Source organism: Anabrus simplex, chromosome 14 (genome assembly GCF_040414725.1).
Source record: "Anabrus simplex isolate iqAnaSimp1 chromosome 14, ASM4041472v1, whole genome shotgun sequence".
NCBI lineage: Eukaryota > Metazoa > Arthropoda > Insecta > Orthoptera > Tettigoniidae > Anabrus > Anabrus simplex.
In genome coordinates, this window is record NC_090278.1 from 88,295,254 (window position 1) to 88,573,589 (window position 278,336).

The 278,336-nt window shown below is 39.7% G+C and overlaps 2 protein-coding genes across 2 annotated transcripts; one reads left to right on the top strand and one right to left on the bottom strand.

The window, feature by feature from the left end:
* The first annotated feature begins 20,114 nt into the window (after window positions 1–20,114).
* On the top strand, window positions 20,115–168,623 carry PolA1 (DNA polymerase alpha catalytic subunit). The gene is made up of 29 exons (XM_068230304.1): window positions 20,115–20,202; window positions 25,660–25,860; window positions 28,837–29,048; window positions 32,251–32,399; window positions 32,522–32,627; window positions 35,721–35,867; window positions 40,986–41,158; window positions 51,872–52,019; window positions 52,623–52,787; window positions 54,193–54,366; window positions 59,760–59,936; window positions 64,870–65,080; window positions 73,189–73,463; window positions 78,429–78,545; window positions 84,525–84,708; window positions 86,361–86,485; window positions 94,300–94,542; window positions 97,149–97,286; window positions 104,601–104,709; window positions 107,850–107,989; window positions 110,850–111,055; window positions 122,802–123,066; window positions 125,318–125,492; window positions 134,416–134,530; window positions 140,725–140,794; window positions 142,462–142,593; window positions 145,877–145,993; window positions 156,804–156,879; window positions 167,775–168,623. The coding sequence occupies exons 1-29, from the start codon at window positions 20,187–20,189 to the stop codon at window positions 167,945–167,947; spliced, it is 4,539 nt and encodes a 1,512-aa protein (XP_068086405.1). The 5' UTR covers window positions 20,115–20,186; the 3' UTR covers window positions 167,948–168,623.
* A 25,804-nt stretch (window positions 168,624–194,427) lies between these two features.
* Window positions 194,428–228,657, bottom strand: LOC136885663 (uncharacterized). The gene is made up of 4 exons (XM_067158356.2): window positions 228,552–228,657; window positions 228,250–228,451; window positions 211,049–211,160; window positions 194,428–194,577 (listed from the first exon to the last, which is right to left on the bottom strand). Exons 1-4 carry the CDS (start codon window positions 228,655–228,657, stop codon window positions 194,428–194,430), a joined length of 570 nt encoding a protein of 189 aa, XP_067014457.2.
* Between the last annotated feature and the right edge of the window lie 49,679 nt (window positions 228,658–278,336).

Consider the following 278,336-nt stretch of genomic DNA (forward strand, 5'->3'; position numbering starts at 1 on the left):
TACTCGACTCAATAGTGCGCGTAATACTGATGAATTCTTCTTCATAAACTTGTCAGTTTGGTTCAATTGGACCGCTTATTTTCCTGTTAAGAGATTGTAGGTTTGCATGGGGTAGCTACCAAAAGAATAGGTCTTCGATGTAGTAGTGCTTCACTCATACGTCCTGCAATTACCTTTGTCCTTTTCTACCGCAGCGATGTTACTTACGGTGTAATGGAAAGTCATAAATCAAAGTGATTGCGTGACGTTACGGAGATTTTTTTTCTATAAAGTTATAACAAATAAAAGGCATATTTTTACTTTCACCAGATATGGATTGTATATGCCGTATAAGTGTCAACTGTAAGCACGCAACAATGCTGCAAAAAGTGGTGAGATGTGCGTTTAAATACGCACTTATTTTCATGCTACTAAACGCTTGTATGAAATGCGAACGTAAAATTCCTTTGCACGCGATTCACGAATACATTAATTCGTGATTGTGAATAAAGTGAATGGGGAAACAAAAAATCCACCAGTGCAAGCAATCCATGCATAGTTCCAGACGCATCATTGTATCAGCGTTCACTTCTCCTAGTTAAGATAGTGTGTTAAATGATCAATCATAATGAGTGAGATTTTAACGAACACAAACGCGAAGGAACACATTTAAATAGACCTTCCTCTTTCATTTTACACTATACACCCTACTTTTCCTGTCCACAAATTGCTTTGCATTATAACAGTTTTCTCAAAGTTTTTAATATAAATCTTTGGCGTTTGTCTATTAAAACTAGCTTGAAAGCGGAGAGTGATCTCTACATCTACGCGTATAACAGGACAGTACTTACATTCGGGAACGAATGTAGGTGTGGAACATTCTGGTAGATCGACATCAGTTTGTCGTAGACCGAATTTCGTTTAAGGACATCGCGATATATTGTCTGCATTTTCTTTCACGCTACACGTTCTCCATAATGTCCAACAAATCAAGACGCAATCCATGTCTTTCTGGCTTCTTGATTGATTCTGGTATGATTTGGAAGTATCTTGAAAGTGTTCACGGACTGATTACATGTTGTTGGACTACTTGTAAGAATGTTAAAATATGCATAATAAAAAAGTCGAAAACATGAAAAATAAATCCGAAATTTGAAATGTATGCACTAACCTGATACATGCAAATGTGCATAAATGTGCGCTATTAAACTTAATTATTCTTCCAATAAAACTTCAGACGCACTTCATTGTCTGTTTTGGAGGTTTAAACAAAATAAACATTTGTGTACATTCCGATGTCTAATAAGTACACTATCTTGGCGCAAATCTTATCGCGCGATGTATAACAGACCAATCATCAAAACCACTGAATTGTTTTTGGATTGCCTGATCTGGATAGAAAATAACTTTCCCTGGAGAATAAATTTTATGTAAGATGGCTATATACAGCGTTATTCAGCTGAGTTGTCCATCTCGAATATCTTCTGATCCGATAAATAATCGACATTCACTTTTGAAATGATTTTAATTGTATTAAGGGGCTCATAAAACTAATTCATTTACATCGTATATGTACTTGCCGAGAAACTGATAGCAACTTTCTTAAATGGGACTATATGTACAGCGTTTCGGAGTTAGAAAACTTTTGTTGAATCGGAAAGAGAAGAGATAACGCAGCGAGTGTGATTTTCAAGTGCTTTATTGTCCTCATGTTTAAACAGTGATGTAAATAAACTTAAAAATGCAATGAATGACATGATAATTCGAAGAAATAGATGTAAAAATTAACGGAGAAAGTTGTTGGTCTCCTTGGTGAAAGCCAGCATACCGAACTGTAGAGACAATATGGTTAAGGTATTTTTACGAACATAGTTTCATTCTCTCACCTTTTCAAGCACTTCCATCGCACAGGGAAATGCACAGTCGCTCAAACAGTGGTTGAGGTGTATGGTGAGGCGTGAGTCACGCAGCAAGCCCTCTACATGAGTGTGTCGCCCATCACTTTCTGTCTAATGCCTACACATATAAACCTTTAAGTGTCTCCATAAAACGATAATTACGTACGTGGTCAAGACTAATTAGACACTGTTTAAATTGGAAACAGAACATCTATAGTTTTAACGGATCTAAAGATATTTGCGGTGGACAACCTAACTGAATAATCCTGTATTTTAAAATGAAATACAAAAATGTAACACTGAAAATTTAGGTAGTGACTGACGTATTTTGTAATGGACTGTACGTGGGTGACTCTGTATCGGACAGCGTTAATGAATTATTGCACTTCGTCCAGGGCTGCATGTCCAGTCAAAACTCGGTTGGAAGGTTTCCTCAGGCGTTCCTCGTCTTGTCATCACGAATGGTTTTGATGAAGGGAACGGGAAGATTCCGTATTTCTCAGAGCTCATTGTTATGAAATATTAGTTGTGGTATGTGGAGATAAACGGTTCTTCGTTCTTTATGAGTTGTTTGTTATTGGTTGTTATATTAATTATGAATGTAGAAACTAAAACGCGTAGTATTGGCGAAGTGCACAGTAAAGAATGTATTATGGTACTAAAATTATTTCCTTGAAGAAAATGGAACGTTGAACAGCTCCTGCTGTCTCTCAAACTGCCTGAGCAGAGTTATGTAATGTATTTTAACTTTTACTTTTCCAATATAATTATATTCATGACAAATTACATTAATGCATTTAAAATTAATGTAAAAATTCAAATGTATTTAGTGTGAGCGTTAAATTGCGCTGTGACCTTTTTCGTATCATATCTAACTTTACCGTCGTTCGATCTGAAAGTCATTAGGTACAATTACACAAAAGAAATACATCGGAAATTTAGATGTTTTGCAATTAAAACACTCTATAAGGGTCCTGGTCTTGCAGAACTTGGTACGTGCAGTGCGCCTTATTTAACTCATACTGCCTTTTAATGTAGAGTCTACCAAACTAACCTAACCCCATGGCACTATAGCCCTGAAGGGTCTTGGCCTACCAAGCGACCGCTGCTCAGCCTGAAGGGGTGCAGATTACGAGGTGTCATGTGGTCAGCACGACGAATCTTCTCGGCCGTTATTCTTGGCTTTCTTGACCGGGCCACAATCTCGATTAGATAGCTCCTCAATTCTAATTACGTAGGCTGAATGGACCTCGAACCAGCCCTCAGATCCAGGTAAACATTCCTCACCTGGCTGGAATCAAACCCGGAGCCTCGGGGTAAGGGGCAGGGTACCCCTACATCACGGGGCCGGCAGAGTCTACCAGAGATCTCAAAGTTACTGTAACCTGAGGGCCACATATGAAGCTCATAGCGATTTCAAGTAATATTTCAAATATTTGTCACTCAAGTTATCTCTCTAAATTTTGTGAACTTAACAAAGAAAAAGTTTGCTCGCATTCATAGTGAAGGTGGTTCCGGTTTTTGTTTGGTCCATCGCAGAGTTAGGTGAGCCACTATTAAAATACTGCCTATAACATTGCTTGACTTGAAATATACCTTTCGACAAGAGACAACAGCTTTCGTATAAACATGATGGTGTCTCTTATCTTTTCCTGCTAACTGTGTGGCCGAGAGTTGTTCCATACCCCATCAGACAACTGGTACCGTACATAATAGAGCGGAGCAATTAATTCTGTTAAAACCTCATGCGCCTCTGATAATTCCCCTGTTGAGTTCAGTGGAGTGTACGTCAAATATCTGTGAACGGAATCTAACATTAGTTTTTAACGCAACTTTTCTACTACACTAATTCTCGTATAGCTATAGTTTTCAACAAGTTTTGCAATAAAATGAATGGTTGAAGAGATTTTTAAAAACATTATTTAGCTAAATATAAGTTAGCGATGTGATGACTCAAAGCAATTTGTGTTAATGATAAAAATTTTAAAAAAGGCGAGAGAGAGAGAGAGATAAACGAAAAACAGTATCTTCTATGTGGAGAAGGAATGGAAGAAGCGCATTTATTAAGAGTTTGTAGAGCAACCCAAGCGCAAAGTAAAACGTGTTAAAAGAGAATATTAAGTGCGGCCAGTATTTGGGAGATAGGTTCGAACCCCACTGTCGGTATCCCTGAAAATAGTTTTCCGTGGTTCCCATTTTCACACCAGGCAAATGCTGGGGCTGTACCTTGAGGCCACGGCCGCTTCCTTCCCACTCCTGGCCCTTCCCCGTCCCATCGTCGCCATAAGACCCATCTGTGTCGGTGCGACGTAAAGCAACTAGAAAAAAAAAAAAAGAATATAAAACAAAAATAGAGAATTCCATAAAATTAGTAAAATATTAGAGTAGAATACACTGGGAAGAATAGCAAATTTATTGTGTTTTAAAAAGTATGTGGAACAAACGTCAAAACACACACTGACGGGAGTAATGAAGGATAAGAGGCCTCCGTATCCTACAATAATGAATGTAATTACTAGTAGGTTAAAAATATATTATCTTCCATTCATAATTTAGCCGCTAAGTAAGCCATGTTATTAATGGTAGGATACGCCAAAGGAGGCAAATGTAATGCATGCATCGAACTTAATAAATTGCAATAAGTGCTCTCTCCCTACTTTTTCAGGCGATCCAGAGCTAGGGGATTGGAGTTTTATTGTATTCTAATTGTTGATGAACGCATATTAGTAATTTAAATAAAAAAATTGGCGTGGAAGTTCGTAATGTGCATTTAAATAGTTTACGTACTTTAGAAAGCCGCTGTCCTATAGAGCTAATCGGTTGCACAGGCTTTCAGAGGCAATGAACATGGACAGTGTGTCGTGTAATCACTCTTTCGCCCACACACACTGCTTTCCCTATCTGCTATGTCCTTAAGTTGGCCCCTTTGATTTGGTCCATTAACTTTGATGTACCTCTACTTGTATGTTCTATCGCAAAGATCGGTGGAGGCGCTGGCCTTCTGACCCCAACTTGGCGGTTTCTATCCTGATTCAGTCCGCTGGTATTTGAAGGTATTGAAATGCAGCAGTCATTGAGAATTAGAAGTGGCGGGGCAAAAATTTAAACAGAAAGTCCCCTGGGCGGCGGGGAGGGGGGGGGGGGGGGGGGGGAGTGTAAGACATAAGTGAAGGAAATTGCTATAAAAGGTAAAATTATGTTGCTCTCTGAGCGAATTTCGATAGAGGGTTGACGGTCCACCAAATTAAGTGCGGTAAAAATACTACACAACAAAACTTTCACTTAAAGAACAATAATTAGAAAAGTATTACAATGACTACGCACTAACACACTAGGTAGAAGTGAACAGACACAATGACTGAGACTGCCAGATTGACGAAGGAAACCGGATCAATCACTACTGACCTGAATTTAGGGCAGTCGCCCAGGTGGCAGATTCCCTATCTGTTGTTTTTCTAGCCTTTTCTTAAATGATTGCAAATAAATTCGAAATTTATTGAACATCTCCCTTGGTAAGTTATTCAAATCCCTAACTCCCCTTTCTATAAACGAATATTTGCCCCAGTTTGTCCTTGAATTCCAACTTTATCTTCATATTGTGATCTTTCCTACTTTTAAAGACACCATTCAAACTTATTCGTCTACTGATGTCCTCCCACACCATCTCTCCACTGACAGCTCGGAACATACCACTTAGTCGAGCAGCTCATCTCCTTCCTCCCAAGTCTTCCCAGCCCCAACTTTGCAACATTTTTGTAACGCTACTCTTGTCGGGAATCGCCCAGAACAAATAGAGCTGCTTTTCTTTGGATTTTTTTCAGTTCCTGAACCAAGTAATCCTGGTGAGGGTCCCATATACTGGAACTATACTCTAGTTGGGGTCTCACCAGAGACAAATATGCTCTCTACTTTACATCCTAACAACCCCTAAATACCCTCATAACTATGTGCAGAAATCTGTACCCTTTATTTACAATCTTATTTATGTGATTACCCCAATGAAGATCTTTTCTTATATTAACACCTAGGTACTTACAATGATCTCCAAAGGGAACTTTCAACCCATCAACGCAGTAATGAAAACCGAGAGGACTTTTCCCATTTGTGAAACTCACAACCAGACTTTTAACCCCGTTTATCGTCATACCATTGCCTACTGTCCATCTCAACATTATCGAGGTCACGTTGCAGTTGCTCAGTCTTGTAACTTATTTATTACTCTGTACAGAATAACATCTGCAAAAAGCCTCATCTCTGATTCCATTTCTTTACACATATCGTTGATATATATAAGAAAACATAAGTCTAATAATACCGTCTTGAGGAATTCCTCTCTTAATTATTACAGGGTCAGCATAAAGCTTCGCCAAATCTAATTCTGAGTTCTATTTTCTAGAAACAGAGCCACCCATTTACTCTTTTGTCACGTCCAATTGCATTCAATTTTGCCAGTAGTCTCCCATTATCTACCCTATCAAATGCCGTAGACAGTTCAATCGCAATTTGACCTGTATCAAAGATATGTTATATCTTGCTGGAATCCAAGTTGAGCTTCAGTGGAATAAACTGTCTTCTATCAAACCAGTAAATTTCGCAAACATGTCTAATATACTGTAATCCACAAAGTGGGGGGCGACTGCCCCCCTATGTCCCTTAATCGCCGCTACTGGTGCTAAAATATATCAGCCCCGTGTCGATAGATTTACTGACACATAAAAACTCCTGCGGGACTGAATTCCGGCACCTCGGCGTAAAGCAAAGGACAGTGCTAGCCATGGAGCCGAACGTCCAGAAAGTTGATCGTGTTACCAAAATAATTCCCAGGTCCCTTACATAGGATGAAATTGCTGTCTACTAATTTTCCTCCCTTTGTGAAAACTACCAGTTCTGTCTTGTTGGTGTTCAGATAAATTGCATTTTCCTATGCTCGTGCCGTAATTGTCGCAAAGGTAATGTGCAGTGAGTGTGAGACAGAGTAAGCGTTTAGAGTATAACTTTGTCGGTTTGGTTGAATTGGACAGCTCGTTGCGGTTCCTAGTAACTTATGCTTCGGCGACACTTCGGTGATATCATGCTGTGTTAGTGCGTGAAATCTCGTGCCAAAAATGCAAAACCTGGGACCGGCTACACACATCGTGATTTCCCGAGACAAGGCACGTCTTAAAGGTCGCCCACTAGAGAATGGGCCGAGATCCGTTTTGTTCGTGTTTTCCCGGTCAGACGCTGCTGTTGCACGGATGCGGATATCCCCGGATTGTATCCGCGTAGTTAGTGTCTTGACGGACACACACAATTTTGCTGATACATTCTAAGTACGCAATGACGGTTATTGATTCTCACTCAGGTAAACTCTTATTTTTGCTTGTGATTAGGAGACCTTTGACAATGATATGGGAGAATGGTGATGTATAAAGATCATAGACAATAAAGCCGTAAATCTGACGTAAGCTTCACTGGCTCCTGCCCACAATGAATAGAAGGAACAAACGCCAATACGTTGGTAGTTGTCGCAAGACAAAATCCCTCATAAAGCTGCGAGTGTAGGGGTCCTGGTGTCTCGCCTATTGAAATTTAAGATCTGTTTAAATACCTTGCGTGTAATGTAGTTAAATATTTAAAATATCCGCGGATAATCATTTTCAATATTGCGCGTGGTCAATCTGCGTTCGTTTTGCACTTTCACTTTGGAAAATCAGGCAGTTTCATATTCAGGATATACCGTATCTAAATTATTATACCAAATACAGTTTAGAGAATACAAGACATTTCCGGATTTAACCTTGTTAAAATGGCAGACAATTGGCAACTGGCGCTCGTACTGGCATGACGTGGAAATTTGCGCTAAATTCAAATATCAATGGAAATTCATATACGGAAATGGATAAACAAATTACGTCTAGAAAGTGATATTTAGATGTTACCGGTAACTTCAAAGTTGCTAAAGCGAATCTGGTAAATGAAGGAACTTGTTTAGACTGAAATTAGACATAATATTCAAGGTATGAAATGCTGTGCTGTGAATGGGCTTGATATCTCATTTATGTATTTTTTAAATTTTATTTTATCATTCCTGCCTGGATGTTTAGTTAGATTGGTCTATTCCCTCATTTTAAAAAACACTTTATCACCACATTAAGACACTTGTCAATAAACAGATGGGCATATTCCTGTCTTTTTCTCTCGGAAAAGACCCCTTTCGGACGGGGTGGTAGCATTTGATGTTTTTATTCTTTTGGAGGGGATTCTCTGTTGGTAAAGATTCCGGCTTTAATCGGAGAAGAGGGATAAAATAAAGAAAAGCATAAGAATATTGTCGGTAGTTGTTTTGAGGATTACGGTCAATTGGAGTAAAAATATAATACACCCTTGGCTGTATAGTCCGGGATTTCTCAAGTTGCTGGCCTGGAAATGATCTGAACAGATCTTATAGTTCTTATTCAGACTTAACATCACTTCTTTCTTGTGCACCTTATCCAAATCACTTGACATTTCAAAACCCACAGATCACACCTACAGCACATTGGACAGAAGCTCAACTGTTGCACTACCGGTACACACTAAAACAAGCTCGTTATATTTTAAGCCAGTTAAAATATGGGTCGCACATATCAGAAGTTTAGGAATTACTATAAAAATTTTCACTGGAGGAATATATATGTTGAACACAATATTCACTTAAATTTCTTTGTCACGAGGGAAACTAGAATATCTTGCTCCATTTTTGCAATATAAATTTGTACTTATTCTTAATGGTTAGTATCATGAAAGTTTTTATATTACTAGGAAACAGTTGTTCAATATTTTTTAAATATAGTAAAATATAATTGTTAGTATTCATCCCAAATTTCAGATATACTTTACTAAGTAACTATTAAATATAGAGTTGAAGTTACTCTATGTACTCTCATCTGTAAGAAAGACTTAGAAAACAGCAAAATTTATTCCTTAGTGACCCACAGGGCTTATTTTTTGAGAAAAGTTTCATTTCCATTATCAGAAATTTAAAGTGTCTGAAAATAACAAGTGTAATTTTTGTTCTAACCAAAGTCTATTATTACACACCAAGCTTATTAGGAATTATTCTAAAATTGTACTTCCTGAAGTACAGCCATTACCTAGAAAAGTGTACCTGAAATTTGGGATGCATACTAAAAATGAAATTTTAATATGTTTAAAAAAATACAGAATAACGCTATTTTGTAGTAACATTGAAAACTTTAGGATGCTAACAATTAAGTAAGTTTACCTGTTCTGAGAGTTTTGAAGTTACATGTCAAAAATAGAGCAAGATATTCTAGTTCAAATCTTACCTATTTTTGTCACTTTCCACCATAATGTCATGCACCTCCCCTTAAGCAGCTGTAAATGTGCATGCCCACACACACACACACACACACACACACACACACACACACACACACACACAATACACTGTAATTAAGACAGACTTGTCACTCAAGGAATTTCTCTCATTTAACATCTGCAAAGATGAATCACTGCCACCACACAATCGTGCATTCCTCTACGGACAACATTGTAAAATAAATTATAAACTGAATGGTTTGATTACTTCCTCTTTCTTTTCAGAGTAACTGCCAGTTGGAAGAAATCGACAAATCATGTGCTCACGCGGTTCGAACTGGTCTCCAGACAGGTACTCCCTACAACTGATCCAAGATGGCAGACGGATAATCCTGGAACAGTCTGAAAGGTCTTCACTAGAGTATTACTACGACTCTGATGGAAATGTTGTATCTGTGAAGAAGACCAGGTCTTCAACTAAAGCTCTAAACATTAATGCCGGAAATGACTTTAATGATTATTACTCCCCAACTTCCATAAGGAAGTCCCTCACTCCAAAACCAACCTCGTCTGGACTTCTACGGCCCGACAGCCACAAAAGCTCGAGGTACAGTGGGTCGAGTGCTGCCTTAACGCCAGTGCGGGGAAGCGGCTCTGGTGGCTGCGGATGCAGCGGCAGTAGGACACCAAAGTATTACTGGAAATGAACTAGGAATCAAACCTTTTAAGAAAAATCATAGTTTATAGTATGAACTTTGCCTTTGAACTAATGTGATTTTTACATCGTTTTATACCCAGTGATATATATGCATCAAATCAATATACAGTATGTATTCATATTACTAGAAATTTCCTGCTTATAGTCTCCTTTTGATTTTATTTGTGAAAGATTTAAATGAAGTTTATGTACATCCTAGGTAGAATTGTAATGATCATGATACTGGGCTTTTAAAATTGTTCCTTAATAAATATAATGCATTTGTATTTTCATTGCTTCTTTTACAAAGACTTGCTCATGTTAATTCCTTTTCCACACCGACCTTCCATTGTCTTTCTTATGCGCTCTTCTGTGTAGGACTTTATTTTGACACTAGTTTATTCCTTCCCATTACCACTATTTAGACCAGAGTTCCTTTCCTCTTTATCCTGTGTTCCGGTATTTTTCTTTCTCAATCATTTTACCATCCAGGGTTGGTTCTTGCCTTTGACTCGGCAAAGCATCCCACCTCTGCTGCCTTAAGGGTAGTAACCTACAGTGTAAGACTGGGTCAGGGGCATACAACTGGAGAGAAACAGTATATCACCCAGGAAGCCTTGCCTGCTTTGAACAGGGGCCTTGTAGCGGGACGGGAAGATTGGAAGGGATGGGCAAGGAAGACGGAAAGAAGCAGCCATGGCCTTAAGTTGGATACCATTCCACAAACCACAGAAAACCACTTTGTGGGTGGCTGATGTCGGAATCAAACTCAACTACTCAGTTGACCTCCCGAGGCTGAGCGGACCCGGTTTCCTGGTCTTTTACCAACTGTATTCATTTTATCTTTTAAATCTTCCCTTTTTCTGTATTTACTTGCTTTTACTCTTGACCCCTCAGTGTAGAGGACAGTTATATTTTTAAGATCAATGAATTTGCACAAGGAAATTCAGTTTAAATATAATCCACCCATTCAGTACTGTAAAACTATTTCTTCACAACAGTCAATTTAATCTTAACTTAGGAAAAGTTTTGTTCCCTGTATGGACAATCTTTGGCTACCATCAAATAAGTTAAAATTAAGAGCACCAAGACATTTAAATAAAACAAAACACAAGCATCTTACAAAATATTTGCCCTTTGCACCTAAAGGTACTATACCTTGACGAAGGCAATATGGTAATGCCTGGTGTTTCTGGAGGCTTGTGTGCTCAAATGACCTTTTAGACCTACAGCTCCTGGTAGGGCCACCCAAGATGGACTGGTCTAAGGCAATGGGCTAGATTAAGAGCAGTAGCCTGGCTCTCCAGGCTGGGAGTTGGGCATGGGGTCAACACCACCACCCCAGAAAAATCCGCTTGTTATGGATCCAAAGGACAAAGGAAACTGGGTGGAGATTGTCCAGGAGGCAAACGCCCTGCAGGGGCTGTAGTGCCAAGGAGTAGTTAAAAGATGGAAAAACTTATTCTTTTTTTATCTTGGAAAAGCAAAATTAAAGTTCATTGACAGTTAAATTAAAAATTAAACACCTCATAATTCTCGATAGGATTCTGAAAAGATTAAACAAGCAAATACTTCGGTGTTCCATAAAAAGCAGAATTAAAGCTGAAATGTTCCTTTGTATTGTGAAATGTAAAAATAATTGTGGAATACTGGTTCTAGTTAAATATGGAACAATTATGAACATGGATTAAAATATCCAAGCAAATTTATAATAGCAGATATGAAAGGTACTTAAAGCTCAGTGTGGGATTCACTAGTACGAGTATTATTCAATGATGCAGAAACTTGTTTTGCAATACGTTTGCTTTTGAATTTTTTTTTTGCTATTGGCTTTACGTTGCACCGACACAGGTCTTACGATGATGATGGGACAGGAAAGGGCTAGGACTGGGAAGGAAGCACCCATGGCCTGAATTACGGTACAGCCCCAGCATTGGCCTGGTGTGAAAATGGGAAATCACGGAAAACCATTTTCAGGGCTGCTGACAGTGGGGTTCGAACCCACTATCTACTGGATACTGGCTGCACTTAAGAGACTGCAGCTATCAAGCTCAGTCAATCCAGGCTGCTTTTGTTTTTGATTTAAATATCTTTGTACTCTTAAATTTAACTTTCATCATTTATAGCTAAAGATGGCCCATGCAAGAACCAAAAGTTGTCCTAATTTAAGACTGAATTGACTATTTAATAACTGGCAGGTATATATGCTATTGTGCAAAACTTAAGGACAAAACTGACTTTCGGGTGTTGTCAATGCCAAGTAACATAACTCAAAACTTGAACTATACATAGGAAGAACTGGTACGGTATGGTACGGTAGGCAACTGAAAGGAATGTGTAACGAGAAACAAAAATGACAGTTTTATCCAGAGACAATAAATTACACGTACGCCATTGCAAATTGCATGTGCTTAATGGGATTTAAGTCTGAATGGCAGGCAAGTTCATTCACTCAATGTCCTCTCGTTCAGAGAGCTCCTCCACCTGCGCTGTTCAATGCAGTTGTGCATTGTCAGCCATAAAAATGAAGTTGGAATGCACACTTGAAAGGACTTGCATGGGGAAGGAGTAGTCACAATAACGATCACCGGCGAGTGTACCCCATTCAGATGTGGAGGTCTGTACGCCCATGCAAGATTATGCCTCCAGACTCCATAACACTTGGACCACAAAATGATCATGTTCGACAAATTACATTACATGTTCCCACCTCTCGCCAGATGAAAGTACTCGAAGTGAATTGGCGCTCATCTGAGAAGAGCACGCGACTCCACTCCTCGCTGATCCAGACCTGATGCTCTTAGCACAATTGCAAACGGTGCCGCTGATGTGTGGGCGTCAGTGGTACACAACATAATGGTCGTCGGGCAAACAGACCACCCCCATGCTGTTGCCATGCCATTGTAGAGTGTGAGATTGGGTGCTTTGCAGTCCTGTTAAATGTCGTTGCAGTTGCTCCCCCTGTTTGATGTGAGTTTCTTCTTGCATGTTGCACAATGTAGTGGTCATCTGCTGCTGTAGTTGACCGTGGTCGACCCCATCCTCTTCTTTGGGTAGCAGTGCCTGTGGTTCGGGATGCTTTCCAAGCACGTGAAACAGTGCTGTGAGCAATACGAAACTCCTGGGCTACATTCTTCACACTTCATCCTTTTTCCAGTTTCCGGATGATTCTTCCCCGTGTGAAGTGTCTCCAATGTTGTAATGAATAACACCACCACAGTGTACCGTAACAGCTTGCTGATTGACTCTCCCTGTCTTGTCCTGTTCCTTCAACTGCCTCGTTATGTAGGGCCAGGCCCATTTGGTGCTATAGTTGCGCTGACCTCACTCCAGGAGCAGTGTATGTAAAAGTGGAACTTTTTTGTTGGTCTTGAATAGTCTCAAACTACTGGACAGATTTTGCTGAAAATTTCATAATTTGTTCTTATTACTCATGAGTGTTTACAAAGTTGTTTGAATGAAATCAGAGTTTTGTTTACGATGGGTAATTTTATGTAATAAAATTTATCACAAAGTCGCACGAAGATTGGATTAACTTTAATGGACAGACAGTTACAGGATTATGACGCTACTTTGGCAAGGATTTTTTTTTTTTTTTTTTTACTAGTTGTTTTACGTCGCACCGACACAGATAGGTCTTACGGCGACGATGGGACAGGAAAGGGCTAGGAGTGGGAAGGAAGCGGCCGTGGCCTTAATTAAGGTACAGCCCCAGCATTTGCCTGGTGTGAAAATGGGAAACCACGGAAAACCATTTTCAGGGCTGCCGACAGTGGGATTCGAACCTACTATCTCCCGAATACTGGATACTGGCCGCACTTAAGCGACTGCAGCTATCGAGCTCGGTTGGCAAGGATTTACACTAGATTAGTGCAACATGCTATTATACAAACTATTTCATGATTATGATGGAACATTTCTCCTTTGATTGATTTGTAATTAGCACATTTCAATAAATAATAACTTGATTATCAAAATAAAATAAAGAGCATGTCAAAATGCCTGATATCAGGCATTTGCCACTTGGATGGTTAAAGACTTGCTTCGAATGAGGTTTTAGAGAGCTGCACATTAGGTAAAACACAGAATCCCAATGAATCATTGCATGGTGTAATTTGGGCTAAAAGCCCGACGGAAGTGTTTGTGTCAAAGAGAAACTGGAGACTGCTGTAACATGAACAACTGCTGAATTCAACATGGGTTGTGAAGCAAGTGTTAGGGGTGTTAACTTAGCAGCTCAGGACAGAAAATTAGTGTAAATGAGGGACAAGCGTATACTTGAACACAGTGGAGTGTCTGGACGACGAGGGCTCAAAACAGCCCGAAGGAAATTAAAACTCTCAAAAACTGCTAGTGACTCCGGGAAGAAGGCAGCAGAGGGCAGAAAATGGTGCTGGGGGGCTTTAAGTCAACTATATTGAGGTACTGGACTGTTGTTCATCTCTAAAATTTCAATCTCATTTTTCTCAGAATATTTTCCCCAGCACTTTTCAAGATTCAGAATGCTCCTTATGCCACTATTTTCAACCGATCTGTTTGAAACTCTTAGGATAGTGTAAGATAAAACAGAATAACAAACTAATGTGCAAATTTTACAACATAAGGAATAGTTCAGGAGCAATTGCTTTTTTCGTCATCATGATCATTGTACCCCTGCGTAGTTTCACTAACATCCCCACACAGGAGAAGGGAATGGGAAAAGCGTACGGCCCCGGGCGTGGTTCAAGATAGCGTACCTTTCATAAATTAGACATATTTATTATAAATGCAATCCCCTTAGTGGGTTTTCCCTTAGCGTGTTAACATGTACAATTAATATAGAGATACATGATTTAAAGCTCAAAACAGCCTCAGGCTGTGAAACAAGTACATAAATACTGGGCCTTGAGCCCCTAAAATTTAACATAAAACTACAACAAAGACATTAAGACAAGTTTCAACTCTCCAATGCCGCCCTCAATTTTTATAACACCCTGTGCACACAGTGACAGAGAATGAACAAGTTTCAATTCATCCTCTTAAACCAAGTAATCACGGAGGTGGCAGCAAATTTTCAAGGTGCCTGGACGTGTATGATTACTTAATAGGCACTGGATTACAATCATCTTGTATAACTGAACATTTCACAAACCAAATAGAGACATCCTCCCTTCGTACCACCCCGCGCTAATACTCCAAACTTTATTTAGTTAATGGTTACCTCCACACCGTGGACAGAGAAGGGTTCGAGACCCGAGCAGAACCAGCCGCTGTCACTCAAGGCACCGAGAATATCCCCGGCCGCTGGCTACAAGTCAAGTCTCCGACCCCTGTCCGTAGCTCCTCACTGGCGAGCGAGCGGCAGACGGGAGGGAGGGAGGGGAGGAAAGCCAGCCCAATTGGCTGGATGAAAGGGCAAGGCATGTTACCATAGTAACATGCAATAGCGCGGCGGAAAGAGGAAGGGAGAATATCAACCTTTAGAAATACGTCGAAAGAAGGTTCTAATTAGAAACACATAGCAAATTTAAAAAAAAAAAAAAAAAAAAACAACCCATCAATCTTAAGGTCGCTACCAAGTAGCCAAAACATAGCCCACCGGGCGAGTTGGCCGTGCGCGTAGAGGCGCGCGGCTGTGAGCTTGCATCCGGGAGATAGTAGGTTCGAATCCCACTATCGGCAACCCTGAAGATGGTTTTCCGTGGTTTCCCATTTTCACACCAGGCAAATGCTGGGGCTGTACCTTAATTAAGGCCACAGCCGCTTCCTTCCAACTCCTAGGCCTTTCCCATCCCATCGTCGCCATAAGACCTATCTGTGTCGGTGCGACGTAAAGCCCCTAGCAAAAAAAAACAAAAAAAAAAACGAAGGGGGCGGGGGGAATTGCCTAAAACATACGGCACAATCATCATAAAGTATACAAATTGAGTTATGTCTATGTGAAATAATTTTTTCTTTTAGTGTAATAAAAATTTGTCAAAACCCATATAGCACTTCTTTTATATAATATTTTAAAACTGAGATAAAATTTTCAGCCAGATCTGTTGAGCCATTTGGTTTGCAGAGAATTTTATAAATACATCAAAAAGATTTAAAAATTTGGTTAAATGTTTTAATATCTCAAAAACTGTTGTTGATAGAAACTTGAAACTTTGTATATTTTATGAGGAGTGTTTTTTAAGTAAGGGCCATTTGAAAATACAGTAACTACACAATGAAAGATGATTTTCAAACACCACATTTATTTGCAGATTCTACATAGTTTACTCTATTTTTCAACATAGCCGCCAAGTTTGTTTAGAAACTTATCATACCTTACAACTAAGTTTTGAATACCCTCTTCATAGACAGTTGCCGCCTGCTCCGATAACCAAGAGTTCTTGATCTTGCACTAGGACAGAGTCTGTTTGGCTATCACCTTTACTGGCAACTGTGTGTGTCTCCATCCCATGCTCCGTTGCTTCAATTCAGACGTGATATGCAAAACCCACGTTTCGTCTCCCGTTACGATCTGACTCAACATGCCAAAGAAGGTGATGACTCAGTCACTATTTATCTGCATTTAGGACAGTCGCTCAGGTGGCAGATTCCCTATCTGTTGTTTTCCTAGCCATTTCTTAAGTGATTGCAAAGAAATTGGAAATTTATTGAACATCTCCCTTGGTAAGTTATTCCAATCCCTAACTCCCCTTCTGATAAACAAATATTTGCCCCAATTTGTCCTCTTAAATTCCAACTTTATCTTCGTATTGTGATCTTTCCTACTTTTAAAGACACCACTCAAACTTGTTTGTCTACTGATGTCATTCCATGCCATCTCTCTACTGACAGCTCTGAATAGTTGAGCAGCTATTCTCCTTTCTCCCAAGTCTTCCCAGCCCCAACTTTGCAACATTTTTGTAACGCTATTCTTTTGTCGGAAATCACCCAAAACAAATCGAGCTGCTTATCTTTGGATTTTTTCCAGTTCTTGAATCAAGTAATCCTGGTGAGGGTCCCATACACTGGAACCATACTCTAGTTGGGGTCTTACCAGAGACTTATATGCCCTCTCTTTTACATCCTTACTACAACCCCTAAATACCCTCGTAACCATGTGCAGAGATCTGTACCCTTTATTTACAATCATATTTATGTGATTAACCCAATGAAGATATTTCCTTATATTAATACCTAGGTCCTAGGTACTTACAATGATCCCCAAAGGGAACTTTCACCCCATCAACGCAGCCCTTGCCTATCCCATCGACGCAATAAGACCTGTTTGTTATTCATTCATTGCATGGCCATCATCCCCATGGTACTTAGGTGTTAGTTGAATTTGTCTGACCGGGTGAGTTGGCCGTGCGGTTAGGGGTGCAAAGCTGTGAGCTTGCACCCGGGAGATAGTGGATTAATCTGAACTGAAGGCCTCAATGTTGACTACTCAGGCAAGGATTCGGACAAAATTTAATCAGTATTGAGTTCATTTCATACTTCTATCAGTACCGGTATTAACATTTGACTTTTGTATTAAAAGGAAGCAAATGTCATTATTTAGTTTCATTATTTCTATTAATTTTTACATGCACATTCTGGAGTTTTAATCTTGCCGCCTGACATGTAAGTTCAGGCCGCCATGTGCGCCATTGTTAGTATGTCCCTCAGTTTCGAACGGGAGAATAGGGAAGTTTTTTTTGCTAGTGGTTTTACGTCGCACGGACACAGATAGGTCTTACAGCGACGATAGGAAAGGCCTAGGAGTTGGAATGAAATTACTGTGGCCTTAATTAAGGTACAGTCCCAGCATTTGCCTGGTGTGAAAATGGGAAACCACGCAAAAACCATCTTCAGGGCTGCTGCCGACAGTGGGATTTGAACCCACTATTTCCTGGATTCAAACTCACAGCCGTGCGACACTAATTGCACGGCCAACTCACCCGGTAAGAACAGGGAAGTGTCCAGTATTGTTTATAGTGTATTTGGTATAGTTTCCTACTCGGCAGAATTGTTTGGTTTTGTTTATTTTCTGTAAGTCACCACTTTGCCACTCAACTGCCAGACCGCCAGACTCTTGTCAGGCTCCAACATAAAAAAAAGAACGATTTTTATTCTGATTCAATAGACAGAATTTGAGCGTCAGTTGGTTTAAGCACTTTAAGAAGATAAAACTATTGTCACTGCTAACTCATTCAAATAAAGAATTTTTGGTGCCAAATGGCCATATATGTCATACTCCGTTTCGAATTTGACCTGTATGGTAATACAGCTTATTTCCTAGTATCAAATACAGTAGAGACAATACGCGACACTCAGCGAGATATCGAGGGACAGCTATTAGAGCTTTCTCTAGCGGGTAGACCTGAGAATTACTGATTCTGTCATAAGAGCACGTGTATTTGTGTCTGAAGTTTTTGGTATTATTTATGTGTTTTCACTGAGTTGACATAATTAAATAGTAGCGTGTGTCATTCATTGATATCTCTTCTCAACATGAGGGGAAAGGCATGTGCTGTGTTTGGCTGCAGTAACTATGAAGTAGAGAAGAATGTGCAGTCTTTCTTTCGCTTCTCTCCTGACAAGAAAATGTAAGTAATATTGTGTTTGCATATATATTCTTCCAGTGACAATGAGATTTTTATAGTACTTCATAATCTTCTGACGTGCTCGACCCATATTTTAACTGGCTTAAAATATAATATGCATATTTTACTGTACTGTATAGTGCAGCAGGTAACTTTCAATACCGATGTGTTGTTGTAGGTGTGATCTGTGGGTTTTGAAATGTCACAGAAGTGATTTGGATAAGATGTACAAGAAAAAAGGGACGTTACGCTTATATAAGAATTATAGGATCTGTTCAGATCGTTTCCAGGCCAGTGACTTTAGAAATCCTCGACTATACAGCCAAGGGTACGTTACATTTTTACTCTAATTGTACGTAAATATTCCTCAAAGCATCACTATCGACAGCATTTTTGTACTTTTCTTTCTTTTATCCCTCTTCTCAGATTAAAGCCGGGATTTTATAGATTTTCTTTCTGTTAGTAGGCTTCATGTCAAGAGGAAAATTGTCCAGCTTTAAAATGTTAATTCATTCCATCGTGTGTGTAAGGAATGTGCCGATATTTTTATTGACAGGTGTCTTAATGTGATGATACAATATTTTTTAAATGAGAAGAAAGACAAATCTAACCATAAAAATTCATGCAGGAATGCTAAATCAAAAAAAAAAAAAAAAAAAAAAGTAATGCATAAATGAAAGATCAAGCTATTTCACAGCAGTCCATTTCACATCTTTTTTCAGTCTAATTTCAGTCTTTAAATAATAACCGTTTGAATAATTCTTCATTCATTTATCCTGAATTGCTTTAGCAACTTCGAAGTTAATATCTCAATAATACTTTCTTTCAAGACGTAATTTATTTTCCATTTTCGTATATGCATTTCCATTGATATTTGAATTTAGCGCGACTTTTCAGGTCAAGTCACTAGGAGCGCCACCGTCGAATTGTCTCCCACTGTAACAAGGCCAAATCCGTAGTGTCGCGTATTGTCTACTGTATTTGCTAAATAGTATTGAGCAGTCATGTCACACCTTGCTATATTCCACCAAATACAGTAGAGTCTCTATTGTCTGTTTGATTCCACACACTCCACCATTGACCTGGTTCGGTTTGGGCACGTGGTTATGTGTTAAGTTCCATATATATATATAACTACTCTAAAATCGTTCGCAAACGCAATTTTCATCTGGGTCATGAAACACTCATACAAATTAACACTCATACAAAATATTCCTAGGCCCTATAGACTTCCGACTGGTTTACACAAAATTATACATTCTTCCATATTTTAGTATCTTCGTGAGTCTAATGAGCACAATTACAAGAATGATAACTTGAAATTATTATTCATGTATTTCATTTTTAAATTAGGGTAATATCGGGTTAAATTTTTGATGTTGTTGGGGTAATTTCATTTTTGTTTTGTGGCTATGCTGCTGAAGAGTGTAAATCAAGGAGTAAAGAATTAATGTCATTAATACTCCCTGCCCCTGATTTTAACAGGGAGTAAACTTACAGCCAAGAACATTAAAAACGTTAAAACGCACATTGGCGATGTTATTTATGATAATATGAAGAAACACAGAATATTATATCACGTGCTTTAATTACTTTTGCGATATATTTCTTACTGTAATATTTCCTAAGTGGTCATTGGGAAGGATCGATGTTTAAAATGTTGCCTGTCCTGTAATAATAATTCCCGCCAAACATTAGAAGTTCTCTTTGGTTTATACTACATGGCTGTTGTTTGTTGATTAATGCTTGAGGATTATACGAGAAATAATGGATGATAGCACCTGTAAGTGAAGAGTTTGTAATATTTAAAAAGTTTTTTTAATACTGTATCCGAAACTTTTCTGCGAATTTGTCTTAGTGTGTAGTTATAGTAGGTGAATTAATGCCCCCCACAGGTTATTTCTTTTCTACCGAAGTATATGTTTTAATTTTCAGAATGTGTAGTGGCCCTTACGTTATATTATTGATGTAATCTTTGAACAAGTCCCGTTGGCTAGGGTTATGTTGCTGGTTTTCGTCAGGCGTTCGTTACCCTCCTTTAATGGATGCATGCGATATCGTTGACATGGACAGTTTTATTCCTTTGGATCGGTTTCCACAGTTTAGAAGAGGACATTTATATTTCACTGAAGGAATCCATGTCACATATAGGCTATACTCATCTGTAAATATATCTGTAAATATTTTGGAACTTGTCAAAGCACTCACCAGGATGTAATCCAGACTTTTTTCTACAAGTATTGCAGAAAAACACAGTCTCACGTCCTAATTCAGGTTTACTGTTCATTTCCATATTTAGGATTATGCCTAAAATTGCTTTGAATTCAGGAAGAGTAACATCTATCGGTGACCTCCGAATAGTCTCTTTCCAAGGAGCTTAACCTTTTGAATGTTTACACTGGCATACCGGTTAGTCTCGCGCTCATTTTCCGACAATAACTCGTCAGTCATGAATAACTGGAAAAAATCAGGTTCACACTCTTAGGTTTAGTCCTTTGCGGTGGCTTATAACCTGACATACCTGTGAATGGGGTTCTTTTGAAATCCAAGTCCGTGTCACGGTATTCCCTCCAGCCATCAGTAGAGGTACCAGCACTGCCATTTAGCATATTTTTATCGGGATTTTTATCACTCAACTCACCAACACAATATAGTTCTTTCTTCCACGTAATTGAAAATCACTCTCTCTATCACTGAAATAAACATCACTTTCATCTAAAAGTCTTGCTGTTTCCTTTTCATGCTGCTCGAATGATGTCTTGTTGCTAAACATCTGTTTACAAACTTGCGTGATCTTCAAAGAATACCCACAAAGCCTGATTTCAAAGAGATGATGGCTATACATTCAAATTGTCATCAAAAGATGGCAGTAGCTTACTGTACCTGTAATTTATGTGCGCATAAGCCGACAAAGGAGTTATATTGGGAAGAAAATCATGTCGGGCATACCTGACATAAGATCTATGCAGGATATTATCGTAGTCGGGCATGGTCCGCCGCATGAGTGCTAAGGGTTAAAATAAGAGCCTCTGTGGCTCAGGTGGCAGTGCGTCGGCCTCTCACCACTGGGTTCCGTGGTTCAAATCCTAGTCCTGCCATGCAAGACTTGTGCAGGACAAAGCGGAGGCGGGACAGGTTTTCATCTGGTTTCTGCAGGTTTTCTCTGTCGCCTTTTGTTCCAGCAGCATCATTTCATCTGTCAGTCATTCATCATTGCTCCAGGGGGGGTGCGACAGGCTTCGGAAGCTGGCACGATTCCTATCCTCACCACGAGATGGGGCTTCATTCATTCCATCCCTGACCTGGTCGAATGACTGGCAACGGGCTATAGATTTTCATTTTCAGTTATATTAAAATAACAACTAAACTTCAACTTGATTCTTCAGTTTATTCTTAAAGTATAATACAAACCATGATTTAAACAAAGAAGGAGAAACAAAACAGTAATGAGATGAAATAACAAACAACACAACTGTCTTGTGTGCACCATAATGTTCAATTACTGTACATCAGTTCCACCATGACCCAACTGTCAGATTCATGAACTCTCTGCCATTACCCTTTTAAGTGCTGAGTTACCATTGACTGTCTGGTACCTCAGCGCTGAGAGTTTTATAATTCATATGTAAAAAAAAAATTGTAGAAGCCTCAATTTTTAACTTATCAGTGGGGAGATTAGCTTAAAATGTTTATAAATGTTGGTTCTTTATAAATATAAATGCAAAAAACAAAATTACACTTTTTATGCCCACGCGTACATCATCTTTATACAAATTAAAGAGCCCAAAATAAAATTATTTCATCATCGCCGTAAGACGTGTCTGTGTTGGTGCGACGTAAAGCAAAAAAAAAAATTATTTCCTAAAATCTGTAGGCAACTAATACATGTACATAAGTTGATATTTTAAAATACTTTCTAAAACTTGAATGTGGTGACAGCTCAGAGTTTTCCAAAAGTTGTTTGTGATACCAATTTGTTTCATCGACAACCAGTCGCACCAAATCCTCTGGCACAAAAGTTTTTAAAAATGAATGATTTTGGGGTTGTCATCAAACACTACTTGGCTCCCAGAGTCTGTCACAGTTACTTGAAAGTCTGGTGGAGAAAAGTCATCTGTCTGCCATGAAAATAGCTTTTGAACTAACCGTGTTTTTCTTCCTTCGTTTAGAGGAAGGCTCTGTTTCTTTCTCACTTACAAGATTTTCAGCACCTTCTGTAGCACTCTCATTTTCAAAATCGCTTAATCTGTTGTGATTGATAACTGAAAGATTCTTTGATCCAAAAAATCATTGTTGCGAGAGCAATTAGCTTGTTGTTTACATCACAGATGAGCTCCACAGACGTCTGCAAAAAGCTCTGTAAGTCAGTGGCGGCTGGTGGTATCTGAAGCTGGGTGTTGCACCAAAATTTTCAGTGTCACATTTTTATAGCTTACAGAATAACAAGAAACTGTATTATTGTTGAGTAATGAACTACATTCTGGGGCCGATGACCTTCGATGTTAGGCCCCTTAAAACAACAAGCATCATCATCATTGAACTACATTCGTACTAAAACTGTAATATATCTGGCAGTTACAACCCAGGAAATAAGAGGCTTATTATACACTGTAACTACAATTACTCATAATAATGTTATTGGGTTTACGTCCCACTAATGAATTTTTACGGTTTTCGGAGACGCCGATGTGGAGTTCTTTTACATGCCAATAAATGTACTGACACAAAGGTGACTTATTTGAGCACCTTCAAATACCACCGGACTGAGCTAGGATCGAACCTGCCGCGTTGGAGTTAGAAGGCCAGCATCTCAACTGTCTGAGCCACTCACCCTGGCACAGTTACTTTTACCTCATTTGAATTGAAAATTTGCCGTCCTGTTTTTCATGTTGGTAATATTGTGGGTGGTCTGATATGGCGTGGAGAAGATATTACGCAGCAAGTTGGCCCCACGGTTAAGGTCGCGTAGCTGTGAGCTTGCATTCGGGGTATTGTGGGTTCAAACAACTGTCGGAAGCCCTGAAGATGCTTTTCTGTGGTTTCCCATTTTCACACCAGGCAAATGCTGTGGCTGTGCCTTAATTAAAGCCATGGTCGCTTCCAACTCAGCCCTTTCCTATCCCATTGTCGCTGTAAGACCTATCTGCATCTGTGCAACGTAAATTAAATTCGTAAATTTAAAAAATGGGAATGAATGACCTTTGCAAGAGGAGAGGAAGTAGGAATGAAGTAATCTTCGCAGAGTGGCGCAATCTAGTGGGGACATTTGGAACTGTCTCTTGGTAGAGGACTTGTTAGTCTCCTGCAGCTCCCTGAGACCGATACTTGCGAGCGTGCTACCTATGCTGTACAGGCTTAGGCTCGTCCCTGCTGAGGTACATTACGCCGCGCTCTCCGATAGGGAGTTGCCATAGGAAAGCGAACCCCTGAGTTTGATTCAAAGCCAGCAGCATTTGTTGGTCCGTTACGAAGCATTATTATAACGATTGACCGAAGATGGTTGATTTTAACATGTTTTCGAATACATGTTGGGTTTATTAAACTAAAACATTAGAAGAAAAGACGACAAATGAAGTGCAAAATTATTGGGAGTTGTGCAAGCCTGCAACAATACCATGCACCACCCCTGCTGTAAGTTACTTCCCAAAGCTATAAGCCATGATCAATTAGTTCTACATAATGCCCAGTAGTTGGCAGAACATGCCAGAGATCGAATCAGCACTCGAGAGTGAACTGGGAAACTCGAAAATATTAAAGTTCTCACCACCCTGTATAGACGCGTGTAGCAGTGCTGGACTGGTCGTGTCAGTCTGTCTGTGGGAGGGGTGGCGTTGCACTCATTGGAAGCAAGGAAGAAGCTCATTTTGCTCCAGTTTCTTTCATCTAGGTGGTGTAGCTTGTATGTAGGTAGGAAATGGCAGTTGTTACTAAAAAATGATTGACAGTGGACATGACAATTTTTGCAAATGGGCTACTCATAATTATGCCCAGAATTTTCTTGAAGATATATATTTTTTAATCTCTGTTTGTGGTAAAAATTAATACATCATCACAAGATGCTTTAACATTATAAATAAGTAGAAATTAATGGAATCTTACTTAGAATGAGTGTAAAAGGAGAGATGTGTTTATTGTGATGTCCAGGAACCCACCATCCTGCCCCCAGAAGTACATTTACTTTTATAACCTAATGAAGAGCATTACACACCATTTTCAATTGCTGCAGTAGCAATTTTATTCGTAATGGTCAACGTAAAGTGGCATGTGATGTTATTCCTGTCAATTATGATAATGAGATTCCGTTACCAACCCCGGCACAATGAGAGCACACGTAAATGGAACTGGTGAAGGATGAACAATGCTCTTCTCCTGGTCCTGTCCTAAACAGTCCAGACCAATGTTGTTTAACCCCTTTTCTTGTCCCAATATCACTGGTCTTGTCCAGGCTTTACCTTAACTGTCCGCTCGGCAAGAAAAAACAGGCACTACCTTAAACAGTACAGACCAGTGGTGTTTTCTCAGGAAACTAAAGGCCTAAGGCTGCTTTGCGACTTTAACCCCCCTTTGCTTGTCCCAATATCACTGGTCTTGTCCAGGCTCTACCTTAACTGTCCGCTCGGCAAGAAAAAATAGGCACTACCCTGACCAGTACAGACCAATGCTGTTTCCACAGGAAATTAGAGGCCTAAGGCTGCTTTGCGACTTTAACCCCCCTTTGCTTGTCCAAATATTACTGGTCTTGTCCAGGCCCTACCCTAACTGTCCGCACGGCAAGAAAAAGCTTTTAATGCACCTTTCTACTACTAGCCCCTTAGTTCTTATTGAAACAGTAACCGCCGCCACCACCACCACCACCACCACCACCACCACCACCACCACCACCACCACCACCACCACAGTAAGTGGAGAGGTTGGCGCCCTTATGCACCGCCTGACAACATCCTCCATGAGAAGTAAACAAAGGACAGTCGTTCAGCGTGTGTTTGTGGCGAAAGTCTTGTGATGAGGGAGCAAGTATTGTTCTCTTGGTAATTATTATTATTACAACTCCCCCATGCGGAGGCTGCCACAAGGACAAAGTATGTCGCCTACACAGTATTTTGTCTTCTAAGTTACTGTTGACTTCCTACCTTTCCCAATCATATCCAGTGTTTCTACTGTATAAAAGCAGTGGAGTTTCACGATGGTATCAAGGTGTCTTCAACTTACAGTTATTTGTGTATGTTCTTATTTGTTTTAGCCCCTGTGAGTCATCGAGCGAAACGTCAGAAATTGGACAAGAAGGGTCGATTTGCGGCGTTGGAGAAGTTGAAGCAACTGAAAGGGAGCAAGCATAAGTACGAGATCTCAAGCGTTGAGAATGTATATGAGGAAGTGGATGAGAAAGAATACACAAAAAGAGTTTTAAATAGACAGGATGACGACTGGATTGTTGATGATGGTAAGTGTGCTCTAACATCTTTAGTTAGGCAAGTTAGAATCTGACCCCCAGGGAGCATGGTTTGGCGACCTTGGGCCTACCATGTAAGCCTGGCATTGCTCGTCATGATCCTCACTTTCAACTTTCCTGTTAGACTTTCTTGATCAAGTTGTGTTGTCCAGCTTTATGTTTAAATGGTTAGCATGCTCGCCTTTGGTCCAGGGGTTCCTGGGTTCGATTCCCGGCTGGGTAGGGTGGTAAATTCCGATGGCTCGGGGGCTGGGAGTGTTATGCCATCTTCATCATTAGAATTCTTCATAGAGAGGGCTCCATTCTCATAGATATGGCATCAACTCAAAAGACATACACCAGGCTTCTTCGGAGGCCACACACCTATGTTATTATTATTATTAACTTTTGTTTAAATTTAAGAATTTCATCTTATATCCATATTGAACTGTGAACGTAAGAGAGGTAACTTAAGGGGTCCACCTTTTCAATACAAATAAATGTTATAATGGTTAAGTTACAACATGTTTACTTGGAACTAGTTTCAATGCTATTTAGTATCATCTTCAGCCAAAATGTGAGAAATAAGCATAGGTACATACATACAAACATACACATTATGCAAAATATTATAATATTATGATTTAATAAGAGTAAAAAGGGGACTAAAATAGTGAATAGATATTCAGTCACAAGTTCAGGACTTGGCAGTCATTATCAAAACAGGCCATGGAGGGTGAATTCACTTTTGTTTTACAAGTACCTGGCTTACTGGAGTGAAGAAATGATGATGATGTTGAGATTCACACTCTTCACAATCCTCCTGTCTTCTGTTGATACCTTCACTCTTCAAGAGCTTTCTTTTTTTTTCTGTGGATGGAGTTAAATGGGGATATTATCGTATTTCCATTGGGTTCGGGGCTTATGGTGAGTCTACACTGTCTCGTGCTGCACATTTCCATTGGCATAAAGCTTTTAACGATCTAAGAGAGAGTTGTTAGCTGCTGGGAAGGGAGAGGCCCACACTATCATCCTTCCCGAGATCGCTATCAACACTTCAACTGTACTTGTGACCGAAGACTCTCGTGTGACCGTTACAGAATTCGCAAAAATGCTGGGGACAAATCCATGGGAAGTGCCCACGCCATTTTGAACATGGAAATTTCATCATGACAGTGCGGGGCCTCACGTGGCAACAGCTGTTGGTCAAGATCTCTGTGGTCGCGAACTCCGTATAACCCTCATCTTGTCCCATGCGACTTCTTTTTATTTCCAACTGCCAAAAAGGACCTCAAAGGATGACGATGCGGCTCCAAAAATGACGCACTTAAAACCCAATTTTGAAGCATCTTTCAAAAAAGTAAATTTGAGGACGTCTTCTGAAATTGGATGACAAAAAGGGACAAGTACATCTCATTTAATCCTGACTACATTGAAGGGAAAAGGAATTGATTTGATTGATTTTCTGGTGATAAGGTTTTCACAGCATTAGTCTTGATCTTTATTGAGCACTTCTCGTATAAAATATTGTGCAAAGTGTTGAACATATAAAATAAATATCAGTCTATTTTTTTTTTTACTGTATTTGTCTGATTTTAAATTGGATCGCAGTGAATGATGCCAGTGGAAATATAGTGAGAACCACAATATTCATTCCGTTCTGAAAACATCTGCCCTGCCAGTGTGCTCAGACAACACAACCGGATATCTTGGTATTTACCGCCTCACCATAATAGGACGCCGTAATGTTATACTCGTATTAAACAATGGAAGACATGCGTGTGTCTTCTAGATCATACGAACCTGTCATGCCTGCGAAACGCTAAATTGATATTGTGACTGCAGTAAACCTAATACTTGCTATAACCTGCCCAGTGTGCTGTATGGAACCTTTGTGTAGTTGGTAAAGGCACGATAGAGTGGGCTTGCATGTCAGGTGGGAGGTTCGAGTCCGAGGTAAAGATTACAAATTTTTGAAATACTTGTTTAATACATACCGCAGGCAATGTAACTTCAATACCTGCTTTCGTGCAAATTGTGAGTGAATGAATGTGTTTGTGGCCCTAAGAAGAGCCGATTAGTTAGCAGGCCGGACACATACAGACCGGAAATAATAGGAACACAACTGCCCTGACAACGTTTTATCACAGCACATGCTTGATGTGATGACCGTTTTGGTTTATGTACATTTGGGCCTGGTGTCCAATAGGTTGTCTTGCGCGCTGAAGCATTCCAGATGTAATTGCTCGGCAGGCATCTGTGATGAGTTGCCGCAGGTGGTCGGGGTTTTCCATTGCTTGAGTGTAAATAACGTTCTTCAAATGTCCCCCACGAAAAGAAGTCTAACGGCGTTAAATCCGGTGATCTGGCGGGCCAAGGCACAGGGCCTCCTTGTCCTATCCATTTCCCTAGCAGTTCCTCGTTCAGATGGTTACGAACGGGCAAAGTCAAATGTGATGGAGCTCCATCCTGTTGCAACCACATCGTCAAATGCTCGTGCAAGGGCACATCCTCCAGCAGCAGTGGGAGTTCCTGACGCAGAAAGTGCAGGCAGCGTGGGCCCGTTCAATGGTCATCAAAGAAATAAGATCCAGTCAGGTGAAACATGCTGGTAGTACGACGAGAGCAAAGTACATACGCCATTCGGTTCGGTGTTTAAGACATTAATTACTGCACTGTTACCTAGTTTTATTCATTGATTCCCCTCTTCATTACACCCGGTCACGAGGCACGACACATTGACATAGTTACGTGGTAAAAGGACATTGCTTCATGATTTCAAGGCGTCATGTTTTGTGAACGGATGATATAACGTTTCGCTAGGGTTCAGAATTGTGTGCTCACTGAACGTTAGTACCGTACAGTACGCCTGCAGGGCAATAGCACCTCTATAACCATGTACACGTTAGTTGGGCTGCAGCAAATTATATCGTAAGGCTCTGCTGAATCACACTGTATAGTGTTTAATTTAGCTTCTCAATTCTGTAGATGGCAGCGGCTACGTCGAGGATGGGCGGGAGATATTTGACGATGACTTGGACGACGAGGCCATCGAGAGCGCGTCCCGCAGGAAGAAGGAAGGAGGTGGTGGCAAGCGTGGTCGACCCAGCAGCAAGGTAGTAAAGCAACCCCAGACGTCCTCAGGCTCGGCTAGTATCCGCAGTCTCTTCTCCAACATGCCAGCCAAGAAGAAGAAAGAGGTGAGTAAACATTCAGATTGATTTGTGTGTTCTTAACCACTCACGACTTCCAAGTAGTGCTTGACAAACTGGTGGTGTTTGATCAGTATATTTTTCTGTAAGTCTGAAAAGAGACCGATGGCATTGTTCCCAGTTCACGGTTCTGTTGTGAGCTATAAAACTGGGGAGTTTTTTAAATAGAAATATATGCTGCTGCTCTATTACAGTGATAAATATTCTGTGTATCTGTGTTTCTAACAAAAATTATTAATATAATCCCCATGTTGTACTGTCCAGAAATCCTCAGGTATTAAAAAATAGTCTATTTCTTTCCGATTATTAAAAACAAAAAAACATAACTTTATAACTAAGAGTGATAGTTTAATGAAAATTTCAGCAAGTGTTCCTGTAAATATGTCTTATTTCCCTGTGAAAAAAGCCATTTACTAGAGACCAAACGTTTATGAAATATGCAGGTGTCCTTAAAATTTTGGCAGGGCCTGTATCTGTCTGTATATGTCTTGACTGATGGATATGCATACTATTTAAAATTAACACATTGAAGACCATGGCCAGCAGTTGTGGAGGTGGCCCCAGAAATCTCCATTTTTTTACAGTTTACATACTTCATCGTATAGATCAGTATTGATACAGTTTAAATTAAGAACTAGTGTTAGGTTTAATGGTCCACCCGATCAATACACGTCACTTTACAAGTGAAAACTATTCTACCGAGCTCGATAGCTGCAGTCGCTTAAGGGCGGCCAGTATCCAGTATTCAGGAGATAGGGGGTTCGAACCCCGCTGTCAGCAGCTCTAAAGATGGTTTTCAGTGGTTTCCCATTTTCACACAAGGCAAATGCTGGGGCTGTACCTCAATTAAGGCCACGGCCGCTTCCTTCCCATTCATTGCCCTTTCCTGTCCCATCGTCGCCATAAGACCTATCTGTGTCAGTGCTACGTAAAGCAATTTGGAAAAGAAAAAAAAAGAAAATGATTCAATATACAAATATATTAAACATACTTTGGAACATGTTTCATCTCATTTGAGACTTCAGCCATAACGTCTCGTAACAGATTACAATGCTCCTTGTTGCTGTCTAATAATTAAAAAATGGAAGAATCCATGTCTTTTATGAACTGTTTGAGAATACACTAAAGACAAAATATACACACTATTTACATAAAATTGTTCATCACTTCTTGCAAAAAGAAAATATGACGTGGAGTGCTGGTAGCTTCAGTGTACGGACTGAAGGAGATTTGAATTCTGGCCTCGAAACAGGAAAATGGGACCAAATCCACATCAGAATATTTGAAAGCTTTGATTCTTAAAGAAATTCCTACCGGGCGAGTTGGCCGTGCGCGTAGAGGCGCGCGGCTGTGAGCTTGCATCCGGGAGATAGTAGGTTCGAATCCCACTATCGGCAGCCCTGAAAGTGGTTTTCCGTGGTTTCCCATTTTCACACCAGGCAAATGCTGGGGCTGTACCTTAATTAAGGCCACGGCCGCTTCCCTCCAACTCCTAGGCCTTTCCTATCCCATCGTCGCCATAAGACCTATCTGTGTCGGTGCGACGTAAAGCCCCTAGCAAAAAAAAAAAAAAAAAAAGAAATTCCTTTTAAAAAATTAAGGTATTTCTGGTAGAAGGAATCTGAAGCTTCTGATATAGCCTATCATGTGGCAAAGATCTGCATTGCAGATATTGGTAGCTGTAGAAATATATAGGAATATTCATAAGAATTAAGCTATCAACATAGTGGTCATGCAGCGCAGATCCTTCAGGCGCTTCCTTCATATTTAGCAAGCACATTCAGTGTAGTGAATCATATTCGTGGCAGTGCTACAAATTCCAGATTATTCAAAGTTTGGTGTGATGAAGTTGGTGCCAAATTTAATGGTCTTTTGAGGGAATGTTTTAAACAGGGTTTATTAGATCCATGAAGAAATAGGATTGTTTCTCAAAAACCAGACAACTGAAATAGAGTTGTACTCAAAAATAAAAGACAAAACATTTGACGAAATGCTGGCATACCTTGCTGATTTTTTCAAGGGAATTAACAGTCTGAATATCTCATTAAAAGGAAATATGACAAATATCTTGACAGAACGGGGTAAAGTTGCAAGTTTTCTGCATAAATTGGAACTTTACCAACGCGGAGTTCAAGTTGGCGATATGTCAATGTTTACAGAACTGCGTGAGCAATTGGTAAATGACGAATCTGAAAAAAAAAATCATGTTTGAAAATTCTGTGATTCACTATTTATCTGCAGTAATAGACTCTCTGAAGCAATATTTCTCAGGCATGGACAATCGTCAGTCCAATTATTGGATATTTAGATCATTTTCTGCTGATGAAATGTTTGTAGACGAAGATGTGTCAGCCAGAATTTCTCGGAATTTCCACTTTCAAAGTGGAATTTCAAAATTATGACCTCAGTCATTTTTTTTTAAAAGTAGGTGGTGAATATCTCATTATAGCTGATAGCTCTAAGAATTATAGTACCTTTTGCTAAAAATTGTAGTTGTGAGAGTGGTTTCACAACTTTGCGAAACAATTCCACCCTTCACATTAACTGTCATTAATTAATTAAGGAAGTGCATTGAAATTTTAATTACATATATTTTTGTGCAATTTTATGATTAATAAAGGATAATTTTATGCTTGTGTTGTTTTTTTATAACATTTTAAGGGGGTGGGGGTAAAATCAGTTTCCCTGATAGGTCACAGGGGTAACAAGACGGAAAAGGTTAGGAACCACTGCCCTAGAGAGAAAAGAAGCATACCAGGACCATAATAAATGGAGGCACATCGTTCTTAAACATCCTACCTGGCTCGCTGGAAGGAATTCATGATGACGATGACTTGAATACAGTAAGTACACGAAAGGGACAAAGAGGGCATTCCTAGTACACTATGCTTTGAATGACTACTAAATGGAGCCATAAACGGTACTGCTATGAAAGGTGTCACACCGTACAGACTCCTAAGCAACCTAGTGAGTACATGTTCCAAGTTTGAGGTCGATAACTTGAATACTTTTAGAGTTACAGTAGTTTGAGTGCAGCAGTGATTTCTTTCTTGGAGCCTTGAACTAACCAGTCTATGTGGGATAGCAGCCTCCGTTTGCGGCCCGTCCTCAATGTGTTAACTCAGAAGGGTCATAAAAACTGACTTACGTGGGATGTTGTGTCGCTAATGCGTCGTGTCTGACTTCACAGGCTCCGGTGAAACTCGACGAGGACGATATCCTGGGCGACATCATGCAGGAGATCAACGACGATGCAGATTCTGCACCGACCAGAAACAATGCCACCAGGACTGCGGGACCTCCTACACCGTTCCCAGTCAGCACGGAAGTCTCGGCAAAGTGAGTCTCGTGTTTTTCTTGTGCTCGTCTTTCTTGATTCTATATTTAATGTTGACTGTATATTGGAAAGAAACGCAATTTTGTAATCATACTATAATCAAACTGATGTCATTCTGTTCCAGGAGTTACCTGCAGTCTTTCGCTGCAAAAGTACAAGTACGGCCTAGGAATTTGAACAAGACGATCCTTGCTCCAAAAAATATTGATGTTGTTAAAGATGAATCCGAGGTGAGGAAATAATTTCTTGTACAACCTATTATTATTGTTGTTGTTGTTATTATTTGGTTCACCATCAAGCAGTGGTTTTCTCGCACAAAGCAAGACCTACTCCCGACAGCTGTAAAATACCTCAAGATTTTAACTTAAAGCCAACCTGTATTTTATGTATTATTAACGTAACACCAGTGTATTTTCATGCCTGAAGTGTGTGATATGGGGGTTGCATGGTTATAATGGTGTGATTTTTTTTGACCAATCTTGATACATTTTCTTTCAAGATGCATGCACATTAAGGTGACATTTAATGTTTTAACCAGCACACAGACAGAACAAGTTAACAAGACTTATCCATTGTCTTCATATGTTGTTGTTCTATTTTCGTTTTTGAACCATGGCTGAAGATGTCCCTCTGTGGACAAAACATGTACTAATAAGCTAATGTTATTCTGATGGGGATAAATTTGATTTGTATTGTAAAGATGGAATTCTCCTAAAAGCATCATAACATTTGTTAAGGTCAACAGTACAGGCTAATAATGAAATTCATTGCTTGTACTGCAGGCATCAACAGCGAGAATCTACAAATACGTGTTACACATTACGACAAATATTTCAGTAAGCATGAAATTATGTGAAAAGTAGCTATAGTTGTGCAGATAGACATTAAAAAAAGGAATTAGCCAATACTTGGAAACTCGATTTATTGTTTTCGGCAGGGGGGGGGGGGGGGGGGGGGGGGGGGAAGAGAGAGAGAGAAGGTTAGGTGCAGGGAAAGCGATAGATGTGGGAAATACCAGTTATAGAGCAATTCCAGACATAATACTTAAAAATAAAGCACATATTATAATAGAAGCATTTTGAACACATAATGATAAATAATGTAATGGTAATAGTTATGTTGGCCGGGCTGAGTGGCTCAGACGGTTAAGGTGCTGGCCTTCTGACCCCAACTTGGCTGGTTCGATCCTGGCTCAGTCCGGTGGTATTTGAAGGTGCTCAAATACGTCCGCCTCGTGTCGGTAGATTTCCTGGCACGTAAAAGAACTCCTGTGGGACTAAATCCCGGCACCTCGGCGTCTCCGAAAACCGTAAAAGAGTAGTTAGTGGGACGTAAAGCAAATAACATTATTATTAATTGTTATATTGGGGCTATACCTTAATTAAGGCCATGGAGGCTTCCTTCCCAATCCTAGCCCTTTCCTATCTCACCATCACTGTAAGATGTATCTGTGTTGGTGGTGCATAAAGCAAATAGTGAATAAAAAGAATAAAGAGTCCATCCGGACTGTAATTAATGAACGGTAGATCCGGGGAATACGTACATTGAAGAATGAGAAATTTAGGTTTTTAAAACCCGTATTGTATTGTGTATGTTCAGGGGATTGCAGATCATGAACGAAAGTTCCAGGAGTGATCAATGGAGGTGCTGCTGTCGTGTGGTTATTTTATTGAGAAGTGGTCCCTATTGAAAAAACAACCCTTATACAGTGAAACGTCGTTATTGCGTTCCTCATTAACACGTTTTCCCGCTTAGCATGTCTTAAACTGGAAGTCCCGAATGTCATCTTATTAAATCTATATAAAAATACCTTACTTATCACGTTCACAAATTTTTGCTACTTCTGCTTAGTATGATCACATTTTTCCAAGCCCTGAAAATGTTATTTGTCATCCTTTGTGAAAGGAACGTGATTTCAAACTTCAGACACCAGTAAGTTTTAACAAATTTTAACATGGAAGTCAAATTACAATTGTTTTTAATAAACTAGAACTTTGGGAAAACAATTTTAGCCAAATTTTCAACATTTTGAAGATACTGTGTTTTGGACGTCAATGTCTTTAGAATTAACGGATATTCCAATTTTAGTATAGTCATTCATATTGTTAAACTATTAATGTGTTCACAAATTCCTATGTTTATGTATTTTATTTCTTAATTTTAGAATTAATTAAGCATAAACTTGTCGAAGTAAATAAAAAAGGACAGGTCTTAACCTTGAGATGAGTATATAGGCTGAGGATGCTTGAAATCAAGCAAAACATGTCCCTATAAAATAGTGTTGTAGCATTATGTTTTTCAAACAACATAAAACAAATTGTATTGAAAAGGTGGAATAAGAAAATCACAATATTGTAAGCATATTATAACCCGAAAGTGAACCGGGAAACTGAAATAAATTAACGTTCTCGCGCACTGTCTATAGACGGGCGTAGCACACATCGGGTTAATGATTGAATTTTTTTTATTCTATCATACATGTTTCAGGAACAGTGTGCATTCCCTTCATCAGTGAAGTCAAATCAAGAAATAAAAAAAAGATATAAAACTTTTTTTTGTTTAGACCACAATTTAAAGAAGTATTGTACTGTATTCTAATTCACTATATCAATGAATAAACAAACTAGTGAAATATTATGAAAATTATAATTACATAAAATTTAATATTTTGATGAATTGAATGAGAATACCTAAATAAATTTAAGAGCTTCAAGTTTTCTTTTTTTCTTCCTTAAATGATCAAACGCTAGTTTATACAATGGGTTCTCTTCTGTACTTCTTTCATTTGAACTTGATTCAAAGTCATTTTTTTGAGCAAGATGAATTTTCCCTTTTTGGCCGAATGTATTACTTCCATGTCATTAGAAATGTCTGTTAATTTATGATTCTTTTCAACCATATCTCTCCCATTGCCGAATATCTTTTATGTTTGACTGCATTAACGTGTTCTAAAGAACAACATATCTAGTGTTTCCATATCCCTGTTGGATAGTTTATATTCGAATATTCAGTAGTGCGTTTTCTCGCTTAACACGTTTTTTATTGTCCCCTGTGGAAACGTCCTAACAAGGTTTTACTGTGTAATATACTGCACTTAGTAAGGGTAGCATCTAAAAGAAGGCTGATGTGGGCCACAGAGTAGCCAGTAGTGCATGTTAATTGGCACACGCTCAGCCCCCTCCCCTGTCGCTCATCTGCTCTTCAACTGTACAAATGAGCAATGGGTACAACAGCTACTTGAAAGTAGACCTTAGTTTTTTACAAAATCATATTTTAGGAAGTATACTTTTTGTCTAATATAATGCATTTCTTTTCTTTCCTAGGACGAATCTTCTGTTACCGAAGTACTCACTCCAACAATTGAGCCAGTGCCTTCTCAGCGCATGAATGGTGCCTTTGACACCAGTGTTAAAGTTAAAAAGTATTTTGATTCTGATGATGAATTTCCAGACCCTTCTGACATGGAAGAGGTAAGATTATTCACATTTTTGTTCCCATGGTTGTTACAATAGTAATTGATTTATTTTACATTTAATGGCCTACATTGGACCACTTTAGTCAGTTATACAGAGAATTTTTGCTTTTCTATCAGCCCAATATTTCTTCATTCTGAAAGATGTTGCCTTTGTTTCTTCCACTTAAAACACTCTCCCATTAAACCTTTCATTAACCTTGGTCTTTAGCCTGACGTGTATGTCTTAAAAGAAGTATCTTAATTTTCTCTGTTTTGTTCTTAAGATCATCTAGTGTTATTTGTAGTTCTTTAATATCATCCTTAATTTCCGTAATCCACTTAATGTTGGTCTTGCTATCACATAATTTTTCAATTCAGCTAATTCTGGTATCAGGTGTTCTGATAAGATGTCCAAAGCATGATGTGTGTTTTTATCCTAATCGTGCTCCGTACGGTTCAATTTCCTTGTAAACTGTTTTATTTGATGCTGTTATCCATTGTCCATTAACTTGATGTTGTTTATTTGTGCATCTTCTGATTATTTGTCTGTAAAAGTATTTTTGTCTATTTCAGCTGTATTAGTAGTTTCAAAAATAGTTTCAGTAGCGTAAGTTATTTCAGGCTGAGTGACTGTTTTATATCGTCTTAATTTTGCTGCTATCAATAAGCTTTTTTTGTTTGTTTGTTACTACTACTACTAAAACGTTTCCATTCCGCCCCTGAAGAGGGAGGCGATGCCGTCTCTCAGGCCGGGAGATGTGTTACGATGAAGGAGATGCTCGGAGAAGGTGAGGGGGATGGTGGTCGTGGTGTATACTAGGAACTGTCCTGGCATTCGTCTTAGTGCAGGAGAATGGAAAACCACGGAAAATCATTCTCAGGGCAGCCAACGGTTGGGGCCAGCCGTGAGGTTCAGCCCTGTCCCGTCTCCGGAATGCAGAAGCGTAGAGGCGTGGCCACCCCTCCTCTGCTCGGTTGGCCGGTCAGAGTGCAGAGCTGTTGGACCACGGACCATCCGTGGCCATTTGTGGGCCGAGACCCACTCTTCATCTACCGACTAGTTTGTTGTATGTTATCTCAGTACAATCAGCAATTGCTGCATTGGAGATAGAGGTAAATTTCTCCCTGTAGGATAATTTAACATCTCTCTTATCTCTTCAAGTACTTTTCTTATGTCAGACTTCGATAACCTGTTATTACTTCGGAAACTAATTTTATGCAAGATCAAGGATATCATTACTTCTGCATAAAACTTCTTACCTCAGCATTATTAAAATAGTCTAAATAGAGCAAGTGATTTCTAAGCACGACAACGGGATGAGAATACTACTTTAAATTAGTAGAAAGTTACACAGTGCGTTAGCGTTAAAGAAGGTTGACAGTCTTGTTAAATCGGTTAAATGTTAAATTCTTAGCACAGTTTGCTGAAACTGGTCCTGCAATAGTTAACCCGTTTAGGTCACAATAAGTGGCCACATTGTTGTTTGTGGAATCAGATTTAATTTACCCACCAGTGGTTTGAGCGTACCTGTCACACAAAAACATACATAAAATACTAAGATAATTCACTCAAATTTTGCAACCATGCTGGCCCCGTGGTGTAGGGGTAGCGTGCCTGCCTCTTACCTGGAGGCCCCGTGTTCGATTCCCGGCCAGGTCAGGGATTTTTACCTGGACCTGAGGGCTGGTACGAGGTCCACTCAGCCTACATGATTAGAATTGAGGAGCTATCTGACGGTGAGATAGCGGCCCCGGTCTAGAAAGCCAAGAATAACGGCCGAGAGGATTCGTCGTGCTGACCACACGACACCTCGTAATCTGCAGGCTTTCGGGCTGAGCAGCGGTCGCTTGGTAGGCCAAAGCCCTTCAAGGGCTGTAGTGCCATGGGGTTTGGTTTGGTTTGGTTTTGCAACCATGCCATTGAAAGTTATGATTTACCCGTACTTCATTCCTTGAATGACTGTTAGCTGTGATGCAAATGTTTCGTCTGAAGTAATTTCAAAAAGAGCTGATCCGTGCACTCTAAACACATCGCAAGTTCTGATGGTGGACGGAACCTAAATTACTGAAACACTGCTGTATCCTTTATTCTCCAATTTCCAGTCACTACTGTTCTCTTATATCACCGGCCGCGCCCATTTGGAAAACCTGGTGCGGCACTTTCACTTTCTTCAGTGCTCTTCGCAGTTGAGTAACTTTCTCTGTCATTGTCACTCCCCCGAAACTCGGATCCATTTTCCAAAACATAATTATTGCCTTAATCACAAACTGAAAGACTGTCTACAAGTGCTTTCAAACTCTTGTCATTGCTGCGATGTTGGTTTTACTGCGTAATGAATGCCGCTAAAAATAACCTGTTGTTCAATCCTTGCATTGTCACACAGAAATACAGACAGAAGTGTATACCAACAGTACGTACCTCTGATATCAGTGGTTGTCTTGAACAAACCTTTAGCGAGGTACCTCCTTGGTTAGTTCTGCGACCGGATTTACGTCTAGATCTATTCCTTGGACCCAAGGTGAACACGGATTCCTCCGTTTATTGGAGGTATTTCCAGGCCTTCGTTTACCAATATCCGACCTCAAAACATATCTTCACGGATGGTTCTAAAATCAGAGATAATTTGGTTGTTCTTTCGTCACCGATGATATGAGCGCGAAGAGCCTAGTGTATGTAACATGTATACTGCAGAGCTTTACGCCATCTTGGAGGCTCTGCAGTTTGCACTGGGTGACGAAAGAAGCCACTTTCTTATGTGTACCGACTCGTTAATTTCTCTGGAGTCCATTGAAGCCTGTTTCTCTTAACACCCACTGGTGCAGCAGATTCATGACCTTCTAGCCAGATTAAGTGATGCTGCCACCAGAATCACTTTTGTGTGGCTTCCAAGCCAGCTGGGATTGCGGGAAACGAACTTGCAGATGAAGCTGCAAAGGAAGCAGTACTTTTACCTCCAAGACCTGTCGTACCTGCTAAAGATATTTGTTCTCAGCTACGTTGAACCATCTTGGCGTCCTGGGAATCGGAGTTGATAGCTATCCGAACTCCCAACAAACTGAGATCAATTAAGAAGACAGCTACCGTGTGGTGGTCCTCTTTCCGGCCTTCACGGAGGGAGGCCATAGTATTGTGTAGGCTGAGGATAGGTCATTTACGATCTATGTACTCTTATCTCCTAAAGAGGGAAGACCCCCCAGTATGTTCTTGTAGTGCCGACTTCACCATGGCCCACATCCTCACAAAGTGCGCTGATCTCTGGTCTAAGACGGAGCTTCGGAGCAGGAAACACTTGAACGCATGCTAGCCGATGACGCGACTACTGCTGATCTTGTCATCCGCTTTGTGTGCGACAGTGGATTAATCAAGCGTATATAAATTACAAGTGCACTGTTACTCAGGGAACACACGTTCCCTTTTGATTTGTTAGTAATTTTTCGGCCTAATTCAATAAATTTTTGTTTTATTTTGTACTGCGTTTCCAAATTCCTTTGTTGAATAAATAATTTTGTTTTTATTTTAAATTTCTTTTCCACTAATTTGTTCAGAGAGGATGATTACCTCGTTGTACTTCCTCTTAAAACAAAAATCACCATCACCTCCACGGTACGTACCTCTAGTTCCTTACAGTGTGTATTGTGAGAAATTATATTGCAAAGGAAATCTAATATACAAAAATTGCGAGGTGAGCTCGTCAGATGATGAGAATGGGTTGTGTCACATAGGAAGGTAACAACATCGAAAGTAATTCATAATAGGAAAAACACGATGACAGGGATTTAGAAGAAGATCAGGGGTTGGTAAGGAGAGAGAGTGCCCATCTATTTAAATATGGCAGTTTGTGGAGATTAGACTGTCCTTCTCTCCCCTTTTATTGCTCCATCTTTCTATGAGTTTCTTTTCCTAATATGATTCTGCCCACCAGTTTGGATGCTTCTGTCTGTCTGTCTGTCTGTCTGTCTGTTTGCAATCTGCACTCCTGATGTTTTCATGTAGTGTTCCTGAAACCTTACAGTAAAATCTTTCATTGACTTGCCTGTCTCGGAGTCCTTTGTGAGCTGAGATTTTCATTGCGATCCGTTCCTCCACGGTGTAATTGACTTAAGACGTTTAACAACATTTACAACAGTAATTCATTAATGTGCCTGTAATCTGTACAGGGCGATGGGACGTTACGGTCACCCTGTACACAACACGACCTGATAAGCTGAAAGGAAAATGAAATGGTGTATGGCTTTTTAGTGCCGGGAGTGTTCGAGGACATGTTCGGCTCGCCAGGTGCAGGTGTTTTGATTTGACACCCGTAGGCGACCTGCGCGTCGTGATGAGGATGAAATGATGACGTAGACGACGCATACACCCAGTCCCCGTGCCAGCGAAATTAACCAATGATAGTTAAAATTCCCGGCCCTGCCAGGAATCGAATCCGGGACCCTTGTGATCAAAGGCCAGCCATGGAGCCAGACAGCTGAAAGGAGTATACCAAAAACATGTAGTCAAGACACCTACCCTTATGCTGTGTTATTCTCCCGCCGAGTACGCTTGCCGAGGATGACTTCAAACCTGCCATGTGAAAACTGTGGATGTGCCAAAGTATGACTGGTTGTCCCCATTTTACACCTCTATAAAAGATCCACTGTCTTTGCGGTGTAGCACCTCCTGAGAAGAAAATGGGAGTGACACCTCAGGTACTTCCTCTGTTTGGCTATCAGCCAGCTTGCCAACATCTTAGATCAAGAAGAACGGAGCGAGTTGGCCGTATGGTTAGAGACCTGCAGCTGACGGCTTACATTCGGGAGACAATAGGTTCGAACCCCGCTGTCGGCAGCCCTGAATATGTTTTCCTTGTTTTCCCATTTTCACACCAGGCAAATGCTGACGCTGTACCTAAATTAAGACCACGGCCGCTTCCTTCCCACTCCTAGGCCTTTCCTATCCCATCGTCGCCATAAGACCTATCTGTGTCGGTGAGACGTAATGCAAATTATAAAAAATGTCTACAGTCTAATCCTGTGACCACACAGTAGTTTGTGTGTTATTTTCAAAGTTTTTAAATATATTTATGTATTATCATCTCTGTGTTGTAATGTTTCTCGCTTCTGACACAATAGATAATTACATTTTGATGTATTTCAGATGAAGATTGAAGATGTGGACTCTCAGCCCACCCAGGATATTAAGATAGAAGATACAGATACTCAGGATCTTCAGATGGAGGATAAGGAGAATCTGTTAGCGATGGTCGCTGAGGAAGCCATCAAGCAGGAAGAGAAGCTGCAGTTGAAACAAGAACCGTCATCAGGACTGGGGTGAGCTGCTCACTTTGTAGTCGTCTTATAACCTGGAATGTTACACTCCCCTGCAGATTAATTCCGACATGACATTGACATGCATATTTTTATATAGAGCACTTAATTAGGGGTGCAGGGGAATTTCCTCCGGGCCAGTTTTATTTTGCTCGGAGCAGTACTTCTCTCTTCACCCGTGTACCTTCCCCTTCATTCATTTGGATGCGTATTGTCTGGAGTTCGTCTAGGCCAGTGCTTTCCAAACTGGGTGTCACAAAATCTAGAATAAAAGCCTTGAGGATTTCGACCTTTTAAATTATAACACTTGAAGATTTTGGAAAGTGAAAAGATGCAGCTAGAAATGTTGGCAAACAAGTCATTCAGTGGAGCCACGCTGTGAAATTAATTTTTTAACACTGTTTAATATACCGTAGAACCTCGATGCATCGTTCCTGGAAGTGTCGTTTTCCGATCACTTGTGACAATTCATGGGTATGTGAGTGCTGAAATTCTCATAGATGCACTTTCCACAGGCTCAACAGATTAAATGGGATGAATTACTATTTTATCGTATCTGATTGTCATTAGAAGTAAATTTAATTTTTAGAATCTCCCTGAGCTCACATCACAGTTCGAACCCCACTGTCGGCAGCCCTGAAGATGGTTTTTCGTGGTTTCCCATTTTCATGCCTGGGGCTGTACCTTAATTAAGGCCACGGCCGCTTCCTTCCCATTCCTAGGCCTTCCTCTCTCATCGTCGCCTACCATTACTATCTATACAAAATTTACACAAGGAGTAATTTTAATACCACCTATTCAATACAATTTATTCCACTATTGTGTGGTCAAATACACATAGAAATTACTAGAATTTTAAAGGTACATGTTTCGCCCACTATTTATTGGGCATCAGCAGCCTCGTTCAATCTTAAAATACACACTGGTCTGAGGAATCTTAACGAATTACGTAAAACGTATTGATGAACACACAAACCAAAAAGAACTAAATACGCCACTTTCACATATAGTAGGCCAGTAGTCCACCAAATTGCGAGTACTTTCAATAAATATAATATGAACATAGCCTTCCGAACGATTACCACAACTCAAAATATATTTTTTTATTATCATCGTCATCATCCTAAACCATCTCCAGTTTCCTGGGTGTGGTATATGAGCCTCCTTCATCTCATCCTGTCCTTGTACCATTCTTCCTCCACCAACTTGTCCCAATCATGACCTCTCAGCAGTCTACACACTATCAATACTGTACCGGGCGGTACACCTCTACTCTGTTTATTTAAAAGTTGCGCCAGTTGAAACTCCTCTTCTGGAGGAAGGTTGAACTTTATCTATTCTATTAATTCTCTACTTTCTCAGAAGATGTCACCACGTGGAAAATTTTGAGTTTTTGAACTGTGTCACTTTTGATGTGTTTTTGTTTCGCTTGAAGTAAGAAGTGTGAACTTTCTCTTCTAGAGGACACTACTGAAGATCAACAATAGTGCGACCTAGTGCGGAGTTAAAGAACTATTTTGTTGGAGAAATTTTTATTTCAAGAGTTTGTTCTTTGTTAAATTTCCTTCTGTCATTGTTTAAGTTGGCTGTATACCCCTCTTTTTCCCCTTAGTTTGGATCTAGCCAATCCCGAATTTCTTTAATTAATTTTCCACCAATAATGTGTTTCTTTTTCCTCTATGTAGGGGTTTCTTTTCCCGAACCAATAAAAACATTGTGGGCGGGTGTTTTCTTTCCCCTAACGCCTAGAAACTTCCGCGAGAGTATTTAAACTGCTGATTTTAGGGTCTCGGGGCCACTTCTGTTCCATCTTTCAGTGTATTAAGTACATAGCAGGAGGCGGGAAGCGCCTCTTTCTTCTTCAGCCGTTCAACACCAGGTAATGGCCTATTAATAACTTCTTTTCTTGCTAGGTCGGCAGTTTAACACTCGCGGCAGGTTCGAAGCATTTCCATCATGTAACCTTTTCCTAAAATGTAATTACTCTTTTCATCTTTTTCTTGTAAAGCTACATATTGGGATAGAGAGTGCTAACCCTCTCGAGCTCCCACTCACATTTGTTTTGAGGTGAACTTATTTTCTCAAACTATTCTTCGTTTATGTAATGTAAAGTGTTCTTCTCTAAGTCACCTCTGTAGTATGGGATTAGCCCTTGCGTTAGCGGCCCAGAGCCAGATTAGGTTTTAAAAAACAAAGTGTATTAGGAGTGCAAGTTCGCCTCCTCTCAAATTGTTATTTTAGAGGTCATGTAATCAACCTTCTTTTCATGTAATAGACCTCTGTAGGTTGGGTATTTTACCCCTGTGAATACGTCCTTAGAGGACAGCTTGAAGGTAGAGTTGGGTGTGGCCTTTGAGAGGTTTAAATTTTGAGAGCGGATCGCTCTTTTGAAATTGAGTGTCATATGCCTCGTGGAGGCTTTTCTGTGTAATTCGGAGCCAGGGGCTCCTAGGGATGAATGGGGCTTTCTGCCCCTCTGTTAAAACTCGTGTTTGTGGTAAAACTGAGCTGATCGCTGAAGTCAGGGCGTGAAGCCCAAAACCTGTAAATTTTGTAACTCACCTTATTTTGCTACATTGTACCTGCCATGTCTGTTATTGCTTTGTTTTTGAAAAGGAAATATAACCTTGTTAAATTTTAAATTGATTTTACATGCACTATAATTTCGTAGCTTGAAACCCATTCACGCCCGCACCTTCTTATGCCTCTACCTACCACGGATATCTCCGTAACAAGTGGTAGCAGAGCGTGGTTGAATGGGTCTCAATTTAGCCCCTTTTGACGGCTAAACATTGCTTTAATTCGAACTCTAACAATTTTCTCAGTTGCTGGAATTTTTTGAGTTTTTCAAAATTGTTCTGTCATCATGCCCGGCCCTCGCGATGTTCTCCTCCTTAACTACTTGCGCAAAGAGGAGTTGATATATGAGTTAACTATCAGAAACGTTCAATCTGGAGGCACGGTTGCAATAGACACCAACAAGCTTAGAGAGTCCCTTGATTTGCCCATTTCCATCCCCAATTTGGGAGAGAAAGAAATTGATGACTCTCTTTCCACGATCGTCGAGAATATTACTGGGCTAGCATCTGTAGTCAGCTTTTTTGATGAAAACGATCCATCTCCTAATCAAATTAAGCGTGTGCAAGGCAGGCTGTATCATTTTGCAAATAGAGTGAATGATCTATTGTCTCTAAAGGTGAATGACGTTCAGAGGAAGCAAGCTAATACGCTCCTTGAAACTATTTCTGAATTGTCTAATAAGGTCACTCAATTGCTAACCGGCGAAGCTCCTCCCAAAACTGATCAACCCGCCACGGTGAATGTAGGTAACGAGGAAGAGCCTCCTCAGGGAGAAGTCAATAGGAAAACCATAACTGCTCAAACTATCTCTGCCCCATTAGACAGCGGGTCTGAACGCCGTGCATCATTGAGTCACATCCGCTCTGAATTAACTTCTTTGCCATTGAAACCTTTAACGACTATGTCACCTGGGTTCAGCAGTTTGCCTCATCCATTGGCAATGTTGCTTAGAGGTATCTCTAAGTTTTCCGTCAACACCACCAGTGACGTAATTTCATTTTTAAGATTTCTAGTGGAATTTCAGGATCATGCCCTTGTGTTTTCTCTTTCCCCATGTCAAATTTTGCAAATTATCTATCCTTATGCTATTGGTGTCCTATCTGACAAAATAGTTAGAGCCATCGCCGAGCAATCTTCTATTGAGGATTTCCATGCCCATTTGCTAGCTAACTTCATCCCGGCTAGGGCCAGGTCCTCCCTTATTCAGAAATACTATTATCGGGTACAGCGCTTGGATGAAAACCTGGCAGACTTCATCCAAGATATTAAGTTTTATACTAGGGTGTTTGCTCTCCACTTCCCTGAGGATCAGATCGTGCAAGCTATTGTCGAAGGGATTTCACCACCCTACAGGTCATATTTGTGTTTCGCGGCGTGCCCGCAAACCTTCTCTGAACTGGAAGCATTAGCCGTCTCTGCGGAAGGAGTTAGGTATGCCGATTCCTTGCGTGTGGCGAAAGAACCCCCGCCTTCCTTTAGTAACACTCGGCCTCCACCTCGCCGACCAGTCAATCCCCGTAAATGTTATGCTTGCGGGTCGCCTGACCATCTGCGGAATAAGTGTCCTCTGATCAAGTCAAGTGGGACAAGGAATGGAGCAGAGTCATCACAAGGCTGTTTTAAGTGTGGGGCCTTCTCACATATCGCCAAGAATTGCCCAAACTCAAATAGCACCCCCTCCTGCTCAACTTCTGGTGCAAATTCCAGCTATGCCAATAATAAAAAGTGACTAGTGGCGTCGGCTGAGCCGACTAATCCATATTCCCGAGACTCAGCCCCTAGTAAACAGGTTGTAAATGCAGAGAACGACCAGCCTTCAAATTCATCTTTTGAATGCCCTAAAGAGTGTCTTAGGATTGCGGCGGATACCCCCGCACCTGTTCCTTTTCTTAAGATTGAGTTAAATAACGAGCCTATAACAGCTCTCTTAGATTCAGGCAGTGTTTGTTCCATTATTTCGGCTGATTGGTATTCTAAATTGAAATCTGTTTGTAAACTCCCTGACTATGACTCATCTCCTGTTAAATATGTTTCGGCTAATTCATCTCCATTAGAAATTCTAGGTTCCTTACATGCCAAAATTCGTGTTTTTAAATTTACATGGAAAATCAAATTGTTTGTGGCCAAGCATTTGTCTTGCCCCATCATACTGGGAGCGGACTTCATGTCTCACACTGGGCTGGTGCTCGATCTTCAGAGTAAGTCGTGCACATTCAAATTTGCCTCTAATTGTAAAATCCCTCTATTAAAGTGTAATTCTGCATCATGTTCATCTATTTCGCCTACCCAGGATGAGATGTTGTTAGACCTTAGACATCTACCTGAAGAGCAGGCTGATAGTATTCGCAAATTGTGTCAGTCGTTTCCCGAGGTGTTCTCTGATACTCTTGGTGTTACTGACCTTATTGAATACAAAATTGAGGTCACGGATTCGATTCCTGTCCGTTTTCCACCTTATAGGCTATCTCCACCTAAAATGAAGGCTCTAAAAGAAATCATCGATCAGATGTTGAAGGATGGTATTATTAGGCCCTCTAAGTCAGCGTATTCTTCGCCTATTTTTCTAGTCCCGAAACCCCAAGGAGGCTTCAGGCCTGTCATTGATTACAGGGCTCTCAATCGGAAGGTGGTGTTGCAATCTGTGCCCCTTCCCGACCTTCATTCTTGCTTTTCATGGTTTCGTAAGGCCAAGTTCTTCACCATCTTGGACTTGAATCAGGCCTATAATCAAATTCCCCTTGCCGAGGAGTCTAAACATCTTACAGCGTTTGCCACGGACTGGAACTTATACGAATACAACCGCGTGCCTTTCGGGCTCCCCACGGGGGCAGCTGTGCTTACTAGGCTACTAGATAGGGTCTTCTCCGACATCAAATTCGAGTACTTATATCACTATTTAGATGATGTTGTCGTATTTTCAGAGACTTTTGAAGAACATCTAGATCATTTGCGAGAAGTTCTCGATCGCCTTCGTAAGGCTGGGTTAACTGTTAAGTTGTCCAAGGTTGCCTTTGCTAAGCCCTCTATGTCTTTCCTAGGGCATATTGTGTCACCTGATGGTGTAGCAGTCGATCATTCTAGAACACAGGCCATCCGTGATTTTAAACCTCCCAAGGACATTAAAGGTATCGCCAGGTTCATTGGTATGGTGAATTTCTTCAGAAAGTTCATTCCTAACTTTGCTAATAGAGCGGCGCCCTTAAACCTTCTTCGTAGGAAAGGCATCAAATTCGAGTGGGGACCTTCTCAACAAGCCGCTTTTGAAGATCTGAAATTAGCTCTCTGTAATGCCCCTGTACTTGCTATGCCTGATTTCTCGAAGAAATTCATCGTCCAAACCGACGCATCGTCGTCAGCAGTGGCTGCAGTTCTTCTTCAAGAGACTGAACTAGGGAGGCGACCCATCGCCTATGCGTCTAGGACATTGTCAGCTCAAGAAGCAAAGTACTCCATATATGAGCTTGAAGGTTTGGCAGTCTTATTCGCCTTAGAAAAGTTCCGTCTCTATCTGGAACACGTCAAATTCGATCTGGAGACAGATAATCAAGCCTTAAGCTGGGTCTTAGGTAGGCCGCGTCGTACAGGTCGTATAGCCCGTTGGGCCATCCGTATTTCTGCCTTCCAATTCGATGTACGGCATATCAGAGGTACTGAAAATGTTGTCGCCGATGGACTCAGCCGTATGTTTCATAACGACGTAGAGACCCACGAACCGGTCGACAGTTCATCACCTTCCGAGTCCATACTATCTGGTGTTAATGCCATCTTAACAGATGCTCCCATGCTTTTTAGGGATATTGAGAAATACCAACGTGAAGATCCGACGCTGGGTCCGATAATGGAAACCCTTTCTTCTGGGGAACAGGTCGTCCCTTATGTTCTGAGGAATGGTGTTTTATGTTGCCCATCGAGGCATGATAAGATGATGAAGGTTGTCGTTCCAGCGGTTCTTGTGCCTATGATCTTCAAATACTATCATGAGACCCCATTGGGGGGGCACCTGGGTATCTTTAAAACTCGTGAAAAGATTCGTGAAATGTTCATCTGGAAAGGTTTGGACGGTGAAATCCGTGAACTTGTAAAAGCTTGTAAATCTTGTTTGCTCAGTAAACCCACCATGTCCACTAAAGTAGGCCTTTTGTCTTCTCATCAAGCGTCGCGCCCCATGGAACGCCTGTATATCGATTATGTGGGACCCTTCCCCCAGTCAAAGGGTAATGCCAACAAGTTCATCTTTGTGTGTGTAGATGGTTTTACAAGATTTTCCTGGTTATTTCCGACTAAGCTAGCTACCGCTCAGTCCACCATTACTTGCCTAAATTCTATTTTTGCTTCTTTTGGTCCGTGCCAATATATTGTATCCGATAATGCTAAGGCTTTTACATCTAATTTATTTCGTAAATTCTGTTTTGACTTATCAATCTCTCATGTAACTACTTCTGCTTATTACCCTCAACCATCTCTGGCTGAACGGGTTAACCGTAATCTCAGGTCCGCACTTATTGCCTATCATCATGAAGATCATTCTAGGTGGGACACGTCCCTGCATTGGTTAGCTTTTGCTTTGAATTCGGCGGTTCATGAATCTCACAAGTTTACTCCAGCTTCTTTGATGTTTAAGTTTGTTCCCAACTCGCCGCTTTCTAACCTCTGGTCTCTGAATGACATTCTACCCGAGACAATAGATCCAGACAATATTAAAGATCTTTGGAAGAAGGCTAAAGCTAATCTTAAGGTATCTCATGAAAAGGTTAGGGAAAGGTATGATCGTGGACGGAGACCCACCACCTTGAAGGTAGGTGACCAGGTTATGGTCAAAAATTTTGTTCCCGCGGGCAAGCTTGCCCCCAGATTTCATGGGCCTTGTATCATTCTCGATTTTCTTACGCCGGTTACCTTATTGCTAAGTAATCCAGCCACCGAGAGGATATTTAGGGTTCACCTGTCCCAGGTGAAACCGGTGTAATTTCTGTGTTAACTTGCTTCATATTATTTTGAAAGGATATGAAGGTTATATTTTTTTTGAGTTTCACCTTTAAGGCATTCTGCCCCTTCTGTAATATTTTGGTTTTAGATGTAAGCCTTTTGTACTACCTGCCCCGATCCGTTAAACTGCCATCCTGTCCTTGCCACGGCCATTACCACGCTCCCGTCTCCTGCTCCACCTTACACTGTGGCTTCATAATAGTAAATGCCATGGATATCTACACGCCGCTGGCCCCTCAACCTCTCCACAAGCCTGTACCCTCAAAGAAAATGATTGTCCAACACAATTCTGCCGCCTAGCTTTAATGTTTCAGCGCCCCCGCAGCCGCGCAGCGCCGTGCAGCGACTGGGGAGGGGGATGGGCCCCCTCCTCTCCAGCGAGGACGACATGTGCACGGCGAGCCGGAGCTCACCTCCCGGCCAAGGCTGATGTGCGGCGCACGACCTGCTACATGCCCGCAGCCTGTATCTGTTCACCGCGGGCGCGGCGTACTTCAACACCTCTGCTCCCCTCATAGTGCGGGCGAGCGGTATCTCAGGGTACTTGAGGGGTCCGAGCGGCCTCCGTTGGACGCAAGCTGCAACGGCCGGTCTGGCCATCCGACTCAATCTACATCAACTACATGGACAGTCACCATAAGCAATAATTACATTTGGGAAATTAACAACAATATTTGGTGGACATTGCAAAACTTTTCTTCACTTTTAAGCATTAAAGGTTTATCTTCAGAAATTCAACTACTACAAACAGAAAGACTTTACTGCTCCTGCAACAACAAAATTTTGAAATTGAAACCAACCAAATTACTAAAATCTTATAAATGCTTCCGCAATTAATCTTAATATCAACATCATTACTTGGACTTTGTTTCAAACTGATTTCATGTGTCACCCCTGGAGGAACTTTTGGGGGGGGAGGTCTGTACCGGGCGGTACACCTCTACTCTGTTTATTTAAAAGTTGCGCCAGTTGAAACTCCTCTTCTGGAGGAAGGTTGAACTTTATCTATTCTATTAATTCTCTACTTTCTCAGAAGATGTCACCACGTGGAAAATTTTGAGTTTTTGAACTGTGTCACTTTTGATGTGTTTTTGTTTCGCTTGAAGTAAGAAGTGTGAACTTTCTCTTCTAGAGGACACTACTGAAGATCAACAATAGTGCGACCTAGTGCGGAGTTAAAGAACTATTTTGTTGGAGAAATTTTTATTTCAAGAGTTTGTTCTTTGTTAAATTTCCTTCTGTCATTGTTTAAGTTGGCTGTATACCCCTCTTTTTCCCCTTAGTTTGGATCTAGCCAATCCCGAATTTCTTTAATTAATTTTCCACCAATAATGTGTTTCTTTTTCCTCTATGTAGGGGTTTCTTTTCCCGAACCAATAAAAACATTGTGGGCGGGTGTTTTCTTTCCCCTAACGCCTAGAAACTTCCGCGAGAGTATTTAAACTGCTGATTTTAGGGTCTCGGGGCCACTTCTGTTCCATCTTTCAGTGTATTAAGTACATAGCAGGAGGCGGGAAGCGCCTCTTTCTTCTTCAGCCGTTCAACACCAGGTAATGGCCTATTAATAACTTCTTTTCTTGCTAGGTCGGCAGTTTAACACTCGCGGCGGGTTCGAAGCATTTCCATCATGTAACCTTTTCCTAAAATGTAATTACTCTTTTCATCTTTTTCTTGTAAAGCTACATATTGGGATAGAGAGTGCTAACCCTCTCGAGCTCCCACTCACATTTGTTTTGAGGTGAACTTATTTTCTCAAACTATTCTTCGTTTATGTAATGTAAAGTGTTCTTCTCTAAGTCACCTCTGTAGTATGGGATTAGCCCTTGCGTTAGCGGCCCAGAGCCAGATTAGGTTTTAAAAACAAAGTGTATTAGGAGTGCAAGTTCGCCTCCTCTCAAATTGTTATTTTAGAGGTCATGTAATCAACCTTCTTTTCATGTAATAGACCTCTGTAGGTTGGGTATTTTACCCCTGTGAATACGTCCTTAGAGGACAGCTTGAAGGTAGAGTTGGGTGTGGCCTTTGAGAGGTTTAAATTTTGAGAGCGGATCGCTCTTTTGAAATTGAGTGTCATATGCCTCGTGGAGGCTTTTCTGTGTAATTCGGAGCCAGGGGCTCCTAGGGATGAATGGGGCTTTCTGCCCCTCTGTTAAAACTCGTGTTTGTGGTAAAACTGAGCTGATCGCTGAAGTCAGGGCGTGAAGCCCAAAACCTGTAAATTTTGTAACTCACCTTATTTTGCTACATTGTACCTGCCATGTCTGTTATTGCTTTGTTTTTGAAAAGGAAATATAACCTTGTTAAATTTTAAATTGATTTTACATGCACTATAATTTCGTAGCTTGAAACCCATTCACGCCCGCACCTTCTTATGCCTCTACCTACCACGGATATCTCCGTAACAAATACCATTAAGTGTTCATCAATACGTTGTATGTAATTTGTTAAGATCCCTTAGACCAGTGTGTGTTTTAAGATTGAACGAGGCTGATGATGCCCAATAAATAGTGGGCGAAACATGTACCTTTAAAATTCTGGTAATGTGTATTTGACCACACAATAGTGGAATAAATTGTATTGAATAGGTGGTATTAAAATTACTCCTTGTGTAAACTTTGTGATTAGCTATTTTCAATACGGAATAATGACGAGAATAATGGTTTGTAACCTACCACTTAGTCGAGCAGGTCATCTCCTTTCTCCCATGTCTTCCCAGCCCAAATTTTACAACATTTTCGTAACAATACTTTTTTGTCGGAAATCATCCAGAACGAATCGAGCTGCTTTTCTTCGGATTGTTTTCCACTTCTCATATAAAGTGATCCTGGTGCAAGTTCCATACACGGGAACTATACTCTGACTGTGGTCTTACCAGAGACGTGTACGCCCACTCCTTTACATCCTTACTATAACCCCTAAATACTCTCATAACCATGTGCAAAGATCTGTACCCTTTATTTACAATCCCATTTATGTGATTACCCCAATGAAGATCTTTCCTTATATTAACACAGAGGTACTTACAGTCATCCTCATAAGGAACTTTCACCCCATCAATGCAGTCATTAAAACTGAGAGGACTTTTCCTATTAGTGAAACTCACAATCTGACTTTTAAGTTTTAATGTACTTGGCTGTTGTCTTATTTCAGGGCAGTACTGGATAAGAAGATGACGGAGGAGCAGATGCTTGCCGGCTGGGAGACCATGCAAGGTGCTGGCCTACAGAGCAATGCCTGCGCTGAAGTGCGTGTGGATCCTTCACACTTACCCCTCACTACTACAGACACTGGCGATAAGGTAATATCCTTTATGTAGTGGGTATTGTAACAGTGATAGTAATAGTTATAGGGCTTCAAATATCGTGAGCAGATAGTATTGGTTTGACACCATTAAGGCTGCTTGCGTGTCAATTTTGACGTTCTCTTTTGCTCTAGCAGATGGCTGAGAAACGGATCTCTGTTAAGCAGTATGTGGCTGATTTTTAATTCATTTTGTTGGGCAAACACCAGATGTGTCCCCAAATCCCTGTCCATTGAGAGGGTTCCCAGTTTGATTCCCCTTTGGGTTGGTGAGTTAAGCAGTGTCTGGATAATTCTCTGGCGTGAAGACCGTGTTCATGTTAACGTACTCCTTTTCACATTCATGCAGCATAGCCAGCATCGAATTGTGACATCCTTTCAGTGATGTTTCCATCATGCACAATAACGATGTTGGTGACTTTCTCTCTGGTGATTACCATGAATTACTTTTTCCTCGTTGTGTATTCAGAGGCTCCCTGCTTACTTTGTTGATGTTGTTCAAAAACTAATCTAGGGTCTTAATAAATTTTTGTTAATAATATTATTGGGAATGTATGAAAAATATATTTTTTTTTACCTGCTTCATCTATTGATGTTGCAGGTTCTAAGATTCTTCTGGTTGGATGCATACGAGGATCCTTGGAAGCAGCCTGGCACCGTGTTCCTGTTCGGTAAAGTGTGGATTGAAACAGCCAAAGCCCATGTTAGCTGCTGTGTCACCGTCAAGAATATTGACAGGAGAATATTTCTGCTGCCACGGGAAGAGGTTTGTTTTTGACAGACTTCCTCTGCTATTGTCACTTTTATGTGTTTGTATTAACACAAGTTTAACTTGTATAGGAGAAATCCATTATATCAGCAATATATAACAGCAAAAAATGTGCTCGCTATAGCAGATTGTCGTTATGACCAATTTTTCGTTAGTTGGAAAAGAACCCGCATACTTTAAAATCTGTGTGACATGGCAGTCAGTTTGTTAAAACTTTCACTTTTGCGGATGATTTCCATACTACAGCTATCGTTAGTTAATTTCTAAGTCTGATACTACGTGAATGTGCATGCTTCCATTTTGTTCTTGAAAATTGTAATAGTATCTCTTCCTGAGGCTTTTGTGGCAAAGGTTTCAATTTTATTATTCAAACTTAACCGCATAAAAGTTATTTCAAGTGCTGGTAGAGTAGTGATAAGCATCTCACTAAAAATTTGCGTGGGAATAACCTTTCCGAAATTTTACAAGATGCAAGAAAATACAGACTTACCTCTGCACTATGCTGCATCTTGAGGTGTATTCCATTCTTGCTAATTTCAGTGACACATAGCATGAAACCTTGGTGCTCGTGTAATTCAGGCTTAATTTTTAACGAATTAACAAGTTATGTCGGCCATGTTATGTACACATTTTTTATGAAAACATGTTCTCTTCCATTCCAAGTTTTTTTTTTTACAGTACAACAATTGATGGGCATTACTGACACTCGCACAAGGACGAATGTGTTACAGACTTAATGTCAGCTTAGCCAGCGCATAGACATGTGGCTCGAATACAGAGGTGTTGAAAGTGAGGTTTTTTTCGTTTTTCTATATTTTAGTCTATATGGTTCTTTCCTTACATCTTGCTTCCATCGTCTTAATATATTTTAGTTTTTTTGTTTCCTTCTAGATTTCATATCTCACAAGATGACCTAGTTCATTTTCTACACTACTGTCCGCCTGGCGTTATATTTAACTTAATCTACAAACATTCTAGATATTTTCGTATTAAATGAAACAACAATTGTAATGAATTAGATTTTCGAGCTGTCAATATTTTACCTGGAACAAATTTTAAGGAGCAAGAAGAAACTTTTTATAACATAATTGTCATAAAACACCTTAAATTGTTGTCAGACCATTCTGACTTCATTAACTATCTCATCTAATGATCCTTTAGCAGGCATCTTTTTTATGTTAAAGTGTACAACAGAAGATATCACAAATAAGATAAAATTGAATACAAAAGTTGAGAATACAAACCTCCACTTTACCCTTACGCGAAACAAACCAACAACACGCTCATTTTCAACCGAGGAAAGGATTCAGAGAAATATGGTACTGTAACTCAAGTGGTCTGCTTTGAGGATCCAACTGGCCGTGGGGCTGAAGACTTGACAGTCTGATGTGTTTTGTTCTAGACGGAAGATGGCAAGGAGGTGAGCATAATGGACGTGTATCAGGAGTTCAACGAGAAGATCGCAGCCCAGTTCAACATCCTGCAGTTCAAGTCCCGGAAGGTAGAACGCAGTTACTGCTTTGATGACGTGACTGATGTGCCGCTTACTTCTGAATACCTGGAGGTGAAATACTCGGTAAGTTACTGTTGTTCAGCCCTCTGACTGGTGTGTTTAGTGTATTCCAATGTTGCACCAGGTGACTGATAACAGCAGGAAACATGCTTACAAGGGACAGTTGTAGAGTTGTTGACAAGAATCTCAAAGCAACGTACAGCATTGAACTGTATCGGATTCTTTCTGTCCTTCCACTTTTCCTGCTCTATTACTTCCGCCATATCCAATCCAGCTTCTCTAATGTCCTTCCAAATCTGATCCATTCACCTTCTTCTCGGTCTTCCAACTGGTCTCTCTCCCTTAACTTCTCTTTCGAATTCTCTTCTTGCTACCCGTTCCTTTCCCATTCTTTTTTCATGTCCGAACCATATCAGTCTTGCTTTCTGTATTTCCTGTACTAACGGTTCTTTATTTAGCTCTTCTCTAATTTTAATATTTTGAATTCTATTTCTTCTTGTTTTTTAACCGATGTTCTTAAAAATTTAATTTCTACTGCTTGGATCTTACTATCTTGTTTCTTATGAGTTACCAGCGTTTCTAGTCCGTATGTTACAATTGGGCAATAATTGCAAAATATTACATGTCTGGAGAGTGGTCACTTGGAAATTGAATTTATTAATTTGACCATGTGACCATGTCACTACACTGAAAAAACTGGAGTTAATATGAGTCTGCCTTGTCGGTACTTTACAAAAACTGTTTAATGCACATTATCTAATTGTACATGTTTCGAGGACACAGTACATTCTCTTTTTCAGCGAAAATTATCTTCTAAAAATCTTGAGGACTTGATGAAAATAGCATGTTACAACATAAAATAAACATCTTTACAAATAAAAATGAAAAGCTGTTACTATATAACTAATTCATCTAATAGGATCATCTCATTCCTTTTAACGGAATTATAATTAAAAGCTTTTAGCTGTTAGATGTAAATAAAAAATATTAGTGAACCCATGGTGCTCCGCAGCATTCCTTATGAATGGGTCAGAAAACTCGTCTTAATGTGCCTGTCGCAGTCATATTCTTTTGCCTGTCCTTTTCAATAGTTCTATGAATATTTAATAACGGTAATGGAGTTTATAACACTTCTTTCCATACAATATTCTCTATGCTCCGACCATTCGGCCGTATGTGGATCTTCAACATTTTCAAACGATCTTGCCCGAGTTAGTGCAGCATACAGTTGGCCGTGACTGAATACTGGTTCGAGTAAGTAGACTATGTCCCTGCGCTTTATTAATGGTTACACAGAAGGCTGGTCGACTTGATACCTTCCCGTCTGTAAGTACATAGACCCATCCTCATATTATACAAAAAACAATAAATTCTCTTCAATCTACCCCATTGCCACAACGGCCTTTCTTCAAATTTCGTAAAGTAAATGAAACTGATGTAAGGAGAAAACTAACATCAATCAAATCACGAGCAATCGGAGTGGACGACATCCTGTTATCCTTCGTCGTTACCTTAATAGATGTAGTATTGCCAATTTTAACCCACATATGTAACTCATGTCTTTCGGAAGGCTACTTCCGAACTGTTTGGAAGGATGCTTTAATTTTTCCCGTACCAAGAAAATCTCTAGCAATTTCACCATCTGACTATCGGCCTGTCTGTATACTTTCTTCACTTTTGAAAGTCTTAGAAAAACTCATGCATGAACAACTGCTCCAGTATTTGATGCACCATTTGTTATTTGATCACTTCCAATCTGGATTTAAAAAAGGTCATAGTACATCTACCGCTCTTCTAAAAATTACGGATGACGTAAGAAAAGCAGTGGATGAATGTAAAGTGACCGTGCTCATTCTCCTAGCCTTCAGCAGTGCTTTTGACACTGTAAGTACGGACATACTAATAGCGAAATTGCATTCCTTACATCTTAGTCATGCTGCTCTCAATTTGTTCGCTTCCTACCTCCATAATCGACGACAGTGTGTTGTCGTGAATGAAACGAGAACGGAGTGGAAGTACACAGTTAATGGTGTGCCACAAGGTTCTATACTCGGCCCCCTGTTATTTATTTTATATTTGAATGACATCTCTTCTAAGTTGGAAAACTGCAACTACCATCTCTATGACGACGACCTTCAAATTTACTGCTACACAAAAGTGAATGACATAAATGCAGCTATTGAAAATATGAACTGAAACTTAGAGCAGATCAGCTGCTATGCACCTGTGAATTCTCTCTCCATCAAAGCAACGAAAACACAAGCTATCATACTAGGGCAGAGAAAACTGCTTACCCATTTACACAGTCTACAACTTCCAGTTATTCAACTAAATGGCGTTGCTATCCCATTCTGTAAATCAGTAAAAAGCCTTGGAGGTACTATAAATGAAACTTTGAACTGGGATGAGCATGTCACTAATGTATGTAGGAAAGTTCATTCATCATTTTATCCCCTTAAGATTCACCAGACCGTATTACCTCTCAACTTAAAAATAAGACTGGTTCAAACACTGATACTTCCAATTTTTAACTATTGTGATGTTGTGTTGTGGATGCTACAAGTGAACAAAATAAGAAACTGCAAAGAGCTTTAAACTCCTGCATTAGATTTATTTTTTCATTGAATTTTGCCTTGCATGTATCTCCTTTTTATGCACAACTTTCTTGGTTAAAATTAGAGCAGCAGAGAAATCAGCATGTATCAACCCTTATCTATCGACTCTTGACTGAAAATATACCTGAATATCTCTCCAGTAACTTCCATTTTCTATCTTCCTTTCATGATCGTGACACGCGTTCTGGGTCAACAGTTGCAATACCTGCATATCATACATCTGTCTTCAGTAATTCTTTCCTTGTGTCGGGCACTAGAATATGGAATACTTTACCCCCTGAAATTAGAAATTGTTCCTCATTAATTACCTTCAAAAGACAGTCTAAAGATTTCCTCTTGAATATATTATGTAGTTAAGTGTGAATGCGTGAGTGAATGTCTTCAGTAAATAGTTACGAAACGTTTACATAAATTACATAAATGAATTCCACGTACAGTGGTTAATATTGAATTAATTTTGTTCATTTTAGAGACATGTACCCTACTACACAAAGACTTCTGTAGAATCCAAGCAACTGAAATGAGATACATTAGAACCATAAACCAAACAACCAGAAAGGACAAGATCAGAAATGAAGTGAATAGGAAAGTAGTTGGTATTGAGGTTCCTATTATCAGTGTCAAAGAAACGCAGACTTCAGTGGTATGGGCACGTAATGAGAATGAACAGGGAAAGACCTGCCAGAAAATATTTCTACCTTAATCTCATAGGAAGAAGACCACAGGGAAGACCAAGAAAACGTTGGATAGAGACCGTAAGATCAGATGTGGAGGAGAGAGGATACAAATTGGAGGATGTACTGGTTCAGAAGATGTATGAAGACAGAAGGAGATGGCGAGCGCTTGTACACCACACCCGGGAAACTGGAGTTGGGAAATGATGATGATGATGATGATTAAGTTATATTACTATATTATATACAGTGTGTTAGTTTGAATATTAAGTTTGTATTCATTATCAAGCCGCATAATGTAGTTAAGTGTAAGAGGCGGCCAAGAGCCCTAACTTCGCCACAAATAAAGACATCAATAATAATAGTAGTAGTAGTAGTAGTAATAATAATAATAATAATAATAATAACAATAATAATAATGATGATGATGATGATGATGATACCGAGCTCAATGGCTGCAGTCGCTTAAGTGCGGCCAGTATCCAGTAATCGGGAGATAGTGGGTTCGAGCCCCACTGTCGGCAGCCCTGAAGACGGTTTCTGTGGTTTCCCATTTTCACACCAGGCAAATGCCGGGGCTGTACCTTAATTAAGGCCACGGCCGTTTCCTTCCACTTCCTAGACCTTTCCTATCCCATCATCACCATAAGACATATCTGTGTCAGTGCGACAAAATAGCAAAAAAAAAAATAATAGAGGAAAGAAAGAAAATGTTGAGAAAGATCTTAGGACTCGAAGAAAAAAAGGATGGTACATGGAGGAAGAGGAGAAATGAAGATCTATACTGAGAGACAGAGGAGACGTAAGAGGAGACTGAAGTGTTATGTGCACCTCACAAGAATGAACGGGAGTTGATTAACAAAGAAGATCTTTAATTACATCATGAAATTCAAAGCAACTACTAAATGGGTAGAAGGAACAAAGGACGTGAAGGAAGTTGGCATCAATCCAAAAGGAACATTTAATAGAGATATGTTTCGAGCTAATATTGGTAAATTCAAGGGGTTGCAGGAAAAGTCTGAGAACATGTGTTCAGAGGAGAGGAACTACAGCGAAGTGATGAAGTTTTGGGAGGAGAAAAAAAGGGCTAACAAGCAAGTGTGGTCCAAAGTAGGCCAACATCGAAGGAGGAAAGAAAGAAAGAAGAAGAAAAAGAAAGTACCTTCTTCTTCTCCTTTTTGATACGTTTCTCTTTACGCAGGTCGTTCGCAGAGCAATCCTCTCTGTTCTCCTACAGTCTTATCGTTCATCACTGTATCTGGTATAATCTCCTTAACAATAAGAACCATGCTGACTGTGTCAATCAACATTAATGGACATGTGATTTTTTTACACATTTTTGACCTGGGGATTATTCCAAAAAGAATAGTGCTAAGAATTACTCAGTGGTCGAAGAACAGGAATTCTGTAGAGTAAACTTTTTGTCACGGCATAATAAAAACTACAAAAATCTTATTTTTGTGGCAAGTTTTGGCCTGTGATTAGTTTCACGGATTCCATCGTTCCTTCTCTGGCGGCTACAAAGTCATAAAATTAACGTAAAGCCGGAACTTGCCGTAAAGATGAGATTTTTGTTATTTTTCATCATCACGTGGTATACTGAAAGGTTTAGTAACGTTAATTCTATTGCTATGAAAGTATTTGTATTATTTTAAAAGGAATGCTTTTACTTGGCCCATGGTTAAGTGTAAGAGAGGGCCAAGAGCCCTAACTTCGCCACCTACAAAGGCATAATAAATAAATAAATAAATATATAAATTAACCTAAAAATAAATAAAATTGGGCTTGTGTTGTTTTGTAACTGAGACTTGTCATCATTTGTTTTAATTGTTTTAGATTGTTCTGAATTTATATTGCTAGCTAGAAGTAGTTGAAATTCAAATTGCATTCATCAAAGCGCTTCAGCTTGTGTTGTTTTTGAGAAAACAAAACATGTGTAGCTTAATTGTTAGAGACAGGTACAGAAACTTTGAAAGACCATTTACTTTCATTTGAAACCAATTACTAAACACTTTTAAATGAATGCCATGGATGTAATGTCAGGTTACATTTTGTCTCTTTTTAAAGCTATATATAGCTACTTATATGACATATTTATTTGCATATTTTTCACTTGTTTAAATTTTAAACCCTAATGATGAGCCTCTCCTTTGGTTTTCTGTTCTAGGCCAGCCAGCCTGCCATACCTTCAAACACTTCAGGCCGTACTTTCTCCCATGTGTTTGGCTCGAACAAGAGTCCTCTGGAGATGCTTCTATTGGACCGTAAGATCAAGGGGCCCTGCTGGTTGGATATCACTGAACCGCAGGCTGTAAACAACCCCATGAGCTGGTGCAAAGTTGAGGTAAATTGATTAAACACTTAAGTAGTGAAAAGGAACAAACAGCTTATAAATCAAGTCCTATGTACAAAGGTAAGAACTTGAGAAGGAACACATTATAGGATAAACAGAATTTAGTGTTCATAAGTTATAATTTTCATAATAGTCCGTATTGAAGATAATTGATGTTTCTTGTTGTTTAAAGAGGCCTAACATCTAGTCCATCGTTGGCTGAACGGTCAGCGTACTGGCCTTCAGTTCAGAGGGTCCCGGGTTTGATTCCCAGCCGGGTCGGGAATTTTAATCTTAATTGGTTAATTCCAATGGCACGGGGGCTGGGTGTATGTGTTGTCTTCATCATCATTTCATCCTCATCACGACGCGCAGGTCGCCTACAGGAGTCAAATAGAAAGACCTGCACCTGGCGAGCCGAACCCGTCCTGGGATATCCCGGCACTAAAAGCCATACAACATTTCATTTCATCTAGTCCATTGGCCGGAAGATAACTGATGCAATTGAATTGACATTTAATGGGATAAAAGTGGGTCCACCTATTCAATACACAATTATTAATGACAATATAACTAAAATATGTGATGAAACAAAACACATTCAAGTTCATAAATCTTTGATATCGGCCGTAAAAAATTAAAGAGTAACACCAATGTCTTGCCAATTACTATACAATGTTGATATTTTTTGTAGAAATAATATTTTATCAAGTTAGATGGCACAAATATGGTTCCTCTCCACTTCGCCCTGTCTCCGCACTATTCCTCATTCAATGCCGTGTTCAGTCCAGGTTCCATTGTCCTATGCTTTTCTTCACAGAGTCCATCCATTGTAATCTTGGTTTTCCTCATCCTCTCTTCCGAGTCATCTGTCTTACCAGTGCTTGTGTAGGCAGTCTTTATTCCTTCATCAGCTTGACGTCCCTAAACCACCTCAATCTGTTCTCTTCCAGTTTGTCATTTAGTTCTTGCACGTTTAGCTCCTTCCGTACGTCTTCATTTCTCATTCTCTCTCCTTGTCTTTTGTACATACTCCTGCCTGTACTGTATTCTCATCTCTCTGAGTCATATGTCATTATAGATAGGTAATATCCTTTGTAGATTAATTCTTTAACCTTCATTAGTACATCTTTATTCTGTATTTAATCTCCGTGAAAACCAGTGTGGTTTCAGAGAGGCTGTCAGGATCAGATTTTCAGTATGCGCCAGGTAATTGAGAAATGCTACGAGAGGAATAGGCAGTTGTGTTTATGTTTCGTAGATCTAGAGAAAGCATATGACAGGGTACCGAGGGAAAAGATGTTCGCTATACTGGGGGACTATGGAATTAAAGGTAGGTTTCAGTGAGAATTGATGATAGAATGAGTTCTTGGTTCAGGGTACTTACAGGGGTTAGACAAGGCTGCAATCTTTCACCTTTGCTGTTAGTAGTTTACATGGATCATCTGCTGAAAGGTATAAAATGGCAGGGAGGGATTCAGTTAGGTGGAAATGTAGTAAGCAGTCTGGCCTATGCTGACGACTTGGTCTTAATGGCAGATTGTGCCGAAAGCCTACAGTGCCTACAGTCTAATATCGTGGAACTTGAAAATAGGTGCAATGAGTATGGTATGAAAATTAGCCTCTCGAAGACTAAATTGGTGTCAGTAGGTAAGAAATTCAACAGAATTGAATGTCAGATTGGTGACACAAAGCTAGAACAGGTGGATAATTTCAGGTATTTAGTTTGTGTGTTCTCCCAGGATGGTAATATAGTAAGTGAGATTGAATATAGGTGTAGTAAAGCTAATGCAGTGAACTCGCAGTTGCGATCAACGGTATTCTGTAAGAAGGAAGTCAGTTCCCAGACGAAACTATCTTTACTTTCAGACCAACTTTGCTTTATGGGAGCGAAAGCTGGGTGGACTCAGGATATCTTATTCACAAGTTAGAAGTAACAGACATGAAAGTAGCAAGAATGATTGCTGGTACAAACAGGTGGGAACAATGGCAGGAGGGTACCCGGAATGAGGAGATAAAGGCTAATTAAGGAATGAACTCGATGGATGAAGCTGTACGCATAAACCGGCTTCGGTGGTGGGGTCATGTGAGGTGAATGGAGGAGGATAGGTTACCTAGGAGAATAATGGACTCTGTTATGGAGGGTAAGAGAAGTCGAGGTAGACCAAAATGACGATGGTTAGACTCGGTTTCTAACGATTTAAAGATAAGAGGTATAGAACTAAATGAGGCCACAACACTAGTTGCAAATCGAGGATTGTGGCGACGTTTTGTAAATTCACAGAGCCTTGCAGACTGAACGCTGAAAGGCATAACAGTCTATAATGATAATGTATGTATGTATTAATCTCTGTACCTGGTGGTAAAAGGAACTCCCCCAGTTGTATCCTTCTACTAATTTCCATATCCAATCAGTTCACTCCCCAAGTATTTGAAGTGATCTATTATTTCCAGTTCCTTGTCTCCATTACGAGTAAACATTCTCATATTTGAGCCCATATTGAAATTCAATATAAATGTTAAAATTCAAGTGTTTATTTGTAAGTTCACCTATTCAATACATAAAATGTATTTATAATCAGGACTTCATCTTTGTTATAAATTCTATATTTGGTACATGTTTCGCCTGTCTACCAGTCATCATCAGCCATGTCTCAAAGTTAGCTCAGGATCCTGACTTTAATCTTTGTAAGTTATTTGTACTTAACTACTGTCTTAAAACTAATTTACAAATAATTATATTGTAATTGAAGATCAGTTATTAGTAGACCTGCGATTTTAAGGCAAATGCCTATTTCGTTCCTTACAAAATAACATGATTTTAAAAAAAATGTTGACGTTTCATGATAAATCCCTTACATTAATAGAGTTTTATAGTGCCCTAAAATCCCTATTTGGACCTTAAAGCCTATTTTACTATTTCAGTGCCTAAAAATGCCTATATTCTACATTTAAAATAAAATTCAACTTCTGTAATTTTTACTATCACACAATGGATATCCCTGGAACGAGCAGAACAGCAGAGGGTGGGTTTTTTCACAGAAATATGCTCTTCCCAGACAACTGTCACCAAAGGAATGCTGAGTCAAGTGTGGAGATGGAGGATTAGCTCAGAAGAACAACGAACAGGTAGTAAAGGACGTATTGTGTCTAGTGACGGCGTGAGGGGGAGGATTATCTAGGAAGAACAAGGAGCAGGTAGTAAGAAGGAACATACTGTGTCAAGTCGCCAGTGAAAGAACATCCGTTTAAGTGAATATAGTTAATCATGCCTAAAACAAAATCATCTAAGAGTGCGCTTATACAACAATGGCTTGTACAATTTCCAGGGATAACTTTTGATGGCAAGATTATTTTCTGCCAGTATTGCAATAAAGACATATGTGCATATATCTTAAATTTCTTATTAATCTAAAACTAAGGTTTTGATATTGGCTCCTCTAATTAGTTGTAGAGACTTAGTCCAATGCGATCTGGGTTCGATTTCCAGTACCGGCAGTAATTTAGAAATTTATGAGGTCTGGAACGGTGTTGACCCAGCATTGTGAGGACAATTGAGAAGCTACAGTGGGCAGGGCTCACGGAGGCAAGGCAATACGGCTGAGGGATGTATCGTGCTGACCACATGCCACCCAATATCTGCAGGCTATGTGCTTGGGCAGCAACCGTTATTGAAAGCCAAGGCCCTTCGGGGACTGAAGTGTTTTTGCTCTTAATTAACTTTAGAGTAATAATGGCTTAATTTAAATAGTTCAAAATTACAAATTTTATTGAAAAGCTTACCTTTTCTATTTCTCATCTTAGTCTCTAATTGACATCACTTTATTGTGTTTTAGATTTCACATGAGAAAAAAAGCCACCTTCAGCAGAATGCAGATAATGCCAGTCACAAAGCGAAAGCAGCCATGAAAAGTAACATTAGTCAGACCCTGCTCGCACAAACTATATCTCCTACAACCCATAATGGTTTCTATGCTGATATGTGTAGAGCCCTAGTTGCAACAAATATCCCCTGGAATGCTGAGCATAATCCAGTTTTCAGAGATTTTTTACAGAAATACACCAAGCAGCACATCCCATCAGCATCTACATTAAAGAAAAACTACTTACGATATTTGTTACAATGAGGTCATTTTGTCAATCAGGGAGGATATTGGGGAGTCTTGCATATGGTTGTGTGTGGACGAAACCATCATCTCTGTGGGTAGGTACATTGCTAACCTTATAGTAGGAAAACTGGAACCCAATCAGGAATCTACCGCTCACCTTCTTTGCTCTAAACAGCTTGAGAAAGTCAATAGTCAAAGCATTGTATACTTTATCAATAAGGGGTTGCAATTGTTGTATCCTGAGAGTGTTGATGATTCTAAAGTCCTTCTCCTTGTCTCCGATGCTGCTTCCTACATGATTGTCACTGCACCTCTCCTCAAAACTTTCTATCCTTCTTTAATTCATGTTACATGCATGGCCCATGCCTTGCATAGACTTGCAGAAACAGTTAGGGCCGAGTTTCCTGCAGTAAACACTCTCATTTCAATAATGAAAGTGTTCTGTAAGGCTCCATGAAGAATAGCCACCTTTCAAGAGAAACTCCCCTCTATTCCCCTTCCACCACAGCCAATCATCACCCGTTGTGATTCCTGGATGGAAGCTGCTCTGTATTATGCAGAAGATTTTGAGAAAATGACCGTGATAGACAATTTGCCTTACGGACAACTCTGCATGTGTGTCGTCTGTCGAAGAGCTGTTAAATAATTGTTCCAGGGTTGCAGTTAATTTCTTGTAAATAAGAAACAATTTAAACCCGTAAAAAATTCTCCTAAAGTTAGGCTCTGCAGATTATTTGCATGTATACGGTAGTTTAAGAGATTAAATTGTTTAATAATATGTGTATTATTGTCATCACACAAAGTGTATCCAAAATTGAATTTCCTTCTGCTTGCAGGTCGTTGCTTTAAAACCTGAGCATCTGGTGGTGTGCAAATCCTCCTTGAAGCTGGCGCCGCCTCCGCTGGTGGTTCTGACGTGGAACATGCGCACTACCGTCAACCCCAAGACGAGTCAGAGCGAAGTGACGATGCTAGCCTGTCTGGTCCATCACGCCTTCCCTCTGGACCGCGCTGCTCCTCAGCCGCCATTCCAGCAGCACTTCTGTAGTAAGTACGAGCCTTCATAACAAATTATAAGCTACTGAGCGAGTTGTGCGTGTGGTTAGGGTCGCACAGCTGTGAGCTTGCATTCGGGAGATAGATGGGTTTGAATCCCAGTGTCGGCAGCCCTGACAATGGTTTTCCGTGGTTTCCCATTTTCACACCATGCAAATGCTGGGCCTGTACCTTAATTAAGGCCAATTTGCTTCCTTCCCAATGCTACCCTTTCTCATCCTTCCCTCGCTGATACTGTAAACGTTGATGTATTAGTGCAACGTTAAATAAGTACCGAAAAAGAAAAAGAAAGAGCTTTGGATAGAGCGTATTGAGACAATGTGAGGTGCTGCATGTACCAGCCCTCCTGCCAATCTTAAATTTCTAGCAGTACTGGGAATTGAACCCAGGCCTCCGAGCACGGCAGCTAATAGCCCTAACGGTTATGCGACGGAGGCGGACAATGTGAGGTAAAAGAGCGATGTGGTGGTTTTCAGAATGACTCCTATTTCCATCTCTTTGTGCATAGGAAGATGTGAAGAAACTCTGGGAGATTCTCTTACAAACACATTGCACGTTATTCTCTGTTAGACATCAGTTGTATTCGTATTGTTTTATCCTACGTTCCTTCGAGATGCAGTGCACGTCGCATCAGTCCATGTTTTAATTGAAAAATGATTCCATACTTAACGCAAAACTCATGAGACAGGGCTGCATTAGGTCCATCTTGTGAATACAATTACATACAGATATATATATTTTAATACATATTGGTTTCGTACATGTTTTGAGAACAAGGTCTATTCTCTTTTTCAGCGATCATTAAAGGTTTCCAAAATCCCTAAGACAAGACTTAATTCTACAAAACATAATTTACATAAAAACAAACATTCATATACATTTTTTAAAATACTACATTCTCATCAGTTGGACTTTGTTACAGTCTAAAACACTTTTCATATTCTTGTCTTTCATCAAAATCTTGCGCATCATTGCTCTAAACAATTAACGTACTATCCATGGTATTGTAAATTTCTATAAAAAACTATAATTAGACTTGTTTGTGAACTGTTGAATTAAAATCATTATTAAAAATTGTCTTTCCTCTAGTCAATCTTAATAGTGATAAAATTTTTGTTGGGTTGTGTGACTACTGTTCGTCTTGCAAGCTCTACAGACATGGCTACTCATACATATTTTACTATAGTCTAGTGAGAAAAAGATGGGCTCTGCATTGTCATACTCAAAACTACAGGCACTTTTTATATTTACTGACTAGAGAAAACAGTTTTAATCACCATCATTATCATCATCATCATCAGTGTCCCACTCCAGTTGCCCAGGTGTGGTTAACAAGCCTCCTCCACTCCTTTCTGTCCTTCCACTTTTCCTGCTCCATGACTTCTGCCACATCCAATCCAGCTTCTCTAATGTCCTTCCAAATCTGATCCATCCACCTTCTTGGTCTTCCAACTGGTCTCTTTCCATTAACTTCTCTTTCCAATCCCCTTCTTGCTACCCATTCCTTTACCGTTCTTTTTACATGTCTGAACCAACTCAGTCTTGCTTTCTGTATGTTCTACTCAGTCTTGCTTTCTGTATGTTCTGTACTAACGGTTCTATATTCAGCTCTTCTCTGATTTTAATACCGTATTTACGCGAATAATACCCGCCACTGAATAATCCCTGCACCCTAACTTTAGGAAGGCTGATTTTGAAAAAAAAAAAAAAAGCCACCATTGACGCAAATAAAACCCGCACCCCAATTTCGTGCCTCAATTTAAAAAAAAAATGTGCGGGCATTATTCGTGTAAGAAAGGTATTTTGAATTCTATCTCTTCCTGTCTTTTTAACCGATGTTCTTATAAATTTCATTTCTACTGCTTGGATCTTACTATCTTGTCTCTTATTAGTTACCAGAGTTTCTAGTCCGTATGTTACAGTTGGTGTGAAATACTGTTTATATAATGTTAATTTCGTTCTCTTGGGTATTTTGTCATCCTATCAAAGCTCTCTGACTTGATGATAAAATGTTGTACCTGTACTTAGTCTGTTATTAATTTCAGGGTTGATTTCATTAATTCCATTAATAATGCTGCCCAGATATGTAAACTGTTCTACATTCTCTAACCGTTCTCTATGTTCATTTGGCTTCTCTTTTTCTCTTTTCCACAGTGCATGACTACAGTTTTCTTTTTACTAATTACCATTCCAAACTCCTTCAGACTTTCATTCCAAATCTTCAGTCTCCTTTACTTCCTTTTCTCCAATTCACCAAATCACCACATCTTCTGCAAATACCAGAGCATTCATTTCATCACTACTGATACTCTATTTTACACGTTTTAGGATTTCATCCATTAATATAATAAACAATAATGGCAACAGTGCACTTCCTTGCTTGAGACCTTCTTTGTATAAAATGTTTCAGAGTCACCATGCCCCACTTGTACACTACTTTTACTCTCATGATACAGTCTGGCTCCATGGCTAAATGTTTAGCGTGTTGGCCTTTGGTCACAGGGGTCCCAGGTTCGATTCCCGGCAGGGTCGGGAATTTTAACCATCATTGGTAAATTTCGCTGGTACGGGGGCTGGGTGTATGCGTCGTCTTCATCATCATTTCATCCTCATCACGACGCGCAGGTCGCCTACGGGAGTCAAATCAAACTGCGAACAGTTTAACTCTGTTACCGTCTCAAACACTTTTATGTAAAGACCTGCACCTGGCGAGCCGAACATGTCCTCGGACACTCCCGGCACTAAAAGCCATACGCCATTTCTTTTTTCTCATGATACATTTTTATCTTGTTAATTAATGATTTTGGTATATTCCTTTTCAGTAGGCATTCCCATACATGTTTTCTCTTAACTGTAAGTTTTTTCCAAATAAAAAAATACGAAGATGATTTCCTTGTTCCTTTCTGGATGTTTTTCCATTATCGTTCGCACTGTAAATATCAAGTCTATTGTTGATCTGTTTGGTCTAAAGCCATATTGTTCTTCCTCTAACTGTGTTTCTACTGTATCCCTCAGTCTTTTGTCTAGGACATTTTCCATTATTTTTAGCCCATGTGATAATAGCATTATACCTCTATAATTTTCATTCTTCCTATTATTAATGGTTGTAATTCAGCAGTTTCAAAACTAGCTCTAATTATAGTTTGGAACAAATGGATGGTACATTAATTGTTTAGATCTCCGGGTACTCTGGTTTTCCCTGTCATCTTTCATTCCAGCATCACTCTGCATTCTCATTTCATAGCTTCTATCAGTCATTAATAAATCATTTTGGGAGTGGCGACCCCATCGTACTAATAGCCTATATATGATTCATTCATTACATCCTTGACTGGAAAACAGGTTGTAGGTTTTTTTCATTAATTGTTTAGAGCAATAAGCAAGATTTTAATGAAGGATAACAAGAATAGTTTTTATTGTAAGAAGAGTAAAGCCCCATTCACAATGCAAACGTAACGTAACGTAAACTTAAAATTAACGTTAACTTAGAAGTTAGCGGCCATCTTATCTAATGGATCCATTCACAATGCGCCAACGTAAACTTAACTGCGAGTCCGTAAAATTAAGGGATTGCAAACTCCAAGCTCTTGCGGTTAATTTTACGTTAACTTTAAGAACCAGCCAATCAGAGCAGAGGTAAACATTGTGTGTTGTGCACGATATAATGACTTCTTTCGACGAAACACTTGTAATTCTCTTTCAAAATAATCTTTGTGTATAGGCTATGTATGATAGAAGGAAAAAGAATTACAAATACGCTGTACCGAAAAATAATAGGTGGAAATTAATATCCTGTAGTAATGAAATCTGACAATAAATGGCGGGAGACAAGCTCGCAGCGCTGGCAAACGGACGAGAGACAATCCCCGTCATAAATAAAACAGTGTCCCTGTATATTTCTTAACATTATGACGGACTACTAATTTACGAAAACGATATCATCCAAACAAATAGATCCAAATATCTCATCGGGGTGTGATAGATAGGGTCATAGATGTCGGTAAAGGAGACCTTTTACATTTCTTTTTATTACAAAAGGGGAAGCAAATCGTAAGAAAGGCAAACAGTTCAGGTTTCATCCGCATGTCCAAAACGAACTGATGTGGGTCATTTCTTACAGTAGATTACCGAAATCGCCCTGAGATAACCTTCTTTGATTCAAGGGATGAACCCATTTTCTGCACCGTTGTTTAGATCGCCTTTTCAGGTACCGTAGGCCTACACAGCTCCCAGGAGCAAAGCAATAGATGTTTGAAGTAATATGGATTCCGCTACCACGTTGTTTGATTCCATCGAGTTATTGAAATATAAAACTGCGAGATAGCCCAAAACCTGACTTCCGTACTAAATAACATGGCAGTGTTTTGATTGGCTGCTGTGTACTCTTTACGTTAATGTTACGTTCCTCCATTGTGAATACCACAAATTTTACGTTAATTTTACGGTTACGTTATGTCGTTAAGTTTACGGTTACGTTTGCATTGTGAATGGGGCCTAATACCGGTAATAGGAAATGTGTTTTAGACGGTAACAGAGTTCGCAGTTTTAGTATAAAATTTGATTAATGTAAGTTATATGTTGTAGAATTAAGTCTTGTCTTAGAGATTTTGGAAATCTTTAATAATAATAATAATAATAATAATAATAATAATAATAATAATAATAATAATAATAATAATAATCGTATGGCCTCAGCTACCGTGTGCAGACATTTCAATTTGACGCCATCTGGCTGTCTGCTCGTCAATTTCGACGTTCCGTTTTACTCTAGGCCCCCACTAGATGGCAGACCGAGTAAACCGAAACTCTCTTGGGCGTCTATGGCTGAGATTTTAATGAATTTTGTCGGGTAAACACCAAATGTGTCACCAGAGATCTTTAACATGCCGACATCGTACGACATGGAGTGTCGAATGGACTTTTTTCCGCCCTTCAAGAATCCGACTACCTCTGCCGGGTTTGAACCCGCTATCTTGGGATTCGGAGAATCTTTAATAATTGCTGAGGAAGAGAACAGTCCTTGTATATATTTGTATGTAATTATACTGACAAGGCCTGTTTCACAGGTTTTATAAGTTCTACTGCTCAGTATGGATCAAATAAAAACAAATATGGTCATTAACCCAAATTATTGGAATACAAAGTCCATCACAGCCACGCAAAGAGCATTCAGGAGCAAGTATGGTGTGTGCCATCCTTCTAAGAGATACATGATGATGGCTATAATGAGAAAGTTGTAAGCAGCTGGGTCTTTGTAGAGTGAGTCTGGCAAACATTGCACATCTGGTTTGGCAGACTTGACAGATGATGTTCAGACTCGTATTGCTCGGACTTCTAGATAATCATTACCTCGTTTGTCTCAGGACTCGATGTATTCGTATTTCATATGTCAAGGAGCGACCAAGGTAAAGAAACTGCAGCCTTACAAGATGACGGCAATTCACGAGTTGCAGGAGCACCTGCATAAGGTCGGAGTTTGGAGTGCAGTCTCGGCAGACCGAATAATGGTTCCGATCTTCTTCCTGGATACAATGAAAACAGATCGGTACAAGAACATTTTGTTGCAATTTGTGAAGCAAATAGACTACGTTGAGCTGTTTTCAGCAAGACTTCCCATATCTCAACTGAGTCTCTCACTCTGATCAGCAGCTTCTCTGAGGACAGAGATATCTTAAGAATTTGTGGCGGCGATGATCACTGGACTTAATGGCACTAGATTATTTCCTTTTGGGGTTATTTCAAGGATAAAAACAATCATGTACCACACTTACTTCGTACCAATCCTCACGTACGGTTTAGAGATATGTACTCTGCTAAATAAAGACTTCAGTAGAATCCAAGAAACTGAAATGAGATTCATTAGAACCATGAACCAAACAACCAGAAAGGACAAGATCAGAAATGAAGTGAATAAGAAAGTAGCTGGTATTGAGGTTCCTATTACCAGTGTCATAAAGAAACGCAGACATCAGTGGTATGGGCACATAATGAGAATGAACAGGGAAAGACCTGCCAGAAAATATTTTGACCTTAATCTCGTAGGAAGAAGACCACAGGGAAGACCAAGAAAAAGGTTTGATAGAGACCGTAAGATCAGATGTGGAGGAGAGAGGATACAAATGGGAGGAAGTACTGGATCAGAAGATGTATGAAGACAGAAGATGGCAAGCGCTTATACACCACACCCGGGAAACTGGCGTTGGGAAATGATGATGATGATGCTGATGATGATATTATTTCAAGGATAAAGTGTTTCGAAATGGACCATGGACAATTGAAGATTAGAACATCCAAAAATCAATGGAATAAGCAAGGAAATGTTGCAGCGAACTGCCAGAAGCACGGAGTAACAGGTAAGGCTATCAGACAGAAATCGTGTCACTTTGGAAAGGACCAGGTCTATTGAATCTACCTTGCAGAAAGAAGGGGTACCTAAAAGATCTCCTGGTAGAAAGAAAAGTATACAGTCTTGGAACTGAAGTGTGTAATTGAAAGATGTAGATACGACTGTGGTTCATAACATAAAGAATTCAAAAATATTTATGCTGCTTAATTAATTTTAGTCCGTCTCTGTAGTTTAATGGCTAGAGCTATTAGCAGCCATCTTCAGAGCTGCGCTAAGGCTACATTATCAATTGATAGGGAATCTGCCACTTTGGTGACAGCCGTAAATGCATAGCATTGATTGACTGATTCATTCATTCATTGATTTTTTTCCTTGTGCTGGTACTAGAGATGAATAAGTCGGGGCTCATTTTTGACATCTCCATCTGGCAATGAAACCCTTTGGAAGTAGGCAAAACTGTACCATACGTTTGGAACCCTGATGTACGAGCCCACTCTGATGTCGTTCAAGAGTGGCAGCTGCACAGACTCCACGACAGAATGTGTACAAATAAAAAGTATAGGTAGGTGAAGTCAGAACAAGAATCGCACAGCTTGGCTGACAGAAGCTGAGAAGGACATTAAAGAACTGGGAGTATCAAATCTTCAAGGTACGACATCCTGAAAGAAGTCCATGGGTTTCAGGAAGAACTCTAGAAGAAAGGCACCCTGCGGACAGCTGAAAGAAAGAAGTTTCACTGGCAGAAACTGCAACAATGCTGAGCAACGATCGAAGCCCAACAGTTGAACAAGCGTGGTCCGAAGTTGGCCCATTCGAACCAAGAAGAAGAAGATGAAAGGTGAAGTATGGGTTGGCAAAGGAAAAGCTACGTCTTATGCAAAAGTTGGGGAAAGTATTTTGAAATATATATATATATATATATATATCCATATCATGTGTGGTAAAAGCACAGGCAAATGATACAAAGTTATCCAAATAGTTGAAATTATGGCATGTTTAAAATGTTTGCACGTGACAGATGGCTCTACGTAAACATCAGCGAAAGGGACGCGCCAGCCTGTATGGTCTGACACAACAGTTAGCTGGTTTGAGTCCTGTTGGTGAAAAGGAAAAAATGAAATTCACTGTCAGAATTTTGACCGCCAGGAGAGGTGGTGATATACAATTTCTAATCACTACATTGTGTGCCAAAAACCTGAGTTCAGTTCCAAACCTCTTCGCAGTGGTGATATGGAGTGAGGGCATATGATGATGTTGATACTGATTCATCCATCGGATGGCGACGTAATAGCTTGAGCAGACACTTTGGTGTTATTCGACAAGAGTAGGCTATGTGCCGACACCGGGCTATGTCCTCTCCCCATCTGAGTATTATCATCTCACACCCAAACGTGGGCGTCAAATAGAACAACCTGCATTAGACGAGCTGAAAATGTCCTCAGACTCCCGGCACTAAAAGCCGTATGCTAGCTAAACTAAGTGTTCGATAGGGGTTTCTGACGAGGGCACAGAAACTGGTTAACTGTGATGCACAGAGATTCTTTTGGTGTGTAGCATTCCTCTACAAATACTCTAATATTTTGTACTGTTTCTCTCCAGTTGTTCCTATGTTACTTGGCTGTAATATGCTATGCAAGCAGGAATAAACCATACTCCACTTTCCTAGCTGAGTTTGCTGGTCGAGTGGGTTGAGCGGGAGCTTCTTTTGTTCATCTTGAGCTTTTATTTGATTAACTGTTTTCTCTCTCCTCAGTGTTCACTAAGCCATCGGATGTCCTATTCCCCTATGATTTGAAGGATGTTCTTCCCCGCTACACTGCCACCAAAGTGGATCGCATAGAATCGGAACGTGCACTACTGTCGATGTTTCTGGCTCGTCTCTTCAAGATAGATCCTGATCTCATCGTTGGTCACGATATCCTCAGCTTCGATCTTGAGGTCCTCGTTCATCGACTTGCTGTCAACAAGATTCCAAACTGGTCCAAGCTGGGGCGACTGAGGCGTGCAGCGATTCCCATGGGGAACAGGGTGAGTTATTTGAGCAATGTTTTCTTATTATGACAGTATTAATAATAATAATAATAATATAACTAACATTAAAGAGGCCCCTCAGCTGTTGAAGTTAGGAGACAAAAAATATCAGGAAAGTTGAGCTTTAAATTATTTGGGAGAAACATTACAAGAGAATGAGTCAGAAAAGAGGAGTGGGCGAGAAAAATAGGAATGGCATTTCCATGGCTAAATTAGATTTTCCATGGCTGAGGTGACCTCTTACCACTGGGTCCCGTGGTTCAAATCCCGGTCACTCCATGTGAGATTTGTTCTGGACAAAGCGGAGGCAGGACAGGTTATTCTCCAGGTACTCTGGTTTACCCTGTCATCTTTCATTCCGGCAACACTACTCCAGTATAATTTCATTTCATCTGTCAGTCATTAATCATCGCAACAGAGGAGTGCGACAGGCTTCAGCGGCTGGTACAGTTCCTATCCTCACCGCTAGAATAATTTTGTGTGGCTATTTCTAGCCGAGTGCAGCCCTTGTGAGGCAGACCCTTCGTTGAGGGTGGGCAGCATCTGCCATGCGTAGGTAATTGCATGTTATTGTGGTGGAGGATAGTGTTAGGTGCGGTGTGTGAGTTGCAGGGATGTTGGGGACAGCACAAACACCCAGTCCCCGAGCCATTGGAATTAACCGATGAAGGTTAAAATCCCCGACCCGGCCGGCTATCGAACCCGGGACCCTCTGAACCGAAGGTCAGTACGCTACCATTCAGCCAGCGAGTCGGACATCCTCACCGCTTCATTCTTTCCATTCCTGACCCAGTCACATGATTGGAAACAGGCTGTGATTTTACATTTACTAATGGAACTAAATTTAGGCAACTAGACACTGTATGCAGCAGAAAGGGAAAGAGTGGGCTTGAAGAGTCCAGAAGAGAGAAAGAAAAATTCTAGGCCCGAATGTAAAAAATGGGGACTTGAGACTCAAATCTAACAAAGAACAGAAAGTGTGGTTGGAATTGTTGAGGAACAGAAGGGTACAGTTCTATGGATACTTGTTGTGAGTGGACAATAACAGACTGATGAAGAGAATCTTTGAATGCTGTAGGAACTGGAGAACAAAGATGAAATGGTTTCAGGAAGTGAGGTTGGACTCAACAAAGTTTGGGGATCCAGAAAATTATGTCATGGACAGAAACCAGTTTAGACAACTCATCAAAAAGTTCTGCGGTTTCCAGGAGACAGAGAAACACTAGTGAGAAAAAGGGTGATCCTGTACAGAAGAAGGAAGTGGGAGAAAAGATGAAAAGATACTGGCAGAGAAGATTAAAAATATTCCAAAGATCATCAAACATGGTCCATAGACAGCCAAAACGAAAGAGGAGGAAAAAATGTTTAATTTACTACAGGATAAGCTCATTAAGATGTTTCTCCTGGGAACAAGGAAAAACCAAGAAAACATACTACTGAATACACAAATAAAAACTATCCAACTAGGATATAGAAACACTAGGTACGATTCGTTTTCCGACAAGAGGGCATTTGGAAATTCTAAGTTCCCATGAAGGGAATTAGATTCTTTTCCACCAATAGAGCATATCAAAAATCAGATCAAAAATTAGATGGATGGCTTTTCCGGCGTTTGCTCTATTAACCAGCGTTTCGTCTTAGCTCTGACACTAGACTCTTCAGAGTGGGATGTGTCGTGTATCCACAAGTACAATGAAAGCTATATCTACCGTTCCTGAAGATGAGAGGACAGTATTAAAAGATGTGAAAAGTATGAAAACCTTTCTGGCTGTACTGTTATAAAATAACAACTGTTCATAGAAAGGCATGAAAAACATCAGACAACAAATATGAAAACATTTGCACTGGGGCTCATAAAAATATGAAAATATTATTGCAGATCATACTCTTTGTAAAACAAATGTTAGTAGAAGCCTTTTATTTCGAACCAGTCGGTTATTAAACATCATTTTCTGGTCACACTCTTAGAGAGTAAATTGGAGGTTACACTTCGCCATGTACGACTGTGAGAGAATGGCTTTGGCCGCAATTTCGAATCTGACAAAACTTCAACAACTAGAGTGATAGAGTTGAAACTCTAAGGTGCACCACCTCTGTGCGGTTAGAGATGCAAATGCCGGTTTACTTTCCGAAGGATTTTAATTATGTCTTCTTTAGTAAGGAATTTCACGACTTCCACGTCCATAACTAGGCTATCACAAGACAAATATGCACCACACCTGTCAACTTCGGACGGTTATGTTCCTGATTCAGAGGCAGGTTATTACACGACAAATATTACCTACCTTTCTCTGTACCACTCAACACAAAATAAATTTCTAACTTCTGAATGGGAAGCGAAATACAAGCACAAAGAGGCTCAGTATTATTCAGCAATCCCACTGCTAATTGCAAACAAAATTGAACATTCCTGAGGCTAACAGCTTGCTCCACGAAGGTGCAATTTACCCTGTGAAGTTCAGGAATTCAAGGCCCTTCCCTGTTATCATGAAACTTTCCCAGACCTGCCATCTGTGGTGAGGACTCTTACCTGAGTTGGAAATCAGGTCTCTTTCACCAGGGATGACAAAGAACATTTTCAGGGCTAGGAAAAATGTGCTCGTACTATGTGGTAATAGCGAAATTTTGTGCTGCGGTAAGCGAGAAGCTTTTATATGATTTAATACGATGAGAATCGGGACTTTGAATTTACGACATGCTAAGTGGTAAAACATGTTGATGAGGAATGCACTAGCTACATTTCACTGTGCACACATACGTACTGTACATTTTCTAATGACAGAGTGTGTGGTTTGTGTAATATAGATGTGAGCTGGCATTCAGGAGATGGTGGTTTTGACCCCCACTTTTGGCAGTTCTGAAGATGGTTTGGGTCCGGTACACAAGGCGACTATCTCCAATTTGGGTCTCAGAAATTGTTTAACCTAAAGGGCGAATTATACCACGTCCAAAAAGGAACTTACGTAGTGCCAAGCGCTACGACTCTCTTACTATGGTAGCCATGTTTATGATGTCACGAGCCAAAATCTGACATTTAAATGTACATAAAAGCACATACTAAGCACCCCATGGGTTACAACAGAAAATGAGCACTTCACATCACATAATGCATACTGGTAATATAAATTCACCGTAGCAATCACAATGAACTGTTAAGATACTGGAAATTAAAAACAAAGGAAGAAAACATCAGAAATCGCTTGAGCGCCTGATCATTAGGGAGCAATAACGGTTCCCAATATACGAATGCGGGTGCACGTTTAGAAATTAGAAACGCACGAAATGCTTGCCAGGGACCCACTGACACCCCCCAAAAAAGTTATTGCCCACACAGGAAACGGAGGCTGCATTACATTGCAAGTTCACACAGTAGCAAGAATAGGAAGTAGTGTGTTCAAATGGTACTCACAGAAGGTTATTTAGGTATCCATTGCATGTACTGCCAGAATTGTCTACGAAGCCAGCCAGAATTAATTTCAAACTACTAGAGTTTAGTTTCATGTCGCTTTAATATGCAGTTAAACACCTAAAATGCACATAAATCCACCTTGGATATACAAATCATTTCGTAATTAGTTAACTACATAATGCTGCACAATGTGCATTTACGAGCCATTAATTAAATAAATATGATAACTTGAATTGACATTAATGGCACAACTATCACAACAACATGGTAATTGCAACCGCTCCTCCCTCTTCAATCCACACGTGCACATGAGAAGTACCAACCTAATGAACGTAATCACTCGGCGATTGCCATAACCCTAACGCCAATACTTACCTGCTTATTGACGAAGAAAGTGAATCATATGATTACATTTGTACTTAAAAATTTCACAATATTTATTCGCCATGGTTATGTTTTTTTTTTCTTCAATAATCCTTTACGAGCCATGAATATGTGTATATTTAAATAAACCCAAGCTTATAAGGACCGCAGATGTTACGCCCCCTTCCTTCCACGAGTAAGGGTTGGCGGCCGTTGCTTATGTCACATTCTCGCAGGTGTAGCATGTGCTGTCTATATAGCTACAGGGGGTGGTGTGACATCATATTTATGACGATCATTTTTCTTGTCCATGGTGAAATGTTAAATAATTAAATTAGTCGCGCATACACAGTAGCGAAAAATCGGACTTGGTTTTCAGATATTAATTCCCTATCTCCCTCCAACACTGTACAACGTTAGGTATGACATAGTCGCCATGTGCTCTCGTAGTCGTCGTATAGTGTACTCTTCATTGTTCTATATGTCAGGTAATAGTATGAAAACCTAGTATTTTCGCACCTCTAGTCCTTCCTTGTACCATAATGAACATATCTAATTAGCATTTGACAGTGCCTACAAGTGAACTGGAGATAGTCTGCTTGTGTACCGTAAATGCTTACAATATAGTAATTATTTCAATCCACCTATTTGTATTTGTATTGAATAGGTGGATTGAAATAATTACTATATTGTAAGCATTTATAGCAAATTTCAATACGGGCCTAATCATGAGATTAGTTACGTGTAATTGTGTACCGTAACCGACGGTTTTCTGTGGATTCCCATTTTCACACATTAATTAAGGCTACTACTGCTACCTTCCCAATCCTAGCCCTTTCCACTCTCCAGTGTTAAGCTGCTAGTAAAAGGAAGGTTTTTTGTGGTTGTTGTTGGTGTTGAACCGTTTCACTCCTGCAAAGCAAGATCAGAACCTTGGCCTGGATGAAGAAAGGCTGGGGAGACTGGACCTGAGCGCTGTATAAGATACTACCTTCTCTCTCGTTCATGTTTCCTCACGTTGTTAAAACACAACAGGATTACTGTTTTTAATTTCAACGGAGTGAAAAGGTTAAACCCAGAAATTCTAACTTCTTAGACTGAAATTATCTGTAAAGTTCGTAGAGGTATAACGTTATTTTGTAACAGGTTATAATAGATTTGTATGTGATAAGTGGATTTTTATTTTCCAGAACAAAGTGTTCGCTGACAGGAACTTTGCCTGTGGACGTCTGGTGTGCGACATCAAGATCTCGGCAAAGGAGCTGATACGAGCCAGGAGCTACGACTTGGGCAACTTGTGTCAAGTTGTGAGTTAGCTTACATTTCTCTGGCATTGATGTGAAGATTTTCCTTGTCCCTCTGTGATTCATATCTCTCCTTGTATCTTCTTCCTGTTGCTCTGTCATTGTGTTCCTCTCAAGTTCCTTTATACCTATTTATTATTATTATTATTATTATTATTATTATTATTATTATTATTATTATTATTATTATTATTATTATTATTATTATTATTATTATTATCATCATCATCATCACCATGTGCGTATGGACCCATTGGATCACGCAAAGCTCTAACGATTCTGTTTTCTGAGTTGCCAAGCAGCTCTTTTCCTTTCTCCGTGGATCCTTTTTCGTTCTTCTGTCCACTTTGCTCCAGTCTTCTTTTTCACTTCGTTTTCTGGTTGCACTTTCCATCCATTAATTTTTTTCCTATAGAGGTTTCTGTCCGCGTTATCAGTTGAGTTCACCTGGGCTTTTTCCAGATCCTTCTTCACTTCCAGTACACATGGAATATTTTTTAGATGTTCTATGTAGGTGAGAATCTTGTGTGTCAGTCTACTTGCCGGCAGTCTGTGGACGTGCCCATAAAATTTCAGACGTCTTTTGTGGATGTCTGCTGCAATGTTGGAAAGCTCTTCTGTCACTTTGCGTGACCTCAGTCTGTAACCATCTTCTGTTTTTCGAGGGCTGAAAATTTTCCTCAGGATTCTTCTTTCTTCTTTTAAAATGTTTTTCTAGGTCACCTTTCCCATTCAGTGTAAGGGTCTCGCTGGCATATAAGACTTCGGGCTTGATTACTATATTACAGTGTCTGACCTTTGCATGGTGGGACATGCACTTTTTATTGTATATGTTGTGAACTCTACCATAGGCTTTCTGAAATTTTTGTAGGCGAATTTTCTGGGCAGCCTTCTCGCCTCCCATTGCTTCAAGTACTTGAAGTGTGGTACTCGGTTGATTTGCCCATATGTCGTGTTTGAATTTTGGATGTCAAGTTTTGAGCAGAAGAAGAACTTCGTCTTTTCGAAGGAAGTTTGTATGCCGACCTTTCGAGCACATTCGCTGAGGGTTTATGCCTATTTATTTATTTATTTATTTATTTATTTATTTATTTATTTATTTATTTATTTATTTATTTATTTATTTATTTATTTTAATTTTTTAGCCAATATAGGGCTACTTAGGTTTATGTAGGTTTTTCTTCTTTTTGTCAGCCCAATACTGTTTCATCCTTTCTGAACGTAATTTTCTTTCTGCTTCTGGAATCAACTCTTCCCATTCTCGGCTTGTTAATTTTTGTCTGTAGTCCAGTGTGTTTATCTTTCAATATGTTGAGTGTGTTTGTTTTGTATTTTAAATATTCTATTGTAATATGCAACTCTCTCATGTCTTCTTTAAGTTCTGTAATCCATCTAATATTATTCTTACTCTTACTCTTTCGTATTTTTGTTATTTTTCTACTGATTCTATTTATGGTGACCGTATTAGATGCCCTAAGAATGATATTTGTTTCCTTTTCATTGTGCTAGTCACAGGTTCTATTTCTTTATAAACTGTCTCATTGGAAACCAGCCTCTAGACTACGTCTACTTGATAATTTTTATTTAAACAGGTTCTCACTATTCTCCTTTCTAACTTGAGTACTGGTACTCTATCTATTGCAACTGTGTTTGTTGTTTTGAATAATGTTTCACATACATGTGTAATTTGTGGCTGGATGACTGTTTTTGTAGTGTTTCAGTTTGGTTGCTATTGAGAGACATATTGACGATGATGATAATGATGATGATGAGAGGCAATTTTTATTATATGTATTCTTGGTAACATGCTGTGCTGTAACCAGTTTAGTAAAAAGAAAACTGTACTCATGCACTGTGTAAAAGAGAAAAAGAGAAGGCAAGTGAACATAGACAGAGAACGGTTAGAGAATGTAGAACAGTTTACATATCTGAGTAGCATTGTTAATGGAAGTAATGAAGTCAACCCTGAAATTAATAACAGACTACGTAAGGGTACAACATTTTATCATCAAGTCAGGGAGCTTTTATGGAATGATAAGGTTCCCAAGAGAAGGAAATTAACATTATATAAACAGTATTTCATATCAATTGTAACATACAGACTAAAAACGCTGGTAACTAATAAGAGACAAGATAGTAAGATCCAAGCAGTAGAAATGAAATTTTTAAGAACATCGGTTAAAAAAAAAGACGACTGAGCTCAATAGCTGCAGTCGCTTAAGTGCGGCCAGTATCCAGTATTCGGGAGATAATGGGTTCGAACCCCATTGTCGGCAGCCCTGAAGATGGTTTTCCGCGGTTTCCCTTTTCACACCAGGCAAACGCTGCGGTTGTACCTTAATTAAGGCCACGGCCACTTCCTTCCAACTCCATCGTCGCCATAAGACCTGTCTGTGTCGGTGCGACGTAAAGCAACTTGCAAAGAAAAAAGAGAGAAAAGACAAGAAATAGAATTCAAAATATTTAAATCGGAGAGGAGCTGAATATAGAACCATTAGTACAGAAGATACATAAAGAAAGGCTGAGGTGGTTCGGACATGTAAAAAGAATTGGAAAGGAACGAGTAGCAAGAAGGGAATTGGAAAGAGAAGTTACGGGAAAGAGACATTAAAGGACATTTGAGAAGCTAAATTAGATGTGGCGGAAGTAATGGAGCAGGAAAAGTGGAAGGACAGAAAGGAGTGGAGGAGGCTTGTTAACCACACCCGGGTGACTGGAGTGGGACATAGATGATGATGATGATGATGATGATGATGATGATGATGATGAGACAATTTTTATTATATGTATTCTTGGTAACACGCTGTGCTGTAACCCATTTATCTATTCTGTTTTGACATGCTGGTTTCTTGTTCGGATTGTATGTGATTATTTCACGTAAATATTTAAATTTTTCTACAATTTATATTTCTTGGTCTCCCAGCTTAATTTTGTTTGCAAGCAGAAGTTAGGTTAGCGTAATTTCTGTTTTTTCGAGTGAAATTTTCAAACCAATATTTTTAGCTGTTTTCTGCAAAGATTTGATTTGTTGTGCCTATATATTCTGCCTATGCATGCCTATACATGACGATTCCTTTATTTATGGATTTCCTTTATACTCTACACTTACTTCTAAATTGATGCTTTGGCCGATTTTGGCTCTCTCTGGTAGATATGCTCTGAAACATAATTAGCTGTGAGTGATGTGTTATTTCCTCATTCTCTTTTATTCTTAACCCTTTACTGCATACTGTTGCCCTCAGGCATCATACAACTTTTCACCTGTATAAATGGATACAGATTGTGGACAGAGGTAGTTTTCCGGCACACCTTTAACTGTACAGTCATTTGAAGACATATACCAGTGATGCCTTGTTTTGTTTTTTACATAACATAAGACAAAACAGCCCTACAACCAAACGTACTCCTTCCACCCCGTCAGCATCCACGCGTACCAACCACCGTTTATTTTACGTGGGCCCTCCCCATCACATTACCACAAGCTTCAGGAGTACCTCTGGCTCAACCTCAAAGACATTACCGACCTACGGTTCTGCAAGTTGTACTTGCGCCTTGCAGTACGTACCCATGGCCAGTAGGTAGTAATGTTCGGTCTTTGAATGTTAAAAGCTTAGCGTAAAATCGTGAAAAATCGTATATATACCCCGTTATGGCAATCCACATCACATACGAGTGTTAAGCTATTAGCCCCAGTTAAGAATTGCTGGTAAATCTAAAACACTGAGCGTAAGTTGAACATTTCTTCACCAAACGAAAACGAAAAATAATTCATCCAGTAAAGGGTTAATAATATATTCTCGTCTTAGTGTTGGGTGTTTGTAAGTGTCGTTTTGTGAATTTGTTTTCAATCCAGATTCATCAGCTTTTCTGAGTACAGTATTCCATTTTACAAGGGCTGTTTGTTGCGGTCGTATTGCATCAGCTGTTCTTGCGGTAGTAGCGTGCTGGCAACAAAGGAAAGGCAATTTTCATATGTTTTGCAAAACGTCAGTTTAGAAGTAAAGCCGCACGCAGAATAGTTGTAATATTTATTCGTATGAGGGAGGTAACACAAGTTGTGATCATGACTGCAGTTGTGTTTCTGCTTACATGGATTGGATTGATAAATACAGGGCGCAACAAAGAGGTACAGCCTAACTTCCAGAACACGCAGAAGAACAAAATATGTTTTATGGCCATGGGTCCAGAAATGCTTTACTTTCAAGTTAGAACACACAGGAACAGAATATATCAGTGTACTACAAGAAACTCTTTCTTGCATGGAACGTTCAACGCCGGGCTGAGTGGCTCAGACGATTGAGTCGCTGGCCTTCTGACCCCAACTTGGCAGCTTCGATCCTGGCTTAGTCCGGTGGTATTTGAAGGTGCTCAGATACGTCAGCCTCATGTCGGTAGATTTGCTGGCCCGTGAAAAAACTCCTGCGGGACTAAACTCTGGCACCTCGGCATCTCTGAAAAACGTAAAAGTAGTTAGTGGGAGGTAAAGCCAATAACATTACATTATGATTATTATGAAATGCCCTCCATTAGCATTCATACGTGCATCAACCCACTGTCTCAGGAGTATGTAATGACATCGGTAAAGAGAATAGAACTTATTCTTCCCTCTTCCATCCACTTAGCATATCCAAGCCATCTACGTTTACCCCCCTTCGTTCTGTTGAAAAGCTTTTCCACTCCGATTTCCTTCCCAGTGGCCTCATTTCTTATTCAGTCCTTTCATGTGTTTCCTGTCATAGGCCTACTTCTTAAAAATTTCATTTCACCGGCCTGTTTGTATTCTCCTGTCTTTTTAGTGTCCAGGTCTCTGCTGTATGAGAACATCTTATACATCACGCCTATTCACTTCAGTGCTACTTCCTCACACTCTGGTAGATTGCATTTACCTGTTGCATCGTACAGCAGTTCGCATCTCAAGTAGTTGAAAATTCCACAAATTCAAGGTTTTATCACCTTATTTTTATAATTCCTTTCCCTTTCTCCTCTAGTATACACTCTGTGGGTGGTGGATGGAGACGAAGAATACAACCACAGTATCTCCTGCCTTTTGTATTAGGCAACTAAAAGGGATGATGGATTTGGAACGAAGTGATTAGTATGATTTTGAGGGGCCAGTGAGCTGGATTTTGGACTCCTTTGGACAATAAGCATCATCTCAGAAAGTAGGCCATTGCAAATTGGACCACAATTTCTTTTGGCTTCATGGTCATTTTTCATCATCGTCCAGTTTAGATTCTAGATCAGTGGGTACATTTTGAAGTTTTAATTATCGTTCCATTTCGTTGCACCTTGTACCTTTAGGGGCCGATGACATAGCTGTTAGGCCCCTTTAAACAACGATCATCATCATCGTCATCATCATCATCATCTCCTTTAGACAACACCATTGTCTAGCTCTTTTCATGCTTATTTGCATTCCATAACTTTTAATAACCTCAGTCAGTTGCTCTTTCAGTTCCTCTCTGCTCCCCACACCATAATATCATCTACCTCCAGCTCCCTATCCCCATATTTTACCTTCCTCTCCTTCACAATTTTGTCCATATAGTGGTGACAGCACACTTCCTTATTGTAGTCCAGTTTCATTCCAAAACCACTCTGTTCTCCCCACATGTGTCTGGACACTGCTGCAACAATTTTTGTACACTGCTTGCATATTGGGATTATCATGTCTATCTTCAAAGATCATGGTAAGAAGAAAGTAAGTTGCAGTATCTCAGGTAAGACGTGCCTTTACTTATGTCCTGTTACCGAGGACTTTGTATTGAAACTATGGTAATCATTTACAGAAGGACAGGAACATGAAGTTGAACAAATGATAAGACGAACACTGCAATAAATAAGTTGGTGCAGGAAGAACAGAGATTGATGGGGAGAGAGAGCTCTATGAATATTGGGAGATTGTCCTAGTCCTTGTGTTCCTTTCTATTTTTGACAATTGTTAAGTCGCTCTCTCCTACGAGTGAATGTTTCTTGTCCAAGGTGTTGAAAGTGAAAGAAGATGAGCGCATGGACCTGACCATGGATGAAGTGCGTGGAATGTACCAGTCCTCCACCAAGCTGCTACAGTTGGTGTCGCTCAGCATGCAGGACGCAGCCTACATCATTCGTCTCATGTGCGAGCTAAACGTACTGCCTCTTGCTCTACAGATCACCAACATTGCAGGTAGGAAACTTCAGTTTTCTTAATGTCAGTTAATACTGTATTTACTCGTATATTAGACCCCCCTCCACACTGGCTTTTCGAGGCAAAGAAAATGAAGGAAAGAAGTCTCGCATACAAGCCCCCATCCCCAACATAATTTGTCAGAGAAGAGCGACGATTCTGCTTTGAAGAGGGTACAAGCCTTACTGCAGCTCCGATGACGTAGCACAAATAGGTGAATAGATTTGGACATTGCAAGCACGCATCAGTCATGCATGTCTGTGTTTTATAGTTAAGAATGTCCGCCAGCGTAATGGTTAACACAATTGGCTGCCGTTCTCGGGGTCCTGAATTCGATTCCCGGTACCGTACTGCCGGAGATTTAAGCTTGGCAGGAAGGTTAATACTATCAAAAAGGATGAGAAGGTCCACCCACCTATTCAATACTACATATAATATGTTAATATTATTCATTACACATTGGGACTAGTTTCGACCCTTGTATTGAGTCATCTTCAGTCTTAAATTATAAATGGAAAGAAAAGTTAAATGTAACTTGCAAACACCAACACCTATTGGCATGTCTTGAAGCATTGATGAAATATACACGAGTCCATTAAAATTGATGTCTCTTGCGCATTTGTCCAACACTCGCTTGTCACTTTTTCTTTTAAGTAAATTGTTGTCTTAATGTAATATAACACATTAAGTGGCGTTTTCATCAACGTGGGTTAAACCTTAAACCCGAGTTACACAGTTTTAACTCTGAATTTGACTATTAATTCTGTTTCATCAAGGAGGGTTAATTTTAGCTTTAGGTTAGCGCCAGTGTTATGTTAACCCCTCCTTTCACTTGGGTTAAACTGTTAACTCGAGGTTAAAACCAATATGGCCACCATAAATCATGCATTGGATACAGAGTTGCTAAATGTTGTTCCTAACAGAAAAAGGCCTATGACAAAAAGGAACAACTTTCAGAAACCGTCGTCAGTAAAGTCATCGATGAAATTCGCGAGAGGTTAGAATACACACTTGATCGAAACAAGCCTCTCTCTCTTATACTAAAGGTATTGATTGCATTAAGGTTTTATACCACAGGGTCGGTTCATATAATCGTTGGAGACAACAAGGGTTATTGTCAAGTAATCAGTGATTCTAACCTAAAGCAGATAAATTCTTCCCCTATTTCTCTTCTGAATTTCTTCCATTTTTCGATCACTGCAGTCAGTTCTATCATGATCCTGAAAGAATAATATCTGCCACAGAACTGAGGAAGAAAACAAAATACCACGGAGGAAATAAACAAAAGAACAATTCAAGAAGTGTGTTCATAATCTCTGATTTTTAGTCTCTGCCTCCTTCTTTGGTACGGCAGCTGTTTCCGGCGAGTGATAATACCGGCGTTAATTAACCCTCTGCCGAAATAGCTTGGTGAAACATGTGATTCGTAGGAATGAGTTAATATATTAACCCTAAGTTTAAAAAAACCCAGGGTTAGAGTGTATTTAACCCACGTTGATGAAACCGGGCCATATGTATCGGTATGTGTTCATCATCATATCTTTATCATTATAAATGACCTATTTGTCTATAAATTGTATCTCACTAGTTTTGATTATACTATGAGATGTACTGTAAAATACCAGAGTATAATTGGGACTTGCTACTTTCAGGTAATGTTCTGTCCAGAACTCTGATGGGAGGCCGGTCAGAACGAAACGAGTTCCTGTTGCTGCATGCCTTCACTGAGAAGAACTTCATAGTTCCAGACAAGAAGTACAAGAAGGCTGGTGCAAAAGTAAGGGGTACCGTTGTTTACAGATCTAACTCCTTTGATTATCAGTGTAATCTTAAGCTAAAATCCAGTGCCAAGATGTTAATTGTGCTTAAGTGTGTTCAAGTCTCACATTCAAGGGAAAACTGAAGTTTAGAGTATACTTGCTGGTGTCTCACCGTAGCCCGACTGGTTATTAACAAATTGCAGACGGCCATATTTGAATGCGCTACCCTCCAGAAATCGCAGGATTTTTAATGGTTTTTGACATTTTTTTCAATGCTAGGGTAAGCCAGGATTATAACAACTTTTGGAATATTTAGAAAGATCACACTTTCTTCTACACAGAAATGAGTTTTAATTATCATAATAATGCAGCAATTTTTAAATATAAATTTATGAATATCATAAGTTTTACAAACAAAAAAAATCTGATGCAGCTATGGATGCCAGTTCGGTTAATATTTTGAAATATGTCTAATATCATTCATGGTGTGGGTTACTGTAGTCACGTCCTAGTTCGTGAACCATGGGCAACGGCTGAGTAGCCCAGTAAGTGGTCCTGAGAGTCGGGATACCAGTTGGCTATGGAATGGGAGTGGGCATCTCGGACATATTCTGAGTCATGGCCCTCCTTTTGCTCAGGCGGCTAGGACTATACATTTCACCGGTGGTCAATAACCGGTTAGAGGAGAGATCCTCATTTCGACTATATGTAAGTAGGGTATCATCCTGCTTCATGAATTTACCGAGCTCGGAAGGTTTTAAGCAAGCCTCGGACCTATGGGAGTAACCGAGTCCCACTCCCATTTGACAGGCGAGGGACTCTTTGGAAACAACTTGGCGAACAAAATGGAATTAGATGGGGAGCTATCAATATTAATGGGGCTTATGGAAGAAAGAATGTAGAACTGGATGAGTCAGCAAAGAGGATGCATCTGGATGTGCTAGGAGTAAGTGATATTCGTGTAAGGGGAGATAACAAGGAAGAGATAGGAGATTATAAAGTGTACTTGACAGGTGTTACAAAGGGAAGGGCAGGGTATGGGGTAGGGCTATTTATCAGGAATACCATTGCACGCAACATAGTTTCTGTTAGGCACATAAACGAGCGAATGATGTGGGTAGATTTGTCAGTGGGAGGAATTAGGACAAGAATTGTGTCCGTGTATTCACCATGTGAGGGTGCAGATGAGGATGAAGTTGACAAGATTTATGAAGCATTGAGTGACATCGTGGTCAGGGTCAACAGCAAGGATAGAATAGTGCTAATGGGCGATTTCACTGCGAGAGTTGGGAATAGAACTGAAGGATACGAAAAGGTGATTGGTAAATGTGGGGAAGATATGGAAGTTAATGGGAATAGGAAGCATTTGCTGGACTTCTGTGCTAGTATGGGTTTAGCAGTTACGAATACATTCTTCAAGCATAAGGCTATTCACCGCTACACATGGGAGGCTAGGGGTACCAGATCCATAATAGACTATATCTTAACCGACTTCAAATTCAGGAAATCTGTTAGGAATGTACGAGTTTTCCGGGGATTTTTCGATGATACAGACCACTATTTGTTCTGTAGTGAACTAAGTATCTCTAGGCCTAGGGTAGAGAAAGTGAAATCAGTCTGCAAACGAATAAGGGTAGAAAATCTCCAGGACGAGGAAATTAGACAGAAATATATGGATATGATTAGTGAGAAGTTTCAAACAGTAGACAGTAAGCAGGTTCAGGATATAGAAAGTGAATGGGTGGCATACAGGGATGCTGTAGTAGAAACAGCAAGGGAATGCCTAGGAACAACTGTGTGTAAAGATGGAAAAGGCGAACATCTTGGTGGAATGATGAAGTGAGAGCAGCTTGTAAACGTAAAAAGAAGGCTTATCAGAAATGGCTCCAAAAAAGGGCCGAGGCAGACAGGGCTTTATACATAGATGAAAGAAACAGAGCGAAACAAATAGTTGTTGAATCCAAGAAGAAGTCGTGGGAAGATTTTGGTAATAACCTGGAAAGGCTTTGTCAAGCAGCAGGGAAACCTTTCTGGGCAGTAATAAAGAATCTTAGGAAGGGAGGGAAAAAGGAAATGAACAGTGTTTTGAGTAATTCAGATGAACTCATAATAGATCCCAGGGAATCGCTGGAGAGTTGGAGGGAATATTTTGAACATCTTCTCAATGTAAAAGTAAAACATCCCGGTGGTGTTGCGAACAGCCAAGCTCGTGGGGAGGAGGAAAATGATGTTGGTGAAATTACGCTTGAGGAAGTGGAAAGGATGGTAAATAAACTCCATTGTCATAAAGCAGCAGGAATAGATGAAATTAGACCTGAAATGGTGAAGGATAGTGGGAAGGCAGGGATGAAATGGCTTCATAGAGTAGTAAGATTAGCATGGAGTGTTGGTAAGGTACCTTCAGATTGGACAAAAGCAGTAATTGCACTTATCTATAAGCAAGGGAACGGGAAGGATTGCAACAGCTATCGAGGTATCTCATTGATAAGTGTACCAGGCAAAGTATTCACTGGCATCTTGGAAGGGAAGGTGCGATCAGTCGTTGAGAGGAAGTTGGATGAAAACCAGTGTGGTTTCAGACCACAGAGAGGCTGTCAGGATCCGATTTTCAGTGTGCGCCAGGTAATTGAAAAATGCTACGAAAGGAATAGGCAGTTGTGTTTATATTTCGTAGATCTAGAGAAAGCATATGACAGGGTACCAAGGGAAAAGATATTCGCTATACTGGGGGACTATGGAATTAAAGGAAGATTATTAAAATCAATCAACGGCATGTATGTTGATAATTGCGCTTCAGTGAGAATTGATGGTAGAATGAGTTCTTGGTTCAGGGTACTTACAGGGGTTAGACAAGGCTGTAATCTTTCACCTTTGCTGTTTGTAGTTTACATGGATCATCTGCTGAAAGGTATAAAATGGCAGGGAGGGATTTAGTTTGGTGTAAATGTAGTAAGCAGTCTGGCCTATGCTGATGACTTGGTCTTAATGGCAGACTGTGCCGAAAGCCTGCAATCTAATATCTTGGAACTTGAAAATAGGTGCAATGAGTATGGTATGAAAATTAGCCCCTCGAAGACTAAATTGATGTCAGTAGGTAAGAAATTCAACAGGTTTGAATGTCAGATTGGTGATGCAAAGCTAGAACAGGTGGATAATTTCAAGTATTTAGGTTGTGTGTTCTCCCAGGATGGAAATATAGTTAGTGAGATTGAATCAAGGTGTCGTAAAGCTAATGCAGTGAGCTCGCAGTTGCGATCAGCAGTATTCTGTAAGAAGGAATGTCAGCTCCCAGACGAAACTATCTTTACATCGGTCTGTTTTCAGACCAACTTTGCTTCACAGGAGCGAAAGCTGGGTGGACTCAGGATATCTTATTTATAAGTTAGAAGTAACAGACATGAAAGTAGCAAGAATGATTGCTGGTACAAACAGGTGTGAACAATGGCAGGAGGGTACTCGGAATGAGGAGTTAAAGGCTAATTTAGGAATGAACTCGATGGATGAAGCTGTACGCATAAACCGGCTTCGGTGGTGGGGTCATGTGAGGCGAATGGAGGAGGATAGGTTACCTAGGAGAATAATGGACTCTGCTATGGAGGGTAAGAGAAGTAGAGGTAGACCAAAACAACGATGGTTAGCCTCGGTTTCTTATGGTTTAAAGATAAGAGGTATAGAACTAAATGAGGCCACAACACTAGTTGCAAATCGAGGATTGTGGTGACGTTTAGTAAATTCACAGTGGCTTGCAGACTGAACGCTGAAAGGCATAACAGTCTATAATGATAATGTATGTATGTATGTATGTACGTATGTATGTATGTTGTAGACACATCTACTGAAACACACTAATACAGATTACCGAGCTCGATAGCTGTAGTCGCTTAAGTGCGGCCAGTATCCAGAAATCGGGAGATCGTGGGTTCGAGCCCCACTGTCGGCAGCCCTGAAGATGGTTTTTCCGTGGTTTTCCATTTTCACACCAGGCAAATGCTGGGGCTGTTCCTTAATTAAGGCCACGGCCGCTTCCTTCCCATTCCTAGGCCTTTCCTATCCCATCGTCGCCATAAGACATATCTGTGTCGGTGCGACGTAAAGCAAATAGCAAGAAGACTAATACAGATTCTAACGTAATTGGTCAATTGGCACTGGTATCCTCGTTCAATCAGGAATTTGCTTTCCCACTGTTCACTGTTTGACGACGGGGTTGCATCGAGTTGCCGCAGGATGTCATCTGTACATAGGAAACGCCCGCATTTTTAGGAAGCGGTATAAAACAGTATAACAGAACCCACTTCAGGAAGCGGTAAAAACTACGTTACACCTCACACCAATTTGAAATTAGCTCATTATCTACATTTACTTGCCTGAAGCGCCAGAATCATCATGTTTACTTAGTGTGTAATTGTTATCCTCATCCTCATTTTCAGAATTCATGTCTTCCATCCATTATGGTTTCGTTGTCGAAATTTTGTCTACTTGAATTAGACATGCTAAATATTCACAAGAATTACACAAACAAGACTGCCTCTCAAACACACAGCCTTCCTGTCCACATGTACCGTACGTACTTTCCCGCTCATTTCACAGCTAGGCAATGATGATGCAGCCCCGGGTTATGTAGGAACGTGGCTGTGTTATCAATGCCTTGAAAGAAGGGCTCCCGACTTACGCTCATAATTAGTACATTTAATGCTTAAAGTAGCATTCAACAGAATCACAGCTCGCTGAAACGCAGCTACTATTATTCAGCTCCAGTGAAAACGTGTCCGTAGATTCTCCGAGGTCCGTCAGCAGCGATGAAATAGCGCACCTGTAGTTTGTACGAGCGGCGTCTCCAATGTGTTAAGTCACTGAGCTCTTACACTGTGGTTAGCTGGTTCGACTTCTGTTGGTAAGAAAAGTATTTCAACGTCGAATGTTGTTTGGCAGGGTAGGAGAGTTGGTGCAGTAAAGCTTTGTTAATACGTTTTCTGTCACTCAAAGAAAAGAAGTACAAATGTGAAAAACACATTTTATGAAGCACTCATTGTCATCGTAGTCGGGGTCAACAGCAAGGATAGGATTGTGCTAACGGTGAAAGTTGAAAATAGAACTGAAGGATGTGCGAAAGTGATGGGTAGAAATGGGGAAGATATGTAAGCGAATAGGAATAGGAAGTGTTTACTGGATTTCTGTGCTACTATGGCATTAGGGGATTAGCAGTTACGGATACATTCTTCAAGCATAAGGCTGCTGATCACTACACATGAGAGGGTCATAGCACCAGATCCATAATAGACTATATCTTAACCGCCTTTGAATTCAGAAAATCTGTTGAAAATGTGCGGGTTTTCCAGGGATTTCTCGATAATACAGACCACTATCTGATCTGTATTGAATATCGTTCTCATTCCGATTTTATTTTGGTGTACATAAATATCACGCAACATAGTTCACTTCCTTACATAAAACAACTCTATTTTTTGTTTTTGTTTTTGCTATTTGCTTTACGTACCGACACAGAAAGGTCTTATTGCGACGATGGGACAGGAAAGGCCTAGGAATGGGAAGGAGGTGGCCGTGGCCTTATTTAAGGTACAGCCCCAGCATTTGCCTGGTGTGAAAATGAGAATGCCAACAGTGGGTTCAAACACCCTATCTCCCTGATGTGAGCTCACAGCTGTGCTCCTAACCGCAAGGCCAACTCGCCCGGTAAACCACTTTATTGCCGCTACGTCTATTCCTTAACAACACAGTTATACAAAACACTAGACTATTAAGGAAAACACACTGGAGCAATTTACTATCGATTGTGAAAAGTACAGATATCAACATGTCTGTACACTGATTACTCACTTTGCCATCACAAGGCAAAGCTGACTACTCTCTCACTAAAGTCGATTCTGACAAATGCAGATATCAACTCATTCTAACTCACACTCTGTATTCTCTTACTGCACTGTCTCTCTCTGACTGACTTCAGCTCGATATATAGGCTACTGTTCGACAAACAGTCCAGAACTATTGATTTTTGGAAATGTTCTTGCAACACTCTGAATGGAACACAATCGATTATACATGGACGATTAATCGACCGGCCTCTCAATTGGAGTAGATCAAACTCGAATGTTTGATTACCATTTATAAATACACATGAACATATCTGCAACATTCCTAAAGTTTCTACGTATAGCCTATCTGGATAATAAATCATTACTGTAAGTTTCCAGACACCTTCATCTGTATCAGAATGGTAGTGACTTATACCCCAATATACGATTATTACAGAGTTCCCTGCAGTTTTTGACTCCACAGATTTTGAGGTTAGACGTATTCACAATACGTATTTGAGGTTATACAAATGTACAATACATATGTTCAGGGTTTAGTCGTACTTAGCAGTAATAAAAGATAATTAAAATATATTAACAATATTATTTGAAGGTTTTACAAATGTTAGGTTATGTGTAGGATGCTGTGCATATGACATGAAGTAAGTACTGTATCTGTAGGCCTAAGATAAAGAAGTGAAATCTGCCTACAGACGAATAAAAGTAGAGAATTTCCAGGATTAGAAAATTACACAGAAGTACATGAATGTGATTAGATATAGAAAGAGAATGGGTGGCATACAGGGATGCTGTTGTAGAAACAGCAAGGGAGTGCCTATTTGTGTAAAGGTAGGAAAAAGTGAACATCTTGCTGGAATGATGAAGTGAGAGCAGCTTGCAATTGTAAAAGGAAGGCGTATCAGAAATGGCTCCAAACAAGGACTGTTGCAGACAGGGAGTTGTGCATAGATGAAACAGCGTGAAACAAGTAATTGTTGAACCCAAGGAATAGTCTTGGGAAGATTTTGGTTATAACCTGGAAAGGCTTAGTCAAGCCTGGATTTCAATAAAGAACCTTAGAAAGGGAGGGAAAAAGGGAATGAATATTGTTCTGGGTAAATCACATGAACTCATAATAGATCCCAGGGAATCACTGGGCATTTTGAAAATCTTCTGATTTTAAAGGAAATGTTTCTGGTGATGTTGCAAAGAACTGAACTCATGGGGAGGAAGACGATGGGGGGAATTGGGAGTCAGTGGCGAGAGAGGAGGGTTTTTTTTTTACATTGCACCAACACAGATAGGTCTTATGGTGACGATGGGACGGGAAAGGCCTAGGAATGGGAAGGAAGCGGCCGCAGCTTTAATTAAGGTACAGTCCCAGCATTTGCCTGGTGTAAAACTGAGAAACCACGGAAAACCATCTTCAGGGCTGCCGACAGTGGAACTCGAACCCACTATCTCCCGGATGCGAGCTCACAGAGAGAAATGAAAGAAACCTGCCTATGCCGGCGGTCTGGTCCTCGAGCCGAAGAAGGGCTTCTACGATAAACTGATTTTACTCATGGACAGACAGTTATGACGAAGACTCGTTCAGCACCAGCCTACCTGGCCCGCTGGATGATGATATGTGGAATATACGTAGGAAGAAAATTAAGAAAAGAACATGTTCTACAACCTGCAAAGGTGGAAAAAAACTTTGAATTTTAAAAGGTCAAATCACTGATCACGTATGTTGTCCGATTCCCAGCAACATTGACGATTTTAATATTCATTGGTTGATTTTTCTGGTTCAGGCGCTGGATGTATGTGCTGTCATCAACATTAGAATTTTTCTTAGAAAGGGCCCTATCCTCACAGATGAGCAGGTCGCCAACGGGCGTCAGCTTGAAGAACCTGCACCAGGCCCCTCTGGAGGCCTTATGCCATCATTATTATAGCATGTATGTTGTCTCTTATGCTTGTAGCAATGTTGTTTCGACCCTTAAAACATCAGTCAATGTCAGATGTATTGCCTACAGGAGCCTGACCCCGACGAAGACGTTGATGCTGCAGAAGGAACTACGAGTAAGGCACGACAAGCCAAGGGACGAAAGAAACCTGCCTATGCCGGCGGTCTGGTCCTCGAGCCAAAGAAGGGCTTCTACGATAAACTGATTTTACTCATGGACTTCAACTCTTTATATCCCAGTATAATCCAGGAGTACAACATCTGCTTCACCACTGTAACGAGACCAGCTGTTACTACCACTGCCGATGGTGAGGTGAGTATCTACTGTGTGACAAGTCTCAAAACTGAACTATGAAAAGAAATAAAGATTTAAAAAAATAAATATTGACTCACAAGAGGGGTTTGTAATATAAGGGATCCAGGAATATTGAATTTTCATGACCTCATTGTAATCGAAACCAACTTTCAACCTATTAGTCATCTTATGTACATTTAATACATGTTGAAGAGATGTTAAGTACAGAACAAAAATGGCCAACCAGACACCAATGGGATCCGAACCCACAACCTTCCGATTTTGTGTCTGTTGCTCTACCAATTGAGCTATGGTGGCCTAGGCCATCTTTGTTCTGTTGGAAAGGATCTAAGCACTACTGCCATCACACTGTAGAGTGCGTTTAAGTCACCCGTTGAGGGCCAAGTCAATGAATATTGAATTTTCACGACCGCATTGTAATCAAAACCAACTTTCAACCTATTAGGATGTGTTACGTACATTTAATACGTGTTGAATATATGTTAAGTACAGAACAAAAATGGCCAACCGGACACCAATGGGATCGGGAGGTTGTCATCCTATTTGAGCACGTTACATTGAAATGGATTCACAATTAAGTATTTATTATTTTCCACCTAGTCGATACAATGATTGCTTCAGGCAATTTAATGGTTAAAAGTGGTACATGTTTCGTATTTTATCAACATCTTCAGCCACATAACACTGTTTAGATGAAAAATATATAAAATTGACAAAGTAATGCTTAAGAGGAAGTGTCCTTAAAATTAACATAAGATTGACAACATTAAAACAAACAAAAAACTCAACTCGTACTGACATGTGCAGCGAGCGCGCTTTCCAGCTGAGCTCAAGGTCACGAATAACTGTAATTTCTGAAGTTTTGATGAATTTTTTCTCTTTCCGATTTGATTGGATTAGTTACCGGCGGAATTGAATATAATGCATTCGAGAACTTGATTGATACATTCAAAACCATGTTATCGAGTTCATCATAACCTATAAAAGTCGATGTAGGCCTAATTTACGCGGTACAAGATGTCCAGAAACTGACTATGAACAGTATACCGTAGATTATATTACAATTGAAGTTTGAGAAAAGAAGGGATTTCACTATCATATAGGGCGGTTTTTTATCTAAAGGACGTCATTTTATTAGATGAGGGAATTAAAAACTACTTGTGGTTGATTGTCGTTTGGCTTGGTGTTATTATATTTTTCAAAGTGTTTGGTTAATCAAAGTTGCTGAACTGAAAGACGTTTTCACGGGAAAATGACGAAGTTTCCGTTGTAAAATTGAACATAAAGTATCGAGATTTTGAAGTCGCGTACCGGTAATTCATGGTTGATGCCGGTTTTGCGGTCTAACTTGCCTGCCTCTCATCCGGAGGGCCCGGGTCCGATTCCCGGCCAGGTAGAGGCCGCGTAGAGGCGCGCGGCTGTGAGCTTGCATCCGGGAGATAGTAGGTTCGAATCCCACTATCGGCAGCCCTGAGGATGGTTTTCCGTGGTTTCCCATTTTCACACCAGGCAAATGCTGGGGCTGTACCTTAATTAAGGCCACGGCCGCTTCCTTCCAACTCCTAGGCCTTTCCTATCCCATCGTCGCCATAAGACCTATCTGTGTCGGTGCGACGTAAAGCCCCTAGGAAAAAAAAAAAAAAAAAAAAAATGGTGAGATGGCGACCCCGGTCTAGGGAGCCAGGAATAAGAGCCGAGAGGATTCGTCGCCCTGAGCATGTGTCATCTCGTAATCTACAGGCCTTCCGGCTGAGCAGCAGTCGCTTGGCAGGCGAAGGCCCATTGGAGCTGTAGTTTGGTTTGGGAGTGTTTGTAAGATCATGATTATACATATATCATTTCTGTGATGTTTAGTCAAATTGTTGATTGTTTTCTTTCATTCCCGGATTTTCCGTTTTCCCATGTTGTAAGTTTTATTTTCGTGGTCCCTCCAAAAACGGTGAATTGAGGTTCCACTGTAGTGAATATTTAGGAGTAACTCAAATATTATATTTAAGCGGTCTGCCTATTCAGTACATATAATTCATTAAATCTAGTACGTGTTTCTTCCCGCAAGGGACATCGTCAGCTAGAATAAGTCACACAATATATCCGATACAAAATTACGTTAATAGATTCGTAAAACAAACTAAAATACACTTTTATACACAAGGACATTTAAAAGTAAAATATTCACAAACTTTGTTCAAGATTCAAGTCATATAGTCAATAAAATTTATGTAAATTGTTATTTCTTGATGACAATGTTCATGGAAATTAACATTTGCATTTGTAAAATCGTAAGATGAACATTGATGTGAGTGAAAACCTTTGATTTAAAATATTTCTTAATAATGAATCCGTAAGATCTTTGATAGAAATTCCTTTAAGTTGCTTTTAAGAATGAACGCTTCAGGATTCCAAGTTAACACTGGGCCGAAGCAGTAAAGTTAGGTTGTAGACTTGAAACTTAACAAAGTTTGTAAATATTTTATTTTTAAATGTCCTTGTGTATAAAAGTGTATTTTAATTTGTCTTAAGTACCATATTTATGCTATTCTTAAACATTCGCTGCTTAATCGATCAAAGTAAGCAATGTCTTTCATATTTTTGTTTGGTGTTAGGAGGTGCTGCCTGATCTTCCCGAGAGCGGACTGGAGCCGGGCATTCTACCAACTGAGATATCGAAGCTTGTTCAGAGTAGACGAGAAGTGAAGAAACTCATGAAAACTCCAGACTTGTCACCTGATCTCAAAATGCAGGTATGTTGACTTACAGTAATGAGAAAGTGTTTGAGAAGCAAGGAAAAATTGTGTAGGCTGATTATTTTTATATGGAAGGCATGGTATTCTGTACTAATGAGCGGAAGTTTAAATGTAGCAGTGTATAAAACAAGGGCATCATGATTGTAATCGTACCGTATTTTCTCATGTATCGTGCACCCCGGAACCAAAAGAACTGGATGGTTTAAGTTAAGAAGTGGAGTAAAGCACGGAAGTGCCCCCTCACCTCTACTGTTTATAGTGGTGATGGATGATATAATTCAGACTATTGGGGAGAGAATGAAAGCAGTGTTGTTTGCAGATGACGTACTAATGGGGCGAAATAGTGAGAGTGAAGTGCAGGAACAGGTCATTGTATGGGAGGAAGTTGTGTCATCTTATGGAATGAAGTTCTCGGCCCAGAGGAGTGAATACAGTGGAACCTCGATTATCCGTTCCTGGAATATGCGTTCAAATTGCGTGGTCCCGCAAGCATCCTAAATAAATCACGTTGTAAAAGTCCCGCATTATCCGTTCCTCGAAGAAACTATTTCCCGGATCAACCGTCCAGAAATTCCAGTCCCATCAACGCTAAATCCACGATCAATCGTTTTTTAATAAACTGTATCTCACAAAAGGACGGCTATGGCATATTTATGGATCTTGGCGTTAACGCCCCATCACTGCGATAATTAAAGCAAGTACTGTACCGGTACTGGAAAAGCGATCGGCGGTGAACTTGCATAAGGGACCATCTTAGCATCGCATTCGGGTGGTATTGTTTAGAGAATCTCGGAAAATCATAAAGCAGAGAGTGGCGACAACAATTGCAAGGAGACATGGCGCATTTTGACAGCTCTGCTTGAAGACGGAACGAGTTTCGTCAAATGTTCGCACTTATAAAACGTCCACATTATGTCCAGGGTTAGATGTTTATATTTTTACATTTTTCGATCGTACTGCCGAAGAGGTTTTTGGCACTTTGCTCAGGGCACTGCAGAGTAACTGGGCTTTCAGGCAGGAATCGAAACTGCTTCTTAACACAAATTCAGTATTTTTGATATTATCGTACATGATTATGTTAGCGAGACAAAAACACATGTTGCACCTAAATGTAATTTTTAAAAAAAGAAAGCCATGGGAGGTCTTGGAATTGCCTATTACCGGTACTGTTTTGTTCCTAATGTAAGACTGGGAATTTTACGTTTTCGTGTTAAAATACCAAAAACCGCAGTCGTTTTATTTGCGCACGTTACATTTTAAATGGTTGGTATAATTTCAAACTCGTACTGACATGTGCAGCGAGCGCGCTTTCCAGATGACCTCAAGGTCACAAATAACCGTAATTTCTGAAGTTTTGATATTTCTTTTATCTTTCCAATTTGATTGGATTTGTGACGCGCAGAATTGAATATAATGCATTCGAGAATTTTTAAGAATCGATACTTACATTCGAAACCATATTTTCGAGTTCAACATAACCTTTAAAAGTCGACGTAGGCCTAATTTGCGCGGTACGAGATTTCCAGAAACTGACTACAAACAGTATTCCGGAGACCAAATTACAATGAAAGATTAAGAAATGAACGGATTTCGCATTCATTTTGGGTGCTTTCGTATCTAATGTGCTTTATTTTATTAGATGAGAGAATTAAAAACTACTTGTGGTCGATTGTCGTTTGGCTTGGCGTTATTAGATTTTTCGAAGAGTTTGGCTAGCCTAACTAAAGTCGCTGAACTGAAAGAAGTTTTCACGGGAAACTGACGAAGATTCCCCTGTAAAACTGAATATAAAGTATCGAGATTTTGAACTCGCGTACCGGTAATTAATGCGGTTTCGTGGTCTAACATGCCCGCCTCTCATCCAGAGGCCCGGATTCGATTGCGACCAGGTCAGACAATTTTACCTGGATATAAGTCTGGTTCCAGGTCCACTCAGCCTATGTGATTACCTTTAATTGTGGAGCTATCTAATGGTGAGATGGCGACCCCGATCTACAGAGCCAGGAATATTGGCCGAGAGGATTCGTCGCACTGACCATGCGCACCTCGTAATCTGTAGTCCTTCGGGCTGAGCAGCGGTCGCTTGGCAGGCAAAGTCCCACTGGGGCTGTAGTTTGGTTTGGTTTCCCGATCTACAGAGCCAGGAATATTGGCCGAGAGGATTCGTCGCACTGACCATGCGCACCTCGTAATCTGTAGTCCTTCGGGCTGAGCAGCGGTCGCTTGGCAGGCAAAGTCCCACTGGGGCTGTAGTTTGGTTTGGTTTAGGAGTTTTGTAAGATTATAATTATACATATTTCATTTTTGTGATGTTTAGCCAAATTGTTGATGGTTTTCATTCATTCCCGGATTTTCCGTTTTCCCGTATTGTACGTTTTATTTTCATGGTCCCTCGAAAAACGGAGAATCGAGGTTTCACTGTAGCTGGTAACAACACAAAACAAGACCCGCGAGTATAATGGCATGACTTTAGGAGGGGAGCAGTTGAAAGGAGCTGAAAGCTTTAAATACCTGGGAAGTGTAATTGAAGAAAATTGAGGAAACAGGATGGGAAACAATGAAAGAGGAAGGTGTGCTAATGGATTCTTTAACCCCTTAAGCGGGGAGCTCGGTTCACACTAGCTCACTCCCAGGTGGGGAGCGATTTCCCTGATTGAAGAAAATATTGAATTACTTGATTTTAATCTTAATTTTAATCTTAGACTAAAATGAACTAAAGAAGGGCCAAAAGAGAAATATTTACTTGAATATATTGTATTTATTTGTTGAAAAATTCGATTCTTTTAATTTTTCAATACTTTGTGCAAAAACGTACTAAGTGCTTTCACACTATGAAATCGAGATTGCTTCTTCCTAACAGCAAAGCTGTGGTGTTTGTTTATACAGTAACTTTCACCAGAATATTTTAGGCAGTTTACTATCAATCTCTGCCTGTAAATAAATGTTTCTGCATATGTAAATTTTAGATTTACAAAGTTTACATGTACTTAAAAGATGTACAATGGAATAAATTATAATACTCACGAATTTTTCTGTTATGTTGATTAGCGCTTTCGAGGGATCAAGTTTATATCGCCTCCCTACAATTCATAAGTGACATAAACGGACTATATTACACTACAATACAGGTAATATTTAAAGTATTTACAGTCTTCACAGTGTTATGTCTTTTACAGCTGTTCATTATGATACACACGGAAGCAGGTCATGTTATACAACCTGTCTCGCCTTCGCATAATTTATATAATTCCATTCCGAACCGTGATCGTTTTCTTATTATGTAAACTTTCCACCCTAGCCACCCTTTCCATAGCAAGAGGTTGTCATCAATTGACATTTTGCCATCAGGGGTATAAGCTTCCAAAAATGTTGCTAACAGGTGGTCAAATACTGGATTTATCTCGTATATTTTGGGAGGAAGTTGTGCATTATTTTCCTCATTGTCGGAGATATGTAAAAAGCTGTGGAGGAAAATCTAATAATAATAATAATAATAATAAAAATATAAATGTTATTGGCTTCACGCCCCACTAACTACTTTTACCGTTTTCGGAGACTGAGGTGCCGGAATTTAGTCCCGCAGGAGTTCTTTTGCATGCTAGGAAATTACTGACAAGAGGCTGACGTATTTGAGCACCTTCAAATACCACCGGTCTTTGCCAGAATAGAATCTGTCAGGTTGGGGTCAGGAGGCTGGCCAGGCCACTCAATCTGGCGAGAAAAAATCTCTTCTGTGTCATCAGCTCATAGAAAGTAGGCGTAGTGAACAAGCGATTGAGAGAAATAGCGTCCTAATTTAGGTTTCTCTACAATTCCCTTCGGCAACAGTATGGCCATAAGAAGCTTTATTTCGTCCTTATTTGTCCGGACACGGTCTTGATCTCGATTCCTTCCTTTTGTCTTACTAAACTGGGATTTATGTGCGATTTCCTGCTTGGCATCTTTTGTCCGTTCAGAAATGTTCTGGCATATTGAAATATTTCGCTCAGTTTTGTTTTCCCTAAAAACACTATTTTTACATCACGATGGAAATTTGGATAAAAGCGGCAATTTCTTTGTTCATTTTCAGTATAAGTTGACGAACTTGCAATGGTTGGATTGTAATCAGTATTATCGTCACAATTGTCACTGTCATGATCGCTACTTGAACTGGAATCGAACACGTGTTATCTCTTCTGCGACTGCTGAACGTTCGCATCAGCTACACCCGAACCCTGTATATTCGAGCTTACAGTACATTTTCTATGTAAATTCCTGTCACTTACGAATTCCCCTTCGGCAGAACTTAGTTCACTAATATCACAATTCTCCCCACTAAATTCCTTCATTTTGTTTATCATGACTCGTAAATCGTCTTCCTCTAACAGTGGGAGCCGGTAATTAGTTTTAGATATTTTAGCGGAAAAAATGTAGGAAAAAGGATTGAATAGAACCCTGGTCTCAGCAGTTGGCCGGAAATCACGAAATAGGACTGTATTACAGATGCGTACGATAATAAAATGTTGTGTAACCGCGATAAACACACACTCCAGTCGTGAAGGATGAACTCAAGACTGGGGATAATAAATTAGGTCACAGTTCTAAAATGTCATCAGAGAAGTTTGTTCAGTGTCATAATCTCTATAAATCCCTTCTACAGCAATATTATTACATCCGAGGGACGATAGGCGATGAGCTATTAGGCTTTAGGTCGTTCTTGCACGGACTCAGCTGCGTTCTTTATGTTGCAACTCGTGGATGACACTTTGGTATTGGGAGAACATAGTTGAAAAAAATCACATCAGAGGGACGACTCATCCCGAATACGCTGCTGAAAAGGAAATAAACCTCTGCAGGCAGGCAACTGAGAAAAAAATATAATTCGAATCGGCGGATATATCCGCGTTCCCCACCGAGCAAGCGACTTGTAGCCGCGGATCTCGCCGCATCGCCCACCGAAGGGGTTAAAAGTGTGGGAGGTTTGATATGGAAAAGGGATGTCCCACAGAGATGTAAAGGAATTATCCACAAGACTTACTTTATGCCGATTTTGATGTATGGATCAGAAACATGGGTGATGAAGGAGAGGATTAAAAATAGAATACACGCAGTGGACATGAAGTTTCAGAGGTGTCCAGTAGGTTTAACAAGAATGGACAGAGTAAGAAATGGGAGTTTGGAAAATGGTAAATGAGGTACCCCTACAGGAAAAGAGAGAAAAATCAAGACTGCCGTGGTATAGACATGTTAAGAGGATGGGAGAAGAGAGGATACCAAGAAAGATGTTAGAAATAGAGTTGAAGGGAAGGGGACCTAGAGGAAGACTGAGGGACAGATGGCTCAAAGGTGTAAAGAAGAGCATCAAGGCAAAAGGAGGGAACTGGACGACAGTTAGAGAAGAAAAGTAGTGGATGGACAGAAAACGATGGAGAGGCTTAAGTTCCAAGTAGATCCAGCCTGTGGTTGGAAACTGCTCCAGATGATGATGCACCGGCTTTTGCAAGACATAATCAGCCAAAACATGTATTATGACCACATTTTCTTGAAACATGTGTACTTATTAAACAATACGTAGCCCGCAGGTGGCCATTCTTGTTAAGTCTTCAAACTCTGTACTGTGACCTATGAATAGGAACTGTCCTAGAAGTGAAAATGGGAAACCACAGAAAACAGCCAGCATTGATGTTTGAACCCCCTCCTCTCCCAAATACAGAGCTTGGCTCCATCACCAAAGTACGATCACTCCACTCGGTTCTTCTCTTTAGGTTTCCTTTCAGATATAGGAGATATGAAAATAGAAATAGACACGAAGTACTCAGACCTTTCTATGCCCCATGGAAACTGAAAATCTTGGAACCAGAGAATCCGATACTCCCCCAGAGTCCATAGAAAAAGAAACTTGCCAAAATTCCCCCTGAGTTTGCCGAGTTGCGGGAGGGGACGTGCTTAAAGTTGTTAGTTACAGTAAGTGATAGCGGTATTTTTTAACATGACATAGCAGTTCTTCTGTGGTTGTGCCAACAAACATCACTTCTTCAGGCTGGATCAGAACTTGTACAGACTGTCCTCTTTGATTCACGTCATAATTCTGTTTTCAGAAACATTGCGTTTACCATATTTACTCGCGTAATTTCCCCTTTTTTAAAATGCTGTTTTCGACCTCAAAAATGAGGAGTGAAAATTATGTGAATCTAAATTAAAAGTGGAAATGAAGAAATTGAACGTAATTACCTTACAAGTTACGAAATTTATTTAGGCCTAAGAAACAACTTCCTTTTCTATTTCTGGATGCTTACTGGTTTTTGGTCTCTGAAATGGTTGTTTTCTTGGTATACCATAATTCTTCTTTCTGCTTCCGCCAGTAACGCACGTGTGATGGTGCTATGGAAAATTTACGAGATACAGCACAATTGCCGTTATTTTCGGCAAATTCTATTACAGACAATTTAAAATGTACGGCGTAGCTACTGTTTATCTTTCCCATCGCATCCCTAACAAAGACTTCGCACAACAATTCACACGTATGAAGACTGCTGAAAGCAATTACTGTATACGTGCGAGTCATAGGTGATAACAAGGGCGAGTTACGGCTAGCAGTCACGTGTGTGTTCTGGCTCCGGGCGCTGGAATGTTGAGTAATCAGTCGCTTCCTCCTCTCCTAGGATGAGAAATATGAACTGGAATTTCCAAACTCATTCCCAATAAAAAGGAGGAGGGATATGCAATTATTTATTTTTTCAAATTTTCGTTCTAAAAATAAGGGAGGGAAAATTACATGAGTGAATATGGCAAGTATAAAGGTACTCATAATGAGGAGATAAAGGCTAAGTTAGGAACAAACTCGATTGATGAAACTGCACGCATTAACCAGCTTTGATGTTGGGGTCATGTGAGGTGAGTGGAGGAGGAGAGGTTAACTAGGAGAATAATGGACTCGATCATGCAGGGTAAAGAGAAGTAGAGGGAGACCAAGGCAACAATGGTTAGACTCTATTTTCAGTGATTTAATAATGGCCCTTGGCCTCTGGAGAGTCCTGGAGCAGGTCTTTCAAGTTGACGTCGTATAGGCGATCTGTTTGTCTGTGAGGGTGACAAAGATGGTAAAAACACCCAGCCTCTGACCCGTCGGAAGAATTAACTAATGAAGGTTAAAGTCTCTAACCCTACCAGGAATTGAACTCGGTACCCCCTAGGACCAAAGGCGAGCATACTGAACAGAAAGGCATAATAGTCTATACAGATAATGATTTTTTCTGTTTATAAATATTAAATCTCTATTATAGTGTATGGATTGAACCTAAGAAACTTAGAAAACTAACTATTATGTTGCAGTACAACATTCGTCAGATGGCGTTGAAGTTGACCGCCAACAGCATGTACGGATGTCTGGGTTTCTCAAACTCTCGGTTTTACGCCAAGCCTCTGGCCGCTCTCATCACAGGTGAGTTTGAAGTTCAGTGCATTCACAGTATTCAACTAACTTTGCAGCATTCACTTCCTTGGATTGCGTACCCTAACCTTCCTATTGTCGTTGTACCTGCAAAAACCACTTAGTGAAATATTTCAGCTTAGAACTTAGGCTGGTAAGATTCTGTCTTCTGAGGTTTGATATTGTGTTAGTTATATCGAATAATTCTTATTCTTCAGTAAATATTTGCTGTAGGTCAGGGTTTCCTTGGCAACATTATCACATTGCCAATTTTATAGGCGCAGCCACGATATATAAGGTGTGATCAAAACGTTTCCGTTTCAGGGCATTGCTGCAGCGGACATGTAACGTAGCGCGACTCTAATGCGGTATATAAGCACAGACATGCAGGCAAAGGGATTAATGTGGCAGTCGTGTCACCCCAAGGTGCGTGTGTTAAATGCGGCCGTCTGAACTGTGGCAACGTTCTTACCAAATGCATCCATACAGGACCAATGTCCTGTTATTCTGTTTTTGCTGCCGAAGGACAAACACCGGTGGACTTCCATCAGAGACTGAAGACTGTGTATGGGGCAGCATGTCTGTCGAAAAGTACCGTTGTGGAATGGTGCACCGAGTTCCTTGCGGGTCGTGTTTCAACACAAGATGCCAGTCGCAAGGTCGCCACGCAGAAGGTACGCCAACTCAAGTGGGAGACACTCAAGCACCCGCTTTATAATGCTGATCTCTCCCCATGCGATTATCATGCCTTCGGGCCCCTCAGAAAGGCCTCGAAGGGTCAGCGCTTCCTATTGGACAAGGATGTGCAGCAGGACACAGTGTTTTACGACACAGGGATCTTCAACCTTTTACAGCGGTGGGATGAGTGCCTCAACACTCACGGTGATTTTGCCTGATTGGTATTCCGATTCAGGACCGTACGGCTGTCAAACAGAAACTTTTTGATTGCTCCTTATAGTCTTGATGTTATTCATGAGAATAATCTCTGATGGATGTGTGACGATCCATTAAGGTCACTGCTAGACTTAAAATGCATGTGGCAAAACAAACGACACTCAAATGTGACAGTTATAAAATTGAAGGAAGGTTCACCTTAATATATAATATAGTTATCTTTATAATTACATATTGGAACCCTTTATAAGGGTCAAAACTGACAATTTATAATGTAGGAATATAACCTATATGTAAAGTTTGTGGTTTGTAGCATTTAAAAATCTGAGATTTAGCGTTTTGATTTTCAAATTTAGCATTTTGTAGCATCTAAATTTCTCACGTTTAGCGTTTTGTAGCAAATTGGATGTTAAGTACAGAACAGAAGTCGCCACCCGGACACCTGTGGAATCCGAGCCCACAACCTTTGAATTCACTATAGAAAATAAGACAAACATCAACATAAGACTGCAAGAAGTATTAATGCACACACACGAATATGCCTATTTACAAATTTACAAACACAATTTCAAAGTGAAAAATACTATTCTGAACATATTTATTTATCACAGTACAACGCACCTACAAAGAACATGAATTTCAATGCTGATGAAGTACAACATGCTAATTGTTGAAACGGTGTCCTTCATTCGAGACCGCCTATCAGTTACAATTATCTTGTACTTCCTAAAATAATTCTACATCTACACTGTTCGTGGAGGCCCAAATGCACAGCAATGCTGCCGAGGCAAAGGAAGGACTGCAAAACATTTTTTTTCTTGAAGTCTGATTGCAAAGTCGGCTTATCAATATAGGCCTATCTGTATCGCTTACATTAAAATGTCCCGATTTGTGACTCGGCATGCTATTTGATCGTCACTTCGCTTCTACCCATGGCTACCAGACAATAAAATAAATCGCTACCGTACTTTAAAACAGGAACTACTGCTCAACACCAATGTCAAGAATAACCGACTATGATCAAGGGTCAACACAAAGAGAATGAACGTGTGTGCTTGAAAGTGTATTTGCTGTTTGATTGATTGTTCTTTGCAGTGCTCTTTGGCCAGTGAAAGATATTCCACACATTGATTTAACCCTTTGGCCTTCCTATAAACAAATATTTGCCCCAATTTGTCCTCTTGAATTCCAATTTTATCTTCATATTGTGATCTTTCCTACTTTTAAAGACATCAACTCAAACTTATTCATCTACTAATGTCATTCCACTGACAACCCACAACATACCACTAAAATTAAGAACTAGTGTTAGGTTTAATGGTCCACCTAATCAATACACTTCACAACTGCATCAATACAGATCTATATGATGAAGTTTGTAAATTGTAAGATACCAGTTAGTCAAGCATCTCGTCTCCTTTCTCCCAAGTTTTCCCAGCCCAAAACTTTGCAGTTGGCCATGCGGTTAGGGTCGCGCAGCTGTGAGCTTGCATCCGGAAGATAGTGTGTTCGAATCCCACTGTTGGCAGCCGCGAAGATTGTTTTCCATGGTTTCCCATTTTCACACCAGGTAAATGCTGGGGCTGTGTCGTAATTAAGGCCACGGCCGCTTCCTTCCCACTCCTAGACCTTTCCTATCCCAGCGTCGCCATAAGACCTATCTGTGTCAGTGCGACGTAAAGCAAAAAAAAGGCAAACTTTGCAACATTTTTCTAACGTTACTCCTTCGTCAGAAATCACCCAGAACAAATCAAGCTGCTTTTCTTTGGATATTTTCCAGTTCTTCAATCAAGTAATCCTGGTGAGGGTCCCTTACACTGGAACCATACTCTAGTTGGGGTCTTACCACAGACTTATATGCCCTTTACTTTACATCCTTACTACAACCCCTAAATACAGTCATAACCATGTGCAGAGATCTGTACCCTTTATTTACAGTCATATTTATGTGATTACCCCAATGAAGATCTATCTTTATATTAACACCTAGGTACTTACAATGGCCCAGTAGGGCATATTTAATGTGTTTTTAATCAACATTTGTGTATTGACCAAAGTGGACTACTAAAATAACATCATTCCTTTATATTTATGAGTTTACACTTGGCCGGATGGTCGATAAAATCTGCCCATTTGAAAGGTCCTGGGGAGAAGACATTGTTCCTTTTGTGTCTGTCAGTAACATTATGTCTTCCTGCTTATTTCTTGAATGCTATCTGTGAATTCGTGCTACTAAGTTACGTCTCTTTTTTTTGCAGCCAAGGGCCGAGAGATTCTCATGAACACAAAGGATCTGGTCGAAAAGCTCAATTACAATGTCATATACGGAGACACAGACTCCATCATGATAAACACCAACAGTCTGGATGTGGACCAGGTGTTCAAGATAGGATACAAGGTAACGATTCTATGCTGCATTGTGTAACAATATTGTGAATTTATTATTTCAACCATTATGGTTTATTTTGGTCCGTATTATGTCTAGGTCATCTGTGACGGCTAATGGTGGACCTGTTGAGAATCCAACCAACCTTCGGGTTGAAGTCTGAACATACGTATATAACTTATACAGTCAAAACTGCTTAAGATGTCCCTCTCTAGTATGTTTCCCTGGTTATTATGCCATTATTCTAAAGTCCCAGTCCATGTCTTATTAAATACATGCTAAAGAAACCTGGATAGCACATTTACGTCACTCTTTAGTACGTTCGTAACTCCCACCATAAGAAATTTAAATTAGCGCTCCCGGCCACATTGTGTGCACGATGTGTCAGTGACATCTGGGTAAGGATTTGGTAGAGAACTTAATTTACGGCCCTAGCGTGTCTGCGTCCAACTGCAGGGAGTGTCGTTCTCAAGCCAGTCTTTGTTGTAGGCGTGTATTTGTTAGGATCGCGCAACAGTAGCACGTGTGATGTGTTGGTGCTTAATTTTACATTCATAAGTTAATTGTGTAACAAAGTGCATAAATAAGCCTACTGTACTTACATATAGTGGGTTTCAGGACATTCAGTTATGGAGACGGAAAAAACTAGACAGTTCACAAATGATCAAAAATTAAAGTTTATTGTGAAAGTGGAAACGTGTGCAAATCGCTCAGATGTTGGACATTCTTACGATAACTTTATAAACATAATTGTAAACAACGTATATAGTTCGTGTCTCTGAGAACGTGTTTCCTTGATGTTTTACTAGATTGGTGCTGTTAAAATGTATTATTTCATTGTTTTCATCGTAATTATTTTTATGTTCAAACCTAACTGTAAATTTAACAGCGTAATTGTTTTTCATTTCTTAGCACGTTCCCTCTTTGACATTTTTTTCCTTCCCCACAAAAACGTCCTAACCAGTTTTGGCTGTCTGATAACGGTACTGAAAAATCACTGATAATGTTATATGTCCGCTGTTTCTATTTTTGGGCATTGTTTCGATTCTGTTCTGATTTATTAGAAATGCTTTGTTCACCTGATGACAATGTCATTGACCCCAGCAGCCAGAACTTATTTTCAGTGAGAAGTATATCTAGAAAAAGACCTAGAGGCAGACCAAGGGATGTGTGACATATTGGTGGTGATTATTGTTTTAAGAGGAAGTACGACTGGGCAACCACCCTCTATTAACACTAATGAGAGGGAAACATGGAAGAAATCCAACACTTCGAAGAATGAGGTTGTCGGCAAAAGAAAGGGAAACGTCACGAAGGATGTGAAAATGAAACACTCCCGAGGTCTCACAAACCTGATACTGTTGGCGTCAGAAAAGAACAGGAGTTGACCAAGTGAGGAGCCTGGCAGAAGTAAGTGCAAGCAATGCCAGCCCCAGCTAAGGGCCCTATGGTCGCCAACCCACGCTACCGAGTTGAAAACCCCTGGTTCCCCTTTTAGTTGTCTCTTACGACAGGCAGGGGATACCATGGGTGTTATTCTACTGCCTCCACCCATGGGGGCTAAGCAGATGCGAAATGAATGGCTAGGCTAGGAGGAAAGGGAGAGTATACTGGAAGACAAGTGGTGGCAGGACAGGACGTTATCGAAGAGGGTTGTTCATTGTGATGATGATTATTACTGTCAACTTAATTGTCTTATCAGTCTTTTTAAAAGTACAGTAGAACCTCATTAATCCGGACAACTGTTTAATAATAATACATAAATGCAATACACTGATTTGAATATTTAAACGAGACATTTATTGCTAAAGGTTCTTTTTGGTGTGCTGCGAAGTGATTACAATGAGTTGTATTTCCTTGGTATTGAGATATTTCATCTGTTGCATGTATTTTAGACATAGTGTTACTTTATATATGGTATGTATTTTATATATTTATACATGATGTTTTGCTGGCTGCATGGTTACTTGCCGAATGCAAAATACATTTAAAAAAGAAATGCAGTGCATGAATTCAATTACACACAATTCAGGTTATCACTTTTAATGGAGGAGGAGATTGTTGAATGTGTGATCGCTGTAGAAAGCTCTGGAAGAATATGACCAGGATGGAGCAGGTGATATTAACCCTAAACCAAAACTTAGTGAAGTTAACGACCATCTAAACATTGTCATTAAATATGTTGAAGATAACGACAATGAAAACATGTCTGCCTATTACAAACATTTGAGGCATCTTCATGTGTTGATTATTATAGAAATTAATGTCAGAGGAAGACAACAAAAGATCACCAGTTTCTTCAAACCAGAAGCGTGTCAAGTGTGGTCACTGAAGGTGTGCTTTGATTGCCATGTTCTAATTCTGTACTGCACTAGTTGTTCTGTATTTTGTAGAGCCCAATAGTGTATTGCATTATACCTTGTGTACTAAATAACCTTCTTATTGCTTAAATTTAAAATACTGTGCACATTCTATTTACTGAACAGTGTTTAAATATGTATCTCGGCTCATTTCGTAAGTTATTTTGTTCAATACACACTTTCGTGAATTCGGACAACCTAGAGCCCCAGTTAGTCCGGATTAATGAGGTTCTACTCTGTGACCTTGTACAGATGCCAGAGCGAGTGGTCAAGTTTGTTAGCACGCAACGGCTATGGAGCCGCACTCTGCATTCTGGAGACGTGTGGGTTCAAAGAATGGTTTTCTATGGTTTCCCGCTTACACTTCCAAGCAAAAACCCGGGGCAGTTCCTATTCATAGGCCTCTGCTGATTCCTTCCACCACCGTACCCTGTTTCATTCACCACCATTCATATCATCTTCACTAGCTCCTCTTTATCAACACTTTTCTTAATATCTGTGTTTCCCACCAGATCAAGCAGGAAGTGAACAAGATGTACCGGCAAGTGGAGTTGGACATCGATGGCATCTTCAAGTACATGCTGCTCCTGAAGAAGAAGAAGTACGCCGCCGTGACTCTGACTCGACTGCCCTCTGGCGAGCTGGTAACGCAGCAGGAGATGAAAGGTCTGGACATTGTTCGGAGAGACTGGTCGCAGCTCAGCGCAGAAGCTGGAAAGTGAGTACCTATCGACTTCTAACCGTGTGATCACGGTTCAAACCGTGGCTAGTGTACTTTAAGTCACATCCTTGTAGTTAAGGTTCCTGCTGCCTTCTCCAGATCTGCACTTTCAACTCTCTTGTGACATATGTATAGAGATGAGAACATTCAGTAAGATAAACACAAATGCCAGGTCAGTGTGATAGGAGACGGCAGGCACGAAAACAAGAGTACAGTAGAAGTATGCTGTAGCAAGAACCCCGTTGTAATGACAGTTTCTGTCTGTTGAAAATTCCTATATTAAATTCTGTATTATCCTTCACTTAGAGCGAGAACCCTATCACTGACACATCCGTTATTATAAGTGATGAAGCGTGCGCTGTTTTTCCATTATCGATAATTTTGCTCGCCAGGATTATTGTATATTAATTGATTGCTCATCATATGTTTTCTCAATGCGTGCACAGACGAGCTCTCTCTTCAGCATTCGAAGGTGATGTCGGAGTCAGTTACTAATGCCAGTCGACTGGTGTTCTGTAAACATAATTCAACGTGAAAGAGAATATGTTTGCGTAATAAATACGTAAAATACTATGGCCGACAGCAGTTGTTAATTTGTTAGAAATAAAAGCTGATTAAACGATTATTTTAATGCTATGGAATGTGATAAATCTCAAGATACGGAAGAGCAGAGCACAGAGGTTAGAGTATATACTCTCACATCTGGTTAAATTTCAGAAAGGCTATTTCCATGTAAATTTATATCACTACTCTACTGGTGTTTGAAATATGTTTTCATGATACATATACGGTTAAATTAAGTTGGTGATGCTCTTTGAATAAGAAAATTGAAACATTTGGCAACGGAAGCCTCTGCATGATACTATAATTTTTCAGAATAAATCTGAACATTCACATAGTATCGGAATTAGAAAAATAACTAACGAGTAAGCCGTAGTATGGAAATCATCCGCAAAAATGCATGTTTTTAACAAACTGATTGCCATTTCATACCAATTTTAATGTGTGTGGTGTTCCCCCCTCAAAGTTTTATGAAAAGATATATACAGTATATAAACAACCCGCTACAGTGAGGAAATTTTTCGTCATTGTAAGTTTTTGCTATAACAGACTTCTACTGTAACATCTTCCTACTAAAATGCTGCATACACAGGAGTACTCTACTACACGCATATATATATATATATATATTTTTTAATTTAGCGAAGAAAAGCCTTGGTGCATGCATTATTTGCAGTAAAGTTGGTACTGCTTCGCCTCAAACAGTTGACTACGTTATAGTTTTATCGGGCCTTGATCTGTGTTGCTTCAGTAGCACATTAGAAGTGTTGAACCACCATTAAGTATGGCTGTAAGATGTTTAATTGCTTATTAGTTATTGAAGATGTAGAGCATTGGAGACCGTGCAGGAGGAAGAAAGTACAATGGCAGAGAAAGTTGTACTCACAACTGGAATAAGACAAAATGCAGCTTCAAAAAACAAATAGTAATTGCTGGGCATTTTGTGCAACCCTTTCCTATACAGCTGTGTTCATCCCGAGGTGGTGCAGCTCATTTTCTAGCACGCCCGCAATGCAGGAGGTGACTGCATGTAATTTTTTAACCACATACTAGCCCTCCTGCCATTCTTAAATTTCTATCAGCACTAGGAATTGAACCTGGACTTCCAGGCAGCCAATGGCGCCAACCGTTACGTTATGGATGTCAGACTTCTATACAGCTACAGTAATATCAGGCAGCATCCTCATTACAACACACGCAAAACCTTCCGATTACAAATATCAGGGGAAGGAAAGCAAACCGCATGACAGTAGTGATCGGCAGGTTGCCCACCCAACAGCATCAATCAATCAAATCAAATGTGAAGGTGTGATGCATTTCTTAAAACAATTTATATTTAATGGTGTTCAGTTTTGGAGTACACTGTTATGTAGGATTAACTTCTTGTAAATAAAGCGCACATCAAAGCCTGAACATGGATTCGGATCACTACCTGTCTGAGATAAAAGTAAGATTCCAGCCAAATAGATCTAAACCGAGACAACAAAGGAAGCCCAGGATCAATACAGAGACTCTGGAGTAGAACCTCGCCAAACTAAGGATGACCAACTGGAATGAAATCAGAGATTCCATCCGCAAAGCTGCTGAAGGTTTGGGGAATCCTCTGAGGAAACAAACATAGATGGTGGAACGAAAAATATGACGATGCATTAGAAAGCAGACTAAAGGACTGGAAGAGATGGCATTCGAACAGCAACAGCAAGAACTTGGAAGACTTCAAGGAAGCTAGGAAGAGAACGGCTAGGATCATAAGAACAGAGAAGAGAAAATATGACAGGAATACGATAGAGAAGCCAGAAAAGGAATTTAAAAAGAACAACACCAGGGAATTCTATAAAACCTTCAAAGAAGACCTAAAGGGATACCAACCACTGAATCTGTGTTTCAGGCAAACAGATGGTAGCATAGCATCAAATGATAAAGAAAACTGCCAGCTCTTGGCTGACTACTTCCAAACGCTGCTCAACTGTGAAGAACCGCATGAAAGATTGCCTACCCTGAAACTATCCAATGAGAATGCAAATTCCAAACCACCAAGTCTAGATGAGATAAAATGTATAATCAGAGAGCTTAAAAACAACAAAGCACCAGGTGAACATGGCATTGTGGCAGAAATGTGGAAGATCGGAGAAGAAGTGGCTGCAGAAAGAATACATCACCTCATGAAAGAGATTTGGACAACTGAAAGGATTCCGAACGATTGGAAATGTGCGCTTATCCACCCACTCCACAAGAAAGGTAGTAGAATAGATATTAATTACTACAGAGCTATCTCTTTACTTTCAGTCGCGTACAAAATATTTTCCAAAGTGCTACTGAACAGAGTCGAAGAACAAATAGACACCCTCATTGGAGAATACCAAGCTGGTTTCAGGAAAGGGAGGCCATGTACAGAACAGATATTCAACCTCAAGGGTATTCTAAGGGCTAGAGCATTGAGGGGTGAGAACACAGTGGTAATCTTTGTTGATTTCCAAAAAGCATATGACTCAATTGATAGACAGACATTATTTAATGTCCTAGAAGAGTTTGGAATCGACAGGAAAATGAGAGAAATAATAAAACAAACCCTGACAAGACACCATCTCAAAAATTAAATTCGCTGGAGAAATCTCTGATCCATTCCAAATAAAGACAGGAGTCAGACAATGAGATGGATTATCACCCATCCGGTTTAACACTGTATTGGAGAAAGTCATAAGTACCTGGGAAAACTCTCTGAAAGTAGAAGGCATACAGGGAATTCATCTTGGCGCAAGGGACAAAACTTGGAAATTAAATGTCTGGCTTTTGCTGATGATCTTGCTCTCTTAGCTCAAAACAGAGAGAATGCCCAAAGGATGCTGGAGCTTCTTCATGACATTGCGAAGGAAGCAGGGCTCAGAGTCTCTTACGAAAAGACGAAGTACATGGAGTACCGACATCAGAGAGGGAAAAACATGGAAGTGAAGTGTGGGAAGGTTAGAAGAGTAGAAACGTTTTAAGTATTTGGGTGAACTGATCCAACCCAATGGACTAGACAAGGAGGCAAACAAGGAAAGAGCTAGAAAATTGGAATTGGCCTACAGACTGACACATAACTGAAATAAATGGGCAATATCCTACAAAGCCAAAATTAAACACTACAACGTTATTGTAAAACCAGCGGGGCTGTACGATTCAGGATACCTTATCTTGAATAAAAAAGGGGAACTGAAAGAAATCAAGAAGAAGGAAAGGAAAATTCTGAGGAAACTTCTTGGACCTCAGAAAACGACGGATGGGACATGGAGGAAAAGGAGAAATGAGGATCTCTACAAGTATTCAGAAAAGATCACAGACACAATGCAGAAACGAAGACTGAAATTTTACGGACATCTCGTCAGAATGAATGACAACCGCCTGACTAAAGGAATATTTAAATATATAATTGGGTTGAGGAAAACAACGAAATTGATGGAGGAGGTTAAGAAGGACGCAGAAGAAATTAAAATAACGCCAGAGTTGATCCTCAACAGAAAAAAAGTTCAGAACTCGAGTAGATGACCAGAAATTTCATGAAAAGCAGCGGAAGAACAGGCCCAATTTTGTAGTATTTGAGAAGCAGAGAAAAATAAGGAGTGATCGAATGAAGATGTTCTGGGAAGAGCATTGAGTTTCACGCGGTCCACAGTTTGCCAAATTCAGAAGCAAGAAGAAAGCCAGTCTTTTTAAAAAAATTCTCTCCCAAAATTAGGGGTTGCGGATTATTCGTGTATGTAACGGTAGATGGGCTCTCCCATCTCAGCACCTGATGGACCTGTAACTTCATTTATCCTGTTCTGGTTTTTATCAGTGTATGTACACTGCTGGCCAAAACATATGTACCCGCACGAATATGTTTAATGACAGATGTTTACTGTAACCAAGTTTCGAAGGTTTTCAGGCAACAGTGACAGGTTTATGTTCACAGATATGAAGTTTTGAAGCGTCCACCTAATCAATACTTTATTTATGTATTGTTATTTTACAGTACCGGTTTAGACCTTGTGCAGGTCATCTTCAGCTGACTAACATAACATGTAATTAAAACATCTCTGATACAATAAGAATGTCACATAGTATAGGTAAAAACATTATCAATTTGTAAATATTCTTCGTCCTAGCTTTAGCAATCGTCTACGTTAAATGATATGAGAATTAAAACTTAACATTACTATTGTGTACATGGATGATATATGATTAAAATACAATGTTCTTAAGTTATAAACGTTCACTGTTCCACATTAAAACTTATAGCTAGATTGAATAAAACATTTTGATGCACAAATGAGTTCATACAGCATATTATACTTATGTAACTATGTTATATCATGTGATCAGCCGTATATGGTATAATGGTGCAAGTTTCTTCGAGTGATGTTAACACTTATGTTGAAGTCAAGGTCGTTGTCCGGTATTTGATGATGTAGAACTTGTCGATCTATATTTGAATGCTTGCAGTCCATGTTAAAAATTATGCCGAGAATAGTTTAGTGTACTTGCAGCAGCAAAGTGGGGTTTCTTTGATGTGAAGAGAGTTTGATGTGATCTGTGAGAGTAAATGTGTACACATTGTCTATTTCTTGCTCAGATGTAATGTAAAAACGTAGTTTTATTCTAAAAATATTAGTTTTAGAATATATATTTGTCAATTCCTTGCATAGGTATGTTGTTTCCTTTAAATCTCAGTCCATTCTTTAACAGTTTCAATGCTTGTCCGAAAACTTTTGGCTAGGAATGTATATATGACCCGATCTGTCACTTCTTTTCCATGACCAATAATGAACTGTTCATTTCATTTCCTCCTTTTGTGTTCATCCTGTGTTCCTATCCTCCTGTATTCATCTTTATCTTGTCTCTCATCCTTTTTCCTCTGTTTATCCAGTGTTCCTTTTATCCCACATTTCCCACACCAAGACTGAAGATCTCCTGATGAAGCTGGGAAGGAGGAAGGAGTTTGTTGGGGGCCAGATATAGAAGAACTGGGATTGGTAAGGAGAGAGTTGTCGACATTGTCCTTATCTTTTCTTCCCACACTGACCTGTCATGTGTTTCTATCTTTGTGTACAGGATGTTCAAAGACTCTATGCCCAAACTAATAATAATAATAAATAATAATAATAATAATAATAATAATAAGCATAATCGTATGGCCTTACTACCATGTGCAGACATTTTATTTTGACGCCATCTGGGTGGCTGCTTGTCAATTTCGACATTGCGTTTTACTCTAGCCCCACTAGATGGCAGACCGAGTAAACCAAAACTCTCTTGGGCGTCTGTGGCTGAGATTTTAATTAATTTTGTCAGGTAAACATCAAATGTGTCACCAGAGATCTTTTATTTGCCGACATCGTATGGCATGGAATGTTGAATGGACTTTTTTCCACCCTTTAAAAATCTGACTACCTCTGCTGGTTTGAACCCACTATCTTGGGATCCGGAAGCCGATACTCTACTACTGATATACAGAGGCAGCTAATACCCAAACTGATAGCTATGATGAAGTAGACAACAACAAATATACTGTAATTCATTAAACAACCATGCGTCCAAAACCCATTTTGTTCAAGTATGGTGTTTACAGGAGGTCATTGAGTGTGATTGAGAATAAAACACTGTTAATTGTTTTTCAGTACTTGTTCTGACCAGTCATACAATGCAGGCATACAATACTGTTAATAGAGAAAAGGTGAGGGAAGCACTGGAAAGGAAAGTACAGTAGAAGTCTGCCGTAGCGAGTACGGCATACAACGAGAACCCCGTTATAACAAGTTTTGTCTGTCTCTTCAAAAGTCCTATATTAAAGTGTGCATTAACCTTCGGTTACAGCGAGAGCCCTATCACTGACGCATCTGTTATTATGAGCGATTCTGCGCGCGCTATTTTTCTGTTACCTATATTTATGCACTCCAGCAATTATATTGCGTATCGATCACTTTCGGTATCGTTTCCTCGCTATGTCCACTAGCGAGCTCTCTTGTCGATATTCAAAGGCGATTTTGGAGTCGATTAGTAAAACCCATCGACTGCTGTTCCGTAAAGAAAATTTTAAATGAAAGAGAACATGTTCTCTTAATAAGTGCGTAAATAAGTGTCGGTTAACAGTTGTTAACTTGATAAAAAATAAAGTTTGAATAAACAATCTCTTAATTTTAATGCTAAATACTGCAATTAAGTAAGAATGGGATACACCTCATGGTATGGCAGAGTGCATCATTGATTTTCAGAGGTTAGTTTATGCTTTCTTGCGTCTGGTTAAATTACGGAAAGGCTAATATCATGTAAATTTATAGCGAGAATGTTATCATTTCTCTACTAGTGCTAGAAGACACTGTCTGAATAAGAAAATTAAAACGTTTGCCACAAAATGCGATCGATCATCTTCGGTACGGTATAGTTTTCTCACTATGTGCATTTGCGAGCTCTCTCGTTGACTTTCGAAGGCGATGATGGAGTCGATTAGTAATACCCATTGACTGCTGTTCTCTATAGAAAATTCGAAATGAAAGAGGATAACACCTCAAGATATGGCAGAGTAAATCACTGATTTCAGTGGGTAGTTTATATTTTCTCCTGTCTAGTTAAATTTCGAAAAGGCTATTTATTCCCATGTAAAGTTTTTGCGAGGAGGTTATAATTTCTCTACACGCGCTTGAAATATGTTTTCATGATACATATACGGGTAGATTAGGTAACGCCGTTTGAAGGAAAACTGAAATGTTTGCCACAGAAGCCTGGGGAGTGATAGCGTATTTCTCAGAATATCATGTGAAAAATCAAGGGTCGTCTTGCATTCACGCCCCAACAGGAATGAATACCACTGGCAACTACTGTCGTAATCACGCTGCTTCTTTTCACCCCCAGCACGTGCGCACACAAGACTCGCTGACAAACGACCCCCTGTATTATACATTGCTAGCTGCGGCAACCAGTTCTACAGTGCCTCTGTGTAACGTTACTGAATCTCAGGAAATAGTAAAGAGAGAATGACATTCTATTAATAATAATTATTGTTATGTTATTTGCTTTACATCCCACTAACTACTCTTTTATGGTTTTCCAAGACGCCGGAATTTTGTCCTGTAGGAGTTCTTTTACGTGCCAGTAAATCTGTCGACACGAGGCTGAAGTATTTGAGCACCTTCAAATACCATCGGACTGAGCCAGGATCAAACCTGCCAAGTTGGGGCAGAAGGCCAGCGCCTCAACCGTCTGAGCCACTCAGCCCGGCGAATGACATTCTGTTAACATCTACAAAAATGTTTCTCAAATCTGCATAATGGTATCAAAACATGCGAGTCTTCGAATTCTTAGAAAGGCCATGGCGTCTACTGTACCTGACGGCTAGCAAAATTAAGCTTTATAGACAGCAGGGATATTTTTGTGATGGATCTTCGTATTGTAAATATACGTGGAATAGATATTACCGGCAAATTTTCAACGGGTTCTTGTCAATATTATAATGCCAAGTTCCAGTTACTCTAATGTTTATCAACACTTGGAAATGTAGAATAATTGTGCAGCTGCAAGAAATATGGCATAACTGAAGCCAGTGTTCGGCATTGGCGTGAAGACAAAGTCTAAAAATGCGTACTGTACAAAAAAGGCATTCATATGTTTTAACGAAGTACTTTTTAAGCTTGAGTAAAAATTTTTGAATGAAAAAGTGGGGGTCGTATTGCATTCAGTGTCATCTTGGATGAAATTAAACATACACTTTCACATAGTATCGGATTTCGAAAAAAATAACAAACAAATAAACCGTAGTGTGGATATCATCTGCAAAAACGCAAGGTTTGAACAAACTGACTGCCGTTTCATACCGATGTGTATGGCAGTTTTTCTGACTTGTACAAAAAATTCGGATACAATGACAGCCTATAGCGAGTAAATTTTTCGCTGTTATTAATTCTCGTTATAGTGGACTTCTACTGTATGTGGAAGGCAATCAAGAGAACTAGTGAAAGCAATGTATATGAACTGTTCCAGTTGTGTCCAGACTCCAGCGGGGAGAACAGATCAGTTTAGGAACCAAACTGGACTAAGACAGGGAAGTGTATTCTCTCCACTTATGTTTATGATGGTTATGGATGAAATTCTAAAGGAAACAAAAGTAACTTATATAGGTTATGAAAATATTCTTGTTTGTGGATGACATAGTGATCTGAGGAGCCAACAATACAGAAGTGAACATCCAACTAGAAGAGAAATATGGTTTGAAAATCAGTGTGGAGAAGAGCAAAACAGTGATGACAAGAGGAGAAAGAGAAGGAAAAAGAATCATTTGAGGTTGTGGAAGACTTCACAAATATTTGGGAAGTGAAATAATATAAGATGCAAGGTTGGATGGGGAGATCAGCAGAAGAGTGCAAGTGGGAAATACGTTCTACCAGAATGTAAGGAACCTGGTGTGGAACAGAGAAGTTCCTATGAAATGTAAAGAGATAATGTACTATACCCCTACATTAACGTATGCATCAGAGACTTTGACAGCAAGAAATCAGAGTAAAATCCAGGCCAGTGAGATGAAGTTCCCGAGGAGTATGGTAGGGAAGACAAGGAGAGACAGAGTAAGAAACATAGCGGTCAGAAAAGAGATAAGGGTAGAGAAACAGAGTGATAGGATGGAGAAGAATACATTGATTTGGTTTGGACATGTTATGAGGATGGAGGATGGAAGGATACAAAAACAAGTGTTGGAGGCTAAGAGAGAAAGAGGGCAAGAGGGATGGACTCTGTCAAGAACAGTATGATCATGATGATGATGGTGGTGGTGGTGGTGGTGGTGGTGGTGGTGGTGGTGATACAGAAGAAAAAGAAGAAAATGGTGAATGAGCTCTATTAACCTCAGCACAAAGCTGATATCAGCAGAGCAGGGCGTCCCATGTTCTATGGAAAATGTATGGTGTGTTCTGTATGTGTGTAGCCGCTGCAAGAATTCTTATCTGAGTCCACAGGGGTAGAATACACTTCGGTTTTCATGTAGCCCCAGAGAAGTCTAATGGAGTGAGGAAGAAGAAAAAGAAGACAAATAACAAAAATTATTGTTAAAGCACTTCATGCTGTTTAATGACTGTCAAAGAACATGACGTTACAACACTATGTACCTCAAATCAACTTTGGTATAAAGAAGTTTAAAGAAAGTATTGTTTGTGTACCTGCTTTTTGACTTGCCATGGAGTGAGGGCATATGGCGCTGTTGATGGTGGTTCATCTGTTGGATGGCGGCATTAAGCCTTGCTCAGACCCCTTGGTGCTATTCTACAGGAGTAGCCTATGTGCTGACACCAGCCTTCATCCTCTCCTTACCTCATCATCATCAACATCATAGCTCCCTCTGGCGATCAGTGGTAGGGTCGGCCTCGCATCCCAAAATAGCTGCTTCGAACCTGGCAGAGGTGGTCATATATTTGAAGAATGGAGAAAACTTCATTCATCTCTGGTTAATCAACAGAATTCATTAAAACTGGATAGTAGACGCCCGAGAGAGATTTGGTTTATTCTGCCATTTAGTAGGCGTAGAGTAAAACAGAGCATCAAAATTGATGGGCAGACAGCTTGATGGCATCAGTTTAAACTGGTTGCTCTCGGTATCTGAGGCCATACGAAGATTATTACATCATCGTCATGTGCAGATCAGGCCTTTCCAGAGGTGACACAATATCAACTATTGGGGGGGGGGGCATGCGGTTAGAGGCGCGCGGCTGTGAGCTTGCATCTGGGAGGTAGTGGGTTCGAATCCCACTGTCGGCAGCCCTGAAGATGGTTTTCCGTGGTTTACCATTTTCACACCAGGCAAGTGCTGGGGCTGTACCTTAATTAAGGCCTCAGCCGCTTCCTTCCAACTCCTAGGTCTTTCCTATCCTATCATCACCATAAGACCTATATGTGTTGGTGCGATGTAAAGCCACTAGCAAAACAAAAAAAATCAACTGAACCACCTTCCTTGCCTTCCATTCTCGTAACTTAACCCTCACCAATGCAGAACCATTTAAATGTTGCTGTACGCAATGCATGTGTGCTATGAAAATGTGACGGTGTCTTTGAAAACTTACTGTTACTTTAAAAAAAATTGCTCATACTAATTTGAAATTTTACAGTAGAAACCCAAATGAATGTAGTTTACAGTAATTGATTTTGTATTATTTTATTGCAGAAAAAATTGTAGAAAAGACCCATCATATTTTAATCAGAATGATAGGGACATACTATTTTTGCTACGGTTATTTCAGGATGTTATGAAAACTAATGTTATCATTTCTTAGTTACATTATGCACAAAAGATGGAGATGGTGGTTCAAAGATGAATACAAATCGCTTGCTGATTAGATAGTTGTTTCATGAGAAATAGGACAAATATTTTGAGATGCTCCACTGCCTGTCAGTTGGTTCTCAAGCATGGTCACTCATTCCCTCTGAATTGATCTTTATAGTGGAAGTAACGTTGCTTTCCTTTTTTGGAGGAATTATCAAAATTTTTCTTGCTTCTTATACATCCTAATTTCATTCTATACATACAAATTGAACGAAATAAGACTCTATTAATAAAATGCAGCGTTCATCATTTAACACAGTCTACATTGTTAAAGGCATTATTCAAACATGCTACAATTCTGCTTACCTGGTATCACCCAAACACGTATAATCCTACAAAAAACAAAAAACTTTACTTATTCTCACAATACAGCAATGGCAGTACGTGTAATCTTGCAAGTCACGAAAAAATGTCTACATAGTGCTAACATGCATGATTAACAGTAACTGTAATATGTTGTATTGGCAAGTAGGGTTCCTAAACTGTACGGTTAGCGACACTGAATCAAACCCAACAGCTAGAAAATAACTATAAATCACTACCTTAAGTATTAACAGGGGAGAAAGAGGAAGGTTGTACCCTTAGTGTATAGGCTTATGTGCCAGGGAGTATAGAGGTCAGCACTAAGGGGTTAATAGCTGTAACTTTGTTATTGAGTAGCTCAGGCGGTAGAGCCTTCTGAGCCCAAGTTGGCAGCTTTAACCCTGGTGCTCAAATATGTCAAGACACTGTTGCTTCATTTACTGCTATGTAAAGTAACTCCTACAAGATAAAATATTGGCACTTTGGCTTTTCCAGAAAACAAAACTTAGTTAGTGGGATGTAAAACCAATAACATTAAAACTTGTGTGTTTTGTGTTCCAGATTCATCCTCCAGCAGATCCTGTCGGACCAATCGGCAGACGATCGTATCGAGAACATCCACGCCCATCTAATGCAGCTGCGTGAAGATCTGGAGGAAGGTCGTGTTCCTCTCCAGCTGCTGACCATCACCAAGCAGCTCACGAAGAGTGTGGAGCTATACGCCGACAGCAAGAGCCTGCCTCACGTTCAGGTCGCCATGAGGCTCAACTCGAAGGGTGGACATCGCTTCAAGGCTGGTGACACCGTCTCCTACGTCGTCTGTGAGGTGAGACCTTGTCTTTTCTTCCAGGCTGCACTACCTCAGGGAAAAACAGTACAAATTTACTTTATTTAACACTACAGGTTGACCCACAAGTAAGTTGGCAAAATATCAAACAGTGCTTTATAGACATGATACAGCCAAAACTGGTTAGGATGTTTTTGTGGGGACGGGAAAAAAATAACGTCATAAAGAGGAAACATGCTGAAAAATGTAAAATGAGTACGCTATTAAATTTAAGGTCAGCTTCGAATGTAAAAATACGGTGAGAACAAAGAAACAGGTGTTTCATGTGTGGATTAGCATCCGCTTCCCCAGTAAATTTGAATTTTTCATCGTTTGTAAGCTGCCTAGCTTTCTTCTTCTCATAACTAAATGTCCTGCAAACCACTATACGTAAGTACAAAAGGCCTATTTATATACGTTGTATCACAAGGCACTTACGATCGTAAAATTAAGCACTAACACGTCACACAAGTTACTGTTGCGCAATCTAAACAAAAACACATCCACAACAAAGACTTGTTTGAGACTTATGTGCCCTGCAGCTGTAGGCCAAAACACTAGGGCCGTGAAATTAAATTCTCTACCAAATCCTCACCCAGGCCAGTCGTCGCTGGCGCATTGTGCGTTCAGTGTGGCCGGGAATGCTAATTTAAATTCCTTATGGTGGGAGTTACGAACGTACTAAAGAGTGACGAAAATGTTCTATCCAGTTTTCTTAAGCATGTATTTAATAGGACATGGCCTGGGACTTTGACGTAATAACCAGGGAAACACTAGAGAGGGAGGTCTTAGCCAGTTTCGACTGTAATTGGCTTTTGGTGCGTCACGAAAACAAGGTGAAATTGTTTACGTTTCGCAGAGAACTTCACTCCGGATCTTCAGAAGAAACTCTCGTCTGTTCATGGGGAAGACTTCTTTAATAACGACGGTTTGAATTTAAGAATGCTTTAATGTTTGTCTATTGTAAGTGGTACTCTCATTCGTCACTAGATGGCTCACTGTGCGCTGCTTTACGAGTAGGAAGTGACGTCGCCATCTTACCTACAATTTAGATGTTTCTGTTCAATCGTTGGCATGTGATTCTTCTTCTTTGTACCCATAAAACGGGCACTCCCGAGCTCATGACTCGGGGAGAGTATGTACAACATTCATGCACCAGATCTAATGCCATTTCACTTTTTCTCGTTTCCATGTTGCCTTAGGACGCACTCTTCCTTTCTTTGGCTTTTCAATGGCAAACGCTTTTTGTACTAAATGGTGTTCATTTCTTCTTCTAACATGACCGTACCAGCGCAGCTGTGTTTCCTCCATCTTGTTGCTGACGGGCACAACTTGAAACGATCCTCGCACCGGCTCATTGCGCACTTTGTCATGCAGAGTGTCGAATCACAACATCCGCATCTCTGTGACGTGCATTCGCTGGTCATGTTTTTTCTTCGTTGCCCAACATTCGGAGCCGTACATGAGGGCAGGCCGGACAGTGGTTTTGTACACTTAGCCCTGTAATTTGACTGGCATCCGCGTATAACACACAACACCAGCAAAGGACTGCCATTTTATCTAGCCAACACTGATGTGGTTGATATTACCATCAGTTGTGATGGCTGATCCAAGATATTTGAACTTGTCGGTCATCATCAGTGGTTCTCCAGCAAGGAGGAGTGTGTTTTGTGGGCCCGCTTGCCCTGGCTCCGCAAAGTTGATGTGCAACAAAAGACGGACAACCCTTGATTAACTGGTGCGGTCAATTTTTCATTATAATAATTTCATACCAAGATGCTTATGAATTTTTAAAGCATTCTCAGTGTTCATTTTGAATATATTTTTTTCCTCTAAAATGTAGATATATTTTTACTCAAGTTATGCAGCAGTGTTATGCAGTTTAGTTATATATTTTTGTTTGAAAGAGGACAGTTTAGATGTTCTGTAATCACCACAAACTTGTAAGTTGAGATCTCTATTGCCCTTTCATTATTATTTTGATGTCTGTCTAATTGTTGGCTTTCATGTTGGACAACCTTGAATTTACTAGACATACTGTAGTTATAATTTGTGTTAGAAAGTGATCATTTTAGAACCTTCCATAGTCAGTGTGACTATTTGAGACAAGGAGGCAAAATACTCTCTGGTTTTCCCATGTTACTCTCGACTTTTATGTATCCATGTCGGTACTTAAAAATAAATTCTTACAAAAGAGACTTTATCTCAGCAATGAAAAGGTTAAAGAACCCATCTGTTTGTCTTCTTTCAGGACGGCAGCAACCTCCCACCAGCACAGAGGGCTTACCATGTTGACGAGCTGAAGGGGAAGGAATCTCTCAAGATCGATGTTAAATATTACTTGGCACATCAGATCCACCCTGTGGTCTCCAGACTTTGTGATCCAATTGAGGGAACAGATGCTGCTCGGATAGCAGAATGCCTGGGTGAGTTGTTGTTTGTGGAGTTAGGTATCATCACTCGGCTCTACTGGAATCAAATAGATGGTGGAGTTAGGTATCATCACTCGGCTCTACTGGAATCAAATAGATGGAGACACAACTGAGGACATAGCTGTATGGAGAGGCATGCGACACGGCTGTGTCCTGTCCCCTCTCCTTTTTAGCACATTAGCTGCCATGGGGTCCAATTGGGCCGGCAATAACTCGTTGCTAGGTAATGTGAAATTTAATTGTTATACTAACTGTACGCATTCTAGCACGGGAAAACTTAACCATGGTAGTCGAAACCGACTTTCAACCTATTAGGTCATCTTACGTACATTTAGCACGTGTTGAAGAGATGTTAAGTCCTCCTCCTCCTTCTTCTTCTTCTTCTTCTTTTTTCCTTCTTCTTCTTCTTCTTCTTCTTCTTCTTCTTCTTCTTCTTCTTCTTCCATTCCCTTTTCCAGATTCTCTCTGGGTAGGGTAGTGTACCAAAGCCCTCCACCTTACTCGATCTTTCCACGATTCCTCTTCTAGTACTTTATTGCTATCAACTCCTCTATTTGCAATACAGTCCACAACATATGATGTAACCATCACCCTATTTGGTTGGCTATGCAGCATATGTCTGTTAGGTCATCAGCCCAGAGGCTGGTTGGATCCTCAAATAGCACCACCAAAGGTTATGCGGTTATAAGGAAACCGCAAAAACCCATGGCAGCACCAAAATGAGGCTGCATATGCAGCATAGAACACTTGCAAAATGACACAATATTTGACGTTATTTATTGGCCCAATCAGGTTGAGGTATGATTTTACCAGGGTGGATTTGAGAATTTGAAAAAAATATTTGACATTACAATGTACTTCAGTAGCTAGATGTGACGATGAATGGTGAAGGGACTCGTTCCTTGTGGAGCCGGGTGGGAGACCGTGTTTGGTGGCCTAAGAATTCTAGTTGGCCAGCCAATAGAGCAAATCAAGTCTGGGCCCGGAGGCCACACTTGGCAGCAGCGGACTACAACGTTTGGTTTTTGGTCTCCAGACTGCCAGCTGCCTGGTTGCATCTAAGTAATCACTCATTTTCATAGACACTAATACGGAGTAGACTGTGACGTAGTGAAAGTAAGTAAACAGTCTGGCTTGAAGTTTTCGCGCCAAATCTCCCGCGAAAGGCTGAACTATGGCCAGTGCCCTATCAGGTCGGCAATTTAATTTATAGTGCTTGTGATGACCAAAAGTAAATGTGCTGACCCGATTAGTACGGCAGTTATGAGCCCCTGAATTTTAACATTTTTTTGCCTTGTTTATGGTTAACTACCAGTACACATCCATTAAGTAGGGGGTTCGCCAAATTTAGCGTGGCATCTAACGTTCTAATATCTACTCTTAAGGCCGCTCTCCACTGATCAACATTTAACACCAACATGTTAAAGTTAACATGTTACAATTGACATGTATATTGTGATTGTGTCTTCCAATTGACTTTGCACGTTAACTCAGAATGTTCAGATTAACACTTTTAAATGTTGGCGTGTTTTCCGCTCCAAGTGAAAAACGTCAAGTCAATTCGTTGTTCATGAGATGTTGGCACAGCTTCGGCAACTTCCGTGCCGTTTCCATGCCAACAGATAGCCTAAACTACGCAAACGACTTGCTTCTCGTGAAGTAGGATTATAGTTACAATACTCCGCAACACTCATTCTCTTCGTTGTGTATGTGTCTTCAGCCCTAAGGCTGGTTGGATCCGCCATCAGCTGTCAGAGATGGCCTAGGCATCACTGAAGAGGCGTGCTAGGAAAATGAGGAGTGATGTAGTTCCCCATTGCTTTCCTCACCGAACCAGAAGTTGCTATTACGTATCAGTTTGCCAAGCCCACTGAAATGCATGCACCAACGGACCCTATGAGCAACATCCCCACCGTTCATAGCAGAGACTGGCTGCAGAAGGAATGACATTACTAGCATTGCTCATACCTCAGTCACTTCATATTGTCAAAGCCAAGGATAAGACAGAGACAGATCAATGAAAGTAACAAAATTGCTCTAGCCCATACCAGAAGACATAGTGCACTGTAAACACTAGGTATAAGCTACAAATACAGTACGCGCATGTGTATCGTTCTCTCTGCACTATACTAAAATTTACAGTCAGAAATGGAATGGAGCAAGGAGATTACTCTGGACTTAATTAATGATATAATAGAAAGGCCTTGTTTGTGGGATATCTCATCAAAGGAATGCAGAGATAAAGCAAAGAAAGCTGACAGCTTCCAGGAACTCAAAATTATCAATAATTGTTCCCGTGAGGGCATCGAAAGAAAAAATAGTGTCCCTCCGCTCCCAGTACATACGTACATATCCCACGTCGTTCCATTTTAAGCGATGGGTTGGCGAACGAGGCTTCTCCACCAGTTGCGGTCTCTGAACTTCTCTCCTTCTTCGATGCTTTCCAAAGTATGTCCTCGCTGTTGAATGTCAATCTTCACCATTTCCTGTTACCTGAGTCTTGGTTGCCCTCTTGGTCTTTTGTCTTCAAGTTTTAGATCATTTTCGGTAATCTGTTATCTCCCATGCGTCACATATGTCCATACCATCTCAGTCGCTGTGCTGTTATTCTGTCCTGCAGTCTTACAACTTGAGCCTATTTGCGGATTTCCTCATTACGGACAAATCTCATTTCTGCTGCCTGGATTCTACTAACATCTTTATTTCTCGTGGTCCATGTTTTGCAACCGTAGGATTGGTACGTAATAGGTTTCATATATGACTCTCTTACATTTTGTTAGTATTTTCTTGTTCCATTTTATATCTTTAACTATTTTGTAAAAGTTGTTACCTGCCTGAATTCTGTGGGAAATTTCCTTGTCTATAGAACCAGTATCAGAGATAACACTTCCAGGATATTTGAATTGACGGTTCATCTGTAGCTGTTTCCCCTCCATTTCAGTGTGTTCCATTGGTTGTCCGCATCTCTTCATGACCATAACCTCACTTTTCTCTTGGCTGAAGATGAGTCCTTATTCTTTAGCAGCTTCTGTCCAGGAGTTTATTTGTCCTTGAAGGTCTTCTTTAGTGTCTCCCCACAAGCATATAACATCCGCAAACAAGATAACTTTCATTTTCTTACCTCCAATGGTTTGGTGAACTTTTCTCTGAATCTCGTTCATCACAGGGATGAAAAGAAGAGGAGACAAAACACCACCCTGTCTTAACCCAGATTTTATATCAAAGGTTTCAGCCATTCCTGCAGGTGTTTTGACTTTACTTCGGGTATCTTCATACAAATTCTTGATCCGGTGCATCATGTCATCCTGTGTTCCAATTTTCTTCAGTGTTTCCCACACCTTCTCACTGTTCACGGCATCAAGTGCTTTCTTGATATCCAGAAAGGCTAACCTCAAATCTCGGTTGTGTTTGTAGTATTTTTCCATTAACTGACGGACTGTAAAGATGAAATCAGTTGTTAATCTCCCCTTCCTGAATCCATACTGTTCTTTGAAAAGGTTCTCTTCAATAAGGGGTCTAATTTTACGCTCTATAATTCTTTCATAAAGTTTACCAACTTGAGATGTTAAAAGTGATGCCTCTATAGTTGAAACATTTCTTTCTATCTCTTGTGGCGAATTTGTTGCAACATAAGTTATTTTGGCATAGTATATTTCCATTGGCGCTGTTACAATAATAGGACGATTCAAAAGCAATGGTGATAATATATCACCAAATCTTCTAACAAGGTTGATCGGACCAAGATTCTACGTGAACAAAATAGCAACGAGCAGAATGATGGGAAGCAACACTGGGGGGAGGGGGGGATAGGAGAGGTTTTCTGTGGTAGGTACCAGAATAAAGAAAAGGACCAATATTCAATAGCTCGGATAAAGAGATATATTAGATAATTAACTTAGCATTACACACTCAGATTTTTATGGGATTTGAAAAAGTCCAAGAGATAGGTGAAGACCACTAATGCATTTCCCACTTTCATTAATGACCACAAAGTTAGAGAATTGAAAAAAGAAAGAACAGCTACCCAAAATTTTCTTACAATTACTAGAATAATTTACATATTATCGTAGACATACAACTTTCAGGCCCGGTTTCATCAACACATGTTAAATATATACTAACAAGTAGTTAGTTAATACGGAGTTAGTAATTTAACATCTTGTTAGGTTTCTTGCGTTTCATCAAACTTTTTTTGTGAAATGTTAACTAATCGACTGTTAACTCTCCCAATATTGCGAACTGGTGCGAATCAAGGAGGCAGTGGTACGAAAATGCTGTTTTACAACGCGCTCCGATGCGCTTTTGTTTGAGCACAGCTGTAAAATATGGCGCGTGAAGTGAAACGGAATCGTAGTTCTAATCTTTCTTCCTTCGAAAAAGTTTTGTTAATTGAATTAGTAAGTGTATATAAGTTATTTAGTGCAAGCGCACAGATGGCTTGACGATAAAATAAAAGGACGAGGCGCGGGAAAAGTCCGCGAGGGTTTCAATGGGGGTAAACAGATACTTTTTTTAGTGGGTATCTGCTGTCACCTAACAAAATCACTTCGTTAATTGTCCTACTTCAAACTGTGCTCCGATATGGGAGTTATTAAATATTGTATTGTCGTGTGCAGAACCAGACCACCTAGCAAGTATATCCCTGATTTGAAGGTTAGGCTCACTAATCACCTGAACATTAACATTAACTGAGAAATATCCCTTTCGATTTCGATATATTTCGGCCCAATTGCCTCCAGGTGATTGGATTCTTACATGTGTGCAATATATTGCACGTAGAACAAACACCAGGAAAACGGCTTATTTCATAGAAGTCGCGGATAATTTGCTGACGCTCTTCTACTGAAGTGAATGTTATATACCTCCTTCTCATGGATGCTATGGCTGCAGACACTCGACAAACAACTCTATTAACAGTGGCTTTAGAAATTCCAGCATTGTCCCGGCCATTATGCGAAAATAACCAGTAGCAAAAACTCGTAATATTATCAGTACCTGCAACATTGGAGAAAGAGGTAAGTTTCTCTTCGTAGGATATTCTAACCTCACCTGAATTTCGTCAACAACCTTAGCAAGGACTGTTTTCGATAACCTGTATCTATGAAGAAATTTCTGATTCGTCAAATTTTCAAAGTCATTACGTCGCTGAACTCTTCTTCGATCAGGAGTGTTTTGTAAAAGATCTAAATAGAGCAATTCCGCCTCGAAAGCGAAATTCACAGCAGCCATTTTGGAGCAGGTTGCTAAATGCTAATGTTAGCCATTTAACATTGGAAATGGCTGATGTTAACTTTAATATGCAGTTTAACAATTGTTAATGTTAACATTTGTTGATGAAACACAAATTTTCTTAAATCGTATGTTAAAATGATTTAACACCTTGTTAAGTACTAACATGTGTTGATGAAACCGGGCCTCAGGATAACAATGATAAACTTTTCATTAAACAACATTTTAGCATGACAACCATAATTATTGGCCACAGTTTTAAACCTACACCTCCAGGGTGTTTTACAAAACTCAAATAGTCCAAGTGAAAGAGGGATGGGAGGGAAAAGAGGAAAATGAAAAGTAACAAGGATAAAAGAGGAAAGAAAAGTAGAAATCCGACTGTGCAAGCTTTGAGAGAGTTCATCCACCCGTTACTGTCTTTATTAAAAGGTTGAACAAACCATGTCGACGATGGTCACCCTTGGTCCACATTAAAGCTTTTCATTTTCATTTCTTGACGTGAAAATTTAAGTCAGGTGAGAATCGAAACAGTTAAGGCACAAATCAAGGCCTCCAATAAGTAGAATGAATAAACAGCCAGCTCGCCTGAAGGGTGAACTTAGTTTTACAAAATAACAAGTGAAATATTAGCTCACCCAGTGTCCGACGATATTATGTTTCCAGTTGGACGGAATAGACGTGCGCTTCGTACGGCAAGCCGCTCAAGGGCATTGGCCCCTCCACTCACACACACTATACACAAGTCGATGCCAGGCTGGTGAGACGAGCAAGGCTGTCCATTATATATACGCAAGGAAGCGAAGACTAGTAACTTTGAGAAGTTTTAGGTGACGTAGGAGATGACGTAGGCAGTAGAATATAGACACAGAGTGAGAGTCAGTATGCAGCGGGTGAGCACAAAATATGATTAAACTATTAATACATAGAGGCATAAATGACAAAAGGTAGAATACTTGAAGTAGAAAACAGATAATGCAGTAGAAGCGTAGATACGAAGATATTGCCTGAGTATGTGGAGACGTAGATGCGAAGATTATTCCAGAAACTCGTGGAAACGTAGATATAGAGGTTATGGCAGGAGCACATTACACTCCTTCTTTGAAAATTGGAATTATGATGCCTGTTTTCCAATCAACTGGTATGTCCCCTTCTTTCCAGATCTTACGAAAGAGTCTGTAGATCCAATGTTTTCCAGAAATGCCCATAACCTTGATCATTTCTCCATTAATTTCATCAGCACGAGCTGATTTTCCAGTTTTGATGTATTTCCAGGCATATTCTACATCACTCCATGTTAAGTCTAACCCGTTGTCAGAGGCCGACTTGCATGAGATAGTACCGGTACTGTTTTTTTGTGTAGGCTGCATGCAATTCACATTTAGCAATTCATCAAAGTAAGTCCTCCAAGCCTTTTTGATCTTTTCTTCAGTGATTAGATTTTCATTATCATCTCTTAGGTATTCGGAGTGTTCTTTATCTCTTTTTCTATTTTTCATCATCCCATATAACATTTTCTTATTACCATTAACATCCTCTTTCAATTCATCACTCCACTTGTTCAACCACTTCTCTCATTCTTCTGTAACAACTTTGTTTGCTTGTTGTTTTAGCAACCCTGTATAGTTCCTTATTATGGTCAGTCCGGTCCTTGAAATATTTTCTGAACATGTTGTTCTTGTTCAGGACAGCAGTTCTGGTTCTGTCATTCCACCCTGGAGTTTCCTTCCATCTTCTTGTGCCACTGGTTCATCCACATACCTTCTCAGTTATCATTACTAGATTTTCTTCAGATCCTTCCATTCCTCCTCAGCTGTTCTTTCATCTGTCTTTGGTATTACTGTTTTGATGTTTTCTTGGAACTCTATTAATTCTGTCATTGTCCTTCAGCTTCCAGGTCTTGAGTTTCTTTACCTGTGTGGTTCTTACTTCTTTTAAGTTGTTAAAATTGAAGTATCCAATGATTAGTCTATGATCACTTTCCAGGGAGACACTAGGAATCACTTTTACGTTTAACAGTCTGTTTTGTAGTTGTTTCTCGATCAAAAACTAATCTATAAAAGATTCACTTTTTCCATCCCATCCATATCTTGTGACCTTACAGCTTTTTTGTTCTTGATACCATGAGTTCCCTATTACAAGGTTGTTCCTCAGACAGAGATCAAGTAGTCTAGTTCCTTCTGGGTTTCGTGGACCCCATCCATGTGCTCCTAGAATACTTTCATATCCATCTCTCACAGTTCCTACTTGAGCATTCATATCCCCTATGATAATCGTTCCATTTCCTCCTATTATTTCCTCTATGTCTTCTTCAAAATGTTCTTTTTCGTCATCCTCACATGAAGTCTGTGGTGCATAGCACTGAATGATGTTGATGTTCTGGGAAGAATCTGCTCCCAGTACAGTTCAGAACTGCAAAAAGTTCAGAAAAGTCAGAGTGGTTTGCTTTTGAAGCAATGAGCTGGATGAGGGGAGGAAATGTGCCTAATGAAACTGCATTTCCAAATCATAACAAGAAGCAACAGTGACAATAACAAAGGCCCAATCCTCTTCATCGGAGTCCATTGTCCTTGTTTGAAAATACTAGACACCACCTAAACGTATTACCACAAACTGAACTACCAAGAAGTCAAGTTTAACATGTTTCTTAAGTGTGGACACGATGTTAAATGAAACAGTATTTAACACATAACATATTGATGGTGTCACCAAGTTAACATTTAACACTTTTAACATTTAGCATGTTGTGAAATGTTAATCAGTGGAGACCGGCCTTTAGGCTGTTGAGGTTGTTAACCCTTCTGAGCGGGAGAATTAAAAAATCTAGCCTTCAATGGATGCAGGAGGAGCTTTCAATGGGTATTTAAAGCCTAGCATACCTGTGCACCAAACTGTTTTATGATACTGTATCTCTGTTAATTTCCAGCCAGATCCACGTTTTTTGCTCAAACCAGTCTGTTCTCTCCCCTCCTACTTACAGACAGCTGAAACTCTCATTCTTTCTACTCTTTCTATTGTCTGCTTCTTGACACCTTTTTCTGTAAGGCTTTCCCATGCCTCGTTTCTGCACACACGATCATGTTTTCTCAAAGTCGAAGAAGGCTATCAGTAGATCTCACATCTGGTTAAATTTCAGAAAGGCTTTTTCCATGTAAATTTATAGCAAAAAAAGGTTCATTGTTCTGCTATGGCTTGAAATATTTCACAGTACATACACAATTAGGTCAGGTTAGATGACGCTGTTTGAGTAAGAAAGTTGGAACCTGTGCCACAGCATACTCTGGAGTGATACCTGTTTAGGAATGAAATTGAACGTGTACACTGACAGTAGTATCAGAATTAGAAAATAACCAACAAGTAAGCAGCAGTATGAAAATCGGCAAAAACGTACATTTTGAAGAGACTGATTGCCATTTCATATCACTTGTAATGGGCATTTTTTGTTATCTTTTCGGGCTTTTACAAAAAATCACATATAATGACAGTCTGCAATAGGGAGTAAATTTTTCACCGTTATGAATTCTCTTTTGAACGACCTGCATAAGCAGAATGGTATCAGGAAGAAGAGGATGAATTCTCACTATGGCAGACTTCTACTGTACTGTATTAATTTTGATCTGAACTGCTTTCCTTACAAACTCTTGAAGCTGAACTTATTTCTATGTTCATTACATTTATCTGTTGACAGGTCTGGATCCAAATGCCTACCATCAGGTTCAGAAACATCAACCGTCCACTCAAGACGAGTCAGTAGGGGACAGTGCAATTCTTAACGAGGAGGAGCGCTTCAAACATTGCGACAGGTATTTTTTCTTACCTTTACCTTTTAAAATCCATACTCAATCTACAAGTTTAAGTGCCATTTGTTCAGACTTGTACGTTATAAACCTAGTCATGCTGCTCCGTTCACTTCATGCCGCGATCATAAATTTCCATATCACTCTTGGTTAATAGCCTTACTATTAAGTTTGTCTTAGTACTTAATGTAGGCTTCTGAGATCAACTCAGCATTGTCTTCACAGCAAACACAATGTTCATAATAATCAGACCCTGTGGGTAGGGGCAGTAGAATAACACCCACATTATCCTCTGCCTGTCGTAAGAGGCGACTAAATGGGGCACAAGGATCTCTTAACTTGGGAGTGCGGGTTGGCAACCACAGGGCCCTCAGCCGAGTCCTGGTATTGCTTCCACTGACGTGTGCCAGGCTCCTCACTTTCATCTATCCTATCCGACCTCGACGGTATTAAGTCTGCAAATCCTAGGGAGTCTTTCATTTTCACTCCCTTCCTGGCCCTTGTCTTTCTTTGGCCGATATCTTCATTTTTCAAAGTTTCGGATCTTTCCATTTTTCTCTCTGATTAGTGTTATATAGAGAATGGTTGCCTAGTTGTACTTCCTCTTAAAACAATAATCACCACCCCGAAGTTCCTCGGAATAACTCTGGACAGAACTCGGTCTTATAAACAGCATTTGAAACATTTAGTTCGCAAACTAAAAACCAGGAACATCATCATTCACAACGTGGCACTACATGGGGAGTCTGTTGACACCCTGGGATGATCTAAGCCTGGTGTACTCGGCAGCTGAATATGGTGCACCTGTTTGGCTAAAGAGTCCATATGTGGGAAATGTACAGAGGCAGTTGACCGTGCGGTTAGAGGCGCGCAGCTGCGAGCTTGCATCCAAGAGATAGTGGGTTCGAACCTCACTGTTGGCAGCCCTAAAGATGGTTTTCCGTGGTTTCCCATTTTCACACCAGGCAAACGCTGGGGCTCTACCTCAATTCAAGCCACGGCCTCTTCCTTCCCACTCCTAGCCCTTTCCTGTCCCATCATCACCGTAAGACCTATCTGTATTAATTATTTTAACCGTAATGGTTAACTAACTATTGACATAAAATTTATCATACATTCATTTATTTAAACATCTTGTTCCGCCTTGTCAATATCATTAACAGTTTATCGTTATTAAAAGCCGTAAATATTTCGAGAAACTTAAGCTTTTCTTTCTCCAGCAGTATAAAATGACCAAACATATTGTAGAGTTGGCAATTGATTAAAAATTTTGATCGCGTTACCGAATGACTTAATCGATTAATCGGGCGATTAATCAAATTTTAATCAGTTTTACACATTATAAGTTTGAGAAAAACACATAGCATATAAAATTTTTATAATTCGATATGCTATAAAGAAGACATACTTTTTATTTTAAATTTTATTTGTATTGGTGGCGTGCAGGTAATTAAAAAAATAAAAAACAGTCAAGTTAATATTTTGATTATATTTCAATATTGGTAATTTAATGGTACAAAAGTTTGAATGATGTTGACAATTACTTACAGTCACACCTCTTTGCTCCAGGACTGCAGACATATTTATCAGTATGTTGACATGTTCCGAACTAAGAGCCGCCCTTCTCTTAGCAACAATATTTCCAGCATCACTGAACACACTTTCACAAGGAACTGCAGTAGCTGGAATGCCAAGCAATTTTTTCGCTATGCGTGCGAGATGTGGAAGTTGAACTGAATGTATTTTCCACCTTTGCATAGGGTCTGCGAAGTTATCTTCTATTTTCACCGACGACTTGTAGACTGCAATGTCCAACTCAAGAGGTGTTGAACTCAAAACCGAAATGGCATGGCCAGAATCCTGTTCGTCTTTGTCAGTTTCAAAATTCAGTTTCCTCTTCTTGCTGCATATACTTATACTCCATCCACATCCCTCTCTGAAGTCACATAAATTCCCGGTCTTTGTTTTTTTTTTCAGTACATCTAAGATATTTAAATCTAGGATCAAGAGCAGTAGCTTCCTGGTATGTCTTCAAATTACACCAATCATTTATCCTATTCATTAAATCTTCTACAAGAGTCCTTTTAAATCTAGCTATGTACCCAGGATGAACATCGGAGCAACGTAAAGATAATTTCAAGTGTGTTACCGTAGGCAATACAACACTACCTGTCATATACTTGCTACCACCAAGGAGGCCTGATATTTCTAAGCATGTATTAAGACACTATCAGTTTTTCTATCATATTCCATTCAATTGTTGTTAGTGGGTTGATGGGATATCTATAATAGCCCTTTTAGCTTTCATAAGGCTCTCGAACATGAAATATGTGCTATTCCATCGAGTAACTATGGCTTGATTTAATTTACAAGCATCAGGGCCTTGTTTTTAAGTTGTTTATCAAGGTGCTTTTCTAGATAAGGGCTGTGTTTAAAGTGTCCCACTATTTTCCTGCATTTTGAAAGTAATGTTTTGATAGCAGCATCATTGATAGCTTTTAAACTTCACTGCAGTGTGGGCTGCAAACTGAAAATTGTCGAACTTGGCTCTTTCAACTCCTAGAACGATATTTCTTGCATTGTCAGTGCAGACAGCGACTACTTTATCTTCCAAACCCCATTCACAAACTACATCTTCAAACTCTTCAGTGCAGTTAGCAGCATTGTGGTTTTCAGTAACATGTATAACTTGTAATGTTGAATTACGATATTCCCAGTTTGAGTCAATCCATTGAGCTGTAACCCCCAAGTAGCTACGGTTATATATATGGAAGAACAAAAATCCCCTGTGAGATTAAAAAATTCTGCACCTTCTTGACCTTTCTATGTCACATACCTTGTCAATTTTTTTTTTGTTACCGTGTCTAGAGAGAAGATGATAAGTGTGAGAACTGAGAGCTTCCTGTAAAACCTGACTGGCCTACTATCCTGCACCATCACTTCACTAGTTTATTTCCTTATTAGAGGACATAGGCTTCGCTATAAGATGCTCCAACGTGGACTGAGAAGATGTGAACTAGGAGTGACATTGATAGACACAGATATACTTTGGAAAGGATGAATATGTTTGAGATGATATTGAAGATTACTTGTACTTCCAGTATTTTGAACGATTTTCCGCATTTCTTACAAAACACTGTCTTTCTGTCTGTCCCCTCACCACAGTCGTTTAGTTTAAAACCAAAACTTTCACCAGTTTTTTCTCGCATCGGTTCATAAGCCATATTTGTAATGTCTTCTGAATAACAACCACACACGAACTGAGCTTTAAGATGTCACTTTTTCTACTGTTTGTTTCTTTCTGGCAATTGGTATCTGTCCATTCGCACATTTCCTGGAAATTCCTTAATGACACTCCCTTCAAGTACTCATTATGCCGCCTGACTGTGTTTTGTAAAGGTCCTTAACTACAGTAGTCTATCTGGTATTTCCTTTCCCCTAGTTTGTAAAAGCATTAGTAACAAACCTTGCTTTAGAAGAAAGCAATTAATGAGATATTATTGCTTTTACCTTTCTGAAAAAAAGACATGAGCATCAGCTTACTTCAATGGTCTGTCAATCATTCAATAGGTGACGCTTGCATCCCAAATGACAAATAATAATACTATACACAGGTTTTGTGGCACGCAAAACAGTTATTTTTCCTTCACCGCACTGTAAGCATATTATCTGTTAATCAGGTTTGTAATCGGTTTGATTAATCTATTAAATCGACAGCTCTAGTTAATAGTATTGACGAGGTGGAGCAAGTGTTAAAAGAAATTAACGTACGATTAATAAGACCTGTCTATGTCGGTGCGACGTAAAGCAACTCGTAAAAATATGTATATATATATATTGTACCAATAAAATAACCCGACTTTATGAATTAATATTAAAGTTAGCACGAAGTAGGTCTCAGGGAAATTCTGGGTGGTTTCTAGCTAGGGCTTGGTACAGGAGGCAGGGTCCTATCTACAAGAAAAGTTTTAAATAGGTTGAATAATAGTTTTTTATTCAGAAAATGCATTTCAAAGTGCACATCACCTTACTGTTGATAGCCGCTGTCTTCAACATCGCCTTTGATGACCCGTGCTCCCAGTCCACCAGGCAGAATGGGCTGGAACACGTTCTGGAAGTTGCCAATATTACGTTGAGATAAGGCCGGAACACCCAGGTTGGCTTGATATGGGTTTGAGTCTCGAACTTCCGACGTTCTCCGATGATGTTGCAGGGTAACCACTCGTCACATAATTTATACGAGTGTCCAGAATTACACAGTCCCCCAACACTTTGGTTTAACAGCACTGTTTCATTTAATATGGTTGGGATATGCAGTTGAATTCACTCTTAATCTTGTAGATAGAATTTATAAGTTCATTAAAGATGAAGATGTGGGTAGCATTGAGATTGGAAGAAAATAAAGCACAGTTCATGAATAGAAATAATGAAACTGAAAATTGTTCACGCACTTGGCACAGTTCGTGGGGATTTTCCACTAAATAAAGTAGCACTTGACATTGAAAGAAATGTATGACTGCTCTAGAGTTTATCAAAGACACTGCTGTCAGTCACACACAAATAATTTACACACTGTTCAGAAGAAATAATACACAATTTTGTTTGAATTGGATAAAGAACACAGTTTGAGTTCGGAGTGAATCACTTGTGTCTTAGCACACTATTATACTTTTATCATGGTAATCATTTGCATTAACATTCATGGGAAAGTTCGAACACTTTCATAAATACTCGTGTCTATTAAGGAAATTATGCTGACGGAGATTTAAAGAGAAATATCACAGTTCCTAGAATATTGCAGTAGTGCCACATTTAAATTAATATTGGTTCAGAGATTAAGTTTCACACAGGCAACGTGGTAATGAACTCAGTTCCACAAGAACGAAAGTAAGTTATATCGAGAAGTTTCTACATGCGCACAGAATGTAAGTTATACTTTACTGTTGTCACTAAGTCCAATACACGACTTGTCACAAACACGAGTTCCAACACACGCAAAAATTATAAGTTCAACTTAACTGATGGACTCAATGTCCATTATAAAGGCTTGGTTATACATTAGAGTTCACACGCGCTCAATTTATAATTTCAACACGACTGTCAGAGTTAAAGTCCCACATGAAGACTTCGAATATTTGAAGGTAGACCCTGTCAGCACTTCGACGAACACTGCAGTGTGGAGAGTCAGGCTGAACACCCAGCTATGACTGTCTGATCTGGCTAAAGTGAGCTCTCCTTATATTCGGTTTGGGGCTCCTACGTCATCAAATAACGTGATCTCTTGAGGCTGGTTATCTCGCGAATCCCTCGACGGATTTTCTTGAGATTCACAAGAGACGTTTATGTTACCCTCTTCAAAATTACGTACTGCTCAAGTCGCTGCGATAATTATTTGAGAAGTTTAAAAAAAAAAATTTTCAATCGAATGTTCGCGAAGGCTTGACGTTCATATCCAGAACATACCAGGCCATGCAGGCTACACGTGGTGTTAGGCGGGTAGTCTATCTTGTCCCTGCAGCTACGTCACACACACAGCTGTCGGCGGCTAGCCTGCTCGCTCTTCCAACATAAACAAACCAAGTTCGCTCTGAATGTCTTGCGTGATGATGAAGTACAATTAGTAGTAAAAAAATACGGCATGTACAGGTCGTAACCGGTACAATATATATGTAGGAAACATAGATGTCAGAACGGTACTATGAGGTTAATCTCAGCCCCATAGCCCCTGCAAATCTTCATCAATAAGATGCTTTTGTTCGTGAGCACAGGAAGATAAACAATAACCCCAGTCTTCCAATACACAGGAATATCCCTACTGCCACTGGAAACAGGACGACTCCCTGTAGCAACTGGTCAACGACTGCAACAAGAGAACTTCCATATTACAACAAAATTGATTGAAAAATGGAAAGAGGGGAAACAACTCCTGTACCTCCTACACAAGTGGAGCAAAATGCAATTGTGGTGCGACTCGACAGACTATCCAGCACATAGTAACTAACTGCCCTCTACGTTTGTACCAGGGAGATATAAGCGACATTTTGGTGGCTGTTCCATCCGAACTTCAGTGGATTGAGCAATCCACATTTAAATTTGAATAGTCTGTTCTTACTTTTGTGTTCTGTGCTTTCAACATTGTATTTCCTGTGTAATGCCGTATGCTAAGTAAATAAATACCTAATTCTGTCGTTCCTTCACAGGTTCAAGTTCCGATGCGTGAACGATATGTGCAATTCCGAGATCACGGTGGACGGACCTTTCTGCAAAACGGTAAGTAAAGTGATAGCTACAGGATAGTGGTGACATAATACTTCGCTTCATCTCGTCCACACACTTGGAATAGACTCTGCACTGCACCTAGACTGGCCTTCGAACTTGTTTGATCAACCAGAATCCTTGATCCTTTCACTTGTAAAACTAGTATTTATGGTGATGTGCTCTGAACAGTATAAGTTCTCAGTTGACATTTGGACACAGTGCAGTGGTTGTAGACACGGACATCCAGCCAATCCAAAGCTGCCATTCATGATATTTATACTTGACTGTGAGGACGGACATAAAAACATAAAAAGAACAAGTACAATCTCCACATTGTATACAAATGAATGGCCTCTCTCTTCATGAATCCTCATCATCGTAATACAATTTTTAATGTTATTGTGTTCACCAGTTAACATGAGAACGCATCATTCTAAATCCCTCTTTATAATGATAATGACCTGTAGTTGTGTTGAAGATTTCACTGTACATGACTTGCTTTGTCACTTGTTTGTTCCTTGCCAATACTTATTTTGAGCCGTTGCTGTTCGTTTCTCCTTCTGTGTTTGTCCCGTGTTTCTAGTCTTTTACCACTTATCGTTGTCATCATTCTTGTCCATTCCTCTTGCCAGCTCTTGCTGGGTTGGGACGTTTATGGTATCCTTTCATCTTCCTCCATCCAACGACAATTGTTCCTTCTTAACTGTGTTCTAGTCCAGGTTTCTTTTAATTATACTATTCTTGATAGTTTTCTACCTCCTTAGTCTGCGTTTTCGTCCTTCTATCTCGGTTTCCATAATTCGCTTCAGCATCCTTCCCTCTTTCATCCTCTTAACATGTCCAAACGATTTAAGTTTATCCCTCTTCATTCTGTCTTAGAGATTTTCCACTCCAGTTTCCTTCCTGATGTCCTCATTTCTTACTCTCGTTTCTTGTCTCTCCTATCATATTTATTAATTTCATTTAACTGGCCAGGATTTTATTCTCCTGTCTTTTTGTTTGTGTCCAGGTCTCTGCTGCAGTAGTGCATCTTGTGCATCACCTCTTTACACTTCAGGGCTACTTCCTTCCTCCACACCAGGTTTCTCACACTCTAGTAGAATGCATTTCCCTGTTGAATCCTGTATCCTGCATCACTTTGCTTCCCAAGTACTTGAAGCTCTCCACAGTTTGAAAGTTTTGTTCCTTCAATTTTATAATTCACTTTCTCCTTTACTCCATCACCACTTTCTTTCTCTCTTCATGCTGATTTTCATTCCATCCTTCAATAATCTTGCTCAACATGTCGAGTTGCCCTTGTGCTTCTTCTCTGTTTGCTACCTACACCACAATATTGTGTGCAAACACCACTCACTACCTTCGGCTCCCTGTCCTCGTATTTTGTTGCTTTCACAATTTTATTCATTACCACTTGTATTCAGCTTTTATGATTTTGTATCTTCTCTTTTCTTATCCTTATCCAGCTTTCTTCTTATCCTACACTCAAAACCGAAAATCTGTTGCAATGGTCTGTCAGTTAGTGTTGAAGGCGGGTAAAGGAAATGAGCTGCTCAGGGGCTCATAGAAGATAAGATTGATGAGGAGAGAGATGTTTTTATGTTTGTCCTTTTCTCTTGTTTCTTCTCTAACCTGTTGATTTGTTTATTCTTTCGTCGATTTACTCTGACTTACTATGACAGGAATCTGGCTCGTACCCTGTGCTGGAGAGATGTGTGAACCCGGAGTGTAGCGTCGCCCCCACAGCTTACCTGCCCAGCATACAGAACCAGCTGTCTCTAGTCACGCGATCGTACATTCACAAGTATTACCTGGTAAGTCACTTGTTGAATTACAGTATGCATCAGATCACTGGAAATTGCTACGACAGGAATAGACAGTAATATTTACGTTTTGTAGATGTAGAAAAGGCATGTGGCAGAGTACTGTCAGCCGTACAGGGGGAGATAAATCTAACCTAAGCTAATTCCTGTTTCTCCTTGTGGAGCAAAGGTTAGGTTGAAGGAAGAATCCTAACCTTGGTTGAGTTGATGCCAGTACAGGACAGAAATAAGATTTATAAGTTGTAACTTAGCCAACCAGGCAAAAGAATGATCGAATAAGTTTTTGAACTTAAAATGATGTAGAAAAAAGGCCACATGTAAGCATATGAACAAGTCAGATATGTCTTAGCAACGGAGGTGGTTAAACCCATTTCATATGGTGATATTCTTTCGTATATACAAAGATAATATCTCCACAGTATCAATTTCAAAATATCAACTTACCAAGCTCGATAGCTACATTTGCATAATTGCAGCCAGTATTTGGGAGGTAGTAGGTTCGAACCCCACTGTCAGCACCTCTGAAGATGTTTTCAGTGGTTTCCCATTTTCACACCAGGTAAATGCTGGGGCTGTCTGTACCTTAATTAAGGCCACGGCTGCTTCCTTCCCACTCCTAGCTCCTTCCTGTCCCATCGTCACCATAAGACCTGTCTCTGTCGATGCGACGTAAAGCAACTTGCAAAAAAAAAATTATATTTCAATTATCATTTTTCTAACGCTTCGCCCCAGCTCGAAAGTCTAAGGTGTAAGATAAAAGACCTTGTCCAGTGGAGTGTTATTCGGAAACTTGCCCATAACGCTGGCAGCATTTGCTCGCTGGATAGCATTTCCTATCCACTGCCTCAGAAATTCGGTTGAAGAAGAGTGTCCAGGGATTGCAGATAATTGCCAACATCTGAAATCAGAATTTTAGCCTCTTGACACCACGTCCCCATTGTTTTGACTGCGAATACCACGAAGATGTAGTTGTCTGTTAGTGCTCTGTATTTTGCTGTTTTTGAACTTAAAAATTAAAGTGCAAAAAATCGGCAAGGACATTAATTTTCTAAAACAGTGTATAAATCAAAAGCTCACTCCAAAAAAAAATTTTAAGTTCAGTACAGAAGAAACCTTATTTCATATATGCCAGTTTCTGTATCTTTACACATGTTTTTTAGCTGAAGTTGTTCCAAAACTTACTTTTTAATCGTGCAACAAAATGGCATACTAACATTTTGTGGATCGAAAATGAAATTTAGTTCTCATATAGAAAAAAGTCTTTACTAAACTCTAAATTATACAATGCCCATCTAGAAGCATCCTCCCTTATGGCCCTTCTTCTCTGTTCGCTTCCTACACCACAGTATCGTGTGCAAACAACACTCACCACCTTCGGCTCCCTACTAATATTGAGCCTAACCATACTTTCCACCCTCCAGTTGAAAGTGTAACTGATGATGTTTGTGAGGACAAGGAAACACAGCTTATTAGTAAAGGACCTAAACATAATTGGTCTAGTTCATATCATCAGATTTCACTAGATTTTAAGCTGGAATATGTTGTATGATTACATAGACTAGCAATAAAAAGCAACTAAGTATTGGAAGGTGGGATTCTGCCTTTAACCTAACTTTAGTTGAGTTGATGCCAATACAGGACAAATCTGAGATTTATAAGTTAGAGCAGATGACATCCAGGAACGCTCTCCATATTCGGTACGTTCTGCAGCCAGGTCTTTTATTTCGCCGTCCCATGTTTTCCCAGTTCCAATCAGTTCCTATCAAACTGTTTGCCTTCAAGTGTTTCTATTCAATGCTTCCTCTTTCCTTTGGGGTCCATTCAAAGACCAACTTTTCAACTGCTCCATTCTGTTTTTCTTAATGTGTGTCCTATCCATCCCCGCTTTCTTTTCCTTGCATTTTTGGTTGGTTTCGTTCCACAGGTTTCCCTTTGTGATCACTTTAGGCCACATTATATTTTGTTGGCATGTCATTTGTCTAGTGATCTTCCGTGATTTCATTTCCTAATATGTGGTCGGGTATGAGGCGAGATGAAATTATGTGGCACTGTCACCAGCCTTAGTCAAGGAGCTAATTAAATTGGGTAAGGTGGAAGGAATCGGCCATGGCTTATGAATAGAAACTGTCTCAGCTTTTACCTGGAAGTTAAAATAAGAAACCACAGAAAACCCTTCTCAAGACAGCCAACGATAGGGTTCAAACCTACTTGTCTCCCGAAGCAGAGCTTGGCTCCCTGGCCGTAGTACGTTAACTGTGGCCTCTCCGCTCGGTAATTAATTTTATCCCGTAAACAGTAAAAGTGTTAGCGCAGATCTTTTACATGTTGACATCATACGATGTGGACTTTTTTTTCCACCCTTCAAAAATTCTTTGCCGGGTTTAAACCTATAGTCTTTGTTCCTGGAGGGCAACACTATTCCACTGATCCACAGGGGGCGCAGTGTGTTAAGTGATTGTTCTTCTGTTCGCTGCTTCAACTGTTTCCCTAACCCACTTCCCCTGTTTAAAGGAAATGTTACATTTAAAAGTGCTAAGTACCTCCGTTGGTGGGGGACGCAGACAAAGTATTCACCCACGGTATCTCCTGCCTGTCGTAAGAGGCGACTAAAAGGAGCAACGAAGGGATGATGATTTTAGAATCATGAGACTACTTGTGAATAGTACCTTTATATGAGGAACACAACGGGTTGTGTGTATTCCACGCATGGGAGGGAGGGGGCATTTGGCTGCATTGACGAATGTCCACGTACCGTATGCTGCACTGGAATATGTCAGTTCCTCATTGTTCGGAATGGGTATGCGTTACCTGCGAGAAGTGCCACAGGTTTGGCTGGCGCCCGTGATTAGTCCCACAATGTGAGGAAAACCATGAGTATACGTGCCTGTGATTAGTTCCACTAAGTGAGGAACACCGTGGTTCTGCTTTACCAGTAATTAATAATATTATGAGGGGTCGGTGACGTGGATTTTGAACCCCTTTTTATAACAAGCATCATCTTAGAAAAGAAGGCATTGTGAATTGGATCCACTGATTGTTTTGGATTCATGATCATTTTTCTGTCATTCGTTTTATATTTTAGTCAGTGGATACATTTTGAAGTTTTAATTATTGTTTCATTACATTGCAGTGTGTACCATTAGAGGCTGATGACCTAGCTGTTAGGTCCTTTTAAACAACAAACATCATGATCATTATCATCATCAAAAGTGCTAAGCACTTTGTTAATTTTGTCCATTACTGGTTTGATTATGTTTTCCTTGTCCTGTTTCAGAACTGGTTGGTGTGTGAAGACCCGGCGTGCCCCAACAGAACCCGGAGAGTACCTCTGCGGTTTATGCGCTCCTATCCCATATGCACGCTCTGCGAGAAGGGAGTCATGTACAAAGAAGTGAGTATTGTGCTTGGTATGGGTTAAGGAAACAGTAGAGAAAAAAAGAAACAAGACGATGTTCCAGTGAATTATGTATTCAGCCAGTTGCTCCTGTATATCAGTTCTAGAAAGACATTACTTGACTAATAAGATTGAGTGGAGTTTTTGAAAGTAGAAAAGGTATGAAGGTACAGTTGGAACAAAAGAGGACAAATTGGGGGAAATACTCATTTATAGGAAGAGGAATTAGGGAATGGAATAATATACCAAGGGAGATGGTTGATAAATTTCCTGCTTCTTTGTCATAATTTAATCAAAGACTAGGTAAGCCAGCAATAGGGAATCTGCCATGGAGGCAACAGTTACACTATCGTATCAAAACTATCCAGACATTTACTCGAAACTGTCCTCCAAGTGTTCCTTGGATATAATGCCCAGTAGTGGACATTCATCTGTCTAGAAAGCCAAAAATAACGGTAGTGAGGATTTGTGGTGCCGACCACACGACACCTCGTAATCTGCAGGCCTTCGGGCTGAGCAGAGGTCACTTGATAGGCCATGGCCCTTCAGGACTGTTGAGCCATGGGGTTTGGTTTGGTTTGGTTTGGTTTGGTTTGTTCACCTTCAAGTGTCCTTGGCTTCCATTCATCTTGGTCCTCAGCTTTCCTTTTCAGCATTTAACTCCCATCTTTCTAAGGTTGTCTTCAGGATCGTCAATCCATCTCTTTCTGGGTCTTCCTCTCCTCCTCCTTCCTTCACGTTTTCCCAGAAAGACCCTTTTGACAGTACATGTTTCTTCCATTCTCTGGACCTGACCAGCCCAACGATTTCTTCCTTACTTGATTTTAACGACAGTATCTGGCTGCTCAAACAATCCTTGCAACTCTACATTTGTCCTCGTTCTCAGTCCATGCTGATGTCTAACTGCTCCAAATATCTTTCTCTCCCACCGTAACAGCCACTGTTCTCGGGTGGTCATCACCCAGCATTCTGAGCCTTTCTTCACTATAGGTCTTAATACTGTTGTGTATACAGTAAAACCTTGTTAAGACGTTTCTTCAGGGGACAAGGAAAAAGAATGTGTTAAGCGAGAAAACGTACTACCGAATACACGAATAAAAAACTATCCAAACCGGGCGAGTTGGCCGTGCGCGTAGAGGCGCGCGGCTGTGAGCTTGCATCCGGGAGATAGTAGGTTCGAATCCCACTATCGGCAGCCCTGAAAATGGTTTTCCGTGGTTTCCCATTTTCACACCAGGCAAATGCTGGGGCTGTACCTTAATTAAGGCCACGGCCGCTTCCTTCCACTTCCTAGGCCTTTCCTATCCCATCGTCGCCATAAGACCTATCTGTGTCGGTGCGACGTAAAGCCCCCTAGCAAAAAAAAAAACTATCCAACAGGAATATTGAAACATTAGATACGATTTTTTCCAACTTAGTGCTGGTTCTACCATCTGCTGGTAAAGTGGCTGGCAGCTGCCCGGGAGGTAAACTACCTGGAGGTGTAAATCGGCTGGTACTTTGGCTTGCGTCCAACCACCTCCGCGCAAGCGCTAGGTAGCTACCCGGAGCTAGACACCGATATACGAAGTTGGTTAGACTGATTTTCAGCGACTTCTCGCTTTCAAGTGTGGTGCTATCTATCGTCAGATGCATGAAACTCATTTCGATTGTCTTATTTCCCTGTGCTTGCGTTTGCTGATTATCACCAAAAAGCCTAATAAGGGGAATCTTAAGAGGTATGGACAACGATTTATGTCAAGTTACATGGGAACTTAGAATTTCCTTTCGGAATTGCTAGGCGGGCAATAATTCCATTGTGGAGATTTATCTCCCATATGCAGTTATCAGACTGTTCCTCTTATAATGGGCTTCTGATAAGTCGCCTGCATACACCCCAGCGTCAGTGGGTAGGGTCTGACACATCCCACTCTGATGAGTCTAGTGTCAGAACTAAGACGAAATGCTGGTTGATAGAGCAACACACCTGACAAAAACCTTACATCTGATTTTTGACATGCTCTATTGGTGGGAAACTATCTAATTCCATCCATGGGAACTTAGAATTTCCTTTCAGAATTGCTAGGCGGGCAATAATTCCATTGTGGAGATGTTATTGAAGTGAAGTCATGGTAGTTGGGGTGCTGTGAAGATCATGTGTTGTGTTTGCTACCAAAACTCGTATTTCACTACTTGAAATGTCGATTCTTCTTCCGCACGAAAGAGATAAGAAGGGAGCTGGTTACTTCGAAGGCAGTGAAATCATCCAAGAAATATTTCAAAGTGTCCAGCAGATGAAATCATTTTCAAACATTTGAATGGGTGCCATAAAAATATCAAATTAATCTAAAACAATTGTTAGTAGAAGCCTTTTATTTCGGACCAGTTGGTTCTTAAACATTATTTTTCTGGTCACACACTTAGACAGTGAATTGGAGGTTATACACAGCCATGTGAGACTGCAACAGAATGATTTTGGTGGCCATTTTAAATCCTATAATACTTCAACCGAGACGGATTCAAGTGAACGAGTTTCAACATTCACGCCAAATCCGCGCTCTTGAAGATGTAGATGCCAGTCGACTTGCTGACAGACTTTAATTTTGTCTTCATTAGTAAGGAATTTTACGACCTTTTCCGTATCCATAATTAAGTCATCACGAGACAAGTATGCACCACACCGGTTAACTTCACACGATTATGTTCCAGATGTAGGCTATCACGTGGCAAATATTCGCTGCCGTCCACTGTACAACTAAACATGAAATACATTTCTAACATCTGAATGGAATGCGAAATACAAGCACAAACAGGCCCATTGTGTTATTCTGCAGTTTCACTGCTAACCGACAACCAAAACTGAGCATCTCTGAGGCTATTGGCTTGCTCCCTGAAGGTGCAATTTGTCGTGTGAAGTTCAAGAATTCAGGCCTTTTTCCCGTTATCAAGCAACTGCGGCAAGGGTTCTTGGGCTGAGGAAAATGTGATCGTGTAAGCCAAGTGAGTCCAACTGAGGTGCCCCCACGGCCCTGGCCGGCCCCTGCAGGCAGTTGAGGTGGTGGGGGAAGGAGGAGAAGTGGCAGAGGCAGAACCACAGGCCGTCAAGTCAGCGCGCAGCTTATGAAAACAATATTATTTATGACAGTTCTGTGAACACACAAACACACAATTTATTCTGTACATACTTTACGTTTGCCTTAATGTACATTTAGCGTTTCATTCTATTGCTGACATCGTTTTGCGGCAACGAATTTACCAATAATGGGTACAGAGGGTACAATGGGAAATTCTAAGTACGGCCTCTAAGTCCGCATCAGACAGGGAAGTCCTAGTTCTCCATTTCTTCTTCTTCTTCTTCTTCTTCTTCTTCTTCTTCTTCTTCTTCTTCTTCTTCTTCTTTTATGACCACATAGGATCACTTTAGTCAGTCCGTCGTTCAGGTCTCTCTGAAGGGATTGTTCGGGCTTTGCGGTCCTCCCAGTACTTCTTCAGACGTTCCGATCTTCGTGCCCTTTCCTCAGTTGAAAATGTGCGTGTTGTTGGTTTGTTTTGTGTAAGGGTAAAGCGGAGGTTTGTATTCTTGAGTTTTGTATTCAATTTTATCTTATTTTTGGTGTCTTCTGTTGTAAGGCCTATTTCCTTCAGATCCTCTCTTACTTCTCTGATCCATTTACATCCTGTTGTGGTATTTTTTGAGACGAGATTGTGTTGTACTAGTTGTTTCAGAAGTCTCGAGTCCTGCATCCTCATGATATGTCCAAAGAATCCTAGTCTCCTCTTACGCATAGTATCTGTAATGGGTTCTAGCTCTTTGTATACGACTTTGTTAGGTATTAACCGCCACTGTCCATCTTTCTGATATTTTTTGTTGATACAGGTTCTTCCAATCCTCCTTTCAATTTTCTGAAGTCTGTCAGTCTTTGATTGTTTATTCAGGTAAAAGAGTGTTTCTGCTGCATATGTAGCTTCCGGTTTTATAACTGTGTTGTAGTGTTTTATTTTTGTATTTATTGATAGACATTTCTTTTTGTAGATATCCCATGTTAATTTTTGTGCTTTAGCTAATCTATTTGTTCTTACTTGGATTGAGATTTTTTCATTTAAGTTATGTGTTATTACTTCTCCAAGATATTTAAACTGAGTTACTATTTTGATTTTATTACCATTTATGGTGACTTCTTTTAGCTGTGTTGGTTTTTGGGGCATAATTTCTGTTTTTTCAAATGATATTTTGAGGCCAATTTTATTTGCAATGTTTTGAAGTTCTGATATCTGGGTTTTTGCTTCTTTTATGTCCACTGCTAGTAATGCTAAATCGTCAGCAAAACCCAGGCAATTTGTTTTGATTTTTCGGCCAATCTTTATTTTGGGGGGACATTTTCTAAACCATTCCCTCATTACCATTTATTTAAATTGAGAATTGAAAACATCTGTTCGAATGCATATGTTGTACCGAACATTGACGTAAATTTTAAGGCAACTGCTTGAAGTCCTTTGTAAAAGGATATTAAACCACCACTGTAGTGGTAGTACCTGACCTTTCGGATTGTGTCGCACTCTAGTCTTACCAGCTCTGTTTGGAAATATGATGGTGATTTTTCAAGACGTGCTGAAAATAGGGTCATAAATATTTCAAGCTGAGGAGCCATATTATTCATTTCTTTGAATCGGGCATTAAGTTCAGAGTGCAAAGTCTGTAACGACGTCTGATAGTCTCCAAGATTTTCATAAGTAGACAATCGTAAGTTCCTGTACATGACGAGAGATGGTTTGTTTTGACAAGCTTATCACCTCAAAGTGAGCCACAGCGCGTGGACGCAGTACTTCCGAACACTCTATTAAACATTCTTTTACAAATTCATCATCAGTAAAGGGTTGCCCACTTTTTGCAATTTTCGGAGCAACAATAGCCCATAACGTGCTTGAAATGCACCTTCTAAAGTGTTGGGTTCAAGTATCTGTGGAACAGGGAGATAAAATAATTCAAATAGTTATCTTTGTGGTTTCTTTTTTTCAATAGGTCTTATGGCAATGATGGGATAGGAGAGGCTAGTAATGGGAAGGAAGCGGCCGTGGCCTTAATTAAAGAACAGCCCCAGCATTTTCTTGGTTTGAAAATGGGAAACCACGGAAAACCATCTTCAGCGTTGCCGACAGTGGGGTTCGAACCCACTATCTGCCAGATGCAAGCTCACAGCTGAGCGCCCCTAACCGCGCTGCCAACTCGCCCGGTGTGTTTTCTTAGCAGCACATCTAAGTCTAATTCTAAACAGTTCTTAATGATACAAAACCAAAAACAAAAACAGATCTCCGAAATTGCATGTAAAACAATTCCTAATGAGTAAGTTATTTAGTATCTTTGAAGAACTTGGCAATTCCGATTTTAAATTGCTCAGTTTATTGTGGTAGTGTCGTCGAACGGTTGAAGACTTTACGCTTAAAATGACATGACAAATTAAACATTGAGCTTTCCCTTCGGTATTGAGAACAAAATATGAATGAAGAATTAAACGACATTTTTAAGGAAGGAGAAACCATATGCACACGTGCGTGCGCACACACACACACACACACAGATAATGAATGTACTGTGTCTTACGAACACATGGACCAACCATTGCATGAGGTAGGTGGGGAAGGAAGGGGAACGGTGCTGCTGAGTGCAGCGCTGGTGCGCCCCAGCACTAAGTGCTTGAGTTGGAAAGGCCTGGTCTAAGCGGTTATAGCGAAAATTCGTGACATGATAAGCGAGGTATTTTTATTTAGATTTAATACGATGATAATCAGGACTTCGACTTTACAACGTGCTAAGTAGGAAAATGCTGGCGAGATGTAGTGTTTACAGTGCGCTGTGTCTTCTGGTATGGGCTATATCAAATTTGTTACTTTCATTGACCTGTCTGTCTCATCCTTGGCTTTGACAATATGAAAGTGACAGAGGTATGAGTGATACTAGTAATACCATTCCTTATGCAGTCAGTCCCTGCTATGAATGGTGTGAAAATATCGCTCATAGGGTCGGTTGGTGCATGCATTTTAGTGGGCTTGGCAGACTGATATGTAATAGCAATGGCTGGCTTGATGAGGAAAGCAACAGGAAACTACCTCACTCCTCATTTCCCTAGTACGCCTCTTCAGTGACACCTAGGCTATTTATGACAGCTGTTGGCGGAACTGCAGAGGATCAAACCAGCCTTCGGGCTGACTACCCAACATACATACATACATACATACAAGTAGGAAAACTTGTTAATGAGGAACACACTAACGAGGTTTCGCTGTATTTTTATTTTCATATACCTGCAAACATTTCTCGATTTAAACATATTTTGCAAAGCATCAGTTCCCGCTTCTTATCCTTTTCTGTATTTCCACAGATGTTTTATTGTCCACTGTTACAATTACCACATCGTCAGTATATGCTACCACTTGTACTAATCTGTTCAGAATGGTTCCCCCTGGATTGATGGGTAGTTGGTGAATGACTCTTTTCGGTGCTAAATTGAAGAGCAGTGTGGAGAGCACATCCTCCGTCTCGGCCCTTTCTCCACTAAAAACTCGTCTGACAGATCCTGTTCCACTCTCACCTTGCATACTGTTTTCATGGTCATTTCTGTCAACCGAATAATTTCCTCAGGATTCTAAACTCTCTCATATTTTACTTTTTTCTAGAATGTCACATGCCTGTTTAAAATAGACATACAGCTGATGAATCTGCTTGTCATATTCATAAAACTTCTCCAATAATTGTTGTAATATAAATATCTAGTCCATTGTAGAGCAGTTTTTCCTAAAGCCTGCTCGGTAATCCCCTAGTATTCTTTCCATCCAGAATTCCATTTGTGAGGCTAATATCTTTTTTTTTTTTTTTTTTTTTTTGCTAAGGGCTTTACGTCGCACCGACACAGATAGGTCTTATGGCGACGATGGGATAGGAAAGGCCTAGGAGTTGGAAGGAAGCGGCCGTGGCCTTAATTAAGGTACAGCCCCAGCATTTGCCTGGTGTGAAAATGGGAAACCACGGAAAACCATCTTCAGGGCTGCCGATAGTAGGATTCGAACCTACTATCTCCCGGATGCAAGCTCACAGCCGCGCGCCTCTACGCGAGGCTAATATCTTACCAAAAACCTTGTAAGTTCCATCCGGCAAAGTGACCCCCGGTATTTCCCCCGTACTGTCTTATCTTCCTTCTTATGTACTGGATAAATTATGCCCATTGTCCAATCCTTGGGCATTTCCTCCTTCATCCAAACATTCTTTATCAATTAATGAACAGCCCCCCCCCCCCCCCCCCCAATTCCCTCTCCCCCATATCTTTACAGCTCTGACTCTATTGCATCCTCACCTGGGGCTTTATTTTTCTTTAATGCTTTATTTGCGATCATGACCTCTTCTAAATCTGGCTTCTCTACTGACTCCTCATTCAATTCTCTTTCTTCCCCATCGTCATTGATGTTTTCCTCTTCTCTATCACCTTCATTATTTCCATTGAGTAACATGTAAAAATGCTCCTGCCATATTTCGAGCACTTTGTTTTTGTCGCCGATAAGGTTTCCATCCTTGTCCTTAAAGAAAATTGCTTTTCAATGAAATCCTCTCTTAAGGTCTTTTTTTCTCTCGTAGAACTTTTGTACCTCATTTCTATCCTTCATTTCGTCCAGTTCTTCGATTCTCTTTCTCTCAAAAGCTCTTTTTTTCTGCTCTTCTCCGCTTCTCCCTGAACTCTTTCCATCGTTTGCCTTGTCCTCTTCTGAAGCATTCTTTTCCTAGTTTCATTCCTCTCTTTAATTAATGTTTAAGCATTCCTCATCAAAACATTCTGCTCTCTTTACATGTTCCTTCTTTCACAAAGTATCATCTGCAACTTCACTGATAGGTGTTCTCAATATCTCCCACTTACTTTCCACTTCTCCTCTCTCCCATAACTCTTTTTTTATTTCCATAGATTCTGCTATTTTTTTTCTTGTATTTCTCTTGTAATTCCTCGTTTTTCAGGCCCTCACCACTGTGCTTTGCCTTTCTTACTTTTTCAGTTCTCGGCAAGTCTAATTTTTGTCTGTACTTGATTCTAACAAGATAGTGGTCTGAGTCAGCATTAGCACCTCTACGGCTTCTGACATCCATGATGTCTGATGCATGACGCCTATCTATAATAACATGGTCTGTTTGGTTTCTTGTCACTCCATCTGGTGATATCCATGTCTCCTTCCTTATGTTTTCCCAAGGATGCCTAGTACTTTTGGTTATCATCTGTTTTCCATTTGCAAAGTCAATCAGTTTCAATACATTATCATTACTGACGTTATGCAGACTTTCTTTTTGTACTCATTTTCATGTCATATCTTTGAACTTTGTTTTTTCTTCCTCCGGTTTGGTGTAAAATGCATCTTTCTCCTCATCTTCTGTCTCCTATGTAGGGGCATGCACACAGAACACTGTAACATTGAAAAACTTTGTCCAAAATCTCAAAGAACACATCCTATCATTGATTGCAGTAAATTTAATCACGCTTTGCTTTACAGACTTTTGTATGAGAAATCCTGTGCTGTTTGCCTTCTTCTCCTCCACTGTACATCAGGATATGTTGTCCAGACACTAAAATCATCCCCTGCCCCTTCCATCTTAGTTCCTGCAATGCTGTTATATCATCACTAAATACTTATCCAATTCATTCCTTAATTCCTTCAACTTGCCAGATCTCATTTAAAGATAAAAATTTCATTATTCCGTATTGAAAAGTATCACAGTTAAATTGAAATAATAAATACGGTAGTTCAACCTATTCAATACAAGTAAATAAGAGATGTCGAGATTACATTCTTATTTAATTAAAAGAGGAAATGGTACCGGTTTCGACCCCAGTCTGGGTAATCATCAGCCGATTATAACTCGAAAAACAATGCATAAGTAAGAAAGAAGTTAACGGTCAAGTCCACACAATATCATTTGAAGAGGCGATATAAAAATGACGGGAGTAGGCACTGTAAAATTCAGACTAAGTGGAATGTAAGTCAATTAAAAGAAGTAATGCGTAACCTGCCTCTTCAACTGATATTGTGTGGACTTGACCGGTAACTTCTTTCTTACTTATGCATTGTTTTTCGAGTTATAATCGGCTGATGATGACCCAGACTGGGGTCGAAACCAGTACCATTTCCACTTTTAATTAAATAAGAATGTAATCTCTACATCTCTTATTTACTTGTATTGAATAGATTGAACTACCGTATTTATTATTTCAATTTAACTGTAATTGCCAGATCTCTTCAATGTTCTTATATTCCAAGTTGCTAAGACAATATCAGTTTTCCTTCTCTTTAGCCATTTTTCTCGCTGAGTCCTCACCAAGTTATCCGATTGTACTTTAGTCAATTTTAAGGTAACAATTTTCTTTTTACGAGGACGAGGTTATCACTCTTAGTCTGGATCATCACCTTAGACCTGTCCGACTTGGATGGCCCAACCAGGAGCGTATGCTTCATATGCCCCCGCCGGCATAGCTTTAAGGATCATTTGATCAAGCAAGCCTCCAAAACACATTTTGCCTTCATCAAGATGGTGATACCTTCGGAAGGAATCTAATATCTTGGAACTTTTTTTTAAAACAAAATTATATTTGTTCGTGGCGTCGACCCCTGTGGATCTTTTGCCACTACTTGCACCATATGATATGAACCTGCGTGTAATTGGAGTTGCGGATGTGTAGAGTGTTGAATGTGAGGAAGGGAACATTAAGGACGACACAAACCCCAGTCCCCAGGCCTGGGATATTAATCATTTACAATTAAATACCCTTGACCCGGCCGGGAATCGAACCCGGGGCCAACAGGCGTACGCGTTGCCCCCTACACCGCGGGGCCGGACTCTTGGAACTTTAAAATAGGTGCAATGAGTATATGAAAAATCAGCCTTTTCAAGACTAAATTGATGTCAGTAAGGAAGAAATCCAAGAGAATTGAATGTCATATTAGGGTTACAAACCTGGAACAGGTCGATAATTACAAGTATTTAGGTTTTGTGTTCTCCCAGGATGGTAATATAGTGAGATTGAATCAAGGTGCAGTAAAGCTAATGCAGTGAGCTCGAAGTTACGATCAACAGTATTCTGTAAGAAGCAAGTCAGATTTCGGACGAAACTGTCTTTACATCAGTCTGTTCTCAGACCAACATAACTGTACGGGTGAGAAAGCTGGGTGGACTCAGGATATGTTATTCATGAGTTGCAAGTAACAGACTTGAAAGTAGCAAGAATGATTGCTGGTACAAACAGGTGGGAACAATGTCAGGAGGGTACTCGGAATGAGGAGATAAAGACTTAAGTTAGGAATGAAGAAGCTGTACATTGAAATTAGCTTCGGTGGTGAGGTCATGTGAGTCGAATGGAGGAGGATAGGTTAGTTAGGAGAATTATGGACTCAGTTACGGAGGGTAAGAGAAGTAGAGGAAGACAAATATGATGATAGACTCAGTTTCTAACGATTTAAAGATAAGAGGTATGAAAGTAAACAAGGCCATAGAGCTAGTTACAAATAGAGGATTGTGCAGTGTTTAATAAATTCACAGAGTCTTGCAGACTGAACGCTGAAAGGCATAACAGTCTATAATGAAGATGTATGTTATTTTCTGCTATTAAATTTTATGAATTAAAAATGTGGGGTCATCATTTGGTTGTCATTTTACACTGTGAGCTATTTACACTTTTTTTCCCATTAGTTCCCTGGAAGGAGAAAGCATAGCCTTTGTTTTGTTCTACTTGATCCTGAAATTTTTCTGTAACAAATAGACATTGTATTTACATGTGTCTCATAATCGTTTCTTTCCTTTCAGTACAACGACCATGAACTCTACACCCAACTGAACTTCTTTCAGCATATCTTTGACCTTTCAAAGGCTGCAGAACGAAGTAAGTACCCATATTTAATTACCATAATTACTTGTGTATGTTTCTAATATTTTTAACTACAAAAAATTAGGGGAGCAAAAATTATGCAAATATAATTTTGATTTTAAATAATTATGCCAAGTAGAAGTTACTAATGTAATTATATTTTAAAATACTACAGAAATAACTTCCAATAAATAAGGTACACAAAGTATGATATTAATAACAAAGACTAAGGTTGTCGGCGCGTCACTGTTGGCTGAACTCGTACAGATATCTGTTGAAACGTAGGAACCTGAAGAGGGAAATAATAAAAACACAGTAAACTATAAAATGCATATTAGGGTCTACGTACCATCAACACGTTATTAGTTTTGCAGAAAAGGATATGCCTTATCATTCGTTCCCACTTTCATCAGAGGTTGACTGCGATCGTTCATCACCGTCGTCATTCCTCTCCCAGATACAATCACCTTTCGTGCCGTTCACCTCGTTTACAAATCCTGTTTTCTTGGAACACTTCATTTACACATCGATCTTTGGTGCAGCACATCTGGCCGAGGACCGCAAGAGATGGAGACAATTGACCAATAGCCTCCTCGAAGATCATGATCCTCAGAATTGAGGGAAATATAAGAGGGATGTAGTACATTAATCATGGGAAACACACAGGAAGAGAATGTACCAGCATAGCACATGAAACTTTCTCACAGGAAATGTTCAGAATGCCCTCCGTTAGTATTGATACATGTCAGGGGCTGTGCGTGGTATTGTTGCAGTGTTGCACAACTCCCAATAATGTTTCACTTCATTTGTTGTCTTTTCTTCTATTGTTTTAGTTTAATAGAGCTAACATTTATTCGAAAACATGTTAAAATCAACCATCTTTGGTCGTTCGCTATACCAGTGCTTCGCAATGGACCAATAAACGCTGATGGCTTTGAATCAAACTCAGGGGTTTGCTTTCCTACAGCAACTCCCAAGCAGACAGTGCGGCGCAATGTAGGCCTACATCAGCAGGGACGAGCCAGAATCGGTCTCGGGGAGCTGCACGAGACGAGTTGTTTTACATTGCACCAACGCAAATAGGTTTTACGGCGATGATGGGATAGGAGAGGGCTAGGAGTTGGAACGAAGCGACCGTGCCTTTAATTAAGGTACAGCCACAGCATTTACCCGGGGTGAAAATGGGCAACCGCGGAAAACCATATTCAGGGCTTCCGACAGTTGTGTTCAAACCCACTATGCCCCAAATGCAAGCTCACAGCTACGCAACCCTAACTGTGTGGCCAACTTGCTGGGTAATTTCTTTCCCACGCCATATCAGACCTCCCGCAATATTACCAACATCTTCCTTCAATGAAAAACAGGATGGCAAATTTTCAGTTCAAGTGAGGCAGAGGCGGTTGAGGCTTTCTGACCGCAACATGGTAGGTTTGATCCTCGCTCAGTCCAGTGGTATTAAAAGGTGGTCATATACGTCAGCCTCGTGTCAGTAGATTTACTGGCACGTAAAAGAACTCCTTAGGGACTAAATTCTGGTACCTTGGCGTCTCTGAAAACCGTAAAAAGTCGTTAGTGAGACGTAAAGCCAATTACATTATTATTAAGAGTAAGTGTAGTTACAGTGTGAAATTAGCCTCTTATTTCCTGGGTTGTATTGCCAGATATATTTCAGTTTTAGTAGGAATGTAGTTCATTACTTAATGATAATACAGTTACTTAATACTTCTGTAAGCTATAAAAATATGATACAAATTTTGGTGCAACACTCAGCTTCAGATACCACAAGCTGCCACTGATACACCTATCAACCTGCCTTCTCATTGAGTCTTAATTTTGTAGATCCCATTTTTTGTAGTTTGGGCAAGTATGTTTTGGAGAATATTTTTTTCTGCATTCTGATGTATAGAGAGATACCAGCTTAACAATAGTGTTGTAATGATGAATTTTGGTATTTATAGGAAAGTTCACTTTTACCGAGCGAGTTAACTGTGCGGTTAATGTTGCATAGCTATAAGGTAGTATTCTGGAGATGGTTGCTTCAAATCTCACCGTTGCCAACCCTGAAGATGGTTTTCTGTTGTTTCCCATTTTCACACCTTAATTAACGCCATGGCCGCTACCTTCCTCTTCCTAGCCCTTTCCCTCGATTGCATCGCCGAAAACTTGAAGTCAAGAACGGATGACATAAAAATGTTAGAGCTCAACTGTAGAAGTATTGTAAACAAAGAGATCGAATTAAGCAATTTAATAGATATTGTAGTAGGGGTTGAATCATTGGTGAGAAATGACATAATGGATGCAGAAATATTCTCACAGAACTGGAGTGTGTATCGTAGAGATAGGATAGGAATGGTAGGAGGGGGAGTATTCATTCTGGTGAAAGAAGAATTTGTAATCTACAAAAAAGTTAAGTATGAAAAACATGAAATTCTAGTATAAGGCTCATCTCTAAAGATAATAGGAAACTTGATGTCTTTGGAGTGTACAGACCAGGAAAGAGTAGTGCTGACGCTGATTCAGAATTATTTGATAAGCTAATCAGCTATATTGGAAACGATATGGAAAGGAATGTGATAGTAGCAGGTGATCTCAATTTACCAAATGTCAATTGGGAAGGTAATGCGAATGACAGGAAACATGAACAACAAATGGCAAATAAGTTAATATGGGAAGGGCAGCTGATTCAGAAAGTGATGGAACCAACCAGAGGGAAGAATGTTTTGGATGTCGTGCTGATAAAACCAGATGAGCTCTATAGAGAAACCGAAGTAATAGATGGTATTAGTGATCACGGAGTGGTTTTTTTGAGAATAAATGTGAAAGAAAGGAAGGTATTAAAATTAGGACTGTTAGGCAGTACCATATGGCTGATAAAACAGGCATGAGGGAGTTTTTAAAAAGTAACTATGATCGGTAGAAAACGGTAAATAAAAATGTAAACAGACTCCGGGATGGGTTTAAAGAATTGTTGAGGAATGTGAAGATAGGTTTGTACCTTTAAAGGTGGTGAGGAATGGTAAAAATCCACTATATTATAACAGAGAAGTAAAGAGACTAAGATGGAGGTGCAAGATGGCTATGGAAGTAAGGAGGAATTGAAGGAACTTACTAGGAAATTGAATCTAGCAAAGAAGGCAGCTAAGGATAACATGATGGCAAGCATAATTGGTGGTCATACACATTTTAGTGAAAAATGGAAGGGTATGTATAGGTACTTTAAGGCAGAAACAGGTTCCAGGAAGGACATTCCAGGAATAATTAACAAGGGGAGTGTGTATGTGAGGATCTTCAAAAGGCAGAAGTATTCAGTCGGCAGTATGTAAAGATTGTTGGTTACAATGATAATGTCCAGATAGAAGAGGAGACTAATGCTAAAGAAGTATTAAAATTTACATATGATAAAAACAACATTTACAGTAAGATACAAAAGTTGAAAACTAGAAAAGCAGCTGGAATTGATAAGATTTCTGGGGATATACTAAAGGCAATGGGTTGGGATATAGTACCATATCTGAAATACTTATTTGATTATTGTTTGGTTGAATGGAGAATTGCTATAGTAGCCCCTATGTACAAAGGAAAGGGTGATAGACATAAAGCTGAAAATTACAGGCCAGTCAGTTTGACATGCATTGCATGTAAATTTTGGGAAAGCATTCTTTCTGATTATATTAGACATGTTTGCAAAATTAATAACTCGTTTGACAGAAGGCAGTTTGGGTTTGTTATGTTATGTGTTATATTTAGTCATCAGCCCGAAGGCTGGTTGGATCCTCAACAGCTCTGCCATCAGCTGTCATAGATGGCCTAGGCATCACTGAAGAGGCGTACTAGGGAAATGAGGAGTGGGGTAGTTTCCCGTTGCTTTCCTCACTGAGCCAGAAGTTGCTGTTACATATCAGTCTGCCAAGCCCACTGAAATGCATACACCAACCGACCTATGAGCAATAGTTTCACACCATTCATAACAGGGACTGGCTGCATAAGGAATGGCATTGCTAGCATCGCTCATACCTCAGTCACTTTCATATTGTCAAAGCCAAGGATGAGACAGAGACAGATCAATGAAAGTAACAGAATTGCTCTAGCCTGTACCAGAAGACATAGTGCACTGTAAACACTAGATCCCGCCAGCAAAGGCACTAGTTTGGGTTTAGGAAAGATTATTCCACTGAAGCTCAACTTGTAGGATTCCAGCAAGATATAGCAGATATCCTGGATTCAGGAGGTCAAATGGAGTGTATTGCGATTGACCTATCTAAGGCATTTGATAGGGTAGATCATGGGAGACTACTGGCAAAAATGAGTGCCATTGGACTAGAAAAAAGAGTGACTGAATGGGTAGCTATATTTCTAGAAAATAGAACTCAGAGAATTAGAGTAGGCGAAGCTTTATCTGACTCTGTAATAATAAAGAGGGGAATTCCTCAAGGCAGTATTATTGGACCTTTATATTTTCTTATATATATAAGTGATATGAGTAAAGAAGAGGAATCAGAGATAAGGCTGTTTGCAGATGATGTTATTCTGCACAGAGTAATAAATAAGTTACAAGATTGTGAGCAACTGCAAAATGACCTCGATAATGTTGTGAAATGGACAGTAGGCAATGGTATGTTGATAAACGGAGTTAAAAGTCAGGTTGTGAGTTTCACAAATAGGAAAAGTCCTCTCAGTTGAGTTGATGAGGTGAGAGTTCCTTTTGGGGATCACTGTAAGTACCTAAGTGTTAATATAAGGAAAGATCTTCATTGGGGTAATCACATAAATGGGATTGTTAAGAAAGGGTACAGATCTCTGCACATGGTTATGAGGGTATTTAGGGGTTGTAGTAAGGATGTAAAGGAGAGGGCATATAACTCTCTGGTAAGACCCCAACTAGAATGTGATTCCAGTGTATGGGACCCTCAACCAGGATTACTTGATTCAAGAACTGGAAAAAATCCAGAGAAAAGCAGCGCGATTTTTTCTGGGTGATTTCTGACAAAAGAGTAGCGTTACAAAAATGTTGCAAAGTTTGGGCTGGGAAGACTTGGGAGAAAGGAGATGAGCTGCTCGGTTAAGTGGTATGTTAAAATTATAAAATCCTTTTATTAACAACCACCTACTCAATACAATACATTACTCATTGAATTATAAAATAATCATGAGGTGTCTTAAATAATGGAACATGTTTCGTTCGACATAGCAAACATCATCAGCCGTTAATTTATAAAGATTAGGTCAGGGTCCTGAGCTGAAATGATAAACAATGTTAAAAGAGTGACAATGCCGTAATAAAAAGTAAAATGATAACATTAGACTTGAAATTGTAAAAAATATGTACAGATTAACAGCAAGTATTTGTAGTGGAATACATTGAACGATGGTAGTCTGTAAGGTTAAAACAATCATGAGGTTGTTAAAGTAAAAAAATAGATACAGTGGACCTTAAAATATATGTCAATGCGTGAAGCATGGATTAATTATTGACGATGGAGTTCTTTAAATTGAGCAAAAACAAAAGTTGAAATAGAGTTATTGAATAGTACGAGTCAAACTGAACCAGTTAAAAGGCGCATGGCGACGAAACTAAGGTTGATATGACATGAACTCCAGTAGTTAGGAATTCTGTAGGAGAGCCAAACACAATGCCAGAGGAAATACAAGTTGAACTAGTCCGTATTTACACGCTAGCAGTAAAATTAATCGTATACAACGTAGGACACCAATGGTGGACTCGTTAAAGAGTAACTATAATCATGAAAGTAGGGAGAGTTCCAGCAAACCAGAGATGAATGGAGCAGATTATGGCACAATTGGAGATAGAAATAAAAATATACATCGATTCTGAGACGAAAATATCCCAATGTGCAATGGTTGCAAAGATAATTAGGGCCAAGAAAACATTCTTCAAAGTTTCTGTCACACTACCTCTTCAATGAAGGCAGCCATCACACAATACCTACAGCTCGGTAAGTGGTATTACATGTAAGTGGTATGTTACATGTAATAATTGAAATAACAACATTAAGTTATTTATTAGACCACCTAATCAATACAAAATCGTCTTGGATGATTTACATAAATTTGTTAACTAATAGTGGTACATGTTTCGCCTTCTGAAGGCATCATCAGCCAGTCTTAACCTTAAATTAAAAATAAGCTTCTAAATAACATGTAATAATGAAATGAATTTTAAAATCTTGAAGAGATTTGAAGTAAAATAACATTAAAATAACAATGATGGTTTAAAAATACAATGTGATGAGATATAATAGTGGAAGTATTAACAAAATTAACATTAGAAGGCTGCTAAAATAAGTGCAATGGATAAAACAACAGATTGTTATACAACAAGTAGTAAGATTGCATAAAAATAAAGTTGATAGTCTGGCGGTTATAATTAGATGATGGCGAAAAATCGTATATAATCAAAGTAAAGAAGAGAGAATAAAAGTCAAAGTTAGTCGAGAGATCCGAAGTTAATCGTGATCTTGAAGATAAAAGACGAAAGTCAGAGGCATATGGTGAAGTTGTAGAACACGTTGAGGATATGAAGTTGTAGAATAGAAGTTGAAGAACAGTTTCAAATAGGATCTCTATGGACCATCTCAGAATTTGAAGTAATGCTCAAATGTTGTAAATTGTGAGTTTGTAGATATTCTAGTTGAAAAAGTATATAATAGTGGAATCATTTGACGGTGACAAAGATAGCTTGTAACGTTATGAGTTAGAAGTATTTGCAACAGTAGACTTCTTGCTACGTGTGTTATAGCTGTATGTTCCAAGCTGTCAGTGGAGAGATGGCGTGGGAGGACATCACTAGGCAAATAAGTTTGAGTGGTGTCTTTAAAAGTAGGAAATATCACAATATGAAGATAAAGTTGGAATTCAAGAGGATAAATAGGGGCAAATATTTGTTTTTAGGAAGGGGGGTTAGGGATTGGAGTAACTTACCAAGGGAGATGTTCAATACATTTCCAGTTTCTTTGCGATCGTTTAAGAAAAGGCTAGGAAAACAACAGATAGGGAATCTGCCACCTGGGCGACTGCACTAAATGCAGATCGGTAGTGATTGAACTTTTCATATGTTAGTGCAATGTTAAAACACCAGCAAAAAAGAAACCCTTTTATCTTATACCTGTGTTAGTCTCTGCTGCTGATGCCTCTGTATCTAGTCCATTTGATTGGATCCACTCACCAACTTACTCACACCGTTTGTTTTTCCGTATTTGTTGCTTAGTTGGGTCATGTTTTCTTTGATGTTTGACTTCACTGCCTTTTCCAAAGATATATGCCAGTCTGTTTGTCTTCTGCTACTTCTCATTATTATTATTATTATTATTATTATTATTATTATTGACTGTATCCGTCATCAATGGTACTATTATTTTGTATTTGATGTTGTATATGTTAATTTGTTCAGTTTGTTTGTTTTAAACATAATATACCTCTATCTTGAAAGAACAGTGGTAAAGAAAGACTTAAATACTGAAATTTTGCACTTTGTTTCGCTTTTGAATGTGTATTGTTAGCAGTAGAACTAAAATTTTTTTAATCATAGCAAAGCTAATGCAGTGTGCTCACCTTTGCAATCAGCGGTATTCTGTAAGAAAGAAGTTAGCTCCCAAACGAAACTATCTTTATATCAGGCTGTGCACAGACTGGCTGTGTCGTACTGAAGTAAAAGGTGGGGTGGGTTTGGGATGTCTTACTGATAAATTGTAAGGGAGTGAGAATGATTGATAGTACAAACAGGTGGAAGCAAGGTCAGGAGGGTAGTTGTGGTGATCACTGTTTTAAGAGGAAGTACAAGTGGCCAACTATCATCTCATCATCGTCGTCAGTGTCGCACTCCAGTTGCCTGGGTGCAGTTAACAAGTGTCCTCCGCTCCTTTCTGTCCTTCCCCTTTTTCTGCTCCTTTACTTCTGCCACATCCAATCCAGATTCTCTAATGTCCTTCCGAATCTGATCCATCCACCTTCTTCTCGGTCTTCCAACTGGTCTCTTTCCCTTAACTTCTCTTTCCAATTCCCTTCTTGCTACCCATTCCTTTCCCATTCTTATTACATGTCTGAACCATCTCAGTCTTGCTTTCTGTATCTTCTGTACTAACGGTTTTATATTTAGCTCTTCCCTGATTTTAATATTTTGAATTCTATCTCTTCTTGTCTTTTTAACCGATGTTCTTAAAAAATTCATTTCTACTGCTTGGATCTTACTATCTTGTCTCTTATTAGTTACCAGAGTCTCTAGTCTGTATGTTACAATTGGTATGAAATACTGTTTATATAATGTTAATTTTGTTTTCTCTTGGGTACTTTGACATTCCATAAAAGCTCTCTGACTTGATGATAAAATGTTGTACCTTTACTTAGTCTGTTATTAATTTCAGGGTTGATTTCATTACTTCCATTAATAATGCTACCCAGATATGTAAACTGTTCTACATTCTCTAACCGTTCTCCGTCTATGTTCACTTGGCTTCTCTTTTTCTCTTTTCCACAGTGCATGACTACAGTTTTCTTTATACTAATTGCCATTCCAGACTCCTTCAGATTTTCATTCCAAATGTCCAGTCTCCTTTGTACTTCCTTTTGTCCCTTTCCCCAAATCACCACATCATCTGCAAATACCAAAGCATTCACTTCATCACTACTGATACTCTGTTTTACACATTTTATGATTTCATCCATCAGTATAATAAACAGTAATGGTGACAGTGCACTTCCTTGCGTGAGGATTTTCTTAGTATAAAATGTTTCAGAGTCACAACTCTCCACTTGTACACTGCTTTTACTCTCATGATATAACATTTTTATCTTGTTAATTGATTTTGGTACATTCCTTTTCAGTAGGCATTCCCCTACATGTTTTCTCTTAACTGTATCATAAGCTTTTTCCAAATCCAAAAATAAGATGATGATTTCCTTGTTCCTTTCCAGATGTTTTTTCATTATCGTTCACACTGTAAAGTTGATCTATTCGGTCTAAAGCCATTTTGTTCTTCCTCTAACTGTGTTTCTATTACATCACTCAGTCTTTTGTCTATGACTTTCTCCATTATTTTTAGCCCATGTGATAATAGCATTATACCTCTATAATTTTCACTTTTCTTCCTATTTCCTTTTTTGAACAGTGATACAATGCTTCCTTGTTGCTGGTCTTCAGGTATTGTTTCATCCTTCCATATGGCATTGAGGGCTCGGCATAGCCACTGTAGTCCAGTGCTTCCTGCTGCCTTAATCATATCAGCATTGAATTCGTCTTTTCCACTTGCTTTACCTTTGGTCATTGCTTTCACTGCCCTTTCAAGTTCCAACCATATTATTGCGTTCTCTTCTTTTTCTCCATCTATTATTTCCATTTTCTTATCTCCTTCTTCCTCTGAGCAGTCATCCTCTTTATAAAGTTTTTTTCAAAATACTTTGCCATCACCTTCTGAAGATCCTTTTTGTCATGTACTATGGATCCATCTTCTCTGTCTCATGCCTTGATTTTTCTTGATTTATTCTTTTCAATTTTATTACTCTGTATAATAATTTCTGGTTTCCTCGACTATCTTGCTCAATTTTGTTCGTAAACTCTCCCCAACATTTCTCCTTTTCTTCCTTGCTACTCCTCTTTACTTGTAGTTTCAATCTTTTGTATTCCATATGTAACCGTTCTGTCTTATTCTGATCCCTCTGATACGTTTTTTTTTGCTTTTCCTTATCCATTTCTATCTTTACCTTGTTCCTTTCTTTTATTTTGTCTGTCCACCACCATGTCTCCTTTCCCTTAACCTTTGCTTTTCTTTTCCCCCATACCTCAATTGCTGCTTCCACAAATGTCTGTCTTAAATTGTCCCACTCTTCTTCTCCACTTCTTATTTCCATGTTAGGCAACTTCCTATTTATACAATCTTGGAATGCCATTCTCTTATCCTCCTCCAATTCCCAAATCTTGATCTGTGGTTTCTTCTTCAATACAACTTTAGGGATTTTTACTTGTTGTAATTCCACAATTAATAATTTATGATCACCTTCCATACTTTCACTGGGTATTATCTTCGTATTCAAGATGTATCTTCCCCATTCTCGGTCTGTTATTATAAAATCTATGAGTGTTCCATACTGTTCATCCCAACTATATCGGCTGATTTTATGGCTATTCCTCATCATCAACCATGTGTTCTTTATTATCAGGTTATTTCTGATACAAAAGTCCAACAGTTTCTCTTCATCTTCATTTCTATCGCTATACCCATGTGGGCCCAGAACATTCTCATATCCCATTCTATCAGCTCCTATCATCTATTAACAGTAATCAGAGGGAAAACTGGAAGAAATCCGGTACTTCAAAAAATGAAGGTATCGACAAGAGCTGTGAAGGACGTGAGAACTACAGACTCGCTAGGCCTCTCAGTCCTAATGCCGTCGGGGTCGGAAAAAAAACGAGAGTTTACCAAGGGATAGAGGAAATTGAGGAGCCTGGCATAAGTAAGTGGAACCAACCCCACGACTCAGCCAAGGGCCCCATGGTTGCCCCAACCTACGCTCCCAAATTGAAAGCCCCTGAGGTCTCTTTTGCTCGGCTCCTACAACAGGCCGGGGATACCATGGGTGTCATTCTACTGTCCCCATCCACAGGGGGAGACAGGGGGGTACTCGGAATGAGGAGATATAGATTTCAGTTAGGAATTAACTCAATATAAATTGGTTTTGGTGATGGGGTCGTGTGCACTGAATGAAGGAGAATAATGGGTACTGAGCGCGATGACAGTGGGACTTAACAAGGCCACAGAGCTAGGAAGTGTTTAGTAAATTCACCGAAGACTTGCAGACTGAATACCGAAAGGCTATAACGAAGATGTATTTTTAAAATCCTGTTTTTAAGTCGGTTCTTTTTCCAAAAGGTATGAGACATGTCATGTCTTTGCTTTTAGAAGCTGGTTTGAAGATCGGTACAGACCTGGAGATGGCATACGGGAAGTTGAGGGACCACATCGAGAGGCTGTTGAGACATAGCGCTTACTCAGTGGTGAACCTAAGCAGACTGTTCGAAGGACTGATGCTCCCCAAGATTCACAGCGGTCCCGTTAAGTCGGAGAAAAGCTGAAATGTGTGGTTGTGTACAAATGAAGTATTTTTATAATCGTGTGTAAATATGTGTTCTGTAATATCTTATGTCATAAGGACAATGCAGCTATGACTGTTTTAAAAGCTTGTACATAGAAAGTAAGTTTTAGGGGGGTTCATACGTTGACAAACTACATTTCAGAACACCTATTCGAGAGATTGCTCTTTTGTACATTATTACTGAGCTTTTTGCATGAAGTGTAACACATTGATTGCCAGCCCGTTCTTCACCGCCCGGCTCCAAAAACGAAGACTTTCTTTTCAAATTATCTTTCACACATTTTCGTGAGCATATTCAAAAATCATTACAATAACATTCTGAAAGAGTGAGTGTCAAGGATGTTTTAGAAGATAAAAATTAACCATCAGCACTTTTGTTATTATTTCTTTCTTTTTTTAAATATTGAATTGCAATAAGAAAATTCCACGTAATCAGAATTATTGATCACTTTCTACAGCATCCTCGATTGTTTATTCAGTTCAAACAGATCGTGGTATTCATGGCATATTATAAATAAATACAGGTGAATGACGTAAGAACATGTGGAAAACATTTGTTTCATCTTCTGTGAAGATAGGACAAGGAGATCATCTTGTAGCATATCCTCTATCACTGGTTTAAAAAATGTAAATATCAGTGATTTTTAAAATTTAAACCTGAGTTTTTAATTTATGTTAGTTTTTAATTTTAATAAAAAATACTGAAATGTATTTCTTTGAATTGGATTTATTCAAGTAAAGAAGGGTTTTTCTTCTTTATTTCCTGTTTCCAGTCTTCTGAGTCGGGTTATGAATCAAGGACCTCCACAGTTTTCTGTCTCCACCATTCCCTTGCTTCCTCCAATATTTCTTCTACTTTTACTCCTCTCTTCTCTATACCCTCCTTCACCGTATCCATCCACCTGTTTCTGGGCCTTCCCCATTGTCTTCCTCCTATTATTTTCTCCGTAAATACTTGCTTTGGAACTCTATCCTCTTCCTTTTTCATCATGTGTCCATACCATTTCAGTTTACTGGTCTCTGTCTTGTCCTATTCTCCTGTTCTACTATTCTCTTGTCTAATTCTCTCTCTGATTTCTATGTTTCTGAATTTATCCCTTTGGAGGGGCCGATGACCTTCGATGTTAGGCCCCTTAAAGCAACAAGTATCATCATCATCAATTTATCCCTTCGCATCTTCCCAATTATTCCTCTAATAAGGAATTTCATCTCGGCTGCTTGGATTCTGCTTTCGTGCCCGCAGCGTATGTCAAAACTGGCGTGTAATACATTGTGTACAGAATTGTATTCAAGGTATTGTTAGTAGAAAATCACGCCCATGACCAATCAGGAGTTAGACCTTTTCCAGTTTTAGGTTAAAAAAAAAAAAAAAAAAAAACCTTGAAACAAATGAAACCAGAAGCTCCACAACTGAATGCCCGACCTAGAATACACAAGTCTAATACACCTATCCGACCCCTAGTTAATTACATGTTTGCACCAGTATACTAACTAGCTAAATACGTAGAAAACATAATCGGAAACAATATGCAATTGACTAATCACACTGCAGTCAAGAAGAATGCAGATCTATACAGCCACATCAAGGACAAACAGGTACCCTCATAGTCCAAGGTGGTGATCTTGATAATCATTTTAAAAGGAGGTACAACTAGGTAACCCTGATCAAAGGGGTCTGACATTTTGAAAAACGAAAGGATCGACCAAAGAAAGACAAGTGCCAAGAAGGGCGTGAAAATGAAAGACTCCCTAAGTCCTGAATGCTCTAAATAAATGGAAACAAGGCCAGGACTCGGCTAAGGGCCTGTGGTCGCCAACCCACGCTTCCATGTTGAGAGTCTCTGGGGCCCCTTTTAGTCACCTCTTAGAACAGGCTGGGGATACCGTGGGTGTTATTCTACCACCTCCACCATTAGGAGCACTCCACAGTTCAACATTAGCATTGTTTGACATCACCAGTCACTAACCCATACATGAAACAATAAAAATACTAGGACATATGTCAAAGATGAAAAATCTCTAGAAAATTATTTTCAGATATTTTCTTCATCATAGATTGTGTTTAATTTCAAGGATTATTTTCTAGAAAATCTAAAATCAGAGTTCTGAATCAGAGATCCCTTTAGCACAACTTAATTGTGTGAGAGTGTGTTTTCTTCACTTGTGTACAGGAATAAAGTAAGTATTAATTCAGGCTTATGACTAAAAGTAAGAAACATCGAACTGGACATTGTGGGAAGCTGTGCTTGCTTAGGCAGGGCCACCCCTCACATTAACCCTCTTCAGCCGAATGCACAATAATGCGTATCTCGGAAGCTGAGCACCTCCCACCTGCTGTCTTCAAAGAGACAGGTTCTCTCCTTATCAGTTCTTGTACATCCATCTCCTGTCAGCCCCTGACAAGCTCGTTCCTGTTTCTCAGCTTCATCAGGAGGACGGGCAGTCGTCATGTGGGATAAGAAAAGGGAAGAAACAAGACAGAGGTAAATGCAGGTGGTAAAGGAATAGGAACACAGGATAAACACAAAAGGCAGAAAGGATCCCAATGGGATAATATAGGAGTATAGAAAAGGAACAAGTCCGCCTCTGTAATGTGGTTAGCTGCCAACCCTGGAGGTCCAGGTACAATTCCCGGTTCTGCCATGAACTTTGAAAAGTGGTTCGAGGAATGGAACGGGACCCACTCAGTCTCGTGAGGTCAACTGGGTAGAGAGGGGTTCGATTCCCACCTCAGCCATCCTCAAAGTGGTTTTCCGTAATTTCCCACTTCTCCAGCCAAATGCCAGGATGGTACTTAGGCCACGGCCACTTCCTTCCCCCTTCCTTGTCTATCCCTTCCAATCTTGCCATCCCCCACAAGGCCCCTGTTCAGTATAGCAGGTGAGGCACTGGTCCTCCTCCATAGATGTACCCCGATCCAGAGTCTGAAGCTCCAGGGCACTGCCCTCGAGGCGATAGAGGTGGGATCCCTTTCCGAGTCCGTGGGGGAGAACCAAACCTGGACAGTAAACGGATTAAGAAATAAAGAACAGCAGCAGAACAAACAAGTGTCAAATCTGAGGGGGGGGGGATAAGGGAAGAACATTAATAATACGAAGAACACAATGGCAGGACACTTATTTGTTCATTCCCTATACTCATTTCAATATCCCATTGGGATCCTTTTGTGTTCCTATTCTTGTTTCTTCCCTTTTCCTGTATTTATCCAGCTTTCTTCTTATCCCACATGAAGACTGAAGATCTCCTGATGAAGTCGGGAAACAAAAACGAGCTCATCAGGGGCTGACAAGAGATGCATTGTTCTCCCTAGGACCATTTTAGTGGGCGCACCACTCTGCCATTTTTATAAAGCGCCCAGCTAACATAACCTAAATACGTCAAGTTACGTAATATTAATACATATTTGAGTCGTTGCATGCTCCATATTAAATACTATTAAACTGTTTATTTAAATGACAAATCTTCATTATTTTCAGCATAATTGCATCAATTACATCTGAGTTTAAATGTTTAGCTTGACTATAACGTAGTGTCGTGCGCGAGCGTTGTCGTAATTAGCGTGGAATCATACGAGAACACTGGATTCCTCACGACGTCACAAACCTGTGTGGCGGTCCACAGTCCCGGTGTTTGATTATGAACGAGCAGGAGAACACTAGAACATCTTGTTCGTGATAATAACACTAAAGTACAGTAGTTCAATTTTGCAGTAAACGTTCACCTGTCTGATAGTATTCTTAATGCTCTCTGTGGATCAGTGGTAGGGTGTCAGCTTCTGGAACCCAAGATAGCGTGTTCAAACTCGGCAGACGTAGTCGGATTTTTGAAGGGCGACATTCCATGTCGTACAATGTCACCATGTAAATATCTTTGGTGACACATTTACTCTGCCAGATGATGTCAAATTGAAATGTTCACACACGATAGCTGAGGCCATATTATTATTAGTATTTTATCATATTCATTTTTCACATAGTATTGCCCACCCGGCTACTCATTCCTGCCACCTTGCTGACAAAAATTTCTGCAGAGAATGCTGAGATGGATGTGGAAGAACTGATTGATGAGGAGAAAGCCTGTCTATTTGAAGATGTGGCGATTGTCCTCCTTTTGTGTTTCCATGTTCGTTGTCATCTACTCTTTCCACACTGACCTGCCATTGACTTCGTCCTATTAGATGTGCACCTTTCTTATTCCCCTCTATCTCTGTCTCTCTGACTTGATGCGACACTTGTTCATTCCTTTCTTATACTCGTGTACGCTTACAGCATTCAGTCTGCAAGCCTCTGTGAATTAACTTTTAACACCTCCACAATCTTCTTTTTGTAACTCACTCTGTGGCTTTGTTTAGTTATATACTTCTTATCTTTAACCCTTTCGGTGGTGGCTTCTCACTGAGCTCTTTTGTCAGAAAATTGAGGTTTTTCAGGGTGAAATTATACATTTGTAGAAAGCAAGGAATTAATGGCAGTCATTGAAGAAAAATGAAGCTAACACAATGATGATGATAATAATAATAATAATAATAATAATAATAATAATAATAATAATAATAATAATAATTATTTTGTGTGGCTATTTCTAGCCAGGTGCAACCCTTGTAAGGCAGACCCTCCGATGAGGGTGGGCGGTATCTGCATGGTAACTGCGTGTTATGTGTGGTCTGTGAGTTGGAGAGATGTTGGGGACAGCACAAACGCCTAGCCCCCGAGCCATTGGAATTAACCGGTGGGGCCGATGACCTTCAATGTTAGGCCCCTTTAAACAACAAGCATCATCATCATCAATTAACCAATGAAGGTTAAAATCCCCAGCCCGGCTGGGAATCGAACCCGGGACCCTCTGAACCGAAAGCCAGTATGCTGACCATTCAGCCAATGAGTCGGACCCAACACAATGGTTATTAGAAGTTTACTTTACAATTTATTTACACATTTTTACCTTTCTTTTGGTGTTTTATAGATACTGGTATTTTGTGAGCTCTATCTTGTAACCAATACGTATGTATCATTTGTTAGTCCGGCTCCATGGCTAAATGGTTAGCATGCTGGCCTTTGGTCACTGGGGTCCCGGGTTCGATTCCTGGCAGAGTTGGGAAATTTAACCATTATTGGTTAATTTAGCTGGCACGGGGGGTGGGTGTATGTGTCGTCTTCATCATCATTTCATACTCGTCACAACGCGCAGGTCACCTGCACCTCGGACACTCCCGGCACTAAAGGCCATACGCCATTTCATTTCATCATTTGTTAGAAATAATTCAAAAGAGTCAATCACATTGACCTCTGGTAATAATTCAACCCTTACACTAGGACTTCCAGTGAATGGAACTATATTAATAGACCGTGCCGTATTTCCACGCCAACATTTTTTCCACGCAAAGTTATGTTCTACATCTTTCCATCACCACTGCTTCCAGCATAAGATCATCTTCAATTTCACTAGAAATACCGACAAAATCATCATCCGAAAAATTATTTAAATTATTATCACAACTAGCAGAAATACTAATATCACTTACAGATTCTTTTTTGATGTCCCTTATTTTATTTTCAAACAATCATCTCCTTTGGTCGATCACCATTTCTGTTTACCTTGTCGACTGGTCAGAATGTGTGTAAAGGAAAGGAGATAGAGATAGTTTAGGACAAATATTTCATTAATGCAGCAGGAAATTATTCTGCCATCTGTTGAGGCTGCTGGAAAACATTTTCCACAGAGATTACAACACCTGGGAAATTATTGGGCAATCACAAAATAAATACTGCAGCTAAAGAAGAATTTCTCGGGCGTGCCACTGAAGAGGTTAAATCTCTAGAAACTCGGTCTAACTATTGTCGCCTCGGTCTCTCTCTCCATTTTCAGCAACAAGAAGACAGATACTGATTCCTATAGGGAACCTGAAATATTTGTCCTGAATGAGTAAATTCAATAATTCCAGTATAAATGATCCGTTATTGGAAATGATAAATTTTTCCAGCTAACTCATTCTTGGTTGCTAGTGTTTTGCCCCAGTGTGCCAATGTGGGTTCATCAGTTGGTAACTAGCACAGTGCCTGTGGCTCCAAGTAACCTATCCACTAGCCATGCGTTTTGGTAGGTGTGCTAATTACGAACTGATGAGCCCAAGTTGGCACACTGGTCGAAACGGCAGCCAAGAATGAGTTAGCTGGAAATTTTATCATTTGCCAATAACAGACCATTTATATTGGAATTAAGAAGACAGATGGCAAAAAATTATCAAGAAAACTGGGTACCTTCAAGGTGTTTGAATCAAAGTTTAAAATGTATGAACCTCCTTAATGGCAGATAGTTTGTAAGAGCGACATTTTTAAAAGTGAAGTGTTATTTTTGTACATGGAAAATAGATAGTAAATTTTAATTGTAGATTTTTTACTGATGTTTGAAACAAGTTTGTATAATTGCTTAAAGAAAATGAGCACGTGGTGTTTCATGTTACTCATATTTAACATTTTATCAGTGTTAATTTTAATTATTATCAAAGTATAATTCACGTCCCGGTGTAAATACAAACCCTGTGGATACTTCTCTGAGAAAAAAAATACCTGTAAGGAACTTACACAATACCATGCGCTCATTTCTTTTTTAGTGCCTGTACATTATGGGACTCTTTAATAACATTAAAAGTTACTGTGCTGAGATTTTATACAGAAAACTTGGCTTATTCTTTACTCTTACTTGTATGAAACCGGAGGAATTTTTGTAGACATTTTTAAAACACAGTTTTCATGAAGATCTGCGTAGAATATGTTTATTTAGGACTTGGGGGGGGGGAGAACAGTGGCAACATATGCTTATGTACAAAACCATTTTGGAGCCACCATATCTGCATAGTCCTCAACACCTGGCCCTCCTTTTTTCTGACCACACTTGTCTCTCCAGCTCTGTTTAAAAATATACATACAGGGTGATAAGTGACTGCACAAACAAGGGCAGCATATTTATAAAAATCAAATAAATACAAAATAAAGATAATACAAGACTTAGGTACAATATTCAGCAGTTTTAACCCTGAAATTATCCCAGTCAGTCATATTTTCACTGGTAATTGTGCTTTGTGTGGAACTTCTCAAAACATCCACCAGGATGTAATTCAGACTTTCTTGTACATGCATACAGAAAAACAGTCTCCAAGGAGTAAGAGTACAAGTCGTGTTATATCGCGTCCTCGTAGCACAAGTCACTCATTTAATGTTCAACAGTTTACAGAAGAAAAGCATTATTAAAAAATGAAAATACAGTTTTCTGAAATATGTCAGTTACTTTTGATTTATATTTTTTATCCCTGGCATGAAAGAAATGAAGTGTGTGTGATATTTAGGAGCATAACATTCTGGATATTTACATTGGTATACCGGTTTGTTTCTTGCAGAATTTCCATCACTAACTTGTGAGTCATGAAAAACTGAAAATCAAATTCACTCTTACGTGGTGTGGTTTATAACCAGACCTACCTGTGAATGGGATTCATTTTAAGTCGAAGTCCGAGTCGTGGTATTCCTTTCAGCTGTCAGTACAGGTACCAGCACTGTCATTTCTTAAATTGTTTCGTTATCAGGATGGTCTTCACTGAATTCACCAACACAATCTAATTCCACAATATCTTTATCAATTCAGAATCTTTCCTATTATCGCTCAAATCATATTACTTTCCATACTCCTCGAATGACGCCATGTTACTAAACGTCTATTCACAGACTTTTTTTAATTTTTTAAAAATTAAGATAATTTAGAGTCACTTTAACCCTAAGGTCTTATCGTGACTTCTAACTGTAGAATTTACATTAAATTACAGTAGGGTGAAGAATGAAAAAAATATAAAAGTGGTATTTTAAGCTGAACAGTTAAATTTTTGAATACAGACCAGTGTCTTTGAAAAACTTGATAATTTGTTTGCACAGTGAAGGAGATGAGTGTGTCCCCTTAATATCCTTAGGTATACCGTGGTACTGGCGCCATTTGTCATACAGTGAACAGTCTGTTATGATGTGCTTCACAGTCAACACACTATTGCATGTTGTACAGATGGGAGGCAGTTTCTTCTCAAGGAGGTAGCTGTGACTTATCTTGGAGTGGCCAATCCGTATTCTAGTTATTAGGACTTGATCTTGCCTGTGAAGGTTGTGAAGATAGTGTTGTACTGTAGATTCCATTGTTACTTCGTGGAGTTTGCTGTTCGAAGTTTGAAGCCATTTTATCTTCCACTGTTGGTATAATTTTGTTTTAGCATAGGCAATAATGTCAGTGTGAGGGGTAGCTATTGTTAGATCGCCTAACGGGAGGTAAGTAGCGTCTTTAGCTGCTTGATCAGCAGATTCATTGCCTTGAATACCTCTATGAGAGGGTATCCACACAAGGATGACTTGTTTGCCTTCTTTCATGATGTTGTTAAACAACAGTTGTATTTCTTGTACAAGGATGTGTTTCGATGATGGACTTTCTATTGCGTTTAATGCACTTTTTGAATCAGAAAAAATGATGGAGTTATTACAGGTGCTGATTTTCAAAATATATAACATAGCCTACTTTATTGCGTACAGCTCATTAGAGAAGACTGTATAGTAGTCAGGCAATCGGTATAGCATGGTACGTTCAGGATATATAATCCCACATCCATTTCTTTCCTCACATTTTGATCCATCAGTATAGATTGCAGTGTGCCTTGGGTATTTATTAGAAATTTCAAGAAATAATTGATGGTAGTGAGATCTGTCAGTTTCATCTTTGACACTGTAATTTATTTCAAAGTTAATTTTTGGAAGGGTAATAGTCCAGGGTGGGACATTAAGAGAGTTGGCTGTGAGGAGTATTGGAGGGATATTTAAATTTAGTTCTTCAAGAAACTTGGCTATTCTGACATTGAAAGGCTGTGGTTGTGATCCTGATTTAATGAGTGTACCTTGATGCTTGTTGGGAAAAGCATACAACTTAATTCTTGATTCACTCATAGTTGCTACCTTGAGCGCGTAAGTCAAACTTAGTTGTTTACGTCTAATTGTGAGTGGTGGTTCATTTGCTTCTATTTGAATGCTGGCTACAGGACTGGTACGGAAGGCTCCTAGAGCAATTCGAAGAGCTGAGGACTGGATGGAATCAAGGATTTTGAGTGAAGACATTCTTGCGGAATTGTATACAATGCTGCCATAGTCTAATTTAGCCCTAATAATGGCTTTGTACGTGTTCATTAACACTTGGTAGTCTGCCCGCCAGTTCTTTGCTGCCAGGATCCTCATTATGTTCAGCCTTCGCAAGCAGTCATCCTTAAGGTTTTTCAGGTGAGGTATCCAACTTAACGTAGTGTCGAATAAAACTCCTAAGATTTTCATAGTTGTTACTGTTTCAATTTTGTGATTGTCCATGTACAGCTCAGGGTCTTGTACAGTATGTTTACATTTGGAGAAAAGTATGCATTTGGTTTTAGTTTTGGAAAACTTGAACCCTGTAACTTTAGCCCATTTTTGGATATTATCAATTGATTCTTGAAGTAACTGTTGAGTAGTTAATTTATTTCTTCCTGCACTTAGTATAGTCAAATCATCGGCAAAAAGGCAAGCCTTTACTGGTAGGTGAATGTTGGAGACAATGCCATTTATTGCAATGAGGAATAATGTGACACTGATGACTGATCCTTGGGGAACTCCATTGTCAATGGTTACTTCATGTGAAGGAGTTCCATTTGTCCTGACTTGAATTCGGCGATCTTTAAGGAAATTATAAATGAAGTGAAGCATGTTTCCTGAAATATTATGTTTCATCAGTGTTTCAATTAGATAGTCTTTCCACACCATGTCATATGCTTTTTCAATATTTAAACCAACAGCTATGAGGTGCTGAATATTTAGGAAAGCTTCTCGGATTTCCGATTCTAAACATATCAGAGTATCTGTTGTTGAACGTGCTTGACGAAAACCATTTTGTGCATATGTTCCAAATACCAGCGTAATCTCTTGTTAACAATTTTCTCCAGTAGCTTACACATTGTATTTGTCAAGGCGATGGGACGATAATTATCTGGGATCAAAATATCCTTTCCTGGTTTGAGTATAGGCACTACAATAGCACAACGCCATTGATCTGGAAATAGTTTGGAACTCCATATATAGTTGAAAATAGCAAGTAGATAATTGAGTGCACTATGTGGAAGCTGTTTTAAAAATTCATATGGAATGGTGTCTGGGCCAGGAGTAGATCTGCCACATTTGTTGAGTTCTGTAACCATTTCTTGTAACTGTAAAGTATCATTATAAGCATAGTTCGGTGTAGGTACAGTTTCACTTAAGTCTATTGGCTCTCGAGTTGTTTTCATGCGAAGAAATTCAGGTTCATAATTGTTATCGCTAGAGATTTTTGAAAATGATTTAGCCAGTTGATCAGCTATTTGTTGAGGTTCATTTACAATTGATCCAGCGACTGGATCTCTTAGAGAAGTAATACAGAATTTATTGTATTTGCCACTTATTCTTTGGATTTTATTCCACATAACTTTTTGTGAAGTTTGGCAGGTTAAGGAGGAGATGAATGTTAACCAGGAGGTTTTCTTACTTAATTTTATTTTATTTCGTGCTATTGCTCGGTGTTTTTGAAAATTGATTTTATTTTCAGGCGTAGGATTTCTTTTGTATAGGTAGTAAGCACGGTTTTTATTTTTGATAGCCTCTTTACAGGAGTCATTCCACCAGGGAACCGTTTTCTTGAAGGGCATAGGAGCTGTTTTTGGGATGCTCTGGTCAGCAGATTTAATTATTACTTCAGTGAAGTCTTGAACAATATCATTGATGTGCTTAGAAGGAAATTTATTTGTTGGAGTTAGATCATTTAAATAGTTATTTACAATCTTTCTAAATGATTGCCAATTTGCCTTATTTAAATTCCATTTACAGTATTGGAGTTTTGATGTGTTGTCTGGAGAACTTTGATCATCATTAATTATGATGGGGAAGTGGTCACTTCCTTGTAGAGTTGAATAAATGGACCAGTTAAATAGTGCAGCTATGTCTGGCGTACATATAGTTAAATCTATGCTACTGTATGTTCCGTGTGCTATATCAAAACGGGTTGGAGCAGTTGAGTTCAATAATACTAGAGTAAATTCATCTAGTATCTTCTCTATTTCTTTCCCCCTTGCATCAGTATTGCGACTACCCCATAAACTGTTGTGGCTATTAAAATCACCCATCAAAATGAAGGGTTTGGGGAGTTGGTGTATTAGGTTTCTTAAATCATCAGCGTGAAATGTACTATTCGTAGGAAAATAAACATTACATACACATATAGCTTGTGGAAGGTATAATAGAACTGCGACTGCTTCTAAATCAGTAGTTAAAGGAACCTCTTGATGGTGTAAATTATTTTTAACATAGGTGGCTACGCCTCCACTTGCATGATTTGGATTAATTCGGTTTTTATAATGTACGTTGAACTGTCTTAAATGGGAAACAAAGTTGTCTCTAAAGTTAGTTTCTTGTAGACAGACAACTGAAGGCTGATGTTTATTTAGTAGAAGTTATAAATACTCTCGCTGTGATCGAAAACTGTTGAGGTTCCATTGAAGTAATAATATAGTCATAAGAATGACAAACAAGTGTAGAGGGAATTTTATCATCATTATGTGAGGGAAGTAGAGTCATTGCTGGAGTAATCTGGAACTAAACTGTTAATTGCTTCACCTCGGTTTTCACTGCTAGCCTTAAGCAGTTTTTTGGCTATTCGAGTACTCCTGTTCTTAATGGATTTTTCAGTGTAGTATGGATATAGTTTTTGAAGGGCTTGGGCTAAACCCTCTAGATCTTGGGTGTAATTGGAAGCTATTGCTGCAATGTCATTAACTCCAATTCTGTTTTCAAAAAAGGATTGGAGTTGTACGTAATTGAGAGGAAAGGACTGAGGGTTGGCTTCTAGAACTTGCTTAATTGGCTTAAGCATATCACTAATAGTTGTGCTTTCTTTTTCTGTCTTTGGTTTCTTGTAAGTTTGTTTTGTCTTGTGTTTCCCTGTCTGTTCACTTGTCTTAGGTTCAGTTGTTAGGGGAGGTTCCTTAAAATCAAGGTCTTTTCTGCCTGTAGTTTCACTGCTAGATAGTGATATTGGTCTCTTCGATCCAGCAAGATGAACACAGGAGGGGTTTTGAGGGCATTCCAAATGAGAGGTTAGAGTCGTTTCGCCTGAGGGTAAAGGCCCACAGTTTTGATTTTGAGAACACTGAAGAGATGTAATGTAGCAGTTGTCTGAACAGTAGTTTGTGAGGGAGTACAGGTAATATTTTCTTGACAGTTTGTTTTAATTTTTTTTTTTTGTATCCTCTACTAGTTGGGGAAATTCTGTTAGATTGATCTTGCCACAAGAATGACTGTTTTGATTTAATAAGGAGCCTTCATTTATTATTTCATCATTATCAGAACAGTTTCTAGCTAAGTGCCCCTCAGTTTTACAAAGAAAGCAGGTGGGTGTGTCAGAGGATAAATAAATCCAGTAATTGGTACCCTCATATTCGATTTGGAGTGAGTCTGGAAGTTTGTTAAAGTCTTCATTTTGAATATAAATCTGTCTCCGAAAACTGAGAATGTGAGAAAATCCGGGGATTGTTAAACCTGCTCTAATAGGTGATATCTTTGACATTGGTTTAATGCTGAGTTTGAGAAATTTGTCTTCAATAACAATATTAGGAATCACAGGGCAAACATTGGATAGAATAACTCGTTTGTTTTTAGTTAGGAGAGGTCTTATTTCCAAGGAGACATTATTTATGAGACTCTTAGGATGTTTTGAAATTAATTTTCAACACACTTTTGACTTGCAAGGAAGATACATATTCTTCCATTAGATATCCGTGAGACAAATCGGATGTTACTAGGGCTAGTGACTTTTCCAATTGCTAGTATATAATCTCGGATACTAATACCATCGCAAGATTCAATAACAATAGCTTGATCTTTGGTAGGGTAGGATTGCATTGCTGCAGAGTAACTTAACCTTGGATTGTAAGGAGATTGATTAAGTGTGTTAGGAACAGTAATAGAGGTTGTCGTGAGGTTACCTGGTTCACCTCCATCAACAGAGGCGGCCATTATCGGTTAGCTAACAAGATGAGGTTATAGGTATGAGATTGATCCTTTAATGAACACTAATCTCCACAACGCAGATTTAAAACCACACTCACTACAAAAGTACTTAGCAGCTTCACTCTGGTGCTTCAGGCGGTAAATTTTAGCTTCGAATGACCGATTATTCAATAGTTCCAAGCGACAATATTACACACGAACATCATGTAAGTCACTGCGTATTCACAGACTTGTTTAATATCAAAGAGCCCTTCACAAAGCCTGAGTTCAAAGAGATTATAGCAATGCAGGGCTTCAAATTGTCATCAACAGATGGCAGTAGCTTACTATGTATCTGATTCATGCGTGTGTATCCCAACAAAGGAGTTATACAGAGAAGAAAATTGTGTCCTGCACTGCCCAACATAGGATCTGTGCAGGATAATTTTGTTGTTGGGGATGGCCGACCGCATGAGTTCTAAGGGTTAAATGTACTGTAATCCCCTGCAATACGTTTAACCTGTTGCCAGACGTGTGGAAGGTGCGGGATTCCAGTAGCAGAGCTGCTTTTGTTGATGTCCTCCACAGAGCACCATACCACTCGTGTGTGGAAACTCAAGGAGCCATGTCTGGTGAATAGGGAGGATGCTCCAGGACCTCCCACCTCCACAGCGATAAAATCTCGCTCACAGGATCAGCATTGTTGTACAGGACAGTGGGCGGAGCCAGATGTGTGGAAGGTGCGGGATTCCAGTAGCAGAGCTACTGTTGTTGATGTCCTCAACAAAGTACCATACCACTCGTGTGTGGGAACACAAGGAGTCATGTCTAGTGAATAGGGAGGATGCTCCAGGACCTCCCACCTCCACAGTGCCAACATCCTCTTCACAGGAGCAGCATTGTTGTACAGGACAGTGGGTGGATGCATTTGCCACTGCGGAGTCTTCATGTGGGAAGTGTGGCTGATGAACACTGCTTCACGTAGCACAGTGGTTCTCAAACTTGTACCCCTTAACTCTGACTGCAAAAGTTACCTAACACCCTGGACAAAGTTCTTACTGTCCTACCTACCTGATAAATTATGGCAACACTTTTTAATCTACATTTTACCAGTAGAGGCTGGTTCTAAAGGGCAGAGGAGGACGTGCCCCTCCAGCTAATTAACTATTGTATGGTTCATCTAACATCTGACTCGTAGTTTGCTTCCTGCTGGTCAGTCAAGCTGAGCCTCTGCCCTTTTGTGCAGACTGTTTCTTTAGAAAGTTTGGTTCACCCCTGCATAGAACCTACTATTTCTTAACAAGCACAGAACAGGAGATTTGGGATTGGTGAAGTCAATGCAAACTCCAACGCGTTTCTTCCAGTCCACACCAAACTGAGGTGAGTTATCAAGAGTATGAAATTTTTCATGTGCTGTTTGTCGCGGGAGCTCCTTGCAGAGTAGAGAAATCTTTTGTCGCATTAGAGGCAGAATCATAAATCTAACAAACACCAGCAAGTGCGCCATATTGTAGAACTATTTTTCTTATGAACTGCTTCTCTAAATCACCAGCCGCTCTTGCGATCCTGAGAGACAATATTGTTGGATAAAACGATAGCTACTAATTGGTTTGCTTGCTGTTTGCATTGAACACTGTCCTCCTCCTCAAGTTTCAATCTGTAGATTGGTTTGTGGCAGCTCTCCAGCTCAGCATAACTTCCACATTTAACGTCTTCCATTATCTTCCTTAGTACCTCTTCCCTGAAGAGCCTTGGCCTGCAGATCACGAGCTGTCGTGTGGTCAGAACATTGAATCCTCTCGGCTGTTATTCTTGGCTTTTTAGGTCGGGGCCGCCATCTTACTGTCGGATAGCTTCTCAATTGTAATCACGTAGGCTGAATGGACCTCGAACCAGTCCTCAGATCCAGGTACAAATCCCTGACCTGGTAGCGAATCGAACCCGGGGCCTCTGCGTAAGAGGCAGGCGTGCTACCCACACACTGGACCGGCAGGATAATTTTGGTAGACTCACCATCAATGTGCGACTATCCTGCTCTTGCTGTTCTTAATTATATTTTGAAAACTTTCTTCAAGCCACTTCATATTTACAGAGGCCATACGATTATTCCCCCTGTGGGTGGGGGCGGTAAAATAACAATCATGATATCCCCTGTCTGTCGTAAGAAGCGACTAAAAGGGGCCCCAGAGGCTCTGAAATTTGGAGTGTGGGCTGGCAACCATGGGCCCCTTAGCTGAGTCCTGGCATTGTTTCTACTTACTTGTGCCAGGCTCCTCACTTTCATCTATCGTATCCGACCTCCCTTGGTCAACTTTTGTTCTTTTCCGACCCTGACGCTCTCAGGTGTCCAAGGGCTAGAGAGTCGTTCAGTTTTTATGCCCTTCGTGGGCCTTGTCTTACTTTGGCTGATACCTTCATTTTTCAAAGTATCGAATCCCTTACTTTTTTTTTGTCTCTGGCTAGTGTTATATAAAGTATGCTTACCTAGTTGCACTTCCTCTTAAAATGACTATTATTATTTATTCTAGAGATTTTTAAAATTATTATTATTAAGAATTTGCTTTATGTTGCACCGACACAGATAGCTCTTATGGCAGCGATGGGATAGGAAAAGCCTAGGAGTGGGAAGGACGTGGCCATGGCCTTAATTAAGGTACAGACCCAGCATTTGCTTGCTTGGTGTGAAAATGGGAAACCACAGAAAACCATCTTCAGGGCTGCCGACAGTGGGGTTCGAACTCACTATCTCCCGAATGCAAGTTGATAGCCACTTGTTCAGTCTTGAGATATCTTCAGACTTGATATAAGTAGTGCAGGGTAAAGAGAAAGCTGAACAAACCCAGGACAGGCTTCAGTCATCAGTACAATAACTCCCTCATCGCAAGAATGACACATGAAAATGTATTTAAAAAATACAGTATATTATTACACAAAAAAAACTTTGGTAATGAAGCATTTGTCCATATACATAACATTGATATGGCATAATATGTACATGCACTACCACGTGTAAAACAGTAAAATATTTTAAACGATACAGAATAAACTTTGAATAATTTAAATTGAAACTATATTATAATCTAAGAATTTGAAAGACAAAAGGGACTTTAAAGGATAATGTTGTATAAACACAGGGAACAGGAGACGGCAAGTACAAAGGATCTGGAAGAAGACAAGAAACATAGAGAAAAGAACCAATAGATATAGCATGTGTGTTATGTAGGGAAGGGGAATCACACTTGAGAGTCTGAAGTATCTTGATCATTTGTGTGCTAGGATGTTTCTAGGCGGAAAGGTTTACGATGTTACTGTGAGATACATTTGTCATGTTCGTAGCAATATAATGAAGGATGGCTCAAGTTTGTTTGTTTTATCTGTACGTCAAAGGTCCAGATGTGTCAACACAATTCTCGTATACATTTCAGGACAAAAACCCAACTGTGAATTATCCTTTGGTTACAGTGAGAGCCCTATCACTGACGCATCCGTTATTACAAGCAATTAAGCGTGCACGATTTTTTCCGTTACCAACATTTATGCACCCAGCGATTTTAATGCATGCGATCGATCATCTTCGGTATTGTTTCCTCGCTTTGTCCACTAGCGAGTTCTCTCATCGACATTCGAAGGCGATGTCGAAGTCAATTAATAAGCCTAATACCCGTCGACTTCTGTTCCGTAAAGAAAAATGCAAAATGAAAGGGGAGAACATGTGTTCATAATAAAGGCATAAATAGCGTGGCTGATGGCAGTTGTTAACTCGTTAGAAATGAAGGCTGAATTAACGATCGCTTAATTTTTAATGTTATATATTCGGTACTGAAATTAAGTAAGAATGGAATACACCTCGAGATATGGCAGAATACATCACTGATTCAGAGGATAGTTGATATTTTCTCGCGTCAAGTTAAATTTCAGAAAGGCTGTTCCCATGTAAATTTGTAGGATGGAGGATATCATTTCTCTACGTGTGCTTGAAATATGTTTTCATGATACATTTGCCACAGAGGGCTCCGGAGTGATGCTATAAGTTTTTCAGAATGAAATTAAACATACACTTTTATGTAGCATAGATTTCGAAAAATAACAAACGAGCAAGCCATAGTGTGGCTATCACCCCTGAAAACACAGGTTTTGAACAAACTGGTTGCCATTTCATACCGATTTTAATTTGTATGGGTTTTCCCGGCTTTTATGAAAAATCAGATATAACGACAGTCCGTTATAGCTGGTGAATTTTTCGCCATTATGAATTCTCACTATAACGGACTTCTACCGTAATTATAATGGATCTTAATAAAGCTGGAGGTACTAATGAATACCTTCAAATCAGTTCATATGATGCCAGAACCTTAAAGTTACTAAAAATGTAGTTACGTTTCTCGATCTCTGAGATACAGATTTTCTACAAGTTTACAAGCATGTTACGGATATAGTGGTAGGATTCTGCTAATGTGTGTTGTTTCAATTATTACAAGATTACAAGCATGTAAAAATACCATTATTGTATGCAAAGTGTGATTCCTTACAAGTTAAGTGTCGCACCCTTCGTAGTGAAACCTATTTAGAAACTGGTGATGAAGTCATTGTGCTATGATGAGACCACTACCTGTTTCCACTGAAAGGCCCCAGTATCCGTGCTGGAATCCTATGTGGTCCTTAACCCTTTGCGGTTGTATGGATCCGAGAAATTTCTGCAGCCAGGACTTACGTTTTGGGGTGAACAAGCAGGTTACTAAAAATATTACAGTTTTACTTATTCTTTCTATCTAATACAAAATGGATATGCACCAAAAATGCTAATTTCTATACCTAAGAACCTACATACTTTCCAAAATGGGTATCTTTCCAATTAATATACAATGCATAAGGTTTACATCTAGCAATTGTGCCGAACTATTCATTGTAAATTTTAAAAAATAGCGAAAAGTAATTGATAGGCTCTCCGTCAAATGGTAGGTTTACTTTTATACGTTCAGAATTATTAAAGAACGCGAGTTCTTTCCACCTGTCAACATCTGGTAATCTTCTCATGCTTTCCTCACTTTATTGTTATTTCATATTCAAATTTGCTATCATCACTGATGGATTCTTCTCTTAGCACTTCTGTTCCTCATCTAAAATATTATACCACTTTCTGTTCAACCCGGAAGGCCCAGTTGAAACCTGGTCTGATGCCATGTGGCCAAGCACTGAACATGCTTGTTCTCATAATTTATTCTCTTTAGTAGTTGCAAATATTACATGGAGATGGCAGCAGAAGCTACTCAGTGACTCCCTGAATGCATCCATAGAAGCCGCTGTAATATATATAATCGATAAGTGACAGCACAGAACAGAAAAGTGAGGTGTCGACTATATATCGACAACCGACTGTGGAAGCATATTACACTTGTCGATTATATATAGTATAGAAGGTTATTTCATGGTTTTCTCCGCTCCAATGCTGGCTTGCCGATAGTGACAGCTATACAATCCAACCTGTAAGACCAACATCACTTTCTTATAGCTTGTTATATGTATAATTCAGGGGTATACTTTCATGGAAACAGGCAGATGCAACACTTTCTTCACAAGCCTATTGTCGCATATGAGATGAGCTAATAGTTCTCTGAAAGCTACCTAGAGAGTAGCACAACAGTCTAGTCATTTCGGGAAGTTTACAGCAGTCTGGAGCTCCACGACAACAATCTCCTGAATCTCGAGCAAGACAATTACAATTGGCTTTACGTTGCACCGACACAGATAGATCTTAATGGCGATGAGGGGATAGGATACAGCTAGGAATGGGAAGAAAGCGGCCGTGGCCTTTTTAAGGTACATTTGCCTAAAGTGAAAATGAGAAACTACGGAAAACCATCTTCAGGGCTCCCAACAGTGGGGTTTGAACCCACTGTCTCCCTAATGCAAGCTCACAGCTGTGTGCCCCTAACCGCTCGACATCGAGCAAGACTATTTCCCACCGAGGTCAATAGCTGCAGTCGCTTAAATGCGGCCGGTTGTCGGGGAGCCCTCAAAATAGTTTTCCGTGGTTTCTCATTTTCACACCAGGCAAATGCTGGGGCTGTATCTTAATTAAGGCCACAGCCGCTTCCTTCCCGTTCCTAGGCCTTTCCTATCCTATCGTCCCCATAAGACCTATGTGTCCGTGCAACGTAAAGCAAATAGCAAAAAAAAAGATTTCCCATCTCAAATATTATGTAAAGGAAACAAGCAGGGTTGAGCTAAGTTATACAAAAAATACAATATATTTATAAGTTGAAGACCTGAAAAATACAGTCACAGCTTAAAGTAGCCCTACTTATTTGGAGGGAGAGCTCATTTGGAAGACAGAACAACTAATTGCAATACAATACGGAGGAAAATAGAAACAAGGTACAATTTAAATGAAAATTATAGTGATAATACAATTAATAAATACGACAAAAGTTAATCATGTTTTCAAAATAACATTTCACACATATCACAATAATATTGCACACAATTCTCATAGAGAGCTAAAATACGAAATAATAATAATAATAATAATAATAATATTAACAACAACAGTGGAATGGAAGATGATGTTATTGACTTCACAGTTCAATTTTATACTTCTAGAGAACCTGCTTTGTAGAAAAATAAAATTCTCACATTCATAACGATACAGTTCGAGGCCTATTCAAATAGTGGTACTGTCTAGAGCAGGGCCTCTCAAACGCCCAAAAATCTCATGCGTGTAAACTGAGGCAGTGCATCGGCCCCACTCGGCTCGGACCAACGCTTCGTCTCTGGGCTACTCGGCTTGGATTTGGAGCGCTACGGAGCAAACGTGGGAAAGAGAGAGACAGCGCAACTGCTCCAAATTGAGGAGAGGGGGGGTCTGCTATAACTTATATTAATGAAGTGCATCCTCTCTCCAGTTAGGAGTGCAATATGGCAAAATGCATGGTCATTGTTATTATGTCAGATGGCTTGTTTTTTTTGCTTTCTTTCTGTTACATCATGTTCTGGTGGCATCACCACCTTTCACAGAACTGTACTTAATTCTGTTTGCAGTTTGAATTATTGTCCTTTAGTGACACATGATTTAATTTAGTAAAGAGTGGGGAACCTTTTGTGTGTGTGTGTGTGTGTGTGTGTGTGTGTGTGCGCGCGCGCGTGTGTGTGTGGGGGGAAGGTGATCATCGAGGTTATTCTGGTTAGCTTTCTTTGTGATGTGTATTTCTATCACCTCTTTTATATTTAATGACTTACTGTTATTTTCATGTCCAGTATTTTAAGATCTGTGCTGAAGTCCGTGAAGTGGTGGGCGTTTGTCTTACATGTGTTCTCAGAAGCCTGAGTGTTGTGTCTAAATGTGTTTTTGTGTTCTTGATTAAATAGTGCGGAAATTATGTTTTGTTTGGCTACAGTGTGGTTCTTGGCATTTCAGTTCATATATTCCTGATTTGGGAAAACTGTCATTTTTAATTTGGATTGCATGTGCTAATTTAATTTGTTTTTGTAATGTGTTTTTTGTTCTGAATGCTATTTTAAAATCTTACATTTTGAATAGTTTAGCTATTTTGTATGTTTTTGTCCACAAAATTGAGAACTAGGTATTTATTTACATTTTTGGTTATTTTCTTAATAGATAATCTTTTGTGTTGGGTGTATGGTTGTTTCTACCATAATTTCTTTTATTATTTGTATTTTGTTGTTAAAATCTGTTTCGTTCATTGATATGGTTATAGCCGTATTATCCTGTTTGTCTGTTGTGTGTGATGTTTGACTGGGTTTCCTGGATATTTTTTTGACAGTTTATCTTTATTTCTATTGTCTAAAAGTTGAACTTCCCATTTGTTTCTGTTTTCATTGTGTAAAGCAGTAAGTGTTGGGCATTTGTAACGTCATTATTGTAAATGCATATTACGTCATCGACATATCTGCACCAGTGCGATATTCCTTCGGCACATTGGTTGGTTGAGAGTTTGTTCTCATTATTATTTAGGAACATGTTTGCTATTATTCCTGATAATGGTGAACCCATGGCTAATCCTCCTCCTTGAGAAAATATTTTGATGTGGAACTTAAATGTGCTCGGATTGAGGTATTTTTAACAGGATGATTACGGTATTTCTTTTATTTCTTGTGATGAATTGTTTTCTTTCAGATGCTTTTCTATAATTTTAACCGATGGTTCTGTTGGTATGTTAGTGTACATGTTGGTGATGGCAAAATACATCATTCTTGTGATATTTTTCTGATTATTTCAGTTTTATTTAGTTTTTGCGTTAGTTCCAATGTGTATTTGATCACCTGTCATTTTTAGTAGTTTGTTTACATTGTAACTTGCTGGGTTTTAAAAAATTCACTATTGGTCTTATAGGGCATGGGTTTGTGTATATTGGAGTGCTCTTAGTGTTCGGATGTTGAGATTTGTGATAAGTTATTTTTTCCTCTCTGGTGAAGATGAAATCTGTTTTTTTCTTCAATCGCTAGTTATATTGCTTTAAAATATATTTGTTGCATTGCATTATATCTCTTGTGTTCTGTTGTTGTTAGCGAATTTGTTTTGTTGTTTTTTGTATGTATTTGTCTTTCTTTCATTATTACCATTTTGTTCCTTTTTATCTGCTTTTGAAATTTGATTAGTTTACTGAATTTTCTAGTTTGATTATATTTAGTGCTTCACTGGTATCTAACATTTCTTATCGTGTCTTTGTCATGTGATTGTGTTGTCACATGTAATTTCAACATCAGTGAGTAGTTGTCTTATGTTGTTATCCATGTGACGACCTTGACTAGTTAAACTTGTTACTTTATTTCAAAAGGTTGTTGGACTTGTAAATAACTCTTGGGTAGAACTCAAATTGCTTGCTGCAGTTGTTGTTGCTGTTGTTTTTTGTTATGTTGATCGATCAGATTACCGATTTTTAAAATTAATTACCACTTGCTTTTAGATTGCTTCATTTTTAATATAGATTTGCAAATTCTTACTGCAGAATGATCATTGAGTGGGTTGCCAAAAATAACTGATTTTTAAATGAAGGTGTGACATTTCTATATTCATTTCTTGTTTTTTTTTTTTATATATGCAGAAATTATTTCATTTTTTTATCCATAAGTTTTGTATTTTGCCTTCACTTACACCTAAGTAAACTTCTGCAACCCACTCAATAGACATCCTATATTGATCATTTGCATAACTATATAAAGAATTAACCAATCAAGAAACAAACAGTAAATGATAACTAAATCAGTAATCTGATCAATAAACAAGACAAACAACAACAAACATGCTAAGCATTTTGAGTTGTACTAAAGAGTTATTAACAGGTCTACAACTTTTTGAAATAAAGAAACAAATCTATTAACAGGTCTACAACGTTTTGAAATAAAGAAACAAATCTATCAGGAAAACATCTGAAGTTTACTAGTCAAGAATGTCACGTGGATAACAAAAACAGCTAATCACTGATGTTGAGATTACATGTCACAATGTATTAATATGATATAAAGACATGATAAGAAACAGAGCAACCAGTGAAGCACTAAAAATAATCAAACTAGAAAATTCAGAAACCAATCAAATTTCAAAAGTAGATAAAGGGAAGTGAAGGAAAAAAACCAAATACATATAAAAAACCAAAACAAATTAAAAACAGAACACAAGAGATCAAACGCAACGCAACAAATAAATTGAAAAGCAATAAAAGTAGCGATTTAAAAAAAAATAAGATTTCATCCTCACCAGAGGGGAAAAATAAGAACATATCAACACAAATCCCAAGATCCCTCCACCAAAAGAACTTTCCAAAATACACAAGAACACATGTACCACCAGACCAGTAGTAAATTTCAAAAACACCAAATTACAATGTAAACAACTCTCTCAAAAATGACAGGCGATCAAATACACATTGGGACTAATGCAGAAACTAGATAAACATAAAATATCAGAAAGTATACAATGATATATTTTGACATCACCAATATATACACTAACATACCAACAGAACCATTGGTTAAAATTATAGACAAACATCTAAAGGAAACAACTCTCCACAAGAAATAAATGAACCTGTTATAAAGAACCTTAAACATGTTTATGTTCCACATCAAAATATATTCTCAAGAGGGAGGATTAGCCATGGATTCACCAGTATCAGGAATAATAGCAAACATATTCCCAAATACATTTAGAACAAACTCTTAACCAACCAACGTGCTGAAGGAATATCGCACTGGTGCAGATATGTCGATGACATAATATGCATTTACGATAATGACGTTACAAATGCCCAACACTTACTTTACACACTTCAAACAAGTCCACAATGGAAACAGAAACAAATGGGGAAGTTCAACTTTTAGACAATAGAAATAAAGATAAACCGTCATAAAAAATGTCCAGTTAAACATCACACAACAGAACACAAGGATAATACAGCTATAATGATATCAATGAACGAAACAGATTTTAACAATAAAATACAAATAATAAAACAAATTATGATAGAAACAACCATACACCTAACATAGATTGTCTAATAACCAAAAAACATAAATAAATATCCACCTGAAAATGAAAAATGTGTAGTTCTCAATTTTGTGAACAAAACATACGAAATTACCTAACATACTGTATATTCAAAAAGCAATGTTTTAAAATAGCACTCAGAACAAAAAACACATTACAAAAACAAATTAGTACATGCAATCTAAACTTTTTTTCAAATCAGGAATATATGAACTGAAATGACCAGAAACACATTGTACCCAAACAAAACAATATTTTCGCACTATTTAATCAAAAACACGAAAACTCAATTAGACACAACACTCAGCCTTCTGAGAACACTTGTAAGAAAACACCCACCTCTTCACGGACATCAGCACAGATCTTCAAATGTTGCACATGAAAATAATAGTAAGTCATTAATTATAAAAGAGGCAATAGAGATACAAATCACAATAAAAGCTACCCAGAATAACCTCGATGAACACACACACACACACACACACACACCTAAAAGGTTTCCCACTCTTTACTCAATTAAATCACGTATCAGTAAAGGACAAAAATTCAAACAGCATTAAATTATAATATGCTAATGCTCATCAAACAAATTTTAAATATGATAATGAGAATAATAATAATAGAATACAAGTACAGTTCCGTGAAAGTGCATGACGTCACTGCAGCATGACGTAACAGAAAATAAGTGATAAACAAGCCACCTGACATAACACCACTGACCATGTAGTCACATTGCACTGTTATCTGGAGTGACGATACACAAGAGGAACAGTTCATTAATACAATTTTCAACAGGTAGTAGAAAATACACACAGAATTTTAACACAAATGCTACCTTTTAGTAATTTTTACCAATTAATAATTTAATAATAATTAAAAGTGATTTGACAGATAAGGTTTTTTTTAAGAACAAAACATGTAATTCTGATTTTAATTGATGGTATCTTTTTAAGGTATTACCTAAATTTATTTTATCCCGAATTAGTTTTCAATAGACTGAGGAACCTCACAGTTATATATTAACTAATTCGAAAGTGAAGAGAAATGGCTTCCAATATAATAAATTCCCTTAGATTCACAAACCTAATGGACGAAAGGAGGTTGGAAAGGAAACAGGAAGGAAAATACGAGAGTGAATCAAAAAGTAAGTTACACTAGCTCGCCGCGACAGCACGCTGTATATCGTGATCGTGGCCAATGTGAAGCAAGCTACAGTAACTGCTGACACGTCCGATAGGAAGGTTTGTGTCGTATCCCGTTGTGCTGCATGTGCAGAGCAGGCTAGGCTCAATAGCGCGTCAACTGGACGTTCACTCCAAATGAGTGGTGCAACGATCATATTTCTATGGGCCACGGACATTCATAGTTAAATCACTGTTGTATATGGTAAGCATTCAATTTCTCACCCAGGTATTGTAAAGTGGTGTAAGCAATTTGACGCCAGATGCACAGATCGCACAGACGAATATCACGAAGGCAGGTCCGCAACGTCCAGTACCGTTGCAAATGTTGACCGTATTGATGGGATCATTAGAGAGAATTGGCACACAACACTGCAGGAAATCGCCAGCCTGCTGCATATTTCGTATGGCAGTGTGTTCTCCATTGTTCACCAGCACCGTGGATTTCATAAACTGTGTCAAAAAGGGGTCCCACATCTGCTCACCGATGTTCACAAGGAACAACGTCTCCAATCGTCGCTGGCATCTTTGCAATGGTATTCTGTGGAGGGCAATGCGTTTCTGCGGCGAATCATCACAGGGGATGAACCACTTCACCCCCAAAACAAAGAGAACATTGACGGAATAGGTGAACACCACATCACCACCATGAAAGAAGGTCACGGTCCTACCTTCAGCAGGAAAGGTAATTGTGACAATGTTCTTTGACATCGAGGGTGCACGTGTAATTTATGCCGAAAGGCACGACAGTCAACTCGGCTTCGCATTGTCAAACGTTGAACCAGTTGCGTAAGGCAATTAAACAAAAGCGGCGGGAAAAATTGAGCGCTGGTGTGATTCTGTTCCACGATAACGCAACACCTCATATTGTCGCCAAATGTCCGAACTGCTGCAGCGATTCAAGTGGGAGGTATGGCAACATCCTCCATACAGTGCAGACTTAGCGCCATGCGATTATCATATGTTCGGTAAGCTGAAAAAGGATCTGTGGACAACGATTCCAAAATGATGAGGAGGTGAAAGCAACTGTCTCCAGGTAGTTACATAGTGCTGGAGGAGATTTCTACACATCTGGAATTGAAAAGTTGGTTGACCGCTCGGAGAAATGTTAACAGTCTCTTTGGGACTATGTTGTATGTTGTCACAACCATGTTGCCTATGTGTAGGTGGTTTTATAAATGGCCATAACTTGGAAGTCAAACCTACTTTTTGATTTGCCCTCGTAAGTTGAGGCAATTCATCTTCGCACAGATATGCTCTCTCCTCGCCAATTTTGTATCCACTTCTTCTGAGTCTCTGCTTCAAAGCGCAACACTGAATGAGGGGCCGTCTTGATACGGGAAGTGTAGGATGAGGAGAAATGTTGGAAAAGGGAAGTTGTATGTATTGAATCACCAGACGTGTTACGATTCATAGAATCCCCTCTCGAAGGGTTATATATAAGTCTTTGTTCGTAAAACTCAGTAGAATTGGAGTGAGAGATTTGTGCGCATTATATCTAACCCAGTAAATAGCCATGCATTTTTTAATATACAGATATGAAGTTTGCTTCCTCATTCCTACTTGCTATTCTCTCCAACAAGTGACATCAAATGAGATAAATTATCTCCTATGAACGTGATCTTCAACACATTCTGGAACTTGGCTCCTCATCTTTGACGCTCCTACAAAACCTAGGAGTTGTTATTGCACCCTATGTGACAGTGTGTTTTTAGCACTAATCATCAAAATCCTCCAGATCCCATTCCGAGAGGGGAGGAGTTGATGTTAACTGCGACCGTGGTTTTGGGACAGGTACAGGTGCTGCTGCTGATGCACCAAACATGGCTTCCACTCCCCCAGCCGGCTTTCTTCTTGTCAAGTTCAGCTGAAAAATTCAGGAAGATATTAATTCTTCATTCTTACATGCACATAGTTGGGCTGTCACATCAACTAACTGGATTCTGACGAAGAAATTAAAGAATAGAGATACCAAGAACAAATTTTCTTAAAAGGATATCAGTGTTTTGTCTTAAAAATCTAAATTTGAAGCAGAGACAAACATCTGCAAAGTGTTGTTATATGGGTGTGAAGTCTGGACACTAAAAACAGTAAACATCAGTGAAATCAAAGAATCTGAAATTTAGCTTCACTGGAGAATGTTTCATATTTCATGGACAGCTGAAAACCCCGATGAAGTAGTGCTACATTAATAACGGCCATTATCGGAGGAGAACTTCTAACAACTGTTAACTCTTATAATGCCAGGTGGCTGATCTATCAGCCATGTTTTTCTTTCACCTGTATTTTCATTCCCTGCTGCATGATGGCAGCATAAGTAATACCAATGGAAAGATTGAAGATTTTACTCTCTGAAAATATTGATAAGGTGTGATATCAATATCAGTGAAGTTTAATAAAAGCTTTCTTTCAACGCATTGCAAGATTTGCGCGTGGTAGCTCTGAACTCCGCCGCTTCGTGTCGCTTGTTTATACATTTGTTTATTTACCTCCGACAGTGTCAACATGGCTAAGTATATGAAAGAGGATGAAATACGCAATATTTTAACATTTAGAGATTCATTAGAGAGTAATTTATTACCTGATGACTTAGCATCTTCTGACAACAGTGATATTTCTGTAAGCAATTTTTTACTTGCTTACTTTATCTGCTTACCCTCCAGGGTTGGTTTTTCCCTCGGACTCGAGGGACCCCATCTCTACCACCTCAAGGGCAGTGTCCTGGAGCGTGAGACATTGGGTTGGGGGATACAACTGGGGAGAATAACCAGTACTTCGCCCAGGAGGCCTCACCTGCTACGCTGAACAGGGGCCTTGGTGGGGGATAGGAAGATTGGAAAGGATAGGCGAGGAAGAGGGAAGGAAGCGGCTGTGGCCTTAAGTTAGGTACCATCCCGGCATTTGCCCGGAGGAGTAAGTGGGAAACCACGGAAAACTACTTCCAGGATGGCTGACCTCCCGAGGCTGAGTGGACCCCGTTCCAGCTCTCGTACCACTTTTCAAATTTCATGGCAGAGCTGGGAATCGAACCCAGGCCTCTAGGGGTGGCAGCTAATCACACTAACCACTACACCACAGAGGCGGACAACAATTTTTTGAAAATGTCAATTTCTGACGAATTTTTTGTCAGTGAAACATTCTGAATTCCTAACTTACTGCCATCGAAGCTAAAGCGGTTGGCGTGAACTAGGCGCTTTATTTACGTTCATTCGCTTCGGACTATAAGACCTCAACCTCACTTTCATTTAAGTCTTCGCCACTTGAATTATTTCCAGATATACCTCCTAGATCGTCTTCATCACTGTCTTCAAATACTGAACAATCACTTTCAGTATTCGTAAGCATTTCACGAACAGTATCGCCGCTTGTAAGCAAGTCAGCTCGACTTCGCGCAGCCATGTTCAACTGTTTGCAATAGACTCGCTAAAGCTGAAGACATCCGTTTAAAAACATTTCATTTCCAGCGCTCTCCGTGGTGATAACAATAACCTAACACCTTCAAAATATAGCCAACAGATGTAGGGAGCTATCCGTTTTTTAGTCGTTGTCCAAAGACATACAGTTACGAAGATATATCACTTCAAATTCTGACACGCAATATACTGCGCCGTAACCACAGCAGCACTTACCGCTACACGCAATATATTGCGCCTTGACCTTTTATGGGATGACAAAGTACCCAAGAGAACGAAATTAACATTATATAAACAGTATGTCATACCAATTGTAACATATGGACAAGAAACGCTGGTAACTAATAAGAGACAAGGTAGTAAGATCCAAGCAGTAGAAATGAAATTTTTAAGAACGTCGGTTAAAAAGAAAAGAAGAGATAGAATTCAAAATATTAAAATCAGAGAAGAGCTAAATATAGAACCGTTAGCACGGAATATACAGAAAGCAAGAACTGAGATGGTTCGGACATGTAATAAAAATGGGAAAGGAAGGGCAGCAAGAAGTGAATTGGAAAGAGAAGATAAGGGAGAGAGGCCAGTTGGAAGACCAAGAAGAAGGTGGATGGATCAGATTTGGAAGGACATTAGAGAAGCTGGATTGGATGAAAGTTTACAAATAATCAAATGGAAACATCCAAATTTGACAACCATTCCAGAGCACATGGTGTCACTGGGTGTAGAGTAATGGAGCGACTGGAGTGGGACACTGAAGACAATTAAAATTTAAACTTTTCAATAAAGTAATAAAAATTCAAATATGTTTAAATTAAGAAAATGAAACTCTATTGCAATTATAGTGACACTTGTGTGTGCTGTGAAAGGAAAAAAAAAAACCCAGGGATATACCTCCAAAAATGTAAGAGAATGTTTTTCCTTACATAATCATTAAATTTGTCTTGGCATTCTTAGCGTAACCACTACATCACAGCCTGGCATCAAAAGGGTTAAGGAAGCCTAGGGCACATACTAAGGGGTGATCAGTACCTACTTCTGTCGGGAGGCCTAAGATTCACCGCCATCTAGCACCACGCGTGACGTCACGCAAAGCCGAACATAGCCGACTCCACTCCGACCCCAAACAGTATAGATAGAGGCCAGCGGTTGCGCGTTTAATGGGACTCGCATTAATGTCATAATTTAAGAAAATACTGAAATATACACTTTCACTGTAGTACGCATTTTATATATGAGATCATCCCCAGTAGTAATAATTATTGAAAATAACTGGAGGTATATTTATATTAAATATCACTTTGTCACAAACATAATGCTGAACTTCAGCGGGATAGGAATATACCATAAAATAATTTTATTCAGAACTGTTCTGTTAGATTTTTGTCTTCAGATAGAATCCGTGGAAAACTCTCTGTAAATAAAGAATATTTACTGTTACAAAGGGAATATTTTCATGACGGCAAACGATATGTTTAAAATTCAGTGTAACTGTAATACTAAAGTAAAATGAAGATTCGATTAGTTACCAGTTCTCTATAAATAATAAAATTATACAAAGAAAATATACACCGTTTTTATTCGTGAATACTACTTATCTCCCTAGAAATTATGTCTTTAGTTAATCTCCGTTTCAACCCAAACCTCGTAATTATCTCTATTTCTGTTTATATCTCCATGACAGTGAGGTGGTGGTGATTATTGTTTTAAGAGAAAATACAACTGGGCAACCATCAACGCTTAACACTGATCACAGGAAGAAGTCTGACACTTCGACAAATGAAGGTATTGGCCAAAGAAAGACAAGGATCACAAAGGGTGTGAAAATGAAAGACTCCGTAGCATTCGCAGATCTAATACCACCGGGGTCGGAACTGAACAATAATTGACCAAGAGAGGTTGGACAGGACTGATGAAAGTGTGGAGCCTGGCACTACTAAGTGGAAGCAATGCCAGGGCTCAGCTAAGGACCTCGTGGTCACCAACCCACGCTCCCAAGCTGAAAGCCCCTGGGACCCCTTTTAGCCGCCTCTTTCGGCAAGCAGGGGATACCGTGGATATTATATTCTACAGACCCCGCAACCTCAGAGGGCTCCATGAAAGCCGTTATATATTACCAACAATAAGCCTATGCAGTACTTCAATTACACTTGAATATTAAAGATTTCTAAATTGGATACTAATTCTGAATTTGGCCGATGACCTAGCTGTTAGGCCCCTTTAAACAACAAACAAAAAACAAACAATTCTGATTTTAAAAATAATGTGCATAGCTATAACAGATGCAATAGGAAAGCAATAGTGCCATGGGATTTTCCAATTCTTCTTCCGTTTTTCCCACATCCTTGTGAAGTCGGGTGCCAACTGTGCAGCACATGTGGATCGGATGCCCTTCTTAACGCCAAATATATGTGGAGGGATGTATTCAGTATTACGAGTACCGAGTTAATAGGCCATGCGGTTAGGACCACGCAGCTGTTAGCTTGCATGCGGCAGATGGTGGGTTTGAATCCCAAAAATGCGTTAATGCGACGTTAAACCATTAGCAAAAAAAAGAAAACATCCCGTCCCCGAGTTAAATTAACTAGACGCAGTTATAAAGCTACCCGGCTGGGAATCGAACCTATGACGCTCTGAAATGGAGGTCTTGATGCTGGCCAGAAGCTACGGAGCTAATAGCAGCGTAGGATAATATCTGTTAAATAAACATTTTTATTTGTTATAACTTAGCTATGCATATTATTTTTAAAAATTTAGAATGAGTAGCCAATCTAGAAATCTTTAATATTAAAGTTTAACTGAGGTACTGTGTAGGCTTTTTGTTCGTAATATAAGTTATAGCGGCTTTCATGGAGCCCCCTGATGTTTTTTTTTACAACTTGCTTTACGTCACACCGACATAGATAGGTCTGATGGCGACGATGGGAAGGAAGCGGCCATGGCCTTAATTAAGGTACAGTCCCAGCATTAGTCTGGTTGGAAAATGGGAAACCACGGAAAACCATCTTCAGGGCTGCCAACAGTGGAGTTCGAACCCACTATCTCCCGGATGCAGGCTCACAGCTGCGCGTCCCTAACCGCACGGCCAACTCGCTCGGTACCCTCTGAGGTTGCAGGGTCTGTAGAATATATCCACGGTATCCCCCGCTTGTCGTACGAGGCTGCTAAACGGGGTCCCCGGGGCTTTCAATTTGGGAGCGTGGGTTGGTCCTTAGCTGAGTCCTGGCATCGCTTTCACTAGTTGTGCCAGGCTCCACACTTTCATCAGTCCTATCCATCCTCTCTTGGTCAACTCTTGTTCATTTCCGACCCCGGCGGTATTAGATCTGCGAATGGATCTTTCATTTTCACGCCTTGTGTGCCCCTTGTCTTTCTTTGGCAGATTCATTCATTTGTCGAAGTGTCGGACCTCTTCCTGTTATCAATTTATTAAGCGTTGATGGTTGCCCAGTTGTACTTTCTCTTAAAACAATAATCACCACCACCACCTTTTCACTGTCATGGAGATATAAACAGAAACAGAGATAATTACGAGGTTTGCGTTGAAACGGAGATTAACTAAAGACATAATTTTTAGGGAGATAACTAGCTACTCATGAATAAAATTGTGTATATTATCTTTGTACAGTTGTATTATTTATTGAGAACTGGTATATAAACAAATAAGCAGCATTATGTTTCTGACAAAAGTAATATTTAATATCAAATTTATTGTGTACTTTGTATTTATATTTCTGAAAAGGAAAATAACTTCGAATTTTAAAATATACTTATAGTTACTTTTAATAATGACTACTGGAGAAGATCTCATGTCATCATGAGTACTACAGTGGAAGTGTATATTTCAGTATTTTCTGAAATTATTACATTAATGCGAGTCCCAGTGCGCGCGAACCCGCTGGCCCCTGTCGGGTGAAGAGACTGTTCCGGGTCGGAGCGGAGTCGGCTAGCTTTGCGTGACGTCACACGTGGTGCTAGATGGCGGTGAATCTTAGGCCACCCTACTCCTGTCCTGATCCGAGGATATTTGGTTACCATGCTGGCCTTTGGTCCACAGGGTCCCAGGTTTGACTGGCTCAGCGCTGGGGTGTTTGTACCATCTTCAACATTAGATATTCTCCCAGGTAAGGTCCTATCCTCAGATTACAGGACACCCATGGGCATCAACTTGATTGCACTAGATCTCTCCAGAGGCCACAAATCATCATGCTGGCCAGCCCCATGGCTAAATGGTCAGCGTGTTGGTGTTCGGTCCAGAGTGTCCTGAGTTCAATTTCTGCCTGGGGTGTGTATTTTAACCTTCATAGGTTAATTCTGATGGCTCGGGGGCTGCGAGTGTGCACCGTCTTCATTGTTAGAATTTATCTTGGGAAGGGCCCCAACCTCATAGAGTGCAAGTCGCCCGTACGGCATCAACTCAAAAGACCTGCACCAGGTCTCTTCGGAGGCCACACGCCATTATTATTTCTGAAGTTAATTCTACATGTTCTACATGCGAAAAGAGAAGATTGTAGGGGTGCTGGAGGAAGACGAGCATGCTGGCTGGGAAACACTCGAGATTGGGCGACCTATTCTGTTTTGTAGAAAACAGACACATTACACCAAATTGATAGCCAATGACAGAGGGATCTGATACAGCACATGCAAGAAGAAACAGATATTGTTGGCTGAAGAGAAACAATACATTTTTATGCTACTTATTTAATAATAATAATATTATTATAATGATGTCAGCTATTTGTTATGTCTTTTGAAATAATTCCGAGACCCTAAGATTAATTCCGACATACTTTCTTTTCCGCAACCTAGTTATGAATTAATTTCTGGCGAGACATAATGTTTATAGGGTACTGTATCTTCTGGTATGAGCCAGAACAACGGGCAGCCTAGCCGAGATGGTAAAGGCATTCTCGGTTCACCAAGAAGGACGTGCGTTCAATACTTTGTCAGGAAGTCGAAAAATTTAAGAAATGAGATTTCCCATTCTGAAGTGGCACACAGCCCTCCGGTTCATTCAGCCTACACAAAAATTGGGCACCAGGATAATTCCTGGGGAGCAAAGGTGGCCGGACAGAAAGCTAACCACTCTACCCCACCAAGTGCGAAGGTTACAGATAGTGGAAGCCTTTACCTTCCACCCCTCCAAGGGTCTTGTGTCTTGGTCCCATCCTCCGCTTTGACAATATGAGAGTGACTGAGGTATGAGCGATGCCATAGCTCATTTCATATTAAGAAAACAATATTGCTCTTATGACAACAGGGTTGCCATATCATACGGCTCTGCTCAGCACCGTCATAGGAAAATGGCGGCACATAAATTTGGCAAGTTCAGTATTTAAGTTCAAGACAAAAAGCAGAAGAAACTAAGCTACAAATTATTTTTATGAACTAAAGGGGACAGGGGTTTGCAGGGGCCATTTTTGGTTTGCACAGAATCAGAGGTAAACTACGGCACATAAAAAACCTCGACACTGAAGTGTAAATTGGGGGAGAAAATAGAAAAATAATCATTTTTATGAGTTCTAGGAGTGAGGGATGCATTTAATTGAATTTATAGCTTGAAGAAATTCATTAAAGGCTAGAAAACAAACGCAACAAATAAATACTATAGATTACTGTACAAAATCTCACATCACATATGTGGGCTTATGGCATAACACTCACTCAACACAAGACAATTATGTACTCATGTAAAGTCTAAAAACACCCACACAACAAATACTGTAAATGACTTCACTACAGAAGTGAGCTGGCGGCAGTTCACAGAGTGAAGGACTACACAAGAGAAACACAGAAGAAGGAAAATGAAGGAAGGCAACGAAGCGATGGCCTTTGCAGCCATTGTGCTTCCTCCCTAAAATGTATTTATGAAAAAGAAAATGTTATGTGGTTATTTTAATAACTCGTGGGCAAAAACGCTTCATCCTTTTTTATCTATCTTTCAAAATACATTACCATACCTGCCAACTTTCCCAATTTAGGCAGGAGACTCCCGATTTTCAACGGTTTTTCCCACCTTCCGATTATTCTATTATTTCTCCTGATTTTAGCTTATTTGTTGGTGAACTTCAAACATTTGTTTTCAAATCCCGCCATTTCAGCTTTTTTATGCCAGTGGCCAGAAGTCCTTTGCTCACTGGCCGCTACGAAATATCGACGTTTATTATGCAAGAAATGTGCGCGAATGTGCGGCGTTTATTGAAACCTGTATATCGCAATGCGTATATCGATTGTCAATCACTTGTTCTCGCGTGCTATGTTCGTGTTCGTTCACATCAGTCTAGTCGATTCTAGACACTAATCCTTAGATATGGGAGTCGTTTTTAGTAATTTTGTGACAGAATTTCAATGATAACGACTAGTACCTTTCTAGAGATTTTAGTAGCCATTAGGAGACAATTCTGATTAATTTTAATTTATCTCAATATAAATAAAATAAAAGAGTTTTGTCTGTACATTGCTCAGAATTTTAAAAAAATGATATTTCCGTACCGGTCGTGATCACAGTAACAAGGGGAAATGCACGTTTTAATTTTCCGTAATTTCTGTCTGTCAGCAGTATGTATGTACACTCATCGCGATAAAACGGCTGAAGAGAATTTAACGAAAATCGGTCGGGGAATAAGTCGCTACAATCTAGGCCATAAATAATTTTATTGATGCTGAGAGAAATGGTAGTTTAGGAGCCTAAAATTTAATTCTCAAATATTTATGTTATTATTGGCCCTATCAATAAATACTACATAACTTAAGTTATATATTATTAAATTTCCTATTGTTTATGTCTTACATGTTTTTACTGTACCGGCTATGATAGCAGAGATATTCATGAATTTGAATTTTTGTTACTAAGTCCATATCACCACCGAGGTAAAAGAAAATGGATAAACAGAATTTAATGAAAATCGGTATGTAAAGTAAAGGAATAAGGAACTACAGTCTATGTTATATATAATTTTATTCACCCTGTTCGAAATGGTAGTTTAGGGGAAGATGTCTAATTTTTAATTACCTATCTTATTGGTCATATCGAAAAGAGAGAAATAGAGAATACAAGTTCCGATTATTTATGTCTTATTCAGTTTTATCGTACCGACTATAATATTACTGGTGATAGTGATTAAATTGTGAAGATTATTTTAAGAACGAGGAAAAAGTCATGAAGGAACGATCACTTAAATCACACAAGAGGGAGTCATGAAAGAAAGGACGACTCACTTTACATTAGATGCTCTAATATCACAGAGTCAGAAGAAAACTAAATGTGAAGGCCTGCAATAAAGAAAGCTCATAAAATTGATCAACAATAACATTACATGGACCATTATTTGTTGTGATGTGCTTTGTGTATTCTGCTGCCATTTATCTCCAATAGATGGGATTACTGCTGCGTATTGAGTAGAACAGCCTGCCTGAATATTGCCGGGAAGTAGTTGGGGAGTTAGATTCTCTCTCTTCTTTAGCATGCCAATTCTCTGGTTCATAAATTTTCTGATACTACAGGTGCATAACACACTGGATAATCATAACATTCCAGCTATTCGATCCCTACTCTGAGGCAGTGATTGGAATGAGCAGTGTGCACACTTAAATGTAATACTTACACAGGAGTGTTCATGGCTGTCTGCGGCCTGGCCATTCTAGCTCTGGAACTTCGAACTGTTAGATCGACACTGCAGTACTTTTTGTTAAAAGTGAGAAAATCTACTGTTTTTCATTTTATAGAATATTTTATATGGCAGCATTGCTTTTAATCGTGACATTCGTACTGACATCATTGTAATGACCTATGTTGACTTCAGTGGGAAAACTATAAGGGCAGTCTTTCTGAGAATTCCGTATCGAAGCACGGGTACATCAGTTAGTTATTTGATACAAATAGCATTGCGCTTCGCATAATCGCACGGGCACTTAATGCAATATATTAATCTATGCATTTGCTAAGTAGTGGCATCTAAGTGCATGACTGATTCACACATGTGGAGCATGAGTTCATACTATTTTCGGAAGCCTTATCAGAGATCAATCATCTCACTCACATACTTCCTGTGAGGGAATAGAGACGTGTAATTTTTAGCCTTGTAGCACCCTATTGCAACAGTCGGCCTTTGAGACAATAAGTATTATAAATATATCATTGTACTGTATTGCGCTAGACATGTAGAAGAAGCAGTTTTGACCAATTGTATTTCACCGGGCGAGTTGGCCGTGCGCGTAGAGGCGCGCGGCTGTGAGCTTGCATCCGGGAGACAGTAGGTTCGAATCCCACTATCGGCAGCCCTGAAGATGGTTTTTCGTGGTTTCCCATTTTCACACCAGGCAAATGCTGGGGCTGTACCTTAATTAAGGCCACGGCCGCTTCCTTCCAACTCCTAGGCCTTTCCTATCCCATCGTCGCCATAAGACCTATCTGTGTCGGTGCGACGTAAAGCCCCTAGCAATTGTATCTCCTGATTTTTCCTGATTTTCGAGGAATTATGGGTTTTGGAGTATGTTCACTCCTTGTAGGTCCATAAGAGCAGTAGGCCTACTGTTTTCTTAACGTGGAATGAGCCATAGTAATGCCATAACTTTGGCAGCCAGTCCGTGCCATGAATAGTGGGAAAGTGTTGTTCACAGGGTCAGTTAGTACATGCTTTTCAAATAACGAAGCCAGAGTTTTGATATGCTGACAAGACATGTTTTGCGAGACTGCAGAGATTAGGAGGCATGCTGTTGACATCACGCAGCAGGCTGAGATGTCCTGGTCAACTGTACAAATTAGGACATGGTTTGTTCTTTCATTAACTATGAAGAGGTAGGTCTGATTTACATCAGTCAATCCACGATAACAGGAGAATCTGTCATTTAATTCGAGCCTGAGCTTTCCATTTATGGGGAACGGGAAAGATCTGCACCCTTCTGTTATATGATACCTGAAATATTCGTCTTGATTGAGTAAATTCATCGTTATAATACAGTTGGTCCATTATTGGACATGATAAATTTTCCAGCTAACTCATTCTTGGTTAGGGGCTGCCTGGCCGAGGCGGTAAAGGCATGCTCGGTTCGCCCGGAAGGACGTGGGTTTGAATCCCCATCAGGAAGACGTTAAATTTAAGAAACGAGATATCCACTTCCGGAGGTGCATATGGCCCTGAGGTTCACTCAGCCTACACCAAAAATGAGTACCAGGTTAATTCCTGAGGGCAAAGGCGGCCGGGCGTAGAGCTAACCACTCTACCCCATCACGTGCTGCGGTTACCAATGGTGGAAGCCTTTACCTTCCACTCCTCCTGTACGGAGGTGACTTTGTCTTTTGTCATTCTTGGTTGCCAGTGTTTCATCCCAGTGTGCAAATTTGTGTTCATCAGTTGGTAACTAGCACACCTACCAGGACACATGGCTAGTGCATACCATACATACAGGCCACTGTGTAGGCTACTTGGAGCTGCTGGCAGTGCCAATGCACTATGTGAGTATCATTTGCAAAAATAGATGCCTGTTAGGCCACCAAATGATATAGATCTTAATTCTGTTATATGTATGGCTACCAGGACGAGGTATTTCACAGAAGTCTTACAAAAAATATGTGCAATTTTAATAATTGTTCTTAATCTATTAGTCTGGGAGGCAAAAATTGGGCATCTTAGATAATAATGTTATAGCTGATGAAGAGAAAGGTGCATTTCTCAAAAATGTACAGTTGGTTATTGATTAAATTAACAAGATTATAATAAATATTGACAGGGCGGAGCCATCAACAACCCAGTATACTTAATTACATGATGTTTGTGACGCTTCAAGCAAGCAAAATTTAATAATGAGCTAATTTCAAATTGGTCTGAAGTGGGTTCTGTAATATAGTTTCATACCGCTACCTGAAAATTCAGGTTGTTTCCCGTGTACAGATGACAACCTGAAGCAACTCTATGTAAGCCCAACATGTAGCGATGGATGGCGGGAAAGCAAATCACTGGTGATAAACAAGGGTACCCGTGCCGACTGACGAATTCAGTTAGAACCTGTGTTAGTATGTTTTAGTAGATGTGTCCTCAATATTCATCGAATTTCAAAATAACTGGCATCCGTAGCTCCATAATTTTCTTTTTTTCATTTGGAGAACTTATTATCTTTATAAATATATATTTAAAAATTGCTGCACTATTACGATAATTAACACTCATTTTTGTGTAGACGAAAGAGTGATATTTCTAAATATTCCAAAAGTTATTACAATGATTGCTTTCCCTAACATTTAAAACATTTCAAAAACCATTAAAAATCCTGTGTTTTCTGGAGGGTAGCACATTCAAATATGGCCGTCTCCAATGCGTTAACTAAGGAGCTCCAATATACAGTACTCTGATGTGGGCTGATCCGTTAAAAGAGCTTGAGTGCATCACTATTCACTTTTACTCGAGAGGGTTGCGAAATTCTACAGATTTTGGCAGCCAACCTCAAAGCTCTTGAGCTACAAGAATTCTCCTTTTTTTCTTTTCAATTTCCTTTATGTCGCACCAACACAGATACAGTGGAACCTCGATTATCCGTTCCCGGAAAATACGTTTTCCCGGAATATGCGTTCAAATTACGTGGTCCCGCGAGCATCGTAATTAAATCACATTGTAAAAGTCCCGCATTATCCGTTCCTCGAAGAAACGATTTCCCGGATCAACCGTCCAGAAATTCCAGTCCCATCAACGCTAAATCCTCAATCAATCGTTTTTTAATAAACTGTATCTCACAAAAGGACGGCTATGGCATATTTATGGATCTTGGCGTTAACGCCCCGTCACTGCGATAATTGAAACAAATACTGTACCGGTACTGGAAAAGTGACCGGCGGTGAACTTGCATAAGGGACCATCTTAGCATCGCATTCGGGTGGTATTGTTTAGAGAATCTCGGAAAATCATAAAGCAGAGAGTGGCGACAACAATTGCAAGGAGACACGGCGCATTTCGACAGCTCTGCTTGAAGACGGAATGAGTTTCGTCAAATGTTCACACTTATAAAACGTCCATATTATGTCCAGGGTTAGATGTTTATATTTTTACTTTTTTCGATCGTACTGCCGAAGAGGTTTTTGGCACTTTGCTCAGGGCACTGCAGAGTAACTGGGCTTTCAGGCAGGAATCGAAACTGCTTCTTAACACAAATTCAGTATTTTTGATATCGTACATGATTATGTTAGCGAGACCAAAACACATGTTGCACCTAAATGTAATTAAAAAAAAAAAAAAAAAGCCATGGGAGGTCTTGGAATTTCCTATTACTGTTTAGGTCCTAATGTAAGACTGGGAATTTTACGTTTTCGTGTTAAAATACCAAAAACCGCAGTCGTTTTATTTGCGCACGTTACATTTTAAATGGTTGGTATAATTTCAAACTCGTACTGACATGTGCAGCGAGCGCGCTTTCCAGATGACCTCAAGGTCACGAATAACCGTAATTTCTGAAGTTTTGATATTTCTTTTATCTTTTCAATTTGATTGGATTTGTGACGCGCAGAATTGAATGTAATGCATTCGAGAACTTTTAAGAATCGATACTTACATTCGAAACCATGTTTTCGAGTTCAACATAACCTTTAAAAGTCGACGTAGGCCTAATTTGCGCGGTACCGCGGTACGAGATTTCCAGAAACTGACTACGAACAGTGTGCCGGAGACCAAATTACAATGAAAGATTAAGAAATGAACGGATTTCGCATTCATTTTGGGTGCTTTCGTATCTAATGTGCTTTATTTTATTTGATGAGAGAATTAAAAACTACTTGTGGTCGATTGTCGTTTGGCTTGGCGTTATTAGATTTTTCGAAGAGTTTGGCTAGCCTAATCAAAGTCGCTGAACTGAAAGAAGTTTTCACGGGAAAATGACGAAGATTCCCCTGTAAAACTGAATATAAAGTATCGAGATTTTGATCTCGCGTACCGGTAATTAATGCGGTTTCGTGGTCTAACATGCCCGCCTCTCATCCAGAGGCCCGGGTTCGATTGCGACCAGGTCAGACAATTTTACCTGGATATAAGTCTGGTTCCAGATCCACTCAGCCTACGTGATTACCTTTAATTGTGGAGCTATCTAATGGTGAGATGGCGACCCCGATCTACAGAGCCAGGAATATCGGTCGAGAGGATTCGTCGCACTGACCATGCGCACCTCGTAATCTGGAGTCCTTCGGGCTGAGCAGCGGTCGCTTGGCAGGCAAAGTCCCACTGGGGCTGTAGTTTGGTTTGGTTTAGGAGTTTTGTAAGATTATAATTATACATATTTCATTTTTGTGATGTTTAGCCAAATTGTTGATGGTTTTCATTCATTCCCGGATTTTCCGTTTTCCCGTATTGTACGTTTTATTTTCATGGTCCCTCGAAAAACGGAGAATCGAGGTTTCACTGTAGGTCTTATGGCAACTGAGGGGACAGGAAAGGAAGGAAGCGGCCGTGGCCTTACTTACGGTACAGCCCCAGCATTTGCCTGGTGTGAAAATGGGAAATCACGGAAAACCATCTTCAGGGCTGTTGATAGTGGGATTTGAACACCCCTCCGTAATCACAAGAGTTTTAATGGCTTTTGACATTTTTTCAAGGCTGGGGAAAGCAACGACTGAAAAACGTTTGAAATATTTACAAGTACGAAGCTGAATCTGATACAAAATTTTACAATTTTACTGAATCCACCAACAAATACATAACAAGCACATAATTTTTCTACATAGTCTCCTGAATTTGACTTTTTTTTTTTTTTAACAAGTTGCTTTACGCCGCACTGACGCAGATAGGTCTAAAGATATTAACATTAAAAGTTCCACCTTCACAGTGTTTACAAAAGTTTTTATTCTTAAAGCGAAGTTACCGGCACATGTTTTGTCCCTCTTGGGGACATCCTCAACCTAGTGAAGAACAAAAGTTAAATAGTAAAATTAGCATAACAAAAAGGTGTTCTATACGTGTCTACATGGTCTTAGTGTGCCATTTGAGAACTAAGTGGTGACGTGAAATCCATTTGAAACATCTCATTATTGATCAAGTATAGAATCTTAAGTTTGTTGACACACAGGTTAAGAGAGAAAAATCACGACTAGCATTTCAGTCTTGGTTCTATGCTGCTATGATGTAGATGTTGATTCCCATAGGGAACCTAAAATATTTGTCCTGAATGAGTAAATTTATAATACCAATATAATGGTCCGTTATAGGACATTATAAATTATCCAGCTAACTCATTCTTGGTTGCCTGCGTTTCGCCCTCGTGTGCTAAGTTAGGCTAGTCAGTTGGGACTTAGCACACCACCCAAGACGCAAGGCTAGTGCATACCGTGGAGGCCACTGCATAGGCTATTTGCAGCCACCAGCAGTGCCAATGCACTATGAGAGCTATGTCTCAATTTCCAAAAATAGATGCCTGCCTGCCCATCAAATGATGTAGATGTTGATTCCCATAGGGAACCTAAAATATTTGTCCTGAATGAGTAAATTTATAATACCAATATAATGGTCCGTTATTGGACATTATAAATTATCCAGCTGACTCATTCTTGGTTGCCTGCGTTTCGCCCTCGTGTGCTAAGTTAGACTCGTCAGTTGGGACTTAGCACACCACCCAAGACGCAAGGCTAGTGCATACCGTGGAGGCCACTGCATAGGCTATTTGCAGCCACCAGCAGTGCCAATGCACTATGAGAGCTATGTCTCAATTTCCAAAAATAGATGTCTGCCTGGCCATCAAATGATGTAGATGTTGATTCCCATAGGGAACCTAAAATATTTGTCCTGAATGAGTAAATTTATAATACCAATATAATGGTCCGTTATTGGACATTATAAATTTTCCAGCTAACTCATTCTTGGTTGCCTGCGTTTATATTGGTATTCTATGCTGCTAATCGTAAAATGTGTTCCATTAATGGGTTAATAGACAATAATCCGTACAAAGCACACGGATTGTCTGCCAAGATACGTAACAACCGGCAAGAAATGTTACACCACGATTGAAACCATACGATCCAAGCCGGGCTTTTCAACTTATAACGGCACCATATGAAAAAATCCCCCTGTGTGAACAGCCTAATTTTACCACACAATATTTATAATCCATTAACCCATTATTGGAACACATTTTACGATTAGCAGCATAAAACTGAGACTGAACTACTAGTCATGATTTTTCTCTCTTAACCTGTGTGCCTGCAAACTTACTTTTTTTTTTATATTTGAACAACAAGATGTTTCGAATCAGTTCTAATCACTACTTTGTTGTCAAATGGCACACTAAGACCATGTGAATTTGAGTTACTGTAGACATGCATAGAACACTTTTTTGTTATGCTAATTTTACTATTTAACTTTTGCTAGGCTGAAAATGTCCCCAAGAGGGACGAAACATGCAACTATAAGTTCGCTTTAAGAATAAAGTAAATATTGTAAAGGTGGAACTTTTACTGTTAATACCTTTAGACTGTCCAAAGTTAACAATACGGGTTGACATGTCATATATTACTTGCAACACATATGTCTTATGGCGATGATGGGACAGGAAAGGTCTAGGAGTGGGAAGGAAGCGACCGTGGCCTTAATGAAGATACAGCTCCAGCATTTGGTGTGAAAATGAGAAACCACAGAAAACCATCTTCAGGGCTGGGGTTCGAACGCACTATCTCTCAAACGCAACTTGACAGCTGCACACTCTTAATCGCACCGGCAACTAACTTGGTACAAGAATTCTCATCCTTCCTGATAAGTAATAGCACTTTCTGGCTCTGAGGAATACCTTGTTCCCTAAAACACCTCTTCAGTGAATTTTTGGCTGTCTATGACAGCTGACAGTGGATACTTAGAAACTACAAAATGACTTAAGAAGGCCTCGCCATTTCAGGGTGGAGGTAGATAAATATTTGAAATTAGTGATTAAAGTTTTGAGAATCTGAGCAATATTTGATCTTCGACTGACCTGGTGTTCTATACTTTTAGAGATGAGGGCTATCTTCTCACTCTGTCTGGTGCTCAGGTTGATCTGGCTGTCGCTTCCAAGCGCACTGGTTGTATCAGTCTTCGTCTCTGTGCTGCGAAACAAAGCAAAGTCCATTGTTATAAGGAAGGGTGAAGAGTTATTTAACAAGTGTATGCATAAGTTTCTGTCGGTTTTTTGGTAAAGAAAACACATACTTTTCAAGGGAAATTCATTTGTTGTTTATTCAAAATATTGGCCATCGGCTTCTACACACTTCGCCCATCTTTCAAGTAAGTTATGAATACCATGCCAGAAAAACTGCTTGGCTTTTGTAGCAAACCATTCGTCGAGCCATTTTCCAACTTCCTCGAAATTGCTGAAGTGCTGCTCTGCGAGCGTGTGTCCCATTGATGCGAGGACCAAGCAATTTCAAGGTCTCTTTCACTGGTATTGCTATGTGAGACAGCGCATTGTCATGTAACAAAATAACTTTGCCATGTCTTCTGGCCCCTTTACGGTCATCTTTCGATCAATGCATGATTTAAATTAATTATTTGTTGGTGATAGTGATGTGCATTAACGGTTTTGGTAGCAATTGCTTGTCTTTGCACTTTTGTGGTCTGCCAGAGCGCACTGTCTTTCACATTGAAATCACAAAGTTTAAATTGTCGAAACCATGTCTCGTATTCTTATCGATGGAGCATGTTCACCATATGTTTCTACTAGCATACAATGACTTTCCATAGCCTTTTTCTTTTGATTAAATAAGAAAAGAAATGCGTGCCGCAAATGTTCTTTTTCAGGCACAAACGTTGACATGATCACTGAACGATATAGTACAGACGCTAGTGTTTGGCGGACTCAACTTGTGTGTGTTGGTAGGTTAATGTCACACAAACAAACTGGCATATATGTCAAATTTATACGCTGTGTACTGTTCGCTGGTGCCATCTCTTAGTGAAACCAGAAAAGACTTATGCATACACCTGGTACGTTACAAGGGCAGATACGTGAAACAATTTTGCACTTCTAATGTACAGTATTTTTTTTTATACTATCAAGTCAGAGGGGGGAATAAGAAAGGAACACACATAACACGATGAGCTCAATGACAGATGGAGCAACAGGATTAGGAGACGAGAACAAACATGAAAACACAAAAGCACAAAAACAGTCTCCACATTGGCTCTCTCCTCATCAATCACAGTCCTTGTACATTCATCTCTTGTCTGCCCGTGACAAGCTCGTTTCTCCTTCCCAGCTACATCAGGAGGACGGACATCAACACTCATTGAGGTCTTCAGTCTTCATGTGGGACAAGAAAAGGAAAGGGAGAAACATAAGGCAAAGATAAATACAGATGGTGAAAGAATAGAAACACAGAAGAAACAAAAAAAAAAAGAGAAATGTATCCCAAAAGGATAATATAATGTTCCTTTCCTATACTCAGACAAGTGTCCTGTAACTGTCCTTATTATATGTGTTCTTATCTCTCTCTCTCTCTCTCTCTCTCTCTCAGATTTGACACTTGTGTTTCCAATATACGAGCAGGAACACAACACAGAACTCTAATAATTAAGAGAAAGTACGAGGGTACTGCTGTGGAGACGCTATGCAACGGAATCTAATATTGTCGCTGATAGCACATGTTGGTTACATACCTACTTTACCTCACAGCAAATGGACTCGCCCTACCCACATCACCTGCGTGCTCACAAGCGAGAGAAACACAGTCACTTGTGAGCTAGCAGTCTAACGTCACTATGTCTTCCAAACAGGAACAACAGAATTAGATCAAGATTGAATGTGCCAGAGGTCGTACAGCACGACAGTGTCATCAAGGTCTTCAAGAGGCTTGCGGGGAATCTGCATTGCCTTACAAAACAGTGGCACGTTGGGTAAAAGCCTTCAACGATGGTCGGCAATCTGTGGCGGACATTCATCAGGAAGGTCATCCTACGACCGTCAGTGAAGAGGAAGTGCATACTCTTGTCGCGTTACTGGACAGTGATCGAAACAAGACAATTCGTGAGCTCGCCCAAGAAACCGCTTCGAAAGTTCGTCAGAACCCCAGTATGGTGAAAGTTATGGTGATCCTCATGTACAATCGTGATGGTGTTATCCTAACGCATTGCATTCCACCATGGTAGACCGTCAATGCACAGTATTACTGTTCGTTTTTAGAGCACCACCTGCGACCAGCTTTGAGAAAGAAGCGGCAACACTTTCTGCAGAATCCACCCATCATTTTGCACGTCAATGCTCGGGTGAATACAGCACAAGCTGTGACAGATTTGTTCGGTCGATGGGACTGGGAAGTACTGTACCATCCACCATACTCCCCGAACTTCAGTCCTCATGACTTCGATTTGATTCCGAAGATTGAACGAACCACTTTGTGGCATTCGCTTCAGAACTGTTTCAGAGATTCGACAGGCAGTAGACCGCTCCATTTGCACCATCAACAGAACAGGCTCTGCTAAAGGTATACTACGACTTCCACATCGCTGGCAACGGATTATACACAACGCTGGTGACTACACTGAAGGACAGTAAAGGTTGCTAACATATAACTCTTTTGTATCTGTTGTAAATAAATAGTTGCCACTATTTAAGTTCCAACCTTCGTATTTCCTAACATGTCTCAAGCACAAGCCTTTGCACCCGCCCCTACAGCCAGTCATTCACCCCCTCAAACCTCAAAGCCAAGAAAAAATGGAAATGAGAAAGGAATTGGAAACAACAGTGAACTTTCCGTTTCGGTTCTGGGCAAGTAAACTGCCGAAAGTGAAACCACCACAAAAGTATTGTACCAGGAAAAGTTTTTTTGGGTAAAGGGCATGAGTAGGACCTCAGGGAGTGGAGCTTGGTTTTGGAGCCGATACAGAGTAGGATAGACTCGCAGAGCGAATAATAGATGGTTACAAATTTTTTTCAAAACAATTTATTAATTCTTCACCCTGCAATATGATTATTGGACTCAAATCTGGCATTGAAATTAAAAGTTTGAACGTTATCTTCCTGAATTCTGTTCATGAAAATGGAATAAATATCACTGATTCCAAAGTCTTTCATATGTGAGAATATGAGGTAATGAATTTCCACCTAAAGTCTTTCTAAACCTAAGCACACACTTGTAATTGTAAGTTGATATGAGAAATTAAATTTCTGTTAAAAGTTTTCAGTTTTCAGTTTGTAAACCTTGATATATAGCACACTTGAAAAGCCTAAAGTCTTTCTACGAGATATGAAACTGAAACTTGAAATTAAATTAATCACTTCTGAGAAATTATGAGAACTTTGAAATATTTGTTCACATGCGGCACTGAAGTTTCCACTGTTCAAAATTAATGAAAAAATTTTAGTCACTTTGTTACTACTCACTTACGGGAAGAAATGTTGCTACAAAATGTCGAAGGATGGACATCTGGAATGTTCCATGGAGAATCAGGATCGGCGATGTTTCCTTAACACACCATGTTGACGTTCCCGATGAGGTGATGATGGCTGGAACTGGATCATGTAGAATTGCAGCTTGTTAGGGTGATTTTTCGCACACGAAAAATTCACTTAGTGCGAGTAGTTATCACTGACACTGTCATTTACTGTTGAACACTATTTATGGCGTAATTGAATTTCAAGACGTTAAATGAAGAATCACAGTTCTTCCTGTATGAAATACTATTTAAAGTCGTTACTGAAACGTTCATAATTACACAGTTCACACTTGAAAAGGCAAATCATAGTCGATAATCACAGTCTTTGAATACAGTCATTAAGTCACTAAGGATTATTTTCTGCTTATCTTGTTATTATAACGTCATATTACCTCAGAAAAAGTTCTTAGTTTTCACTCAAATTACTACTGTAAGTCGTATACTGATGTGGCGTGAATAAAGAAATACAGTTCAATACTCGAAAAGAAATGAGTTCTGGTGATTCTACACATTAGTTTCTGTAGAAGTTCAATATCATTTGAAGTAACCTAAGTCTACACGTAATGACATATTCTGTGAACGTTAAATAGTTGATATTTGCACTTCAATAAGTTCACTCGTATTATATTCTTAAATGTCTTTAGGATTAGACCGTAGTCGCGACGCGATGTACTAAATACAGTGCGACGTCTTTTATAATTCTGTCAGCGATATAACTTCGCGTTCCGGAAATGCGACGGCAAGTACTTTCACCGTGACTGCGCGAACATACTGTACGCGGGTCGGTCTCTCCTCTGTCTCACTCACACACAGCTGTATACTCGTCCTTGTACTGGCCTGCTTGCTGGCTAGCCTTGACATATATAGATACCAGCGCTGGGAGGGGTAGCATCTCTTGGCCATGTGACCGTGAGTGCGTAATTTCTTTAGACTTTAAATTATTATAACTCAACAACCATGGGATGAATTAATTCGAAATTCACAGGGATTAACTTTTATGACGTCCGCTACAATTCAGCGTTTGTCTCGTTGAAATTGGTTAAGGCGTTGAAAAGCTGGCAAAAGAAAATTCTTTTCAAGAAATATCTCTAGGGGAAGTGAGCTTCGAGCGACAGGTGACGTCACTTGACTCCGCCTAGTGCACTCGTGGGGTCTGGCACATACTGGAACATTCTTTACATAGATGTTCGTACGTCAGTTGGATCTTTTATGCTGGAATAACGTTTCTTTCGATTGATATGGACCAGGACCTAGGTTTTCCTGGTACATCTTCCCCTTGGTTGGACGAAAAGAAAATACGCAGGATTTTCTTTTCCAGGCTTTACTCTTCCTGTGGTACATATTGTCATTTTATGAGTTAAGTTACGAACTTCTTCTCGATATTTCTCGGGGACGGGATATGGTTTCTTCTGATAAGGGGATAAGTCATTTACATCAAGATGATATTCGTAGCCAGCTATCTCTCCAGGCTTGTCATCGAATACACATGCAAATTTTTGTAGAACGTCATTTTTAGCCTCCTCCAATTTTAATTTAATTTCCGGGTCTTCAACCACACTGGCTATTGACATTATATAGTCCGGACCTATGATGGAGTTCTCATTGAATAGGGACTCTGCATCGTCCTCACTTTGGTCACCCTTTCTACTTTCTGCTACGGCTGGCGCAACCTCGCTTACAGCGGGCTTAATAAAGTCACCACCGGCTTCTTCGAAACGGGCTCCCTTCTCTTGAACTTCCAGGTCACTTCGTCCTACCAGCTGTAGTCCTACAGAATTATTCCTTAATCTTACGAGGTTGGCATCATAGTCAATGGTTCTTTTGTATTTGATCATAAAATCTGATCCAAGTATTAAGTTGAAGTTAAGACGTGATACTACCAAAAATATGTGTTCGAATGTCTGACTGTTAATTTCAAACTCTAAAAATGCCTGGGATTTACATTTAACAATTTTATCAGGAACTATCCCTCTTACTTTAATCTGAGCTGCAGGCAATAACAAAACATTGTTCTGATTTTTAAGCGAGTCTACAAGCCTATCAGAAATTAAAGAAGCTTGCGCTCCAGAATCGATGAGCGTAATCACCTGTAGGTTGCCTGTGCGTACTGTTATGACAGGTAATGAACGTGTAATAATTGGCCTTAGTGTTTGTGCGTCTTCGAATAGTAATTCGGAATCATCAATATGCCAGTAATTGATAACAGCAGTACAATAATTTGAAATCTCGTCCTCATCGTGTTCTGTAGTTAATCTCCCTATTGCGAGATCGGGGTTTTTTTTTTTTTTTATAGCGCCTGTTGGTTCAGGATCAGGTGATCTTTGTTCTCTTGGTCCGAATTGACGTTGGTATTCCAGGGACGTAGCTCCAGGCTCATCAGGATTACGATTTCTCTCCCTGATGTATTCCCGTGTATCCTTCCATCTACTTTCGAGTTCTCGTCGTCTGGATTCACGGTTTCCTTCAGGAGTGCTTTCGTGCTGTCTCCATAAATTCCTAGGTTGGTAAGGGTGTCTATCCTGATTCCTCTGACGTCTAAAATTCCGGAATCTGGTTGGGTTGGTAGGGCTTAATCTGCCTTCTTCACGTGTCCTGGGTTCCTCTCTCTCCGGCGGTTTTATTTCCGCAGAGTTCGTATTTATTTCTCGACTCCTGTTAGTTTTCGGACTAGATTGGGTATTAGCCGTATCTAACCTACGCAAAGTAGCGTCAAAATGCTCCAATGTTTTAATGTTGGCAGCGACTAGTATCTCTTGAACATGAAGCGGATATTGAAGTGTCAAGATCTGAATAAGTTCGATATCTGGCAAAGGTGGATCTAAAAACTGTAGCTTCTTTAATTGCATTAGGCAATAATCGGAATATCGGGAAGTATTGACTGAAGTATTGTATTTACTAGAGTAGAGTTGCATCTTGACAAGGTGCTGTCTTTCTGAATCCCAAAAGCGTTTAAGAAGTGCCTTTTTAAAGTCGTCATAGTTTCTAAAGTTGCTCTTAAAAGCTATGAACCATGATAAGGCTCGTCCTTCTAGAAGTTTGGATACTACTCTAAGTTTTCTATCGTCATCTACCCTATTCTCTTCCAGGTAATCGTCGACATTTAACAAAAATTCTCGAGCAGTATACTGTCACGTCCTGAAAATTTGACTGGTTTGTCATCTGGTATTTTAATAAGGGTTGTTGTGCTGTGTACTTCCCTCGACGAACCAGGAATTGTGACGTCAGTTGTATGTTCTTTGAGTTTAATTTGATTCATTTCTTCAGACAAATTTTTAATTTTAGAATTAATTGAGGTGTCTAAATTTGTTATTTCATTTCTCAAGTCAGTTTTAATGACTTGTACGTCTTTACAGAAAGCAGCTATCTGGGTATGCGTGCTGTCTAGCTGTCCTGTAATACGCTTGTCGAGTTCTCCTTGCGTGCTCTTAATTAATCCTATCTCGCTTCGTAATTTACCCACATCGTTCTTTAATGCATCCCGCAAGGTTTCCTGCACCTGAGCTAGCTTTACTTGAGTTTGTGAGATGTTACCATGGGATTCTTGAAATTCAGTCCGTAAATCTTTGAGTTCAGTGGAAAATGCTTGAACGGAAGGAAGAACATTTCTAAGATCTTTGTCTAAAGACTTGACGACCTCTGTTTTTATTTCTTCCTTAATAGACTCTTAAGTTTTCAACAAACTGATACCCGCATGTTTTTCAATGTGGCTTCGACTTGTGCACTAGAATCAGTAAGTTTCTTTTCGAGGCGAGTTCCAGCTTCACGGAATCGTTGCTCGATAAGGGCACTAGATTCAGTGAGCCTTTTATTAATGACTTTATCCGCTTCAGCAAACTTAGTGTCCAAGGTCCTGTCAATTTTAGAAGTTAAGTCTTCAACCTTACTATTTGACTCAGTTAACTGCGCTTGAAGTTGAGAATTAGAGTCAACTATCTGTGACTGTAGTGCGGTTATTTGAGCCTGCAACTGGTTATTAGACCTATCAATCTTGGCATTCTGATCGTTAATGCTAAGCCTGAGAGCTTCGATTGCTGCAAGTAAGTTATCCATGTTTCCGGAATATTCAAATAAGTCAAATACAACAAGTTCTTCGTGTTCGTAATAGTTGCAGTCGGATCCTGTGCTCAAAATACAATGACTTGAATCGAACCCTGAATGTTGCAATTATTACTGGCGTATCATCTATTATTATGGCACGGCTCCAAATCGAGCCCCACGTTGGGCGCCATCTATTATTATACTAACCTCTCTGTACCAGGAAAAGTTTTTTTGGGTAAAGGGCATGAGTAGGACCTCAGGGAGTGGAACTTGGTTTTGGAGCCGATACAGAGTAGGATAGACTCGCAGAGCGAATAATAGATGGTTAAAATTTTTTTTTCAAAACAATTTATTAATTCTTCACCCTGCAATATGATTATTGGACTCAAATCTGGCATTGAAATTAAAAGTTTGAACGTTATCTTCCTGAATTCTGTTCATGAAAATGGAGTAAATATCACTGATTCCAAAGTCTTTCATATGTGAGAATATGAGGTAATGAATTTCCACCTAAAGTCTTTCTAAACCTAAGCACACACTTGTAATTGTAAGTTGATATGAGAAATTAAATTTCTGTTAAAATTTTACAGTTTTCAGTTTGTAAACCTTGATATATAGCACACTTGAAAAGCCTAAAGTCGTTCTACGAGATATGAAACTGAAACTTGAAATTAAATTAATCACTTCTGAGAAATTATGAGAACTTTGAAATATTTGTTCACACGCGGCACTGAAGTTTCCACTGTTCAAAATTAATGAAAAAATTTTAGTCAGTTTGTTACTACTCACTTACGGGAAGAAATGTTGCTACAAAATGTCGAAGGATGGACACCTGGAATGTTCCGTGGAGAATCAGGATCGGCGATGTTTCCTTAACACACCATGTTGACGTTCCCGATGAGGTGATGACGGCTGGAACTGGATCATGTAGAATTGCAGCTTGTTAGGGTGATTTTTCGCACACGAAAAATTCACTTAGTGCGAGTAGTTATCACTGACACTGTCATTTACTGTTGAACACTATTTATGGCGTAATTGAATTTCAAGACGTTAAATGAAGAATCACAGTCCTTCCTGTATGAAATACTATTTAAAGTCGTTACTGAAACGTTCATAATTACACAGTTCACACTTGAAAAGGCAAATCATAGTCGATAATCACAGTCTTTGAATACAGTCATTAAGTCACTAAGGATTATTTTCTGCTTATCTTGTTATTATAACGTCATATTACCTCAGAAAAAGTTCTTAGTTTTCACTCAAATTACTACTGTAAGTCGTATACTGATGTGGCGTGAATAAAGAAATACAATTCAATACTCGAAAAGAAATGAGTTCTGGTGATTCTACACATTAGTTTCTGTAGAAGTTCAATATCATTTGAAGTAACCTTGTCTCACTCACACACAGCTGTATACTCGTCCTTGTACTGGCCTGCTTGCTGGCTAGCCTTGACATATATAGATACCAGCGCTGGGAGGGGTAGCATCTCTTGGCCATGTGACCGTGAGTGCGTAATTTCTTTAGACTTTAAATTATTATAACTCAACAACCATGGGATGAATTAATTCGAAATTCACAGGGATTAACTTTTATGACGTCCGCTACAATTCAGCGTTTGTCCCGTTGAAATTGGTTAAGGCGTTGAAAAGCTGGCAAAAGAAAATTCTTTTCGAGAAATATCTCTAGGGGAAGTGAGCTTTGAGCGACAGGTGACGTCACTTGACTCCGCCTAGTGCACTCGTGGGGTCTGGCACATACTGGAACATTCTTTACATAGATGTTCGTACGTTGGTTGGATCTTTTATGCTGGAATAACGTTTCTTTCGATTGATATGGACCAGGACCTAGGCTTTCCTGGTACAGTATATTTAATTCAGCTGGTGTAGTGAATGAATTTGGAAAATAATTGTATGTAACAGATGGGCATGTTCTATTTGGTAAATTGTGCACTGCTACAGTGAGTGTAGAAAGGAGGTTTGTTGTACAACAGCACATTAAACGAGGAAAATATCTAAAAGCTGTAACAAGTGCAAAGAACAACTGGTGTTCCCAGGTTATTCGGGGTCAAATTCCACTGTAAAAGCGAGAGCTGTGCAGTAAATAGAACAGACACACATTACTTGTGAAACCTTTGTTATACAGTCACCGTTTTGTTAAATATTTTAACTTATTTCCCATAAATTTAACCCATTTCGAGTCACAACAAATGGCCACATTGTTGACTGTGGAATCAGATTTAATTTGCCCGCCCATAGTTTGAGCGTACCTATCACACAGAAACATGCATGAAATACAAACTAATGCAGATAATTAACTTTTCTTAAATTTGCTTTTCATCTCACCGACAGAGATAGGTCTTATGACGACGACAATGGGATAGGAAAGGGCAAGGAATGGGAACGAAGCGGTCATGGCCTTAAGTAAGGTACAGCCCCAGCATTTGCCTGGTGTGAAAATGGGAAACCACAGAAAACCATCTTCCAACAGTGGGGTCCGAACCCACTATCTCCCGGATGAAGCTCACAGCTGTGCGATCCTAACCGCCCAGCCAACTCGCCCGGTAGATAATTCACTCAAATTTTGCATTCATGCCATTGTACTGTAGGTTATGATTTACTCGTTCTTCATTCTTTGAAAGACTGCTGGCTGTGGTACAAATGTTTTATGTGAAATAATTTAAAAAAGAGTAGATCCGTGTACTCTAAGAACGTCGCAGTTTTGCACGGTGGGCAGACTACACATTTTTCATAAGTATTTCTGAAACACCACTGTATCCACGAAATGGATGTATATCAGGATTATCATCTTTTTTCTCCAACTTCCAATGACTACGGTTCTTTTATGTCATCGGCCGTGCGTTAGGAAGAAAATGGCACAACACTTTCACGCTCACTTTCTTCAATATTCTGCTCACTTCAGTAACTTTCACTATCCTCGAACTGCGATTCATTTTGCAAAACGTGATTTTGCCATAATTGCCATCTTAAACAATGTCTACAAGCGCTTTCAATCTCTCGTCAACATTACTGCAAAACCACTACTAATGCACAATGAACACAACAGTCCCAGTGTTACACAGAAGTACAGACAGCATTGTTTATGAACAGTACATGCTTATATTTTCCTATACACCAGGCGAGTTGGCCATGCGGTTAGGGGCGCGCAGTTGATTCCGGTAGATAGTAGGTTCGAACCCAACTGTCGGCAGCCCTGAAAATGGTTTTCCGTGGTTTCCCATTTTCACACCAGGCTAATGCTGGGCCCATAACTTAATTAAGTACATGGTCACTTCCTTTCCGCTCCTAGCCCTTTCCTATCCCATCGTCGCCCTAAGACCTCCCTGTGTCGGTGCGACATAAAGTTTCTTACAGTGTGTATTGTTATAAGTTATATTGCAAAGGGAATCTAATATACAAAGATAAGCGAGGCACTGCATCATTCCGAGCTGAGCTTGTCATTTGATTCATGCACCAGAACACCACGTGCGACCACAGCTCCATATTACACGAATGGGTTAAGGGCATTTTATTGATCATTTTCAGTGATTCTTTACGTCATCAACATCCGCCCCGTAGTTAGAGGGTTAGGGGAGAGAACTGGAGATCCCAAGGAAAGCAGTATGATTTGTTCTGGGTGATTCCTGACAAAAGAGTAGTGTTAAACCTTAGCACGTGAACTTGTTTAGCTGATCACATACCTCTACTCGTATTTGATTTTCTGGAAATGTATGACTATACTGCTGTCTGTTCCTAAGGCTAAAACAATTTATTTGTAAAACTCAAGCTGGAATAAAAGACTTTACTTACACAAACACTGAATATGCAGAATTTACAAATGTCCCTGTATCTAATTATGCAGGAATTTCATAAAATCAGCGTACGTAGGCTTGTAGGTTACTCAGTCAGAACAATAATCTTCTTACACTTCGGACACACTGGATATTTTTGAAGTGCCCCGATACTTCCCAAATCAAGTTCCAAAATACAATAATTTTAATTTGATTTCAAATCATTCACAATTGTGCTAATGTCAGTACTGCTTATCCCACTTGTTCTGCTTGAGGCCATTTTACTAATGTTATTGTTTTTATGTCCTACTAACTACTTTTGACGGTTTTAGGAGACGAGATGCCGGAATTTTGTCTCGCAGGAGTTCTTTTATTTGCCAGTAAATCTATTGACACGAAGCTGACATATTTGACCACCTTCAAATATTACCGGACTGAGCCAGGATCGAAACTGCAACACAGAGGCCATTTTACACCTTCCAACTGTAACACAACCCTCAATATATGTTCCACGGACTGCCTGCTCAAATCATGCCAAGTATTATATTCATAAGGGTAGGCCACATAGCTATCAACTTGCATTCGGGAAACAGTGCGTTCGAACACACTGTCGGCAGCCCTGAAGATGGTTTTCTGTGGTTTCCCATTTTCACACTAGCAAATATCGGGCCTGTAAATTAAGGGCACAGTCGCTTCCTTCCCTCTCGTAGCCCTTTCCTATCTGATCATTGCCATAAGACCTATCTGTGTTGGTGCGACATAAAGCAAATTGAAAATAAGATATTCAGAAGCCCATGGATTCTCTAAAGTTTAGGTATTGCCCGAGAATCGCCAGCTTCTTAAATTCTTCCTTTAAAATGTGTTATTCTTGGAGTAAACATTATGTCAGAACATTTCCAACATATGAGCTTAAAGGGTTAAGAAAATGTTCTAAACTTTGGGCTGGAAGGATTTGGAAGTAAGGAGACCAGCTATACAATTAGGTGTAAGTTCCAAGGTGTCAGTAGAGGGATGGTTGGAATGACAGTAGTAAATGAATAACCTTGAAAAAACTTTTAAAAGTAGGAAAGCCAGGCTGAGTGGCTCAGACGGTTGAGGTGCTGGCCTTCTGGTCCCAACTTGGCAGGTTCGATCCTGGCTTAGTCCGTTGGTATTTGAAGCTGCTCACAAATATGTCAGCTTTGTGTCGACAGTGGCAAAGCATGCTAGTATCCACTGTTACCACTGGTAACAGTTTGAAAATATAAAAATTGAATATTCTTTAATATTAATATTTTTGTTTCTTCGCCTGGACGTGTCGCGAGAAATCTATTGCATCAGATTGTCGCTGTTAAAGCTGAGCGAGAGGCTGTTACCACTGCATGTAGTGGTTATGCTCTGAACCTCTTCTAACAGCTAGGCGAGTATTACAGAGCCAAGCAAAGCCATTCTCCCTTCGACACTAAGATGTATCCTGCAGCGTTCTCCGTCATGTTACCACAGTGGAAAGTGGAAACAAAAGGTTATAACGTAGGAGCTGAGCTGTTCCGTCCGTTCTTTCCACCATGCTCAACAGTGCATTGTTATATTATTATGTTATTGTTTTCTATTATAGTACGATATGACTTCTCTTGTTAAAGTGTGTAACTGAAACACACGACAAGCGGAAACTACGTCAGATCCAACCATGTTCTCCACACACCTTTAGATGTGACTTGTGTGGCTGCATGTTTCATGCAAAGATTGGCTTGATCAGTCATCAGCGACATCTCCACAAAGCCAACAGACTTTAAGAGGAACTGCAGGGGAAAAACGTATTTTCAGAAATGAGTAGCGGCCGATGACAACAATTGATGTAGATGTTGAACCAAGGGAACCAAGAATGAGTTAGCTGGAAAATTTATAATGTCCAGTAACGGACCATTATATCGGTATTATGAATTTACTCATTCAGGACAAATATTTTAGGTTCCCTACGGGAATCAACATCTACAACATTTGATGGCTAGGCAGGCATCTATTTTTGGAAATGAGACATAGCTCTCATAGTGCATTGGCACTGCTGGTGGCTTCAAGTAGCCTATGCAGTGACCTCCATGGTATGCACTAGCCTTGCGTCTTGGGTGGTGTGCTAAGTCCCAACTGACGAGCCTAACTTAGCACACGAGGGCGAAACGCAGGCAACCAAGAATGAGTTAGCTGGAAAATTTATAATGTCCAATAACGGACCATTATATTGGTACAATGACAACAATGTTTAAAGATAGCCTACAGGACAGCACAACGTATTAAACATTAAATTGCCATGTGGCTAGGGGCGCACAACTGTGAGCTTGCGTCCGGGAGATAGTGGGTTCAAGCCCCAATGTCGGCAGCCCTGAAGATGTTTTTCTGTGATTTCCCATTTTCACACAAGGCAAATGCTGGGGCTGTACCTTAATTAAGGCCACGGCCGATTCCTTCCCACTCCTAGGCCTTCCCTATCCCATCGTCGCCATAAGACCTGTCTGAGTTGGTGCGATGTAAAGCAAGTTGTAAAAAAAAAAAATATTATAAAAAAATCCATTAAATCGAGTGCTGTCACTTCCACTTCGAAGATAAGTGAGTTGGCGGGTCCAGAATGTTCATGTATAATAGAAAGCTTACTGAACATGCCATTTTCATTAAGAAATGTTGAAGAAAAGAAAAACATAACTGAAAAAGGTAGACCCACGCCTTCTCTTAAAAATTTTGTCAAGGAATCGAAAAGAACAGTACAATATTTTCATGACTCGTGGTGCATAAATCTGGACTGGTTGTGTGGTTGTGCAAAAATGAATAAACTGTACTGTTGACCATATATTCTATTTTCCTCAGAAAATAATGCTTGGAATAAAGACGGTGTAGACAATTTATATAGTTTCAGAGTTTTAAGCAGACGCCATGACGTGTCTCAAGCACACATCAACGCTGTTGCTGATATGATTCAGTTTGAGTACAGCTCACAGAACGAAAATTGACGAGCATAATTAATGAGCTAGTAAAAAATAATAGATATATTGTCAGCACTTTAATAGATACTGTGTGTTTTCTTTCAAAGCAACGACTACCTTCAAGGGGTCATCGAGAAACTGAAGAATTACAGGGAGTTACTAGCGTTAATGGTTAAGAAAGATGATGTATTTCGGCACCACTTAGAAACATCTACAGTTTTCTCAGGGCTTTCATATGATTTATAAAATGATATTATTGAAGCCATAGCTGCTTTTATGACGAGCAAAATTAAAGACAAGGTTAAGAAAGCAAACTTTATATTCGTTATTTTGGATGAAAGTACGGACATTTCTAACAGAATGCAACTCTCGACTGTATTTAGATATGTTAGTCCCAAAGGCAAAGTTAAAGAGAGATTTTTGAGATTCAGTAATGTAAGCAGTGACCGTTCTGCTGTTTCTCTCTCTAAACATCTCTTCAGAGTGTTACAAGAATTTCAGTGTGGTGAAAAGTTAGTAGCAGAAACATTTGATGGTGCAGCAGTGATGGCAGGACAGCACAGTGGGTTTCAGAAGTTAGTCAGGGATAAATATGACCAGACTCTATTTGTTCACTGCTATGGTCATAGGCTCAACTTGGTGTTACAGCAATCTGCTAAACACATCAAGGAAGGCAAAGTATTTTTTCATACCTTGTCCGAGTTAGCATGGTTTTTTTCATCATCCCCTAAAAGAGCCACTGTTCTTGACAAAGTAATACAGAGACAATTGCCAACAGTAGCACCTACCCGATAGATATATGCTGGTAGGCTGGTTGAAGTTGTGTCCTCTGTCTTGAATTCTTCAGAGAAATGAAAGATAACGCAGACGAATGGGACGGTGGAATGAGAATTCAAGCTAAGAGTTACTATGTTACCCAGCAAGACTTTGATTTCTATTTCCTATTAAATTTATTTGCTGAAGTGCTCCCTCAATCTGATCTTCTGTATCATACCCTTCAGAAGAAAATATATGATACTGCCTTTGCTCCAAAGAGATCTAGCAGTTAAAGGCATTTTTGCAGACAACCAGAAATAATTTTGAAACTAGAGTATGTGGTCAAAGTTGCAAGACAATGAAGGAAGGCAAGATTAGCCTCAAAAGCGCCAGAGAATTGATTTTATAGGAAGTAAGAAAACATCGTACCTCCGATTGTATTTGGAAATAATTGACATCATATCCGTGCAACTGTCAGATAGATTTTCTGATATTAACACACTGGAGTTCCTTCAGTTAATTGATATTGACCAGTTTAACAATTTCGCGAAGAAGTTCCTGAACAGTGCCTATCAGTCGTTAGTGAAGACCTATGGATGAAATTTTGACTCCATGAAACTTAAAAGTGAACTGTCTGTGTGAAAAATAATGCATGTGACCTCTGCCAATATTTGAACACCAGTGGTCTTAAAAAAACATATCCAGAAGCAACAAAATTGATTGACCTCATTCTCACCATCCCAGCAACAAACACTTCTGCTGAAAGAAGCTTCTCGGTCTCAAATTAAGATACACACCTCCCAAAGAAATTCAAGTACAGGACAGGCTCTCTGCACTTTCTTTGATTGCGACTGAGAAGAAATTTCTGAGTGACTCAATGAAGGGGCCTAATTTCTATGATGCCTTGATACACATTTGAGATGCCACAACATGCCGCCGTATTGACCTGAAGTACATATAGGTAATACTGAGGTAAGCCTTAAAGCTCCGTTAAAAATTAATTTTAAACTTTATGTTTATGAGTGCCATACGGTTTCCATGATGTGAATTATTTTCAATTAGTGCAAGATCGCGACTGCTAGTTTCTATGATGTTGATGCTCACTAGTGTTCAATACATTATGTGCCATTTCATCATTTTCAGATTATGTTATCTTATACGAAAGTAATATCAATTGTCAAGTCTTTCACTTTTATGAAATGAGATCCGTACTGCTCATAAAAATGCTGCAGTGCGAGCAACAATATACTCTCAGAAGGAGTGTGGTAACACTTTTAGAAACATCACGCGTTGCCACTGCATGATATAGATGTTGATTTCCATAGGGAATCTGAAATATTTGTCCTGAATGAGCAAATTTATAATACCAATAACGGACCATTTATATTGGTATTTTATATTGGTATTGCCACTGCATGTCGGTAAATTTAGTGGCACGAAAAAGAACTCCTGAGTGACAAACTTCTGGCACCGTGGTGTCTCCGAAAACCTTAAAAGTAGTTAGTGGGACATTAATAATAATGTTATTGTTTTTAAGTAGTAAAGATCATAACATAAAGATTAAAGTTGGAATTCAAGAGGACAAATTGGGGTAAATATTCATTTATAGGAAGAGACAAAATAAGGAATGAGAAAATAGGGAAGAAATTGGAGTGGAAAACTGAATGATAGAAGAGCCTGAGCACATAAAACAAATGAGTGATGAAAGAATGCCAAAAAAAGGCGATGAAAGTGCAAGGAAGGAGAGGCCGCGGATGACCACGATTGAAATGGAAGGACACAATCCAACGCAGTATTAGAGAAACAAACCTGGACTGGAGGAGGAGTGGTGGAAAGACCAAAGAAAGTGGAGAGGAAACACATTTGCCCCTACCTGGCTACAGCTGAATAATGGGAAATGATGATGATGATGATGATGAAGAAGAGGAGTTAGGGATTGGAATAAATGCTTTATAAATTTCCAACTTCTTTGAAATCATTTAAGAGAAGACCAGGTAAACAACTGAAAGGGAATCTGCCACCTGGGAGACAGCTGCAAATGCAGATCAGAGGTTACTGATTGAGAGCAACGATCACACGAAGAATACGGTGGCGGGCGTTATCCCATAATATTGTAGAGCCTGAGGAAAACTTGGCCAAGCCTCTCAAATTTATCAACGAGCTGACGTTGTTGCCACTCTACTCTGCAGTTACCCATCGAGTCAGCTAGGAAATACAATCAAAACTTACCTGAATTCTTCCCAATCACTGTCGGAGTCCTGGCCTAGTCGAGCCACTTTACTCTCGGGAGCTTCGTTGGATCTGGCAGTTAATGGCTTGTCCCACGATGGGGCGTTTCCAGTTGGCAGCTCGTCGCTGGCCGACAGTCTGCGGGACAGTGTACCGGTTTTCTCTGATCTGGGTAACGTACTTCGGAGAACGTCTCCCCTCTCTGGAAGGGAATCGCATTATCAAAATTAATTTAGTGAACTGTTAGTATCGAGTGAATAGCAGAATAATTTATAGGTTTGGATGCCGGTATTACCAAATACCTGTACCCATATATAACAGAACTGTGGAAACCATTATTAAGGTAGATGCACCAGTAGCTAATACAGTGGAACCTTGGATTGCGAGCATAATTCGTTCTGGCAACATGCTTGTAATCCAAAGCGCTCATATATCAAAGCAAGTTTTCTCATAAGAAACAATTGAAACGCGGATGATTCGTCTGAAACACAAAAATATTTATTCGCATACCATTTCTAAAACAAAATGTAACATAAAACAAATTAAAGTGCACTTTTCCTTACAATAGAATCATTGTTGGTGTGAAGGAGATGAGAGATGACATGAGAAGAGTTACTGTGTAGCACCAATTTCACTAGCGGAATCACTGCTGTCTGTCGGCTCACTGGAATTGTTTTCTTTTTTGTGCAACTTTAACGAGGAACCTGTCCAATGACTGTTGCTTTAGCCTCTTTTTCAGGATTTTACAAAAATGTGACATTGCATTGCACTGATTCATATCTCACGCTGCTACAGCCTTATTCGAGTGGTGTTTTAATACAAAATTTTGCACCGTTTCCCACATTTTGCACTTCACCCGAATCTCAGTTGACGTGAGAGATTCCATTCACTTTTTCTCCTCCTCTTCCTCAGACAAGATCTCCATAACCTCCTCCTGTTGTTCGCAATGCAGGTCCATCAGTTTGTTGGTGGTGAGTTCCTCAAAATGTTCTTCCACCAGCTCTTGAATGTCCACATCATTCACCTTCAGCCCCATGGTCTTCCCCAAAGACACAATTTCATCGACAATCGGCAGCTCATTGTCACCAACAATCCCCTCAAAGTCACATCCAAGAACACAGTCAGGCCACAGCTTTCCCCAAGTGGAAGTGAGTGTTCTCTTGGTGACCCCATCCCAGGCTTTATCGATGATCTTCAGGCAGTTCACGATGTGAAAATTATTTCTCCAAAACTCAGTCAGTCAGTCAGGCCTCAAGGACTGGAGGATGAGCAGTATTGTTGTCCATAACCAGCAAGGCTTTGAGCAGCAGATTATTTTCTGAAAGGTATTTCTTCGCTACAGGACCAAAGACCTCGTTCATCCATTCAACAAACGAACGGGGAAGGGGAAAATGTAGGCCCACGTGACGCTCGTATTGCGTAACGTCACTCGCTTATCAAGTTACAATTTATTTAAAATGTTTGCTCGTCTTGCAAAACACTCGTAGACCAAGTTACTCACATTCCAAGGTTTCACTGTACTTTAATATATTTTTTATATAATTCAGGGGAAAGAATTTGCTAAACAAGTCACACATTATCTTTATGTACCATCAGATAGATCTCTTTATGCCCAACAAGATGCATAAAAAGAAAATATTAATGTAATCAATAATTATCCCTTAAAATTAATTTTCAAAATGCGTGTTTTCGTACCTATAGCTGACACCTCATTTTTCTTCATTGCCAAAGGCCGACACTTTTTGCACCAGAGCTGACACAGTTTATACTGTATGGTATAACAGAATAAATTACCCTTTACTCAACAAATCATTGTTTGTAAGTTACAGCTTAAACATTACCGATAATCTGTACATTATAAACAGAATACTTCCCACTAGCCTCGTACAGGAGAACAGTTTTTGGTACTCATTATTTTGAAGCTGCCATATTTACAGGCATTCCTCGTTTCACGACATCCAACGCAGCAGCCATAGATGACTGTGGGTACTTTAGAAATTTATTTTGTCGAGGGTCCATTTTATATCACCAACTGAAAGATGGGTGTGACAAAAATTTTAAAATATACACACCGTGTATCAGCTTTCAGGTTATGGTTTATATCAGCTGCCTGCACCTGATACATGGGGCCAGCTTCATGTTCCCTTATTGGAGAACCATATAAAAAGAAATATTATATCTAGCTAGTATGTATGTCCAACTTTTGTTCCGTTTCTCTACCGGATCGAGTATGAAGAGAGATGAATCTTTGTAGCGAGTTTTTACGACTGGATGCCCTTCCTAACGTCCACCTCATCAAAGTGGTTATTGAGATGACATGAATGACGTGGTACATGACAGTAGGAAGGGAGAGGGTGAAACTCTGTGCCGGCGCATAGCTTACTCCTGTCGAATAGCACCAAGGGGTCTGCTCAAGGCATAACGTCCCCATTCGACAAACAAATCGCCATCCACAGCATCATATGCCCTCACTCCTCTGCCGAGAGGTTTGAAATTTGATCCAGGCATTTGGCATGCAATCTGGTGATTAGAAATTGGTATACCACCACCTCCCGTACCAACATTCTGATGGTGAAAAGTTTTTCGACCAACAGGACTCGAACCAGGTAACCACAGTGTCGGACCATATAGACTTGATGCCTTAATGATCGTGGCCACCATATCTATATCTAGTATAAACTGAATGTTTCTAATTTGAAACAGACCAAAATACATTTTTGACCCTAAGCTGACACAAGTGTCAGGTTTAGGTATAAGGCCCATTATGGTGTACCAATGGCAAACCCTCCATAAATTATGGGATAATTTATAACTTTCACTTCAGCCACCCTATAGATTATGAAGAGAGAGATTCTGGAGTAAAAGTTCACGAGCACAGGTCACACCAGCTATATCAAGTCGAAACAGAGCCTCTGTGGCTCAGACGGCAGCGTGTCGGCCTCTCACCGCTGGATACCGTGGTTCAAATCCTGGTCACTCCAAGTGAAATTTGTGCTGGACAAAGAGGAGGCGGGGGAGGTTTTTGCTGAATGTCTCAGACAGCAGTTGTTCCTCACTCTCTCTGCACGCTGTTACATTCAACCTGAGGTCCGTACTGGTTCGAGATTAACACTATTTATGGCCCATTTCCATCTGGCACATAAAGTAATATTCAAGATCTTAACCATAGTTTCGGCCTCAGCCACACAGTTATTTACATTGGAAAATACTAGAAGCAATACTCAAACAAGAAAAAACACATCAGGACTTACATAGTCAAACAGACTGTTGTTTCAATAAGTTTTAAGGAAGAAGAACCTGTATTTATTATCTAAAACAGTATAAGTCGCATATTATGAGGAACTAAGAAACTGTGTTAAAAATTACAGAGGTTTTTATAGAAACATCAAATTTCCTGTGTATCAACTATATCAAACCATAGTCTTTTTAAGCACCTAAAAAACAATTCTAGACGCACAAAAAGATACTTTATTTTTTAACAAAACATGTTACTTGTATAACATGAAAAAAGGGTTAATACTAACTAGCCAAGTTTTAATATTTTCCATGTAAAATAGGACTTGTTGTTTTAAAAACTGGTTAAATGGCAAAAAGTAGATTCTTTTATCAATTTTACATGATTCTATTGTACATAAGGTATACCAAATCATAGACTTTGCCAATTATATATAAAATAATTTTAGATGCACTAAATAATATTGTATTTTTCAAAAAAGACATGTTATTTGTATAGTACAATGGGCCTATGCTATTTAGCTATATTTTTAATGTTTTTCATGTAAGAGTAGGACTTGCTATTGTATATTTTTAAATTTTTGAATGTTCCTTGCTATAAAAACTCAATGGCTGATGATGGCATAGTGGATTGCCGAAACCGGTACCAAAGATGTATTTTATGATAAGTTAAATAAATATGTGATGTTCTAAATAGACCATTACAATAACGTATTGAATAGGTGGAACCTTTAGCTTTACTAAGCATTGTAAAATTACTAAATCACTTTGGGAGTGGCGACCCCATCGTACTAATAGCCTATATAGGATTCATTCATTACATCCCTGACTCGGTCAATGACTGGAAAAGCGGATGTAGGTTTTCATTTTTCATATAAGTGGAATGGCCTAGTGCCTCCCTTTCCCTTTAATGCAATACTGATGTCCTGTTTCTTGATTGGGTTGGTGATTTGGTAAAGAGCCGGATTAGTGAAGGTGAAGGCAGCAAAATTATTTTATTTATTCCACAGACTTTAATGCACCCACCAACTACACACTACATCCAGAAACCAGTGAACTGCTCTTCAATCCACACTGAATAGCTTCAAAAAACTCCAACAAAACAACATACAAAAAGTTTATATGGTTATGTAATAATCTGTTATCTAACAAAACTTGATCAAACTCTCTAACAGATTTCTTGCCACCCACTTTAAGGCACCCCACCTTAATACTGATAGTCATTCTTCTAGAAGTGAGGTTGACCACAAAATATTTAGACCTTCCAAAAAAAAAAAAAAAACATATAAGCTGAACGTGTTTAATGTCCTACAAATATAAAAAGAAATATTTTAATGCTATGACTTCAATAGACTACAATACCATATCAGTATCAGCATTATCTCCATTCGACAGGACATGAGTAAGACACCCCATTGAAACTTCAAGACAAAATCGACCAGTTCAGTTCCAAAACATAACATAAGTTTGTATACATTAGTGTAAATTGTGTAAAAAATAGTTTTTAAGAATAGTTCTAGCACAAGTTAATCTCCAATAAGTTGTAGAAATGTACAGATGGTTTAAACCCATGTATCATGCCGTTCTCATTACTAACTCATGAATGTTGATAGTTAATATTATCTCCATTAAATGTGAACAAGATTTGGACGTCACATTAGTACTTTAAAACATGCATGGCTTGATCACTCCATTGCAATTGTTATGTAAATAATATTTACTACGATTAATCCTAATATAGCATCCACTCAGAGCTCTGACTTGGAGATAGAATTCATGGGTGATGATGCCTGCAATGCCAGGCGAAACATGTACCATACTCAAACTTAATGTAATGACATTGTTATAGTCATAAAGACTTAACTAGTATTGAATAGGTGGTTTCAATAAATTAATTGTTTAACATTTAACTACTCAAACGTACCGCCAAATTCCTCCCATGATTACCCTAGAAATAAATGAGTCCTAAGAGGCTCATGTTAATGTTATTATACTCTCAGCAATTGCTGATAATAGACTGAATGGAGCATAGACTTGGTCAAAGCATAACACAGTAAGCCTGCGATGTGCAAGAAATTAAGAATAATTGGAATCAAAACTACAGAAACCTTAACTTTACGAGATTCTAAAGTTGCAGATATTGAAAAACAAGAATGTACAATTCCTACAAAATTTTTCGGCTCCATACAAGAAAATATTATTTGGGTCAAAAGGCGAACTGCAGACCTCTATAGTGACACAGATAGTTTCATCAATACTGTACACAGAGCCCGTTTGAAAATTTTTGGACACAGGTTTAGGATGGATAATAATAAACTCACAAAAAGATGTAATAAATTTCCAAAACAGGAAAATAAACTGGCTGGAGGAAACAAGAGGGGACTCGAATGAATTGAATGAACATCAGGGAAGACATCGTGAAAAATCTCGAAGTCTTCAGGACCTCAGTAAGTGGTGAAAACTAGCAGCAGGACTGGTACAAAGTACTCAGAAGAACAGAAGAAGCAACACAGCAAGTTGATGAAGAGATCATGAAAGAATACAAATGCAAAATTTATCATGCCAATGAACAATTTCCAATGCGCTCTATGAGTGGGCATAACAAAACATGAAGGACTGGAATAAAAGCATAGTCCGCCCCTCATGGAGGTCAACTCAAAAAATGTACCTGATATATGTTGCACATCATCGTGGTCAGCAAAGAGAACTCTCTTTTTGGCCTGGCTACTCAATGTTGCAGCTGACTTGAGGCTACTCTTGCTGCCAGCTGGCGACTCCAAGACCACCTCGGTGAAACCCATCGATGCTTTCCTGGGAGTTGGTGCGGGAGGGCGCTGGATTGGGAGCCTCGCTTCCTCATCATCGAAGGACGTTGATGTTTCTGTCTGAGGGCTGGCTGGTTCGGGATTCATGGCTCCTCTGACTGATGTACTAAAACGGAAAAATAAATTTCAACACTAACGATTCTCTCATGTTATTGTGATGGATATGATTAACAAACATCCACTTAGACAAGCTGGTCATGTCACCCAACGCATGCCTTTCAAAGCAAGTGATGTATTCACAATGATAACCAGGGAGGACAGCAAAAGCGATACAAGGGGTGTGATTTTAAACTCATCGGATGCTGGTGCACATCCGTCAACTATCCATCTGTGTGTTCTCTAGCTCATCGCTTAACTACACAACACGTTCTTATTTCCAGAGCACTTCCAGCGCTGTATGCAACTCACTTCCATCAGTTCAATCACACTCAGAAGCCAGAGGAAACAGATGGAACATAGCCGCCACCAGTCAGCTGTAAGATGCTGCACCAGTCCTCTGATTTAAAGTAAATAAAATTCTGGCACCTCAGTGTCTCCAGAAACTATAAAAGTATTTCTCCAAATCCAAAATGGTGTTTTTTCTCAGAATCTCATGTGAAAAATCAAGGGTTGTCTTGCATTCGTGACCGAACCACTGGCAGCTACTATGTTAACCACGCTGCTTCCCTTCACCCCACGCGCGCATGAAACTTGACCTTCAATGTCTGTGTATTTATTAGGCCTATAGGCTACGTTGCTAGCCGCGGCAACTGGCTGTACAGTCCCTCGGCGTAACGTCACTGGTTCTCGGGAAATAGTGAAGAGAGAATGACATTCTACTAGGCATGAGACAGACTTGCAGCGCGGGCGACTGACAATCTCCTGAATATCTAAACAAATGTCCCTGTATTAGCCTCTACAAAAAGTTTCTCAAATCTGCAGAATGACATCAAAACATGCGAGCCTTGAATTCTTAAAAAGGCCATGGCTACTCGGTGGCACAGTTATAATGCGTCTACTGTACCTGATGCTTAGTAAAATTGACAGTTTTACAGGCAGCAGGAACATTTATGTGATGGATCGTCGTATTGTAAAGGCATGTGAAACAGGTATTGCCAGCAAATTTTCAATGGGTTCTCATTGATATTATGATGCCAATTTTAAGTTATTGGTCATTAATCACGCAGAAATGAAGAATAATTGTGCAGCCGCAAGAAAATAGGCATAACTACTAAAGCCAATGTTCTGCGTTAGTGTGAAGAGAAAAATAGGTAAAAAATAGTTAATGTACAAAAAAATGCATTCAGTGGCCCGCAACAAGGACGTTTTAAAGAAATTGAAGAGAAAGTCGGTCAAAGCCGGTAAGCGAGATGTGTGTCCAGCAGCAGCCGGTTGTACCTGACACTCAGTAAAAGTAACCGTTTTACAGACAGCAGGAATATTTTCCCGATGGATCGCTGTATTGTAGAAACATGGAACAGGTATTGCCGGCAAAGTTTGAATGGGCCAATTTTAATTTAATGGTTATGAAACTTGCAGAAATAAAGAATAATTGTACAGTCGCATGAAAATACGGCATAAATAAAGCCAATGTTCGGCGTTAGCGTGAAATGTGTACTGTACAAGCACTTTTAAAGCCTGATTTCTTTTTTTTTTTAAAGAAACAGTGGGAGTCATCTTGGATTTGGAGAAATACGGTAGTTAGTGGGACATAAAACCAATAACATTATTATTATTATTATTTCAACCTTCATAGCGGAACGATTAGCACTATAAGCTGACATCGTCGGTGGCCCATGTTCCATTTCTGGTACTACCAGAAATTTTAAGAATGGCATGAGGGCTGGTATGTGGTTTATTTATTTATTCGTATCAAAAGCAATACATCATATAAATTATTAGTTATGAATAAAAAATAATTAAATAGGTTTAACTGGTAAAAAACATACTAGAGGTACATTCAAAGTAACAATTATATCATATCGGACCAGAATTTGGCAAGATCTCGACCATTTGGTGTGGCCTTCACTAAATCTTGCATGGTGCAAATGCGAGGGCAGGAGTTGCAATTAAAGGAGGTGCACCATAGTTTGTTCTTCTCTGCATACACAGAGGGTACATGCAGCTCACCTCCATCGGGAGTGTGTCTGAAAAGAGCTGCACTACCTTGAGACGATGACATAAGTTGTTTATTATTATTATTATTATTATTATTATTATTATTATTATTATTATTATTAATGTTTAATTAATAATGATTGTAACCTCCAAATCTAAGAGTAATTCTGACCAGCTTCTGTAAACAACAGTGTACATGAAGAAGTCCTCGGTTTGTCTACAACAGGAGTACAAGACGAATTGACATAATTACCTTTAAAGAAAACGACAAGAAAGGCTTCATTATCAATCCGATTTGAGCACCATGTCGCCCAGTCAACGGAAGTTCATCTTGAAAAGCAGAACATTTACGCGCCCACCATCCCGTTCTACAAAGATAAATACCAGCTGAACGAAGTAGAGATTATCGGCCTAATGGTTGGCGCTCGTGGCACAATACCTGCCTTGTTCATAGATTTCTGGAAGAAGTTTGACTTGCCTATGAACAGCATTGAAAGAATAGTTACCACCACCATACAAGGATCTGTACACATCCTGAAATCTCATCTGTTCAGACCTCCATAATCTAAAGGGTCCGTATCACTGCTAGCTATATTTCTGTATGATAAAACATTCTCTATCCTGATAGGCTTTACTTTGTCCATTGTGGCAACCCGTAATTGCGGGAAGTCGTTGATTCGTTCAATAAATATATATGTGTATATATACATTTAATAATTCCCACATCTGAGAATATTTTGAAGGGAGAACAAGTTACAAAGGGATCCTCAAAAGCACAGAGAGAGTAAAATACAGCTTCTCATTCTTAACTGGGGAATGCAGTTCAAATATTGAGACAATCTGAGTGTTCATGCTGATTTCACGTAGCCTGTTTTACAGCTGCAATGAAACAAAATTGCATAGGAGATAGTTTGGTCTGCCACTGCATTCTAGATTCGAACCGTTTGCAACTCTTGCGGGGTTTAACGAATTAGCTAACATTTCTCGGCACAAGTCCGAGTCTGCGTGATGGTAAAAACTTACTTATCGTGGCTTCCACTGTTATTTTTCGGAACCTTTTCCTATTCCGTCAATAAAGGGTGCCGTTTACTTTACTTTATGTGTTAACGATGCCAATTCTAAGCCGAGGGGAATTTTTTGAACTAAGAAAGAGTAAAAAATGTCAGCTTACAATTGGATAAGTACTGTACAAATAGGCTTATTTCTCACAATCTGTTCTACTTAACAATGTTGTCCAACCCTTGTTCAGTTTCGGGTATGAGGTGAGATGAATCTGTCGTGGCAGGTATTTATGACCGGATGCCGTTCCCGATGTCAACCTCATCAGAGGACTTAATGAGATGAAATGAATGACGTGATATATGATAGTAGAAAGGGAGAGGGTGTAACCTGGCACATAGCCTACTTCTGTCGAACAGCACCAAGGGGTCTGCTCAAGCTTAACGTCCCCATCGGATGGACGAATCACCATCAACAGTGTCACAAATGCCCTCACTCCATATGAGCACTGCGGAGAGGTTTGGAACTGTATCCAGGCTTTTACATCTCGTGATTAGAAATTGTATACTACCACCTCTCCCACCATTCTGATGGTGAAATTTTTTTCGACCAACGGGACTCGAACTGGCAAAGAGATCAACAGTGTCAGACTGTTTAGACTTCAACACCTTAACGATCATGGACACCAGGCAGGCTGAATGATGTTCTACTTAACAATGGTTTATGGTAATGTGCTTGTGCTCTATGGCTGTTAATAACATTGTCCATGCGCTGCTTTGAGCAAGGAGGTCCTCCGAGAGAGAAATGTTCTGTGTAAGAAGCAACTCAAGATATTACCTCTTAGCAGGGTTCGCCACCACTTTCTTGGTCGGTGTCGAAGTCACCATCCTAGCCCTGGACATCTTTCCTCCAGCGCTGCCCTCAGCAAACGTCGCCTTCAGTTCTGGTCTTGGAGGCTCTTTGCCCCTCTGCTGCATCTTCTTATCACTGTGACTGTCCAAGGCTGGCCGGAAAGGTTCCTTCTTGCTCATTACCGAACTTCCTCTTGAAGGGTAGCGTTTGCCTGAAAGATGTCATACAATAATAAGAAATTACACTGGATGAGATATTACAGATTCACCAGAGTACAAGAAAATCAACAAAATTAATAAATTGAAATACTTAGATGAAATAATTCAGATTAATGGAAGCAAACAGATCAAGAGCAAGAAAACTGGAACTAGCATGCCAACTGACTAACAATATGAAGAATCTCTCAAGGAAAATTAAAATCAAACACAACACAGTAACCAAACCGGAGTGTTTGTATGCCACAAAACACATGTCCTCTATGAAAACCAGTGAAACAGAAGAAAAAGATAAAAAGGAAAGGAAAATATAGAGGAAAATCTGGGGACCATTGAAAACGGAGGAAGGAGAGTTTAGACAAAGGAGGAATAAAGATCTATAAAAGAACGAGGAAAATTAAAGGATATTGCATATGATATAGAAATAAAGAGATTAAGAAGGAGGTGCAGGTTTGGAAACAAATAGAGTTAGAAATGGCTGTGGAAGTAAGGAGAAATTGAAGGAACTAACCAGAAATTGAATCTAGTCAAAAAGTCAACTAATGATAATAATGGCGGCAAGCATAATTAGCAGTCATAAAAAATGGACGGGAATGTATAGGTACCTTATGGCAGAACAGATTTCAAGAAGGACATTCCAAGTATCATTAATGAACAAGGGGAGTGTGTATATGAGAAGTATTCAGTCAGCAGTATGTAAAGATTGTTTGTTATAACAATAATATCCAGGGAGAGAAAGTGATTAATACTAACAAAGTATTGAAATTTACCTATGATAACAACATTTACAAAAAGATACAAAAGTTGAAAACTAGAAAAGTGCTGGAATTGATAAGATTTCTGGGGATATACTAAAGGTTGGGATATACTACCACATCTGAAGTACTTACTTGATTACTGTTTGGTCAAAGGAGCTATATCAGGTGAATGGAGAGTTGCTATAGTAGCCCCTGTGTACAAAGGAAATGATGATAATCACGGAGCAGATAATAATAGGCCAGTCAGCCTGACATGTGTTACATGTAAGCTCTGGGAAAGTATTCCTTCCGATTACATTAGGCATGTTTTGGAAAATATTAAGAGGTTCGGTAGAAGGCAGTTCGGGTTTAGGAAATGTTCTTCCAGTGAGGCTCAACACGAAGGATTCCTGAAAAATATACCAGATATTTTAGATTCAGGAGGTCATATAAATTATATTGCTACTGACCCACCTTACGCTTTCATGAGACACTACTGGCAAAAATTAGGGGAACTGGACAGGTTGCTCCACTTCTAGAAAAGAGAACTCACAGAATTAGAGTATATGAAGCATTATCTGATCCAGTAACGATTAGGAGTAGAGTTCTCACAGCAGTATTATTGGACCTTTACTCGTATCATTTACATGTATACTGTAATAAGAAATAAAGAACTGGAATTAGAGATACAGCTTTTTGCGTAACAATGTTATTCTGTATACAGTAATAAATATAGGTTTATGAGTGACTGTAAGAATACTTTGACTATGTTTTAATATGGACAGCAAAGAATTGCATGGTGATAAATAGGGCGAAGAATCAGATTGTAAGTTTCACCGCAAGGAAAAGTCCTCTCAGTTTTAATTACTGCGTTGATGGGGTGAAAGTTCCTTATGGAAATCACTGCAGTTACAGATCTCTTCACATGGTAATGAGGGTATTCAGGGGTTGTAGTAAGGATGTAAAGGAAAGGGCATATAAGTCTTTGGTAAGACCGCAGTTAGGGTAAAGTTCAAGTGTATGGGACCCTCACCAGGATTACTCGATTCAAGAATTAGAAACAATAAAATTTAAAAGTAGGACAATTTGTTCCGGGTGATTATTGAAAAAAATGTTATGGTGTTTGTACTGGGAGGACTTGGAAGTAAGAAGTGGTTTAACATCACACTAACACATCGGCGGATTTCGGCGATGGAAGGACGGGAAAGCATTAAGATTGGGAAGGTGGTATCTGTGGCTTTAATTAAGGTACAGCCCCAGCATTGGCTGGTCTGAAAATGGGAAGCCACGGAAAACAGTCTTCAGGGCTGGCGACAGTGGGATGTGACTGTACCATCTTCTGAATGCAAGCTCACAGCTGTGTGACCCTAACTGTACAGCCAGCTTGCTCAGTGGAGACGAGCTGCTTGACTGAGCGGTATATTCTGGGCTGTCAGTGGAGAGACGGCATTGAATGACATTAGTAGAGAAATCAGATTAAATGGAATTTTTAACCATTTAAGTGCTGAGTTACCAGTTGACTGTTTGGTACCTCAGTTCTGAGTTTTTCATTTGTATGTAAAAGAACTGTAGAAGCCTCAATTTTTAACTTATCAGTGGGGAGATTAGCTTAAAATATATAAATATTGGTCCTTTATAAATGTAAATGCAAATGGAAATCCTACACTTATGTTCAATATTATTTTGAGAGCAAACAAAATTACACTTTTTGTGCCCACACGTACATTATATTTATAAGAAGTAAAGAGCCCAAAATAAAATTTATTCCTAAAATCTGTAGACAACAAATACATGTAACTCCTTACAAGAATATGAGTTGATAAAATACTTTCTAGACCTGGAATGTGGTGACAGATCAATGTTTTCCACCAGTTGTTGGTATGATTTGTTTCATCAACAACCAGCTGCACCAACACCACTGGCAGAATAGTATTTAAAAAATAAATGATTTTGGGGTTGTCATCAAACACTACTTGGCTCCCAGAGTCTGTTACAATTACTTGAAAGTCTGATAGAGAAAAGTCATCAATCCATCAAGAAAATAGGATAAATTAACTTTTGAACTCAGTGTTTTTCTTCTTTTGTTTAGAAGGAGGCTCTATTTCTTTATCACTTACAATATTTTCAGCACCCTCTGTATCACTCCCACTTTCAAAATCTTAACAGTTCATTAAAATCATCATCTTCATCATCACTTTCCACTGTGGTTAATAGCTGAAAGATTCTTTGACCTGAAATAACATCGCTGCAAGAGCAACTAGCTTTTTGTTCCACCATACTTGTTTCATCACAGATGAACTTCACAGACGTGCACAAAAAGATCTGTAAGTTACTTCCTGAAGCTATAAGCCGTGATCAATTAGTTCTACATAATGCCCAACACATGGCAGAACATGCCAGAGATTGAATCGGCACTCGGGAGTGAATTAAGCGTTGCCTGTGATTGGTACCCACTATGTGAGGAACACCAAAGGAATACCGGTGCCCGTGACTAGTACACCTAGGTGAGGAACCTTACCGGTTTGCGTTGGCAATGAGTGGCGCCATTGTGTGCGAAACACCATAGGTCTGCGTTACCTGTACTAAGTACAATACTTGTGAGTAGTACCATCTTGTGTGGAACACCGTGAGTCTTCGCTACTTTTGATTAGTATCCCAACATGACAAATGCCATGGTTCTACTTTACTCGCAACATGTACCATTCTGTGGTTCCTTAGTCATGGATTTTGCACCCCTGTAGCCATCAAGCATCATTGTGCTTTATAAATGGTCCCTTGGTCCGTAATACTATTATTCACGACCTTTTTTGTGTCTGATCCAATGTTTTTGTTTGTTTGTTTTTTTGTGTGTTTTTTTTGTAGGGTTCATATCCATCCATTCATTCTTCATGACATTTTTTATTTTATTTTGTTCAGTGGATTAATTGGAACTTTTGGTTATTTCATTTCGTACCATTAGGGGCCGATGACCTCGATGTTAGGCCATCATCATCATCATCTATATGATGTTCGTGTATTGTAAGTTGAGAGTGAACCAGGAAACTCAAAAAAATTAAAAGTTCTCGTGCACCATCTATAGACAGGCGTAGCACTCATCGGGTTAAAAGTAAGTAAACCGGGCGAGCTGGCCGTGCAGTTAGGAGCACGCAGCTGTGAGCTCGCATCCGGGAGATAGTGGGTTCGAACCCCACTGTCGGCAGCCCTGAAGATGGTTTTCCATGGTTTCCCATTTTCACACCAGGCAAATGCTGGGGCTGTACCTTAATTAAGGCCACAGCCGCTTCCTTCCCATTCCTAGGCCTTCCCTGTCCCATCGTCGCCATAAGACCTATCCGTGTCGGTGCGACGTAAAGCAAATAATGGGGGGGGGAAATGTAAGAACACAGTATGAAGATACAGTCAGAAATCAAGAGAACAAATAGAAGCAAATATTGATTTACAGGATGAGGAGTTAGTAACTGGAATAGTGTACCAAGGATGATGCTCGATAAATTTCCAATTTCTTTGAAATTACTTCAGGAAAGACCAGGTAAAAAAGTGACAGGGATTCTGCCACCTGGGCAACAGCCCTAAATGCAAAGCAGTGGTGACTGAAGGCAGGAAGTCTATAAGGAGGCAGTATGTTAGTTTGTCAGAAATTAAAGTTTAAAAAGGAAAAAAAAAGTGCTTGGTAAGGAAAACTTTGTACCTGTCCTTGACTGCTTGAAGACATTCCTTGCCCTCTCACGAACATTGGTCATTAGCCTGTTCAGTGTTTGAGTCTTCATCTGTGTTGTTGGTTTCGCTTTGGGCTTGTCTGCCGACATCTGGCTGTCCAACACTTCGAGCAGCCCCTGGCGTACCCGGAAGTAAGATTTCAGCCACTGTAAAAGACAAAGCAAGATATAAGAGGAAACAGTTCTCTTTCAAATACAGAAAGGCAAGAACGTGACTTGGAGAATAAACACGTCCAGTCTGTGTGTAACAACGTGAAAACAGAGAGCACTAAATCCTTGCCAATGTCCTCACAGGGATGTATTGAGAAATTCCCGCCTCATTCGATGCAGCATATGATCGCAAACTCGCTGAGATATCACAGTTTCACAAAGAGGTTTCTGGTCTGGCTACCGATGGGAGTAACAGGGGTACTGACATGACAGCCTTTCAACCAGCTAACAAGCAAGGACTGATCTTAGATCATGTTGCATGTTGGCCAGCCTGAAGTTGTGGATGCCGAGAAGAAGTCAATTTACCCGGCAACCGTAAACTACACAGCTGTGCAAAACTTCAGGGCGAGATAGATAAAGCGACATAACACATCAACTACTCTGTGGGAATGAATGAAAGTGCGGTAACATGTTGCTAGAGGTTTCCACCGCGTGCACAGAAACCTGGCGTGAGGTCAGCGTGACTATGGCACCAAATGGCTCTGGCCCCACAAAACGAGGCAGATGAAGGAACGGGACAAGCTAGTGTGAGTCAATCAGCGAGCTGTTACAATGTTATTCATTACAACATGGCCAGAGACAACATCTGGATGACTTCTCATGGGGAGGAATCATCAGGAAACTGGAAGAAGGACGAAATGTGACAAGTGTAACCCAGGAGTTTGGTATCACTCACAGCGTTGTTTCATGTTCATGGAGAGCATTCCAAACCACAGGCACTGCTGCCCGAAGGAGAGGAGGGGTGATATAGATGTTGATTCCCCGAAAAAATTTTCCTGAATGAGTAAATTTATAATACCAATATAATGGTCCGTTATTGGACATTATAAATTTTCCAGCTAACTCATTCTTGGTTGCCAGCGTTTCACCCCAGTGTGCTAGGTATTGGAGAGGACGGGGTCGACCACAGTCAACTACAGCAGCAGATGACTGCTACAGCAGGTGCAATTGCAACCACATTTAACAGGACGACAAGGCACCCAATGATATAGATGTTGATTCCCATAGGGAATCTGAAATATTTGTCCTGAATGAGCAAATTTATAATACCAATATAAATGGTCCGTTATTGGACATTATAAATTTTCCAGCTAGCTCATTCTTGGTTGCCAGCGTTTCGCCCTCATGTGCTAGGGTGGGCTCATCAGTTGGTATTATAAGGCACCCAATCTCACGCTCCACAGTGGCATGGCAACTGCATGAGGGTGGTCTGTTTGCCCGAGGACCATTACATTGTGTTCCGTTGACACCCGCACCACATCAGTGGCACTATTTGCGGTGGTGCAAAGAGCATCAGTTCTGGACTAAGGAGGAGTGAGGTCGCATGCTCTCCTCAGATGAGAGCAGATTCAGTCTGAGTGGTGATTCTAGACGTATCCTCCTCTGGCGAGAGGTGGAAACACGTAATGCATCCGGGAACATTGTCGAACATGATCATTTTGGTGGCCCAAGTGTTATGGTGTGGGAAGGCATAATGTTGCATGGATATACCGACTTCCAAATTTTTGAACAGGGTGCACTCGCCGTGTAATGTTATTGTGACAGTGTACTTCTTCCCCATGTGCATCTTTCTAGGGCTGCATTCGGCCCCGACTTAATTTTATGGATGACAATGCATGACCGCATCGAACAGCACACGTGGAGGAGCTCTTGGAACGTGAGGATATTCGGCGAATGGACTGACCTGCCTGCTCCCCCAACTTAAATCCCGTCGAGCACGCGTGGGACTTGTTGCGCAGACATATTGCAGCATGTCCACATGCACCAACGACAATCCAGCAGTTTACAGCAGTTTGGACATATTTTTAAGTTAAATAGAATAGGACTGACAAGTTTTAACTGTAAGATAGGAAACGTAACATAGTTTTAACTGTGTAAAATACACCGTTAATTTAAATTTATAGTTTCATTCACATCAATCTTGACCAGACTACATATAACAATCAGTTCTAAATCTCCACTTGTGGTTGACAAAACATTCTGACATTAGTTACGTCAAGAACACAAAATGATATAGGTGAGTCAAATGAACCCTGGTATGAATATGCTCTTTACCCAAGACTTATGTTAGAGGAAGAAGATCCATTTTAGTTTTGGACGTAAGTTAGAATAGGACCGACAAGTTTTAATTGTGTTAAAACACCATTAATTCATGTTACCCACAGTTACGTTTTGTTCACATTTTTCAAATTATTATCCTGGCATGTTAGTCTTAAGAGATTATTAACATTCATATATTATACTATATATGGTTGAAAAGGTCCCAAACCTTGACCTAAAGGTTGTCTACAGGCTGAAGATGCCCAAACAATGGGTGAAACATGTACCTGATAAGTCTACATACATTCATGTAGATTCAAACCATATTTAACGTGGAAAGTATTGAATAGGTGGTTTTATTAAATTACCCTTGAGATTTTATGCCTAATCCAGCAGTTGTCAGTCGGGCTGGTGGAGGAATGGAACGTTCTACCACGAGAACTCCTTACCAATCTCGTGGCCAGCCTGGGAATACGTTGCAGAGCATACATCGCTGTCCGTGGTGATCACACACCCTTTTAAGAACCATGTCCCTTCTTTTGTGATATCCAGGTGACCATGGGACCATCATGAGTCACAGTGACTTACGTGTAATTTATTGTCTCTGTATAAATGTGTCATTTTTGTTTGGCTCATTGCGTATTCCTTTCTGTTGCCTATCGTACCATACTGCAGCAGTTCTTCCTATGTATGGTTCAAGTTTCATCTAGCTATGTTACTTGGCAGTGACACTTGCGTCCTTAAGTTTTGCAGAGCAGAGTATATTATAAAAGCAAATGTCACCTAGACAATATCCCCGTCCATGGACTCTCTTGGGATTCTCTTGGTCACAACCGGATACGACCTCACACCATCACTGTTGCCGCAATATTTGTATCTGGCTTTGCGGGCTTCTTCATTTTGATACCTTTTTAGATCATTAGAAACCAACTAACTGCCAAGTTTAAGGCAGTAATGAATCAATTGTCGAAACCATGTCTCACATGTTGTCATCGATGGAGCATGTTCACCATATGTTTCTACCAGCAAACGTTCACTTTCCACAGTCTTTTTCTTTTGATTAAATAAGAAAAGCAATGTGTGCCGCAAATGTTCTTTTACAGGCACAAACATTGACATGATCACTGAACGATACAACACAGATGCTAGTGTTTGGTGGAGTCAACTTGTGTGTGTTGGTAAGTTAATGTCAGATGAACAAACTGATGTATGTGTCAAATTTATACACTGCGTACTGTTCGCTGGCTTATGCATACACCTGGTAGGGGAGACACCATGTTTGACACAGTACATGAGGAAAAGAGGGAACATTTGGACTGGGAACATAATCAGGCATGGAAGTCTACTGGCCATGATCTTTGGGGGTTCTGTGGAGGGAAGAAATTATAGAGCCAGACCTAGACTGAACTAACTAATGGAGGACCTCGACCGCCAATCCTACGTGGAGCTTAAGAGACTAGCACAAGACGGCGACCCTTGATTCATGACTGCCTTAAACTTGTTTATAGCCTATTCAACAGGTATGGTGACGAACAGCCTTGCTTCACTCCTTTCCTGAGTTCCATGTATAGGTCCTGCAACAACTTTAGTTTTCTGAGTGTTGATGATCAGGCCTACACCAATGGTAGAGTACGGTGGAATCTCTGCATAATAAAGATCGTTACAATGATAAACCTGCATTAAGCAATATTTTTGTATGGTCCTGGCATATTTCCAGTCTTAATAAATCATTACAGCAGTTGTAACAATAGATATCCTGCAGAAAGCAACAAGCTCATCCCTGCGGACAGTAAGCAGGTATGGCTAATATCTGAATATCTGAATTTCTCTGAAATGTCTTACAAAGGAACACTTAACTGTTTTGAACCTTTAAGATCAGAATTTTATAAAAAGGCTGTTACGACTTCTTTTGAAAATGGACGAGTGCCGCAACAATTTTGTATCAGGGCCATTGTATAATGTACTTAACACAATCACTGCCAAACCTGTATATATACGTTTTTGATGTTTTTTAATTGTACGTTATGATTGTCAGCTGAAGATGACCTTTACAAGGTCGAAACCGGTACTGTAGAACAATAATATATAAATATATGTATTGATTAAGTGGAAGCTTCAAAACTTCAAACCCGTATATATACGTTTTGGTGCCGTGTGTACTTCACTGATCTCATAAATGAACGCGATATAATGTCATGCTTTGAGATTCCGTGGAAATGCTCAAAGAAGTTCTGTAATGCAGATATACCACAGCATTTTGAATGTTTTGAAAGTGATCTGGTGTTATTTCAGCTTTGTTGGAGTGGAACATCTTTCCTGCTTACGTGTAGCCATCATGGCGTCTTGAAATATACTTTCATCTCTTGTTGACAAAGAAATATCTAAGTGGCGACACTGAACTACCAGAAAGTGCGAGACAAAGTAGTAATGATAAGTCTCATGCGGAATTGTCACCCATTCCTCAGATAAATGATTTTTTTCCCCCAAATGTAAATGATTTTGATATTACCAGTTCTTGGATCAACAATTTTATATTATATTTCAGTAATAGTATCACTGAGCGGAGTAGCCGCGCGTATTAAGCTCGGCAGGCGAGTGGGTTCGAACCTCATCGTCAGCTGTCTTGAGAATTTCTTTTCTTTGTGGTTTCCCTTTTGGACTTCTATTCATAAGCCACAGCCGATTCCTTCCACTTCTGTACCCAGTTTCATTCACCATCATCATCATCATCATTCATTTCATATTAATTATTTTCTCAACTGAGGTCTGCATCAGGAAGGGCATCTGGTCGTAAAATATGGTGTAAAATATAATCTCACTTCATCCCCGACATCGTATTGAGCTGCAGGGCTAAGGGGACAATATGCATTTCATAAGTGCTTCTTCCTTTAAAAAAACCCGGCCCACAGGGCTTGGCTGGTCATCAAAACTCGGCTGTAAAAAGGTTAAAGGAGTCTGGACTAACCTTTGCAGTGATGTTCTCGTGATGCTGCAGAGTGTTCATCTTCTTGGAGAAGGTGCCTGAGGGTATTCCTTCCCACTCTGGGTCCACTCCAAGCTCCTTGAGCCTGCGCTCGAGTACGTATTTAATGTCCAGCTTCAGTTCTGTCATGATGTGTGGGTTCTTGGCCAGTGTGCTCTGCAGCCTGTCAACAAACAATTGTAATCATTTCATAACAGAAATACTGAAGAAAACAAAATACTGTTTGGATAAAAGATTACCAAGGCATGGGACTCACTGATGTTTTAATCTGAAGAAAAGGTAGATTGTATGACATAACATGCAATACATACATCTTCATTACAGGCTCATACGCCTTTCAGCATTCAGTCTGCAAGCTGCTGTGAATTAATTAAATTTCTTCACAATTCTCTGTTTGTATCTAGCTCTGTGGCCTTCTTCATTTTGATACCTTTTTAAATCATTAGAAACCAACTGTCATCTTGGTGTCCCTCTATTCCTCTTACCCTCCTAGGTAACCTATCCTCCTCCATTCGCCTCACATGACCCCACCACCGCAGCCGATTTATAGGTACAGCATCCATTGAGTTCATTCCTAACTTAGCCTTTATCTCCTCATCCCAAGAACCCTCCTGCCATTGTTCCCACCTGTTTGTACCAGCAATCATTCTTGCTACTTTCATGTCTCTTACTTCTAACTTATGAATAAGATATCCTGAGTCCACCCAGCTTTCGCTCCCGTAAAGCAAAGTTGATCTGAAATCAGGCCAGTGTAAAGATAGTTTACTCCGGGAGCTGACTTCCTTCTTACAGAATACTGCTGATCACAACTGCGAGCTCCCTGCATTAGCCTTACTGCACCTTGAGTCAATCTCACTTACTATATTACCATCCTGGGAGAACACACATCCTAAATACTTGAAATTTTTGTGTTCCTGACTGAAATTCAATCCTTTGGGTTTCTTCCCTAATGACGTGTTAATTTTCATATCATACTTATTGCACCTATTTTCAAGTTCCAGCCTAACATTACTAAGTTCAAAAAGTAGAAAAAAGCTCCCTATAAAGGAGATAGTGAATAATATAACACATTAGGATAATAATGTTGTCCCTTACGAGCGTTGTATGAGACACACGTTCTTTGATTCCCCTTTTGACCTGCGAATTAATTATTTATTTATTTACCAGGCAAGTTGGCTGTGCGGTTAGGGGCACGTAGCTGCTGTGAGCTTGCATCCGGGAGATAGTGGGTTCGAATTCCACTGTCCGCAGCCCTGAAGATGGTTTTCTGTGGTTTCCCATTTTCACACCAGGCAAATGCTGGGGCTGTAGCTTAATTAAGGCCATGGCCACTTCCTTCCCATTCCTAGGCCTTTCCTATCCCATTGTCGCCATAAGACCTATCTGTGTCAGTGTGACGTAAAGCAAATAGAAAAAAGATATTTATTTACTTATTTTCCTCCTTTCTTATTTCAAACTTACCATGTCCAACATGATCCTTATTGACAAATAACCAATTCATCATAGAATTTTTGGATATAAATTTCCCAATTTTACAAGGTCCCTTCAGCCAAATGGATTTTTTAAAATCACCATTTCACTCACACATCTATAGGGTAGAACATCTGTTGAAGACAAATTCTATGTCATATTTGATCTGTATAAGGAAACCAGAAGCGTGGTGTTAATTGTATGAGAAAATCATAATAAAATGTTTAGGTGGAAATCGTGTACGCTTACCATTTAACTTGTTACGTTATGTCACATTGCCTTTTCGACCAGGATGTCAATAAACCCATATTCTTAACAACGTTTTAGCATCGTATCAAACTGAGACGGTCCATAGAGGTCCAATTTAAACATTGTTCATCAACTTTCAACTACAACTTTGTATTTTTCATCAAAGTGAACACAACTTCACCATATGCTATTGACTTTCAACTTTTATCTCATGTAAACAAATAATTACAGGCCACTTGACCATCCTTCGACATTATTCAACATTATGTTTTTTTAATAAATACGATTTTGATCGTCATTCTTGTCATTGTTTACCACTTCTTTGTTTATAACAGACTGTTGCTGTGTTCATTTTACTTACAATAGTAGCCTTCCAATGTTAATATTGCAAATACTTTCACCAATTATAAACTCCTCACTCATTGAAATATCTTTAAAACCAACATTGTACTAGTCTTTTACCATATGTTAATTTTCGTTCAAGTCTCTTCAAGGCTTTTTATAAATTAGTTTTATTTTATTTATATGTAAATCAGGTGCCTGATTTTATTTCAGGGTTAAAGCAATGGCTGATGATGCCTATATACAAGGCAAAACATGTACCATTTTAATTAACATGTCATTGTAAATCAACAAAGACAAGACTTATTGTATTGATTAGGTGGTCAAATTACTAAATTAACTTATTGTTATTATTTCAATCAAATATCATCAATACGGATCAAAAATTATATTTATCACATGTAATGAACACATCTATTGCTCGCGCGGGAGTAGACGGGTTCTGGATAAAAACGTGCAACGCTTGGCTAAGGTTCATGTGTATTGAATAGGTGTATCTTTCTTCTATTTTTATAATTGTGACCCAAGCATATAGCAAACATTTGCAAGCTACTTCATATATTTAGCCATTTCTTGCCATTTTTACAATCAGTTTTAGTTACTTTTCATCATCAACTATTGGCAACACTGTCTGCGACTATGATTTGATCCCAAAGATGAAGGAACCCCTATGTGGCGTTCGCTTCCCAAACTGTTCCTGAGAATCTGCAAGCAGCAGATTGCTCCATCAGTGAAATCAAGAGAACGGGCGCTGTTACAGAAATTCTATGTAGTGATGGGACATTCAATTCATTTTACTGAATCGATTCATTTGATTCCGTTTACGTTGCTGAATCGATACAGTAATCCGATTCACGGCACATTAGAGTCACCGCTCCTACTGCATCTGTGTAGTATGTAATGGTAAGACAGCAACAACAGAATTCATTGTTCGCTGCTGCCATCTTGTCTTTATACTATGAACTCCTTTCATAGAAAGAAAAATGCTAGTCACTCTAATACATCGAAGGTTTCCAGTGATGCAGGATGGGAAAGATCCTGGATTAGGAATGTAGCAACCATGGCCTTAATTAAGGTACAGTCGCAGGATTTTCTGGTGTAAAAATGGGGAAACTACGGAAAACCATCTTAACGGCAGCCGACGGTTGGATTCGAACCCACCATGAATGCAGCGCATAGCTACGCGATACTAACCGCACATCCAACTCGCCAAGTTATTTTTGAAAATATGTACTGTATTTTTCTATTAGCAGAGGTTTTTTTAAATTGTCATATTTTGTATTAGCTACCCGAGATGTACAGTAGCCCACTGATTTTCTGATTCAACATAGTGTTGGTTAAGTTATTGCGTCAGTCAGCTCACTTACTGTCCACATATTATTGAAGTCTTGTGCAACGATGTGACATACGAACTGAGACAATACTGAGCCGTTCTTCCCAATATAAAAGAGGTACTTTTGAGTGGTCATGAGCATGACTCATAGTCATAGGGCAGACTAGAGTCAAGTTTAATTAACTGTCAAATGTCAATTAATTTATAATACTAAGATTCATTAAACTAATAAATAGTATAACCTAATAGCCTACCTACTTACTAGCTATTTTAGAATATGTTTTGACTACCTTTTTAACACTGAAATAAATCCATCTATTATTTAAACCTCCCTGTAAGAAGAGGACAGTGAATAAAAGTGGGTATTATTTTCAAATGAGCTGAGCTCGGGAGTCCATTTAGCGTACGATTCTTTCAATGTGCCATGGCTCACTGTAAGTCTCGCTGCAGCGGAAGCTTGGCTCTCCGCCACCCGCCAGTGTCCAATGAGCCGATAAGGAGCTGTGTGTATCTTCTGTCTTACTGAACCGCGCTCGTTCATGATTCTTTCAATGTGCCATGATTCACTGTTTCGCTGCAGCGGAAGCTCGGCTCTCCGCCAGTGTCCAGTGAGCTGATAAGGAGCTGTGTGTATCTTGTGTCTCACTGAGCCGTACTTGTTTACGATTCTTTCGGTGTGCCATGGCTCACTGTATGTCTCACTGCAGCGGAAGCTCAGCTCTCCACCACCCGCCAGTGTCCAGTGAGCCGGTAAGGAGCCGTGTGTATCTTGTGTCTCACTGAGCCGCGCTCGTTCACGATTCTTTCGACGTGCCATGATTCACTGTCTCGCTGCAGCGGAAGCTCAGCTCCCTGTCAACGTCCAGTGAGTGCGCCACTCAGCACTGTCTGCTGGGAGTAAGCTGAATCGTGTGCCGTGAGCTCGCCATTCCTGTGAATCGATTCACTCGGACACTTGAATGAATCGATACACTGCTTCAAATCATGCATTCAGTACCCAACACTAATTCTATGACCTCCACAAGTTGTATACAATGCTGGTGAGTACAGTCTCTGCCAAGTAAGCACATACGCTAATGGTACAACCTTCCTCTTTCTCCCCTGTTAATACTGAAGTTAGGGATTTTTAGTTATTTTCTAGCTGTTGGGTTCGATTCAGTGTCGCTAACCATACAGTTTAGGGACCCTTACAGTTACTGTTAATCTTATACGTTTGCACTGTTTACTAATGATTTATATGTGACTTAAAAGATTATACATACCGATGAATACCGCCACTGCCGTATTGGGAAAATCACTAGTGTTACATTTGTGTGTATAAGCATTTTTTTTTTTTTTTTTCCTGTAGAATTATAAATCTGTTTGGGTAATACCAGGCAAACAGAATTATGGCATGTTCAAACCATGCATTGAATAACGTAGTCGGTGTTAAATGATGAACGCATCCTTTCATTTTCATAATACAGTCTTACTTGATCCAATTCATATGTATAGAATTCAATTAGGATGTATAAGAGGCAGAAAAAGTCTGCAAGAACTCCTCCAAAAAGGAAAGCAATGTTATCGTTATCAACCGAACCTTGTCTTGTCATGACTTTGGTACGCTATACGCACTTTTAGCCTTAGCGTATTCTTATTGACTTCTGGCACTTGTAAATGTAATATATTTGCTTGTGTTTACTATTAAAGCAAGGTTTCGCTTCGGTCTGACAAGTAATAGCAAATTTCAAAAAGGGCGCTGAATTGTTTACACAAGGCAAATGCAGAGAAATACGGTTATGGTAATGCGTGCAGCAAAATAAGAGCAGAAATATATAACCTTGAATTGAATGAGGGTGAGAGAGAATATTTATTTCCTTGATGCAAGTGTAATGGACTAGCATAACTTGGAAAAAATTCTTTAACCCATGGGTAAACAATGAGACTTTCGAGCTCATCATTATTATTATTATTATTATTATTTATATAGTTACGTAGGGACTTTATTTGGTATAAATCATGGTCATAAAAAAACATGTGAGGTTATGTCATGACACGTCTGCTGTATGTATATTAATATGAGTTTATTTAATGTAAGAAATGTAATTAATAGTACCTATATAATTTATGATTACCTGTAAATATGATGTATAAATCCAACGTAATGTTGTGTAGCAGACGGTAATAGTGCAAGACAACGTATCTTTGGCACTAGATAGTTACAGAAAATTCCATTGATTGTAAACAGCTTATTGGAGACTCAAAATTATGGGAAAACATGTTGTGTCATATTCTTCTAGAAACCTGGCCAGGCAATGTATAAAGAGGCAGTCTTTGGAGTTGAGTTGAGTTGTGTTAGCGAGACTTGTAGTGAGAGTCATTAGTCAAGTACGTGAACTTATGTTGTATTGGTTGTTGGTTGACATGCAAGTGTTGCAGTCTTTTTCTTCCTCTTCGTAGCAGTGTTTGTTCAAGGCGGCAGTTCATTTGTGTGTGTGTAATGTGTATATCATTTGTAAACAAAACAGTTTACACAATTGACAGCATCGCATGTGTGCGTCTTTGTGGTTACAACCTCCTCGCTGAGCTTGAAAACCAATCTAATTATGGATATCTTGATTGATCATTTACTTAGTTAAGGGTATCTCAACATTCAGGTTAGTTTGTTGACGGTTATGTATCGTAATTTCAATACGTAACTAGTCAAGTTGGCAGCAGTGATGAGTCATTAAAGAAAAGAGAATAGGACAGCGATGTTTGCTTATTAGTGTATGACCTTACGTGCCGAGAACTATACATTGGAGAACTGTAGTCGTTTCACAAGGGTAACACTTTGTCTTAGTAGTAAATAAATAGTTGCAACAAGGAACTATTACAAGACATTTAAACTATATACGGACGTCATCGGGAAAAGGAGGCTGACTTTCTTCGATCATGTGTTTGGTGTGTCTGACAGCAGGCTGACGAAACAGATCGTATCGCAAGTTTAGAATCTCAAAGGTAAACCCAGATGAGGCTGAGTGGGATAACGGAACAAGATGTCCTAGATAGATGCATCTTTAAACAAAAAATCCAGGATTGGAGGGTACCTGAAGACGAGTGTGACAACTTCCCTGGTCAGAGGACAGAAGAAACACAGGAAGAGAATGAAGGATGTGTGGGCAAGCATACGTAAACATGGTCGGAAACCTAAATAAGCGTGGTGCAATAAGGCCGTAACAATGTTTAAAAAAAAAGAGTTGCAACTATCAAACTCCAACCCTAGTATTTTCTAGAAATTGCAAGTTGGCCATATGCATAGCAGCAGCACATACTGCCAAATATTTTAGCTAAAAAGCAAGCGAGTGACCATTTCACTACTACAAAATCTGCCACGTTCTCTCTTGGAAGTATCTGACTACCATTCTGAAATACACTAACCTGTTAATATTACGATGAGAGTTAGCTTTATCCTGTGGAGAATCGTAGTCTACTTCAGGTGAAGACCTCTCCTCCTCGGACACATCTTCGCTCTCCAACTGTTCCGGGAACATCTGAACCTTGCTATACGAATTCTTCTCTAGGGTGCCTCTATGGTGTGTGGGTGAGGCTTCGTTGTTACCGATATGCCACTTATTGGACAGTTCTGCTTTCAGAGGTTTTGACTTGATGGGGGAAACAGGGTTTTTTCTGGAGTCAATATGAACCTGAGTGGGCTCATCAGGAGAAGAAGATGATGTCACAGAGCTACTGTCTTGCTGTACAGGTGATTCCTCCTCTCTGACGGCGACAGTGGTTACAGGGGCAATGGACATCCGCCTTTGTGGTGGGGTAGAAATCTTCCTCACAGAAGGTCCTTCATCAGGTAATGATGAAATAACAAATTTTTTGATCTTTTGTTGTTCATACAAAGGAGGATGTTCATCTTCACGGGCATAGTCACTTTCGACAGAAATGACCTTTTCCCGAGACATGCGCCGTCTTTCTTTAGAAGTAAGTTGACCTGTTCGCTTTTCACCATCACCTGATGCACTGACGAGAAGCTCCCTAGGTGCATGTCCCTGATGTGGTTCGATAAAGCCTTTGACGTCCGGTTCATCCGATGGTGAACTTCCATATTCCTTTGTCGGCGTTACTCTTTGTGCTCTAGGGGTAGTAGGTCTTTCCATAAGAGTCTTTGCATTCAGTTCAGACAACTGCTGGATCTGTTCGTCCTGAGCAGCCAGACGGGACATCAGTTCCTGGATACGATCTTCATACTCTGCCTTACTAAGAATTCTCTGCTGATCTGTGGTGAACAAACAAGAAAGAGCAGTCACAGATTAATAATGCATTAAATACAGGAACATTGACAACTGGGATCTTAAAAAATAAAAATCACTCAAGGGTATGAACATTCAAAAAATAACTGAACTTTGAAAATAACTCCAGGTTTTCCTCAGAAGACAACATATTTTGCTGAAGGAGTTTAAGGTGATCCGGGCTAACAATGCAGAAAACTATTGCTCCATATCACTCTTACGCTCATGCTACAAATTGCTAGAGAGGATTAATGAATCTAAAGAGAATTAGGGGCAAGATGGAAGGACTCTATCAAGAACAGTATAAGGAAAAGAAGACTGGACTGGAATACAATTACTGAAGAAGAGTGGTGGAAGGAGAGGAACCAACACCCTGACCTGGCAGGAGCTAGACAAGGGGAAATGAATATTATGAATGAATTACAGAACATATCCAGATCAAATAAGCCGGCTTCAGATCAGCTGCTCAGACCAGGTATTCAGCCTCGCAGGTTTTCAAAACTATCCAAAGACGTCTACCATATATTTGCAGTGTACACTACTGTTGAAGTTTCTCAGAGTGATTCCCTACAGAACGCTTTTTATTTCTCCACAACGAGCGCCCATCAAGCTTATTCTACTACACCAGTCCATTATTCCTGAAATTATCAATCACCACTGACCTGCATATATGGCTCTTGCCCAGGAGGCAGATTTCCTAGTATTTTCCTCAATCATTTCAAAGAAAAAATGTATTGATTACAGTAGAAACCCACTTAACTGAAATGTTCTGGCAAAATTGTATTTTAATATTATTGTTTTTACCCTCTCGTTCTTATTTAAAGTTAAAAACTTCATCATTGATCCGTATTGAACTAATAATTACAATGCTAAAAAGAGAAAGATGTTCCACCTATTCAATACAATAATATTGTTGCACGAATTAACGTAGCAACATATTTAATATGTTATGGGACCGGTTTCGACATATGTCCATGTCATCATCAGCCGACACAAAAATGGCAAGAAGTCAATACATTTGTAACACTTATGACACTTCTCTTGAATTAAAAATAGTTCATGTAGAAGCAGGAATTATTATTATTATTATCATTACTGTATTGTTATTATTACCATTACAGTCTTATTCGTCGTGAAGATTACATAGACTGTGGTTAACGTTGCTTCAGTTGCGGGAGTTTCATATTGTTTGCTGGTCGGACTATACCGCAGCTTCTTTTAGGAAACCAGGGAACTCCAGCGACCCTTCTCCGTTCATATTTTTCTTTCACCCAAGGTCGTTCCACTGGCCTTGCGGTTCTATACTGTAGTTCCAATGCTTTACTTACCCCATTGCAAAAGAAACTGTTTCATTATTTCAGATTGGTTGGACAAAGTAATGAATCTACACCAACTGATGTATTGTTGAATAAACTGTGGCACGACAGCGCTGCACCAAGAAAATTCAGAAGAAAATCACTGATTTTATACAATGAGTGACATTATGTAAATATTTTAATGTTAATATACAGTATGCACCTTTGCTCAACAGACTTTATGCATTTTTATTTTGACATTTAACTTCCGAAAATACAAGCGAAGTGGCTCTGCCCCTTTTATTTTGGATAAACAGGGTTCTACTGGATCTGCTCACAATTTGCTCTACATTGCACCGACACAGATAGATCTCATGGCGACGATGGGATAGGAAAGGGCCAGGAATGGTGGGAAGGAAAAGACCGTGGCCTTAATTTTGTACAACATTTGCTTGGTGTGAAAATGGGAAACCACGGAAAACCATCCTCAGGGCTGCTGACAATGGAGTTCAAACCCATCATCTCCTTAATGCAAGCTAATAGCAATCCCTAGCTGCCTCTGTGGATCAGTTGGTAGAGTGTCAGCCTCCGGATCCTAAAATAGCGGGTTCAAACCCGGCTGAGGTAATCGGATTTTTGAAGGGCGGAAAAAACTCCATTAGACACTCCATGTTGTACGACGTCGGCATGTAAAAGATCTCTGGTGACACATTTGGTGTTTACCTGACAAAATTAATTAAATCTCAGCCATAGACGCCCAAGAGAGTTTCGGTTTACTCGGTCTGCCATCTAGTGGACCTAGAGTAAAACGGAACGTTGAAATTGATGAGCAGACAGCCAGATGGCGTGCAAACGGGTGTTTTTAGTTCCCGATGGAAAATGGCTCGTTTGGTTCTGATCAGCAAAGGAAAACTTGGTGGTTATAGACCTTTATGTATGCTGGACACAGCTGGAAAAGGCCTGGAGAAACTTCTGCAGCCCAGAATCCTCTCAGCAGTTCAACTAGCAGGGGATCTATCTGTTTGCCAACATGGATTTCGGAGAGGACACTCGACGCTAGATGCAGTGTGGGAGGTGGTGAATACAGCAGAAAGGGCACAAACGGGCAACCATCATTCCCGTAAATTGACACTTCTTGTGACCCTGGGTGTGAAGAATGCCTTCAATTCAGCAAGATGGAGCAACATGTTGGTAGCTCTTGAAGAAACTTTCAAGCTACCACAATATCTTATGTGCATAATGAGAGATTACTTCAAAGATCGCACTCTGTTGTATGATACGGAAGATGGAGAAAAGACAAAGCGTCTGACGGCTGGGATCGATCCTTGGTCCAGGTCTTTGGAACATAATGTATGATTGATGGTTATGAATTTCATGTTTTTGGTCCGTATTGAACAATATATAAGTAATAATAATAATAACTTAAATGTTTCCACCTTTTCAATACAATATATTCACAAAATTACAAAATTATACGGTACTAGTTTCGACCCATCTAGGGGTCATCATCAGCCGTATTGGAGCAAAGATCATTTGTGGCGAAATCCTAAGACAAATATTATTTTAAAGAATAACAAGTGAAATGAGATGTTATGGTAATAGTTAATAATACAAGGAATATACATAATAAGAGGTTTTTAACAAAGAATAAAGTATAAATGGGGTGTTGTAAAAATTATAATCATGGAAATCAGTAATGGAAAATTACTACATACACCTAGACCAATACTTTAATGCCAGTCACAATCTCAATGAAATCTCAGAGAAACCCAACATACTCTTCGATCTATTTATCACTTTCCTCAGAAACAATAATGCAGCCAACCTAAACTCAATCCTGAATTTAATCAAAGGTACTTTTCCAAGACAATTACACTTTCTCCCGCACCCTTCAGCCCCACCTTAAGCCCTCTTCCTAAGCCATATTTCATTTCAATACAAGAACTTACTGATTTCCATGATTATAATTTTTACAACACCCCATTTATACTTTATTCTTTGTTAAAAACCTCTTATTATGTATATTCCTTGTATTATTAACTATTACCATAACATCTCATTTCACTTGTTATTCTTTAAAATAATATTTGTCTTAGGATTTCGCCACAAATGATCTTTGCTCCAATACGGCTGATGATGACCCCTAAATGGGTCGAAACTAGTACCGTATAATTTTGTAATTTTGTGAATATATTGTATTGAAAAGGTGGAAACATTTAAGTTGTTATTATTATTATTACTTATAATGTATGATGCCAGAGGACACGAAGCTTGTGGGCTACGCTGATGATGTGGCCGCCTTGATAGTAGCTCGTAATGTTGAAATGGCTCAAATTAAACTGAACCAGGTGATGCGGCGCATAAAAGAATGGATGATGAGCCACAGTCTAACATTAGCTGAACACAAAACGGAGATAGTTCTTCTGACGAGGAAAAGGATCGAAACTCTTGTACCAATGACTGTTGGAGAGTTAGTGATAGAAACATCTGCGAGCACAAAATATCTAGGAGTGACACTTGACTCCAAGCTCACATTCTGGACTCATATTCAGAGAGTGACATACAAGGCAGTAAAATACATGACTGCACTTAGCAGACTAATGGGAAAAATTAAAGGTCCGAAATCCAGTAAACGACGTCTTCTCATGTCGACGGTTCAGTCAGTGCTTCTATATGGTTCTGAAATCTGGGCTGAATCCTTGAGATTTGCTTGGTATCGGAGAAGGATAGCTGCCGTACAACGGAGAGCGGCTTTACGTATCGCATGTGCATACCGCGCTGTTTCCGAACCGGCAATCCTCACAGTGGCAGCAATAGCCCCAATAGATCTACTCGCACTGGAGCGGCATGAAATCTAGCGTACCAAAGGAGAGCTGGGAAAGAAATGTGCAAAGAAGCGCGCCTTCAGTCAACTGATGAGGCGATGGCAACTCAGATGGGAAAAGTGACCCTCGAGGCAAATGGACCAAGCGACTGATACCACGCTTGGATATCTGGATTGAAAAGGCCCATGGTGAAGTAAATTACTACCTCACGCAGCTTCTAACAGGACATGGATATTTCCGGAAATTCCTGCATAAAGTGGGCAGAGCGAGTGACGCAGCATGCACATACTGCGATGATATTGACGACGTATATCACACCTTTTTTTGTATGCGGCCATTGGACAATTCAGAGAAGATGTGTGGAAACTGAACTAGGAGAATTGACAACAGATAATGTTATTTCGGTGATGCTGCGAAACCAGGAATCCTGGGATCGCGTGGCAGTACATGTGGAGGACATCCTTCGTCAGAAGAAGAAGGATTTGGAAGCATACGAACGTTCGTAGAGGAGAAATGAAGAAAGAAGACGTCTGAAAGACAAAGCACAATATCACCCTGAAGTAATGCGAGAGCGGTTCCGGGGTGATGACTCACATCATGGGAAAAGGGTGTGTGGTTTTTAGTGGGTAAGAATCCCACACACTTGTGGAGTGCGGACCCTTCACAAGTATCTTTTTGAACATTTTCCACAATCCCTCGCAAAAAAAATAAATTATTATTATTATTATTATTATTATTATTATTATTATTATTATTATTATTATAATAGCAATCCCTAACTCCTCTTCCTATAAACCAATATTTGTCTCAAATTGTTCTCATGAATTCCAACTTGATCTTTCCCTTTCCCATTGAGATGTGGAAGCTGATACTAGAGATTACAAAAAGAGTCCAAACCTTCATGAATAAATGCTTGAGGACTATCGTGGGAGTACGCTTGCCAGAAGTTATCTCCAACGAAGAACTCTGGCAGCGCACCCAACAACGGAAAGCTCAAGTAGTCATAAAGAAAGGAAATGGAGGTGGATCGGACACACTCTGAGGAGAGGTCCACAGCATATTCCAAAGCAGGCACCCCCTGCGGGTGGGGGACGCACATGTAGAATTTACCCACAGTATCCCCTGCCCGTCGTAAGAGGCGACTACAAGGGACAACCAAGGGATGATTGAATTAGACCATGAAACTACTCTTGATTCGTACCATCATGCGGGGAACACCATGGGTTGCCTGTACTTGCAAGTAGTACTACTAAATTGGTAGGAAATAGGTTTGTGATTAGTAGCAGTAAAGAGGCTGGCCTGGGGGTTTCTAGTACCTGTGCGTCGTACCCATGTGAGCAACACCGCGGGTCTGGGCGTAGCCTGTGAGTTGTACCGCTATATCAGCGACACCGCGGGTCTGGGCGTAGCCTGTGAGTTGTACCGCTATATCAGCGACACCATGGGTCTGCGTTGCCTGTGATTGGTAACCACTATGTGAGGAACACCACGGGAATACCGGCGCCCGTGATTAGTACACCTAGGCGGGGAACCTTATCGGTTTGCGTTGGCTCTGAGTGGTGCCACTGTGTGAGAAATGCCATAGGTCTGCGTTCCCTGTACGAAGTACAATACTTGTGAGTAGTACCATCTTCTGTGGAACACCGTGAGTCTTCGCTACTTTTGATTAGTACCCCAACATGACAAATGCCATGGTTCTACTTTACTCGCAACATCTACCATTCTGTGGGGCCTTAAACATGGATTCTGCACCCCTTTAGACATCAAGCATCATTGTGCTTTATAAGTGGTCCCTTAGTCAGTAATAATATTATTTACGATCTTTTATTTTGAGTCTGATCCACTGGTGTTTGTTTTGTTTTGTTTTGTTTGTTGAGTTCATGTCCATCCATTCATTCCTCATGACATTTTTTATTTTATTTTGGTCAGTGGATGAATTTGAACTTTTTGTTATTTCATTATTCACGACCTCGATGTTAGGCCCCTTTAAACAACAAGCATCATCCAAAGCAGGCGCTGGAATGGAACCCTCAAGGAGCAAGGCAGAGAGGCAGACCGAGGACAACATGGCGCAGGACCACTGAAGCAGAGGTGACAGCCATTGGGTACTCCTGGACTAACATCAAGAAGATGGCAACGAACAGGGTCAGATGGAGAGCTCTAACATGTGTCCTATGCTCCACACCGGAGTGAAAGGAATTAAGTGAAGTAAGTGAAGCTGATCTTTCCTACTTTTAAAAATTCCATCCAGGCTGTAATCTTTATGTTATCATTATACAGAGTCACACAGCTTGAAACAAAGTCTTAAATGTGAACAAGATATTTAGTAGTGTGTATACTCAGATCAGGTACTTAATATTACATATAAAGGAATCCAACATAATGGAAGCTTAACATTATCACATTCACCCAAAGGTTGATTCCATAGTGTATGATATAAAGGGTTAGGGAAACAAATTCAGCTCTAACAAGATCAAAGAATTACACGAATTTCAATAACCAACAATATATACAAGTTATTTCATAATTTCCCACTGACTAGATATAGACATTAGTGTCATCTTAGCCAGTGCACACACATGATATGACACGAATACAGAGCTGTTGAAAGTAAGATTTTGTTTGTTGTTCTATATTTTAGTCTATATGTTTCTTCTCTCCCTACATCTTGCTTCCCTCGTCTTAATATTTATTTCAGTTTTTTCATTTCATTCTAGATTTCATACCTCACAAGATGAACTGACAGCAGTTCATTTTCTACACTACTGTCTGGCTGGCGTTACATTTAACTTACTTTGCATTTGTAAACTCAAATATTGTAGATGTTTTCATATTAAGCGGAACAACAATGAAGTAGATTTTCGAGCTGGCAACATTTTAACAGGAATAAATTTTAAGGTGCAAGTAAAAACTTTTATTATAATATTATTGTGATACATCACCTTAAACTGTTCATTGTCAGACACATTCTGATTTCATCATACCACATTGAGCAATTCTCTCATCTAATGATCTTTCAAAAAAGCAAGGTGGAAGGTAAAGGCTTCCACTATCCATAACCTCGGCACTTGGTGGGGTAGAGTGGTTAGCTTTACGCATGGCCACCTTTGCCCCCACAAATTAACCTGGTACTCATTTCTGGTGTAGGTTGAGTGAACCTCAGGGCCATGTGCACCTACGGAAGTGGAAATCTTGTTTCTTAAAGGTTTCGACTTCCTGACGGGGAATTGAACCCACATCCTTCTGGGTGAACTGAATTATCTTTCAGCATGCATCTATTTTATCTTAAAGTATATCATATGAATGTAAATTTTACTCGTATTTTGAAACATTTAATACATTAATTCTAAGCCAATATTACTCTATGCAGCTGAAGATGGCCTAATGAGGCCAAAACATGTACTGTTTCTTTTAATCTCATGTTTTTGCAATCTTGAATTGTGAATAAATTTGAATGTATTAACAAGGTGGAACAATTATACCAGTTTTTTTTTTAAATTTACATAACACTGCGGTTGTTGAACAGCAGCTTCGGTATTCAATATTGATTATGCAGTGGAACCGGCATCGCAGTAATGACGACGAGAGTTTGAAAGCACTTGTAGACAATCTTTTAGATGGTGTTTATAGCAATAATGACGATGAGAGTTTGAAAGCACTTGTAGACAATCTTTTAGATGGTGTTTATAGCAATAATGACATTTTGGAAAATGAATCCAACTTCGAGGGCAATGATAGTGATAGCGAAAGTTACTTGAGTGCGAAGAGCATTGGAGAAAGTGAGAATGAAAGTGGCTCTCCAGATCCAAACGCGCACGGGGGATGTGTCTATTTTGTGGATACAGCGGTGTTTCAGAAATACTTAGGAAAAATTTAGATTCCGCCCACTATCCGATCTTGCAATGCTTTTAGAGTACATGGATCCGTTCTTTTTGAAATTATTTCAAATGAAACATGGGGGTCCAAAGTTAAACATGATAAAACAATGATTAAACCGGAAGCACTAAACATGAATTACAAAGGCCAGATGGAGAAACTCGAGCTAAAAGAAAGATCATAGGACCAAAATTTCAGGATTGTAAGATTATATACATGTACATTAACAGTTCGGCGACTATGAGACCCGCCGGCGGTCTCGTGACACAATATATATAATGGAGCCATATCGCGCGCCGTTCACAGATTATGCTTTCAACCTTTCTGGTTCTTCTCTACATAAGGCAAACTAACTTCATAAACAGTGGGACATGCAGGGAGTACATCGGAGCTAGGATAATTAAGACATTATTCAATATGCTTGTCCCATTACTTAAAACATTTTCTATGGAGAAAATATCTACAAATATAAGAATATAGGCATCTGGTTAACACTGTTCAGAAAATCATAACTATCGGTTGTATTGGAGTTGAATATTTAATAGCTTAGTTATTATTAATAATATAAAGAAAATTATATCGTACACATGGATTGTTAAAACAGTTAATATTTTGTTAAACTAATACACTGATGGTAAAAAAAGGGAATGAATGTAACAATGTGAGGTACCACTTCAGTGTTGCTTATGGAAACAAAGCAGGCACAACGATGGCTTCTTGGGACAGTCCTCTCAGTACGTGGACACTTTCTTGCAGTGCTTCTGAGCATAAATTCTGTCATGGATGCTCACTAGTTCTGCGTAACAACTGACGCAACGTATTTCGGCCATCTTTCTCTTATGTTTTCTTCAAAATATGACGGCGTTTGGGAGAAGGGGAGGGAGTAGCTTCTGTTCTCACACTGTTCCCCAAAATTCCAATGACCAACTCCTCTCTAAATTTCCCAATTTGCAAATTCTTCCCCTTTACTTCATTATGTAAAATGAGTGCATTCACAATAGCCGTTCTAAGCAGCAGTTCCAGCGCAACTTTATACCACCTCATTGTTCTGCATAAAGACTGCCAATTTCAGTGAGGTCGCCGGCGGGTCACAGAATGTGCGTGAACCCCCTGAGCTACTTGTGGACGATGAGACCCGCCGGGCGCGGTCACAGCACACAGTGTACGCAGTGCACCCTAATGCCCTATAGGCCGTACTTAAGATATGTAATAGTATGTAATATATCCATTAGAGTTCACGTATCTCTGATTTTTCACTTCGTTCCTAATGAATAAACTCGGAAAACAATACGCCGTTGTCAACGTGTTAAAAGGCAAACGTATTATCTTGGAAGACGAGAGGAAACGAATGCTCATTTGACTGACCAAGTGCCACAGGCGGTTATTAAAAAAAGACACAGAGAAATTATTGATTCCACGTACCCCAGAGGGTGAAACGAAAGAAGAAAGAGACATTTGTACCACAGCCAGCAGTCATTCAAGGAATGAAGTATGGGTACGACATAACTTTCAATGGCATGAATGCAGAATTTGAGTGAATTATCTCCATTAGTTAGTATTTTATGTGGCAGGTGCGGGCAAATTAAATCTGATTCCACAGACAATGTGGCCATTTATTTTGACCTGAATGGGTTGAGGAAAAAGAGAGGCTCCAATGTAAAGCAAAATAAACTTACTTTCCTCCTGAGTGCGATGCAGCTGCTCTCTCAGCTCTGCGATGGCTGCATTGTACTCGCTCTGAAGTGTGGACAGTTTCTCCTGCCAGTGGTCTTCAGATTGCTCATGACTTGCCTGCACATAACAATGTTCAGATCACATTAGCTGAGAAAGTCCCTCACACAGGACTGAAGCAACCTTCGGCTTGATGACAAAAGACTACTCAAATTAACACTCGAGTACTGACGCAAGGGTATTACCGTATTTATACTATAATGGACACAATTTTCTGCTCAAATTTTAAAACAACAACATACAGCGTGCCTGTAACAAACATCCTATCAGAAAACTATTTAGTCATAGATGATAACATCACGACCTCCAGCCATTTCCCGCAAACAGTAGGTTTGTTAATATCTGAAGCCATCTCTTTACATTTTCAACTCAGTTAATTTATAACTTTAAGGTTCTTCAGTGACTTAAAACTAATTCTAAGTAAATAAATTTATAAACTACCTGGAAAAGGAAATATATTGTTACAGTATTATACTTGAAAAAACTTAATATAGAATGACATGTTTTGTTCTTAAAACATCATCATCAGATTCTATCAAATCACACACACTTTTTCTGCCCGCCTGGGTGGCTCAGGCAGTTGATCCAAACTTGGCAGGTTCGATCATGGCTCACTCCAGTGATATTTGAAGGTGCTCAAATACATTAGCCTCGTTTCAGTATATTCATAAGTAAATCTTGACTCTTGTCAACAGATTTACTGGCAGGTAAAAGAAATTACGGCACCTCGGTGTCTCCTTCTGCTTTTACTGCCTCACTGGACCACTTCAAGCAATCATTTTCTTTCTTTTGGAATTGCCCAGTAGCTTTTCATTTGTTCTGATCTTTTGTGTTGGTCCTCATCTGTTAATACACTTTTCACTGTATATTGCTTGTCTTCTTCTTCTTTCGTTTTAGCCGACACTGGACTACGTTGATTTGAATTCGGCTTCATCGGTTTTAGGGTTTTGATCATCATCCAGCTCTCCTTTCTCCTGTCCACGGCGCTTGGGTACGGGATCTAACTCTTTGTGTCCTTGATCCTCGACGTGTAAGCATCCCTGTTGCTGATTTCCGTTCCTTGTATTCCCATTTCGTCCAGGTACCAGCGCACTGTAACTTTCCTCGTCTCAAAAATCTTATCATCTGACTGGTCGGTCTTCCCACATTCATTCTGTAGATATGCCTGAAGAACATGGCTCTCCTCTGGATGGTATCTGAGATCTTTTCCATCTTGTTTGTCTATTTTTGGTTTAAATCTTTTTTTTTCTCTCTCTCTAAATTTTCTGTTTTGTTTTGAGAATTGTCCAGAGTTATTTCTAGTTCTTCCATATCCTCTCTTATTTCCTTAATCCATCGTATGTGTTGCTTCAGATTCCAGAGTTTCTCTATAATTGTTCTTGGTATTCTCGTTTCTGGTGTCCTTGTAATGAGGCCAAAAAAAGAGATCCTCTTCTTCCTGTGATGGGCCTGTACACCACTTCATTTGACACTATCCACTTTTAGGATTTTGTTGATTCCATTTCCCTGAGTGTCTTTAAAAGGAGTTTTGCCTCTGTATTGAACCCATAATTCTACGATGAAAAATAATTCCAGATATTTATTTCAGCTACAAATAACTTTTTTGAGAGTAGCCATGTTTTTATTTCAAGAGTCTGGCTCTCTCATGAGAACAGAGCTCTCCGTCACAAGCGAGCCAACATCTTGTGAAATGCCGGGAGGATACTTCGGTTGACCTCGAGTATTGAATAATTTATCAATTTCGAAAAATTCTTCATAACGAGAGATTTTGGCGACATGGTAAATCCAGGAATAAAGTATCTAAATTATTAATAAACATTACGTGAAGATAGAATCCCCAGGGTGAATATAAATGCAGTTAAGCCTGGAGGAAAGTTGGCGTCCTACTCGCGGATTTGCGACACGTGTCGAGGTCAATGTCTGAAGAAATACCGCGAAATTACATGTCAGAAATAATTTCACACCCGTTGCAAGTATGGGAAAAATATAAAATTAACACCATAATAAATTATAAGTCTGTCTGAATTTATGGAATAAATTTCAAGAAAATTGGTCCAGTGAATGTGGAATTAGCAGATTGCACCATCAAGCTTCATGGTGAGAGTGGCGTCCTCTCAGAGGGTATAAAAGAAATCCTCTCCACCTACATTTTTCCGTCTATCTGAAAGTCCGGATGGTGAAACCCATGTCGCTCGTCTGCAAGAAAGTGCGGGGTTTAGTTCTCAAAATAACTTGTTTTATATATATATATTCGTGTCAATGGTTCAAGTAGAATATTAAATGGAAGGCGATAGAAATTTTTGCATTTAATTGATTCAATAAAAGTTAGTAAGCACATATTTGCTCCTCATTTCAAGTAGTTAGGCTCTCTTCTGAACCACATCGTTTGGTTAAGATCGTGAACGAAATATTCCCGCTACGACCCTAAGATTTAAGAGTTCGATATTGCTCTACTGCAGCAGCTGTGGCCAACCAACGATGGAATGGTAAATTAAAGGGTTCAGTAAGTCACTGTCTTGTAATATTTTAATTTTATTTAGATCGATACCCATTTATGTTTATTTCTATTTAAATTGAGCCTCCGTGGCTCAGGCGGTAGCGCGCCGGCCCCTTGTAGCTGAGTTCTGTGGTTCAAATGCCGGTCACTCCATGTGAGATTTGTGCTGGACAAAGCGGAGATGGGACAGGTTTTTCTCCGGGTACTCTCGTTTTTCCTGTCATATTCCATTCCAGGAATACTCTCCAATATCATTTCATCTGTCATTCATTCATCACTTCCCCAGAGGAGTGTGACAGGCTTCGGCAGCCGGCACAGTTCCTAACCTCGCCACTAGATGGGGCTTCATTCATTCCATTCCTGACCTGGTCGAATAACTGTAAACAGGCTGTGGATTTTCTTTTTCTTTTTTTCTATTTTAATACTTATCATTGACATCTGGAAATTATCTTAATCAATGGGAGACAATCGTTGCTTCACGTCCGTAGGTATAACCTTAAACTACCCTACACGTGTCTCTCGGGTGGTGCTAAGTAAGCAACGGCACTTGGCTGCTGGACCTTAAATTCTGCTTTACGGATATCCCAGCAAACAGAGGATACACTACACTTCAACATAGATCATGGTACATAATTTTAATCTAAACGGTTCTTCTCAGAACCAAACAACAACTTCGGTAAAAGACATCGGCCCTTCTTTGAATATACTCCAATTAAATATTGATTTTTTTTTGCTAGTTGCTTTACATCACAAGGACACAGATAGGTCTTATGGCAACGATGAGATAGGAAAGGCCTATGAATGGAAAGGAAGCGGCTTAATTAAGTTGTGAAAATGGGAAACCACGGAAAACCATTTTCAATTAAATTAAATATTGAGTGTATAAGCCAACCTAAAAGTGACTACCTTTTAAAAGTGCTAAACGACAATCATGTAGATGGCGTGTTACTACAAGAAACGCATTGTGAAGACGAAACCCAATTTCACTCCAGATGTAAATTACCAGGATTCAACCTTGCTACGGCTACCTTCCACAAAAGCTATGGCACCACTACGCACATACGAAATAATATTGACCAAGTTGAAATCCTAGACTCAAGCTCTAATGACATCTTTGTAACCAGAGTCAAAGTAGCAGACTTGGAAATAGTAATTATTTTTAAACCACCGTCTCAACCTTGGTGTAAAGAAGCCATCCAGAACGTGGACCACCTCACAATCATCATGAGAGATTTCAACAGTAGGAGCACTACCTGGGGATATGGGGACACTAATGAGGACGGTCTTGGTGTGTTAGCCTGGTCAAAAACAGAAGATGTGTTCCTTCTGTATGATGCAAAACACAAAGGCTCTTTCCACTCAGGCAGATGGAAGAAAGACACCACCCCAGACCTTCGTTTTGTATAAAGAGACAAAGGTGGAAGACCCCTACAGTGCAGCAGAAAAGTACTGAGCAACTTTCCTAAAATTCAGCACAGACCAATCCTCATAAAAATTGGTATTGAAGTTCCGATAATAAGATCAATGCCTCTACCCTGCTGGAATTTTGGAAAAGCACATTGGGAAGCTTTCACTAAGGAACTGGATTACAACATTCAGTGGATTCCACCAAAACTTGACAACTATGAGCGATTTGTTGGTTTCATGTGCTCTGTAGCAAAGAAATACATTCACAGAGGATTTAGGAAAGAATAATATTCCTGGTTGGAACAGACGGTGTGATGAGCTATATGAGGAATACCAACAAGGTAACAGAACAGAAGTTGCCTACAAACTATTGTACTGCCTAGATTCTGCCAGAAAAGAAAAATGGAGTTCAGTGACATCTAGCATGAATTTCCAACACTCGAGTAGAAAAGCATAGGCTCTTCTGCAAAAACCCGGAAGTAGCACTCCAAGATATGTTAACAAGAGCTCAAATGTATCTCCAGCAGATGTAGCCAATACAATTGTCAGTCTTTCCAAGAGACCTCCTCATGTCAACAAAGTTGAAACTAAGAAACAAACTATCCATCCCTGACTGAACCAACCGCACAATTTTCGGCAGATTTCACTGTTGCAGAGATTTCAGCAGCTCTGAAAGAAATAAAAACAGGTAAAGCAGCTGGATTAGATGGAATATATCCAGAGTTCCTGAAACACCGTGGTCCAAGAACTCCGGACTGACTAGCTAAATTCTGTAATGACATCTTACGGAATGGTAGGCTCCCGTCCCTGCTCAAGAGAACAAAAATAGTTCCCATCCTGAAGTCTGGGAAAAGCGGAAACAGTCCAAAAAATTATCGACCCATCGCACTCTTAAGCATATTCTACAAGCTAATCATGAGAATGGTCTACAACAGAATCTCAGCCACAGCCTTCCAACACATATCAGCCGAACAAGCTGGATTCAGACCGAACAGAAGTTGCTGTGACCAAGTATTGGCACTCACCAGCCACAATGAGAATAGATTTCAGGAGAAGAAAACCATCACGGTGTTTGTGGACCTAACATCGGCTTATGACATGGTGTGGTGACAAGGAATGGTACGGAAATTCTTAAAGATTATTCCTTATAAAACCCTTGTGACACTTCTCACCAACATGTTATGCAATAGAGTATTTGAAGTACATCTAAATGGCAATGTAAGCAAGCCTTACATCCTAGATGATGGTCTACCACAAGGATCAGTTCTCACTCCACTACTTTTTAGCATCTACACTGCAGATCTTCCAGCAACTGTCTCTCAAGTTCATATATGCAGATGACATAGCTCTGACTGCCCAGTCAAGTGATTTTAAAACAGCAGAAACTGCACTCACCAAGGATCTCCACAACTTGGACAAATATTTCAACACCTGGAGACTTAAACCTAACCTGAACAGAACTGAAGTGAGAAGAATCATTGTACTCGCTCATAAATGGTGATAAGAAAAAGTCCAGAATAAATTACGGTTTTGAAAGAAATTGTCTTCTATAGTAATATTAAAAATGGTGATGATTATGAGGTGCCATCAAATCGACTCCTGCATGGATGGACTGACTTCAGATGTTTTGATCTTCAACCATATACTTCAGATTCTTCACTAACATGTTCACGTTGGATTTGATGAAGTATGTCTCAATGCTGACGCCCTCGTCTCCGAGACCCCTCCACCTTCCCAAGCATAACAGTCTTTTCCAAGGGATCAGAGCGTCTTATAACGTGTCCAAAAATATGTCAGCTGTAATCTTGTAATAAATGCCTCAAGTGATCTGGTTTGATCTTTTGAATAACCCATGCATTTATTTGTCTTCTTGGCTGTCCAAGGAATACACAATATCCTTCTCCAGCACCATGCATCAATATTAAAAATAGACTATGATTATTCTCAAATACCAGTTGACTGAGTTCCTCTCGAAGCTGTGAAATCTCTTCATCTTTCCTTGTCACCAGATCCAGCAGCTCTTGTCTTGGCTCCTACAATAACAACACATAAACATTAGTTCTCGAATGATAATACACATTTTATCATTAGGTAGAAAGTTTGTATAAACCACGTAATTAGGGACAAGCATTGCTCTGTGCAGAAGAATAGGTGGGGGACTTTGTATCAGAGGAGTGACTAAAATGGCAAGTGTGAGAAAGACAACAGACAATAAACAACGCACATGGCTAGGGACGGAAGGATACCAACAGTTCGGAGAAAACCTTAACATCGCATAATAGGTGTTAAAGGGAAATTAAAAACCAAGGAAAAATTTCACTGAAAAAGAATTAGTTTAAGTCCCTCTGTGGGTGAGATTGCAGGTCGAAACCTGGTGGAGGTAAATAGATTTTCGAATGTCAAAAAAAAAAAGTCTGTTATAATAATTGTTACGGGGATACCCGTGGAGCAGAAAGAGGTTAAAGAAGGTGCTGGGGTGACCGGGTCTAACTACAATGTCAAGAATTGAATTTAAAACTTAACCTGAAGGTTATATTTTCAGAACTTCAAACTTAGCAATTTTTTCATGACAATATTACTGGTATATGCAGCAATCATTAAACCAGAACTTCAAACTTAGCAATTTTTTCATGACAATATTACTGGTACATGTAGCAATCATTAAACAAGATTGGGAAAAATCCAAGATTCAGAACCTTAACACTTTTTGCTTTAAGCCCCTAGCTTTACATTTCCTGAGCTACAAGCTCAAATTTACAAAAGAGCACGAATTATTCAGGGGCAGAAATCCCCTAATTCAATAGCACTTGCTCTCCAAAATTATAATATCCAGCCTTCCAGAGGCACTCTTTACAATTACAAAATTTTGGAAAAGAACTAACAGGCTCTCAGTTTCTTCTAGCCTATTCAAGGCAATATCAGAAAATAACAATCACTCGCCCATCAAGGCACAACCTACAAATTGAAAGGTAATGTTATACAGGGGTATCTAGTACCCAATCTACAGGGCCTTTGCGGAAAAGAACAGGTTAAGTAAATGGCCCGAAACACAAAGTGAATGGAGACGTATACTTGCACTCCTAGATATGAACACTAAAACAACCTAAGGGACTCTAGGCCGATGAAACAGGGGCTATTCTCAAACTACTGAGGTGACTCGTATAGAAATTACTTTACCACATTACAGAATGATAAACAGTTACAGAAACGTAGTCATCTCAAACCAAGATGAAGGGGAGCTCGAGAGGGTAATTCACTCTCTATCCCCGATTTACAGGTAAAGATTTTATGAAGTTTTCACATTAGCCAGAAGAACTTACATAACTAAAGAGTCGGACCTTTCCCTCGGGTTGGTAGCAAGAAAGGAAGAAAGAAGTTATGTGGCCATTACCTGGTAGATGTTCTGTTGACCGATGAAAGAGGCCGTCCGCCTCCTGCTTTGACACACACACTCAGTAAGATGACGATCAATTGGTCAAGAAACATGAAAAGCCGCAGTTTATAAACCCTCAGGGAAGGTTTGAGATTATTCAAGATGAATCAGGACACGCCCTCTTTAATTTTTATTGACAGATACAAAGTGAAGAAGAAATACGGGATTGGTTGGAAATTAATTACAAAAATTAGGGATTGGCTAGATTTAAAACTGGCGGAAAGAAAATGAAGAATTGCCAACCCAAAAATAAATTAGCAGCAATCAGTTACAAAAACCTAGAAATAAGAAACTTCTTTAAATCATAAGTTCTTTCACTTCGCACCAGGGTGAATGATCATAGTTTTTTGTAGTGTCATCTGTGGAAAAAGTCCAAACTTCTTGATGAATGGCAAACAAAACAAGGAGAAATTCACTCAGGTTAGGCAACTGCATAATAACAAAATTACATAATATTTTAGTGGTGACATCTTCTGATTAAAGTTCCAAGTTGGTGTAGTTTCAGTTTCACTGTTTTACCAATTGAGGAGTTCATTTAGGTGCTGAATTTGAATGCGCGGCGTTGAGGTGTACCTCTCGGTACAATAATAATAATAATAATAATAATAATAATAACAGTAAAACTCGTCATTACTTAACAGTGATCAAACCTGAAGCACTTATGCTTTAGAAATGCTTAATTTCAAAGGAAAATCATGACAAAAATCTTAGAGCCAAGAATTAAAATTGGAATCATTACTCCAAACCCAACTCGGAAATATATTTTAAAATCTCTAAACTTACTGATTCAATGAGACTGCACACATTTTTACAAATCAAATGTACGAGATCCAAATGCTATAAGCAAGTAGAGAAAGACCTCAATCCGCAGGACAGAAATGTAATCTGGAAAATTGTTCATCACACAAGGGGATTTGAGGAAGACAAGAGGAAACTAACACGATGAACTTGGTCGGAGGAACAGAAATGACAAAAAATCAAGAACTATTAGACAAGGACGAAAGTTCAACAAATGTTGATTCCACATGGTCCTAAGTGATCAATTCGTGCATAACAATAATAAGCCGGGCTGAGTGGCTCAGACGGTTAAGGCGCTGGCCTTCTAACCCCAACTTGGCAGGTTCGATCCTGGCTCAGTCCGGTGGTATTTCAAGGTGCTCAAATACGACAGCCTCGTGTCGGTAGATTTACTGGCATGTAAAAGAACTCCTGTGGGACTAAATTCCGGCACCTCGGCGTCTCCGAAGACCGTAAAAGTAGTTAGTGGGACGTAAAAACTAATAATAATAATAATGGGTGGAGTTGGCTGAATATCATGTGTGACTGTGACCATGCATAAGACGAACAAAAGGTGTGAGAGTACGATGTCGGCAAGTAAAAGACCTCTGGTATAATACATTTAGTGTTCACCCAACAAAATTTAAAATCTCAGCCATAGGTCATTCAAGAGGAATCAGGAATAATGGGAATCAGGTTTGCTTTGCCGTCTTCTAGGGCAAAACTTAAGGTAGAAACTGGCGTGTAGGCAGACTAGGTGGCATCAAATCAAAATGTCTGCATATCGTAGCAGAACGCATATAATAATTGTACCGGGTGGTACACCTCCGCGCCGCTAATTCAAACATTGCGCCAGTTGAAAACTCCCCTACTGGAGGAAGCTTGAACTTTCAGTCATTGTTTGAGTTGGCAATGTTAATCCTTTCGTTCCGCCAGTTTTGAATTTAGCCTATCCCGAATTTCTTTAATTAATTTTTGACCAATCAGGTGTATCTTCTCCAACATGGATATGTTGCTTGACCCTAGCCAATAAAGTGAGGGGGGTGTGGGTTCTCATTCATGAAACGTCTCGAATTTTCCGCGAGGGTATATAAACTGCTGTTTTTCTGGTCTCGGTGCCACTTCAGTAACCTCTCTCTTTGTGTAATTATGTAGCAGGGGGCGGGAAGCGCCTCTTTCTTCGGGCAGCTGTTCAACCACCAGGTAATGGCCGTTTTATAACTTATTTTCTTGCCAGCTCAGCAGTTTAACCCTCGGGGCGGGTTCGAACCTTTCCTCTTGTAACCTATATTTAAAATGGAAAAGACACTTGGTATAAATTCTGTCTCTTTAACTACAAATTGGGACAGAGAGTGCCTAACTCTATCGAGCTCCCATTCATTTTGTTTTGAGGTGACTACGTTTTTATAACTGTTTCCCTTCTACTCGTAATGTCATAACATTTTTCAACCGTGTTACCTCCGTAGTATGGGATTAGCCCTTGCATAAGCGGCCTAGCGTAAAGTAGGTTTTAAATAAATGTATTAGGAGCGCAGTTTCGCCTCCTCTCAAGTTGGTATTTTGGGGGCCATGTAGTTGTCCTGTTTCTTTATGGAATAGGCCTCAGTAGGTTGGGTATTTTAACCCCTGTTTTCACGTGTTTGGAGGTCAGCTTGAAGGTGGAGTTTGGTGTGGCCTTTGATAGGCTTGAACTTTGAGAGCGGGTTGCTCTTTCTTAATGTTGGTTTCTGTGTACCTCGAGCAGGCTTTACTGAGTAATAGGGAGCAAGTGCTCCTGGGCATGATTGGGGTTTTCTGCCCCTTGTCAAACTTTGTTTTTGGGTAAAGTTGGGCTAATTGCTCAAGAATTGTGAATCTGGGGCTCGAAGCCCAAAATCCATTAATAAACTGTAATTGTACTTTCTTAACTTGTGGATATACAAATGAGTTCCTGTTATACTTGTTATTTCTTGATCTTGAAAAGAAAATATAACCTTGTAAAATTTTAAATTAAAGTTAATTTCGTAAGTTGAGACCTGTTCATGCCAGCACCTTCTTTCACCTCTGCACATCCACAATACACCGTAACAATAATAATAATAATAATAATAATAATAATAATAATTTAGTGTGGTTAATAATAGTCTGGTGCAGCCCTTGTAACGCAGAACCCCCGACGAGGGTGGGTAGCATCTGCAGTGTATGGGAACTGGCTATTATTGTAGTGAATGACAGTGTTGTATGTGAGTTGCAGGGATGTTGGAAACATTACAAACACTATTTAAGGTTAAAATCTGCAGCTAAGCTGGGAATCGAACCTGGAGCCCTCTGAACAAAAGGCGACTACGCTGACCATTCAGTAATGGAGCCGTACACAATAATAATAATAATAATAATAATAATAATAATAATAATAATAATAATGGGTGATTGTGGCTGGATATTGGGTGTCACTGTGCCCATGCACAATATGAACAAAAGGGGTGAGAGTGCTGATCCTTGGGGGACCCCAACACTGATTTTGTGTTGTTGCTATACCACTGTACAATAATCATACGATATGTAGCCTAGTGCTCATCCCGGCTCTCCCTGAACGTAAATAGAGAGTTCCAAAAATTCTGTTCAGCCATTTTCTTGTGATGTCGCCACAAACAAACAAAATTGAACTAAACTCACTTCGGGTAAATACAAAGTATGAGGAAAAACAACTTGTCTGCACAGACAAAATTATAATTTATAATTTTATTTAATGATGATGATAATAATACTAATAATAATCGTATGGCCTCAGCTACCGTGTGCAGACATTTTTATTTGACTGTCTGCTCGTCAATTTCGACGTTCCGTTTTACTGTAAGCTTGCTAGAATGGAAGAGTAAACCGAAACTGTCTTGTGCATCTGTGGCTGGGATATAATGATTTTTGTGTGGTAAACACCAAATGTGTCACCAGAGAATTGCCGACTCTCCAGAATACTGACCTTAAGGCATTAGAGGTAGAATACCTGGCTGTGTCCGAGGGAAAAACCAACCCTGGACGGAAGTATTATAGGTATTTATTACATCAATGGCCTTCATTATTTTAAATCTTGGGTTTAGTTCAATGTTTGTTTATCACATCAATGTTATTGTTTCTTTACGTCCCACTAATTAATGTTACGGTTTTCGGAGACGCCGAGGTGCGGGAATTGTGTCGCACAGGACTTCTTTTACGTGCCAGTATATCTACCGACGGCTGACGTATCTGATTGATGATGATGATGTTTGTTGTTTAAAGGGGCTTAATATCGAGGTCATTGACCCCCAATGTGTACGAAATGAAACGATAAAATAAGGTCCAAAATCCTCCACTGACCAGGATTCAAAACATGAGGACGAAGAATGTAAAACAGACCTATGGTGTTTCGCACATTGCGGTGCTATTTGCAGCCAACGCAAACCTAAGGCGTTCCTCACATAAGTGGGGGACTCGAACTATCCCGTGGAATTCCTCACATAGTGGGAACTGAGCATAGGTAACGCAGAACCATGGTGTCGCTTATATAGCGGCACGAATCACGGGTACTCTAGGACCCACATCCCGATTCACGCACTGTCGCTACTAATCACAACCTATTGCGTACCTAACATAGTGGTACTACGCGCAAGTAAATGCAACCCATGGTGTTCCCTGCGTGATGGTACTAATTCCAAATAGTTTCATGGTTCTAATTGGATCATCCCTTGGTCGCCTCTTACGACAGGTAGGGGATACCGTGGGTGAATTCTTCGTCTGCCTCCCCCACCCTCAGGGGGTGCTGACGTATCTGAGCGGACAAGAAACTTCAGATCGACAACTCAATCTCCACAGACGAACGGTGTCCTACAAGCCCCATCGTGTTTAATATTGCAACACATGACGTGGTACAAGCGAAGAGGTGAGTGAGTGTATACATTTATGCAGAAGACATGGTGTGACATCTTCTTCTTATGAATTTCTTGGGCGCTGCTGAAAAGCCATTCCTCAGTGGTGTGACATCGACTAACGGGACGCTTTTTTGGCTCAAGGAAACGACCTGCCCAATAAAATAGGCTAAACCGATTGAGTTGGGTGCGCAGCGGTGAGCTTATATTCTGGATAGTGGTTTCGAACTCCACTGTCCGTAGCTTTGAAGATGGTTTTCCGTGGTTTCCCTATTTTCACACCAGGCTGTGGCTCAACCTTACGGTAGGCGCGAGGATGACAGGTCTGTTAACGACACTGTCATCCACGCGCCCAAACACAGCCTTCGGTAAGTTTACGCTGATTGAATGCAAACTGTCCTCTTCTCTGCGGGATTCTCTACACAATACATTATTACGCAAAACACGCCTGTATTGTCACCGTTTTTACTGACGATCAAGTGAGGGCAGAATTTGTACAGAATGTTGTTTGGGCGCTGCTGAAACCTCAGGTTGAAAAAGAGAGCGAAAAATCCTCAAATTCTCAATGATAAGAAAACGACCCCAGTTACTCGTCGGATCGCCGATCAAAGAGCGCCGAGGTAATAGAGGCCGATGGCATCAATGTAGGCGAAGTCGGAACAAGGTGGTGTACGAAGTGCCAAAACTGAACCTGCCCTGACTATCTGATGGACATATCTGGTGCCTGTTTTCAAGAGTTGAACATCTGTACCCACGGAATTTTTCACATTATTTGATAATGATACATAGTTAGCACCAAAAAAT

Excerpts from the sequence above, each read along its gene's own strand:
- LOC136885663 (XM_067158356.2), bottom strand. The coding sequence starts at position 228,657 with ATGTTGCCAGAACGAATTATGCTCGCAATCCAAGGTTCCACTGTATTA. Across the intron at positions 228,452-228,551 it reads TCTGTTATATATGGGTACAG|AGAGGGGAGACGTTCTCCGA; the intron begins GTATTTGGTAAT and ends ATTCCCTTCCAG. Across the intron at positions 211,161-228,249 it reads AGTGATTGGGAAGAATTCAG|CACAGAGACGAAGACTGATA; the intron begins GTAAGTTTTGAT and ends TTTGTTTCGCAG.
- PolA1 (XM_068230304.1), top strand. Across the intron at positions 52,020-52,622 it reads CTACAGACACTGGCGATAAG|GTTCTAAGATTCTTCTGGTT; the intron begins GTAATATCCTTT and ends TTGATGTTGCAG. Across the intron at positions 84,709-86,360 it reads ACAGATCACCAACATTGCAG|GTAATGTTCTGTCCAGAACT; the intron begins GTAGGAAACTTC and ends TGCTACTTTCAG.